Source organism: Crocodylus siamensis, chromosome 3, assembly GCF_052110815.1.
Source record: "Crocodylus siamensis isolate JL-2025a chromosome 3, ASM5211081v1, whole genome shotgun sequence".
In the NCBI taxonomy this organism is placed as follows: Eukaryota; Metazoa; Chordata; order Crocodylia; family Crocodylidae; genus Crocodylus; species Crocodylus siamensis.
In genome coordinates, this window is record NC_143397.1 from 25,409,404 (window position 1) to 25,697,761 (window position 288,358).

The 288,358-nt window shown below is 44.1% G+C and overlaps 2 protein-coding genes across 7 annotated transcripts; one reads left to right on the forward strand and one right to left on the reverse strand.

Moving 5' to 3' along the window:
* Positions 1-39,771: 39,771 nt before the first annotated feature.
* Positions 39,772-159,937, forward strand: EGFLAM (EGF like, fibronectin type III and laminin G domains). Its single transcript, XM_090037966.1, has 23 exons — positions 39,772-40,086; positions 70,573-70,682; positions 73,877-73,960; positions 75,692-75,718; positions 79,487-79,604; positions 80,100-80,235; positions 92,312-92,478; positions 109,757-109,872; positions 110,132-110,474; positions 113,144-113,244; positions 114,226-114,326; positions 115,335-115,479; positions 119,455-119,644; positions 123,658-123,783; positions 124,800-125,043; positions 137,304-137,415; positions 138,831-138,947; positions 141,493-141,673; positions 147,323-147,401; positions 153,220-153,363; positions 155,948-156,031; positions 157,978-158,081; positions 158,860-159,937. Exons 1-23 carry the CDS (start codon positions 39,972-39,974, stop codon positions 159,012-159,014), a joined length of 3,099 nt encoding a protein of 1,032 aa, XP_089894092.1. The 5' UTR covers positions 39,772-39,971; the 3' UTR covers positions 159,015-159,937.
* Positions 159,938-173,422: 13,485 nt separating this feature from the next.
* LIFR (LIF receptor subunit alpha) lies at positions 173,423-276,211 on the reverse strand. Of its 6 annotated transcripts, XM_090037968.1 has the most exons (21): positions 275,874-276,120; positions 250,591-250,623; positions 229,857-230,015; positions 224,623-224,746; positions 222,386-222,531; positions 217,670-217,833; positions 209,675-209,849; positions 209,033-209,302; positions 206,693-206,822; positions 204,501-204,664; positions 202,830-202,975; positions 198,340-198,505; positions 198,126-198,199; positions 197,513-197,723; positions 192,967-193,146; positions 190,129-190,230; positions 189,117-189,284; positions 185,838-185,999; positions 184,887-184,980; positions 181,647-181,725; positions 173,423-180,907 (listed from the first exon to the last, which is right to left on the reverse strand). In XM_090037968.1, the coding sequence occupies exons 3-21, from the start codon at positions 229,936-229,938 to the stop codon at positions 180,269-180,271; spliced, it is 3,276 nt and encodes a 1,091-aa protein (XP_089894094.1). In that variant the 5' UTR covers positions 229,939-230,015; positions 250,591-250,623; positions 275,874-276,120; the 3' UTR covers positions 173,423-180,268. The 6 variants fall into 6 exon arrangements, with proteins under 6 accessions (XP_089894094.1, XP_089894095.1, XP_089894093.1 ...); XM_090037969.1 differs by lacking the exons at positions 250,591-250,623; positions 275,874-276,120 and adding an exon at positions 276,176-276,211; XM_090037967.1 differs by lacking the exon at positions 250,591-250,623.
* Positions 276,212-288,358: the final 12,147 nt, after the last annotated feature.

Sequence of the window (288,358 nt, forward strand, 5' to 3'; positions counted from 1 at the left end):
GAACGTTAATAGAATGTGTTCATTTCAATATTAGTTAACTTTGTGCTCCATTTTAAGCTGTTACTGATGGGATGGTATCATGCTGAAATGGATGTTAAGGTCAGAGAGACCATTAAAATAGCAATACTGGTCAAAAAACCCATTTAGTAATCTCTGCATCAAGCTAATGACTTCTATTTGAGCTGTAGTATATCTTTTAGAAAGAAATCTCATCTTGAATGAAACACTAGAACTGATGGAAAATCCACGGTATCCATAGATGAGTAGAGTAGTTCTAAGAGTTAATTGGCCTCATTGTTAAAAACTTCACTTGATTTCTCTATTGAACTTGTTTAGCTTTAGCTTCCAACCAAAGATCTCATTAAGCCTCTATACAACATAACCCTAGAATATACTCCATCTTTCAGTCATTCTTCCTATCCCAGGTAGACCTCTCCAGGATATGATCATAAAGTTTTAACTATGCATAAGGACTAGGGATAAGGAATGGTGCATCTTGGTATCAAAGACACAGAGTAATGTAGAAAAGAGAATCCTGAAAACCAAATTTAGATTTATAGGAATAAAGCTTAAGTTTGCTAATCTTTTCCGTAACTTTCTTTGAAATATCTGGTTTCAAACACATGATGTATGTGAAAGGGCTAGTGCTCCAAAAGGCACTATCTGTGGGCTCCCTTGGGGATGGGAATCACCTCTGGCTCACCTACCACAATTTTGCTGTTGTAAAAAAAGGAGGAGTCAGTAATGCTGTTACAGGTTCCTCTCCCCTTTTGGGTTTTGTCACTTAGTGTTGAACTGATGACTTGGGGCTCCACCTCCCCTACACCCTCTACACACACAAGCCACAGTGTCACCAAGGATGCACTTGTCACCTGGTCAAAGCTGCTAGGCTCCTTCAAATGTACTAATGCCAAAAGTTTGCATTGACAAAGTCTTGCTCCCAGCTCCCATGAGGCAGCAATAGATTATGTTGCTGTCCTGACACCCAATTCCCAAGTATCCAAAGAAATATGGTTGAGAGAAAAGGAAACAACATAAACAATAGACTACTTCAAGGCTGAAGCATAGGGATCCCTTTCTTCCAGATCCTCCCCAAGTAAGTCTCTAGGGGTTCCAAATGCCTTGAGCTAAAAACCTTTTCTGGAGTTAGAGTACCCTAATTCTCGCTGCACCTCCAACATGCCTCTGGAGTGCCCTAATTATCACTGCACCTCCAGCATGCCCCCAGTCAATGCCCAAAAAATAATGTAAATGAAGATGAGTCCTGCAGGCTCACAATGCTGCTTGCAGGTAAGGGCACAAACCTGCACCCTCTGGGATGCTCATCAATAAAGCAAAACAAAGAAAAACTGTGCGTGCAGTCCCTTCAGCCAGGTGGAATCTCTCAGGCTCTGGTACTCAAGTGTTTGTGGACTCCTTCTCTCCGGGGGAGGGGTGGGGGGAGAGGGGGGAACAGGAGTGCATCTCTAAATATTGCTAGTTGCATTTTCTGGTTCCCCAGAGTCCAGCAGGGCTACCAGCCTTTAGTCTCTGTTCACCTTCCCTCCTTGGAGACCCCTCAGAAGACTCCCGAGTTCTCTGCCAGGCTCTGCTTCCCGACTTCCTCCTCCCCTCTGAAAGGAGCCATGTCTTCCTTTATATGCCCAGCACATCGTGGTTCACTGACATCATCTGTGGTGTGTCCCTGGAGCTGGAAATAGAGGGAGATTTTAAATCAGTGCGGTGGGACCACACGCTGCTTCAATGCCTGCTGCAGCATTACTGCAGGTAAGTCTGATAGGAGACCAGCCTTTAGCAGTATCTGATCAGCCTATCTGCAGCTGTCAGCTGTGGTCTCAGTGTGGACCCCCAGTAAGTTCTGTCCATCTCTCTGGGTCTCGCCATCACAATGTGTTTGGGTAAATGATGCAAAGAAGAATTTATATTGTTTTAGCTTAGGGGTGTCTTTTCATGGAAAGGAGAGTATTTGGGGTTTCACAGACCATTCTTTACTTAGGTTGTTGTTTAAATCCAAATGAAAAGTTCCCCTTATGAGGGATGTTTTGTCTCTGTTTCTTTCTCTGGGATGATACACTCATTTTTAGAAGCTCCGTGGCAAACCCTGAAATAAATGCAACAATTTTCCAGGTCATCCCTGGAGTTCTTTTCTACCCTGGTTCATAGAGAGATCTCTGGTGTTCCTACTCTTCCTTGCAGGCCTGCCATACAGTTTCTTTTTATGTTCACATCTCTTTCTCAGATGGAACTTCTGGAAATTTTGAAGTACGGACTTCTTTTACCTCATTTCTGTTTTCACCTTTGGGGTGATTTCTGCATAACTTAGTAGGGATTTTTAGCTGCCCCAATACCAGAAAGACCCTGGTGGCTAAGTTGAGAAGCGAGGACATCCAAGGTCAGCTGAAGTAGGTAGGTCATATAGTATACTTTGATGCATGAGCAGGTGTCCAAGGTAATAGAAAGAGCATCATTTGGAATTTCAGTACTAACAAACAGTACTGGAAGAAGATGTATGGTATAGTGCTGTTAGTAGCATTCAGAAGATTAAAGAGTTTGAGGAGAACTGAAGGACAAGGGTAAGTCACAAAATGTGTGGAAATTGGGGTAGGAAGAATAGCCTGTTGTGATAGGACTGATGCTCTTGGGCACTTGTATACGTGACAAAATTGCCCTTTTTAGCAGTTTAATTGCCCTTTTTAGTGGTTTAATAGTGTCACACTTTACAAGTGTGATGGCATATTGCACTTAAATTTTGCCACATTGTACACGTGTGGCAGTGTATTGCAAATTAAATAACTTTGTTATGTAGCAAAGTAAAACACATGCCGATGTATTTTAATTTGCCACATAACAAATTACAGTGATAGTTCCATCCCTGGGGCCTCCTGCAGCTCAGGGACCACTCAGCCTACCAGCAAATTGCTCAGCAGCCACAGGCAGGCTCTATGGGGGGAAAAAAGTGGCAAGAGGTTGGTAGGCACTGTCCCTGCTACCTTCCTGCCACCTGGGAATGGGCTGGCTTGTCCCCGGGGCAGCACAGGAAGGCTGCAGGAGAACAGCTGGGTGTGCTGATGGCTGGAGAACCAGTGAGGATGATACACGGTGCAGAAGCTCAGGCTTGGCAGGCTTCCAATGCCCTGTGTACCACCCCTGCAACCTCTCTGGATGCCAGCACACCCAGCCACTGTCTTGCCACCTTCCCATACTGCCTCAGGGGCAAGTCAGCCCATTCCTGGGTAGTCCCAGGCAGCAGAAACACAGTGGGGACAATGTATGGGGCACTGGAAGCCCACCAAGCCCAAGCTTCCCCAAGCACACCTAGGCTTCCAGTGTCCTATGCACTGATGGATTGGGCTGGGTGCTGCCTGAGAGCTAGGGCAATACCTGTGCAGCTAGCACACTGGCCAGGTCACCCCTGAGGGTGCTGCTGCTGTGGAGGGAAGCACCAAGCCCCCCAGCAGCTCAAGGGCTATGTAGCCCAGCAGCTGCTCATGTGGGCAGGCTCTGCCAAGAAAAAAAAGCAGCAAGGGGCCTGTTTTTTTTTTGCTGGCAGAGCCTGTCTGCCTCTCCTATGACCAGGGGGTGAGCTGCCTGTGCTCTCTGAGCTGTGGGGCCCCCAGTCCTTCCCTCTGTGGTGGCAGCACTCCCCCAGTGCCACCTGGCTGGGGTGCTAGTGGCCTCGGGCTGCCCAGCTCAGAGCCAGCACCCGGCTTCTAGCACCGCACCCAGGTGGCCCCAGGAGACACGACCACTGTGGAGGGAAGGACTGGTCCCCCTGCAGCTCAGGGGCCGCTTGGCCTGCCAGCAGCTTGAGCCCTGGCTGCAGGCACACTCCACTGGGGGGAAAAAATGTGGCAAGGGGCCCAATCCTTTTTTCCCCCAGCAGAGCCTGTATGTGGCCTGGAGGAGAGCTGCTGGCAGTGTCTGAACTGTGGGGGGCCCTGGTTCTTCCCTCAGCAACAGCGGTGTCCCCCAAGGCTGCCCAGGCAGGGTGCTAGCAGGCTGGGTGCTGGCTTCAAGCAGTTCAGGTCCCATTGGCAGCTCCCCCCCGGCTGGAGGCAGGCTCCACCAGAAAATAACAAAAAAGGATCAGGTCACTTACTATAACAGTGATGGAGCCCCTAAATTGAAACTGTGGGTTTTTAATCATTGCAATTAAAAACCCACTGTTTCAAATTAGGTAGTCACATGTGCAAGTGGCCCATATGTAAAGGTTTTGAGTTATCCAAGGTGTTTTGGCTGGCCCAGGCTGTGTTCGAGGACATAGTGATCTTCTCAGTCATTGAGTTCAGTCCTCTCTGTCACAAGAAATCAATCATGTCATACAATCCCTTTGGTAAATTTATCCAGCTGCATATGAAAATGAATTGGATGTGTTGCTCCCGCTACCACCACTGGGACAATGTTCCAGAATTTTGTTATTCTGAAGGTTAGAAACCTTTCCTGGATTTCAATCCTAAATGTATTCATTTGTTCAAGTACCAACATTGCCTCTTAATTTAATAGCTCTTCTCCCTTCCTGGTGAATGTATTTATGGAGAGCAGTCAGATTCCTTTCCAGTCTTTGTTTTGTGAGGCTAGGTTAGCCATGCTCTATGAATGTTCCCTTTTAGGAGGTACTCTTCAGTTCCTTGAACATCCACAATCTTGTAAAGTTGACTTTATTTTATGTTTACCACTGATTTTGAGGTCTTGGCTTTATTTTCTTTACAAATGACTTTGACTTGGAGATTCTATTTAAATGAAGTACATTATGTAAATGGAGAACAGATTTATTAGCTCTTCGAGACCCATTATTGATTAGCTGGGGCACTGCCACTAATATACTTAAAAGGAAACTAAGGATGTATATCATTTTATTTTCTTGTGAATACCTGTAAAAATATCTGTTCTGTCTCCTTTGATGCCAGCATCTTGTTTCATGTCTTCTTAAGCAGGATTTTCAAGCTGAAATACCTTAGTCTGAGGTCAATGTGCAAACCATACACTTAGATCTTTCATCCTATAGTGTTTTCTCAGCAGTTGCTCTTTCCTAAATTTTCAAATGGAGACCATAAGAATTATTTCTTCCCTGTCTTGCGTGAGGAATTTAAAGGTCTCCATAAATAAGCCATTACTTTGATTAAAAGAACTGTTTATTATTTCAAAGCATTCTGGAAGGACCTGGATTCTTTCCTTGTTTGAAGAACTGGATTTTACATTTGGAAGTGCTCCTTCTTCCCAACACTTCATTAAGTGACACTTAAAAGTTCAAAGTACTACAGAGGCAAGTTTGTACCAATGGGGAGAAAAAGTCTTTCCACTCCTTGAGGCTTTTGTTGGGCTTCTTTGCCAGATCTCTGAATCACAGGAATATCATTTGCCCAGTGAATATATTGGGACCTGATCCCATGCCCACTGAAATAAATGGAAAGACACGCATTAACTTCAAATAGGAATTGAATCCGACTCTAAGCAACAGCAAATCTCCAGCCCAGCAGTGACTGAACTGCTCTATCTTTGCCTTTGAGAGCAGTGTGTGCTTGGATTTTTAACTCGGTGTAATACTTACCAGTTGCTGCAAGATTCCACTCAGTTAATCTGTATGTACCAGTGTCATATAACAGAGCAAAGTGAGAGGAATGTGTGCTGTATAGTACATTTTTTGTGTTTTTCCCTTGCCAGTTCCCCCTTAATTTCCCTCTCCCTTTCCTATTTATTATTTATATTTGTAATTGTGCTCTTTCAGTCATGGTAGCCTATTGGGATACAGCCTGTGTGAAAGACACCATACAAAATAAAGCTTTATATCATAAAGTATTGTTTTAAAATGTTAGGCATATTGGCCATTGATTTCATTTTTATTGCACTCTGAAATCATAAGCCAGTTTAACAGCAAATTCTCATATCCTTAACAGCAAATAAACAAGGAAGAAATGAATAATACATTTTATTTTTGTTGCTTCCTGCGAATTCTGTCTAAGCCCACTGGGTGAAGATTTAATTTTCATTGCACTGTGTCGCTAGCAGTCATACATCTGTAATCTACTGCAAAGTAAATAAGATATTTGTATTTCTATTTTCCTTTTTAACTACATCCCACATTGATAGCAATTTCAAAAAAAATGCAGAGCTTTAAAGAGTTCCTTGTTATTATATTTAATTGTATATTTAAATTATTTAAATATTATGTTAATCCATTTAGCATGTTACATCTGTAAACTATGCTGAAAGGAGAACATTTCAAATGAGGCAGCTAAATTTACATGTCTAAAAGCTACATTTAGGCATCTGATTAAGCAGCCTCCAAAAACCAGGCCACTAATTTAGGTGTCCAACTTAACCAATCAACTCTGAAGGGCCAGATTCTCTTGTGAGAAGGTAAGTGGAGTTAGGTGCCCAAGTGCAATTCTGTTCCACTGTGCTCAAGTCCCTGAAAAATTCTTAATACAAAAGATGGGTGGGTCTTCCTCGTCTTTCTCCTTCTCACTGCTGTTTTTGTGACTCAGCCTTAAGTCTAAGATGACCTTGTATTCCAAAAGTAGATGTACTGCTGGATTTTCATGGAATTGAGTGGTTTGGAATAGAATCAGGTCTAGGTGCATAAATCTACTTAGATGCCCAATACTGGAATAGAATCGGGCCCTAAATGACTCCCTAGCATGTATATAAGTATTGGGGTGGTATCTCATATTGCAATTTAGCGTCTTCAAATATACATGACAGTACCAGTAGTGTACCAGTAGTGAAAACAGATTGAAAGTCTCCTCTAGATCCTTTTTTTGTTTGCTTGTTGGCAAGGTGCCCTCTTCTCTCCCATTCATGCCTCTTTTTCCATGCTGCCTCATGTGCAAGGGACGATCTCCCCATTCCAGTGTATTGGGCATCCATCTTCTTGGTACCCTCCCCTAAATACTCATTTCTTTCCACTGATTCTATCCATAAATGCTTGCACTGGCCAGATTTCATCTCTGTGTTAGACTTCTGTGGAAGGAGAAGGGAGTCAAAGAGGAAGTTTGTATTCTTCTGGATCAACTAGTGAATCTTGTCTTCTTGCTTCCAAAGGACAGGGATTATCTTTGTATTTGTATCTTCTATGACACTTATCCCTCACTTGTGTTCCAGTGCTCACTAATTCACTGCATAGTTCTGCATACACTTTTCTTTAATATTTTGCCAGAATTAGGATTACGCTTGTAGCTTTATTAATCTTGTAGCGCTACCAAGCCACAATGTCAGTATAAAGGATAAAAAAATATTCTCCAGTCTAAGTAGTTCTTTACAGTACAATGCCCCTTCTCAGAAGGCAAAGCATCTAGACATACAGAATACAAAGTATTACTGTGTTATGGTGCTGTTTAACAAAACTGCACTATGCATTTAACCAACTATAGGGGAAAGGGGGAAGGGTAGCGGGATATGGAAATTCAGCTGGGAACAAAACTTGGCTCTTAGTTACAGAGTACAAGTGTTATTACAGCCAAGATCAGGGTGCAAAGATCCATTCAATGAAAGAAACTACCACATAAATGCTTTACAGGAAATGCTCTTAATATAAAAGAATATGCAGCCTTTGGGCTGACCACATAACAATTACCATAAAGATCCAATAGTGGGCTTCCCCAAGGAATGCAATGTAGTCTGATATTCTTTTGAGGAGGGAAGGTTCTGTCCCCTGCACTGAGGCCTCTCCTCAAGTGGCTTCAGGGAAGTTGGCATAACAGGACAGGATGCTTAGAAGGTACTTCAGTAGAAATGGTGTTAATATAGTTCCCATATTAATGGCTCTTTCATAGAAATCAAATCATAGAGAGTTAAGCTGGAAGGCACCTCAAGAGATCATCTAATCCAACCCTGTGCCTGAGGTAGGAAAGATCTTGTGTCCCCAGGGGGCAGGTCAAACCTGCAATCTTAGCATTAGCACCATGTTCTAGCGAACTGAACTTATCAGATCATGTAGGTGTTTCCCTTTTTGCCTGCTGTATACTGGGTGTATGAGTCTGAGGAAAAGTATGATAGATTTGGGAATCTATTTGTTTATATTCAAATTGAGGAAAAAACCTACATGCCTTAACCAAGGCTGAAGCAGCAGCCAAACAATTTGCCAAACAAAATGATTAGGCTGCACTCTTGGAGATGTTAATACTCTGTTCCTGAGCACTGCACTAAGTAACTTGACTGTAAGGTACAGTGTTTAGAGAGTGATAGTGGTGACGGTGAAGACTCGTAGGGGCATCCAGGTTATTTCCTTATGAGAAATGCTTTTCAGTTCCCTCCATTAGACACACATTCCTTCCTTTCAGTTTAAAAAACTGTTCTTTTTGCTATTACCACTGACATATTAGTTGCCCAAAACTGGCCCAGAGAAGGATGAAAGGAGGAGTTAGGATTTTAACTCTCCTCCCCGTGTTTGGTGGAGCTGTATAGATGTTGAGGGAAGTGTATGTTGCCTCCACTGCAAGAATCACTAGTGGAGGCCTCGTCTGGAAGCAGAGTTGCCCTAGTTCAACTCAGGATTTGTCTACGTAGGAAAATGACTTGTACAGTAATCTAGTGTGTGACTGTAGAGCACAAGCTACTTTTCACTAACTTCCCATGATGACACTCTTGTTGTGCAGTAAATGCAAGGTAAATTATTCCACTTTGAAAAAATAGCCATGTAGGAATTCAGTGCAGGGTAAATTCACATGCAAGCTTTCTGTGCAGTAACTTCCCCACAAAGGCAAGCCCTTACCAAGTGATTTATTTTAAAACACTTTTAACTGGTACAAAAAGTTTTGCAGTCCTGTTTTGATTTAAAACACTTATTTCTGTTACCACAAATCAATTAGAAACAAATTTAAGCTTAACTAAAATAAGCTGGTCTTAAACCAAAATAGGTGTGTTTATATATATGTTTGCATATATTTAAATAAATTACTGCAAATCTGTGCATGCATAAAGACCAAATCAGCCAACATTCCCCCTGGGAGTATTGCTATTATGAAGCCCTTTAAAACTTTCTGCCATTGTGCCTTTGGCTGTAAAAGCCAGAATCTGCTCGAAGACTGTAAAGAGACTGTGTCATCTACTTATCTAAAATCTCTGAGCTATGTTGTTGTACTAGTAATCATAGGTTGTGAAAGAGGGGGGCTAATTGGGCTTATCCCAAAATTTACCATAGCCCTTCTGAACCTCCCTCCCAGCCTCACTGCCACCCACCCCAAGCCCAGACCAGCCCAGCCCCTGCTGGGAACAGCCTGGCACAGCCCCAGCCCACAGCTGCACCCCATCCCACCCTGCCCCACTCCCCACAGATCCGGCAGCACATGCCCACGGTGCCCTTCTGGGGTGCATGCAGTGCAGGGAGCTGCCACCCCCTCCCCATGCTGGGCATCCCCCATGGACAAGCTGCTCGCAGCTCCGTCCCACACCCACCCCTCTTGTGCAGGGCCTGCCCCTGCCCCAGCCCCACTCCCTCCCCCCACCCCTTCCCTCACAGACTTACCTGCTGGGAGGGTGCATGTGCATGTGCACATGTGCGCAGCCCCCCCACAAATAATTTTTTCCCCTCTGCCTATGTTGGTAATAATCATTTCAACTTGACATCCTTTTGATAGAATATAGAAAAAGCAACCACAAGTCTCTGGGTGTCAGGATAAAGGAGGCAGATCATGTTCCTATCTATCCCTCAGGTCAAGGGTAAAGCAAGTGAATCTTGGAGATCACCATATGGCTTTGCACATGGTGTCATCTTCAGGGCAACTTCAGAATATTGGATCTCAGAAAGGCAGACTCACGGTCATAGAACTGCAAGGTTCTGGATTCTCTGATTGGATGCTGTTCCAAGAACAAGGTGTGCTAGTGCGTGGAGGTAGACTCCACCTGGAGAAAGGGAAGAGCATCTTTACTCACAGGCTTGTTAACCTAGTGAGGAGGGCTTTGCATTGGGGTCAGTGGGGGCAGCATACAAAAGCCTACAAGTAAGTAAATATCATGAGGCGCATATAGACGCACTAAGTTGATTTAAATTAAGCTGCATCAGAACATACACATGTACAGCTCCTTGACATGGTGGCAGCCATCTTGTGAGCTAAGTTGATTTAACTAATGCAACTCAAGATATGCGCCTTGGAGGTGTATTAACTTAGACCGCATTTAAGTTGACTCTGCTCCACATACATGTGTATGCTCTGATGGTTAAGTCAAGTTTAAAAAGTTATGTCAGCTTAACTGTCAGGAAGTTAGTATGTTTGTATGCACCAGTGATGACCTGGGAATATGGGGAACCTTAACAAGTTCATAAGAAGGAATTAACAGGGCAATAGGTTAGTCATTGTGACCTCTGGGCCTTGAACATCCGTTCATGTGTGGCCTTATCGTCAAGAGGAGACTGGATAGGCACCTGGCGGGGGTCTTATGACCCCTGCCACCCCCAGTGCTCCTTCCTGCCCATGGCGGGGGGTCGGACTCGATGATCTGTCTAGGTCCCTTCCGAGTCATTGATTCTATGGTCCGAGTGGCCGGTGGTGTTCGCCCCACAGTTTCTGGAAAGCCATCAAGTAGGTGTTTGCTCCCCGAGTGGCCTCCCCCAGTCTCACCTGTCATGACTTTGAGTGTTACCCCAGTGGTGGGCTGACTACTCGGAGTCCCCCTACAGAGCGAGATTTGTCCAGCAGTTGCCTGTGGGGCTCCACCTCCTCTATACCCTGACCTTACGCCACACCTTGATAGGTCACTGAGTCTTCCTGGCCACACTCCTGCTCTTGTTGAGTTGTGGCAGCCTTGCTAGCCCCCTCCCATCCAGGGCACAGGCTCCCAAGGCAGATTCACTTAGTCAGCTTAGGGTTACTTGCAGTCGGTAATCCCAGCCTTGAAATTTATCCCTTCCAGGGTCTGACGCCTGACTTGTGCCTTAAACAAAAGGAGCAAGCCCATATGAGCTCTGCAGTGGCCACCTCAGTCATGTCTTCTATTCCTACCCCTCAAGCCCTCCAAATGGGGAAACAAAAGGAAAATGCAAAATAATACTCTGAGATGTTGTAAGGGATCCATACAGCCCCTTCCCTGGCCCCTACGTCAGGGTGCTGGGTGCCTTACTCCCTAAAACCTCTCCCGGGGATGATCCCTATATGGGGCCAGGTACCCATAGTCCCTCACCCAGGTCGTATCTCCCACTTTATCTGGCTCTTCCCAGGATATGGCTTTGCTCTTCCTCTCTCTCTTCAGTGGCATCACTATTCAAGGGTCTTGTAGCCCCTTTTTGTATGGCTGGTTGCTGCTTATATCCAGGGGCGGCACCCTGTCTCTTCGCAGCCCTTCACACTGCTCTTGCATGGTGCCTCTTGAAGGGGAAGTTTCCTCAGCCTCCCAAGTGTCCCTGATGCTCCCACCCATTATGGTGTTGCTCGTCATGTCCACCTCTCTGCACCTTCACTGTTGATCCCTTCGCTGGCTGCAGGAGCTTCTTCTGGCTCATCCTTTACTCTGACGAGCTGTTCCCTGCTGCTGCCATCATGGTCAGTGCCAGGAACCTCCTCTGGATCTTTGTCTGCCCAAATGGGCTGTCTTCCTGCCTCCCTGAGGGACTCCCAAGAGGCACCCTGTGGTGGTGCCTTCCTCGGATCTGCTCCCTCTCTTCCTCTGTCTTCACCGGCGGTTTGTTTTATTCCTGCGGGCCAGTGATTGCCAGTGACGTCACTGGCCAGCCTCAGCTGTATGAAAACGCAGCTGACAAGCTGCGTGGGTTTCTTTCCTCATTCCAGCTGCGCCGAGATGCCTGCTGCAGGTAAGTAGTTTTTTTTGTTTTATTTTTATGTTTATCTTCTTTTCTTCGTGGGGATTTTGTTCCCCGGGTTCCCCCTTTTTAGTTTGGGGTCGTTCCTCCTGTTCTCTCCCGGGACAGTCATTTAAGATATCTGCATATTAATTTTCAGGAAGAACTGGAAAATTATGATCTGATGAAATAATTAGGATTATGATCTGAGGGATCTGAGTGTATACTCAGTAAATTTGCAGATTGCACCAAACTGGCTGAGATAACAGGTGCTTTTAAAAATACCATTAGAATTCTAGAAGGTCTTGATAAAATTGAAAAATAGTATGAAATAAGTGGGATGAAATTCGATAAGAACCAATGTAAAGCACTACATTTAGGAAGGAAGAAACAAATGTGCAAATACAATGATTGCAGAAAAGAATCTGGGTGGTTGACAAGTTGAATATGTGTCAACAGTGTTACATTTTTGCAATCCAAAGCTAATGTATTGGCAGGATACAAGTCATGGAAGAGAACTATTTCACTCTGTTCAACACCGGTGAGGCCTTACTTGGAGTACTGTGTCCGGTTTTGGGGACTGCTCTTCTAGAATGATGTGGACAAGCTGGAAAGAGAGCAGAGAAGAGCAAGAAAAATTATTATGGCATATGTTTAGTCTAGTGAAGACTGAAGTGGGATTTAATAACGGTCTGAAAACTAAGAGGGATGTTATAAAAAGAATGGCAATCAGTAGAGAGGTTGTGGAAAATCTTTCAGGTCAGACAAACATTTGTCTAGGATGATTTATACAAGTATGCTCCTTTCTAGATGCGGAGGTTGGATTAGACAACTCCCCAGTCATCTAGTGCTGCTTCACTATGATTTCGTGATTTTTACTTATAAGCTTTTTCCCTTGTGCTTAAAATCACTGTAACTGACCATCAATGAATTCAGCTTTTTATCTTTCCGAAAAAGGAGAGCACCATTATGCCCATGTTACAGATGAAGATATTAAAGTATAGCAGTTAAGTGGTTTGCCCAAGCTCACATAAGGAGTCCATTGCAGAGCTGGAAATAAACCCACATCTTTTGGACTCCATTGTACCTTTCTCTGTAAGAGCAGAATCATGTTCCCATGAAAGTCAATGTGAGCCTTTCCATGTATTTCAATCAGATCTGGATCAGATCCCCTGGTAATGCTATATTTTTATTCCTTTTATTTTATTCCAGTACAAACAAAGTTGACCAGATGTAAGATTTCATAGATTTCATAGACATTAGAGACCTCGCAAGGTCATTGAGTCCCACCCCTCCTGCCATAGGCAGGAAATCTGCTCCGTCAAATGATTCCAGCAAGATAAACATCCAACTGTTTTTTGAATGAGTCCAGAGTAGGTGCTTACACCACCTCTGAGGGGAGTCTGTTCTAGATCCTGTATACTTGGACTGTAAAGAAGTTTTTCCTTATGTCCAGTCTAAATTGGCCTTCTAGAAGTTTGTGGCCATTAGACCTTGTTATCCCTTGGGGAGCCCTGGTGAACAACTGTTCTCCCAGATCCTGGTGCACACCCCTTATATACTTATAGGTTGCCACCAAGTCACCCCTAAGTCTTCTCTTCTCCAGGCTGAAGAGTCCCATGTCCCTCAGCCACTCCTTGGAAGGCTTGCTCCCTTGGCCTTTAATCATGCAGGTGGCTCTCCTTTGGACTCTCTCAAGATTATCCACATCCCTCCTGGAGTTGGGGGGCAGGTAGGGGGAAGGGATGCAGTACTCCAGCTGCGGCCTCACTAAGGCTGAGTAAAGAGGAAAGGTGACGTCCCTGGTTTTGCTTGAGACACATGCATGCTACCTGGTGGATGCATGCCAGAGTTTGGTAGCTTTGCCAGCTATGGCATTGCATTAGAGGCTCATGTTCATCTTGTGGTTAATCAAGACCCCCAAGTCTCTTCCGATCGTGGTGCTAGTGAGGGTAGCACTGCCAAGCCTGTAAGTATTATGCTGGTTTTTCCTCCCAAGGTAGAGCACCCTGCACTTCTCTATATTGAATATCATCAGATTTTGGTCTGCCCACCTTGTGAGCCTGCCAGGTCAGCCTGTATCCCGAGCTTGTCCTCCAGTGTGACTGCCTTCTCCCATAGTTTAGTGTTGTCCACGAACTTCGCTAGTCCACATTTGATGCCGGAATCCAGATACTTAATGAAGATGTTGAGGAGTACTGGCCCGAGTACTGAGCCCTGAGGGACACCACTGGTGGCCTCACACCATGTTGTTTTGCTCCCATCACCTATTACTCTTTGGGTCCAACCCCAGAGCCAGTTCCCCGGCCATAGGACTGTAAGATGGTCAAGGCCATGGTCCCCCAGCTATATTCATCATTGAGGTAACTCTGCTGTCTTTAGCACAGTTATATCAGGAAGGAATTTCAATAGTTTATTTTTGATGTTTAGATAAGTTCATACGTGCACACACTTGACTTAGCTTGGATGCAAAAAACCCAGATTTGTTCCCTGGAAAAATTCTTAACTGTCTGACAGAAAATGCATGTTCAGCAATTGCATTCCACATCTATTTTCCTAGCTTTTAAAATTATTTATCTGATTATACCACCCACAGCTTTCTGGCCCTTTGCAGTCAATGAAAAAGTTTCTGTGCAACTAGGATTCACTCTTTTTTCTGTATCTCACCTGCTGTATGTGGGAATTGGAGAATCTAATATATAAAATGCAGTGCAATAACAAAAGAAACTGCAATCGATGGTGTGAAAGAAATGAGATCTGTACTGCCTGCACTTCCTGCAAACAAAGGAAAGTCATTTTCAAGGAAGGGAGGTGGACAAGGATGGAAACACATATCATAAGATATTTGTAGGTGTAAGAAATCCATAGTCCAGAATAATCCACATAATTGGAATTGACGATTACTTTCTAACTAGACAAGGTGTTTTTTTTATAACTTATTTAAAGCTGGTTATAACATTAAAATAATTTGCTGTTCACTGGGCACATCTACATGAAATGTTTACTGTGTAGTAGACCAAGTGAAAACTTTGAATGAATCATATTATAAACTAAAAATATGACATCTATGAGAAGGAGACCTCAGTCTTGGTCTCACTGAAGTTAATGATACAATTTCTACTGACTTTGAGGAGAGTAGATTCAAGCTTGGTTTCTGAGACAAAAAAATGCTAACTTGAGATGACTGTGCTAAGGCCCCTGGCAGACATTCAGTTAAAGGCATTGGGATCTGATCCGTGATCCCAACAATTGTGTCCCCTGCCATGCTATATGTGCATGGCAGGAGGCATGATTGTATGATTGTGGATCAAATCCCAATTGCACCCTATTGTTGGGTGCAGGGGAGCCCTGGCATGATAAAACAGGCAATAAGCCACAAATTTATTCCACAAAATGTGTGTCATATCTTTGTGGCTAGTTCCCAAAAAATTGAAGGTGTGACCAGGATTAGGGTCTTGGGATCCACCTGCATTGGCAAGTAGCAAGCTGGGTGCCCAGACAGAAGATGACTGGTTCTCCTAGCCTCAGAGGTGCACCAGGACCAAGAGCTCTGATGAGCTCCCAAGGCTGGAAGCACACCCATCAGCTGACTGGCACTCCCAGTTTTGGGGCACACCAGAGTGTAGGGCTCCACGTACTTCCAAGTCTGGGAGCACAGATCAGCTGATTGGCCTAGCCACACCTTCAATTTTGGAAACCAGCCCCAGAGTTATTATGCATATTTTGTAGAGTAATGTTGTGGCTTATTCCCTGTTTTATTGAGTCATTAATTGAATGAAAGTGTGGCCAGGTAAACACTTAAGAAGTGATTGACTGGTTAGTCGCATCTTAAATGCAACATCTGCCAGGGTTCTAATTAACATAAATATCAGAAAAAATAAATATCAATGGCAATGACATTTAAAGCTTAAATGTTGCATAGTAAGTTAAAGTATCTACTGTTAATACCCTTTCAGTGCACTCTCTAACAGAATTCTAGATAAATGGAAATATTGATATGTTTGTTTGGGAATTTCCTTATTGTTTAAATAAATATGTGGCATATGAATTGCATAACTTAGGAGGATTTACCAGCTCTTCATTTTCTCCTGCAGATGTTGGACTGCAGCTTATAAAACTCTGCTTTAAAGTGTCTGCAAAAGTACTAATTAATGGAGCTTTCACCCTTGGCTAAGGAAAGTTGACATAAAACTCTTGCTGGAAGCCTTTGCACGTGTATAATTTTTCATAATGCATTTTATTAAAGCATTAAGGGTTTCTTTTTCTCCATGCAATGTTTCAGGCTGCTGCAGTACTGGCTGCATTATTCCGTCTCAAGCAGTGATGTCTAATGTGAGATTTCTAAGACTTCCATTCCAGCACATAACTTATCAGGGCTAAATCTGACCTCCCTGTAAATTCTCTTGAGATGAAAGAATTCACTGTCTATGACAACCTAGTTCTTCTGAGCAGGACCAATAGCAGGGACATGTTGGACCAAGCTCTGGCCCCAGTTTAAACATAAGATATAATGGATCTGCTTTATTCTGTTCTGATTGCATTTGTAATGGCTTGAAATTTAAACCAATAGAAATGTTTCTTTTGTAGAATTTCATGAGCAACCGCCTTGTTTTCCATTGGATTCCTTGAAAAGTATTACTCAGCATAAGCCAGGGAAGCAGAATTATTTATGTGGTAATGGGTAGTGATTGGTAATTGGTACCACTTCTGGGATCAGTTCTGCAAAGGTTACTCACATCAAATGTTTCATACTTTGTGAATAAAACCACTAAAATTGATTTAGCATAAGGCAGCATCACCTGGAGGTTTGCAGGGCTTGTCCCTAATTTAAAAAGATAGCCAGGTTGCAGGTTAGGTTGTGTAGGTTAAATGCTGCCTCTAGGGAAGAGCAGTGCATGGCTGCAGTATGATGAAGTGAGCAACTGCAGGCATGGTGCTTCCCAAAGAGACATGCCTCCTGGACTTTCTGCATGAACAGCCTCTGTGTACCTGCTGCAGCTCCTTTCCCTTACTTTAGGCTGTGCCTGATGTGTATAATTTCTCTCTAAATGACAACAGCTTACACTGATCTCAGCAGGACTGCTTGGATGAGGAAGGGCTGCAGGAGCTGTTGCTATTAGAAACACTAGGAAATTGCAACCTATTCAGTTCAGCTTCAGGTACGCACATCAGCTCCCAGGAGTGGGCCCTTTTTACTGTTATTAGGTAGCTGCTAGTAGCAGGGTAGAAAACATGACCAATGCACTGAAAGGTATCAGAAAGGAAAGTCAACAGTTGCCACAGGTATTCTGAATTAACTGTTCTTCTTTTAATATCTAGTGATTGATTTCAGGTTTACTTTCCAGAGGACCCTCTGACACAGCTTTCACCATGCACTGGGGAGAAGAATGATCAAACATCCACAGCAGCCAGGTAAGGTCATTCTTCATATGGATGTGAGATACCTTTCAAGGTTGCACCTTATGAACCACTGCAGCACTGACACCCTTGTTGCTCCCTGTTAATTGTTTTCATTGATTGCATTTCAGATGATGGAACATCCATCTCCTTCTGAAAAAGTAAAACCAAAAGGTCTTCCTCACTGACTTACTGTTTAATGCTCAATTGCACCCTTAAGAAAAAAACCATTGTGGGGAACAGTGTAAAGGTAAAACACTGAAATCTTAATGTCTTGCAAAGGGGAATGTGTCTAGCATAAGAACCTTATTCACCATGGTCTAGCTACAGAGGCATATAGAAACCTGAGTGCTATATGTTTTAAATGTGGATATTGTGTCCCAAAGACTTTCTTTTTACTTCTCTCATTAGGAACTGTTCCCATTATTACACTAAAAAAGCTTGTTATATGTCAATAGAGCAAAAAAGATCAATTTCTATTGCTGTGAGATGGAACTTTATGTATTTCAGGACTGTCTACAGCGCTCACTGCTTCCATAAGTAATTTAGGATCTGAGAGTTTCTTGCCTTCTTGAGGGGCAAACCCAGCTGTAGAGTTAATTCTGATGGATGAAATGTTTTATCAGAGGAAGCTGTGGGGAAGAGATAAGTTGGTAAGCTTTGGGTCAGCTGCGTGTGAGGAAGTATGATGGGAAGAGGATGGAGCACTACATGTCTTACTAGCCAGAATACCTGGATGGGGGTACAACTGAGTAAGTTCAATATTGCCAACCCCTGAAAAACACTGGAACAGGCCACACTGAGGGCTGATGGACTTTTTTGAATGAAAGCCACAATTCTTTCATAATCGCATGACTCCAAGAGCTGGAGCCACAGAACGGAGAGAGACGGGACACAGTTCTGAGCTGGCAACATTGAGCTGCTTCACAGAAAGAGATTCCTTACTTCCTTCCCAAAACTGGGTGGGAGCAGGGTTGCAATTCATTACACTGAGTAATGAAATGCACTCTGTCTGCTCCTGGGACAGTGCAACTCTTCACTTAGGGCAGATTGTAAAGTAACAATGTCGTCCATAAAGATTTGTCACTGTGATATCAAGAATATCTTCTTTAGAGGAGAAAGGAAAATAACAAATGGCCTTGTGCTTACCAGTAAATAGTAATCTCTTGCTTCTTCTCCTGCACAGAGTATCTGATGGTTGCAATCTGGAATTCAACCTTTCACAGTCCTAAGACTGTCCTCTTCTGGCTGGTTAATTGCCTTACCCTTGCCTCTGAACATAGATCTCCCCTTTTCTCATTCTGATTGATCTCAGTTCATCACTGAATTCTGTTGAACGTGCATAGACTCTTCAGAAGTAGAGCAAGCTGGAAAATTCCAGTTGAAACAAATTCTTTGATGAAAAGAAGGAGAAATATTCATGAAAAAGTACTTTACAGATAGCATTCCCTTTCTTTGCTGAAATATGAATTAATTCTATTCCTTAAATCACTTACCTAGCTATCTGAGATTTACTGTCACCCTAAATCCATGACTTTTAACCAACATGCCATGGTGCCCTGGGATGCCTTGAGATTTTTTTAGGGAAGACACACGATGCCATAAAATATTACCACTGTTAGGTGTAAAAACATGATTCATGAGAAAAACCCAGATTTCAAATGATCTTTCAAAAACGTTAAGAACATCCTGACTTACTATGGCCTTTCTGAGTTCTTTGAAACAGAAAAATGTCTGTATTATTTTTCCATAGTAAAAAATGAGTGAAAATTAAGAGCTGGCATTTTTCTGAGTGCCTTGAGTCTAAAAAAGTTGACAGCCACTTCCGTAAATGCTTTCTTTACGTTTATGTGGATTCAGAGTCCACCTTTCCAAGAAGTAATTGTTTCAAGAAGCTGGAACCTACCATTGCCTTCCCTTTATTGTTTTCTCTGGGTTCCCATCTCACTACAATCTACTCAAAATGTGGCCTTCTGGCTTCCAAAACTCTCCCTGGTCTTTTCTGTGCCCTCTGACCTTCTGTGCACTTCTCTCCTGCAATCTTAACTTCATCTCTTTCCCCCAGAGTTGTCTCTTTCACTTGTATTGTCCCATTCATCTGGAGCTTGCTTCCTCCAGCTATTAAGATACTTCCTCTTTTCTAATCTCCCTTTCAAATCTTCCTGTTTGTTTCAGTCCACAGCTGACTCTAAACCCCTGTTAATACTGCATCCTTCCACTCTCTTCCTCCCTCTTCCCCTGTCAATGGTCTGGAGCCTGCTCCCTAGTCCCGTAACTTCCTTTTCTTTTCCTTTCTCCATCCTAGTACATCATCCTGCTTTCTGCCTACAGGAGATGCTGTGTATTTTTGGATTCTGTAAAACATTAGTTTCCTTCCACCTCTCACTGTAAAGCTGTTTGTGGTTCTTTGCAAGATGAGTTCTGCATGAAAATAACAATATTACTATCTTGCAAATATTCAAACCCTTTCCTTATTCACAGCCCTCTGATATTTTGTATTTCCTTTTGTCTAGTGATTCATGTTTTAAACCTGGTTATTCATCATTGGGTATTTATCAGTAGAAGGCCATTCATCACTAGAAGTCAGGCATTTTGCATATCCTGACCTGGAAGTGTGTCCATTTTAACAAGTGACATCATCTTGTTAAATAAACAGTGGCATCAACTTCCCACCTTTGCCCAACCCAATGCTCTAATCATGTGGGAAGAGGGGTAGTAGCCACCCCATCTGCTTATCAGAGCACAGTTTCCAACAAGTAAGCATCCAATACACAACTATAAGTTAATTCCTAACCATATGTATGGGTGAGTAGGTGAACATCCAACGCACTGCTTCTGACGTTGTTTGTTCATCACCAATTTTCAAATGAAGCTATGTCATATTGTGATTAAGGAAGCACATTGGCTGTGTGCTCCATTATAACAAACCCACTGTCACTTCAGTGCCACACTACTAGACTGACTCTCTCTGATCAGTGTGAAGTGCTGTTGTCAAGACTATTTTAGCCATGTAAAGGAATTGCCAGCTACTATAATGCTTTAATTTTTGTAGGCAGTCTGCTAGAAATGACTCCGGATCTGTTGGAACAAGTCCAAGCCTGGTAGCAGCGCTAAGATGATTCCAGGCATCATAGATACCTCCCAGCTGCCAGCCTGGGCAGTGCCTCTACATGCTCACCTTTGTACATAGCTTATGGAGGAAGGTATTTCTGGGAAAGGAGCAGAGGTACTTAAGCTGGAATAGCACACAGGGAATAATGGCACAGAAAAACAGAGGCCATGTTCATATTAGTCCTCAGAGTTTCTCACCACTCACAAGGTAGAGGTGAGCAGATTTGTTACCTGAGGTGGTGCTATGTCTCTATGGAGGACAGGGAGCGCAGGCCTGCCCCTTTCCTTTCATGTGAAGATGGAAGGGTTACAGACCCTATCTTGGAGAGGCAAATATTCCACCCACTAGATGCTCTGAAACCCACAGGCGGGGGCTGGCCCACATGCCCCGCTTATCCATCGAGAGGCAAGCCTTTCTTCCCTGCCCTGGCTGCTGGGATCATATCCTCTGAGTTCCTTTGATCTGCCACAATGCCTTTCCACAGGAAGGGTTTATCTGACCATTGGTCTCTACAGAAAGAGGGAAGTGAAGAAATGGCTGGAGCTAGATTGTGACTGTCCAGTCTGACCTGAGTAAGGGTCAGCACCAATATCCACATCATCTCAGGAGCAGAACGGAAACCACTCTATGAAGCTTTGGCTGCAAACAGATGTTATTTTTGTCAAGGGATAACCCATTTTATTCCAGGACAAAGTGCAATTGTTCAGACATCTCATGTCTGTTGTCCTGGGATAAATCCTAAAAAAGCTTCAAGGGATAAGAAGTACTAATAATTTATCCTAGGATATCACAAAGTACATCTGAATGGTTATCCTGGGATTGCATCATTGAATCAATAGAAGAAAAGCGGCAGTGCATTCAGCTACTTACTAAATCCTGATTAGAAGGGTGATGAATGTACATGCCAATCCCAGGTTATTTGTGTTCTGGGCCAAACACAGGCACAATTTATCCAGAGAAAAATGCAAGTCTGTATCTAGTCTTCCTTCTCTAAAAATAGCAGGGATGAACCTTGTTTTGGTATTGGGGGGAGCAGATACCTCCACTTCTTTTTGTGGAGCATCTTATCTCTTTGCTTGTGATCGCTTAGCTACAATGACTGGCAGGCTTGAAAACGGTAGAAACTCATCTTTCTCCTTGCAAACCCCTTCCCACTGAATGAGACGAGTGCTGAATGACAGCTGGTCTTAGGGAAAATGGCATCCTGAGTGAACTTGTATTTTGGTGCGCCCCCCCCCCACACCCACCACCAAGTCACCAGCGCTGTGTGCATGGGGGGGATGTGCATGTGGGGGGAAGGTGTGTGTGTTTGGTGGGGTGGGAGTGTAGGAAGGTGGGTGGGTGTGTAGGGGTATGTGTGCTTGAGGGGCACATATGACCCAGCAGCTACAGATGGCAGGGGACCCTGTGGGCTATCATGGGGCAGCATGTTTCTGCTCACCTGAGATGCAGGGCCAGGGAGTGGCAGGGGCTCAGCACGGGATGGCAGGCAGGGCTGCCCACACAGAAAGTCCAGACCCAGCAGTAATGTGTTGCCACCCAGCACTGCCCTCATGCTCAGTAGTAATGGCGGTGGCTAGGAGGGGCTGCAGCTTGGCCCCCAACCCCAGCAGGTTGGTGATGAGTCAGCTTTTAGGTGTGCAAGCTGGGGCTGCTCAGCTGCACCACCTTCTTGGGGGCACTACCTCCTTGCCCTGGCCCTGGCCCTCAGCACTCTCCTCCTGGCCTGTCATGCTGCCTGGCAGCACCTCCTGGTCTATCCTGCTGCCCCAGTCAGTCGGCTCAAATCGGCTCTGGTTGTGGCCAGGAAGGGTGGGCCTTGCTGCATAGCCCCAACATTAGTTGCTACCAAAGTTCCCTAATGGCTCCTGGTGTGTGTGTGTGTGTGTGTGTGTGTGTGTGTGTGTGTGTGTGTGTTGCTCCTGCGACTACAGAGCCCTGGGTGGTCGCTCACGCCACCCACCCCTAAGAACAGCTCTGGTGAATGAGCAGGCACTGCTTTCTTCCTTGTGTCGGCAGCTGCAGACTGACTAGGGTGGGAGCTATCTCCTTATTCTCCGGTCCAAATGAATAAAGACAGCGACAATCTATTTCTTAGACTGCACATCACACCAGCCAATAGATAAATAAAACAATTAAATCCCCTGAGGCTTTGACAGACCTACACTTTAATGTTCTGATTTCCTAGCACCCCTGCCATACCTAATTGAAATGGTATGTTTACAATTCACCTCAAACAGCTCTGTGTGATGTGCTGTCTTGCACATTGAGAGCATGGGGTGCTTAATTGCTCATAACATTGCCACACACTGATGAGCTTTGAGAGAGGAGGGAAATCCACTGAACCTGTGCACCAATGCATGGCAGCAGCCCTCAAATTATTTGATTAGTCTTTCAGAATCAATATGCTGCACTGTTCAGAGGACACAGAATATAGAGGCGATACCTTCAGAAAAGTGTATTGCTTTTTGTTTCTGAAAAGCACAAGCATTAAAGTTGCAAAGAGTAAGGAAACAGTTTTATTTTATTATAACAATCTGCTAATTTGATTATAATCATCTGCTAAGCTTGACTGTCATTATAGCTATCATTATGGTGATATAAATTCAGTTGAACATTAAGGCCTCAGCCCTGCCCAAGGACTACACTATTGCATATGCTTGGAAGACGAGGCCTAATAATAGAACAGAATTCAATGTAATTCAAATGTTTTTTAAATGCAGGTCGTAAGTTCTTTGGTGTTTGAGTCTACACTGTGTGTCAGCAGCATCAAATGGGAAAAACTCCACTGAAGTCAGTGTAGTTTTTCAGCTGTCAACTCAGTATTTTTCAGCTGTCAACTCAGTATCAGAGATGAGAATTAGGGACTTTCTAGTCAGTTTACTTGTGAATGAAAACTTGCAATCTCACATCTTGGCCATAGATTTACAGCTCAACAACAAAAACTTAAAACAGTATATAGTAAAATTAAAATGTTGATTATATGTACTACCTGGTTGGCACCAAATATTTCTAGTTAATCAGAATTTTGAATAATTAGGACTCAACAGAAGAAGGAATCAGTTATAGTCAGAAAGAGAAGCTAAGGTAGCAGGGGCCAGAGCAGGGTTGGAATAAGCAACCTTTAAGCTCTGCTTCTCATGACATCAGTGACTGATAATTTGGGTCAAATCCTGAGCTGGTAGAAATGGGAATAACTCAAGTTAGGTTGAGTATTTAAACCTTTTGAGGATTGTGCCAGTCTTACAATATTGATAAATTCAAATTTCAAACTATAGGTTAAAAGTTCATCTGCTTTTCTTAGCAGAGTGGAGAATAAATCAGCAGGTCCAGGCAGAAGTAGTGGAGGAGGCAGACTTTTGGCTCATGGCATCCTTCCCTATATCCTCTATAGGTGCCATATGTAGCACATATGGTGCTCCATTAGAGGTGGTAAAATGGGCATGGGCAATATAACTGTGGGTGGAGTATGACTGCTCTTCTCCAGGAATTCCCCATATAAACTAGGCCTGAGATCGGTAGTATGGAGGTACAGAGATTTCCCCACTGCACGTTATATTCCCACATAGGATAAGGTCTCTTGCCTCTGAGCAGCCAGAAAGCTGTGATAACATGGCTGCATGAATACTAGAGGTTAAGCTCTGTAGATCCCTGGAATTCAAAGCCTTGAACCACCTGCCTTACACACGATTCTCACAATGACGTGGGTGGAATAGTCAGGCAGAAACCCATTCATTAACACTCCCCAGCATGAGACTAAGCTGCATTGGAAAACATTTGGCCATACATCTCAAAAATCAAATTAAGGGAGCACAGGTCCAAAATATAAGTTACAAAATCTAAGGTCAATGGGAATTTTTCCATTGTGTTTTTCATCTGTACTACAGAAGCAGTTTTCCAAATGTATTTTTTCCTGCAGCCCAACCTTGTAGTATTGGACTCTTGTATGAGAATCTGGAATTGAATTGGCTTGCAACTATCTAAAAACAAAACTGGCTAAAAATAAAAATGAATCTTATTAGTATTTTCCTAATCCAAGCTCAATAATAGCATGTACAAGCAAAGCCTTGGCTACTTGTAGTTTTTGTTTACATTTTTTTTATCTTGTAGGTTTTGGGGCATCGTTTACAGCCCAGAGGTCTCAAGTTTGAGGCCATAGTAGAAGTTCTTATGGCATGGCCTGTCATATCCCAACAGATCTGCCAGTTCTTCTAAATACCTTGTCATAAGTACACAAAAAAAGGAAGAAACTTCATTTTGCAAGCTCAGTTTGAATGTTAAAAGTTTATACTGGGCTGCATTAGTATGAGCATTGCCAACAGATCAAGGGAAGTGGTTATTCCCCTATGGTGAGGCCACATCTGGAGTACTGTGTCCAGTTTTGGGCCCCCCCCTACAGAAAGGATGTGGATATATTGGAGAGATGCCAGCAGAGGGCAACTAAAATGGTGAGGGGGCTGGAAGACATGATTTTTGACAAGTGACTAAGAGAACTGGTCTTATTTAGTCTGGAGAAGTGAAGACTGAGAGGAGATTTAATAGCAGCCTTCAAATACCTGAAGGGGGGTTCTAAAGAGGATAGAGCTGGACAGTTCTCAGTGGTGGCAGATGACAGAATAAGGAACAATGGCTTCAAGTTGCAGCAAGGAAAGTTTAGGTTAGATACTAGGAAGAACTTTTGCACTAGGGGTTAGTAAAGCACTGGAACAGGCTACCCAGAGAGGTTGTGAAATCTCTGTCCTTGGAGGTTTTTAAGAGCCAGCTATACAAAGCATTAGGTGGGATGATCTAGTTGGGAATGGTCCTGCTTCGAGCAGGGGGTTGGACTAGATGACCTCCCGAGCTCCTTTCCAACCCTAATTTTCTGTGCTTCTATGATGGAATCATAAACCAAATATCTACTAACCTAGTAGTTTTGTGACATGTGAGCAGGTGGAGTTTTCTGATGGAAATAAAGAGATTAGATTACCTCAGGTTACTCTTATGAAATAAAAAGAATGCAACTTTCCTGGGTTCTCCTTGCTGAAAATGAAAAAGTTAAAGGTTTTGCAATTTCTTCACAATGTAATCCTATCTCACTGCTGTCAGTATCTTAATGGCCTATTGATTGGATCTTGCTACCTGCTATTTTTAAAGAAGTATTATTACTCAGTTGGGGCAAACTTGAAAAACTACTTTTAAAGATCTTTTTAAACTTTTATGATTTTTCAGAAGCTTCTTAGAGGCTTATTGAGCTCATAAGATAGTCAGAATTAACTCTACAATATTCTCTTTGTGTCTCTGAGACAGTGAATAAATCTGTGACAGGTGAATTTATCAGTGATCTTCAAGAGAGATAAAGAGGCAGCATCAGAGAGAGATTATTGCAATAAATTAATTGAACCCCCGTATTTTTTTTATTCTGATGCCAGGGAAGGTATTGCATGATCTGAAAGTCTGCAGTTTTTAATGTTCCCAAGTCATGGTGGTGAGGTGGTGTGTGATAGAATGTGTTACATCACAGTGCTGCTTAAGTTAAATAAACAGTAAGGTTTCAGAGGCATATAGGTCCAATTCATGGAGGTTGTATATATTCTTCTTTAAACTGTGAAAGCTTTTGGCTATCTCCATTTCCCTGAGATAACCAGATGTAAGGGCATGTATATTCTAGCAGGACATTTGACCCTTTAAACCACTGGGGCCAACCTTGTTGGCAGGCATGCCACAAGTTATCCCTGCACCCTCTCCAGGTGCTTCTCTGATCCCCTTCCCCTGCCTGATCTGCTGCTGTTTCTGCTCTCAGACCTATGCTGTCTTGCTGTTCTGCTACTCTGCTTTCCACTTCCTTTCCTATCTGCTCCCTTTCTGATTTGGTGCTTTCCTTTCTGCTTCTTTATCTACCTGCTGCTGTGCCACCTGTCCTCTCCCTGATCTGCCACATGCCGCACACAGAGGCTGCCTGTGTCCCAGGTTGTCCACACATCCTATGGGCCCTTGCTTTTCCATTAGCTCCTCAATTGTGTAGTCCCTTCTGCTGTCCTGGTGGTAAAGTTCCTGCTATCAGATATTGCCCATCAGTCATTGCCTCTTTGGTGAGTTTTAGACCATCAAAAAGAGAATCAGGTAAGTTTATTTGGACATGGTCAACAGACATTTACCCCTAAATATCCTACTGGAGTGCAGGCTGGAGGGAGAAACAAAGTCATACAACTGTCAGTCCATCCTTTCCTTTGCCATTTGTGCCTGAACCATTCCTCATCCTTCATAGAAACTTCTGCTAGGTAGGGGGAAAATGATAGCATCTCCTTCCTGCCTTCCTTCTTCCCAGGCTTCTACCTGTAGAAATGGAGTGAACAAGAGGAATGTGGCTTTTCTAGTGCATGGATATATATAATAGACTGTTGAAAAATAGCAAGACTTTTGAAATTCCAACTAATTATGACATAATTTTTATATTTTTTGTGCAAATTCATCCCCTTCCCATATTGACTAAGCATTCACACACTGTCCTAACTAAATTCCCACAAGCCTGTCCCTGAATGCAATGGTTTCAGTGTAAAATTTGGATGGGCTTTCTGTGGCCAGTTTCTTCATTCTTTGTTCCAAATTCCTGATGAGGAAACTGGAGAGAATACTCTCATGAGATTATACAGTAGGCTGCAGCTATGTATCAGCCTAAGAAACTTGACAGATGAGAGGAGAGAGAGAGCATGCATATTTCATTAAGCAGCAAAACAATGAAAGTGCCACTTTTAAGTCATTTTTTTTTCTAAGAGCAGCAGAAAGACTGAAATGGGAGAGAGGATGTGAGGATCATGGTCAAAACTCCCCAAAGCACTTTGAAGTCATTGTTTTCTTTTTCATGTCATCATCAGAAAATATGAAAGAACAGAGCAGGAGGGAAGCTGGCACTAGGCAATACTTTGTTTCTACAAGTGTTCCCAGACTTGTAAGTACTAAATACTTAATATTTAGGTGCTGGCAAGTTTTATGAGCCCCCAGAACAATACATTTCTAAGGCTTGTGAGAGTGCTTATTTCTTTCCTCACTTGCATTTATTTCCATTAACCTTATAGTCCTCAGGCTAACAAAAACTGCATTGCTGAAAACATGTCATCTCACCTCTTAAATTAGCACCTGTTCTCTCTGCAACACAGAGGTACAACAGGCTGTTGGAACCAGAAGCTACAGGCCAGTTTTTGGTGGTAATGTGAAGTACAGGATGCTCAGGAGGACAGGGTCAGCTGAGGGAGATAATTAGCAGCCACAGAAAGTTAAAAGGCTCCCAGGAAGGGGAAGCTGGGGGTTTAGACTGACAGAAAATGAAAGGGTTGCCTGGCCTCATCACTAGCTGAGATACTAGATCAGGATCTCTCAGGGTCTGGAGGGGAGACCCAGGGGCTGTGAGACTGGAAACAGCAATATTACCACACGACTGGAGTCAAAGCCAGGTGGAGAAGGATGACTGCAGTGCAGAGGAAGCAGCAGTGAGCTGGAGGCACCTTCTCAGCACTAGAGGAGACTCAGGACTATGAGTGCACTCTGTATATAAAATTATGCTATATTAAATTATGCTATTGAGTGCTGATTTATGTTGGTGATGGTTCCTGAGAGGAATGTGTGCCCAGGAAATAAAGAACTGTACAAAGTTCAAAGGCTTTTGAGCTAAGCAAACCCCTGAGCCTGCCTATGTAGGGTTTCATTGGAAGTATTGCCAACCAAACATTGATCCTTCTGATCATAGGTGGATTAATGCATGGGACATGGGGGCCTGGGCCCAGGGGACCCTGGGTACTTGGGTTCCCACAGGAAATGGTGGGTTTCTCTTTGCAGGTGGGCAGTATTCTAGCCTGCAAGGTCCTGCTTGGAATTGCTGGGAGCAAAATACAGGGGGCACCACGTGCCTGTGCACAGCTACACACATGTACATGGCCCAGGACACAGCTGGGAAGTGTTGAGAGCAGTTCTCTGCAGCTAAGTGTATGGGGGGAAGGGATGTGAGGGGGGAAGAGGGCAGATCGAGGCTCCCACAATGAGGGAGGGAGTGGAGCAGGGACAGGGTTTGGGGCTGGGGGCACTGCCCACCCAGGGCAGCACATGGGACCTGGTGCCAGGGCAGGGAAAGGGACAGAGCCATGGGTAGCTCATCCAGGGAGGGCAGGTGGGATGGTCTAAGGGGAGACAAGGTGGGGCATGTGCCCCACCCCTGGATTTGTGCTTAGGGTGGATGCGGGCTTCCCCCTGCAGGCTCAGGGCTCTCCACCCTGCTGCCTTTGCCTTAGGGACCCCACATCAGTCATACATCCCCTGCTTGCCTAGCAACAGTGGGGGCAACAAGTTGTGCCTCCTGCTGCCAGGTGGGCAGGGGACATGTGGCCAGTGTGGGGTCCCCAGGGCAAAGTCAGCATAGTGGAGAGCCTCAAGCCTGCAGCAGGAAGCCCACATCAACCCTTGTCCTGCTTGGCTCCGCTCTGCTCCAGCTGTGGCGGGAGGAGGGGGGGCAGGGCAAGGAGCAGGAAGGAGAGGTCAGCATGTGCCACCCCACCCCTGCAGGGCACAGAGGCCTGCCTCACCCTTGCCAGTGGCAGCACCAGGAAGGGAAGGGGTCTCTCCCCACACTGGAGCTCAGGGCCCCAATAAATCTTAATCTGCCACTGCATCTGAAACACTGCAAGAACTCTGTTTGGAAAGCTATAACTGCACAGGAATTCAGAAGGAGCTTTGGTCCAGGTCCTCAGACATTTCAATGCCTAACATGTCAGAAGCTGTGCTGTTGTGATTCTTGAGGTGAGTAGCTCCCAAGATGGGCATCTCATTTTTGTTACTGTGCCAAGAATTCTTTGATTCTCACCCCAGCCCCCCAACCCTCCCACCCCCAAAACTGTAGGATCCCCAGTTAGCATATGGTATCAATACTTAACTATAGCTCTTATAGCACCTAGGAAAATACAGCTACTAGAATCAGACTGTGCCAACTTGCAAACATCAGTAGTGGAATGACTATCCTAGCCATCCACACACGCATCAGTAAAATGTTAGAGCTTGATTTTTTCAAAATATTCTTCACGTAACGGGTATTCATGCAAAGATATATGAATCTGCTAATGTGAGAATTGACTGCATATAGACTATACAGTCGTTAGGATTTGGAATATGTTTTTGTTTTGGTTTTTTTGTTTTACAGAGTGCTTAAACTTCTGGATGCAGTCCCTGACCAGGAATGCTAGATGCTACCACAATAAAAATAATGTATAATAATGAAAAGGAGTGTTTATATTACAAACTCTTCTACTTTTACATACAGACAAACCCTTTGTCAAGCAATGTCGGCTTACAGGAATGGTCAAATGAATTACTACTTTATCATGTTAACTTTTAAGCATGAGGAAAGTAAGATAATCTGACAAAACTGTTTTAGGCTAGGCAAATTACTTTCTTTTCCAGTGTAATATTGTTTTACTAATCAGATATTGAAAAATAAGTCATTAAATGTACTTTTACTGCTGAGCAACAAAGAGCAGATATTGTGAATTGTAGCACATAAGGGAGGAAACGTTGTTATACAGTAGGTGTGGCAAGAAAACTGGGGTGGGTGCAAAGAAAGGGAGAGAGTTGGCAAAGTCAGAGTAGCTGTGAAATAACTGCTGCTGAGTGGAATTGTACACTGTAAGTAGCTGGTGGGCTACAGTTGCTGACTATCATGTTTTAATGATCTTCTCATTGTTACTCCCTTCATCTATTTGTTGTATCTTGGATTGTAAGTGAGTGGGACAGGAGTCGTCTTTTTGGTTATGTATTTGTGTGTTCACTATGCCTGGGACTGGGGCTTCTGCATGTTGCTGTGATGCACATAAATGATGAGAATAATTTAATATGGGAAACAGTAGGCTATCACAGAAAGGATCAGAGAAGTAGAGATACAAGTGATGACACAAAGGGAAAAAAATGAGGAGTCTCACCTGCTACAGCTGAGATCAACTAGCAGCTGTTGAGCAGACACTGCATGTCAAGGGTGCCCTTTGGTGTAGGGGTGTGTGTGTTTGTTTTTTAATGAAATGGTAGGGAGGTTTTTGTTTTGATTAATGAATAGACCTTGTTACACCTGTGACCTGATTCAGTGTCTATCCAGTATTGGGAAAGATTCCAGTTGATGTCAGGAAGAGTTAAATCACCTGCAGCTGAAAGGCAATCATTTGGTCCTTACAAGCCATCTGTCTGGTAGCCCTGGCATTGTGGTGATATACAGCCTAGTGGATACTAAATCAAAAATGTGTTCAGTTGTAATAACTTACGGAATAAAATGATTATCAAACAAAAAAGCAGAAGAAAAGTTTCTCCGACATGGAGATAAGTATCAAAATTCCCACATACTTCAGCAGGTCTGATTCAAGCCCAAATGAGGATGTGCAGTCTATGTATTGGGTATGGCATAGCTACATGATGCAAATGATTACTGTATTCCACACCTATCACTAGAGCTCTTTCTAAATTGCAGGGGACTTACCAATTTTCACAGGTTGATCACGGTGTAAAGTTCTCATTCTGCAGTCATTTTGTAGTGCCTCTGCCCCTTGGCACTGATTGGCAGAGAAGTCCTTCCCCTTTGAGGGGGAGGGAGGAGGGATGTAGGGGTGACTGCCATCTTGATTGCTGGCTGTCCTTCATGCAGCTCTTGGTGCTGATTGGAGAAGAGGCTAGGTGGGGGGCAAAAGGAAGAGGGGGCAGTAGCCATCTTGTCTACTACTCTTTGTACCACCCTGCCAGTGGGTGCCTCCCCAACCTGGCAGCAAAGACTGCTGGCTCCCACTGGAGAACCAGCACTTTATTTAATTTAATTTTTTTAAAAGCCCTTTTGCAGACAATCTAGGATTTTGTGCTCTCTGCAAAACTGCAAATTAAGTATGTCCCTACCTATGACCCACCCATCTTTTTTTGGTGCCATATGTCTACTATCTATTGCTAATGTGACCAAAACAATCTTATGAAAATAGAGGAAACTTTCTTTTATGTGGAAGCATGAACAACACATGCCCCTGGAGGATTGGGGGGGGGGGGCGGGCATGGCAACTGCTTGCAGGTGGTGGTGGCAGCAGAGAGTGGGGAGCTCCTGCAGGTGGCCATGGAAGTGTCAGCAGGGTTTGGGGGTGGTGAACACTGACCAGTGGTTGGCAACCATCTGTAGACATTGGCAGCAGCCAGCGGTGGTGGTGGGGTATTGGCAAGCGGCAACTGCCCAGAGGCACTGCTAGCAGTGTCGGCTGTGCTTCTTTCAGGGGGTGCACCACCAATCTCAGGGGGCGCATTGCCAATTCCCGGAAGTAAATTTAACTCACATACTTTGCAAGTTAGAGTAAGTGAACTGAAGCAAGGAGAACAGACATTCAGAAGGGACAGTTCAGTGACAATCAACAGGTTTGAAATGTGTAGATTGTAACAAGTTAGGATTCCTTGGCCCTTTCACTATTTTTGGGAAATCTACTTGAGTAATCCACTGCTTTTCTTTGTGAGGGTCCACAGCAACTAAATTAGGAACAGTTTAGAACAGGGGTGGGCAAAATATGGCCCGCAGGCCAGATCCAGCCTGCAAGGCTATTCTATCTGGCCCATGGAGCCCCTAAAAATTTTAGAAAATGAATACTGATCTGTCCTTGGTTCCTGTCAAAAATGACAGAAGCCAGGGGTAGTAGGACCCAGGGGAAGCCCAGCCAGTTGGCACAACAGCAGGGCCTGCCCACTCCTACCCCCCAGCCGGAAGCCCCAGCAGGGACCATGTGACTGCAGCACCCTGGAAACTCAGGTAAGGGAAGGGGTACAGGGAAAAGTGGCCCCTCGCCCACCCCATGGCATGTGCTCCCTGCTGCAGCCGCTTGCAGCTTGTGCGGGATTGTCCTGAGCAGGCACAGGCAGCCCCATGTAGGCTGCAAGCAGCTGCAGCGTAGGGCACCAGCCACGGGGGGCGGGGTGAGGGGCTGCTTTTCCCGTACTCAGCACAAGCTTGTAACCTGGCGCCACGCTGGCTCCAGGCTTGCCTGTCTGGGCTGCGCATGGTGGCAGCAGCTGTGGCCCCCCTGCTTGCTGCTGCTGCCCACCCAGAGCTCCCACGCTGGACAACCCAGAGGCAGCGGTGGCAAACACTGCCTGGCGTGCCAAGTGGGGGGCCAAAGCTGCTGCCACCATGTGCAGCCCTGGCAGGTGAGCCTGGAGCTGGTGCAGGGCCCAGGATGGCAGTGGGGGCAGGTTACAAGCTGATGCGGAGCATGGGAAAAGTGGCCCCTCTCCTGCCCTGTGCCTAGCACCCCAGGCTGTAGCCCCTCACAGCCCACTGTCTGCGCCTCACTCTGGGTCCCACCAGTGCTAGCCCTGAGACACTGGGACATTGTCCCAAGATGGTGACTAGGGGGCAGGGCACCTGTCAAGGGGCAGGGCTACCCATGCAGCCCTTGACAGCTTGCCAAAAACTGGGTAAGTGGCCCTTTGCCTGAAATAACTGCCCACCCCTGGTTTAGGAACAGTTGGCGTGGATTCATCAAGGGCAAGGCATGCCTTACTACCCTGATTGCCTTCTATGATGAGGTGACTGGCTCTCTGGATGTGGGGAAACCAGTGGATGCGGTGTACCTTGATTTTAGCAAGGCTTTTTATATTGTCTCCCACAACATTTTTTCCAGGCAAGCTAAGGAAGTATGGGCTGGATGAATGGACTGTAAGGTGGGTAGAAAACTGGAGCTCAGAAAACAGTAATCAATGGTTCGATGTCTAGTTGGCAGATGGTACCAAGTGCAGTGCCCCTGAGGCTGGTTTTTTTCTATGTCTTCATCAGTAACCTGGAAGATGGCATAGAGTACACCCTCAGCAAGTTTGCAGATGACACCAAGCTGGTGTGTGGAGTACACTGGAGGGTAGGGCTAGGATTCAGAGTGACCTAGACAAATTGGAGTCTTGGCCCAAAAGGAATCTCATGAGGTTCAACAAGGACAAGTGCAAAGTCCTGCACTTAGGACAGAACAATCCCATGCACCAGTACAGGCTGGGGCTGACTGGCTGGGCAGCAGCTCTGCAGAAAAGGACCTGGGGGTTACAGTGGAGAATAAGCTGAATATGAGTCAGCAGTATGCACTTGTTGCCAAGAAGGCTAATGGCATCCTGGGCTGCATTGGTAGGTGTGTTGCCAGTAGGTCCAGGGAAGTAATTATTCCCCCCTATTCAGCACTAGTGAGGTCACATCTGGAGTACTGTGTCCAGTTTTGGGCCCCCCACTACAAAAAGTATGTAGGCAAATGGGAGAGAGTCCAGAGGAAGGCAACAAAAATGGTGAGGGGGCTGGGGAACGTGACTTATGAGGAAAGACTGAGGGAACAGTGTTTATTTAGTCTAGAGAAGAGGAGACTGAGAGGAGACTTAATAGATGATGTCTTAAACAACCTGAAAGAGGATGGTGCTAGGCTATTCTAAATGGTGGCAGATGGCAGAACGTGGTCCCAAGTTGCAGCACAGAAGCTTAGATAAGATATTTGGAAGAATTTTCTCACTAGGAGGACAGTAAAACACTGGAACAGGTTACCCAGAGAGGTAGTGGAAGCTCCATCCTTGGGGGTTTTCAAAACCCAACTAGACAAAGCTTTGGATGGGAAAATCTAGTTGGGGCTAGTCCTGCTTTGAGCAGGGGGTTGGACCAGATAACCTTCTGAGGTCCCTTTCAACCCTAACTTTCTATGATTCTATAAAAACAAGAGTTCTGTCCTCTTTTGGAATGACCGACCATGACCTTTTCATTCAATAATAGGCACATGTATTGATACACAGTGATAACAGAAAAGAAGCAATACAAACAATTGAGCAATTCTTTATATTTACCAAATCTTAGGGCTGTCATCAGAGTCAAAGTACATCTGACCAGGATGCGGTCTTCACTCTGAGGCTCTTTCTTAAATGTCAGCATATCAACAATCTGGAGGTGGGATGCTGAGGCCCACACACACCTTCCAGTGTGGAGGCTGGTCATATGCCCTCTGTCCATGGTGGCATTTGGGACTCTTTCCAGGGAATTGAGATGGGGAGCCCTCTCAGAGAGGAGGACGGAAAGGGACAGGGAGGGATGGGACAAAGGGAGGGACCCTTTGTTACACTTAAGTCTCTGTTTTTGTATTCTCCTTCCCCCCCCGATGAATCCTGATGACTTTTGATCCATGGCTATCTCTGGTTGGTTGTCTCCCTGCTCTGGGGCCTTGTTAGCTGGTGTCACTATCTTGTGTTATGGCAGTATGATACATACTTCCTCTGTTCCCAGACTGTGTTTGTATCCATTAGCCTCGTTGTGTTAGACAGCCTGTCTGCTTTCAGGGCTGTAAGAAACTTTGTGTGTGAGACACGCTTTTTCAAAATTAATTAAACCCTGCTGCCCATCTTTAATGCATATATGTCTCTATATATAAAGGGCTTAGTCTGTCTGTCTGCATGTCTGTCCAAAATGGTCTTGGGTGATGTGCTTCCTGGCGAGGCGTGGCTCCAGCTAGTGCTGCTTCAAGAATGCTTATCAAGAAAGATGGGTGAGGTGTGACACCAGCAGAGTGGGCCAGGCAGATGCGGAGCAGAGGCGGGAAGGGGGGTGGGTGGTGCAGTGCCAGAAACAGAGCGAGGGGGCAGTGGTGCAGGGCTGGGGGTGGTACGGAGACAGACGTGGGGGTGGGGGTGGTGCAGAGCTGGACACGGAATGGGCAGGAGGGTGCGCAACCGGGTGTGCAGGGTGGTGGGTGGCAGCGGCAGCATGGGGTGGTAGGGATCAGCACTCCATCCCCGCCTGTCCTGACCTCCCCCATGTTGTTCTTGATGGGCATTTCACTAGTATATCTATAAGCCAATTCCCAAAAACAAACCTTTAAATGCCGTTTTTAAGCCAACACAATTACTTGCTATACAGTAGTGTGTTCTAGTTGTCCAGTTAATGACTTTTTTATTATTGGAGGAGTGGTTCTACTTTGGTGATGTAGAATGCATAATGTCCTGGAATCTTTTGTACTACTCTGGGATCTTTTGTAATGAAAGGCTGTTGGAGGCTTTCACTTATGGTTCTCCGCAGCAAATTAAGAGTATATTTACTGAGGCAGAACACACAAAATGGGCACCTCAAAAGAAAGGAGATTTATGCCTTTAGATAATAATCTCTGCATATGTGCATCCATGCACATTCTATAGCGTTATGTATTTTATATTAAAACTCATATGTCTATTGCTATCTTAGAAAGTCATTAACTGATTGCTTTTGTAAGGGACTAGGTAATCATTTAACAATGCTAACTAATTGCTACTAGTACGTGCATTTATAATAAAACATTATATTCTAAGTAAATTATATTAAAGCTTAAATTACTGTAATCTCTTTGCTATTCCTATAAAATCAGTGGCAGCAAATAGTTTGGTGCATTTAAATTAAAGTTATGTTTCCTGCCTGGATACCTAAATCTTACAACATAGTGCTGCCTCTACTTTTAATAAGTGTCTGAGAATACTATGTACCTGATCCAATTCCCAGTAAAGTCCATGTAAAGCTCCTTCAGACCATGTAATTTTAGATCAACAGTATAGTCAATATATCATTTTGCAAATATCAGAATGATGTACAAGGAGGAAGGAGCATCTGAAGGGAGAATGCCTCTAAAAGATCCAGAAATCAGTCTAAGAATGTCAAATATGAGTTGTGACCATCTCAGAGGTATTTTATTTTAGAGATCCCAATGCAGATTTTTAGAAATACTCTCATCTTCTTTGGAGTTGAACATGGGGAGGGGCAGGTATATTCCAGTTTGGAATGAATGAGAATAAAGAAAGAACAAAAAGGCAAATAAGTAGCTGGCTTGAAGGCAAAAAAGAGTACAGTACCAGATGATCAGATCTGTAACCTCTCAGATCTGTAGCCTTTGTGTAGAATGCAGAGTCCAGGGGGAGTATGTGTATAGCTTGTGAGGTCTGGCAGGGTCTCTGAGGGGCTTGCATTTTAAAAATAACTAAAGAAATTCCCAGGCAACAGCTTCTTCTGGAGTGAGCAGCTATAACTTTAGAAACATCCTTACAAGAAAATCAGTTTGTTAAAATGGAAACTTCTCCCACAAAAGAACCCAGAACTTGTGAAGTGCTTCTCCTAAGCAGAGAAAAATCCAAAACGTGGGAGGCATGAAAAGACAAATAAAATGCCCCATTTTACTGGAGATCCCAGGCATTTAATACTGCATCCTGCTTTCCTTGTTTAATCTTAATTTTGTATGGTAATATACAGTTTTATCATTCAAATTTGTTTCCATCAGTGTTTAGATTACTAACACAAAGAACTTCTTCATTGATTTCTGCCTAATCTCATTCTGGAATAAAAGTGAACACATGGGACGTCTTCTGGAATAGTTTTTATGCAATAAGTTTGCACGCTCCCTTTGTCCAAAATAACTTTCAAGTGTAGACAAGCCTTAAGGCAGGGACAGACCTTTTCCTCTTCACTGATGAAAATGAAAAATCCTGCTAAGCTCATTGGTTAGACTGCTCTTCTTTCTAAACCACAGTTGGCTCGCTTATCCACACCCAGAAAAAAAGTCTTCCTCATTTTTAAGAGGAAGTTTTCAAGTAAATATTCTTTTGGTTTGGATTAAAAGAAAATCTCTTCTTGGCAAACTACTGCTTAAGTTTTTTTATTATACAAACAGGTGTTAGCAATAGGAAATATTTTGGGGTTCCTCTTCAGTAAGAATGAGTAAGAACGTTGATACCAGCCAAAACCACTTTATTTCAGGAAGCAGCACTCAGCCCAAGCTTATGCAAGAAATCCCAAACTAGGCACTTTTTAAATGGAGCACTTAAAAGTTTTTAGACACAGTCAGTGACCATGCTTGAAATTCTTGTTATGCTCTACTTTTATTAATGGCTTGTCCAAATGAAAGCAGGTTACACTTGACCTCAGCACTTGCAAAACATTTTCTAGTGCATGTGCAGTAATCACATAGTTTTATAAGAATTAATGTAAAAGTGAAGTGCTAAGCCAGGTCTGTTGGACCTAGAACCTTTGCTTGATGAAGGGGTTCAAGGATTATAGGGGCACTGGAGTTTTTTCTCTACCTGTCCTGATTTCCCAGCATATGGGAAATAACTGTATACACTGCATTTGTCATAGTTCTGCTCACTAGTCCTAGATCCCCATGGAAAGAGATGAGGAAAAAGAGCTCTAGGCTCTATTCTGTGTCCTGCTGGAGTAAGCGAGTGTTTTTTGGGTATTTTTTGTTTGTTTGTGGGGTTTTTTTAAGGACAGAATTCTGGGTCTCTTCTGTTACCGAGTGGGATGGAGGACTTGGGCTTCCTCACTCTTTACTTTTCTGTATTTCTTATTTTTGGCCAGTCCTAATTTCTTCTGAGAGGTGTGACAGGGTCCAGGATAATGTACTAAACTTTTGAATCCCTCCTGGAGTGATGCATACAGCAATTAGTGACAGAAAACTGCACCTCCTCATTTTTGACCTGGTCCATTCCTGCAGCCAGTAGGTGAACATGGACTTGTACGCCCGCAACATACAGATAACACACAGCTTCATAACAAGTGTCCATACTGTAACTACAAGATTGTCCAGTGCTTGGATGATAGCAGTTCATAGATGAAGAACAGCTAGCTGAACCTGAATCCAGGCAACGTAGAAATGATGCTGAAGTGCAGAAGAAAGCATTCACAGCCCCAGGTCGGTTTCCTTTGATGAATGCACCCCCCCGCCCCCATATTGGTCCAATCAGCCTGTTTCTGCAATACTAAGCTCTCATGTAGTACCATCTGCTCTGTCGAGTCTCATTACCTGATTGTATCTCACTGCCCCATCATGTGTGTGTTTGACTTGCCCCCAGACATGAATGACATGTGCCCCTGGAGGCTGGGGGGACATGGCGACTGCCCACAGGTGGCGGTGGCAGGGGCATGGTGGCCACAAGCAGGGAGCTCCCACAGGTGGCTGTGGTGGTGTCAGCAGCGAGGGGGACAAGCCCCAACTGGTGACTGGTGACCACCTGCAGACAGCACTGGCAGCGTTGGCCAGCAGTGATCAGCGACCACCTGCAGACGCTGCCAGCAGTGTCAGCAGTGAGGGACGGGGTGGCAAGCAGGCACTGCCTGCAGGCACTGCCAGCAGCATCGGTGGTGCTTCTCTCAGGGGGTGCACTGCCAATCTCTGAGGGTGCACATGCACCGGCATGCACCCCCTACACCTCACCAATGCCCCCAGCATTCACACCTTCACCACTTGGCTGGACTATATCTTTGGGCATGATGACGACAACTCTAAGTTGGTTACCTTGCCTCATTTCTGGGAGTTGCTATGTGCACTGTAGGAGTGAAGGGGTGGGGTAGTGTTCTCAGCAGCAGTCCTAAGCAAGGCACAAGAGGAAGTGCAGATGAGCTCTTAAAAACCCTTCTTCAAGGACTTGGCTTTTCTGACTTTGAACTTTACAGGTTGTCTCTGTAGTTCCCTGTGATACCATTTTCTTTGCTGTCTCCACAGGGGGCCTTTGATTGTCTGTTTGGCTTCTATCCAGGGTATTTAAGCATAGGACCATCCTGTCTCTGGGATGCTCCAGGTGCTTTTCTTTGACTTCTCAATAGGATCTTCAGCCCTATCTCCCTCTGCTCACCTTTGGAGAGATCAGTATTTATCTCTGCTTGTTTCCCTTCCCAAAGTTTGCTATCTTGCTGTCCCTATTGCAGTGGTGCTCCCAGCGTGCATGCCTACATAGTACGCAGCTGTGCCTCACAGTGCCACATGAGCGCGGGTCCACCAATTCCAGTTGGGGAACTAGTGTACGTAGAGTAGGCATGGATGTCAGCCTGTCTCTGTCCCCTGTTGCATTGCGCTGCATAGGCATACCTCACATTGACTTTGTTCTGTTTTGTTCACAGGTATTTTTGCCACGTAACGTGTAATCAGGCTGGGGAATCAACTGCCACAGGTCTGACTGCTGCAGAGAACTTTAAAAGGTTTAAAAACCGGTTGCTTATTTATACAGATATCAAGAATAACCAGTTACCATATTTAACTAAAAAAACCCCCAAATGTTGGAAGATGCATAACCCAATGCTCCAGGATTAAGGCCGATCTCTAGCTATCAGAGTTTAGGATGAGACCCAATGTGGGGGGCAGATTATCCCCCATCTAACTGAAGTAAGGTTTCTTGCAGCTCCCTCTGAGGCATCAAGGACAGGGCTCCGGTCCTGCCTGGCTCCCAGGGGCGGGTTGCCCTCTATTGCTCCTGGGGCAGGGAGGCCAGCCCGTCCCTCCCACTCACCTCTAATCCCTAGAGGGGTTTCTATATTAGTCCGAGTGGTCCGAGCGGACTCAGCCTCCATCTGGGAGGAGTAAATCTCCTGTTATCTCCTTAACCCCGCGCCTGCTCCCAGCCTGTCCCGACGTGGGGCGGGCCGGCCCCGTGGGGCCAGGAGGGGAAAGGGCCCCGTAGGGCTGGGCCGGCGGGAAGGGGCAGCTCCAACGGGTGCGGGGCGGGGGCAGCCCAGGGGCGGCGGGCGGGGCGGGGCGGGCGAGCAAGCGCGGGTGCCGGTCCCCGCGGGGAGGCGCCGGCGTGACTGGGGTTTGTTAATCCCCCGCGAGGGCCCGTCCCAGCCTCCTCCCCCGCCCCGCGCGCGTAAAAGCCCTGCCGCTGCTCGCCGCCCCACTGCCGCCGCCGCCGCGCTCCCGCTCCCGCAACTTCGCCGAAGTTTGGGCGCGCGCGGCCGCGGGGCGCATGGAGCCGCGGAGCCGCCCCGGGACCCGGCGCTGCCGCGGCCTCGCGCTGCTGCTCCTGGCGGCCAGCCTGGGCCAGGCGGCCGCCGCCCGCAGAGCCGGAGCGCGGCGCCCAGGTAGGACGGCCGGGGGCTGCGCCGGGCAGCGGGCACCCGCGTTTCCTGGGGGGTCAAAGCTGGCTTTCTTGCCTCACGGCTTTCGGTGCGTCCTCCCCGCGCCCGGCTGAGCGCGCGCCGGGGGAGCGGGCTGCGCCCTGGGGCCGCGGCCGGGCTCAGCAACCTTTGGGCCGAGGACAGGTGACTGCAGGGAGGCTTGAGGCAGGTTGGAGCCGTGGTGGTCTCAGGACGTCGGCAGACCAGGGTCTTAGGAAGGCTTGAGGAGCAGCTGGGTGGAGGCTCGCTTTCCCTTCCCGTTTCCTCCCCGGTTTTTCGTTGTCTGTCATGTCGCGGGGGGCGGGAAGGATGAGGCTGGGTCCTGCCAGTGAGGCTCCTGTTCCCACTCCAGCAAGAGAGATTTATTCAGAAACGCAAACTGTTTTTACTGGGGGGGGGGTTAATCTGTTGGGAGCGTGGGGAAGCAGCGTGCCCTTGCTTCCAGACGTTTTAAAGAAGAAGGACCCCTGCTTTCCAAAACAGTTTTTCGGAGAGGAGGGAAACAGAACCAGATGGGAAACCTGTCAAGACAAAACAAAACAGTGGCTCTGATTCCTGCCAGTCTGGGCTCCAGGGGAGTTTTTAATCCCTGAGCCGGATCCGGCCCACTCTTGGTAGTGTCTCATATGGCTGCTGAATATTTTATTCATGATACTTCCATTTGAAAATTAACTTGTCTGGCCAGTTCAGGAAAGAAAGCCTTGCTGCACATTCTGCTTTCTGTTATTGCCTGCTACTTGTCTTGAGTAAGACTATACATCTCCCTGCGTGCTTCTGAGCCACGACAGTCGGTCTCTTTCATTCATTCCCAGCAGAACAACAGTAGACGCAAATATAGGATTAGGTTGGTTTTCTTAATCTGTCAGCTATCTGTGCAGCAGCCAGGGTGGAGTTTTTCTTACTTTGCTAATCGAAATAAAATGTGTCCTCTTGTATAAATCCTAGCCATGACAGAAGTATGTAAGTACATTTTGCGTTCAGCTTCCAATATGCTGCCTAAATACTTTACTTTAAGTGCGTATATTAAGCATTATTACTTTTAATCTAAAAGTATTTTCTCCATGTTTCCTTTCTGTCTCTGTTGATTGACAAGACTTTTGGGCAAAGGTTTCTATATGGTCTTTATACAATAAATTAAATTAGAGAAATCTCCATCAAAGTCAGTGGTGTTACAGGACCTGGCCATTCTGTCACTCTTTCCAGTACAGGTTGATTCAATTTGTTCCAGTTCAAGAGCCAAGTCTTGTGGCTACTGAATTGGCTTCTTATTGGTTTCCCTTGAAGCAGAGTCTGCTCTGTAATTTGTGGTATTGTAGCAAACAGTCAGGTGAACCTCCTCCAGAATGGGAAGTTTGCTTCCTTAGTGAATGAGTGTCACCAGAGTATTCTCGGTATCACTTTTACTCCTATGGCAGTGAAACATGGAGCATGCAGTAGCCTGGTGCACCAGTGAAAGACCCTGGGCAGGAATCAAAATATAATTATAAAGTAGTTGTACATATTTGTACAGTTTGTTGGAGAATAACATGAACCAGTCTAAATGATTGCAAAGCTTCCATTAGTCCTCTGAGAACTGCACACTACCTTTGATATGCAGCAGAACTCCCACTGACGTCAAAGGGATTTTTTGCATGTAGATCAAGGGCAGTATATGGTTTTTGGTGCTTGAAAGCTAGAAGTGCAGATTCTGACTAAAACACTTACACAGCCTGTAGCCTCCAGTGTTGTCATCTCTCTGCTGTACATTAATAGAAATGTAAAATATGAACTCTTAGATGGGACCCAAGAAATGTAAATAGAAAAAGTCAAAACTGATGGATTTACCATGTGCATAATTTACAACGTTCTGGTGATTATAGGAAATACTTCTGGCTGAGACGAGGCATACCAAAACACTACGCTGTATCTCATTATCTGTGAAGCTGATGTAAGTGTAGTGTCACTGACTTTACTGGGATCAGACTTTTATGTACTGATTCAGACTGACTGAAAATTTGACAGGGTCTTGTGTAACAGGTGGCTGGGGGTAGGAGGGGGCAGTATAAAACATTTACATGATCAGATCCTTAGGTTTTTTTTTAATTTCATCATTTTAGATTTTTTTCTTAGTTGCTATATTTCCTTGCTGTTGTGAGAAATGCCAGTATAGTTGGAAACATAATACTAAAATACAACCCGCGCTTGAAGGCTTTACTGGACAGATGGCCAGTTTTTCTGATCTGACCTTACCTCTCAGAGATCTGGTTCCATGATCCTTGGTTAGCACAATAGGTGGTGCTGAGTGGTGTAATGAATGAGATGGACAGTGCTTGTGAATTAGATGATTTGTGGTTTGCATTAAAAAAAAATCAGATGTTCAGTAATGTTATTTCTTCTAATGTTTGCATATATACATGTATAAATATTTGTAAAGATCTCACTATGTTGTTGGTTTATTTTTTGTTCTTCAGTCTGGGATTAATACACTTCAGAACAATTGATTTGGTGAATATTTCTTCATATGTATTAATCTAAAGTAGCTTTAAGTCGGGGGGAAAAAAATTCATAGTGTTGTGGAAGTCAGTTAATACCCGTGTATTATGTATGCACTAGTTTTGTTGCTTAGATATTTTCTGTTAATAGAATTTCATTTTTTATAAGTGATTCATTTCAAGTGCATTGAATCATTCAATAATTCATCTTCTTGCTTCTGGATACAAAAAGATACCACTTCTCTGTGGCAACAATTCTTCAAAGCATGTACAGACTTTTGAAAACCCACATTGCAGCAAGGTTTGGAGAAGGAAATCCCCTGGAGAGTTTGTCTGCAGCAGTATGTAATTTAAATCCCACCTACATGCTGCCAAAGGCTATTGGAATTGTGGGTTTTCAAGAAGCCTTAGATTGAGTCCATGCTGTGAAATGTCATTTTCAATACGCTGAGAACAGGTATAGTTCTAGGTAACATGCAGCTCTGCTTCATTCCTGCTGTTTATCATATGTTGGAAGGTTAAGAATGAAAGGCAACTATCATTTACTCATACATCAAGAAGTAGTGGGTGAGGAAGAGATAAGATAGTAAAAAGGTTTTTTTTTCTTTTGCCCTTTTAATACCAATAGAAAATGAGACTCGTACAGGAATTGTATCTGAGGTACAACCAAAAGGTCATGTTGAGACAGCAGTGATAAAACCAGTTCATCTTCAATAATGATAGCTGAATAAGAGGTCTTGCAGGTGAGAAGAAAAAAAGTAGTCAAGCTCACCTCATTTTTTTGTTCTCCAAGTTTTCATTCCAAGGCTGGCTTACGAAGATCAATCTTGTAATCCCTAGAAAGTGAGCGAGTGAAAAATCTATTTGTAAAGTTGAAAGTAAAATAAACAGTAAAAATGCTACAAATAAACTTGCTAAATGAAACTTCAAGAATTGAGTGCCTTTGGTGGTCAAAATGAAAACATCCTGATTGCTAGACACATTTACAGTCACATTTTATATTTATTATGGATGAGGAAATGGGAATTTGGGCACATTTTAAAAGTGGTTAGAATGAAGCAGGCTACAGCCCGTGTGTAACGGTCAACAAAATAGGTTGGAGTTTCCAAAATCCTGCACTCTGAAATGCTGTTTCAAATATAAAGTCATCACTTTATGTTCCTTGTTGCACAGTCAGACTGTTTCATTGGTTTTGCTTTATGGATGGCTCTGTTTTATTTCCATTCTAAACCTCAATGGACCTGTTGCTGAAAAAAGCTTGAACATACTTTCATTCCATGTGTAATAATAATAGTATAATAGAATGGAGCTTAGTGATACCATAATTACCTGTGGGCACAGAGGGGAGAGTAGACCCCTTAGGCTAATAACAGATCTCATTAGTAACTTCGCATAACAAGATGTAGCATTGTTCCTTCTTTGTATACCTCAGTGTAAATTAATCAGCAAAAGCCTGAAAATTGCAAGGCTACTGAATAAAGCTACACAAAGAAGATGAGATTCATTTTTCATTTCTGATATTTTGGGATCATATTTTTATTATGATTACAAATAAATGCAAACATTGAGCTTGGGTTTTCCGTTGGTGTTCTTCACTGATGTGAATGACAAGGCCAGATTTTCTTAAATGTTCAGTCTTCAACAGCTGGGTCAGAATTTTTTAAAGAACCCAAATCCCATTTAAGTGGTCACATATTCTAAGGAGTTCACTTTTGGGATTTTTGCGAATCAAGTCTTAAGTAAGTTTGAGCTATTTTGAAAATGTGGTTCCCTAGAAAGAATGATGTTTTCTTTGGAAAGGAAGCTGATTTATGGAGTGGTGTTTTTTAAAAGTGTTTTAGATTCTGCTGGACAACAGTCTAGCTGGGGGTCACATTTTGGCTCAGTGGCTTGCAAGTAGTTGATTTGCATACCAATAAAAGGACAAAGACGATTTATTGTTGGATGAGGAAGTTTTGGAAGAGAAGTGGTAAATGTGGCTTATTGTGAAGGAGTGTTGCTAAATATAGACGGTGGAGGATATGCATATTTGTGGGTCACAGATCAAGATGAGCTCTTTAGTTTTGGGGAAGATATCCATATTATATTTGATTTTATTTTAGACACATGCATTGATAACTTTATATGGAAGGTTTTTTATTACAAAGTGTTTTTTAAAAGGACATCATGGAACGATGGGCTACAAGTTTTTGTTGTTTTGATGTTTTTTAATTCCATTAAAGTCAGTGGAATTAAAGTGCCACTCAATTGGTATGAGCAAAAGCAGCATACTTTTTTCCCCATATGTTACTAACATGCTATAGGAGGAAATGCATAGGGGGCAGAGAGAACCCATTTGGAGGTCTTTGTAGTGAGACAACCATCATGCACAAATACGACTTGTGAGGTGACCAGAGCACATCTAATTTGTTTACATAGTTAGAATCTGCTGGCACAAAGCTTTGTCACCTGCCTCCACTATTGCCATCATACATATAGGAACCACAGTACACAAACAGGTTGAGAATTTTGTCTTTTGGCCCTGTACCTTATGAATGAATTTGTCTAGGCTCTTGGCCTGTGTTGTTCCTTCTTCTTCCTCATTGATGCTTCTTTCATCCTTCCCTCATCCAAAGGGCTCTTTCTTTCATCCCTCCTGATCTCATACACTTGTTCTTCTTTGTATCATCAGCCAAGTGGCTTTCCCCTATCATGTTGTACAACTATCACTAACGTAACTATGCCTATTACTCTGCAGTGGAAAATGGCTAAATATTATAATTAGGGACCTACTCGTATCTCAATTTTGTGTTTTTTGTGGAAACCATGATTTGAGGTGGTTTCTGGGAAAAGTGGAATTCCCTGTGATTTTTGGTGGAATTGCCAGGGGAAAAAAACTTAATAAAAATAAAATGCTGCCTCCCCAGTTGGAGGCACAGTTCTCATGGCTTTTGGCACACTGAAAGGGAGCCAAGATGGTGGCTGCCACCTTCTCCCTCCACTGCTGATTGGTTGAGAGGGCTGCCCACTGTGCAACCCCGCCTCTTACTGGTAGCCAGTGGCAAGGGGTGGAACCCCACGAATGGCAGCCCTTTCAGCCAATCAGCTGTGAGGGCCAAGGCCACCTGAAAGGCAGCCCTTTCAGACAATTGCCAGTGAGGGGTGGGCCACTGCTTGGGCCCTTCAGCCAATCAGCAGAGTTGGGGGGGGGGGGGGTCTCATTGCGAAAAACCATGAAAATGGCAGTGGGCACTATGATCCGCTTGTGAAATCACCCATGTGCCACCTCAGTTTCGGTAGGTCCCTAATTCTAATCCATGTGTGTGCAATGGACATGCATGGAGAGGGAGAGATTTGCAGTTGTTTAAATATTATTCATCATGTTATAGTTGTTGTTATAGATTTAAAAGATGTCATCCTCTTATTTTATTACCCATCACGTGGTATATAAAATAGTTTGCATTTCTGTTTCAAGTGGGAATTTCTGGCTGTCAATGTCTGAACAATGTTTTCACTAAAGTCGCAAACATTTGGTCCTTTAAACCCTATTTTCAATAACTTTTTCTTCCCCAAAATGAATGGTTAGATTGAGATGTCTGAGGCTTCAGGATTTAATTTTGGGAAATTTCTTCAAAACTTTTCCCTTGATTATCAAGGGACTCTAAGTGTATATTGAAGTATGATGGGGATTTTTTTTCCAGGTGATTTTTGAGCTCAGCTAACTCAAAACAAGCTTTGTTTTAAAACTTCATAAATGCCTGGGACACATCAGGAGAGATTAAGTGTCTTCTGTATTTGAAAACAGCATGTTGTACATTCACAGTATGTTTGTTTTCACTAATTTTAGAAAGACGCCTCGCATTGCAATGTTCCAAGTGTTCACAGGTGTTGATATTGACTGCAGGATCACAGATGCCAACAATTTTAAATGACTAAAAATCAAGGGAGGCATGGGGGGTAATTTGGACGTGGAATCTTGTGAACTTTCTGAGCATGATGGAGTAGTCTTTGAGAGCTTAGCTGTCACTACTCAGACTGAGAACTGCCTGACATTCTTCTTGTAGAGCAATATACTTTCTTTACTCTTTTATGTGTCACCTACACAATTATTTACAAGGTGTTAAAATAAAATAATTGTAAAGCAAACTTAAAGGCACATTGCATATATTGTATGAGTAATTAGGAGGTAGCATATGGAGTTAGCTTGCATGCTGCCTTGAGTCGTATAGAAATACGCTAAAAGACCACCTCCCTTCAATCCAAGGATTTACTACTGTAAGTTAGACTGTGGACTGTGAGACAGACTAGAGGTGGGAGTAAGAAAGTGTGTTGTTATTGTTTTATAGACAGAGAACTGAGCACAGAAAGATCAAGTGGCATTTTCAAAATTATGAAGTAAGTTTGTGGAAGCACTAAACCAGAGATTTTCCACACTTGATTTTATGTCATAACTGTACGATCAGTTCTTCCTATCCTCTTTAGCCTTAGCTAAAATCATCATTTCACTGTGCCAGCTTCTTCTCCAGTTTGTGTACAGAATTTGATTCTTGGTGTAGGCTTGTTAATGGAATTCAGTAGGCTAGACATCGGTACTCCTGCCAGAGGCACCTGTAAACTTGAATTTCCACTCCCTGCTGATTCTGATTTCTCCAGTCTTCTCTTACTGTTGAAGCAGGATACAGTTGCAAACACAGACGACACCTGAGAGCTACATTTTCAAAACTGACTTGATTTTCATGCCTCAGCTTTGAGAGATGCCTGAAGGGGCCCTTATTCTCAGAGGACAGATGCACGATTTTCTAAAAATCGGGACCCCATCAGCCTGTCTCTAGTTGAGCAACCAGATTTAAGATGCCCCAAATCACCAGTTGCTATTGTAAATCTATATTCTGTACAGCACTTTCACTGATATGTAAAGGTTTATTTTGGCCCCTCCCCCACATGCTTCCTCTGTCTTTTTCCATCTATCAATCTAGATTGCCACAATGGTCTGTCTAAACTTGGTTGCACTCTCCACAGAGGAGATGGTGATTTGCATTAGGTTGTAACAAATATTGAGCTACTTAGTCTTACCACTATGAATATTAGTCAGGCAAAGCTGAAGTGGAGGCCTGAGGCCAAGCTTGTGTTCCAAAGAAGTTTGCATCTTCCTTTTTGTCATCTCCTCTAGGAGGTCCTCAAACAGTTTGTTCAGTTCACTGGGAATGATTAGAGTAAGGGCTTGCAGAGGCTCCAAGTAATCAAAATATTCTGGTTTTGCAAGAGCCTTCAGTATTCATATTTTTTTAACCTGTGTGGGTGAGAGAATGTGAAAATATATGTATATAGATTGTATGGTTTCTTAACCTGACATCTAGCTGTTTGCTTGGACCAGGTTACAGCTTTAGGTGCTCAGTTTGAATTTTATTTATTATGCTGAAGTAAAGAAACCAGATTTAAAGAAACATTGAAAAAGAGGAAATGTTATAGAGATGAAGTGAAGAGATTTAGTGAGAGACCAAGGAGAACGTTTTCCAAGCAGCTTGCAGCCATTGAGCCACAATTCTTATTGAAGGTAATAAGCTTTGTATAGCTAAATCCTGATAAATGCACCTCTAAGTGATGATGATGGAGAGGCAAAGGATTTTAAAGGTTATTCGGCTGTTATAACATTTTTAAGAAGCCCTGAACTCTGTATATTATAAAACTGTATTTTTGTGATAATAAATACCAAGCTTCTGAGCTGCAGCTATCCTCACTGTCATAGTTATGACAGGAATACTCTGGTAATGTAAACAACTGACTTTTATCCTTATATTTATCATTTAATTTTAGGGTAGTAATAGCCAACTTCACACAGTAAATTGACAGGGAATACCATATATGAATTACTTGTGGAGTTTAAGCACTGTGTGCCCACTTTCTGTCTTTGATGATATAAGAAGACATACCCTTTTTGGATATCTTTTTGCCTAATTGTTCTAACATCAAATTCTGTCAACTTGATACTATTCATAATATCACTGAATACCCTGTAACGTCCATAAATTGTTTACAAGTTGCCCATAGCACACAATGTGTGTGCCACTATTGCTCCCATACTTACATGGCACATGGTGATGGGTACCATGTAGGTACATTAGCTAGGGAGAGGAAAGAATTGCTCTTTGACTGATGGCTCTCCCTTACATATGTTAAATAGGACTATTGCAAAAGTACTAGAGCAGATGAATTCTATAAATGTTGGACCAGAAGGGAGCTCAAGAGGTCACTTTAGTCCATCCCTCTGTACTGAGGTCAGATATCTGTATATAGACTAGTGGTGCTCACCTCTTGGCCCACAGGCCAGATGTAGCCCACAGCGCCATGTCATTTATCCCATGGGGCTCCCCATGGACTGTGATCCTTGTGCCGTGGCATGCTGAATCAGGTACACAGCATGGTGCAGGGCCTAATTCTACCATGCAGGGCTGGGCAGGGGTAGTCTGTGGCCTGATCCCAGTATGTGGGGTTGTGTGGGGCAGCAGGCTGCCCCATCCCAGCACATGGAGCTCTGGAGTTCACTTGCAGTAAGCGGGGGGCCAGGGTGGAGGCAGCATGGGGCCTTGGGGCCCTATCTTGGCATGTGCAGCTGGGGTCTGATCCTGGCATGTGGAGCCAAAATGTTGAATGCCACTAATATAGACCATCCATTTTAGATGCTTATTTACCTGTTCTTCAAAACCTCCAAGCTAGGGACAGATATTCAAAAATCCTGAGCCTGAATTGATTCAATCTTCACAGGTTAGTTTAACCTGCCTAGGTTGAACTGGTTTGCAAGTGTACAGACATTCCCCCTGGGCTCAGGAAATGCAGGACCATGCCTGCAGTGGCTCAGGCTAGAAGCCAGAGGGTGCCAGAGCATCCCTCCCTTCCTTTCCATAGTGCTGAGCTGAGGGAAGGATGTGGCCAGGTCCTGGGAGGACACTCTGATAATGGAGAGGTATAAACCCCCACCCTGCCTGCACAGTCCCAAGATCTTCCCTGCTTGCTGCTCAAGGGGCAGGAGTGTTGCCAGCCCTGAGCCTCTGGCTAGCACTCTGAGGGAAAGGCAGGGGTGTTTAGTGGATGCATCTATTGATGATGCTGAGCTTTTCAGTCTCCCTCTCCCTGCTTCTTCATACTGTCTGCAGCAAACCTGGCAGGTGAGGGAGCCAGGAGGGCACTGAAAACACAGTGTTTAGCAGCCTTCAAGGAAACAAAAACTTCTCTCATTAGTTCAAACTCTTCTTAAACTACTTTTTCCAAGGAAGAAACAGAGGGACATTATCAGCTGATCCATTGATTCGCTCCAAAAAGCCTTAGCTAGCATATCACATACAAGTTTGGGTCTGTGGGGCTGGGGTCCGTGCTGTCAGAGATGGGAGGGAGTGAGGGGGGGATCCCTGCTTGATCAGCCAGTGGGAAGGGGTGGGGGGGCGGGCAGGCGGAAGCCAGGCAGATGCTGCTGTGCCTGCAGTCTCCTCTGGAACTCTGGCTAGGGAGCAGAGGGACGGGCCAGCCCTGCTATCTGGAGCAGACAGCACAGGCCAACCCAGGGCTGCAAAGCGTGTGGGATGCTGGGGGACTCTGGTTTAACTTAAACCAGGAAGGGGATCTGGGACAGACATTGCATAAACTGGTTTGACCCAAATCAGTTAAGTCTGATACTACATTCAGCTAGGTTTATCTTAAACCAGTTTCTGCCCTTTTGAAACTGGTTTATGTGCACTGAACTTATGTTCTGTTACAGGTTTAAATGAGTTTCTGATCACTTAAACCAGGTTATGTGTAATGTATGTCCCTAGCCTCAATGGAAGAGATTCCATAAAACCTGCCCTAGTTCTTACCTATCCCTAGAATTAGAAAAGTGGTTCCTATCTAATCTAAATTGTCTTTGCTGCAAATTAATCCTGTTTGTTCCTGTTCAGCCTCTAGTGGATGTGAAAAACAATTTATCACTGTCCTCCTTATATTATCCTTTTTGCATATTGGAAGAACGTTATCTTGTTCCTCTTCAGTTTTTTTGGTGATTTTATCCAAAACAGGCCTGTTTCCTTCAAACTTCCCTTATATGCCATTTTTTCTAAAACTTTCTCATTCTTGTAGTTCTCATCTGGACTGTCCAATTTGCCTATACCTCTGGTGAAATCTGATCCTCAAGACTGGACACAGAACTCGTATAAGTAGTTAGGTTTTGGAGAGGTCCTTAATCCTTTCTTGTTAGGAGATGACAGGTTACAGCACATTTGTGACACGCTTGTTTCTTACAGAGGATATAACTTCTACTATACGTGTCAAAATATACCATAGTGCCATGTAAATTTTTCATTGAAAAAATACAGAATGGCTTGATATGGGCATGGTGCTGCAATGTGGAAGCTCCAGGCATTGATCCTAAAGCAGATATAGTTTTGTCCAGAAGTACAGGTAAACATAATATCTGCCCTTCTTTAAAAGAGCATGCGATGTTGGATCCCTTCCCTGCCTTCATGGCTTTGCTGTCTGCTCACGTCAGAGAAACTGGTGCTGGTAGTATGTAATATCTTTGTGTTCTCTTAGTGCAAGGACTTGTCTAGGGTTCAAGAAAGTATCTGTATACAGGAAATGTGCTCTAAATATATACTTAACTTCAAGCACTTGTTTAAATCCTTTTGAAGTCAGATGCTTAATGCTAAGCATGTGTTTAAATACTTTTTTTGAATTGGGGCCCTAAAAATGGAACCATGAGGCATGAGGAAGGGGTTCTTGTTCCTTTTTCTCTCTTGTGCATCCTGAAGAATGCAGACAAAGAAAGAAGTGCCATGACAAAGGCAATACTAGGCCATTGTACCTGTATTTTTAATGGGATTCCCTACATTACACTCTTGCTTCAGTTCTTTCTCTCTCATGCCTTTCCTTTCACGCTTTAAATACAATCATGATAGTAGCTTTCCATGTACATGAGACAGATACTGTACTGTGTATAGTATATATAGAAGCGGGTACATATCACCGTTAGCAAGACCTATTATTGTTGTTAATTGTGACTTTGGGAGTTGGGGTGCACCGATAGAGATTTTTGTGGCCGAAACCGATAGCTGATTTTTAAGGAGGCATATCAGCCAATACCAATCTGATTTCTGATGCAGCTGCGTTCAGCTGGTAAGTCTGTGGTGGTGAAAGGGGAGGGGGGAGGAAAGGGATGTGAGGGGGCAGATCAATGCCCCCTGCAGTGAGGAAAGGAGTAGGGCTGGGGTAGGTGCTGCCCAGCTGGGGTGGGGTGGGGCATGAGACAGAGCTCCAACTCATTCGGGGGGGCACAGACAGGAAGGGACGGCTCCCAGTGATGCTGCTGCTCCTGCCACTCATCTGGGATGGCATGGGGAGGGCGTGTGCCCCCAAATCTGCACTGGGTGAGCTGCAATGCTGTGCTTGGGGTGGGTGGTGGTGAAGCTGGAAGGAGATCTATGGGGGGGGTGGGGCTGCAGCCATTCCAAATTTGGCTCCTCCCCCCCATAGATGGCAGCGGTGCTGCAAGAGGGCTGCCCTGGGCACAGTGCAGCGCGCCCCTCAGCCCCAGCCTGCCCCGCCTGCCCCACGCAGATCTAGGGGCACATGCCCCCTCCCCACCCCTGCCCTGTGCCCCCCTGGACAAGCTGTGGGAGCTTCCAGGCAAGCCTCCAGATGAACTGCATGCAGTGGTGGGAGCCGGCCCCCACTTCTCCTTGCGCCTCCTGGGTGAGCTGCGGCTCTGTCCTGCACCCACCCTGCCCTGACTGGGCAGTGCCTATCCCAGCCTCACTCACTCCCTCCCTCACAGTGGGGGGAGTTGATTAGCACCTCCACGCCTCTTCCCTCCCCCCTACTTTTACCACAACAGACTTACCAGCTGCACACAGCTCTTTATGCTGCCGGTCTGTGCTCCTCGCTGCCTGCGTGCCACGCTGCAGCAGCATGCATGCACGGGAATTTATCAGCCAAATTATTGGCTACATCAGGCCAATTTCCAATATAGTCAATCTTCTTTATATTGGTGCCAATCTGATATTGGATCGTTGTATCAGTGCATCTCTAATGGGAATATGTATGATCCAAACAGGAATGGAGCTCTGCCGTGCTGCCTGTTGTGCAAGTACAGGGTTGGACATCATCCCTGCCCTAAACAGCTTGCTGTCTAAATAGATGCATTAGACACAAGGTGGAGAAATGTGTAGAACACGCGGATGGGCTGAGCTATGTGATGGCAGGAAAGATCATATTAGTTCCACAGTGTTTTGGTGAGGGAATATGGATTTAATTAAGAAGAGATCAGCTAAGAGGAAGAAAGAGGTTCATGGGAACAGAGAAGGGACAAAGCTGAAGTAAGTATGGAATGAAGCTGAGATGAAAACACTGTGTGGGAGTGGCAGGGAAGGGTTGGAGCAAACAGCTGATCAATTTGGGGTAGAGAAAATCTAGTTACTGCTCTGGAAAGTTCTCTGATTGTTCACATGTTTCTGCTTTGACTTCTTCAGCTGATTCTAGTTGGTAAAAGCTCCGCTTAGCTCTTCACTGTAATTTCCCCACAAAACCACGTGCTAGGAGCACTATTCAGTAACAGTGGTAAAGTTCCCCCCTGCACGGTATCCATGCTCCCAGTGCTCCCAGTTCTTGCTGTTAGAATTTGGATACTGGGGGACAGGTATTAGAATTGCTGTGACTTTGGAGTTATTCCTCTTGAGCATAATTCACCAGTGGACAGGGAATATACACACCATCCTCTCTTTCATGCAAATCCAGCAATGAAAGGCTGGAACATCTATGCAGGACTGTGACCTGACCTGTGAGTTCACTCTGAGTTGTTCAGACTGCAGTTGGGTGAGGCAAAGTTGGGTGAGGCAAACAGTGGCCTGGGCAGTGGCAACACCCTCACCCCAAGTAAATGCGCAGTGCTGCTGCCCCAGCCTTTCCCCTTAGTTATGTTACTGGGGCCAGGGAACGGGCTATGTCTTTTATTCTGTAAATCTGGTGGCCTAGGGCAGGGTTGGCAGCCCATGGCTGCATATTGTATCTGGCCCACACAGCCATTAAGTCTAGCCTGCAGAGCCAGGGACTTCAGTAGTACAGCTACCCCTTACTTAATGTCATAGTTACATTCTTGAAAAATGCTATTTCAAGCAAAACGATGTTAAGCAAATCCAGTTACGTCACAGTTAGTTACCTACTAGCAGGCGGCGGCCAAACAACATTATAACCGAACATTGCATGACTTTAAATGAGTATTTTCTCTAATAGATCAGCGATGTAATAACGAAACAACGTTAACCAGGACAATGTTAAGTGAGGAGTACTTACCTGTATTTGATGTCAGGGCCTTTGGCAGATGAGCGCTTTGCCTGTGCTAGGTGATGGGAAACTTTGACTATGCCTCAGGTGGGCAGCAAGGAGCTTTGCCCATGTCTTGACAGTGAGGCAGTGGCAGGCGCAGCCAGATCCTAGCACTGTCCCACCTTGGGCCTGCCACCAAAGAACATGGCCAACCTTTGGGATATGGCACAGTGAAACAGCAGTTGCTATTCCAGACCTTAGGCTGGTAGAGCAGAAATAAGATTGGGGTTAGGGTGGGATGGACTCCATCCTCCTCGCACCTTCTTAGTTTACCCCATACAGGCTCCATTTCCCTCTGTTGTATTTTAATAATTAATCCTTAGATCCTTGAATCCACGATCTAGCTAAGATATCTGTCTCTACCTGAGGCAGGGGTCATCAACATATAGCCTGTAGGCCAGATCTGGCCCATAGGCCTGCAGAGTTTTGCCCATAACTGTGCTGTCACTACTTCTCCTAGGTTCCCTGCCCCCAACTTCTTGGTTGCATGCGGCCTCATCTTCCAGCCCGTGGGGACTGTATCAAGGCTGGGGAGCTGCAACCTGTGTCTGTGCTGCTGCTGCTTCACTCCACTCCCCCTGCCACTCCACTTTCCAGCTGCAGTGTGGGGAGAGCTGAAAGCTTCCTGGCCCTGATGCAATTCCCCATAGGCTGGAAGCTGTGTCCACACTGCAGCCAGGGGGAGGGGGACAAAAGTGGCAGCTGCGCCCGTACTGCAGCTTGGGGGAGGGGGAGAGAGCAGAGGCAGTTTGCATCTCCCCAGTTGCGGCACAGTTGCCCGTAAGCTGGAAGCTGAGCAGGTATGCAGCCAAGGAGTATGAGGGTCGGGTAGCTGGGAGAGAAGCAGGCACAGTTCCCAGCTGTCTGCGTTGATGTGCTTTTCCCCCCACCCCTCCACTGACATGCTACCAAAACCACTCAGCCTGCATCAAAGCAGAGCTAGGTTGTTGTAGCCCACGGTTCTTACAAGTTTTTGACTACTGGTCTAAGGTATCTGCCTCTAGATTCTTTTCAGGCCCATGTCTGTGTTGTAGCAGTGCCAAAAAATAAGACCAGAACACACCAAGTGATGACTGTATGTGATGAAAAGCAAAGCTGTGCATTTTTCCTAAATGCTCCAGGGGTAAAAGAAATAGCATGGCAGTCATCTCATAAATTACTATTATGCTGTTGTCTAGACACCATCACCTTTACTGTACTGGTTGTAGGCTAGGAGATCCTTGCTTTCTCACATATGGTTGTTGAGCAGTGGGAGTTGGAAAAAGCTTCAGAAAAATGAAAAGAGGCTGCATTTTTTTTAATTTAGAATTTCCTGACCCTTTTGGTTTGTCACCATGGCTTCAGTCCATGACATTGTCCTTTTTAACCTAGTTCAGTCTGTTGGCGAAAATAGCCCAGCATTATTTATTTTTTACAAATGAGAAGTTGCCATTGTTTTTGACAAGAATATGAACAGACCTAGTATATTTGATTTTAGAACTCCATGGAAAATCTTTGTTAAAAGTTTTTCTGGGTGCTGAGTTTCTTTTTGTGAAGTTGTATTGAGTTTGATAATTCCTATAGAAAATTATGAAAAAATCCATTTTTGGGAAATGTGAGGGGCAAGAATTCTTGGGGGAACTCTTATTGGACCAACTCTATGGTTGGTATAGATACAGGAAATAGGGCTGTGCGAAATTTTGCAAGCTGTTTTGGTTTGATGCTGTTTCAACTCATTTCAAGCTCGAAACAGCAAAATTGAAATGAAAGAAAGGGCTTTGAAACAACCTCAAAACAAGGGCAGTTGAAACATTTTGATTTTTGATGCTGAAGCTGGGTTTGCCTTCAGGGAAACAGGAAGTAAGGAGAGGGAGGGGGAGGAGGGGGGAAAGACTGCTCTGACATTGACTGTGTAGCTGGCCAGTGACTGTGATCCTTTCCTGAGGTCCCTTGCAATCCCGGTGCTCTGGGGGAGGGATGGAAAAACAGCATCATAAAAGGCAGCATTGTTTGAACTGGCCTGCTTTCTGTCTTGGGGTCAGTTATTTAGCTATCTTCCAGAAGCTCAAGAGCATTAGACAACAAAGGCTGCTACCATGAATTTGATTTCCTACTTGCTAGCCTAGAAAGTGGGATTCCACAATACCTTTTGCTTTCTTTCTAGACCCTTGTATTTTATTATTATATTAATTGATTTAGTCTTTTGAATTTCTTAATCATAATGGATTTTATACTGTAGAATTTATATTGGAAGACGCATATACATTTATATATTTTTTATAAAGATAAGACACTATGAAACACACACCATGAAGCGTGCTGGAAAGGCAGCTGGCAAGTAGGGACCAGTTCAGCCACCTCCCTGCTGGGCCCCCCTCGGGCCCCGAGAGAGACACGCCTGGGCCAAGGGTTAGCGAGGAGTTAGTTAGGGTACTTCTGGAGAGGCTGGACGTGTTCAAGTCCGCTGGTCCGGACGATCTTCACCCTAGGGTTCTACAGGAACTGGCTGAGGTCATTGCGGGACCCCTGGCACGGCTCTATGAGCACTCGTGGTGCTCTGGCGAGGTGCCAGAGGACTGGAAGAGGGCCAATGTGGTCCCTATCTTCAAAAAGGGAAAAAAAGAGGACCCGGGAAATTACAGGCCAGTTAGTCTGACCTCAATCCCGGGTAAGCTCTTTGAAAAAATTATCCTGGCACACATCCAGGAGGGCCTTGCGGGGGAATGCATGCTCAGGGGCAACCAACATGGGTTCATCAGTGGCAGGTCTTGTCAGACCAACCTGGTGGCCTTTTACGATCAGGTCACCAAATCATTAGACGCAGGGGTTGCTGTGGATGTAGTCTTTTTGGACTTCCGGAAGGCTTTCGACACTGTCTCTCACCCTGTCCTCATCAAAAAGCTGGGAGACTGTGGTGTCGATGCCCACACGGTCAAATGGGTCGCCAACTGGTTGGAGGGCCGCACCCAGAGGGTGGTAGTGGATGGGTTCTTCTCGACCTGGAAGGATGTGGGCAGTGGGGTTCCGCAGGGCTCGGTCCTCGGGCCTGCACTGTTCAACATCTTCATCAGTGACTTGGATGAGGGGGTAGAAAGCACCCTGTTCAAGTTTGCTGATGACACTAAGATGTGGGGGGATGTGGGTGCACTAGAAGGGTGCAATAGGCTACAAACTGACCTTGACAGGTTGCAACGGTGGGCGGATGAGAATAGGATGGGGTTTAACACTGATAAGTGCAAGGTGTTGCACATGGGGAGGAAGAACCGGCACCACACTTACAGGTTGGGGAACTCCCCTCTTGCCAGCACGGAGACAGAAAAGGATCTTGGAGTCGTCATTGACTCCACGATGAACATGGGCCGGCAGTGTGGGGAGGCAGTCAAGAAGGCCAATCGTACCCTGTCATGCATCCACAGATGCATCTCGAGCAGGTCCAGGGAGGTGATCCTCCCCCTCTATGCGGCACTGGTCAGGCCGCAGCTGGAGTACTGCGTCCAGTTCTGGGTGCCACACTTCAAGAGGGACGTGGACAATATGGAAAGAGTTCAGAGGAGGGCCACTCGTATGATCAGGGGTCAGCAGGGCAGGCCTTATGAGGATAGGCTACGGGACCTGAACCTGTTTAGCCTCCACAAGAGAAGGTTAAGGGGGGACCTTGTGGCCTGCTACAAACTGGTCAGGGGGGATCAGCAAGTATTGGGGGAGTCCCTGTTCCCCCGTGCGCTGCCAGGAGTGACCAGGAATAACGGTCACAAACTGGCGGAGGGTAAGTTTAGATTAGATATTAGGAGGCGCTACTTCACAGTCAGGGCGGCTAGGGCCTGGAACCAGCTTCCAGGGGAAGTGGTGCAGGCTCCTAGCCTGGGGATTTTTAAAAGGAAGTTAGATGAGCACCTTGCCGGGGTCATCTGACCCCGGTGCTCTTTCCTGCTAAGGCAGGGGGTCGGACTAGATGATCTACCTAGGTCCCTTCCGACTCTAGCTACTATGAAACTGTGAAACTAAGACTTCAGGGAGGGGTAGAAGGGGGGGAGAGGTGTAAGATCCCACCTCCAAACTGAGAGGCAGCCTCTTTGCTACAACTAGCAGGGATGAGGCTTCCAGTTCTACAAGCAGCAAGGAGAAGAGAGCAGTGCCAGTGCCACTGCCTGTGCCTGAGTCTGAATCTCCTCCAAGAGCATGAGCCATAACCCCCCCCGCCCACCACCATTACTACAAGCAATAGCACCAGCATTACAGTCTCCTCCCCACCGCCCCATTTCACTTCCCATGCTGAGCCTTCCAGTGCCATAGGAAGAGCTGGAGCTGAAGTTGAGTGCCATAGCAAGAGTAATTCTGGGGAAGGAGGGGGAACCATATGAGTTTGTGCTTCACACCCCTCAGAGCCTCTAAGTTTCCCCTAGAGCAAGGTCTCCTTCCCCAGAAGGCACTTCAGAGGAGGCTCAGGTAGAGGTTGCTGAGGCAAGCGGCTCAGCCGAGTCCGCTCCTTCTGTTCCTGTGTCTCTGGCTGCTGAGGAGGTGGAAATTTCAGCATCCACACATGCACCCACACCCCAGAAGCAAGTGGGTAGTGTGGTCTGGAATCATTTTGACCTGGCAGATGATCCCACAAATGCTATCTGCCTGTACTGCCAAGCCAAAACCAGCTGGGGCAAGGGAACAAAACACATGAGAACCATGGGAATGCTGACGCATCTCCGCAGGCACCACCCCCTTGCTTTTGCTCCTCCTCAGTCTGGCACCAGCAGGAGCATGCCCAAAGGGAAGCCCCCCTCTCGTTCCAAAGCCCTTGGCCCCCCCAAAGCAGAGGAAGGTCACTGTTCCCCCTGGAACAGTGGGGGAAAGGCAGACAGAAAGGGGGGCATGTTGCAAGGGCAAGCGAGATCACCCAGAGCACTGGGGAGATGCTTGTTGTAGATGGCCAGCCTTTCTCCTTAGTTGAGCAGCCAGGGTTCAGGGTGGCTTATGGCACTCGTGGCTCCATCATACCAACTGCCCGCATGCCCCACCTTCAGCAGGATGGTGGTGCCCTCCCTGTATGAGGCATGCAGGGGGTACTTGAGGGAGGAGCTGTGCAAGGCAGGTCTGCAGGTGGCCTTGCACTTTATCTCGGACATCTGGAGCAGCCAGGTTGGAGATCATGCCTACCTCTCCTTCACGGAGTACTGGTGCGACCAGTCAGGCCATCGGTGGGCTCTCCTTCAAGGTGAAGTTATGGATGAGTCCCACACAGCAACAGAGATCATGGGGGCCATGAATTGCTTCGTGTAAAGGTGGCTCATTGGGCAGGGCGAGCTCACCCGTGGGTTCATGGTCACCAACAATGGGGCCAATATGGTCAAGGCAGTCCATGATGCCAACTTGGTTGGCATCTGCTGTGTGGCACACAAATTCCACCTTGTAGTCAGGGGCATCTTGGAGGGGGACAGGGCTGCTGGTGATGGCACCAGCAAGCTCATTTCAGAATGCAGGAAGCTGGCAGGCTACTTCCACCCGAGCATCAAGTGGGGCAAGATGCTGTGGAGCAAACCAGCAGAGCTGAACATCCTGCAGCACAAAATCATGCAGGATGTGTAGACTCAGTGGAACTCCACATACCTGATGCTCAAGAGGCTGGTGGAGCAACAGAAGGCCATCCATGAGATGGCCTTGCTCGGGGGGATCGGGATTAGTGCCCACTGAACAGAGCTGCGTGGGATACCATCTCCCAGACCTTGGTGGTCCTTAAGCCCTTCCTCGAGGCCACTGAGACCCTCGGCGCTGGTGATGCCCTTCTTAGCCAGGTGATCCCTGTAGTGAAGGAACTTCAGAGCCAAATAGAGAAGTTCCATGAGATGAATGTTCCTGGCTGGGGCAAGCCGCTGTCACTCGACATGCAGGCACTGGTGAGGTGGCTGAAGGAGGACATCAGGAAATGCCTTGATCTCTCGTGGTCCGGTATGGTCCACATCTTGGCCGCCATGCATGACCAGAGGGTGAAGGGTAGAGTGGAGCAACCAAACCCTGGATCAATGGATGGAGGTGCTGGTGAAGAGAGTCAGGATGGTGGAGACGGGGGGACATGGAAGAGGGGGATCCAATATCCCATGCCAGTACACCAGCCACCAGCCAGTCTCCTCCTCCACCGCAGGCACTGCCAATGTGGGCCAAGGGTATGGCTTCCATGGTGGGGTCCAGAGGCACCAGACCCTCCCCGCCCCCCCATCAGGCAGGTAGCGCTCAGGCCTTGGTGTCTGCTTAACTTGCCCATGACGTGGAGCCACTGCTGTGTAACCCCTTGGTCTACTAGGCAAGCTGCAGCCAGATGTGGCTGGATCTGGCCACAGTTGCCTAGGAACACCTGCTTTGTCCACCGACTAGTGTTCTGAGCAAGAGCGTGTTCAGCATTGCTGGGGATGTTGTGACACCACACCGCACCTGCTTCAATCCTGGTTTGGTGGAGCAACCGATGTTCCTCAAGGTGAACCTCCCGCTGCTGGGGTTCCCCAAGCTCCAGGTGAAGATGGAGTGAAAGCCACCCTCCTCACTCCATCTGCACCTATTTCTTTTTTTTATTTTTTTAAAACCATTTAATGCCCCACTCAGAGCTGGAGGCGGGCACTTACTGCATCACCAGCCAGCAGGGAAAGAATACGTCCTTGCTGAACTCCCATGCCAGGATGAACTTGGAAGCATGGGCTGGGGTGATGAGTAAGGAGGAGGCCCCAGGTCCTGGGCATGACCACTAGAACTGCACTCTGCCAGGTTCAGGAGACCCTGTGGGACTGCTGGCAGTGCAGCAGCCACAAAAATGCCAGGACTGATGATCCCCCTTGTGATAGTTTGGTAGGAGGCACCATAACCTCCAGCCACCCCACACATGCACACAGTCCTGGTTGGGGAAAGCCCAGACCTGTCATGTCTTTGAGAGGCCTGAGGCTTGCTGGCTGCAGTGGAGTTGTGAGGCTCCAGGTAAGCTCAGCTTAGCTGCCTGGGATGCTAGCTTTCAGGTTGAAAAATCTTTTGTCAAGCTGAGGAAGCACCTGTATTTGGTGTGTGTGCTGTTTCTGGATGGAAGGAATAGTAAAGAAGCCAGAGGGTGGCATGCAATGCAGGCAAGAAAGTCAGTCAGTGAAAATGGAAATGGGGGTATCAGGGGATGAGGGACAGGCTGGGGTGGGGTGTAAAAGTAGGATGTTGCTGCGCAGGTAAAAGTGGAGAGGTACCTGGGGTGTTGGATGTCTGGCAGGTTGTAGTTTGTTAGAATTCCAATGTCTATATTGAGTCCATGAATTTCTGTACCTAGGAAGTCGATTAAGTGCAGTTCATAGGCTCATCTGTGAAAAGTGGTTTGTAAATTTCCTTTGAGGATCAGGCCTGAGAGACTGGAGACAGGTGGTGTTCTGTTGTTGTCTTTGATAGATTTTCAGTGTGCACTCATTCTGGTGCGCAGTTGTTGCTTGGTGTCTCCATGTAATTTCCATGAGGGCACTTGGTGCCCTGATGGAGATATGTACTGTATTGTGAAGATATCTCCATCCTGGAGATATTGTTGGCAGGTTTTGCATGTCTTGTTATAGCATGACCTGGATCCATTGAGTGTGTTTTGGGGTGTAGGAAGTTAGCTTCTGGTGATGAGGTTAGTGAGGTTCAATGCTTGTTTGAATTTACAAATCACTTTTAAAATAAATTAATCTGCCAAAAAATGAAGAAGTTATAGGTAGTTGTGTTTCCTCATTATAGCCTATGGGGAAACAGCGTTGAAACAGCAAAACAGTTTCAACGAAATGGAATAGTGCTTTGAAACAAAACAAAACTTGAAATGAAATGCTGTCCCATAGAAATTAAATGGTTCTGTTTCACACAGCCCTAGGCAACTTTTGGGTATGACTGTACCCTTCCTCAGGCCTTTGAGATGGAAACAAACACAGCTGAACTAAATAGCAGCTGGAACAAAGGTCTGTTGAGTAGGGTCATTATCACCTGTGAAGAGCATTTTGGGAAGTGGGTGGGGTTTTTTTGAAAATTTTACTTTGGATTGTCATGAGTTAGCTTTGTATTTTATTTTATGAATGTTATATTGTTATTATTTTTTCTTGAGTTGTCATATGTTTGTAGTAACTGTATTACTATTTCATTGGCAAAGTTTCAAATGGTTTCATTAAAACACTTTGACTTAGAAAAAGGTAGATGCTTTAATTGGCACTAACTGACAGCTGCATTGAATGACTAACATTATAATAAGAGTAATAAAATATTTTGACTATTTCATATTATGCCACATAACGGTAACAGTCCATAATGGCGATTTTTAATTTTTTTTTTCCTGTGTGAGAGATCTAAGACTTTGGTTTACTATCTTTGCAGAGATGCAAGTGGATTTATGTGAATAGTGCTATCTTGTCCCTTTTACTGTTCCATTTTATTGTATTATGACATGTCAGTAAATGGGTTTGCTTTTACTTTTATACGTTTAATATTTTACATGGTTTCATGACATTTAATATTCTAATACTACTGGCATATTGTATAGTGAAACTAACTTGCATTAATTAACAAATGAACAGAATTAAATTCAAAACAAAATTTTGCTGTTCCAAAATGAAAAAATTCCAAACCCATTTCTACTGAAATTCTATGTTGTGACACAACTTTAAAATATTTGTGTTCATTGCAATTCAGATTGAAACTGATTTTGAAATATTAAATCTTCTGCCAAATGAAAAATCTGAATTTTTGTTCAGCATTGCTTAATACATCTATTAATCATTAGATGCTTCTATGGATGCTTTTAGTTCTTGGATTTGACAGTGACAGAAGTATGACCATTTTTTTAAATATAAGTTTGATACTTTTTTTAAATCCCAGAAATAACTCAGTCATGCAGTAAAATCTTTGTCAGACTCTTGTTAATCCATGGAGAATGGAGGCCAGAAAGGTTAGGGACAAACATTCAGAAAGCCTGAGCCTGAATTGATTCAATCTTTGCAGGATAGTCCAACATGCCTAGGTTGAACTGGTTTGCAACTGTACAGGCATTCCTTCTGGACTGAGGAAATGCAGGCATATGCCTGCACTGGCTCAGGTTAGAAGCTGGGGGCAGGGTGGAGGGGCAGTGCTAGACCAGCCCTCCCTTCCCTTGGACAGTGCTGACGATAAGGGGGCATGGCTAGGCCCAGGCAGGACACTCTGATTAGGGAGGGGTTTAGACACCCACCCTGCCTGCACAGTCCCAGGTTTTTGCCCCCTCACTGCTCAAGGGGTGGGAGTGTTGTCAGTCTCCAGCTCCTGCCTAGCATTCTGAGGCAAATGCAGGGGTGTTTTTAGTGTGTGCATCCACTGATGATACCAAGCTTTACAATCTCCCTCTTCTTGCTTCTTTATACTGTCTGCAAACAGGCCAGGCGAGGGAGCCATCAGGGAGCTGATAACACAGTGTTTATCAGCCCATCAACAAAACAGAAGCCTCTTTCATTAGTTCAAGGTCTTCTTAAACAGCTTTTTCCAATGAAGGAACAGAGGAACATTACCAGCTGACCTGTTGATTAGTTCCAAAAAGCCCTGAGTGGAGACTGTTCTCTCTGCCTGTCCCAGTGAAATCGGAGACACACACAGACACCTCATGACATTAGGTAGCATACCACATGTTGTCTAGGCTCCATGGGGCTGGAGTCCATGCTGTGAGAGATGGGAGGGAGGGAAGGGGGATCCCTGCTTGAAGAGTGAAGTGGCGTGGGGCAGGGGAAAGCCAGGCAAACTCTGCTGTGCATGTAGCCTCCCTAGGAGCTCTGGTTAGGGAACAGAGGGGCAGGCCAGCCTGTTCTCTGGTGCAGACAGCCCAGCCCAGCCCAGCTCAGGGCTAAAAAGCATTTGGGATTCTGGGGGACTCTGGTTTAACTAAAACCAGGAAAGGGTCATGGACAGGCATTGCATAAACAGATTTAACTACGATCAGTTAAATCTGATACTACATTTAACCAGGTCTATCTTATACCAGTTTCTGCCATTTTGAAACTGGTTTATGTGCACTGAACTTGCCATCTCTTATACTGTATGTTTAAAACACTTTCTGATCAAGTAAACTGATTTTTATGTAATGTCTGTCCCTAGCCAAATAGACAACAGAGATACTGTGCTGGGCAGTGATGATCTCAAGAACATTGTGTGGTTTAATGTATGATATTGTCTGAACCAGAAATTCTTAACTGCATCTAAGCTGTATTGAAAATGGGCTAGTCAATGTTAGCTAGATCACCACCCATCTTCTTCTGTTAGGACACAGCTATATGCTTCCAACCTGGGTGATAGCATGTGCAGCACTGTATGGTGTGGTTGGGCATATTGCAGCTGAGCCCAAGAAGGTCATGGTGTAGATGCTGCCAAAAGGTGCCTTTTAACTGCCATTCACTTCAGCATCATAAAGACAACCATACTAGTGTGTAGTTTTTCATACTAAAAATACAAGGAAGCAGACTCACATCATCACTCATGAAATTGTCACAGGAAGGCAACAGTTGCAAAGCTGGAGTTGGCCCACACTGTGTCCTTGGAGATTTGCCACATCACAGGTCAAGAGAATACTGGAACACCCGTGGGAGTTTACAGAAACTCCTCTGGTTTTAACTCTGTTCAGATAAACTAGTGCTAAACCTCATGGAAGCCACAGTATAAATGAGGCTTCACATCTAAAATCGTTTTTATCACCATTTTAATTTCTCTTGATTTGAGGTAGACTTTTTTAAAGATGATAAAATCTCTGACCTGAGGAGGTAGCCTTATCTGTTCCCCACATTCCCCAGTCATGGAGAGAATTGTTTGGTACATTTTCTCAGTGTTTTAGTTATCTTGCCTTGGAAGTACAGATCCTTAGGGACTATTAACATACAACAGTAAACTAAACTGCAGCAAGCAGTGAAGTAAATCTAGGAATGGCAGTCAGCATTGCTGATTCATATCTGGCTGTCCCTCATCTTTGATATGGTTTTACAACAGTTATTCTTATTTATAGTCCTAATGTGTTTATCTATACTCCTCACAGATCAACAGATCTGTTTTTGGGACTAAAGGCAGTAACTCCATTTCCTGTTTCAGAAAAGCATTTTGACTATATCACACTTTATGTGCTTGACTTGGTTTGCAGTACTTGGGTCAGGGAGACAGAAAAAGGAATTTAGCACATTTGTACAGGATGGTTTCCATTTAACTTACAAACTTAATCTAAAGTCTTGGTATTTTATGTCTTAATAAAGCTGGTGCTATGCATTAGGCTGTATGCATTCTATGGTTTTTACAGGTTTCAACTGTTCATAGTTCTTCTTGAGGAGAATTGTGGGCTCATTAGGTAGATCTGTAGAACCTATGGGACTATCACATCTTGTTTCTTGGTTGCCGGTTGCCATTGCATGGCTTGAGTATTTTTTATAGAGCACGTAGCCCATTTCATCCCTCAGCTTACTCAGGTTCAAAATCTCCCCCTCAGTTTGTGTGATTGATAGGCAAGCAGCTATACATGCAGATCTTAGTTTTAGCTTAGCTACATGCTCCCATATTTCTCTTTCCTGATAGAAGCCCATCTGTAAGCAACAAGCTCCATGGCTGAAGCATGAGAGCGCTATGGGGAAATGCTGGGGGTAGGGACAGCTCCGCACTATCAGATACTCCTACTCTCCTCAGCCCCAAAATACCTTCCCTGTGAGACAAAGCCACATGAGTTAATTATGAATGAGTCAGCATTAATTTGTTCAAGTTTTTTTCCTTTTGTGCAGTTGAGCCCAACAGCCCCCTCAGGCCAGGTTCAGCAGAATGAACCCTGTATAACAGGGCACAGAGCAGAATGAACCCTGTATAAATTAACACTGAGTCAGCCAGCATGTCTGCTTATCTTGTGGTTTCACTGGGCAGGGAAGAATCCAGTGGAGAGATGGGGAGCATGCCAGAGAGTGCCCCGGTTTTCCATGCCACTGAGGGCAGGATCCTATTAAATCATATACGTGGAAGGACTCGTATGTCTATGATTGTCTCCATCATTGGTAAAGGCAGTTATCAGAGAATCCTGCAGTTCTGGGAGGCTGAACAGGAAATAAATATGGAGGCAAGGGGCATTTATCTCTCAAGCCCAGTCCTGCTCTTATTTTCACTGGTGTAAATCAGGAGTTACTCGGTGGATTGTAGCTTTAGGCTGGTCCAACTGCAGTATTTGGCTCCCTGTGTTTCATCATCTGCAAACTGGAGATAATAATGCTTAGTGGGTCTGGGTGAATAATTCATGGTGGATCTTTTATTAAACAGATGTTGCTTCTCTGTGTTTGCAGATAGTCTTCAAATGGATCATGATTTTTTTCCAGATTTATTTGTTATTCCAAATTATTCACCAAATAACTTCTGTAAATAATTTTATTGGTCTGAAGCACATTTTCAGTTATGAATTTGAAATCTACTTTATAGGGATATTCTTTAAACTTGCATGAAGCGTGCCCTTTCCACAACGATTCCTCATGGCAAACTTGTTTGGTAGAATGTCCATTGAAAGTAAATGCAAGAAGGATGCACATATGTTCAGTGAGAATTGCTTTAGAACTTCTAAGGGATATTCAGGGCATGTTTTTTTCCTTCATCATTTGCCTAGTACTAGCACTTGTCTCTTTCATCTTGGTATTGTGGGGCTTAGTAATGTGCTTTCTAAATACAAAGTACCTAAATAGCGTTACTGTTTCCAAGGCTTATAACATCCCAAATCTTCATGGTGTTCAGTATTCTAATATACGTCTATCCTGAATGCATGACAGAAGAATGACCCTGACAAAGTAGAGGGGAGAGCTTTTTCTGCTGCATCCAACTCTCCTATTGGCTATAACAAAGGGGACAATTAGTAGCTTGGTTGTAATGTACTGATTCTTAGCCTGGGCCAGGTCCAGATGAAAGTCATGAAAGTCATATTTGTCATGATTTGTGGTGCTTGCTTAATAACTCAAAATAAATTCTTAGTTTTTATATTGTGTGGGTGGGTGTAGTTGGAAGTGTGTATATGCTGGGGTGTGTGCATGTATGTGTGTGCAGGGTGTGGTGGTGTGTGTATGTGTGTAGGGTGCAAGGGGTGTGTGGTGAAGGGTCAGGGTGTGCGTATGCTGGGGTGTGGGGTATGTGTGGGGGGTTTGTGAAGTGGTATAGCTGTGTGTGGGGGCATAGAGTATATTGGGAGCTGTGTATATGTGTGGGGCTGTGGAGGTAGGGTGTGTGGGTAGTGTTTGTTGGGTGTGAGGGAGGGTGGGAGAGGTGTGGGGTCCCCTGCACTCCCCTCATGGTACAGCCGCAGGCGGCGGGCACTCGGGGTGCTGGTGCCTGGCTCCAGCCAGTGCTGCACATTGCAGCAAGGACCACAGCTCCCTGCTGGGCCATCTGTATCACCAGTGCTCCCTGCTCATGTGGCTTGGGAGGGAAGACCCAGGTGCTGGAGCCAGCTGCCTTCCCTACTCCAGCCAGCTCCAGCGTGTGGGGCTTCCCTTTCATGCTCCGCGAGTGCAGGGAGTGTTGGCAATACAGATGGCCAGGCGGGGGGCTGCACTTCTTGCCTCAATGTGCAGCACTGCACAAGTACCTGGTGCACCCCTGCCTGCTGCTGCTGCTAGCACTGCTGCCTGCTAGGGCTGTGCACTATAAAAATAGTGTGGGGAGTTCTCCACACCCCCCTGCCCTGCCTCATACCCACACGCTGCCCAGCAGAGGTCCACGCTGCCACTGCCGTTCTGGGCATGGATTCCGCGCTGCCACCAGCCCCATGCTCCACACTCCCAGCCAGCTGTAGCCCTGCCCCCACCCCTGCCAATCCCTTACCAGCTTCCCACCTGGAAGCTGCTGCTGGCCACCCTTGGCTCTTCCACCCACAGGGTTGGAAGTGAGGCACAGTAGGGTATGTTGGGGGCGAGGGGCTGTATATATGGGCAACTTGCTCCCACCCTTGTGGGTGGAAGAGTTGGGCAGGGCTGCCATGGGCTGGGTGAAAGTGCTGGATGTGGCCCGCGGGATAAAGTGCTGGATGTGGCCTGTGGGTGAAAGTGCTGGATGTGGCCTGCCCCTGAGATAAATAGATAGTTTACAAGACAAGGAAAACAGCAAAACATTTATGTTTGTCACAGCCTTAGCACACCAACTGCCTAGTTATTGGAAAGAAAACATATAAAATGGGAAGTTTCCTGATTGTTCAATAATGCAAAATAAATTCTTACTGTCAGATCTACTGTTCTGAACTACTTGACTCTTACCTATTCTTTTAAACTATTGTTGCTGGTCAATACTGGTGATTGTTTGTAAAGTGTTAAGTTTTGTATTTATCTTCAAATCAAATATGATGGTGGAAATGACAAGTGTAAATCTGATTTAGGCCTGTCTCACATCTGAAAATGACCTTTAAAGTAACTTTATTTCACTTGGTATTTTGTTAGAACTTGTTGAAAAATCAGGTTTTCTCAGCCTTTCCTTTTATTACGGGTAGATAAAGTACTAGAAACATTAAATATAACAAAACAGCTGCCATGGAAGAAATGAAAGTTGCCATTAAAATTATTTTTAATCAGGAAATGTTCATCAGTTCTTTGTTCCAGTTGCTTATGAAGGGTCTTTACCATATGTGGTTCATATTTCAAGAACGTTGGTGACGACCTACAAACTGGGTGCATCTACACATGCAGTTTACTGTGGAGTTGACTAATTAGCTCCACAGTAAAGTATCACAGTCTACCTGTGTGCCAGTATGAGGGCACAGTAAACTAATCATCTCTGCCATAAGACAGTACTGTTGGGGACAGTACTATTTTAGGACAGAGTACTTAACTGCACATGTAGATAGTGACCAATGGGGGACAAATTCTTGGTGCTGCTGCCTAGCCACAAGGCTCCACAGGTTTGTACCCTCGTGCACTGGCCAGTGCCTCTGCAGCCTAACGCTGCCACCAGAGCTTGGGGCTGACCCCCTGCACCACCTGCCAGCTCGGGCCTGCTCTGCCCCAGCTCAGATTGCTGTTGTCTTGGGTACATGTGTAAATGCTGCACCCGGGAGCAGTTCACTCTGGCTCAAAGTGCTCTGGAATTTATTTCTTCACCTTAATTGTATGTGTAGATGTACCCACTGGCCACATTTACATGTTCATTAATGCACTTTTGCTAATTTGTATTAAATTTAGTATGCCCATTGTGAGGTACTAGAAGTAGGCGGATTAGCGTATTTTAATGTGCATTAGCAAAAGCACGTGGGTTTTTTTGTGATGCTTTAATGCACATTAAAATAGGCTAATGTGCATTAAAGCACGTGTGTAGACATGCCCACGGTGTGTTTAAAATTTTCTGATCCCATAGCTGATACTCAGTTAAAACTTTGGATAATTTTAAGGGAAATATTGCCTGAAAGTTTGCAGGTTTGGGGCATTGGGTCATGGTATTTTATGTTAAGGTTTTATGGAGGATGGCTTAAACTCTTCAACATACGCAGTGACATTTGCTATATGTGCTATTTCTCCAACTAAGTGGAGGTAATTGCTTGGCACATGCATGTGCACACAAACACCCACATCTTTCATTTTGCTTCCTGAGCTTAGACACCAGCTCTGAGCTTTGATTACAATTACAGGAGAGGCTCATCCAGTGTTTCAAGTTTTTTTAAGTTTAATTCCAGATGATAGAGTTTCTTGTCAGTGCTTATTTAATTTACAGTAGTGGTTGACTTATGATCCTTACTCTTTTACTAGATAAAGTACCTTTGTTTTTAAAGCTAATAGCTTTCCTCAGTTAATTGGAAGCTATTTTTGGCAAGACTATCAAAGAAAATGTTACGTGTACAAAAATTATAGAACACACTACAAGAATCCTTTAACCCAGGTAGCTAGGGGCCTGGCTCTCAGGGAATTTTCTTTCCATATGTCTGTACTGGTAATAACAGTTAGTTTAACTGGTGCACTGCAGGGAAATAAATGTTCTGAGTTTTTTAAGATGTTGTGGGTCAGTCTGTCTATCTGACTCTTTTTAAGGTCATTAAGGGATTTTTTTTCCCACTGGAGCCAAATTGACATGACTTTACTAGGTTTCTTCACCTGTCTCAGTATCATGAAAAGACATTTAGGTTACATAGGAGTAAGATTTAGAAATTGATATTACAAACCAGTAGGAAAGCCTATGTGCTGCAGTTTGACAGGTCTCAGAACTGAAGGGGACTTAATATTTTTCTAGTGGACCTAATACCAATGGGAGAAGCCAATGTGGACTGAAGTCCTCCTATGGTTCCCCTTTCCCCACAAACACTAATTCAAAGAAATGAGCTGAATTCTATGAGTAAGATGAGGAGAGTCTGTCGAAAGTTACAGCAGATACCCCCTCACTAGTCCTACTTAAGTACCTGCTACTTTAAGTCTTCCCTTTGTTGTCGTCACTTACTTGTGTGCCTTGAGCAGTTAACCCAGGATCAGACTCTGTCTCACTGATTTAGCGCCACCTGAGCTGCTTGCAGGATAAAAGACTCTTCATCATGAGTAAAAATAGCAGAATCTGGCACTTTATTATAAAGTCAAGATGGATTGGGATTTTTTTCCTCTGGTGAGGAGGGCAGCAAATGTATATATTCCTTAAATATATACCTTGTACCTCACTATTGAGGGGAGAGGTTTTTTTCCCCTGTAGCTTCTCACAAAATATCAATTTCCTTTTGAGGCAGATAGGCTGGAGCCTCCTCTAGATATACTGCTGGATTCACTGAATTGCACAGCTTTCAGCGTACAATGGAGAATGCCCAGACAGCATGCAAGCACCATCACAGGATACACCGTAAGTAAAACTTTAATTTTGTTCACAGTGTAGAATATAGTTACAACATTGAATTTAAACTGGGGCTCATTCTTCAGTTCCAAGTAAACTCCACAAAGCATACAGTGAGGACTATCAAGGGGGTCTTTTGGATCCCAAGCTTAGTAACAAACACTGTACTGGACCAGGAAGAGCTCAGTAGAAAGCAAGGAGAAGTGATTAAGCCAAGTCTTTAAAAATCAATAAGTTATGTTTTAGAAGCAGGCTGTGATGGGAACTTGTTTGAATGCAAGAGGATTGCATGAAGATTAAACTGCTTGTTGTGGTTTTCCATTCCCAGAATCTCATAGCATTTTACAATTAATTTACAAGGATCCCTAGGTGAGGTAGAATAGAGCAGGTAAATATTGCTTTACCACTTTGGATGGATGAAAGAGGCACAAAGAGCAAAAATCATTCTACTTTCATCAAGTCTGTGGGCTATGTGAGGGACATGGAGTGGAAAATGTTCACCTCCCAACACAGATTAAGAGTATAGGGCTGCCACTTACAGAATAAGTAAGCATTTCTACACAGATACTCAACTGGCTGATGTCCCACAAAGCTTCAGTGTGGCCTTAAATATCATCCCCCCACTCTGATTAGCTTCTCTTCTTGTTTTCAGTACAGCTTCCCTTTTCCAACCTTGGCTTGTCCTGGCCCTCCCTGCTTCAGAAGCATTTCAGCTGCTTCCTTTGTATCGTTAGTTTTGCCTGTGTTTATATGTCCTTGTAAGCCAGTTGCTTAGCCGGCTGGCTTTGCAAGGGAATTTGTTCTTTGAGAAGCAACTCAGTCAGCCTTCTAAAACAGAGTTCAGTCTTTTAATCAAACAAATAAAACAAAATCCCTCTGCCCCATCCTGGACATTAGGACGGGAACCCCTTTTGGTCTGACCTCTCTTTGCAGCAACCTGTTCCTTTTACAGCTTGCTTACTCTCTTAAAGCCCGCTGCTAGCCCAAATGCCCCAAAACTGGACTTTCTTAACAAGGGTGACTGTTCCTTCATAAAGGGACAGACTGCTCTGTTACAGTCCTCATTCTAACATTTGCATTCCTTGTTTGATGTTTGGTCACTCACCAGTGCTCTAAGTCCTTCTCCTGACAGGAAATCAATTGGTTCTTTGGTCCCATCATTGGTATTGAAATTGCAAGTGTTTTTTGATGTTTAGACAGCACGACATGGGTTGTCAACTTCAAACTGCTCAGAGCCACCACATTTACAATGATACACATCCCAGCAGAATATTGTTCCTGTACAGTCCAGAAGTTCATAGATTCATAGATGCTAGTGTCGTAAGAGACCTCAACAGATCATCAAGTCCAACTCCCTACCTGGGCAGGAAAGAATGCTGAGGTCAGATGAACCCAGCCAGATGCCTATCCAGCCTTCTCTTAAAGACCCCCAAGGTAGGGGAGAGCACCACCTCCCCTGGAAGCCCATTCCAATTTCTCGCCACCCTTACCATGAAGAAGTTTTTCCTGATGTCCAGCCTAAATCTGCTCTCTGTCAGTTTGTGGCCATTGTTCCTTGTTACCCCAAGAGGTGCCCTGGTGAACAGAGCATCTCAGATTCCTTGCTGTGCCTCCCCCAATGAATTTGTAGACATCCTACACACTAGTTGTTACACTAAAAAGTTTGACACTGTATTTAATAGTGTGCTGAGACTTATAACTGGATGCACAATTTACACACACACAATTTATACACACACAGATGTACTTCTTGTACTCTTGGGATTTAGACCAAGTGACATCAGAAGACAGACCCTAACATCTTTACTAGTAATAAAGGCAAGAATGCCAAAAATTGCCTGCTCTATAAACAGTTAACTGACAACCCAAACAGATAGAGGCTTAAGAAGCTTAGAAGTTATAAACCATTTCTACATGAAGTCCAGAAGCTCCTGAAATAGATTGGGGATGCTGAAGCAATCCAATGGGCAGCACCAGAGTGGGCAGCCATAGGGTGGGTCAACCACTAGGAAAGACCAGACCTATTCCTACAGTGTTTTATACCAGCACCATATGAGCCCCCATTTGGGCATGATCTTGACAGAGAAGCCTGGGTCAAGCTGAACAGACTGAGATCTGGATAAGTATGCTTCAAAACAACACTTCGCAATATGAATGTCTTGGATAGCCCCCTGTGTGAATTTACTATGCAAGAAACAGCTCTGCACTTAATCGAAAGCTGAAGTCCCTGCACATTGAGCAGTCTATTGTAACCTCATCTTGCCAATGCATTGCTAAAGAAGATTGTCCATGTGGACTGCTCTAGCTGTATTTAGTATGTTAACTAATACGATGTTATAATGTCATTGTCCAGCTAGTGGCCCATGGGCCATGTGTGGCCTGTAAGGGGTTAATTTGCAGCCCTGAGCTCTCACACATAGCTGGTGTTCTTCTGATTGCTCCTGCTGTAACAGCAGCCTATGACTCCAGGCTCCCCCTCTCCATGACTTTCCCTTTCTGTCCCTACTCCTCCCCCAGGGGATGGGGCGGTGCAGTGCAGTGTGGCACAGCCTGCAGTATGAGGGAGCTCACAGCCTGGGGTGTCTGAATGGCACAGTGTAGTGGATTATGTAGTGGCTGGGGAGCTAAGGGTAAGGTGTGGTGCAGCAGAGGGACATAGGATGCGGTGGGAGGGGAGGGGGCACCCGGGTGCACAGTGCAACAGGGAAGCGTCCTGCACATGGTGCAGTGGCAGGGGTGCCTGGGCACATAGTGTAAAAATGGGGTAGAAGAAGTTGGGGGGGGTGGTGTGCCTGGGTGTATGGGGCAGCAGCAAGGGTGCAGGAAACAGCAGCAGAGTTGTCTCATAGTTCAGGGACGGTGGGGAAGCAGTCCCTGTAAGTGCAGCCTGTAGGGCATGTGGCCTTCAACCACTTAAATGTTGGGTAGCCTTGGTTTAAAATGGAGGTATTACTGTGTTTGATATCAGTGTGTTAAGGCAGTGTTGTTTCTCAGTAGACAAGCCCTGCTACGTCTGAAGAGTTTAGCCATGTATGCAGACTGTGTGTGGTTGTGGAGGGGACAGGGCATGCATATCCCAACACCCAATACCATCATATTGATGTTCAGGAACAACCAGTTATGTGACTATAATTTATTTATATTTATGTCATTTTATATAATTTGCATCTGTGCCTTAACTGACCTAATTCCATCTTCCCAAGGTATTTTATTCAGAAGTTGAGACTGATAAACCAATTAAACAGTTTTCACATGATGTTCCCCTGAATCTGGAGATGCTTACCATGGTGAGTATCCAATTTTATAGATGGTCAGAAGCTTAGGATGGAGCTTTTTAAGAACTGGTTGCTCTTCTATAGTGAGAACCTGATAATCTTAAACTACTTTGGATGTGTAAAATATGCAAAGGGTAAAACCTCAAATCCACTGGGACAAAGCACAAATTATAGCTCACTGATATAGTTGACTTAGAACATGCTCCATGTTCTCTGACTAGTTTTTAATTTAAAATGACTGTGAACTTTATTGGCTGTTATCTGACTTCCATTTAATTGTTACTTTTGAATGTTAAATTTTGTATTTTCACAAGCAGTTCAGGAGATTACTTGTGCCTGAACAAATGGAAGAACAGTAGCATGCCTCCTTTTATTTTTCTTCAGGTTCAGATTCTGAATGTCTGTGTCACACTACAGTAGGGAAAAGCATACAGTTCACAGCATAGTTGTTGGTGCACACATGAGATTTAAGCCCACATTTTCAGTGGGCACAAAATTTACATGTGAGCTTTCATAACTTCAGATAAAATGGCAAATGTGCAGGTTCCTGTTGCGTAGGGCAGTGGGGGCCAACCTTTTTGGCAGACATATAACAAATTAGCCCTGTGCCTTTCCCAAACACTGCTCTGATCCCCCTTCCCCTACCTGATCTACTGTTCTGGCTTCTGTTCCCTGTCCCATCTGCTACTCTGCTTGCTGCCCTATTTGCTGGTGTGCTGCCTGTCTCCTCCCTGATTTGCCATGTGCTACATGCTTCTAGCATGCATGCCGCAGGTTGGCTACCCTTACCATAGGGGATTCTGTTGGCTTGTAATTTTTCATTCTTAGAAAAAAGCTTTTGTCTTTCCTCCGCCACTCCTTTTACTTTTCTTTTCCCCCTGTTCCCTTCTTTCCCGGAGAGTCTGTCCCTTATCTTTCTCTGCCTTTGTCTCTCCTTTCTTTTCCTCTGATTAATCTCCTCCTGCCCTCTTTCTTTTTCTTCCTTTTTTATGTTCCATTCTGAATCAAAGATATTCCCCCTAGACTGTTAGACTAGTTAGAAATTAGTACTGCAGTGACAGCACGGTAAAGGTGGATATAGGAGTCTTGTGGCATATCTACATTGCTGGATTATAGTGCCAGGTAATACTGTACTGAGACGTGCCATGTTCACACCCTGAGAACTACTACCCAAATGGGAGGTGATGTTGGTGTCTTGGTGTAGCACTGCACATACACACACCAACAACCTTTGCTAACTTAAGTAACTTCACTGTTTCAGTTCAGGAGGTAATGCATACAACTGTGGTGAGTCTCAGTGTACTTCTGTGTTGTATCACAACTGAACAGCACACACTTACTTACTGACATGAGAAATTGTTACTTTGTTGTCTGTTGTTCTTTGCCTTGTTTAGGGAAAATGGGGGGGGTCATCATTGAAATCCCTCTCATGTCACCTGTGCTACCAAAGGTCAAACAGTCAGACATCCCCCTAGACCAAGCTTGCCAACACAGAATTTTACTCCACAAAAAATGAGTAATCTTTTTCTACCTGTATTCTGATTTGTTATATCATGGTGATATGCTTGTGATGAGAATATAGATGGATACCGATTACTGATGAAAAATATAATATTATGCAAAGAACAGTATTAAATGAAACATTATCCAGATCATGCCTTATTGACTTTTGCTTAAAAGAATTTGCTGTGACCTTTAAATGTGCAGTTTTGTTAACAAGTTCCATTACATTTTTTTTTCTAGGGTCAACTTGATGGACAAGCAATTTTTGTAAGTACTGCACCTCCAAAGACTGTGTAGCTTCTGTGGGCTAAAATAAGACTGAATGTTTAGGTCCTCCCTAAAATGCTCCATAATTCATCTTGAGTAGTGCTTCTCTGTAGTAAAAGTGCCACAAACTTTAACTAATTCTCAAAACAGGAAGGTAAGGAAGCAAAATTATCTCTACTTTAGGGATGTGTAATCTTCACACCAGGCATCAGAAGCACTTAAAAGTGCCTTGTTTTTGACATCCTTAGTACAAGAATGAGTGCAGTTCAGCCATGAGGCATGGAGGGCCACAGAAGAAGTGAATAGCCAGCTAGAAAGGGAAAGCCAAGTAGTCAGTGTAAAGTAAAGAGCAAAGCAGCAGTAGTGAGCAGAGATGGAGAAGAGACCAAGATGACCTGCAAAGGGGATGAGCAAAGGAAGGGAATACAAAGATGGCAGGCAGAGAGAACCCAGGAGGAGGAGGGTGGGGGTGGTACAAATGATATTGTATAAAATGGATTTGAAAAAAACCTAAAAAACCCTTTAGGCCATAGCAACTGCTGAATTAGTCAAGCAAGTTAGCTCCAGTCCTGTGCTTAGTTGAGTAAGCAGATCATTCTCTCTCCTACGAGCAATAACGTAAAGGGTTATTGAGAGGCTGGATAAGGAAACAAGGTTCAGTTATGTATAGGTTCGGGGCATATGGTTTTGAAAGTGAATCCAGGCTGGGGAATAGTTTGTTGTCAACATCAAGAAACCATTTGCAACTTTGTATGATTTGGTCCAGAAATAATGGAAATCACATGAGATTAATTGGTCTTGTGAGGGTTTTCACTGTCTGGTTTAATGGAAATGTTGCAGAGTTTGGGAGAATGACTGTTCATGTGAGTGTTTAGTTGTGGCTAAACCAGAAGAAGGATTTGGATGTGATCCAGCAGCAAAACTATTGAGTTGGGTTTTCATGAAGGTATTTTGAAGGGGTTTCAGATGTGAGGTTCCTGGTCTGACCCACCTATGTATCTTATAGCAACAGTGACTTCTGATGGGCCACTTGGACAATTAATCAACTTGCTGGAATTAATCAACAGCCAGCTGGTCATTAATCTCCAGGAAGTGTTGTTGAGCTCAGTCATTTTTGCTGAAATGCTTTCTGCTATACTCATCCAAAAGTCAACAGAAATGTGCAATAACATTGTGGTCAAGCTTGCATAATTTGTCTTTCAGACCCTAAGACTGATTCTTCTCTGTTTTAAACTAATAGGACTCCATTGACTTTGGCTACTGTGGATCCTAGAGTGTTGTAAGGATGGCAAAATGAGGCTCAGTATGTGTGTGTGTGTGCGTGTGATAGAATAACTTTATATTGTAATGCCACAAGAACAGCTACAGTACAAAATACGTAACACAGCAAAAGCACAAGTAGAGTAAACTGGGTTCCAACCAAGGCCTCTGTTGCACTGAGTTCTGGAGGAGTGAGAGAGTTTTTTTCCATTCCAGCCTAGCCTGTGGACTAGAAGTCAGGGTATTTTCCTGTGTGGAGGAAGATGTGGGCTTGAACTCCATCAGGATAAGTAAGGCCTAAAACCTAAATATCTGCCTACCTAGATGATTGTTCTAATGACTAACCTACTCTCTAAAAAGTGGCTCACATCACCACTATCACCCCTCTATTTTTGAGTGAAAGTAGGTACAGTTGCCATGCTGTGTACAGTACTTAACTGAATGAGCATTTATACTGGAGCAGACCTTGGGGCATGTAAGTATGGAAATGCCTTGTTTCTGAATCCCAAATACGTATTGGCATAAGCCAGGTGCCAATGTGACAGTAGTTCTGGGCATGGGGAGTAACAGAGCTTTAGACACCAGTCACTTTTCTAATCAAATCTTTGGTGTCTGCAGATTTTGGTAGATTCCTTACTGGCACTTAAGCATCTAAATTCTACCTAAGCTGTACTTTAAATACAATGTTTTCTTGCATACACCACACCACAGAATATAATATACAACTTGTTTTTGAAAGGCAGAATGAAGAGAAAATGGATTTTTCTAGTTGTGGCTGCATAGAGCAGAGACGCATCCTAATCTTCAGGTCACTCATTCTCCCTTTTACTGCTTGACTAAAGCTGAAAGTTTAGATGCTTCTGAAGACTGGTTTCCATGATTGGATCTCTGATTTAGAAAAGAGCTAAAGAATCTCTGAGGCTGTGAAATAGGAGAAGAGAGACCAAAAACAGCTTGCTGACAGCAAAATTGCCCTAAGAAAGGTTAGCTTGATTAGTGGAACATCAAGACATTTAAAAAGGAGGGGCAATAGTTAACAACACCTCTGGTGTGAAGACTAATGAGCTGCTAAGTTAATGGACTTCCTCAGCTGCCTGAATAGTAGTATAACTTTTGCTGCGCTGTGAACCAGGAATCAAAAGCAGGGTTTTTCTATCCCAGGCAGAAAATAATGTACGCACTGCAATTTCAGGGGGTGGTGGTGATTTTTTGAAGAAAGGTGCCTCTTGTATCTGAGAAAATATGTGAAAAAATACTGCTTTTTCTGGCCCCTAAGTTTTTGTTTGGATTTTTAGCCCATAGGGTTCCTCCTCACAGTTCATTGTAAGACTACACCTAGAGACAGCTATCAGACTAGTCCTCTACTTTCCTGAAAGAAAAGGCCGAGAGATTATTAGAAAGATGGTCATTGTGAGACTTGTCAAAGTGAGGCTATAATAAAGTACTTGTATCTTTCACTAGCTTACTGCACCTGGAAATGCTATTTCAAGTCACTCTTAACTTTCAGGGAAAGGAGTGCTCTAAATTTTTCCCGGTCGTATGAGTAATATTTTAAATATGTGGGAATGAGAAGCAGGGGAAAATCATGTTGAATGATTCTTCAAAAGAGCATATCTTCATGTGCACTGTATTTCTTACACCACATAATTTGTAGTGCAGAATACTATTTCTATATGCTTAAAGCATTCATATACTGTCAGTTCTAGCTCTTCATATATATATTTACATGCAATATTACAATAACATATAGAGCAGCATTAGTATTAGGCTGAATAAAACCACCAGAACTGAATAGTTAGAGCTGTCTGCATCGCGCATGTTTTTTGTATGGTACTCTGTTATCTCTGGAACCCTTTACAAGTACACCTTAAACAACATGCCACATAACAAGATTATCCTATGCATAGTTCAGCATTGGCCTTTGTGTTACTCTATCCTGTGATCATGGCAGAAAGATGAATATGACTTTGCTTTCCCACAAGATGGGAGGGAGTGGAAGGGACTCATTTCTGGTCAAGATTGATAGCATTAGCAGGGCCATGTACAGGAAAAATTATAGAGGATGTCTGCTTCTTTTGCTTCTTAGTCTGAGAGGAAAAATATCATTAGTTTGCACTGCTGCAAGTTTACTTTTCTCTCAGAAGCATCTAGTTCCTGAATTTAAAAAAATAGATAATGAGTGCCAGCATTTGGCTCAAGGAGGGAAAGTATGTGACTTAGTTTTCAGCAGTACAAGTATTTGAGTTGTATAAAAGCTTTCTGCCATCTTCTGAATTATGCTGAGACTTGGGTCCAGGTCACTTCTACGGAGTCCTCTGGGGTAAAGCTACAGCTGGATAAGAAGCATGTGATCTCATTGGGTTTTTTTTGTTTCTGGTGCAATTCTCTGTGGGGCCTACATGGAAAATACCATGTATGATTCCAGCAGCACAGTACACAATGTCATTTTCAGTTCTGTGAAGCTGATTTGTTAACCTTTTATGTCGTCTTTTCTTTTGCTTCTGACAGGAAGTTGTTATTGATAATTTAAAGCCAGGAACTCCACACCGTGTGAGTGTAGGAGCATATGGCTGGACAGGAAAAGGACGACCCAGCATGCCCAGAAATATAACAACTTTATCCCAAGGTAAAATGTGTGTAAATAGCTGTTCATTATGAAACGGACAGATTAGAGTTAATCCAAGACATTGCACTTGCCTGGCAGGTAAACACAAAGTGAGTGCAACAACTTCTGTTTTGCTCAATCATAGACTAACATTCAGAGGGCAGGATATAGCTGTAATGGCAAAATGGTTAGGAGCATTATTAAAGGTTTAAAATCATAAATGCAGTCTGATGCATGAGGTGCCTTTTATAAATACCAACAAGGGAACTTAAAGAAAGAAGCTTTGTTTTTTTTCCTTTAGTGTGCTTCCTACCCACAGCATAACTTGAGAATAATATTTTAAGTATGACTTACGTGCAGGACTTAAAATATTTTAGCATTATACTTCTACACAAATAATCTTTTTGTAGTAAAAAAAAAGCAAATATGTCTCAGAATTATGGATAGGTAAGCTTTGTGTACACAAAAATCTATCCAGTTTTCTAATGCTGGCCATGTGCAATTCTTTCATTTTAGATAAATGCATGCCCCCAGAACCACCCTACCAGCCTCAGGTCATTGTGGTTTCTGATTCAGAGGTTGCACTCTCATGGAAGCCTGGAATCAATGAAGGAAGTTCTCCGATCCAGTATTACACTGTGGAGTTTATCAGGTAAGTGTGTTAATCAAATCTGAATTTCAGTGTTTGTGCACTACAGTTATTTCAAAATCCTGTTATTAAGTTGGGTACAGATGCTCCTCATTATTTACTCATTTTATATAGTACATTTCTCTCTCTCTCTCTCTCTCTTCTCTCTCTCTCTCTCTTTGGGATAAGTTACCATAAAAATTTAAAAACACGATTAGAAATAATCTAGACTGATATAAAATTACCAATAACTCCTAGCTTCCACCTAAAATCCTTTTCCATTTAATCTGTTCTTTCTGGAGAAGCCATGAAAAAACACAGTTGGAAACATGCCCTGTATCTAGTCCAACTCATGCCCTGTCAGACCCCAGTGAGAAGAGGACACCGGGGCTACAAACTTTATTCTGGAAATGCCTTGCATTCAGTTCCCAGAGTGCAAAAATCTAGGGATCTGATGCCATAGCTACGTTTGGCTGTCTTAGAAGGGTATGAAAAGAGGTTGTGCCTTGTATTCACAGGACCCAAACCATCTTGTGCCCTTTGCTTCACAGATCTCACATACTATTACTGTCCACATTTTTATGGAACGTTCATGAAGGTTTTTTTACTTTCAGTTTTTAAACCTTCCATAATATAATATACAATAGAAATAACTTGGTACCTGTAAGATATTAATGAGTGGTCAGCAGCAGGTAGTTGCACTTGTAGCTATATGCATGCCCAAGCATATGATTTCATATTTAATTATCTATCTGTGCATGGAAATTCATATTTACATATGAGGATACTTGTTTTTATGTGCCTGCTTATATTACAAGGTTGCAGCATACTGAGATGAGTCTCCTTTTGAGAATTTAGTCCATTAAGTGAATATTTGATGCTGCATTTCATTTGAAGCATACTGGGTGAGAAGACAAATTTGCTTCTTGCATGCTGTGTGGGGAGTGTCAAAAACTTTATAAAAATGGATGTAAAGATTTTTTAAGAGCTTGTTGTTTTAAAAGCAAGCAAACAAAAAGGACCGTTGATTCTTGATGCTACATCAGGATTGCAATCTAGAAAACATATAATGAAAAGAATTCCCATGCTGAAAGCCTGCGCCACATTGTATTTGAATCAAAGTTTCTGATGTTTGGGCAGTATAATGTGATACAATGTTTACTCCATTTGCAGATGTACAGGAATCCTGGGATTGTCCAGTGAGAAGCCCTTAGAGTTATTCAACAACGCAGGGCTTATTTTCCCAATATGAGAGTGATTTGAATCTTTCCCTCTTCCTTCCCTTCCATTAACTCAACAGTGTGCATGAGAGGGATTTTGCTGATTTCTGACTGACTTTGCATCTGTCTTTCCCTTTTTTCCCAAGAAGGGGAGTCTGCAGTTTTACATGCACTTTTTATAACACCTGTGGCCCTTTAAAGAAAGGAAGCACTGGGTATCCAGTGCTCCACCTGACACTGAAAAAGCACCCTTGAATGACTTGTTCTGTCTGAGAGGACATTGTTGTAAGTTGAGAGGTATGAGTAATTGGAATTGTGTCTGGTTGTTTCCAGACTTTGGTAAAGAATGTATTAACAGCACATTGTTTTGACAGCAGTATTTAGCCAGAGGTGTAACATGCCTCTTGAAGGGTATTTGCTAATTTGGGAATTAATTCCTTTTATATTTGGATACTTGAATATATGTTTGGAGAAAATTCAGTGAGCCTTAAGCCCTAAATGGCATTTACAGTTAAATATTTCCTTGGACTTTACTTTCGTGTCACACGTAGTTATATGGCTAGGATACAATGATGCCAATGAGGAATATTGTCACTGAAGTCCAGTGGGATTATACTGATTAAAAAAATAAGACTATTTAAGTGAGTTCAGAATCAAGCCTTTTGTCTTGAATACATACCCTTCCTGTATGATGCTCTGTTTTTGACGAGTTAGTAGTTGTGGTTCTCTGTTCATGTCTATTATTTTCTTCTGGTTGTGACTCTTTTGAGCTAGCAACAAGGCTCCAGAAACTATGAAATTGTTTGAATTCTTGCATTGCCATAGGGCTAACTTTATTACCCTTACCCTGGAAAAGCAATGGTCAAGAGACTGCCACACATGGGGAAACAACGTGGTCTTCATTCTGTCCAGCTGGGAATTGCGGGAGCAAAATTTCCTGAAAAATTCAATAAGTTAATTATTTGTGCCTGTCAGAGTATAACTAGTGCTAATTTGTAATATCTCTGCACCCATACTGTCAGTAGAACAATCCTTAAGGAATATGTAGAAGAATTGTTTTAAGGACAAGAGTGGCTAGTGGCTTCTTTCTTAGAAGCCTGAAGGAATTAATGTTTCTTAATGTTATTTGTTAATATTTTAAATTGTCATGCTGAATATTACATGATGAATGACATTCCTTTTGAGGTAAAATCTTGGACTTCAACTATGCTAGGGTTTTGGAAGGGGCTTGCCTGATTCAATCCAGTAAATTTAATTTAGAGTTAAAAATGTGCTCTGGAATACTCCAAGGCTCTACTCTATTGAGTGTTTAAAGGTGTGTGCAAGCATTCAAGTCAACTGGTGGAAACTCGGTGATTTATTTTCTGTGTTTGGAACCCCTACTAGTAGAGAAGTGTACAAGCATATAGTGATCAGGGCAAGAGCTGCTCGGACAGCTTGCACTGGAGATGAGCCACAGCCAGGAGACTCCTGTGCATGCATCCCAGCATGGTCTTTGGGCTTCTCTGGCTACTGGGGATTTCTGAGAGCAGCTGAGTGCACAGCACAGCCCTGGCCACAGTGCCACAGGGCACTGTGGACCTCCTGCTCACGGGAAGCCTTGCTCCCTCCCTGCTCAGAGGCTTCTAGAGAAGAGACCTAGAGCATGCCCCCTCTCTCTTGTTAGCTGCAAACATGTCACTCACTGTTTCTGCACCCTGCTATGGATCACTGCCTGTCTCTCAAAAGCCAGCATACCCAGGATCTGCACCACAACATCATTGTCACTCTGTGCCTGTCTTGACAGAGACTTAGGTACATTTTGCATAGCTGTATCTAGCTGACCTAACAGATGATCATGCTGGCACACACTTCTGTGTAGAGCTCAGGAGCCTGACCTGCCACACAAGCCCACTTACCAGACCTTCAGGACACCAAACCTCCTGGATGTGGCCAACAACTTTCACCTGGCCAATAAAGATGATGCCCTCTATGTAGTCCGGTGTGCTTGAGGAGCACCCCTAGACCATTGACCATTGCAAGATGAGCAGCAGCTGGTGGGGGTGGATTGTCTTGTACCCCTGGGGCAATGAGCAGTGGGTGCAAAACTTCTGCATGTGCTGGGTCACCTTCATGGATAATGTCACTGAGCTGACCCCAAACAGAGTGGTGGGACAGACTCCCTTGTAGGTCTCTGGTATGGCAAGCGGAGGACACAAGGGGAAGACATCTGCCTTGAGCCCCCTTCTTTGTTCCTGAACCATCATCAGCTCCCAGCAGACTGCTACTGACTCAACAGGGGGTGCTGGATCTCTGGGGGGGGTGGGGGTCGGTATGTGTTCTCCTGGAGACTGAAGGGGAGAAGTTCAGGGCTTTCCAGAAAAAAGGCTTTCTGGGACAGGATTGGGCTGCATGGTATTTTGAGAGTCCTGTTCATTGACTGTTTCTCCTGTGAAGATCACAGATGCCTCAAAACCCTAGACTTTACATTATTATTGAGGACTGGACCACTCAAGAGCTGCCTGCAAGCCACTCTGGACTTTGACTTCAGAACCACCTCCATTCCAGCATCAGCTGGATGCACCTCTTTCTCTCCCTGGGGATCTTCCCTTCTTGACAGAGCCTCTCATTAGGGATGTGGGCAGAACCCTTTCTGTTCACTAAGGTATTAATGTGCCAGCACTTCAAGTAACTATGTCCCCTTTTCACATGTCCCCAGCCTCACCTTCCTAGCTGCCTCCCATACTGTTAGTGGGGCACAGCAAAGGAGCCCCAATGCCTGCTTCTGCTATGTCACCTTACCATGCTTCAGAAATGAAGCCTTCACTAGTTACTTGCTCCTGAGCAGGGGGATACATGATCTTGGGCTTGACTGGCTCATCCTTGCTATTGGGTGCCATTGTGTTGGGGAATTGATGCACATCCTAGGGCTATCTGTGACATGTACAACAGAAGATTAAGGCACTTGTCCTGTGTGAAGATTACCATGCTGTGCAAACTGTGCCCCATGTCTTGCCCTTCAGTGCCTAGGGCCCTGCTGCTCATGAACAGGTTGAGGGAACTGAAATCCAGCTGCAGCTGCAATGCAACTCCTGGTTCCCCTATGTCCCCCAGAGAGGTGCACATGTACCTGCAGTTCCCCTCTTCCCCAGGGTCCTCATGCGCCAACTGCTGTTGTAGGTGTGCACCGTCAAGCCACTGCCCTTCTCAAGAGTATGGGAGAGCTGTTCATAGAAGGGCATGGGGTATCCTTTGTGTCCGGAGGTCTTGTTGGTGTTGACTGTCTTCTTGAAGTGGGCCTTCATCAATTTGGTTTTGCCCCTGCACTGCTTCTAATCCTGGTTGTGGCCCTTCACTCTCATCTTCTTGGTAAACTGCTGGTACTTCAACCTGTTGCAGAGCATGATGTGGCACTGCTGCTGGGTTTCCTCCTCACCCCAGATGGCTAGGAGGTCCTTGATTTCTTTCATGCTCCAGTTTTGTCCCAGCTGTAGATGCTGGAGGAAGATGGGCTGGTCTCTGCCCTGGTTTTTGGGTGCAACTTTAAGGTCTCAGTGTCTATATGTGGTTCTGGATGTCACCAGGGGAGAGTGAGCCTGGGCACAAGGTGTAGGACAGGGCATGTAGATGCAGGTCAAGATGTATGGTGCTTGCTTGCTGTGTCCTACAGGTGGGTTTGGGTGTGTCTGCTGTTCCAGAGTGACCTAGGATGTATTAACCACACCTCCCCCCTTTTTTCTGGAAAGCCCTGAACTTTCCAGAGTCCATCACCTGGTGGCCTCAACATGGCTGGCCATGCCCCTTAAGCCCTGAACTTTTGAGGGTCAGCTTCCTGGTAGCCCCTACAGACTAGCCACACCCCCTCCCAGCCTGAAACATTCCAGGGTCCTTTACCTAGCAACCTCAATATTTCTGGCAACACCCCCTTCCAGCCCCAAAATTCCAGGGTCATCTACCTGGCAGCACCCTGTAGGCTGGCCACAGTCTTTCAATCCCCAAACTTTTGAGGGTCATCTGCCTAGAAGCCCAAACCCAAATGGTCATGCCTATCTAAGCCCTGAACTTGCCAGGTAGGGCTGTGTGAAATTTCAATGGGTGTTTCGTTTTGAAGCTGTTTTGACACATTTTGAGCTCAAAACAGCAAAATCGAAACAAAATGAAAGCTGAGAAACAGCTTTGAAACTTAATGAGGCCAGGCTCCACACATTGCTCTGGCCGCAGCAGCCGGGGCTCAGGCACTGCTGGCCCGCTACAGCTGGCGTCTGCAGAGCAGGGAACAAGTAGCATGTAGCCACCAGGTCCCTGGCAGCTGGGGACCACCTCCAGCAGGCCTGGAGAGGGCAGGGGGCTGTGGGTCAGGAGTGAGGGCCTCCAGCGGAGATGGGGAGTGGGCTGTGGTTCTGGAGTGGGGGGGCACCAGCAGGGTTGTGGGGTGGGGGCTGCAGTTCAGGAGTGAAGGGCACTGGCAGGGCCGGGGGCTGTGATTTGGGAGTGAGGGGCATCGACAGGACTTGGGGGGACTGTGGCTTGGGAGTGAGGGGCAATGGCATGGGCAGGGGCAGGTCACCAACATACCAGGGCTGCTCAGTGCCACAAAGCAGCAGGGGAGACAGCCGCAGCTGGTGGTTTAGGGAGCCAAAATATATAGGTATTTAGAATTTATTTTATTATAATGATTGAGGTACTCTTCCAAATTGCTTTAAAACTGTAAATACATCAATAAAACATTGTGTTCAACTGATACCTATATATATAGTGGCATTTCATATTAATTGCAGAAAAACATGGATTTTGGGGGGTTTTCATCAAAGAATTTTGGATTTTTATCAGAGAATTTGGGATTTTTTAAACAGAGAAAACCAGGATCCTCAATTTTATTATTTAGCAGCACAGGTTATTTTATTGGGGAGCTTGTGTTAAACTGATCCTTCAACATCAATCTAGTTTCACTCTAGCCATAGAATGCAAGTGAACATTATTTATAACAAAAATGATGTATCTAACCAAACTTATTCTGTATTCATTGTTGAAAATACCTTGCTTGTTTTTAAGTCCCTGGGATGACTCCTATTTCTGAACTCATACAGGTGTGAATCCTTTTGCTCGTGAAAAGTCCAAGGTAATGGGGTCTATACTGAGAATCTCGAAGGAAGAGTCCTCCCTTCTGGACTTTCTGATATACTGTTAACTGTTTCACTGCTCAGTGCATATACAAAGGATAGGAAGTGTCATACTTTGAAGCTCTATCCCAGCATGTGTTAAGGGGATAGAAGTATAAAAGGTTAATGGAGTAGAACATGTGTAAGTGAGGAAGGATCAGCAGCATAACCGAGAGGAGCAACTGGGCAGCAGCCCTGGGTACTACCTTGGGTAGGGAGGGAGCAGGTACAAGTAGCTGCCACCACAACAGGTGGAGCTGCCCCATGCACCGCAGTCCTAGTTTTAACACTGCCCTGCTACACCATTGGGAAGGATAGGTATTTAACAACACATGGCAGGGTCAAAGGGAGGAAGTGAACAAGGGGCCACAGTTGCTTTTATCATAGAATTGTAGAGAAGTAGGGCTGGAGTGGATCTCCTTAGGTCATCTAGTCCAATCTGCTGCCTGAGGTAGGATCATCCCTATCCAAACCATCCCACACAAATTAATTGTCTAATTTTGTAGCAAAATTACAGTCAACCCTTACACAACCAGAAGGTATAACACTCTAACCAGCCACAGATAAAACAGGGAGACCATGTCTTGCTGCTGTAAAGGTTGTTAATATACATTCAAGAGATTCAGGAAGAAGGTTACACCCCCTGCTACAAAGGTTACACCCCGTGCTGAGGAAGGCAAAAACCCCAGCATCCATACCAATCTGACCATGGGGTAAAATTCCTTCCTGACCCACATGTGGTGATTGGTTTGACCCTGAGTGAAAGGACAAGGCTCCGTAGCTAGGAACCTCTGGGCTGAAGTCTCAGCAGGAGCATTGGCACGCCCCAGTCAAAATCCCCAACGTTGGCTGCAGCTAACACACAGTGTCTTTGAGGAAGGCATAAGAAACCCCTGACACATAGAGCTGGAGGGTCTGGGAGTGGAGGTGGGGATTCCCTCCTGGCCCCATGTGGCAGTCAGCAAAGTCCAGAACAGTGGGAATTGCCCATAGTAGAACATAGGCATAGGTACACCTAGGTCATGTCTGACCTCTTCTTCAACACCTCCAGTGATGTAGCCTCCACCACTTCCCTCGGCAACCTGTTCCCCTCTTTCACTGTTCTAACAGTGAAGATGTTATTTCTGATATCTAATCTAAATCTACTTGGCTGTAACTTCAAGTCACTTGTCTTCATTCTGTTCTCTACAGTGATAGAAAGTGAGTGTTTTCCCTCTTCTTTATGGCAACCCTTCAAATATTTGAAGGCTGCTCAGTGCCCCTACTGATATTTCCTAAAACTGCATTTGCCTTTTGTGTAGCTCAGTTTTCAAGTTTGGATAATAGGCAGACAAGGTTCTTTGGAAGAATCTGCTATCTTTTATTAGACCGACTTAAATAGTTGGAAAAAAAAATTTTGAGCAAACTTTTGGGTTTAAAAGCACTTTGTCAGGCTGAGGACATTTCTGCAGTTGATGTGTGCTCTTCCTGGATGGAATAAATAGTAAAGAAGCCAGAGGCTGGGCTGGTCTGCATGCAAGACAGGCAGTCAGTGAAGATGTAAACTGAGGGATTCAGTGGGTGAGAGACAGGCTGGGTAGGGGGGAAAAGGGGGATGAATAGTGGAAAGGTACCTGGGGAGTCAGATGTCAGGCAGGTCATAACGTGTCATAAATCCTGTGTCTATATTTAGTCTGTGATTTTTAGTATCCAGGAGGTTGATGAAGTGAAGTTCATAGGCTCATTTCTGAGTAGTGTTTTATAAGTTCCCTTTTGAGGATTAGGACTGAGAGATTGGAGAGAGAGTGGTTTTCTTGTGAGAAATGTGCCCCCACAGGTAACTGGGTGTTCTTGTCTTTGACAGATTTCTGGTGTGCGTTCGTTCTGGTGCACAGTTGTTGTTTGGTCTCTTATGTATTTTTCATCAGGGTATTTGATGCATTGGATGAAATACATTACATTACATTTCTGGAGGTGCAGCTGTAAGATCTGGGAATGCTGATGGCTCTGTTGTGTGGTGTTGTAATTGTGGGGATGGTGGAGATGTGTTGACAGGTTTTGGATTTCTTGTCATGGCATGGTCTGGATCTATTCGGTTTGTTCTGGGTCTGAGGAAGTTTACTTCTGGTGATAAGGTTAGTGAGGTTCAGTACTTGTTTGAAAGCCAGGATAGGTAGTTCTGAGAAGATCTCTTTAAGAATAGGGTTTCTTTCTAGTATGGGTTGCAATTGTTTGAGGATTTTCCATATGGGTTCGAGGGAGGAGTGATATGTTATAACCAGGGGTGTGCAATTCATGAGGGGTTTTCTTCTGTACTGCAGGAGTTCTTCACTTGATATCCATGTGGCTCTTTCAAATGTGCGATCTATCTCTCTGGAGAAGTGTCCTTATTGGGTGAAAGCCTTTTTAAGATTGGTGAGGTGGCAATCCAGGGTGTTCTCCTCGGTACAGATTCGGTGGTATCTGAGGGCTTGGCTGTATATCACAGCTTTTTTGGTGTGTTTAGGTTGCGTGCTGGTTCTGTGCACATATGTATGTTGGTCTGTGGGTTTTTTATATAACAAGGTCTGTATTTTGCCATTATGAATGCTGATCATCGTGTCTAAAAAGGAGATGGTGCTGGAGTATTTGAGAGATAGTCAGATGGAGGGATGGTGATTGCTGAATTTCTGATGGAACTCAATCAGACAGTGCAGGTTTTCGGTCCAAATGATGATGTCATTGATGCATCTTAAGTATAGTAAGGGTTTGATGGTGTAGTCCTTGAGGAAGTCTTCTTCCAGGTGGCTCATAAAAAGGTTGGCATATTGTGGGGCCATTTTGGGGCCCATAGCTGTGCCCATGGTCTGGAGGAAGTGTTGGTTATTAAAAGTGAAATTGTTGTGTGTGAGGATGAAGTATATAAGGTCAGTAATATCTTTGGGTCTGTATTCTGAGTTGTAATCTTGCTCTTGTATATATGTAAGGCAGGCTTGGATACCATCCTGGTGTGGGATATTGGTACATAGGCTGGTAATGTCCATGGTGGCTAGGCGGGTGTTGCTGGGAAGGTGATCTATGTTTTTAAGTTTCCGTAGAAAGTCTGTAGTGTCTTGGACAAAACTTGTCACCCAGAGAGCAAGTGGTTTTGGATAATGCTGTTAAGGCACTATGGGGCCCTGGTTGGGGTCCTTAGGCAATATCACAGGGATAAATAATGATTATAGTAAGATTAATATCCCATGGAGAATTGTTTTACATGTAGAGTATTTTTTCCAAGACAAATAAAAATTACTGTATTTTTATTGGATGTATTATGCATGGGAACATTACAGGTCAGACTTTGCAGATCTGATCTTTGTTGCTTGGACAGTAAAACTTAGCATAGAGGAACAACCAAAAATCTATAATATTTGGATTATTAGCAGATGTTTAATTCTGGTAATTTATTCCCTGCTCATTTTAAAAGAAAGTTCCACTGCTTATGAAATAGGAGTTTTCTGTAATAGAAAACTTTCTTTTTCTAAGTTCAGTCAAACTTTAAAATTTACTGTAACACAGGAACCCCGAAATTCTGAGGCAAGGGGGCTAATTAGGAGATGAACTGCAAAGAATGAAAAAATAATGAAACTGATTCACTCTGGATCTATTAATATCTCAATTTATGGTAAAAGTTTGTGTCCATCTGTTTGCCATTTGGTCCTGCTGAACTGATTTGCTAATATGTAGGACAGTCTGGAAAGGAGGTCAAATGATAAATTACTATATTTTTTACATAAATATTTAGTGATTTTTGAGCACACTTCCTTTGCTGTTCTTTGCTCTGGAAGGGAGCCTTGCAAAAGGGAATTAGGAAAAGTCAGCAGCCTGTCCTAGGATCTTTGGAGACTGAGCATATCTCCCCAATTTGCTCTCAGCAAGCAATGACTCCACAGGGTTCCTCAGTCAGATGTGTGTATTCTCATTCTCAGTGCATATGTTGTGGTATCCATTGCACGGCATCCCCAAGGTCATTTTTAAGGGGCAGGAATTGGTTATGTTATAATAAGCACAGGGGAGTGGAGAATTCTTGTAGCTCCTTGTTTAACAGCTAAGGTAAGCACAACCTTTAACTTGGAAAAAAATGGTGTGTTTTCATTTTGGCCCAGGCCTCCTGGAAAGTCAAGTAGAAAAATGTTGTTTAGAAAGCTTCTCCATCTTCTTGGTGAAGGAAGAAGAGTGTGGGGCAAAGCCAAATAAATTCCCTCTTTCTAACATGATAGAGTGGCAAAGGAAACTGTTTTGCCTGAGTCATCACATCTTTCACATTTGTGTGATTTATTTATTTGTTTATTTATTTAAGTTGATTTCTGCCTTCTGCAACTAGGGAGACAAATATTTACATTGCTAGTTCTTGGGGTGTTCCCCCCAAGCTAATCAGAAGTCAAGCAGTAAGTGTGAACTGCTGTTTTATCAGTGCATCTGCCCTGCTGGCACAAGGAAATAAACCCTAGGTGAATCAATACATCTTGTATTGTCTGATAAAAGAAAACATGTGTAAACTGTGGCTGTTTTCACCAGCTACAAATAAATAAGAAATACAAACCATCTGCCTTGTGGTATAATTTTTATTAGAAGATATTTGGAAATATTTCTAGCCAGTCCTATGTAAACTATAGTCAAGCAAGGGAATACTTGGAGGTTATTTCCTGCAACAAATATCACAAGGACACCTTAGAAAAGGACACCAGAATATTTTTATCATAAAGGTCTTTTCTGCTTCCATTTTATTTTCTGAGACTTCATTTTGGATATTTTTGGTAAGCTGGCCTCATGTACGTTTCTGATGTTTACATTTGTTTGCTTCCATTTACTTTTTTATTTTAGTGTGACAAAATATGTCTCCTAAAGTGAGGTACTGTACAGGCAGACACAATACATGAGTAAAAAATCCCACTGCATGTAAAAGGAAGTTTATCTCATTTCCCTTGAGTATGGTGGGGGTTAAGTTCTTGTGTGAATGATCACAACTGGACTGCTAGTTCAATCAAGGCAAGAAATTATTGGTGTTCTACATCCAGTTTAAGTCAAGTTTTAACCATGTATCTGCTACAAACAGGGATGGGAATTGTGTTACTAGCTCCATACATAAGGCTGGTTTTCTTCTCAGATTCGAGAGTTGTGCTGGTGTAAAGAAGAGAAGAATTTGGCTCTGAGTTTTCAAATGTGGTTGTATAAATGGATACTTAATCATTTGGTAGTTCAACCATTATCATTTTAGATTCTGATCTTGGTTATACTAATGTAAATCTGAAATAATTTTGTTGACTTTGGCGCACAACATTGTATTGAATAAAATCAGAATTTCCCCCGCATAACAAAGTGTTGCTTGCACTTTGCTGAATTTGGTTGTCCTATGAAGACACCCCAGCTTATAAACGGTGATCACCAAATCTACTAAAAAAAAGTATAAGAAAAAGTGCTTAGCTTACATGAGCTGACAAGCTGGCCCCTAAATTATATAATAATTATGAACAAAATTAATCTATTGCTTCCCTATACACTTACATTTCCAATCCTGGCACCCTTCCCCATGTTCAGCAGTGTTACTCTTGTGATTCAGTGGCTCTCAGTTAAATAAAATCTGCCCAATCTGGCCTCATGAATAACCTAAGAATATAACAGAGGATTTCAGTTTTGGATTTTCAGGTTTGTAATCATCATCTATATTTCCCTTGAAAGTTTAAAGATGATTAATTTGTATCATTAACTTTATTTATTATCGTGGGTTTTTTAATCCTAAAGGTCTGACCTTGACAGCAATTGGACAGTAATAAAAGAGCAGATCCAGATGGAATCCATGGTTCTAAAGGGACTTCTTCCAAATACCAAGTATCAGTTTGCAGTGAGAGCCACAAATTCCTTTGGGTCCAGCTTACCTAGCACTCCAAGCAACATTATCAGGACACTTGGTGAGTAGAACTGTTTTTTTTAAATGAATATTGTAGTTTCCAGGTAACATGGAAAGGATCAGAGGCATAAGGACCCCAAGCTTAAATACCTAGAATCTGACATTAAAAGTCTGCAGAATTCTGTAAAAGTTGAGCCACTAGTGAGATTCTGAGAGTCTTCAGGCAAAAGCTGTTTCATGCTGTTTTTACTTTGAAGTTCATTGCCAGATATTTTTGGGTCACTATTTACTGATTTATTTTTTTTTTTTTTTTTTTTTTTTGTGTGTGTGTCAACTTCATATAAAATTGATAAGTCCATATCATGGGCACGGCAGGGAACTCTATGGTTCACCTTTTTTGCAGTTTTTAAAAATTGAATTGTATATATTATATGCATGATTAAAACAACAGAAAAAGACCAAAGCAGATTTATACTGCTATTTGAGGACTGAGACTCCTGAACTTGTTAAGCACAGATCATGAGAATAAAGATGGGAACAAATAAGCAGTAATAGTTGCAGGAGCAGGGCAAGGGTAGTGTGGCCCCCCAACCCAACTTTGGTTGTGTTGTGCATACACAGTGAGCTCTGAACTCCCAGCTCAGTCAGAGCAGGCTCCTGTTGGAGCTCTGCATGAGAGGTGAGCTCTGAGCTCACCAGCTGATCGGATGGGTTTGGCCAGAGCCTCTGCTCTCTCATGGCTCTGGAGCCCAGGGGTGAATACTGCTGCTGTTCACCCTTCTCTTCCATCCTCCTCCCTGCTAAATTCAGGGGGAGGGGACAAGGGGCAGCATCAGCACTCGCCCTCTATGCTCTAGAACTGAAAGTAAGTACTCTTAGCAGACCCTGAGAGCTCATGCATGACATAGTCAAGATGGGTGGTGTGACCATGCTGTTGCACCTTCTCCTGTATCTGCCCTTGCAAGCAAGCATCTCTTTTCATGCAGTAACTACCTATCAAAGGTTGCAGTCAGTAGTCAGAATTTCATTCAAACACATTTGAGTAATTACCACAAGTTTTCATAGAATGTTCTTGATTTACTTGTTATGAATCACAGCTTTCCAGCTGCCTTGAACCCACCTTTAAGTGTTTGCAGCCTACATGGGCATCAGGGAGCACTAGGAATTACTTGCGATTGGAGTAAAGACCTTTAACCAACTTGCAGCTAGTCTTGTTGAGGTACAAGTGTGGCCATCTTATTGTTTTGAGACATTTCATTGATATATCTGGAAGCTGTGGGGTTTTTTTTTAGTGAAGCTTAGGGGAAAGAAAGAGGGAATTTATTTAGGAAGAACCAAGAGCTGCAAAACCTAGCTATATTGGAGGATTGGGCCAGAAGAAATCTCATGACGTTCACTAATGACAAGAGCAAAGTCCTTGACTTAGGATGGAAGAATCCCATGCACTACTACAGCCTGGGGACTGACTAGCTGAGCAGTAGCTCTGCAGAAAAGGACCTGGGGGTTACAGTGGACAAAAAGATGTATATGAGCCAGCAGTGTGGCCTTGTTGCAAAGAAGGCTAATGGCGTACTGGGCTGCATTGGTGAGAGTATTGGCAGCAGATCAAGGGAAGTAATTATTTTCCTTTTATTCTGCACTGGTGAGGCCACATCTGGAGTACTGTGTCCAGTTTTGCCCCCCTGCAACTACAGCAAGGATGTGGACAAGTTAGAGAGAGTCTAGTGGAGAACAGCAAAAATGGTGAAGGGGCTGAGGCACATGACTTCTGAGGCGAGGCTGAGGGAACTGGGCTTGTTTAGTCTGAAGAACAGAAGACTGAGGGGGGATCTGATAGCAGCATGAGCTATCTGAAAATGGGGGGGCAGGGGTTGAAAGAGGATGGAGCTAGACTCTTCTCAGTGGTGACAGATAACAAAACAAAGAGCAATGATCTCAAGTTGCAGCAAGGAAGGTTTACTTTGGACATTAGGAAAAACTTTGAAGCACTGGAACAGGTTACATAGAGAAGTGGTGGAATCTCCACCCTTGGAGGTTTTAAAGCCTGGCTTGACAAAGCTCTGGCTGGAATGATCTAGTTGGGGCTGGTCCTGCTTTGAGCAGGGGGTTGGACTAGATGACCTCCTGAGGTCCCTTCCAACCCTAACTTTCTGTGGTTCTATGATTCTTTGAAAAGAAGCCAGGCTGACTTGCTAGATGGTAACAGGAAAAGTGCATAAGAGCAGGAAGGTGCAAGCAACCTACTCCCTTCACCTCCTAACCCTGCAAGGGCCAGGAACAGTTGTGGTCCCTGTGTTCATGAACAGTTACTATTCAACTCCTCTTGCCCTTGTAGGTATCTCCTGTCCCTCAGGAACTGTAGCATTTTCTTCCCCTATAGAAGTGTATGGAACAAGGAATGGCACATCCTGCAAAATACCTTAAGCATAGCCCTGCACTGCCTGCTACGTGGCATTTCTCCAGCCCAGTCCATAGGTCTTTCTGATAGCCAGTCTAACCAACCCAACATGGATTCACCACATGGACTTTTGAAATTTACGAACAAACCAAAAAAAGGTCCCGCTGTCTTGCAGTGATGTATGGAGGCAGATAAGAGGCAAAACTTGGGCTACAGAAGCCGTATCTCAAATGAAGCAAGCTGAAGTTCTGAAAGATTGCATGAATCAGTTTGGCCAGCTTGTTGGAAAACAGACTGCTGTTTCGTCACCTTTTGGTCTTAGTTCTGAGAGCGCTTACAATGGACACAATCTGTGACAAAAATGTCCAAAATGTACTTGGCTTCAGTACGTTCAATTCTTGCACTGATGAACTTTTAAAAATAGCTCTTAAAGATAGGAATCTCGCTCTCTCATCTTGCATGTCTATGACACCAGTCTGTGAACAAATGATATTAAAGAGTGAGTTTTGCCTTTGGATCTGACTTGTCTTTGAGTGACAAATAGCAGCATAAGTTACACATATATATTATGTGTATATATTTATATACATATAAAATATGTAACATATGTGTGTGTGAAACTTTATATATGATGTGTAACTTATGCTGCTATTTGTCACTCAAAGACAAGTCAGATCCAAAGGCAAAACTCACTTTTTAATGTCATTTGTTCATATACATAGATGCACACAGTTGCACGTATATATATATGTGTGTGTGTGTGTGTGTGTCTGTCTGTATGTATATGTGTGTAACTGTTATGCTGCTATATGTATATAAAGCCCTTTAGCTTTCTATCCTTTCTTGTGAGTCCATTCATTGTATGTTCTCAGCTGTCACATTTAAGTGTTGGTCCTACTTTTCACTCCTTATTCCAATGGACATGTTTTGTTTTGTTTTGTTTTGTTTTGTTTTGTTTTGTTTGATTAATTGGATTCCCTGAAGAGGGTGTATAGAGTTTATTTACTAAAGCTGCTGGGCTTTAAATTGAACTCCTGAACCAAATGTTTACAGAAACCTCTAAGGTACAGCTTTCTCAATAGGATGCTTAGCCTTGAGATCTTGAAGGGTCAGTTTCCTCTTGTGTGTTCCTCCATTTCCTGTTTATCTTTAACATGAATGTCTGAATTCTTTTGTGGAAAAAAAAAGATAAGAGAATTTAGGTCTGCTAATGCGGATAGCATTGGCTTTGTACTGGGCCTATTAATACAGTACCCTAGGAGAAACTCCTCTACGAACTCTGAAAACTGGAAATTGCCTGTTGTTCTCAGTAGGGATGGGAGAAAATGTAATGCATATTAGGCATGCAGCAGGACTGGGGCAGCTCCGCAGCTCGACTACCTTTCTAGACAGCCCAGGTGGTGGTGGCTCCTTCCAGCTCCCGCCGCCATGGGCTCCAGTCCCACGGTACAGCAGGGACCTGCGCTTCATAGCCCTAACCCTGCCTGCCGCACTCCTGCTCCGGACTCGCCTGCCTAGGCTCAGCAGCAGCAGCCCAGGACAGAAGCTGTTACTCATCATGGGGGAAAAAGCAGCCCCCTACCCCTCACTACCACCAGGCCATTCCTGCTGCAGCCACCCAGAGCATGCACTGTGCTGGGCTGCCCTGCATCTGCTCTGTGCTGCCACTGATGCTCTGCTGGGCAGCCTGACACAGCAGCCTGGTGTGGCATGGGTTTTGGGTGGCTGCAGCAGGAATGGCCCCAAGGTGGCAAGGGGGAGGGGCAGCTTTTTCCCCCATGCTGAGCAACGGCTTCTGCCCCATGCCACCGCTATGTGATCGGGGGTGGCAGGATGCGCCACAAGCAGGCAGTGCAGAGCAGATGCAGGGCAGGCTGAATTGAGGCTGTGTACAGGTTCCCACTGATCTTCCCTGGCAGGGGTGAATCTGGAGTAGGTGCAGAGCGGGGCTGGGGCTGCACATTATTGCCAGTGGCAGGGAAGCGATGCAGGGTGGGCAAGCTCCAAACTGTTGAGGGGCCAGGGGCGGGTGCTGACCAGCTCAGGGGGGTACACAAAGGGGTTTCTTTACACACCCCATCATACCCACAAACCCTTCCCTACAAACCCCACAACCTCCCCCTCCCCCACACAATCACACACCCCACAAATACTGTACCCACTGACACTCTCCCCCGCACAAATGCCACATGCACCCTCCCACACACGCACACCCCCCCATAAGTCTCTGAGGGGTGCCCCACTCACTGTTACATGCGTGCATCCCACCACACACACACACACACACACACACACACACACACACACACCCTCCCCTCCACATAACAAACAGCCCCCTGCAAAGCCCATACCCACCCCACATCCACACACACACACACCCACTCACCCCTCTGCACCCCCCCAAAATACAAGAATAAGACCTTGTTTTGAGCTATTATGCAATTACTTCTATATATACCACAGAAATGCACGTTTTAAAATTAAAAATAAAATTTAAAAACAAAATAAAAATATGTTATTGTCAATGTTTGATTTTTAGAATATAATTTGCTTTTTTTTCTGGTTTCAAGATGGCAAACCCCCTTCCCAAAAGAAGTACTTCTCGGGGCAAGGGGAGGGACCTCTGGTAGCAAAGGTCAGGGATTAGGGACGAGACTGTTGGTCCCAAGATGGCAACTGGGGGCGGGGCTCCCCTTATGGCCCTTGACAGCTCACCAAAACTCGTTAAGGGGTCCTCCACCCAAAATAATTGCCCACATCTGGTCTACAGTCATTCTCTGCCATTGTGGCTGACAGTGCCTGAGAATCTGCTAAGGGAGATTTTTGAAGACATAAAGGACACTTTATATAAACACTAGTATTTGGTTTGGATTTGGATTCGGCTGATTCGGGGGACAATGATTTGATTTGGTGATTTGAATCACTGTCCTGATTTTGATTTGGCCGAGTCTCCAACTCAACCAGGCTAGGCCCATCCTCCGCCCACTCTTCCAGCCCAGCTCCTTGCTCTTTGGAGAAAAGAAAAAGCCCCACTCACTAGGTGCTGCCGGGCGGGGGGTGGGGATGATCTCTGCTGCCCCTCCACTGGCCCACGCTGCATGGGGAGACTCTGCACACACACCCTGATTTCCCGCCCCCCTTGCTGTCCTAGCCCCTGCATGGGTGTCCCACCCAAGCCATCTCCAGTCCTTTAAGAAAAAAACCCTGAAAAATCCCCAGACTCACTGCTCTGGCTGGCAGGGGGGCAATCTCCGTTGCCCCCCATTGCCCCACACCATGTGGTGGGCTCTGCATGAGCCCCCAAAGAACCAAGACTACTGCAGAAACACGACTCCTGGGGCTTTTCTTGGGTTTTTTTTTTCCTTAAAGGGCCAGAGCTGGCACAGGCGGAGCACCTGTGGCGGGGCCGGGGGAGTTGGGGGGGCTCATGCAGAGCCCTGCACATGTTGTGGGGCAGTGGGGAGCAGCAGCGATTGCGCCCCCCCCCGGCCAGCAGCACCTGGTGAGCACCAGGGCTTTTCTTTGAAGTACCAGGAACTGGGGCTGGCGGGGCAGCCATGGTGGGGGCTGGGGGAGCAGGTGGGGGGCAGGAGTGGCGGGGTTTGGGGAGGCTGGCAGGGGTCCCCTCATAGTCCCCTCCCCTGCCCCTAGTACTTAGCAGCTCGGAGTCAATCTTTTCCAAAGATTCGGAGAGCTTCGAATGGATTCGGACCTTTTAATTGGTCCCCTGATTCAATTCGGATTCAGATTTGGCCACCAGATTGGGTCGAATCTCCTCCGAATCGAATCACCACCCGAAGCTTCGCACAGCTCTAATAAGCAGCCAATTTTCAGTGAAAGTTGGTGGCTAAACTCCTGTTTGTGCCTTTGAAGAACAATTCTGCACTCTTGGTGCTTGGCAATTCCAGTGCCTTATACATGGGGAAGAAGTGCCATTTTGTTACCATCATTACGTATCTTCTCTTACCTTGTTACCATGAGTAATCTCAGTTTATCAGCATTTCATAGCTCTCTGATGTTGTGCAGTTTTCCTGCATCTATGCAACACAGTTTATGGCTGCTACAAATAGTATTATTAAATAATATAGTTTTACTGTCCTAGGTACTCATAGAAACATTAATCATAAGATTAAAACTATCCAAGTTAAATAACTGCTTTTCTTTGTGATCATGTAGAGGGAAGGATGTCATGGCCTAGGAGTTGTTAGTGTACAAAGTGAAATTTTACTTTTTTGATGAAGTGCATGTCAGTGTTGCAGTCTGTCAGTTTACTTGGTCATAGAGCCAAGATTTAACTGACTGCATAAATGAGCTCTTACACGGGAAACACAATAACTTTGTAGAGGCCTTGCAGGTACAACTGGCCTATTTACTGTTGCAATAATTTGAAAATTTACTGGTAGATGTGAACACCATTTACTATGTGACATCAGTATATAGACTTTACAAGTTTTCACTCACTAGGGATATTATCTGAAGTGCTGTGGAAGAAAGCCCTACAAATTGAGTTTCAACACAGAAAATATCTTTTTTCAGCAGTAAAGCCGGATGAAAAAGTGAAACATTGACAATTTTGGTTGTAGCATCTTTTTGAGAAAAGGTGCTGCTGTTTTTTGTCCAGTTTACAGAGTGATTAAAAATAAATAAATGGAACAAAAGTGGGAATTGGAGTTAAAAATGTGTGTGTGTTTTTTTTTTTAAAGGGCTATTAATTGCAGTTAAGTTATACATTTAATTCAAAAACTAAGTAATGTGTTAATTTTTTATTTGCGTTAACTACACACATCATTTTGACCAGTGGAGTGGACCAGCTCCAGACCAGCTGAAACCCGTGCACACAGTCCCAATCCCAGACTGCCCCACGCCTGCTCCAGGCTCACTCACCCGCCCACGCTGAGCAGCAGTGGCAGTGGCTAGGCAGAAGCTGCTATTTGGCATGGGGGAAAAGGGGCCCCTTCCCCTCACTGCTCCTGGGCCTTTTTTGCTGTAGCCACTCAGAGCCCATGCCCAGGCTGCCCTGCAGCTCCTCTCTGCTGCTGTCACCACTGCCTCCCGGGCGCCTGGCAGGGTAGTGGTGGAAATGCAGAGGAGCTGCAGGACAGCCCAGGCATGGGCTCCAGGAGCCCACAGCAGGAAGGGCCCAGCAGTGGTGAGGGGGAAGGGCCGCTTTTCCTCTGCACTAAGCAGTAGTTTCTGCCTGGCTGCTGTTGTTGCTCAGCATGGGCAGATAAGTCTGGAACAGGCGCGGGGTGGGCCAGAGTCAGATCTGTTTGCATGGGTTCTGGCTGGTCTGCTCTGGCTTGGGCAAGTCCAGAGTGGAGGTGGGGTGGGCCAGGGCTGCGGCTGTGTGCTGTTGGTGGTGGCGGGCAAGAGCCACAGAGTGCATGAGCTCTGGACTGTTGGGTCAGGGGGTGCTGGCTATTGTTTAACTGTGTGATTAAAATTGCAACTAATTGCGTGTTTTTTATTAATCTTGCAATTAATCGTGACTTATTTTTAAAATAATTTGTCAGTCCTAGGAAATGTTTTCATGAACATTTCCTGGTATTTTTCAACCAGCTCTATTTATGTAGCCATTTAATTAAGGCAAGGGAATGAAACCATAAAGGAAAGCTGTGCACTGATGATTTCCTCATGTAAAGCAAAGGTTGGCTTATGAAAAGTATAAGGCATCACATATTATGCCTGTGCACCCTAAATGAAAGTCCAGTGTTTGACTGCAATAACAGAATAATACTAAGGTACAGAACATGAGTTAGAATTGTTAGGAATCCTAACAGTTTGCTCCACCCACTTTGACTTGGCTAACTGGAGTGTGTCAGGCTGGCTAGTAGTGTGTTTGTGGCGAGGGACAGATATTACAGATAAACCAGTTTTAGTGATCGGAAACTGGTTTAAACCTGTAACAGAACAGATGTTCAGTGCACATAAACTGGTTTGAAAATGGTTGTAGTATCAGACTTAATTGATTTGGGTCAAAGCAATGTCTGTCCCAGACCCCTTCCTGGTTTAAGTTGAATCAGACTCCCCCAGAATGCCAGATGCTTTGCAATGCTTGGCAGGGCTCTGCTGTCTGCTTCAGCCCAACAGGGCTGGCCCCTCCTCTCTTCTCTTAGGCTGCAGCAAAGATTTCAGGTACAAGGTGTCTGCCTGGCTTCTTCCTCCTCCCTGCCACCCCCCACCCCCCACCCCCCACCACTACCTGCTCAAACAGGGATTCCCTACTCTTCTCTGCCTTACACAGACACCTCTCAGCATTAGCTAGCATGTCACATGCTGGCTAGGGTCCATGCTGTGGGAGACAGCAGAAGGGCAGACAGGACAGTGTCGGCTTAGGCTTAGGGCTCTTTGGAGCTAATCAGCAGGTATCTGGTAATGTCCCTCTTTCTTCCTTCAATCTACAGGGAATGTCTGCATAGTTACAAGCTGATTAAACCTGGGTAGGTTAGACTAACCTGCAAAGATTGAATCAATTCAGGCTCTAGTTTTTTGCATGTCTTTCCGTAGCCCATACTACCTGATTGGCTAAAAGGTGCACTGGGGCCCTATTTAAGGCCACCTGTGGCACCTGACTGGTCAGTACTGAAGCCTTTGACTATTGGCCCAAGGCTTTCTTGCTTCCTGGTGTTTGGGTCTTGCCTTCTGGTCCCTGACTTCAGCTCTTGACCTTTGCTTGCTTTCTGTTCTGTCCTAGGTCTTAACCATTGAGATGGATTTCCCATGTCCTGCTTCTGTTCTGAGACTATCAAATTAAATGTTTGCCTAAATGAGTGTGTAGTAATGATTGCATCTGTCTCATAGCTAGCTATTTTTCCTTCTCCTCTGTGGGCTGTCATTCTAGAAGACATTTGAGCGAGCTCTTGATGCAAATTATTGTGTAATACTGTACTTTCTGAATAATATTCTAGTGTACAGAATTCAAGTAATGAAACTGACAGTTCATTGTTCAGGAAAGAAAAGGAGAAACAATATTATTAAGTTAGAAAGAGTGACTTTACCTACAAGATGGAGGTGATGAAAGAGTTAGCTGTTGGCCCTGCTCAGCACAAAGCTAGTTACAGAGTGTGTGTCTGTGTGTGTGTATATGCACTCAGCTTTGTTACAGCATCCAGCAAGCTCGATCTGAATTCAGACTAGTGATCTTCAGGTAATATAATACCAGTCTCCCTCTAACACCACATCTAGCTATAGTTACCCTCTTTGACCCAATCAGCTGAAATGAAATATTTGTAGAACTCTGTAGAGGATAGTATTACAAGGAAGGATATTTAATTCCCAGGAAATTGGCATGTCTGATACTGCAGTATCTTTATCTTTAACTCTTGTGTCCTAGGAGGAAGTATTAATTGCAGGTGCAATTTGTCATATTTTCTCGTACTAGTAAACAGTGAAGTTTATGCATCAATATTCTATTTCATACCCTCCCTCAACTTTCTGGCATCCACCTCAAAATATCTCAAGAATTCCTGAAATATCTTGATGAGTTGTAAAAGGTCGGTGTATCTGGGTGCATCTACATGTGTCCACAGCTTATTGCTCCACAGTTTATTGCTCCTGGGAAGCTCCCAGGCACATGTCTACATGTGCATCTGGACCACAGCACACTGAGCTGGGTTGCAGCAGCCCCAGCTGGCAGGGGACTCTGGGGGGTCAGCTTGCCAGTCCGGGGCTGTTCCAACTGACCTCAACAGGCTGCAGAGGGGTTGGTTGGGGCACGGGGGCACTTCAGTATGGGCCTAGCTGATAGGCAGCCGTAGCACTGAAGTATCCTCGTAGCCCAGCTACACGTATACTGCTGTGCACAAAAATTCCCCCCAGCCAAGTAGGAATTGAATTTACTGAGACATTTATTGCACAGTTAATTAGTCAACTGCGCCATAACCGTCTCATGTAGACACTCCCACTGTCGCATAATATCCTTTCCCATTGCACCTAACATAATTAATGCAGATTGCTGGGTCCTTTCACTTAAATTTGTATTTCCTGGATTTGGAATATTTGTTTCTGAAAAAAATTACAGTGGTCTTGTGATGTTTTTTACACTTAAAGTGCAAACAGAAAGGCAACATTAACTCCAGTTTAATATGTTGTTTTGTCTGGGAATCTAAAATTGAAAAAACCCCTAATTATCCTGAGTTGTGATTTCCATGCAAGCCATGGCACAAATCCTGAATTATTGCTTAAAGTCTCAAAATGTTTGACACAGAAAATCTTTAACTAGATGGTGTTTGATGTTAGTAAAGGAGAAGCCTCTCACCCTTCAGCCCAGTAGCTTAGCAGTTGCCGCATTTGCCTAGGAAGTGAGAGATCTGGGGTTTAGGTTCACTTCATCCAGACAAAATATGAGTCTGCTGTCTAGGCAAATGCCCTGACCCCTGTGCAAAACGTTGGGAGGGCTCTCCTCCTCCACTCTCCTCCCCTCCCTTTGATAAGCATACACACAGAGTAACCCTGTTTCACTGCAGGTAGAAATAGAATCCCAAAGTGTGCAAAAGTGCCAAAAATTGCACTTATGTGGGTACATGAATGGCACTTAGGCATGTAGTGGGGAAATGGGATTCAGCCTTTGATGTCAGACTCTGAGTTATTCCACATAGGCACCCTAGCAATGCTGACCTAATATTCAGTAAAATCAATGGAAATCCTCTCATTGACTTCAATAAGCATTGGATCTGGTGCTTATATCACTGAGAAATGTCAGTGATCCAGGTACATTAGTTATGAATGTGATTTAATTAGAGTATCCTCAACTACATGTTTCATGACAGTTCAGGAAACTGTTATATTTGCTGGCTAAGAAGAATTCTGCCCTGAAGCACTCCTGACCACATCACTTGATGTGATAGGCCTCCCCAAATCTTTGCATATAGCACATCTGTCTCTGATTGCCCGTAAAGAATGATTTAAAACAAACAAAAATGGTTGCTGTTACAGTGATCCATGTGGAAAGAGGAGAAAAAGGGAGAAGCTACTTGTGGATTCTCCCATAGACTTTTCTTGATCATATTTTTGTTCTGAAAGGACATTGTCAGATATTACTTTAGTTAATTTTGTTTCATGTTTTCTTAATCAGCTGTTAAGAGACTTCATGCGTTGGACTGCATTGAACAATTGTTCAGTGTATTTATTTTTCTGGCATATGAAATGTACCTTTTAGAAATGTCTCTGGATAGATAGGTAAATTTTCTTAAAACCCAGAGACTTCAAATTTAATAAAAAAAAAAAAAAATACACTCTACCAAAGAATAAAATAAACAAAATAACCTCACCTACAGCTCTCAGGCACCCTGCACCTCTCTGCTAAGGCTTGGGAAAACAGATGGGATTTGCACTATGCCCTGAAGGTCAACAGCCCTTCACTTGATCAGACAGCAAAGGAAGTTAATCCTAGTCAGAGTTTTTCACTGAAAATACCTTGTCCCTGGGCGGCAGAAGACAAGTATTTCCAACTGGGTGCATCTGGGTGCATAATTTTTTCAGTTACCAACCATCCTGGGTTGTTTCCTCACACACTTAGGTTTCCAAAATCAGCGGCTTGGTTTTTTTTTCTAAAAAAACTCCTAAATGTTTAAAACTGGAATTTGTAAGCCTGACTTTATCATTTGAGCTCAGACATGGGGAGTGAGGTAATCTTTCCAGTGTTAGGACCCAAAATGGTCCGGTGCATCTTCAAAGAAATAAATAGATTATACTTCCTACTCGTAATGAACCAAAGATCTCAAAACAGTTTTCAAAGACAGATTAGTATTATTGCTCCCATTTTACAGGAAGGAAAAGAATAGCCAAAGATATGCTAGCTGATTTAGCTAAACCACACAGCGAGTGAGGCATCACCTGGAATAGGACTGGCATCTCCTGATCATTAGACAAAGCCGCTTCTATGTATTTTGTAGATAAAACTAGGCGTTCCTCTGAATGAAGGTGATATTCTTGAAAAGTCTACATTTAATAGAATTGTTCTGCAGCATCTTGCAGTCTACTTGCAATGTACTTCTTTCAATCAATACCCCATTGGCTGCCTATCTGATAATAACAACAGTTTGTACTGATTTCTATTTATTTTGAACAGGTTTCTTTAGCACAACTTAATCCCTGATTATTTGGAGAGAGGATGTCTTATGTCAATGACCCCCTGCAGGCTTTCCAATTAATTATGGGACAGGATTACAGGGCTGGTAAATTGGCTTCATCTCTTTGCACAGTGAAGCACTAATATGATATAGCATGCTTATAATCTCTCTAGTCATTGTTTTGGTATTTGCAAAACACCACTTTGTCTAATTATTGTTGATTTGCCACCTAGTATGCAGTGAGTTATCCACTAGAGCTATGCAGTGTTCCTATGACATAGGAACTTCGTTGGTTCTTTTAAAAATACCCACTTAGCTTCCCTGTTTTCTACTTATTTTATTTATGTTGCATCATGTTGTATGTAGGAATCATGTCACATCATATGACCCAAGAGGGAATATGATGCAACCTAATATGAAATGAAAACACTGAGTCTCATCCTGACGTGAGTATTCACCCATACCAATCTAGACAAAGCAAGATGAGGATATACCTCCTAGGTTTTGCTCTTGTCCTTACAAGTGAATAAATTCTTTATCTGAGTTCATTTGCAAGTCAGCAAGGAGGGTCACATTGCATTTGTGCTGCCTGCAACTACTTAGTTGTTCACCAAACTTTTTATGTTCATATGAACAAACCCTCTTCAACTTTTCCTTATGATTTTAGCTTGAAAACTGAGTTCCTGCTTCTTAAACTAGGTTTGGCTCTGATCCTGGAGCATACTCAGGCTCCTGTTAATCACTGGGAGATTTGCCAAATAATTTGGTCCTGTATAGGAGGGTCAGATAGGTGAAGGAAGGAATTTCAGAAAGCCCAAGAAGCTTGTGAATATGGGGACACCTTCTGAAGATGTTTCTGTCCCAGAAATGCCAAATTTACACATCCTCCCATTTAATAAAATGACAGCCACTATACTAGCCCAAAGTCCTCTGAAGAAAGGCCTCAGTTATATGAAACACATCTTTTATCTGTCCACATGCTTGAATGTTGTGCCAGCAAAATTCAAAATGACAAAGAGGTGTTGTCTAGTTTAAAATAGCAGGTGAAAATCCTCTGTTCATTGCTTTGTGTCAGCATTCAATTAATGGGAAAAAAGGAAAATTCTGCTCTTAGAGCTGTCCATCTCCCTTAATTTAGTGGGCTAATTTTGTTTTCATTTGGAGTGTGCCATTCAGTAGTAACTCCATTGAAGTTGGGGGAGTTCACTAGTGTCAAGCTGACCTGGAATCAAAATCATATATGGCTTACATATATGGGGACAGATTTGGGCTTTTAATATTTTGTCATAGCTATGGTATCAGAAAGAAGATTGCTTTCCTTGCTCTAGCTTTTTTAGCAGTCTGATGCAACCACCCATACTCAACTGAAAATCCAGTTAAAATCAGAGGAAAATCTGCTTGATAAAAGGATTGGACATGGTGGATCTGGCTTTTAACAAATATGACTTCTGGTGTTTTACCTCAGAATTAGAAAATTCATGTTCCATATTTTACGTCAGAGATCTGATTATGCTTTCCTTGTCACATCACCAGTCTTGTATAGTCCTGTTGATCCACGTTTTATTCCTTTCCACTTCTTGGTCCCCAGCTTCCTGGCCTGTGTTCCAATCAACAAATCAGAGGTATTAACTGAAAGAATTATGTTGGCTTTGACAGAGAAAGCACATAAACACCTTTCTTAGAGAGTATATCAGCCCCTGGTGATATTAAAGAGTTGACATAAAGGCTAAGGTATTCTTGTGGGCTGAGCTTTCCTCCATCCACTGTGAGCTGGTGAGAATATTGGCTCAATTTCATTCAAACCACTCTTCAATAATCTGCAGGTTTAAATGATAATGTCACTGTTGTGGCTATTCTTATTTTCCTTATTTTTCTGCACACCGTGAGAGTCTGTTCTGGAAACGCATACATTTCATGAAATATAATTTGCCATAACTGTTGACGTGGGGAAGAGGGCCATTCATCTTTTAATCTTTTCCTGACATGAAAGCAGCATAACTACCTGATTGTACTACTTGTCTCCTCCACATGAAAGTGGGATTGGGACCAATCTCTACTGTCTCTCTCTTTAACTGTAGTAATCATTACCTATGCATATACAGGCACTGAAAGCAATGTGAATCCAAGGCCACTCCAATCCTTTCAGAAATTTACATGGAGGGCTCGTGGAGGGCCAGTTAGCCTTGAAGATTTACCAAAATATTTAGAGCGTAGGTTATATTTTAAACTCTAGAACTCCACGGTTAATCTGTAATTTATGTCAGATACTTCCAGTTAACATGAGGCTCATATGTCATCTTATGTTATGTTCAATATGTATGGATAGCACAGGATTAAAAAAAAGTCTTGCAGCTTTTTTATAATGGAATGGCAGATTGTTTTGGCTGAAAGAACAGATGCCTCATTATCTTTGTAAAAATGCTTCCTAATTGTGCTGTGCGCTAATATAATGGATCCCATCCAGAGGTAAAACTGGTAGGACGTAGTGTAGTGTGAATCTGTTTAGCAAAAGAGCAACAAGTGCATATACCTGGCACACACATGTTGGCTTTCATAACTGTCTGCAGCAAAAATGCCTGGTTTGCAGTTGTGGCAGTGGAAGAAAAAGGAAAAGACAGACAGTGCACCTGCACTTGTGCAGTTATTGTCTGCACACCTTAAGCACTTAGCACTTTCCCCTATTGCAATAAGAGATGTCAACCAGTCAGATAAGCACAAATGGCCTGATAATCCTGAGTCCTTATGCTTACACTGTACCTTCTGCAAGTCCATTCAGCCTTGCCATTTTTTATTAGTTCCATCACTTTTCTCAGTGGTGGTAGTGAAGGACTCAGTGCTGTAAAATGGTTGGGTTTTCTTTTAGGTGGTTGACTGTCCCTGGTCCTGTCCTGTCCTTCAGCAGGTGTTCTTTGGCTAGAGAGACTTTGTACCCATTCACTTCGTAACAGGAATTGCATCTTGACGTACAGAGATGGCACATGCAGCTCTGAAAAGCTGAAATCAGCAGGCAGATGTGTTCAGCCCACACAGTTGGCAAAGCAAGTCATGGTACGACTAGTTTCAGTGATCACTTAGCACCATGTCTGGCATGGCAGGTGTGTGCAGAAGGCTACATATAAAACACCATGGAACCAGTTACTTGTGCAAAGTTATTATATTATGGAAAGCACAAAACCAAATACTTTGGTTTATTGTTTTTCACATCTTTTAAACCAGTGTTGTTCAAATGCTGTGGCCAGGGGACTGCCTTTTATACCAGCATACAGCACGGGCCACCTGGAGACCTGCAGGACCTTACTTGCTGTGTGCCAGCTGGAGCAGTGGCCACTTGTCTTGTAGGCCTCATGTTAAGTACTCATGAACCACATATGACACATCAGCCATCAGTTAGATGCCCCTAATTTAAACCGTTGCTGAAAATGCAGGGATATTTAGAAGTGTTCTTAAGGGGTTTGTTCCACCCAAGTGAACCTATTCCGTCCTGCTCTAGTCCTTAAAAAACATTATTGCCTTGCTTTTGTAAAAGGCCATCATTTTATCCTTAGGACTAAGGGCCATGTTGCACATTCTTTTTAGAACTTTTATTAACTGCACTTAAAACCAGGGTATCCATGAGTTTAAACAGTAAAACATATGCTAGGTGCTGTGGAGGAGTAGCTCCAGATCATATTAAGTAATACATGTTCAGCTATTGTCGGACCATTTTTTGAAGGTGATGCAAACACAGGTCATTGATTGTCGCAAGGCACAGGAGTCTTGAACCAGCTCCTGTGGGTGCTGGGATCAACAGGGTGCTGGGATCAACAGTCGGCTGATTGTTGGTCTGTGGCCCCTGCCAGCACTGCACCAGTCTTGAACCAGCCCCCATATCTTTCTTTGCTAGCAGCAGAGATGTGACACCCCACAGATCCAGCAGCAGGAACACCACCCTCATCCAGACTCAGCTCCATGTGCTTCTTTCCACTTGCCATCAGCAGCAAAGACCTGGTGCCAGGGGCAGGTGCTCCTTAGCTAGGTAGTGCTGGGCACACAGTGGAGGTGGCTTAGGCTCTCAGCATGGTGACAGCATGTTCTCATGGCCAGATGTGCAAGCTGTGGTGCCCAGCACTGGGGTCAGTATTAGGGCAGAGGGTACAGCCAGCCTTCTCCAGCTGTCCTGAGTGAGCAGTGATCATAGTAAGCATTACCATGTGACTGCTCAGAACATGTTCTAAACCTTTAATATGCCAGTACTTCCTGCATCTCAGATAAAAAACACATGCTAAGTGTTCCATGCAACAAAGCCCTAAGTCACAGGAGGTAATGGGAAGGAGGAAGAGGACCCTTCTACCTTTTGCGTTAATGGTTTTTCAGGGTGGAACAGAAGCATGCATAGGTGCCAAAGTGCACTTAGTGTACCTGAAAGATGGCATGGGATCTAGCATGTAATGCCATTTCTGTTCATTATTTTTGGCTAAAATAACGTGTAAGAGTCTCACTGTTTGTTTAGCATCACCCTAAATATATTAAAACTTAAATTCTTCCATGTAAAGTGTTGCTACAAGGAAGTTTTTAAGCCCCCAGTATGCTGAGTAATAGACCATGTAGTAACAATTAGGAAGCATTTGGTCTGTGAAACAATATTAATGTAGGGTCCACCTTGAAAGAGTTAATCATAGTACAGCATCATATTGTTTCTTATTTTTGTTTTTTTATGTAGTAACTCTATGGTAAATGTTCCACATTGAGGCTGAGGTATTGAGTAATGATTTAAAATGAATGCCAGCACCACCTGTATTCTTAGTTCAAGCTTAAGCTGCTGTGGAAATTGTAGCTGTGAGCTGAAAGGAAAAAATATATGTGAACTGAATTGGCCACCTATGTCTCTACAGGTTCAGGGGAGTTAGGAAGTGGCAGCTACGGACATCGATACATCACAGATACTGTAAGCAGTGATGATGATGGATTTGAAATTGATGATTCAGACTACGACATTTACATTGAAGAGGTAAAGTCAGAGGTTCCACTTTGGCTCTTTTGTTGATTGTTTTAGAAGAATTTTGTATTTGCTTCTGTTGGAAAACTTGCACATAATCATACGTACATAGATACGGTAGAAGTACTTGGTTTATGCTGTTCTCTTCATTTAGGATTAATTTGTTTTCTCAGACAGACTTCCTAAGAGATGTAGTTTTTGTTTCTATGTAATATGATTATTTTGTAGCTGTTATATGTATTGAACTTAATTCTCTTTCATCTTACTTTAGCTCAGACCACTTCCTGCTATCAAAGGAGGCAACAGGAAGTTTTTGGTTGAAACCAAGGTCTCTCCAGGATCTAATTCAAGGCTCCTTCCCAGGCTAATTACAACCACCTCACGTCCTATTACTTCAGTGGCAACAACTACACTTCCCATTCCCACAACAACAGCTAGCACTACTACCATAAAGGCAACAAGAAGGACTGGCCCAGCTTCAGCAGTACAGCACTTTGATCTTTCCTGTGATGAAACCGTCTGCTCTGCTGACAGCTTCTGTGTTGATGATTATGATCTGGGTGCTACTCGATGTCATTGTAACTTGGGAAAAGGAGGAGAGACATGCACAGAAGGTGGGATTACAATATATAATAAGTATTGATGGGTCTGCGGAATTGTTTCTCTAATTGGCTCCCAGCTCCAGTTTCGCTTTGGGAGACTGGTCAAGATTTACAGCTTGGCAACTCATGTTGCTTGCATGTTGATGATGATGTGCAGCCTCTGCCATGATGTTGCAACTAATGTAAACTAATGAACTGCTTGGAGTTAGATTTCTCTTTTGTTCTTGGGTTATCTGAAGTGGCATAGCAAACCAACAAAAATACTTTAATTTAAATGCAGATTGGTATCATCAGGGCCCTAAATGTAAGAGCAGCTTCTCCCTCCATTCAGACACCAGCTGCCTTGCTTCCCTCCCTTCTACCACACCAGGCATGGAGGAGTGACTTTTAAGAAACAGAGAGAATGTTTTCATTTAGTGACCTGAGCAATCATCTAGTTCCCTAACCAGCTCCCTTCCTCACCAACAGCAGGCTTCTCTATAGGCAGTACATCCATAATTGGGGGTACTATGGGTAGTGTCCTCATTGTTTCACTAAGGGAGAGTCATTCAGAGATAATGACCCTTGATGACTTTGTCACAGCTATCCAGACACAGCTTTCCCACCAAGTGCCAAGTTCTTTCTAACAAAACCAGCTTTCACAGTTCCAGAGAAAGGTCACAAACAAACGGGTGCCCACAAGTCAAAAATTAAATCCATAAATTGACATCATTGTAACCTCTAGTCTGGTACTTTGGCAGCAGTACTTACCATCCACATGGTTAACATGTATTTTATTTTTGGATGTGGAAAGTGCTATATACTGTCAGTGGTAAATACTGTTATCATTACTTGTTCAGTTTCATGGAACTGGATGAAAGCCTGGTCCACACTACAGAATTTTACCACTAGCACTTGGGTTGTGCTATCAAATGTGAATTAAGAGCTCTCATGGGGGGGTGGTACACTTTTCCCTGTTGAGCTCTCATGGCGAGAGCTACACTTTTCCCTGCTACTGTAACGGACTCATGCAGAACTGCCAGAAGCTGTGCAGATTGAAAGCACTCTGGTGGCTTCTGTGTCAGCTGCTGTCTGCTGGCAGAAGTTCTTGGATCAGAAGCAGCCTACTATAGACAGAGCCAAGACTTTGAGCTTCTTTCTCTTGAAACACCACAATAGAGTACTTTGTGTGCAAGATTTGGCTGCAGATTTCTTATACAGGTGTCACTTCTGGAGTCATGGCACAGTGTGTTGCACGAGTTAGTTGATTACGTTTGCTTTTACTTCAGTAAATAGCAACAATTCTTGGGGAAAGAGAATTTTGTTTTGCAAAGCAACTGTTATGACAGAAGAAGGAGCCTCCTATAGATGTAATTTTTGTCCTTACTCCCTGAGCCTGCAATGTTAAGCATTTCTCATTAACATTACATAATTATATAGAACTGGTGGGGCTGGATATGGTAATTGGAGTCTTGAATCAATACTTTTACTGGAGCATTTATTCCTTGGTTTCTTCATCGGCACCATGCTATACTGCGCAGAAGTGAACTCCTCTTTAGCTGTCAGCACTGTATATTAAATGGTGTGCTAAACAGCCTGGAGACATGCCTCTTCCACTTTATTCTTGTCAGTCTTATAGTTCTCTTTGGTGGACCACTAATATAATCAAGCCTATTTATGGCCAATGCTTATTGTGATTGAGTTTTCATCAGTTAATTAATCTGTGCTTTAGCCTTGCTCAGTTTTATATGACAGCTTTGTTAGCCCCAGTCTAACATTTATCTTGTTTTTTTGTACTATGGCTATAAAACTTGTATAATTCATGTAATTGCACCTATGTACAAATGGGAATGAAAAATCCACACAGAACACAAGTAATCAAGAAAAATTGGACCCTCTATTCCTTCTTTCACATTAGCTTTATTACTCATACAGAGAATATATCCCTCTCCTGAGAGATGGTTGGGGAATCCTTCACAAGCTCTAGGGGAAGAGATTTCAAGTGAGTTCTTTGCAGTCTTATATCTGCCGTCTTCTGGGTTGACATAAATGAGAGATATCTGAGAGCTGATATACCAGCTCTTAACAAGCATTATGGGATAGCCAGGATGTAGGAATGTCATGGCCATACTTTTTCCTCTGAGCCCTACCCTTAAGTTAGTCAGAAGGACATGGTCGTTTTCTATGAGTTGTTACGCTAGTCTGAATCACCAAGGACTCTGTCTAGGTGTACCAGCTTTAGAGCAGCTTTTCACTGCAAAGCTAACCCTAAACAGCCAGGGATCTGGCCTGATATATATTTCCAACATATGCTGTTATGCTTCTTGAAAAGGAAAAATGCCTTGTTCTTTCTGTGTTTAACATTTAACAAGAAGAATTAAGTCTAGCCAAGTTCTGTGTCAGTAATCCCAGCAAAATTCTGGAGGAAACTTTTTACTGAAGCCACTGATGAGACCTAGAGACTTCCAAATCTGGTTAAGACTGTGCACCAGAGTCTTAACCAGGGCATTAGTTCTGAAAGGGAATTTGGAGGGGGAGAAGAAAGAACAGGTTGACTGGTTGTTCACAGTTGCTGACTAATAGTTGTCTCTAGAGGAGCTCTATTTTGCATTTTCACCTGATGTTATCTAGTGCTAAATGTGTATATTGATTTTATATTGGATAAAACTGCTCAACAACAAGCTCTTTTCTTTGCCTTCCAGATATTATCATCCAGTATCCTCAGTTCTCTGGCTATTCATACATCACCTTTGAACCACTGAAAAATTCCTATCAGACGTTCCAAATTACCCTTGAATTTAGAGTAAGTTTAAGCAGTCTCAAACTCAGAAGCCATCTTTAAATGTTATTTCTTTACACAGGTGGGAAAAATGCACAATGGAATGGTAATTAAATTCAATATTTTATGCTGCAAGATTGATATTGAAGTGGGTTTATCCACAGTCCTCTTAAAATATGGGTTCACATCCCACAAATAAAAATGCATTTGATAAGCTCAACCTAAGATTTTTTTTTCCCCTCACATTGTTTGTCATCTGTGTTTAGTAAAGGTCCTGGAAATAAGTGTTGAGGAGTTGCAAATTAGTGGTGACACTACCTTGAGAGAGTTCTGATTAAATAAGTGAACTTCAGCCTGAAATATGGCTGATTTTTTTTTTTTTTGTACATTTCCGTCTATTCAAAAGTGTCTTGTATCATGCAAGCTACTTATGGACCTCTGATCATCTCATTTCACAGAGGAATAGCAGTCTCTCTTGCTTTTACAAATTACATTAATCTGTAAAGATCAAAATCTTATTTGCTGCTTCTTCTACTGTGTATATATCATTATGGGTTGTTTTCTTTCACTGAAATAATAGATACCAGCCAGTGATGGCAAGATCACTTATACCACTAGTATGATTTAGTAGCGCTTTTTCTATGTTCATTCATTTGTGCTATTTATTATGGACACACTGGTAGTGCCACCTGTTGTTAAGGCTGCCCAGTGCTTTCCATGAATAAATAAGAATGTGCGTACCTGTTCCTTCATACTGTGATAGTTTAAATAGAAAAGGTGGGTCAAAAGCTAAACAATTCTCATAAAACTGATTTTTTGAGGTTTATATCCATATGGGATTTGGAATTGAGACACCAGATTTTCAGTTTGCAAGTGAAAATTCTGTCCAGAAGATTTGTCTGTCTCTCAAACAGATGATTAGTTCCTGCTCTATTGTCATTGCTGCATTTACTTTCTGGAAGTGAGGCTGAACTTTGTCTTTCCATGTTGATACTGTGATCACAGGCTGAAGCAGAGGACGGTTTGCTGCTGTATTGTGGAGAGAATGAACATGGACACGGTGATTTCATGTCACTGGCAATAATCCGGTCCAATGTTCACTTCAGGTAAGGTAACAAACGTTACTGCCCTTTCAGAGGTCTCCACCCCAACCTCCTCCAACTCTTATGAGTAGAAGAAAGGAAAGGGGATCTGAAGGTCTTATAATTGCCTAACAGAAGTTTCCCTCAGCTCAGTCAGTAAAAGTCAGGCAGCTCAGCTTATGGGTGAGGATTTCTTCATAAAAGAAGAATCTGCTAAGGATTTCTTCATAAAATGAACATTTGTTATAGTTTATCAAGGGCAGAAAAGTCTGTGGGCCACAATGCTGTATGAGTTTATTACAATTAGTTACAATTAGTTTCTTTACTTCACAATGAATATAACCTCAAGAACATGTATTAAAAAGGGAATCTAGTTGGGAGCACAATTTTTTTCTCTGCAGAGATTGAGGTTGGGACTGGGGGCGGGGAGATGGAGGCACGTTAAAGAGAAAGAAGGAAAGAGTCATAGATTGCTGTGCTCCATATACAAGCATCATTTGAGATAATTTCTGGGGAAAATTGCTATAAAGATGTGGTAAAATAAAAGGGAATGATATATCTTGATGCTGTTTCTGTTCTCTTTCACATTCTGGACATGTTCAGCTTTGTATGGGCTGCTGTTGAGGCCTCCTTGTCAATCAGCATTGAAAGATTTGAGTTTCCCAGTATTATTAATATAGTACTGGCTCTCACCAGAGAGCTAGGAAAATTCCCAAGAGAAATTACTGTGATCGCAGTAACTCAGATTCTAATACTCTGCATCTTGAAACCATTTCAAATCATCTGCAGGCTTCACAATATACTCTGTATTGCCAGAGGATGCAAAATCTTCTCCATAGTAGACGAAAACTGAATTTAAAAAGTTTAGAACTTTAAAAGATACTTTATCGTCACTAAAACAGTCCAGATGTTGGTCATTTATCTAATTTTTATATAGCTTTTTAACATGAAAGGAGCAACAAAGAGGCTTTCAGAAGAGAAAAGACTCTTCTTAATGTGGAAAAAAGATTCGGTTATTTATTTCTCTTGCAGGTTCAATTGTGGCACTGGGGTTGCAGTCATCATGAGTGAAAACAAAATCAAATTGGGCAACTGGCACAGTGTCACTGTGTTCAGAGACGGACTGAATGGCTGGCTTAAACTGGATGAGGACACTCCAGTCACAGGTAAATCTCAGGTAAGTAATTCTGTACCTAGAGTTCAGCCATGGCTGTCTGTACATTTTGATGTCATTTGTTCCTGCCAGTGACAGCGTTATGAGATAATAGTTTAAATTAAATATGTAAAAGTGTCATGTCTTTACCAGCAATGGGACATTTAAAGGGACAAGAAACAATTTATACAAAGTTCTGCCAGATTGGTAGTCACATAATTCAACCAAGACAGAAAAATGTCTATGCACTGAATATTTAAAAGGCCTTGACTATCTCATTGTATCATCCTATTGGCTAACTACCTTTCTGCCAGCATACCACATATGTGCTTCTTATAGATGTCTCACTGGGGCAATTGCTGCTCTCTGCTATGTCTTTCCTGTCTAGGTCTCACAGATCCCAGCTCTGCTCCTGCTGCCTAGCTAGGAAAGAGACTGTACACACAAACATAACCATCCAAGGGCCTCAAGGACAATGGGGTAAAACACAGTAGTATTTTAATGAAATAAAATTAAAAATAAATAGTGTTAGTAGAAAGTACGTGGCATTATGAAAGAGTATTAAAATATCTAGGAGTGGATTAAAAAGAAAATAATAGAAAGATGCAGTTAGGAGTATAGTATGAGCAGTTGTCATGCAGCTAGTGATATAGGGTCAAATTCTGCCCTAATACCACTGTTATCTGGAGTGATGTCAAGTGACATAGACAAGAAGTACTATTACAACCAAGATGTCTTGACTTGGAAGCATGACATAGGAAGCATAACAAAAGAAAAATTAAGGTAGCTGGCATGGACAGTTTAGCTATCTCATCTCTCTACTTCTGCTCTTCCATGGCAGCCACCACTAGCACACACCATAGCATTCCATCATAATGGAGCCATTTTTGGGTCATTTCTGGATGTTATTCCATGAGATATGGTATTTGGGATGTATTTATAAGCTTTGAGAGTGGTATTTCATTACAACCCCCCCAGGGGTCTATCTACAATTGAAAGGTTTTTTACTGTAGCTATGATGGAATGGATACATTGAAAACTACTCCCTAGCATAGTGCTCGTATACCAGTGAAAAAATATGTGTACTGGCCTAATTTTATTTCCACTTGGGACTTCTAAACTAAATTATATTGGTATAAAGCATGTTATACATGTAGAACTATACTTATACTATTGATTTTACCAGCATACCTAAGTCAGCAAAAAATCACACCTTTTGTCAACAGATTGGTAAGAATCTAGGGCACCAGTCCTGGGCACTGATTTAGTGGACCCAACAGTACCACCCCAACTGCTTGTCAGCCATGTTAGTCTTGGGACAATGCTGGGAGATAACATGTTTCCAGACTCTCTGTCTTCCTGCAGCGACTGGCTGCATGGGGCCAAGTGGCATTTCCAGCAGCCATTCAAGCAGCTGTTCTGCCATGGGCCATGGGAGTGCTCCCTCTCAGCCTTTGGTTAGTTTGGAACAGTGCAGGGCTTAGGGAGTGACACCTTTCCCTGCCCTCTGGGCTACAGTTGGCTGGCAGGGGGAGCATGGAGGTGAGTGCTGTTTCCCACCACCCCACTTGATGCTCAGAATAAAGATACAGGCAGGGACCCTGGGAGCACAGGGTCAGGAAGAGAACACTGGGATCTGCTGGGAGACAGGAACATACAGACAGAGACTCCCTTCACCCCCATCCTCACTCTCCAGGGCTCCATAACATCTCTGCCCAGGGCACTGAAATTTCTAGTTATGCCTTTTATCACTACAGAGAAGAATTGGAATAGCGTACTGAGAGAAAAAATAACCCTGAGGACTGAAGTACTAGAAGTGGGATGAGATGTAATAATATAAAGTAGGTGCATCTACATGAGACGTTTACTGCACAGTTGACCAATTAACTGTGCAGTAAATGTTGCACAACTACACACACCCCTGGTTAGGCTGGATTAAATTAATTTACTCTGCAGCAGGATACTATTGGTAAATACAAGTACTATCCTGCTGTGGAATTAAAAACTCCACAGCAGCACATGTGTAGATGATGCCTCAACTGGTTGGGTCACGAGGGTGCTTCAGTGAGGGGGCTGCATGTTGGCTAGCTTCACAATGAAGCACCCTTTATTCCCCAGCCAGTCCTTCCACAACACATTAAACCAGGGAAGAGGAGCCCTGGGCTGGTAGGTGGACCCCGCCAGTCCTCTGCCAGCCAGGGCTGCTCCGACATGGCTCAACATGCTGCATGTGAATAAACTCTGGGGTGCAATAAGCTCTGTAGTTTATTCATGCAAATTAATTGCACGTGTAGACATGCATTGTGTGAAGTTACGTGAGTAATGGCAAGAATTTATGTTATTAATTAAAAGCTCATCAGTTGGAAACAGCTGAAGAGAAGGAGGAGCTCTGTGTCCTAATTCAGGAGTATTCAACATTTTCTGGGTCATAATGACCAACCCCAAGTTGAAGGTTGGGGGTGAGCGCTAGGACCCTGCTACCATCATTGCTTGTCTCCCTGGCAGTGCATGGAAAGCACCCATAGCCATTATTCATTCCCATGATGGCATGGGGAAAGGACCTGCAGAAGACCCCCCTCCTCTGCCACCAAATGCCACAAATGCTGCCAAAGCCCCATGTCTGCAGACTGGATCTGGCCCATGGGCCATAAGTTGCCAACCAATGTCCTAATTGATGCAAGGTTGATTGTGAGCCATCTCAATGTGATGGGGATATGAAAAAGGCAAATATAGTCTTACAATGTATCAGCTCGATATATTTTTAGCAAATCCATTGAAGTGTTGTGCAAGGCAGTGGTTAGACCAGGAGGTGCAGAAAGGACTAGTAGAATGACTAGGGAAATGGAAGATCCATCCTACAAGAGGAGATGGAGGGTATGTGCACATTGTATGTTCTAGAGTGGCATAGAAATGTTCAGGGTAACTATAGTCACAGTAGCGCAATAGTACATGGGTGAATTTACTCAGCTTGTATAGTGCTATTTCAAGTATCTCAACACTGCCCTGAAGTATGTAGTATAGATGTACCCTAAGATACTTTGCCTTCCTTAGCCTAAGAAAAAAAGGCAGAGAGGGAATATGATTGTTTTCTATAAATAGATTTGGACATGTATGCCAGGAAGGCAGGAGAACTATTTAAACTAGAAAAGAATATGCTGCACAGGAAGAACACATGGTTTATAAACTGGATATCAATAAATGTAGGCTGGGATTTAGAACAAGAATTTAACTATTTGAGAAGTGAGGTTCTGGAACAGCCTTCATGGAGTAAGAAGGGAAAAAACCCCTGACTAAGATGATTAGTTTATGGAAAGGATTACATGATGTGACTGCCTGCAATTACAGGGGATTAGATTCAGTGACTCGGGAGATTCATTTCAGTCCCATATTCCTTGCTTACTTCCTATGTAGCATAGTTATACCAGTAGTATTTTCTAATGTAGACCAGACCTAAGGTAATTTATCCCTGGCAAAAATAGGCATCGTTGCCCTGACTTTACTTATACAATTTATAAAATTGTTTAGGGTGTTTTTTTGTTGTTAGTATTATTGAATACCAGTGATTTCCTCAGAGTTGTCCAAAAGCCATCTGTGCCACATGGAACTTAAAATGTAATAGACGAACAGAGGAAGATAAGGCAGAAGGTAGGGCAGAGTGGCACATTGGAGACTTACTGACAGATACAAAGGAAGGAACAGCTTTAAGGCAAAGGAAGCCTTGTGGTTCCACAGTCTAAAGAAACATAACATTTTTTTACCTTTAATGAATCCAAAATCTCAAGACAAGAAATAGACATAAAAAGTAATGTTTAGAATGGTAATATTGTAGAAGGAGGGATGGATGGTGTGAAAGAACACCCAGTGAACAGGCAAAGACTGTTCTTCATGGAGGAAAAAAGATGTTATTATCTAGTATCACTTAATGAGATGCCTTTATTAGCTTATGATATGCATCACATGTGGTTTTATGTGATTCAGCAGCTCTGTTTTCCCTTCTAGGGCCAGTACAGTAAAATCACATTCCGGACACCTTTCTATCTTGGTGGTGCTCCTAGTGCATATTGGTTGGTCAGAGCAGCAGGAACCAATCGTGGCTTTCAGGGCTGTGTTCAGTCACTCATTGTCAATGGGAGGATAATTGATATGAGACCCTGGCCACTAGGGAGGGCTCTGAGTGGTGCTGATGTAGGTAAGTGCAATGTTATGAGGTTCTTTATCTATGTCAAATAAAAACAATAGGATTATTTTCTTCCAAGTGAACAATCAAAAGGCTGCATTCTGTTTTTGAGTTGAGGTGGGAGGTCTGTGGGGTTTTTTCTACAGTATTTTTCTGAAGGCCTGTACACCATTTGAATGGGAATACTGGCACACAGTACTGGCAAAATGTTCCTCATAGACATGAATATAGAAGCAAAGTGATGCTTTATATTGGTATACATAAGCTACTTTCCATGTTTGAAAGAAGCTGTACTGGTAAAAGGCCAGTGTTGTTGATGATATAACTCTTTTTATATTAACAGCTTCTTTTGTAATGGGTGTTTGTTGGGTTTGCATCTCTTCACACACCCAATTGATGCAGTTACGCCAGTAGAAATCTATAGTATAAACCTGACCTTTAAGTTTGCACTTCAAATACACCTTGATGATAAGTCCTCAGAACTCAACAACAATGAACATTTTGCCCAGAGATATCATTAGCAATTGCTGTAGGAAAAGTGGGGAAAATCAGATTTTTATCAGAATTCTTAACATAAAAAAAGTCTTCCTCTGCAAACCATGAGGGACCTCTTAATTGAGCTTTATTCTTGAAGGCTGTGTTAGCAAATGTGTTTCTTCACCAACAAACTTAACATAGTTTTCCTTCTTTGGTTCCTAATGGGCTTGAAACCTGTTAGTGACTAAATTCTACAACTTTATATGGAAGAATTACATTATTATCTGCATTATACAGATAAGGAAGTGGAGGCATGCATAATGAGTAAGTTGTATATCCATATCGCATCTATCCTTTGGGCACTTCTGTTTCAATAGGATTACAGTATGAATAGGTTTGCTTAAGGGTGCACAGTAGATCAGCAACAAGACAGGAAAAACAAACCCTCTACTTCCTGACTCTCCATCCCATACTCCAGTTAGTCATCTTTGTTTTCTTCATAGTTTTGTATTTGGAATTTAAAAAAATTATTAATGTGAAACATATAAACAGTTGCTCTTTGTGGTCTAGATAAAATGGCCAGACTTCTGTGCAATATCAAAGCAGCCTGGGAAGCAGATGCTGAAAAGAATAAGATCATGGAAGCAGAGAGAGTAATTTCACGATAGAGTGAGAACTTATGGAATTTATATATATATAGCTTAAAACCTTTCTAAAGTTTTCTGATCCTTAATCTATATTGTCTCTCGGGGCCCAGGTAGATTCATTCCCAGCCCTGAGCATTCCACACACTGTTGCCTTAACAATCAATCTCAACTAAAATAAATACTGGATATTGCCATGTGTGACTCAGAGCTGAACAACAGAACCATGATACATTCCACAGTTGTGGAGCTCGGTAGAATCTGTGCCATAAGGTGTTGCAAACAGTATGGAAAATGGAGATACAAGTGGAGATATAAAATAGTGGAGATAAAAAGTGGTGATATAAGTAACCTGGAAGTAGTTCCTCAAGTCTATTAGATTTGTTGCCTGCCAACCTTTCTTTCTGCCCTGCTTGCACTCTATATAAATCACTGATACCATATTCCTGAGAACATGGGAAAAAAGAGAAGAGAGACTGCCTTAAGTCTGTATTATTCCATCTGCCAGGTTTAAATGTCTGGCATAGGGGACATTGTTGTATGTTTTAATTATAGGGCCAAATCCTGTTAAATACAGAATTTGAACATCAAATGTACTTCAGAACTTTACTTTTAAACATAGTCCTTTGTTAAATTCAGGTGGCCACCGTCATGATTAATACTGCATTTAATAAGGGAAAAAGCCATAATGGCTGCTTAATTTGGTTCCTTTTATTGAATCTGTATATGTTCCAGGGTAATAAATAAATATTGATCTATCCAGTGCACAGAACAGGAGGAGGTCACATGCTTTGAGATACAGATTCATAGACATTAGGGCTGGAAGGGACCTCACAAGATCATCAGGTCCAGCCCCCTGCCCAAGGGACAGGAAATCAGCAGGGGTCAAATGATCCCAGCAAGCTAGGCATCCAAGTGTTTTTTTGAAAGTATCCAGAGTAGGTGCTTACCACCACTGAGGGTAGTCTATTCCAAGGCCTGATCCCTAGATATCTTTGTAATGAATTGATTTTTTTTTTATGAAGCATGTTAATTGAATTCTCCATACCTTTTTCTTTCCCTCTTGAGACCTCTCATTCACTCCTAATATTTTTCACCACTTCCTGATTATTCTGTAGTAGGACTTGGGGTTCTCAGCCAGGGGTCAGGGCCTCAATGTGCCAAGAACTAGCAAAAAGACTCCTTCCCCAGTGAGCATAAACCTAAGAGTAGTGCGGGTTTGTGTAAATTATGGAGTAACTTGTTTTTTTAAATTGCACCATGAGGATTCTGTTAACTCCTGGCTGCTGTATGTGTGTATGTAGTGGGGAAAGTGGGTTGTCTTCCTTGGAAGCATTGGATGTTGGCTGGAGCCAGAGTTGGGGATTTGGACTGGGATGTGCTAGTGCTCCTGCTGGGACTTAAACCTGGAGGTTCCTGGCTAGAGGGTCTTGTCCATCTGCTCAGGGTCAGACTGATTCCCATACTTGGAGTCCAGAAGGGATTTTACCCCATGGTTAGATCGGTATGGACTATGGGGTTTTTGCCTTTCTCTGTAGTGGGGGTGGAGGGAGGGAATCATGGCCCTTTTCCTTGGATCTCTTCAACATATAGAATCAAAATCAATGAGTTGGAAGGGACCTAGACATATCATCGAGTCCGACCCCCTGCCATGGGCAGGAAGGAGCACTGGGGGTGGCAGAGGTCATAAGACCCCAGCCAGGTGCTTATCCAGTCTCCTCTTGAAGATTTCCAGGGAAGGTGAGAGCACCACCTCTCTGGGAAGCCTATTCCAGGCTCTGGCCACCCTTACAGTGAAGTAGTTCTTCCTAATATCTTAACAACCTTTGCAGCAGCAGGATTTTAGCTTCTATGGTCCCCCTGCTTTACTTGTGGCAGGTTAGGCTGTTATATCTACCAAATTGTGGGAGTAGTTCTTGGCACGGTGGCACCTTTAATTTCACTCTTTTTACTGCTTGCATTCCCCACTCCCCAACTACTGAGTAGCCAAGAGGCAATTAATACTGTAGTTTTTGCCTCTCAGCCACTCAGTGGCAGGGGCAAGAGGGCATGTGTGCAACAAAAAGCGAGATTAAAGGCACTGCTACTCCATGAACTTCGTCCATGATTTAGGTAGGTCCCTAGTTGCATCTTGTAGTTATGTAAGGATTGACTGTAATTTTGCTACGATATTAAACAAGGGGGGATGACTGAAATACAATTCACAATTCAAATACTATAAAAAAAGAAAAAAAATTCTAGGTGAAGTGATAGTTCATCAAAGGTGTATTTTTAGTATTGAACACTTATTAAATAATATTAAAGGTTAGCTGTAAGAAGGAAATAAGGAAATCCATCCCTCTGTCAGATTCAGTACTGTTACCTCAGGGCATCTTCCTGCTCCTTACGTGGTGGAAGTAGTGATTAGAAAGCCCATATGCTGGTAATATGGATCCCCTGCAGTGCAGACAGAACAGTTAACAACTGCATACCAATTAATAAGATTAGACCTGCTGCTTAGCACCTTCAGTGCTTAGCATACTTAGCACAAACTTTGAATGAACAAAGAAGCACTTAAGATAATTGAAGTTAAACAAATCAGGGTACTTATAATGTAAACAATCTGGTGACATTTGGGGATTTTGAAATAAGCATTGTGAAGGGAGGAAAATCCTAGTCTGGTGAATGCTCAAACCGTAAGAATGTTTTCTGGTTGTATTTTTCATTGTTTTCTTTTATTTTCTGTGCCACTGAATGTTGGAATTGGACAACTTTGCTTAAAATGTGCTTCCTGTTATGCAATGTTGGAAGAGAGTTCAGTTTAATGGGAAGCAAATTGCATTTGTCATAATAGTGAATGAGTAGTGAAATAAATTCTCTTGGGTTGGCTTGTATGATAAATCAATGTTTTGATTCTGCGTTTAGGTGAATGCAGCACTGGAATTTGCGATGAAGCTTCCTGTATCAATAGTGGCACCTGCACAGCAAGTAAAGCTGATTCGTACATGTGCCTTTGCCCACTTGGATTTAAAGGCCGTCATTGTGAAGAAGGTGAGAGGAAACTAAATCATTTTTATTCCTGACTACAAATTATTTGATGTTTGGTACATTTTCTCAGTTGAATAAACGGTCCTGGATGTTATATACTTCACTCAGGAAACAGCCCTGTCTGTATTCCTCCTGAAAGTACATATATGTCATATGCTACATAATGCCGTCTAATCAGAGGGTAATGAATGCTCTGTGTGTGTATGTGTAATGTTTTGTATTATTATATTGCAGACTAGATTGTGCCTGGACCTTACACTGGGGAGTGGATAACACTCCATACTCCCTTTGATGCCTGCACAGGACCACTTGAAGTGCAGACAGCCCCTCCCGGTTCATGTTCCCTGCCATGCTAGCCACTCTGAGGGGGGAGGGAAAGAAAACATTGTGTCTAGGAGTTGCAAGTGGCATTATAGCTAAGGGTTTGATGCAGCCCTGATTAGGCCAAGATACTGCATCAAAACAGGTGCAGCCCAGGCATTTACATACTAAACTTAAATAGCAGTTAGGTTGAATTTAGCTGCACTTGTTCAATGTGGGACATCGATCTTGGTTGTCTGCAAGGTCTGGATTTGATGTGGCACAAAAGGCTGTGATGCATATTAAATTGGTAATCTGTTTTTAGCCACAGTCTCCAAGAGAGATGATGCTTCCTGCAGCTTTTCTTGAGAAAGCTGTAGCTTTGTCCTTAACAGAGGGCTGTAGCTGTAGCTGTAGCCCTTAATGGAGACCTGCACCATGAATATACAAATCCAACTCTGCTGTTTGACTGACTCTTATTCCCTTGAGCAGTGTAAAAAGATCACTTTTTTCTTTGTTATCAATACAAGGCCTCCTGCTCTCTAATTTATATTTTATATCATAATACACTATAAAATATGTAATAATTGTCCAATACACATCTTTGGAAGAAAGACATAGAACAAAGAGAACTTTGTAAAATTGGTTAGTGAGATGAGTCCATGAAACATGGACTCTAAGTGCCTCAAATGACCTCCTTCTGTATTCTGGATTTTCAGCATTTGCTTTGGTCATACCTCAATTCAACATGTCTTTGAGGTCATTTGCTACCACACCCTGGCCATTGGAACCACAGAACTATCTTTCCTTCATGGAGTTTGAGGTGATGTTTTGCCCTGATTCAGAGAATGGTGTCCTCTTGTACAGCTATGACACTGACAGCAAAGACTTCCTGTCCATTAACATGGTGGCTGGCTACGTGGAGTTCAGATTTGACTGTGGTTCAGGAACAGCTGTAATCAGGTAAATATGATGTGTAGTACTTCCCTTCCGGCAATATCACAAGAAAAATGTAAGCGAGGAAGAGCCAATAGAAAAGATGGTATTGACTCCTAGCAATACCCAGAGATGGCTAATTCTTCTAAGGAAAGCGTTGAAGCTCTAACTGTGTCTAACTGTGGAACACAATTCCATAGGAGAGTTTTTTCTCTACCTTTAGTTTATATCCAAAGGCATGACTTTTGAGAAATCTTATTTCCACATTACCATGTAACTGCTGTTTTTATTCACATAGAGATAACATTTTAAAAAATAGCCCTCTGCATCAATAATATTATATCACAGGAAATTAAAGAATAACACACAAGGAAACTGGAGCTATTTTACCACTGCAAGCTTAACAAATAGCCCAGTATGCGAAAATAATACACATAAAGATGTACATAATGTATGGTAATATATGCAGGCTTTATGTGTTGTTTGTCTCCTATAAATTTAGGCAAATGTGGTTACACCAAAACTAGGAGTTCTGAAATAAACTAAAGGTGAAATTGCAGAATTACTGGCAATAATATGTAACCTATCATTATAAACTGCCTCTATGCCAGATGACTGGTAGGTTGACAACATAACACCCATCTTTAAAAAGGGCTCCAGAGGTGATCCTGGGAACTACAGACTAGTGAGTGTCACTTTGACCCCTGGGAAGTTGGTGGAAACTATAATAAAGAACAAAATAATCAGTCATGTGGACAAATATGCTCTTCTGGGGAGGAGTGAACGTGGTTTTTATGAAGAGAAATTCTGCCTCACTAATCTGGAGTTATCTGAGGGTGTTAACAAGCATGTGGACAAGGGGGATCTAGTTGGCAATATATTTACACTTTCCCTCATCTAAGGCTTTAAAAGAAAAACCTGTGTTGGCACAGGATTGGAGGGAAGGTTCTTTTGTGGATTGAGAGATGATTAAAAGATAGGAAGTAAGGGGTAGAGAGCTAAATGATCACTTCTCAGGATGGTTAGAAGTCAAAAGTGGGGTCCTGCAGGGATCTGTGCTGGGCTTTATTTTGTTCAACACTTTCATCAGTAACCTGGTGAAGGATGTGCACAATGAAATCTCCAAGTTTCCAGATGATACCAAGTTTTTATGGGTAACCAATTCCCAAGCGGATGGAGGGGAGCTGCGGAAAAATCCTACCAAGCTAAGTGAGTGGGCAAAAAATGTCCTACGGATTTCAGTGTCAACAAGTGCAAAGTAATACATCTGGGAAAAAATAACCTCAACTATATGTACACAATGCTGGGTTCTGAACTATGTCTTATGACTCAGGAAAGAGACCTTGCAAACATTGTAGATAGTTCTCTAAAATATCAGCTCATGAACAATGCGTGCCATCAGAGGCTGGGGGGGCACAGCGACTGCCTGCATGTGGTGGTATCAGTGATGGGGGTATGGTGGTGGTGAGCAGGGAGCTCCCACAGGCAGCTGCAGTGGTGGGGGAGGGAAGGGAGTGGTAAGTACCAACTGGTAGTTGACGGCCAGTGCTGATCGGGGTCGGCTCACAGATGTTGTCGGTGGTGGGGGAGGAGGGGGGTGGTGGCAAGTGGTGACCACCCACAGGCACTGCCAGCAGCATCAGTGGTGCTTTTTGCAGGGGGTGCACTGCCAATCTCAGGGGGTGCACATGCACCTGTGTCCCTATGCATCGCCAATGCATCAGCTCAATGTGCAGCAGTGACCACAAAAGCCAATAAAATGTTGCCCCTTACTGAATGGAGGAAGCAACCTAGTGACAGATGATGCAGAAAAGGCTGAAATACTTGATGCCTTTTTTTATCTCAGTCTTCACAGGCAAAGTCAGCTCCAGCACTTGGCAGCACTGTCTGGAGAGGAGGTGTGCAGCCAACAGTAGTGAAAGAACAGGTTAGGGACTGTTTAGAAAAGCTGGATATGTACAAGTCTATGGGGCCAGATGCAGTGCACCCAAGGGTGCTGAAGGTTGATGTGATTGCAAAACCACTGGCCATCATCTGTGAAAACTCATGGTGATTGGGAGAGGTTCCAGATTATTGAAAAAAGGCAAACAGCACCCATCTTAGAAAGGGAATGAGGAGGATCTAGGGAACTACAGACCAGTCAGCTTTACCTCAGTCCCTGGAAAAATCATGGAGCAGGTCTTCAAGGAATCCATTTCTAAGCACTTGGAGGAGAAGGAGATTAGGAATAGTTATCATGGATTTACCAAGGGCAAGTCATGCCTGACCAACATGATTGTCTTCTACGATGAGATGACTGGCTCTGTGGATGCGAGAAGAGCAGCAGATGTGACATACTTTGACTTTAGCAAAGTTTTTGATATGGTCTCCCACAACATTATTGCAAGCAAGCTAAGGAAGTATGGGTTGAATGAATGGACTGTAAGGTGGATAGAAAACTGGCTGGATCATTGGGCTCACAAGATAGTAATCAATGACTCTGATGTCTAGTTGGCAGCTGATATCAAGTGGAGTCCCCAGAGGTCAATTCTGGGACTGGTTTTGTTTAATATCTTCATCAATGATCTCAAAGATGGGATGGCATGCATCCTCAGCACATATGCAGATGACACCAAGCTGCAGGGATATGCTGGAGCATAGGGCTGGAATTCTGAAAGACCTAGGCAAACTAGAGGATTAGACCAAAGGAAATTTCATGAAGTTCAATAAGGATAAGTGTGAAGTCCTGCACTTTGGATGGACTCCATGCACTGGTACAGACTAGGGACTGACTGGCTAAGCAGCAGCTCTACAGAAAAGGACCAGAGGGCTACAGTGGACAATAATCAGACTATGAGCCAACAGTGTGCCCTTGTTACAAAAAAGGCTAACAGCACACTAGGCTGCACTGGTAAGAGTGTTTCCAGCATATCAAGGGAAGTGATTATTCCCTTCTATTTGGAACTGGTTAGGCCACATCTGGAGTACTGTGTCCACTTTTGGACATCCCGCTACAAAAAGGGTTGGACCTCCCACTACAAAAAGGATTGGACAAATTGGACAGAGTCCATGAAAATATTTAGAGGGCTGGGGAGCATGATTTATAGGAAGCTGAATGACTTTAATCTTAAGAAGATAAGACTGAGGGGTATTTTAAAAATGGCCTTCACCTACCTGAAGGGTACTTCTAGAGAGGATGGAGCTAGGTTGTTCTTAGTGGTGGCAGATGACCAAACAAGGAGCAATGGTCTCAAGTTGCAGCAAGGGCAGTTGAGGTTAGCTATTAGGAAAATCTCTCTCATAAGGTGGGTAGTAAAGCACTGGAACAGGTTACCTAGAGAGGTTGTAGAATCCCCATCCACGGAGGTTTTTAACACTCAGGTAGACAAAGCCTTGGCTGAGATGATATAGTTGGGGGTGGTTCTGCTTTGAGCAAGGGGTTGGACTAGATGACCTGTTGAGCTCCCTTTTGAACCCAAATTTTCTATGATTCTATGTTGGGCATCATTAACAAGTGAGAACATCATCATACTGTTATACAAATCCATGGTGCACCCACATCTTGAATACTGTGTGCAATTCTGGTCCCCACATCTCAAAAAGTAGGTAGTAGAATTAGAAAAGGTACAGAGAGGGGCAGCCAAAATGATCAGGGGCCTAAAGCAGCTGCAATAGCAGGAAAGTCTAAAAAGGCTGGGACACTTCAGTTTGGAAAGGACAAAGTTTAGAGGGATATATAGTAGAGGTCTATAAAGTCATAAAGGGTATGGACCAATTGAATAGGGAACTGTTGTTCACCAAGTCCCAGAATGCTAGAAATAGGTGACACCCATTGGAATTAGTAGGTGCCTGGTTTAAACTAATAGTATCATAGTATCATAGTACTTAGGGTCAGAAGGAACCTAAACAGATCATCAGGTCCGACCTCCTGCCCCGGGCAGGAATGGATGCCGGGGTCATATCACCCCAGCCAAATATCCATCCAGCCTCCTCCTGAAGACCTCCCCAAGGTAGGAGAGAGCACCGCCTCCCTTGGAAGCCCATTCCAAGAGCCCGGCAGCCCTAACTATGAAGTAATGTCTCCTGGTGTCCAACCTGAACCTTCTCTCTAACAATCTGTGGCCATTATTCCTAGTAAACCTGGGTGGTGCCTGGGGGATCAGAGCCTCCCTCAATTCCTGCTGGTCCCCACTTTTGAGTTTGTAAATGGCCACCAGATCCCCTCTCACCCTTCTCTTGTGGAGGCTGAATAGGTTCAGGCCTTTTAGCCTCTCCTCGTAGGACCTGCCCTGCTGCCCCTTGACCACATGAGTGGCCCTCCTCTGGACTCTCTCTCAATGCTAGCCACATTCCTCTTGAAGTGCAGCACCCAAAACTGGACACAGTACTCCATCTGTGGCCTGACCAATGCCACATAGAGGGGAAGGTTCACCTCCCTAGACCTGCAGTTAGCCTTACTGACCACTTCCTTGCATTGGTGGCTCATGTTCATCCTGGAGTCCAACATCCCTTCTGCTACTGTTTTGACAAGAAGGGTGATCCCCAGCCTATAGGTGTGTTGCTGGTTCCTTCTCCCTAGATGCAGCACCTTGCACTTGTCTGCATTGAATCCGTCCATCTGCCCACCTCTGTAATTTGTCTAGATCTAGCTGGATTCTGTCCCTCCCCTCCAGCATGCCCACCTTGCCCCACAGCTTGGTGTTGTCAGTGAATCTGGACAGCATGCTTTCCACACCCACATCCAGATTGCTGATAAAGATGTAGAGCAGTACAGGCCCCAGGACCAAGCCCTGGGGGACTCCACTGCCCACATCCCTCCAGGTTGAAAAAGACCTGTCCACCACCATTCTTTGGGTGTGACCATCTAGCCAATTTACCACCCATCTGACTCTGTAGGCATCAGTGCCACAGTCACCAAGTTTTTGTGATGGGAAACCATGTCAAAGGCCTTCTTAAACTCCAGGAAGATGACGTCCACCCCAACACTCTCATCCAGGGACTTTGTGACCTGATCATAAATAATAAGAGCAAATTTTTTTTTATGCAACATGTAGTTAACTTGTGGAATTCTTGTGGTAGAGGTAGATAGCATAGCTAAATTAAAAAAGGGACTAGATAAATTCATGGATGTTAGCTATTGAATAGGATTCTTGGAGACGTTTCTTTGGGCATCGCTAACCCAATAAATTGTGGATAACTGGGAAGGTGTTGAATAAGGGATAAATCACTCTAGAGCAAGGGTAGGCAACATTTTTGGCTGGAGTACCAAATAAAACACAATGTCTACCTTATAAGGTGTGAGAGTGCCAGCATGCCAAAAAACCCAAACCAGGGTAGAGGGTACATGGCAGGATGTACTGCATATTAATATAGTAAATAATCATAAATGTTGCTTTTTATAGTAAATACCAGGTTTTCTAAAAATTCTAAACCTGGTGATATTAAACACTGGATTCTTAATTAAGCAAATGAGGGTGTTACTCCTCTCAGAACCCAGCCCAGGGAAGGGATTTTAAGGTGGCAGGCGACTCTAAGCACGGTGTTCACTTGCAGCCCAGCGCTACCCCACTGGACAAATGAGCAGACTCCTTAAATTAAACTGGAAACCACAGGATTGTATTAATAATAACAGGCAACAACAATACTTACAATAATTACAAGATTATTTACAATGGAAATGAAGAAAACAGTGAGAGACAGAACAGAACAGAATGCAGACCCTCACTCGGAGAGCTTCAAACAGTACTGCAAGTTACACTGAGACATACACAGAGCCTGGCTGTTACAGGCTCTCGGGCCGTATGTTTACAGTGAGAACTGTAAAGATTCCCCACCTCCCCAGGAGACTTCCCCCTCTCTAGGGTACTCTGTCTCCTTCAGTCCAGCGAATGGGTGATATGTTATCACAAGAGTGTTGGCCCAATGACACTGGTCCTGGGGCTGCTTGTACATGTGATGGGGGTTTAGTTCTCCCTAAATTGAAATGGAGGGTTTTGAATTGGTGGGCTTTTAATTGTGTTAATTAAAAAAACCCACTGTTTCAATTTAGGGACTTCTATCACGTCACAGTGATGGCCCCGTCAGCTCACATGCCTCCCCTCCTCAGGACAGGCTCAGCAAATGGGCGGACAAGAACCTGACAGTGTTTAACACTGAAAAATGCAAGGTTCTCCACCTTGGGAAGAAAAACCTGCAGCATCCTTATAGGCTCAAGGGATGATGAGGTCGAACGGTTATAAACTCCTGCAAGACCGTGTCAGGCTGGACATAAGGAAGAACTTCTTTAATGTCTGAGCCGCCGGGGTCTGGAACAGTCTGCCATCGGTGGTGGTTCAAGCACCTACACTGAACAACTTCAAGAGAAACTTGGATGCTTATCTTGCTGGGATCCTATGACCCCAGCTGACTTCCTGCCCTTTGGGCAGGGAGGTGGACTCGATGATCTTCTGAGGTCCCTTCGAGCCCTAATGTCTATGAAAACTATGAAACTAAAATACATCAGATGGGTTTTACCTGGCTACATAACAAGGTCATTTAAAGTGAAATACGCTGCCGTATGTGTATGTCCTGATGAAATTAAAGCGACATATGATGCCGCAGATGTGAACAGTGACCCATTAAAGCAGTGCAAAATGGCAGTTAAGCCACTTCAGAGGCTAATTTTATCACATGTTCAAGCACCTGGTCTATGGTTGCACTCCCAGAGGGATCCCCAGGGAGTCTTGCTCTACCTGGGATACACACTCACCTCCAATTGCTCCACAGATGCTAGACACTCACCAAACACCCTTCATTTCATCCAGTCTCACACTCACTAGGCCTAAGCACTCTCTCTTCAGGTGCAAAGCCTCAAACTCACAAGTCTTTCTCCTCAGAGATTCACCGAACTTGCACAAGGCACTCACTGTTCCTCACACACAACTCTCACACACAGAGCACAGCTCAGGCCCCTTTTAACCCTCAAAATTGCCCCACATTCACAATCCAATCATATCTCTAAGGTACCTGTCACTCAAACACTCATCCAATTGGTGCTTCCATCGGTCATCATGTTGAAACAAACATTACTTGTCACACTTCTGACCAGTCATCATCTGCTTTACCTCAGGGAATACTGGTCACCACTTTTGGTGCCAAAAATCCCTGTTGCCGGGTCTCTACTGCGCGTGCTAATGTGTGCACTTAGGTCAGCCCCTCCTCAGAGGTGAAAAGTTCACTGCCAAACCTCAACCTACTGCGCGTGCACTGGACTCGCAATTTAACATCAGCACCTTCAGCGCTCTACAGTGACAATAAATAAAGCATCACATACTACCTTTGTTGCTGCATATTCTTTTTCTGTTAAGCATGTTGTGATGGGAGAGAGGGAAAAAATAGAGAGGAAGAAGAGGACAGAGAGAAAGAGGGAAAGAGAAAGAATAGAGAGGAGGCAGGCAGACAGGGAAAGAAAAAGAAGAGGAGAAGCAGACAGGGAGAAAAAGGAGAGGGGAAGGAGGGAAGGGAAAGAGGAGAAAAACTACAAGGACCAGGTGCCACAGCCTGGCGGAGTCCCTCCCCACAACAATGCAGATGTGCAGGTGAGTGGCGTGGGCATTAGGCCCACAAGGCGGTGGCTGCCGCTGCTGCTGCTGGTGTCCCTTCCCCTCCTCGCCTTCCCCCCCAGCAGTGCCGGTAGGTGGGTGAGGACAGAGGCGGCACTGGAGGCTAAGCCAGGGGAGGCTTGCTGCATGGGGTGGTGGCTGGACTCAGGCCACTTGCCACAGCCCCAGCTCTAGATGTGGTCAGCAGTGTGGCACAAGCCACTTGGGCCCCTGCCAGCAGCCTCGGTGGAAATTGGGGAGGGGCATATCCCACCGGTGCCTAGTCCTATGAGTCCCCCCTGGTTAGGGACCTACCAAATTAACAGTGGAAGCAGGCTGTGCAGCATCTCCTTTAATCTTGAAGGTTCCCATATGTGCCTGGCTCGCTGCTTGTCGCGCGCTCCTCATTGGTGGGGAGGCAAAAGCTGAAGTTGTAAATATGGCACCGTTTCTGTTGCTCACCACTGATTGACTGAGGTGCTCTGGCAGCCCCACTGTGTGTTGCTGACCAGCCGGGAGGCAAAAATCTCACCATATTTAAATCCATGGTTTTTGCCTCTCTGCTGATCAGGAGGGAGCAGTGACTGGTGGAGGGGCATGCAGGGAATCCTGCAAAATCAGCAGGAGCAGCTCCTTTTGATGTTGCAGGTTTCCCCTTGCACCACCACAGACAGGGGCGTGGGGTCAGCAGAACGCAGGCAGCGTCCTTGTGTCCCTGCGTCCCTGCCTGTACTGTCCTCACCGCCTCCCAGGCCTACCCCGGGAGGGATCTTCCTGGTATGTGTATTTCAGATATTAAGGAAAAGTGCAACTTAATATAATTGGTAACTAATACAAAAATGGTTGTGTTGGCAAGCCTAGGTGAAAACCTGCAAAGCTGACTAAGACTATGACGGTAATAATTGTATTAAAAAGAAAATTATTTAGGTTGCAAAGCCATGCAAAGTTCGGAAATGTCAGAATGTAGGTTATTCATTCAACCATAATATTATTATATAGTCTTTGATTTCCTAATCATGCGCAGTTTTTTCCAAAGGATCCCTGCCTCATTCAGTACGCAGAATGGGCAGTACCCAGACAAGGATTTAGTTGTTCAATATTTATAGCCTCCTCATTCAGTTAATGGCCCTTGCATTATTTACTGCGCACCAGCCAAAGCCTGCATTGCATATGGAAGTGTTCATTTAATCAAGGTTCTTTCTAGGGCGCCCATCACAGGATTGTTTGCGTGCCTCAGAAACATGAATCACAAATGCTGCAAGGTAGCAAGGGCTTATTGTCTCAAGCTTACAGATTCGCTCTGCTGCCCTGACTGATTTCCTGGTCACCTTCCATCCTGCACCCTGAATGAGGGTTCTGTGGAAAAAAACTGTGAGATGATACAAATAAAGACTGTATCACAATGCCTATATAGATGTATTATAACTTTTCAAACAGAGAATGCAATGGTCTTTTATGGACCCTTGGTTCATAAAATGGAAAGTGCTAGGCAACCTACATACAAAGGACACTGTGGCATGTTGCTGTATAACTTGCTCTTATGTAGCACTTTCCCTTTAGACCTTAAAGGGTAATCATTATCCCCAAGCATTATCTACCATTTTGTTGATGGGGATATATGTGCAAGCACATTATAGTTATGCATAGAGTTATGCCAAAGCAATGCATAGAGTCAGTGGCAAAACTAGGACTATAACTCATGTCTGACTACCCAGCCATTAGATTTTAATGAAATGAAGTGGGTGTAAATGTTAGCATTCAGTAGGGGTAGATTAATTCATGTTGTTACTAGAACAATGAAAGTTTATATTTTCTATTTGGTGTTTGGTGTTCTGCTAGGATGAGATGTTGAGGGAAGAAGCAGAGGGCTGGCAGAAGGCACCAGAAAGGGGGATGGGGAGAGCAGATTAGTTGCTCTATATAAGCTGTGAGGCAACCACTTTGTTGGCCTGTCCTGTGCAGGGATTTACTTGCATGAGACTTCACATGTTGACATATTCACACTGATGAATCTTTTAATGGGGGATCAGAAAATTAGTAATTATTCTCCTTAATACATCGGCTGCATTCATCTTAGCTATAAAAATATGTTTAAAAAAGCCTTGAGGATAATGATCCTTGGGGGGAACAGAGTTTTATTTACAGGAAAAAACATTTCTCAAACTCATAGTAGCTTTGCAAACCTTGTGAATCCAAAAGTTAACTTTCAGTTCTCAGAATCTCATACTTCTCAAGGTTCATTCATCCCTAATTATAATTACAGTTTGCAAAGCAGGAGGCTTAGCATGATGATGACCTGTGCTGGAGAGGGGAGAGAATATATGCATTGCATCTTATTAAGGAGTCCAACCCATCTGCTGCCTTTATTACATATTGATTTATCCAGGGTGATTAAATTCCATTACATATTGATTTATATGAAGTGATTAAACTCTATTACCTATTGATTTATACAAGGTGGTTGAACCCTAATTGTTGTTAAACAAGAAAAGAACAAAGATTGAGTGACATTGTGTGGTGATGCTTTTGGAGAGGTTTTGCTATCAGAGGAACATAGGTATGACTACATGAATAAGAAGAAATAAAGATGGTGATAATTTAAATGCCAGACAATTTTTTTTCATTGACTAATGTCTTTTCAGGTCCACTCAAAACATTTGAGTTGAACATGTCATGTTTTTTCAGCTGAAGAAGACAAAAAAAAATTAACAAATGTCAAAGTGAACCTTTGCGAAGGGAAACTTTGATTTATTTATTTTTTTTTGCAACAACATTTTCATTTTGAAACTTGTATTTAATTATAAGAAATAAAATATACCTAAATATGCAATATTTTTCTTAATAGAAAATGGAATTTAATTTTTTGTTTCAGTGAGAAAACTGAAGGTTTATTGTTTGAGGTTGCCTGCTGTGCGCTATTTTCTATTTTTTTCAGGCAATAAACTGAAATGTATTCATCAGTCTAAGAGAAAAGGCATCAATCTCTGATATGAATTTAAAAGGCTTTAAGCTATGCTTGTAAAAATTACATTTCAAAGTAAAGAAAATACAAACTCTACAACTTTATTATTGTAGTACCTGGGGTATGTGTTTCCGTCTACTCTACAGGCAGGTTTTCAGTCTCAGATTAATACCAAGCTAAAATTGATAATATTAACAGTTTTAAAATGCTTCCTATGAGACTGGTTGACACTTGGTACAACTAATGGAGACTGTGGTGCTTATTCAGAATCTCATTATATAATCAGGAACATATTCGAGCAACTGCCTTTAACGTGCAAAATGCAGTGAGAAAAGGATTTTACCGTATACTGGCCCACATAAATAGAATTGATAAACAAGCACAAAATGCTGCTGTCCCATAAAGAAATAAAGGAGCTGAAGCAAATTTGGCCATTAGGTAAGTGGCTGTAATTGCAGGTTGTGCCTTTGGAACATGCAGATGTTACATTTAGATTGACCTGACAAGGGTTAGATTGAGTTAAATTTCAACGTGTGCAGTTGTTCGGGGGGGGGAGGGGCAGGGAGGTTAAATTGGACCAGAAATGGTGCACCTGACCTAAGTTAATTCACCTGAGTAGGTGAGCTAACTTAGTTCAGCAATGGGTTATCCGTAGGATGGGCAAAATACAGCCTGAGGGCCAGATCTGGTCCACCAACTGATTGGATCTGGCCTGCAGGTGGATGCTCACCGGTAATTGTATCTGGCCTTGCAGTGCTTCTCATTGGGCTGAACCCCACCCACTCCCAACTGGGGCAGCCCACATTTGCCAACTGTCTTGGCTCTGGCCAGTGTACACAGTTTCCTGGTGGGGCTGCCCTCAGTGCAGCTCCAACCACCTGGGTACTGCTTGGCTCCCCTTGCCTCTAGCAGCTCTTCCTCCTTTGCTACTCTGCTGTGCCTCTCTAGGGAGCAGGTAGCACTGGGAAGCAATGGCAGCCCTGGGGACATGTCAGGCACAGCATGCCCAGCCAGACAGCAGGAGCTGCAGCCAGGCAATTCCTGCCCCAGTGCACAGGTATCAGCTCCAGCTACTTTTCCACCCACTTGGCTTCCTGTAGGTGGCTGCTTATTGCGCTGGGTGGTGGAGTAGGTGGAAAGTGGCCAGGAACTGGAGCTGGAACCCTGTACACTGGGGAAGGAGCCTCCTGCCTGTAGCTTCCCCCCACCTTGCTGGGTATCTGCTGCCCAGCATGCATCCCCACAGCTTCCTCATGCAGCCTGTTGTCTGGAGCAGTGCAGTAGGGGCAGGAGGAGGAGGAGAAGCTGCTGGAGGTAAGGGTAATCGAGCAGTTACCCAAGTAGCTGCAGTCATACTGGGAGCAGCCCTGCTGGAAAGCTGTGCGTGCTGGGTGGGACCAGGGCAGTCAGTATATGTGGGCTGCTCTGGATGGGATAATTTGCATTTATTAACTAGGAAGTATAGCCCTCAGATAGCAAAATATCTACTGTTCCCTTAGGTTTTTCTTCAAATAAAACAAGAACATTGAGATATTTCCCTTCTCTCCTAGTCTCCGTAAATGATGCCTTTTGTTATACTTCATATACAGTGAGCCTTTTTGTAGTTATAGTTCTTCCTTTATTTTTAGTGCTAACAGCTAGTGAATTTGTTTCACGCAGGAAGATGCGTGAACAATTAGCTTCCACAAGTTATTTGCTGAGAACAAATGTTTTAAAGTATCAAAATTGGAAGTGTAAATCTTTTAGGTTTTTTTAATTTTGAACAGGAGTGAAGAATCTGTCAGTCTGGGCCAATGGCATGAACTAAGAGTGTCTCGCACAGCAAAGAATGGTATCTTGCAGGTGGATAAACAAAAACCGGTAGAAGGAATGGCAGAGGTAAGAGCCAGATACATATTTGAATGTATGTATGATGACTGTCTCACATACATTTTAGGAAGAAGGGATTATCTTCTAGGAGTAGAACCAGGTCCCCAACATTAAAATCAAGAAAAGATCCATTAAACATAGGAGAGAGGAATTTTGGCAGTCTAGAAAATTCCATAACAATGCCCAGTTGGGGCAATTATTTCCTGTTCTTCCATTTATTGGTTATAGATGAACTTGTTACAATACAAGAAATCACAGACAGCATGGAAATATATATAAAATGTAAAATTATGTGCACAAGGTCAGGTGAATAGTTGTGATTGCATATTGCATAGTCATGGAAGCCCAAAGAAACAGAATTTAGGAATTATTTTGTTTTTCTGTGTCTTCTGTAAAACTTGAGGTGAGAACTTATTACTCACCTTTGTTTTCTCTATTGACGTCACATTTTCAAATAGTCTCAACTTTGAAAATATTCAACTTTTAATCAGAAAACCAAAAAAGAAATGTGTTCTGCAGTAGAATCTTCAAGTTCTGATACAGACTAGAAATTCTTGTGAAGAGCAGGCATTTTTCACTCAAAATTTCATTCTGTTGATATCTAGTTATCTACAAATACACAAGTTCAGTGAAAAAAATTTCAACCAGTCTTAGTTGAGACTAAAAAAAAACTGGTCCATAATAAGCAAAAGAGATTTTCTAATTCTCTTCTCTCCAGCTGAGTGCTATACGTGAGCTGCAGAGATAGTTGGATCTGTAACAACCCATAAAATGCAATTAGAACTTCTGCAGGACTGCAGCTGTGTGGTTTCCACATATTTACCTTTAAGATCCTTTTAACTCCTACCAAAAATTTGATCTAAGCTACAGTTTAGCCTGAGTGATTGTTCCTGCTTCCAGGAAATAATTCAAACATGGGGTTTGTTCTTTTACCTCTTCCCTTTGTTCTGGATTTGCTTTTTCAAATATGGCAAACATTCCTCTCTTCTATAGTTAATGGATCTTTTGTTCAGTTTAATTTTGGAGATGTGGTCTGGTCTTATACATAGCAGATTCTCATCAGTGTAATTCCAGTGACTGCAAGTGAAGTTATTCCTCATTCACGCCAATATGATAATGATCAGAACACAGTGACAGGACAACAAAGTCCCCTTCTTCCTCTCATCTTCCTTGACTTTCATCAAAGTTTTGAAACATCTGAAATTTACCAGCCAACTTCAGTTGGAATCAGACCTAGCTTTGGTAGAGAATCCTTTTTGTCCTTTCTTTGCCAACACAAAGATGTAAGACTATGCTGCCTCCTGTACAGAAATACCAAGTCACTAAGAACAAATGCATGTTTCAGAGCCTAAAGTAAGCAATCCAGAAGATGCATACAGGCTTCATCTCATTAAACATAATAGCATTCTGCTTTTTTACAACAGGGAGCTTTCACACAGATTAAGTGCAGCTCTGATATATTTATTGGTGGAGTCCCTAATTATGATTACGTGAAGAAGAACTCTGGGGTCCTGCAGCCCTTCAGTGGAAGCGTTCAGAAGGTACACATTTTCAAATTAATTAAACTCTCTGTACTTACTTCATGTCTTCCTGGAATCCTTCCAGATGAACTGTCAAGGAAAAATATTGATGCTATTAAAATCAAGAGACCAGAACTTCATCTTTAATTTCAACAGTTCAGCCACAAGTTGCTCCTTGCCTAAAAATGTTTCATAATCCAGAGCACCATGTTCCTTTTATGACATATTACTCCCAAGTGCTATTTTATAGCTACTTTCCTCACCTTTGTTTGTTTTACCATCGATGCTGCACTAACTATGAACAGTAGCAATGCTGGGCCAAATTCAGAGATGGTTTGTAAAAATTATGTAAAAGTTAGATCACCCTAAGGCCATTAACACCAATAAGCAAGTGAGCATAAGAGAGGTCCAGATACTTCAGTGCTGGAGAAGTTTTAAAAACGTAGATAGATAGCCAGTTGGTATAACTTGGAGACTGGTGTGCCAAAACACAGTGCAAGTAAAAGGTGGAATCTACTTTGACTTTTCCTTTACACCTTTCCTTTAGCTTCTTGCTTCCTTTCCCTCCCCTGGCCTCTCAGTGGGTAAGCTCCACTACCCTTTTCACAGTTTATAAGCAAATTTCCAACATGTTAATTAATACTATTGGGTATAAATGGGCACAAATCTAAACTGAATGTAGTTCTGGGAGCTATACATTTGTGTGAGCTACACAATGAAGGGCCAGAAGAAAATGTTAAGTTGTGCACACATAGGCTTCTTCTAGAAAAACAATCCCAGCACTGAATTTGGCACTAACTCCAGATAGTTGGATTTTTTTAGTAATTGCAATGGATCAAATTAAAAAAAGATCAGTGTAAACCATAATAAATGGATTAAAAACTGGTTAGCCAATAGAAATAAAAAAAGTAATTGTAAATGAGGAATTGTCATTCAATAATTTTTTTTTTGTAGTGGAGTCCACCATAGATCTGTTCTTGAGCCAGTGCTGTTCAGTATCTTTATCAATGATTTGGAAGAAATTGCTGGAGTGCCCAAAAAATGGTAGAGTGCTAAATAAGGATAATGAAATGTCATTTATACAAACCTTTCTGCATTGCTTGGTCAATGGTTTTGTTTGAACAATGTATGTTTTTAGTCATAGGTGAGGTAGTGCATGTAGGAACAAAGAGCAAAGGTCACATTTACAAGTTGGAGGTTTAAAATACAACGGCACTAGAAAGGACTCAAAGATAATTGTAGATAAACAATTGTACATGATCTCGTAGTGCAATGATGTAATTAAGAGGACAGATAATTTCTTAGAGGCATAAGAAAGCTAGCAAGTCAGTAGAAAGGTGGTATTACATCTTAATGCAGCATTAGTGAGTTTACCTCTGTTGTACGGTGAAAAATTGGATAGGGTTCAGTAAAAAGCGAAAAGAGTGACTCAAGATCCAGAAAACGTGTTATACTGAGAGACAGTATATGTAGTTTATTAAGGAAAAAAGTAAAGAAAGGACTTGGTCACAGTCTACTAATAGCTACATGAGAGAGAGGTTTTGGAGAGTGGATGGCTCTTTAAGGAATCAGAAAAAAGGTGTAACAAGAGACAACGGGTTGGAAACAAAAGGTAAGGTCAGCCTAAACATAAGCTACATTTTTTTTTTAACAATGAGGATAATAACTACTGGAACAACATACTTAGAGCTTCCATTACTGGAAGTCTTCAAATCATGACTCGATAACTTTTAAAAAGACATGACATAGCTTAAACCGAATTTATGAGCTTAGTGTGAAAATTCTTCAGTGAGGTTGTGTAGCTTGTGTTATGCAGGAGGTCAGACAAGCAGTTGTCATTTCCTTTAATTATTTCTCTGTTAATGAAAATGAACTTTTTACTACTATAACCAAGAGCAGAATGTGGCATCATATATAATCTGGTTATGTATCGAATTTAATTGTACAAAATGTTGTGGTGTTCCTTAGAGAGCTCATGACATGCTGTTGTGTTGTGTAATAATCCTATCATTTCACAAATATCTTCAGTTTAGATCCCAGTATTTTCTGAAATAACAAATTATGCTTTCCAGCCATTCAGCTTGACTTTTACAGGGCAAGATAAAACACTGGAAAACTTGCTAGGAGTAGAAAATGATAACAGCATCGCACTATTTTTGTGTTGTAAGCAATGTTCTTCAGGATGTCATATTCTCTTATAAGCTAAAATTGACTTCCTCAGCAAAGCTCATAAAAAATTTCAGTTTCAGCTCATAAATGAGCTACAAAACAGTCCACCATACAAGCCTGGTAAATCCCACAGAGCTTTTACTGAGTGGGAGTTGAATTGTTTTGTGTTGCAAAGCAGAAGAGAAACTCATCACTAACACATCAGGATAAACAGTGAAATATGTTGGAAGAATGTACTCACAAACAGATGTTCGATCAAGTTTCCAAAACAGCTGTTTTCTCTGAAGTTGTTCAGAGGAGTCCTGTATTGAGTTATAGATCACAGTAGATGAAATCTTTCAATGAGAGCATCAGGCTGCGGAAATATTAGCATTATATTTTTCTTTTTTAAACCAAGATTATCTTGAATGACCGGACAATTGATATGAAGCAAGATTTCACTTCTGGAGTCAATGTGGAGAATGCTGCCCACCCCTGTGTGAATTCCCCATGTGCTAATGGGGGTAGCTGTGTGCCCAAAAAAGACACTTACGAATGTGATTGTCCTTTGGGCTTTGATGGGCAGCACTGTCAGAAAGGTATGAATGACTTCTTTTTCCCAGGTGCAAGTATATAATTCTTACAAAAATAATAAGATGTAGTCCCTGTAATTGCCATTTTACATGTCTCTTGGAATAAAAGCTGTAGGAGCCAGAGCTGCTTCTGGAATACTGCACATTCCACCTACCCATGGCAGCATCCATGCTGTTACTTAAGAACATAATAATTGCTATCCCATTGCAGAGTAATGATCCCTAGATAGCAGCATGGTACTGGTCACCCGCAGTAGCCAATACTGAATGCTTCAGAGCATGACCTAAACGCCTTAATTATGTAGTTCTGTATAAAGGGGGAATTCCAACCTGTCTGCTCTAGCCAGTGATTATCTTACACCATGAAGCCTGAGGATTGATAGCCCTTGTAATTTTATCCTGGCTAGTGCTAACAACAAATGCTACCCTTATTCATATAGAGGTCTAATCCTATTTTAGGCTCTGACTACCCTGTAATTTCACAGTATGCACAAATCCTACCTCAGCAAAATAATGGAGACCACCAAGGAAGGAGACCCTCCATAACAAGTTGAATTCTTTGTCAGTTAAAGAGCCCCCACTGTATTTCAAACAAATATATTTATGGAAGAGAGTTAAGATTGCATAAAAACAGAAAACAAAGGCATACATTTTTATTCCACTAGATGGGGTCATTTCCCTTCTGTCAGACTTGATCTTAGAAAAAACAAAAGGGAAATGATTGTATTGTGCCACTGCATTTCCTTGTGCTTCAAACCTAAGTCAGAAAAAAATTAAGAGCTTTAAGATATTTATTTCTTTATTAACCCATCACAGTTAATTTTTCAAATGGCTTTTCCTGCCAAAAAAAGAAATTTATCATAACAAAAGTATTTTATTAAAAATAAAAAAAACTTTAATAGCTGAATCGATAATATTAATTCCATCAATTCTTCTTTTTTTTTCTTTGCTATTTTGATTGTCTTGGTACTTATATAGCTGGTCCCTTCACTAGAGCCATGTATTCAGCAAGCGCACACATGCACACGCACACGCACACGCACACGCACACACACACACACACACACACCCTACCCTTCAATAGGAAAATGTACAGTATAAGTTGAGGACAAGCTCCTTAGTGGCCTTACTCTTTGGGTTTAAAAGAGACCTTAAGCATTATTTAGCCAAAGTCCCTTTGTGAGACTAGTCTTAATTTACTTTGTAAAAAAGAACTGAGGCCCAGAGCCTCAAACGTATTAAGAAGTTTTTGGTGTTGGAGTCAGTCATTTAGGTATCTTGTCCACCCTCCCAACTGTGAATCAGGTGACAGACTTCAGGCATCTCAAGAATTAGGTGACAGCCCAAGCTGGGGTTTTGAGGATCAATGTTTTGCTCTTAGGTATCGAAGCGGGGTTTAGGCAGGAACTAAGAACCTCTCCTGATGCGGATCTGCACCCTACATGCCTAAGCTGCTCTTGTTTCCTCTGCATTTCATTACTGACTGGCTGAGACAGCTTTTCAGTCAGCCAGATTCTGAGGGTATCTTTGTCAGACAGACATTTTACATGGAGAGTGGCAAGGTAACAGTATAATATAGGATCTGGATACATGAGTTTGAACCTTGCTTTGCTCTCTTGGTGGTGTCAGTCCCCGTTTGATCTAGCTATAGCATGGTACCTATTCATTTGTGTGGGGAGTCAAAAAGGAACAGATGGGGATGTTAGCCCCATTGTTCCCTTGTACGTCTGCCTATGGAACTGGTGTGCCTTAATCATGTGCCACTTAGTCTTGGGCAGACCTTTGACCTTTTAAAAACTGTATAGGGTGGCTAAATGCTAAACTTGCAAGAGAATCTGGCCATTGGTCTCTTGAGGTACATAGTAGCTTTGACAACTTAACTAAAGGTCGAGTATTTAAGATATATTCATTGATGTCCCAATGAAGATAGAATAGATTTCTGTTCTCATAATTGTTATGGTTTGTTTTCTGCATAAGATGTACTGAGTGGATGGATACGTTTACTTGTATGAAGTACTAGAACAGCTTGCCATTATTTTTCCCTTTTGAGCAAATTAAACCTTGTGCTGAAGACTGCCCAAGTCTGCTGCAGCATGGGAGGCAGGGCACAAAATAGGTCCTATTTGATGGCACCACAGCCTTCATGCAGTCCTACTCTACTAGGGAGAAGAAGATAAATCCAACATAATAGTAAAAGGTGGTTGTTCTGATCACTACCCACATTGCCTAGTGATGTAGCATGGGAGGAGAGGCAGGAATAGCTCTGTTACAGGAAGATGAGCCTAAATTGGCCAGACCATTGAAATAGTGACTTTCTTGCCATTGAAAAATAAAATCTGAATACTCTTGTTTTGTTTTATGCTAACTCACTTCAGAGTGTGGAAATTACTGCTTAAACAGTAAGTACTGGGAATGATTGGGAAAACTGCTCTGTCATTGTGTGTCTGCATGTTCCATCAAGCTGATAGCCTGACTTACACTGGATCTTGAAAGTTTCTGTAGATAAGCCACAAACATACTGTGGGGTTATGTGGCAATTCTATACACCTTGTTTTACTACTGTTTCTAAATGCAGATCCAGAACTCATGGAATAGGCCAAGCAGATGATAATGGAGCTGGAATCTTATTTTCCACAAAATGGGGCAGGACTGCAGAGCATCTCATGCACTGCTCTGGAGAACCACTCCTAGGAGTTAAGGGGTAGTTTGGTGTTCAGGATGACCATTCAGTGGCGGGGGCCTCCATGCCATTAACAAAGATTTTAGTTGCATTGTTGGCTTTGGGACCTCTCTCCTGTTTGCCATCACCAGATAGTGATGCTGCTTACCTCCAACCCATGCTGGATTCAGAGGTGAAGGGCACTGCAGCCCATGATTTATATCATACAAAATACAGTTTCTCCCTACTTCCCTTTGTTTCTTATCCATAAAGTTACCTGCATTATTCCTGTTTCCATCCTATCCCACAACAGTGAATAGTCACTTAAAAGCCCTTTCCATGTCATAGTTCTTCCTGGTTCCAGAGGTCCTGACCATGATGAGAGGATAATAATGTGTATCCAGGGGTAAAATAAGTGGCATTAGCTTATTCAGGTTCATCAGTAAGTGAAAACCATATAAAAGATCAAGCCCCATAGAGCACGAGGCTTCTTTTTGAAATCTGAGCATGAAACTGGCAGATTGCAGGCTTTTAGTAGCATTGCATAACACAATTTCCTCTTTAGACACATTGGACAGTGTCCCTAATTTCATTACAGATGAAACAGCCATTTATTACCATTTGAAATTCTCTGTCTCCCTTAGCAATTAAACCTAATCTCCTTATTGCTGCTGTTAGCTTAGAGTGTGTGTGAAGTATTACAAATTTATATTGGAGCAATGCCTTGAAGCCTCAAACAACTTTGGTGCCCCCTTGTGCTGGGAATTGTACAAACACAAGAAAGAGTCAGTCCCTGACCTGCAGACATTAACATTTTTATATAGGCAAACCAGAGTGTGTCTACACGTTCATTAATGTGCTTTTGCTACTGTACATTAAATTTAGTACCTCTAATGTGAGGTACTAACTAAATGTGTATTAGGCTGTCCTCATGTGCAGTAGCGAAAACACATTTTGTTAGTGACACTTAATGCGCAGTAGCCTAATTTTACTGCGCATTAGCATATTAGCATGGTTTTTTGCCGTGACATTCTTTGTGCAGTAATATAGTCTACTGTGCATTAAAGTGCACATGTAGACACACCTACAGAGAAGCTAAGGTATAAAGGGTACAACATTCAAGCAGATGATTGATAACTGAAGCACAGAACACATAATAACCCAGTTCTGCAAATGTCATTGCTAATTTTTATGTAAGTAAATGTGGAAGTCTTTGTTAGATTAGGTCCTAAAAGACTGGACCAAAGTAACATTCGAAATCCATGGCAGAGTTCAGAATTTAATGCAAAACTCCTGAGTCTTGGTCAGTGACTTAACCACAAACCCGTGCTCCCTTCATATGAATAGTGAGTGGTTTAATGCAAAATGTGCAATATAGATCAGTGGTTTTGTTAATGGCATTATTAGTAGGATGAGATAGTAAACACCCATAGTATCAGGTAGGTACAGATGGAGTAGTTTTCAGCCATTTTAAAGTCACTGCAATTATAATAATATCCAGTCTTAAAAATAATGTCATTGTTTCCTCCCATGAAATAAAAGGACCGGGATTCAAAAAGTAAATTAAAACCTTCTGGAGGAAGAGGAACAAGACTAATTATTAGCAGAAGGATGGGATTAGCAGAAGGACAGTTATTTTAAGAATCCCTAAACTGTTTTTATATTAGGGAAACAACTGTTGTGAAAGCCTGGAACAGGGCACTCTCACAAAAAGAGAATTGGCACAAATGAGCAGTCTTATTTAATCAAGTCACACAGGAGCCACTGCTTTGCCCCAAAAGCTCTGTCTGAAATGCTTAGCCTCAGTAACTTCTTAAGCACTGAACTTTCACAGACAGATGGTACAGAATCTGTGAGCAAGATGTTTCCAAAACAACAGCTCTTCATTGCCTTCCTTCCCTCCCTTGCAGATCATTATAACCATGGGTTAAAAAGAAATGGGATGACATAAATCTAAGGACAGAAATATAGACAGTGGAGCCCAAGCAGAGAAACTTTTTGGGACTGGGTAGTAGTTAGTAAAGTTTAGCCTTTGACCACTTTTGCACTTAGGCAGGCCCAGGCAAGCTGGAACTGGCTCACAGGCCTACAGTGACATTTCCTGAGTAGCCCCTAAAAATGACTTAGCATTTGTTAGAGAAGAGAGCCCAGCTTGGAAACAGGAACCAGGGGGTCACTGCCTGCTTTCAGCAGAGCTATCCTAATTTACACCAGATGAATAGCTGGCTTTGTTCCCTTGAACTAAGGCTTCTGCATGCAGTGATTCCCCACAATGTCTAGGTGGCAGCAGCAGACTTTAGAACAGCCATGTTCTGCTCTGCTGCATCCTTTAGCGTGAAGGGAGGCGGGGGGAGGTCACTGTGTAGAGAAGCCCAGGGACTGCGGCAACCATAGTGGCCTTGAGGGGTGGAAAGTCAAGCTGGAGAATAGAAAGGATAGGAAGAAATAGGGCCTTAGAGGAGGAAGTGTGAAAACTGCTGCCTTTCCAGGAAAGTAGGGTCTTTGCTGAAGAAGTTTATGGACAAAAGAACACATTAAACATATGCTCTGTTGAAACTAATGGGTTAGAAACGCAATTCAGTATTTTGTACTAGGAAGTGAGGGTTAGAAAGGGTAGCTGACCTACAGATTTAAGCTGAAAAAGGAGAGAGTTTCATAAAGGGGCAAATTAAATTTGGGAAGTTAAAAATAGGGATAAAAATTAAAGTGTTCACAACATTTCACTTGCATTTTTTCTAATAAGAGCTGCCTTTCATAATAAAAGGATAAATTGGATATATAGCTACAGCTAAATAAAAGGGGGCTGGGGTGTCAAGAGTATGGATCAAGAGAAATTTTGGAGGTTTGCTTGTCTACCCATCTGCCATTGTATTCAGTAGGGTATGGGGGCTATCAGCATAGCTTTGTGCTGTTCAGAAGTGGCTGTCAATGAAGAAAATAAAACAGCAACACAGGTATTTTCACTTTGTTTTGTCTGGTTGTCTGTCATTTTCCAGCCATCACAGAAGCCATTGAAATTCCACAGTTTATTGGCCGTAGTTACCTCACATACGATAACCCGGATATCCTCAAAAGGTAATTCATCTACTCTGAGTTGAAATAATTGTGCTTTGCTTTTATTATTACAATATTAAAAGCCTTGTATGAGAAGGGTTTACTGTACAGTGAATCTGCTTAAGCTGTATTTGCCATGGTTCTAAATTATTTTAAAAGAACCAAGTTTCCTGCTTCATTAGCTTTTCCATTGTAGTACCCAAGTGCCTCACTCTTTGAGGTATTTACCAGCATAGCTGACACCCTTGTAATGTAGAACAATGCTTTAAATATCACAATTTTACAGATGCATAGTTGAGGCACTAAGGGACACATAGTGACTCCTCAATACAACTTTAGCAATTCTGGACTAAAACATTTCAAAATTTAAATCCTTAAAAATCCCACTCAGCTACTATCTAAGCCTGAAGGCACCTAAATACCCAAGGAGCCCAAGTTTGTTCCAGTAAATTTCCCTACATCCCTAAACTTCAACGTCCCGCTGAAATCATGACGGCACTGAGCTGCCAAGCATGTAGGTATCCTTTTTACTTGTCTCACATCTAGAGCATCCTCTCCTTCGATCGTAACCTGGTCGTGGTTTAGAGGCTTGTGTGTTCCAATGACCCTCAGAGCTATGTCGTATGGAGACTTGTACTCCTGGTAGGGTCTCCCCTAACAAACAGATCAGAGGTAAGATCCCAAACTTAGCATGATCCAAACTCCTGAAGACCCCAATAGCAGAATAATAATACTTGACCTGCTGGTTCTCTGTGGCTGTGAAGGCAAATGATGGCTGCAGCAGGATGGAGGTCTCTGGTTGACTTGGACATCCTTGCCACTGGGTTTAGGGCTCCCTCCTGTCAAGCTCATGTGGTTGTCGCTTGTGCACTGGCTTCCCCATGTTAAAAGATGTCACACACAGGCCTCAGCCAGGGATGTTAATGTCTCCCACAAACCAAGTGCTGCAATGGCAGACGAGCAGGAACAATGATTTCTGGGAGTTCCTAGTCAGAAATCTTCATGTAGGTGGTAGTTATGTGATGGCCATTTTGCACTTACCAAGATGGAAGTACAATGCAGCAGCTGCAGCCATAACTGAGCAGTCCTCTTTAGGATCCCCTCTGCTCACCCTGAATGGGGAAGGGGCTAGAAAAGTTACCTTAAATATAGGCTGTCTCAAAGGCCCCTGGCTAGATTGCTGCATCCTACAGGATCACTCTATTTGCAGCTGAAACCAACAAAATAAAGTATTAAAGTTTGCTGTATCCACACTGTCATAGACTCCCTGAACAGCAAGCCTCCTGAAAGAAGAGCCACCATAGTAGCTAGAGAACTTGCAAGATATGACATTGATATTACTGCCCCTAAGTGATACCTGCTGTGCAGATGAAGGCCAGCTGAAAGAAGAAGGTGGCTACACCTTTTTTTGGAAGGGAAAGTCACCTGAAGATGGCTTTACCATCAAGAGCAAGATTGCCAACTTTCAGAACTCACTGTGGACATTAGCAAGCACCTTATGATGCTCCACCTCAAGCTCTGTAACAACCAGTATGCTATGGTCATCAATGCACATGCCCCCACACTTGACGATGAAACGTTAACAAAGAACAGTTGTACTGTGCTCTTGACACAGTCCTGACTGCCACTGCCAAGGAAGAAATGCTCATCCTTATAGGTGACTTCAGCACAAGAGTTGGGCAACACTGTAAACTCTGGAGTGGCACCACTGGGAAAGAGAGGGTAGGGAAAGTCAACTCCAGTGGTATCCTCTTCCTCAGCAAATGTGCAGAGCATAACTTGCTCATCCCAAATACCATCTTCAGACAAAGTGAAAAATATAAGACCACTTGGAAACATCCATGCTCCGATCACTGGCACCTTCTTGTCTATATAATTGTCAGAACCTGTGATTGTACTGATGTTTGTATCACCCGAGTCCTGAGCGGTACAAATGGCTGCTGGACAGACTGCTGTTTAATCAGATAAATCATGGACATGCAGCTTGCACCACAACACCATAAACAATTGAAAGGAATGCAGAAGAGATTTATCCTCAAGGCACTCCAAAACCAAGCTAGATGTGAGGCTCTTCAGCAACACCTGACTGAGAGGTTCTTTGACCTACCTGATGACATCAAGGACATCCAGGCATATTGGGAAAAGCTTAAACAGATTATTCATAAGGCATGTGCTGAATCAACTGTGCTGTATTTACCATCACCAAGATTGGTTTGATGAGAACAATGAGGAAATCCTAGCACTTATCCATGAGAAGAGAGCCATGTTCTCCAGTTAGGAAAATGAACCCTCCAACCAGTGAAAACAAGAGGCTTACCAGGAGCTTAAAGCTGTTGTTCAGATGAGGCTACAGGACATCAAGACCCAGTGGTGGCAAGGCCATGGATATCCAGAGTTTCGCTGACCAACATGACATAAAGCCAAGAAACAGCAGAGGATGACGGAAACTGCACAACATCCTGGACAACAGTTGTGCCATCGCCCCCCAAAGCACTACTTGTCATATGTGGGGAGAAATTTCCAGAGCACAGACTGAACTTCTCAGCCACCTTTAAACTCACCAGTAACACCCATCCCACCCCTGCCGGCAGACATCATCCTTGTCTTGGGGGATAGCCGATGATGAATGATCTAGAGCATCCTTACTGGATTGAATTTTGTAACATAAAGGAGCCACTGCAGTTGGTGTCCATATGTATTCAATAGCCTAGTGGTTAGGGTGCTGATCTGGGAAGTGGGTTATTCAGCCCACAAGTACAAATCCTTCTCTGATATAATTGGAATAGGGACCTGTGCCCAGATTTCTCACCTCTCAGGAGAGTATGCTAACCACAGGTACTGAGTAGCCTAGGGATGGTCTCCCTCAACCTCTCACCAACATTATTCTAGGAGAGATTAAGGGAGACCCACCTTAGACTGCAAGTGTGATGCTTTGAGTAGGTCATGCTTCCAGCAGATGGAAATCAGGGTTCAGAGCCCTGTGCCAAATCAGATAGTGGGAGATTTGAACCTGGGGCTCCAGGATAGTGCTCGAAAGGCTATATCACTGCATGGAAAGCAGAGCAATGATGTTTGAGAAAGGAGTACCTGGAATTTAGAAACATGAGTCCTGGAGAGGATTACTCTCTAGCCTGTAATTCAGTGCCTAATTCTCCCCAGTATTGCATAAAGCACCTGGGCATCCTACTAAAGATTTCAGCAAGTGGCAAGGTACCTTAAGATTTAACCTATGCAAGGCTGAAGCTATATCAGCTTTCTGGATTTAACCCTAAATGACTTGTCTAAGGTAACACAGGACATCTCTAACACAGCAGGAACATGTAGCCAGGACTTCAGCATTTTAGGCTAATGCCCTAACCACTGTGTTTCCCTTCATCCTCAATCCCTGTTCAAACTGTAATGCAGAATTATTTCTCTTTGCATTTACAGCACAGTAACTGAAGAGCATATTGCCCTCCTTGGCTAATAAGCATATAACATTGGCAGGTAACTGTAGTGAATGACAGACAAACCCTGTGGAAAGCCACAAGAAAATTTCTAACTCAGTTGCTTGATGTTGCCAAGTCAGGTGCGCAGTGCAACTGCTGACCATTCTTATCTTTAGAATACAGCTCTGCCCCACAGAGACTTCCTATCCCAGAAAACAATATACTATCTTCAGTCAAACAAGTGAGAATTTTTTGCTAGGATTTCTGTTCCTGCTGGCCACACCTTTGTACTGAAGCTGGTAGTAGTTGCAGTTTATACAATAATGGGTACAGTCCTCTATCTGCTTGCAGACTATCTATATTAACTCCTTTATGCACAGCATTTAGATATTCCTATTTTAGATAATTAGCTGTCATTTCACTTTAATTCGATTTGTATGAAAAATAATAAATGAGATGGAACCTAGGTTCCTTTTTGCTTCCAGCAAGCACTGATCCAACTGTCTTAGAAATGATAGCTCAAGAGGGATGTCGACAGCATGGAGAGGGTCCAGAGGAGGCCACTCGTATGATCAGGGGACAACAGGGCAGGCCCTATGAGGAGAGGCTACGGGACCTGAACCTGTTCAGCCTCCACAAGAGAAGGCTGAGGGGGGATCTTGTGGCCTGTTATAAACTAGTCAGGGGGGACCAGCAGGCATTGGGGGAGTCCCTGTTCCTCCGAGCACCGCCAGGAGTGACCAGGAATAATGGTCACAAGCTGGCAGAGGGTAGGTTTAGGTTAGATATCAGCGTTACTTCACGGTCAGGGCGGCTAGGATCTGGAACCAGCTTCCAAGAGAGGTGGTGCAGGCTCCTACCCTGCGGGTTTTTAAGAGGAGGTTAGATGAACATCTTGCTGGGGTCGTTTGACCCCAGTACTCTTTCCTGCCATGGCAGGGGGTCAGACTAGATGATCTGCTCAGGTCCCTTCCGACCCTTGAAACTATAAGGAAAACAGTAACTTGGAATCTCCTTTGTGTCTTGTCATAACTAAGGAAAGCTGTGCTCTGGTCTGGTAACTGATACCTTCTCTCTTTCTTGCACACCCCCATCCCTCCTTGTTTATAACAATTGCTCAACAAATCATTCCTGACCATAAGGCCCAACAAATATTTCCTTCTGAGTTTGCCTCTGACATAGATTGGACTGTTTACAGTAGTAAGAACTGCACCTGTTAGTGTTCTTTGGGGTTCACAACAATCATTAAGGACCATCTAAGTGTGTGTGTGTGTGTGTGTGTGTGTGTGTGTGTGTGTATATATATATAAAATTTTTTAAAAAGTATCATAACATGAAGGTACCAGCAGTGAACCCACAGTCCCATAGCAGGAGAATGATGCCATTTTTTTTGCTATGGTATTTTTTATGGAGTCTGAAGAAAAAACCCATCATTGAGTTAAATGGCAGCAGCTAGGGAGCAAAGCCTGTCAGGAATGTGCATGAGTCCAATGCGAACAGAGAGCTGTGGCAATTAACACTGCTCCTCACCCCCACCCCTGCTCCTGCCAAATTTCCAGACCTGTGGAGATCCCTTTTCTTCTCATATAATGCACACCTGCAGTTTTCCGCAGCTGGTTTGGCTGGGGAGGAGTGTGAAAGTGCAGGTTATATGCAAGAAAATGTGGTATTGCTTACTAGCAAGCTTCATAAGCCCCTAGCACATTACACTTAAGTTGTGATTAACTGCTTAATCATGTCTTAAGTTGTTACCTAGCCACACATTAATGTAATTGATGGTGTGATAAAACAAGGAATAAGCCATAAAGTTATTACACAAAATATGGGTAATAACTTTGGGGCTGGTTCCTATCACACCATTAATTGAATGTGTGGGTAGGCTAGTGCTCCCAGACACAGGGACACAGCTGGGAGTGTCAGCTGATGGCGCTCCAAGCCACGGGGGTATACCATGCGCATGCCTAGCTGGGAGCCTTGTCAGCTGACCCTGCTCCCAGCTGCAGAAGCTTGCTGTTTGCTGGTTCAGGGGGACCCCAGGATGAGAATCTCAGGTTTCCCTTGCACCAGTGATTGAGGTGCACTCATGCTTCCTGCCATCCACATGAGGATTGTGGGGATTGTGCATAGGATCCCATTGCAGCTTTAACTGCACATGCCAGGGACCGTAGTCTCAGCTGATTGCAAGAGTGCAGTAATAGTGCCAGGAATTTGACTAGATACAGTGGAAATTTAATTATGATCGAAGTAAAAATGTATCACTGTACCAAATCTTACCTCTGTTTAGAGGAACTGAGGGGTAGCAGAGGTTCCTACAGGTCTTTAGACAGCCACACGTTCACAGATACCTGGCTTTTTTGAGCTGATTAAAAACTAATAATTTTCCTGGGGTTTTTTTCCTCTTAATTCTACAGAGTGTCAGGATCGCGAACAAATGTTTTTATGAGGTTTAAGACCACAGTGAAGGAGGGTCTTCTGATGTGGCGGGGAGACAGTCCCATGCGACCTAACAGTGACTTCATTTCTCTAGGACTTCAAGATGGAGCTTTAGTATTCAGGTAACCTATAGCTGGTTTAATTATTTAGAAGGCCAGGTAGATTGCACCTTATAGATTAAAGTAAGTGTGTGTATGTGTACATGCGTGTGTGCATAAATATACAGACAGCACAAGCTTTTGAGAGCCATAGGTCACTTCATCAGAGGCTGTGAGATGTCTGTGTTTTAACTATTTCCACAATGATCCCATACTTCTTGTTCAATCAAATCACTGCAGCACAGAGTAATGCGCTTCTGTAGAACACGGACACTGGGTATTAAAACTATATAGTTTAGTTCACTAAACTGTACAGTTTAGTTCAAGTCCATTTGTTTGTGGAATAGTATGTGAAATATACCCTCTTGTTTGTTTTTTCTCAATGCTCTAATTCTCTTTGAAATGCCTGGGTTTTTTCTTATAATTAAATATTCTTCCTGCCAAAAACCCTAAAATCCAGAAGACTGACAACATCCAGAGCCTTGTGCTTTCTTGGGAATTAGTCTTTTCATTGTAAGTGCTCAGACACAGTCCATACAGCTTTGTGCATAGTGCTGTGCTGGGACCACTGATTGGCAGAACCTGTATCTTTCCATATTAGAATTCTTTTCAAATTAAGTAAAGTCAACACTGAAATGGAAAAAAGTCATCTTCCGTCACACTTGTACCTGTTTACAGCAGGTTGCAGTGTAGTGTTCATAAATGCAAAGGCTTTATCGCTTTAAAATTTAATTTATGGCAATCTAGCACCTGGCTATATTGTTCAGCCCTTTGGCTCTTCCTAGTTGTGGTTGAAAATCATAGGTACAAAAGCTGAGTTTCACATACCAAATTTTAGAGTTAAATTGATGGCTCTAAACTCATTTTTTCGTGGTTTCCTGTGGTTAACCTTGAAAAAAATCTTAGCTGTCTCATGGTCTGTGAAACAGGGAACTGAAACAGTGGATGAAATAGAGCATTTTGTAAGTGTCATTAGGCGAGTTGTAGTATCCAAAGCTGTTGGCAATAATTTTCAGGTAACCTTGCCCATAGAATACCCATTCCTTACTCATGATTTTAGTTTCTCCCCTCACACTTATCTGAGGTATTTGCTATGAATTTGAATCTGGATGTTTAATTTCATACTTTCAAAAGTATGTGCTGATGCCATAGCAATCTCATGAAACTTAGCCATGAGTTCAATCATCAAATTCCCACCTAAACCCTAAAGGCTTATTTATATATTGTGGCAGTGTGTCCCAGCAGTGGAGAGACCAAGACCGTGTTTATCAGTAGGGCTGTTCTGGGTTCATCCCCCTGCTTGTGCTCTCAAGCCCTTGAACTCTGGTGGGCATGCCTGGAGTGGCCTGACTGGCAAGCTAAATTGCTATCCCTGCGCCCCAGCCTCCCTCACTGGGATACCTTCCTGCAGTGATGCAGACATGTCCTTGGTCAGCTATAGGCATCCATATTTTCAGTGATAATTATTTGCTGAGGTGCCTAGAGGTCCATTCTGTGTAATCTGAGAACTGCCTTCCCAGAAGCACGAGACACTAAATTTTAGATCCAACCTTCTCAGCATCCTTTATTGGCTCTCTTTAGGCATCTCCCTAGTCACTGTGTTGGCTTTTGTGGGATTTATAGGATCAGAGCATTGTAGATTTATACAGTCATAGGCCTGAAAGGGCCCTCAAGGATCTTAGATAATTACCAGTCTCCCTGAATTGTCTACACTGAAGTCCTGGAAGTTTAAAGGAACTTGGATATCTCTGTTACTGCAGTTACTTCCATGTCCCCAAATATCCATTTCAGTGACTACAGTGTAGTGTAGAGCTACTCAAACTAGCTTTAATCTAACTGGCATGGGCACTGGAAGCAGCCTAACCATGGCAATACAGAGCTTAGCATAGACTCATTTACCCCTCTTCTTTAGGCAGGTAGGCACCTGGAAGTTAGGCATTGCAAAGTTCAGTGCCATGACACATAAGTCCCCTTTATGAATCTAGCCTAGTGTCTAAAGCTGGGCCCCCAGAAGTCGAGGCAAAATAAAACATAGTTATGACTATCTGAATTTTAATAAGGGTGGAAGCATAGACATTCTCATACCCATGAGTAAAATAGTGGGGTTCCTGGCTCATGCCTCTGCTCAGTTCCCTGGTCATTACCCTTTGCTAATAACACAAGTCTTTTTCTCCCCAGATTTTTTGTGTATAAGCTTTCCATACACTCCTATACTAACATATCTCTTTGTCCTAGTAAGTCAAAAGCTTGGTAAGATACTTATCTATTTAGCCTTCTGTTTTTAGGCAAAGCTGCCATGTAGGAAGCCCCTGTTTGATTGCTCATCTCAAGCTCTGGGCTCATTGTGCCATGTAGCCAGCACCCTTTGTTGTTCAGATGGTCACTTTGTCACCTTGTAAGCTCCTTCAATACAGTGAAGGAATAACAGTGATAGTCACCCTAGGGATTCCCAGCCATTCTCGAAAAATCCTGGATGCAAGGGGAAGCGTTGGGGTAAGCCAGAGTGTTGTCAAGCCGAAGATGAGGTGGAGTCACTCACAGATCATTTGTTAGGGATTGCATGTTTCTAAGGGAAGTGAACAACGCCTCTTTGCTTTTCACATTTCAGCTACAACCTCGGCAGTGGTATTGCTTCCATAATGGTGAATGGATCTTTCAACGATGGGAGGTGGCACAGAGTAAAGGCAGTTCGGTAAGTCCCTCTTCATGTTATCAGTGGCTGCATCTATATGTGCATATTAATGCAAAGTGATAAGCTCCAGAGCTTATTTCTTTGGGTGCACTGTTTGCACATGCACCTGGCATATTGGGCCAGGTCAGAGGAGCCCTTGCTGGCAGGGGGCCACAGCAGCCTGGCTGGCAGGGGACAAAGGGCTGTTCCCCCTGATTCAACATGCTGAGGAGTGGCTGCCCTAGTCCCTGCACTGAAGCACCCTTGTGTCCCAGGCACCTGGGGCAGCATCTACATGTGTGCTGCTGTGTTTTACTCTGCAGCAGGACAGTACTTACAAGTACTATCCTGCTGCGGAGTAAATTAGCTAACTCCAGCCTAATTGGGGTGCATGTGTAGATGCCAAGACAAGATGCCACACAGCTAATTAGTCTACTTCACAGTAAATGTCATATAGATGTGCCCAGCAAGTGCCAGGTTATCTAGGAGACATTTTGGAGACTACATTTTGTGGTGCCAAACTAAGAAATCCAAGTGAGAAGAAAACTACAAGTGTAGCCAGATGCTTAGCTTATACAGAGCACTGCAGCCCCACTGACACAGGGCTCTGACCTTAAATGCTTAGCAATTTTTAACACATCTGACAGAACAAATACAAACACCGTTATGCTGGAGATGAGCCAGGTGAAGTCCGGCCTTGAAGCGAGGCACAGCTCGGACTGGTTTGCCACGGTTAGTTGAAGTCCATGACAGACAGGTATTCAACCCCATACCTTTCCACTTTCAAGCAGATGACTTAATTTCTCATTCATGATTGTCATTTGAATCAAGAATTTGAGCTTTCTGCTTACCTAAGACCCTGGCACTCATGAGATTGCCACTGGCCTGCTTGAGAGCTGCAACACCCCTGAGCATCCTCACCGCCTCTGTTCTGGATGGAAGTGCATGGAGCAGTGTCAGGTGGGGGGAGGCGGTGGGGCTTTGCTTTCAGCAGCAGTCTGAAGAGTGCCACAGAGATGCAGTGTAGTCATGCCCCAAGTTCCCTTCTATGGGCTAGTAGAACAGGGGTTGCCAATGTATGGTCCACGGGCTGGGTCCAGTCCGTGGAGCTGCTGGATCTGGCCTGCAGATCCCGAGGCCTTTGTCTATGCTTGCGCACATTCCTGCACTGGAGCTGAGCAGCAAGCATCTACACTGGGCTGGGCAACTTCCAACTTCCCTCCCTTTCATCTGCCTTCCAGATGTGGTGCAGATGAGGCAGTAGTGTGGAAGCTGCCTGGCCCTGGCAGAGTTCCCCAGCAGCTGGAAGCTGAGCCCACACCCAGCTAAAGAGCTGGGGGCTGGGAGAAGCAGAAGCAGCATTGGCACAACTACTAGCTGCCTGGCCATGACACAGGTGCAGGCAACAACCCCTCTGCTGCTGACATACTGCCAAAGTCATGTGGCCTGTGTTGGTCAAGAGCCTGGTTGTTCTGGCTCACAGCTTGAAAAGTTTGTTGGCTATTGGACTAATAACATTGCAACTGGACTCTGTTTTCCTAAAGTATTCAAAGCAGCAGGAATACTTAGGCTTACACATCCTGTTACCTTATGTGTTCATCATTACCTAATAGGAGAGTTAAGCACACTTATTAAAAGAAGAGACCCCTTCTTTTGCCAGTTCTCTTAGCTATGTAGAAATTACAGCCTGAAAATAGCACAGTTATTGGCCACTGCTTCCAGTAAGAGAAAGAGAAGCCCATCAAATGGCATTTATACAAAAAAAATTATTAAACATTTATATTATGGTAGGGGCCAAAGGCTCCAGCCAGGAAAAGATGACCTTTGAGTAAGGTGATTTTTTTTTCTGTGCGTATTTTTAATATAGCCTATTTTTTCCTCCTCTTATCTCCTTTTTTTTTTTTAACTGCTGTCAAAACAGTGGATGCTCAAGGAATCCAAATTCCTCATTCTATTTTCCATTTCAGGGATGGACAGTCTGGAAAGGTAACTGTGGATGATTATGGTGCTAGAACTGGTAAATCACCTGGAATGATGAGGCAGTTAAATATCAATGGAGATCTGTATGTAGGTAAGTGACCTCCCAGTTGTAGTCAGCCCATTCTAGCCTGCTGAAGCATATGAGGCCAGATCTGATGAAAAATGTCTTGCATTTGAAAGTGTCTAACTCTGTCCTAACTATGCAGTTGGTCCAATAACAGGTGTCATGCTGAGAAAGCCTTACTTCTTGCATATTTAAACAAAAAACTACATACCACATTATAATCCCTTCTTAACTGTTCACTCATTGTAGGACGTGCAAGAAAGGGATTACCTTTCCCATTTACTGTGGTGTGATCATCACCATTGGATTTCTGAGTGCCTAACAAATGATACTTAAAAACCAGCAAGAACCTGGTTAAAACCCAGAAGATGCATCGGAGATGGCCTTTTCTGTTATATTAGATATGCCGCTAAGAAACTGTAATACAGCAGTAGGAAGCATATTTTTTAAAACAGGAGTAATCATGGCCATGGGTGACTGACCACTTTAGTCGGGGGGGGGGGGGGGGGGGGGGGGGCACATGTCCTCCCCCAATGACTGGGTCCCCCTGTGGCAAAACTCACCTACCAGGAAGTGGCCGCAGTGCTACTTCCCACACTCCCACTACCCAGCCGGCGCTCACAGGGGGTCACCAGTGCTCCCACCTGCGCCCCCTTCCCAACACCTAAGCAGGGAACGTGGCCTGCCAGGGGGTGCACCAGTGCTCTCAGGGGGTGCACATACACCCCCTTGTACACCCTACATGTTGCCACTGAGCATGGCTTCTGTTACAGAGTTCCTTATTTATTTGATCTCTCTCTCTTAGGTGGCATGAAGGAAATAGCATTGCACACAAACAGACAGTACATGAGAGGTCTGGTGGGATGCATCTCACACTTCACACTGTCAACAGATTACCACATTTCACTGGTGGAAGATGCTGCTGATGGAAAGAATATTAACACCTGTGGGGCAAAGTGAGACGGGAGGAATCCTCACATGGAAGAACCATTGTTGTGCAGGTGTTTGAGTCCAGAATGACTGATATGACTCTGAGGCAACTGCTCTGTGTTCGTCATGGAAAAACAAACAAAACTGAGAGGAAATCATAGACAAGGAGAACATTTTCCATTCTCCTTTTCTTTCAATGCTCTGCTGACTAAACCAAACTGAGTATTTTGTGTAGGAAATGTCACATTAATCATTAAATGTTTAGTGAACACTGAAGATTGTATATCAAAGCAAGCAACAAAGAAAGGGGTGATGTAATGAGTAGTTTAATGACTGTGTTGTGATCCACAGAGATTTTTTTATATCCAGCATAACAGTACTGAAACATATGCATTCTTTCCAGCTTACAATGGCACAATGATTGTAGCATCAACAAACATATTTTCAAGCACTGTATCTATGCATTCAAATTCCTATTCCGGAACAAGCCGTTCTACCCACTGAAATATTCAAGGTTTGTATTTCATCCTTTGTAAATAAGACCAATAGGCAACAGTTTGAAACCACCTTTGTTTGCTGAGGAAGAAAATTCTTAAAGTCTACGTTTTTTATTACAAAAGCAACACTATCAGCAATCCAGTTTTGTAGCAGTAATTTTGTACTTGTATATTTTTATAGCTGCAGCAGCAGAACTAATCACATAGTATAACTTTTAAAATATAGGTGTACTATACACTTAGCTCTTTGCACAGTTTCCTAAGGATAACAACCTTCAAGTTGTTCTATAAGGAAGTTTAATGTCTGTATTATACCATTTCTGTGGAGATAATTGTCGGTGATAACCAGTTTTAAATCTGACATTTTTTTGTAAATTTTGACAGTCTAAAATTGTACATTTATGAAGCTTTCCTGGCGTTGAAGCTTTTCCTGTGATTAAAAAGGTATAAAACCTCTTGCCACTGTGGTATTTCACCTTCACTTGTTTTCGTGCACAAAATTCAGACTTGGTGAAAAGAAGATGACCTAACAGATGGTAAAAGCCCTTTTAAAATTGTCTATGCATCAATTCAAACCTGCAGAGCTGGGGTTTTAGGATCAAGAGAACAGGGAATTTAGAATGCTGGACAAAATTTCAGGTTTTCTGAGATTATTTTTGTTAGTTTCTCTGTGCTTTTTGCATATGAACTGGAGCCGTAAGCAGCAAACAGGAGAAAAAGATGAGATGGAACCAGGGGTGGATCCAGGATTTGCTAAAGGGGGTACAAGAGCAGCAGCCCATACTGCGTGGGGTGGCTCTACCCACTGCCCCAGGCCTCCTCTGCCCCTGCAGTGAGAGCAGACCAAGCTGTGGAAGAGAGTCTCTGAGAACTATTTTGACTCTTTCCTGCTCAGAGGCATGTCCTGTCCCCTCCTCTTCTCCCCTCCCCTGCCTGCTGCTGCTGCTACTGCTTTCTCCACCATGGGGGGCAGTGGGGAAGCTCCACAGCCAGCCTGCCTGAGTGGGGGCTGGGCTCAGCTGGGAAGGGGACAGTGACAATGGGGCAGCTGGAGCGTGGTTCCCCCTACCCTGCTGTATCCCAGAGCAGGCACACTGCCACTCTCCCTGTCCCCAACTGAGCCTGGTCCCTGCACAGAAAGCAAGAATGACTCTTGTGCTTCCCTATCCCTGAGACAACAGAGAAGGCCCAGGGGGAGGGGCAGGAGGGAGACATGCTGTTGTGGAGGAAGGGGGATTTTTGCCTGCTTTGGGGATTGTATAAAGTTCTTGGGGGGCCCTGTGGTGCTCCAAACCAAAAGCGGGGTGCAGCCACATCACTGTACCCCCTCTGGATGCACCCCTGGGCAGAATACATTGTATGTCTTACAGGTCACCATAGGGCAGTACCTCAGGGACCCGACCAGGCTGCCAGAATCAGTGCTGTTGGCTAGTAGCATGCTGACAAAAAATGTAGCACTGTATCTATTTGCTGGGCTGTGGGTGGGCAGCAGATAGGAATTTGCGCTTATTCCCAGAAGATGGTACAATGATACACAGTGACTCAAGCAGATCCCTAGCCCGGCTAAATTAACTTCTAACAAAGGGATAGGTCTGATCAAATGAAGCAAGCAGAAGACATGCCACCACAGACACTGATGACGAGTCATTGATTTACTACTAGGGATCCTGGTTTTCTCTGATAAAAAGTATCCCCCATTTTTGAATTAAAAAAAAGTAACCTAATATCCACATTTTTCCATAATTAAAATAAAACACCACTGTATCTATATCTATATAATAGTGGCATTTCATTTTAATCATGGAAAATGTGGATTTTTTTATCCGACAAAACCAAGCTCCCAGTTTATGACCATAGTGCCTAGGAGCTCCAGTCACGGATCAGGATCTCCCCGTGCTAGATGTAGACACAATGCAAGAAGATGGCGCCTGCCTCAGGGGAGACTTACAGACTAGGTATAAGACACGATACAACTGCTAGGTACCACAGAAACAATTCATACCAACAGATATGAGTATGGCAGCAGCCTAGCTAAATGCTGTCAGGTTTTCTGTAGGCATTACGGTGAAGGAGGGCTTGAAGGGAAGATAATGAGTGCATACACTTTTGGGAAACTGTGAAGGAAAGAGGTAGTTAGCCCTGTGAAGGAGAAGGCATAAAGATGATTAGTTAACAATCTCTGATGGGCTATGGGGGTTGAGTTTTTTTTTTTCTTTTCAGCTGGGAGAGACCAAGGCATGTTTGTATCGTGAGGGGGAAGAGCCAACCAAGAACAAAAGGGTAAGGAAAGACTAAGAGAGGAAGTAAAGGTGATGCTGGAGGTAATAAGGCAAAGGAATGAGGTTGCTGGAGAAAAGGAATGAGGGGAAGAAGACAGATGAGCACCTTCTACTTCTAAAATACTAAGTTATATGGACGCCACTCAAAAGAGAGTGGACTTCAGAGTACACAAGCTTAGAAACATGCAGCATCGTGCACCAGTTGCTGAGGTTTCCTTGGCAATTTATTATGAACCTGGATGTGGCGAGTGCCATGGAGCGCTCCCTCCACGCTGCTCACATTATACCAGGCGTTGAGTGCCGTCGTTGCAGTTAATGTGCGGGCTCCCCGAGGCACGCCTGTCTGCAGGCGCAATGTAATTCTTCATTTTGCCGCATTCACCTTTCCCGCCTAACGCCATTGTTGCCTATGGTGTACAGTTCTCCCTCTTATAAGTACAGCGTATTGTGCCAAACAAAACATAACCGGCAGGAAGGTACACACAGCCTCGTGGGGCCGGGCTTCCCTGGAAGCGGGGCTGGCAGCGTGCCACCTCCTTTCGCAATAGGAGTCATGCCAAGGGCCTCAGGAGCGGAGAGGCCTGTATCTTGACAGGCAGAAGCCTAAATTCTCCTTTCAGCTGCTCAGCGGCAAGTCTCATAGGAGTGACACGGAAGCAGGATTGACTCATGAACGCTCAATATGTCCTCCGGAAAATTGTAACTGCCACGTGTCTGTCCCTGTGACTAACCTCACCTACGCTGCCCCCTTTTAGGACAAGCAGAATAACGGCAAACAATTTAGCTTTTACTGGGAAAAGGGCTAGAATGAGCTTTGACTCACACGTGTGCACACAAAATCCCCAAATCGGGAGGAGCAGGAGTGATGGGCCCTGGGAGGTGCTCAGAAGGCAGGGCCGTGCTTCGGGGGGACAGCGGGGGCACAGAGCTGTGACACTGAAGGCATGAAGAACCCGCTGGGGCTTCTGTGGGTGCAGACCAGTGCCGCCACCTCCATCATAGTCATGGTGGGCAAAAGATATTTGAGCACTTCCATGCTGCAGCCAAAGCCTCCAGGCAGTAGGTGTGACCACAGTGCCACATGTGGGAGGCCAGGACGGTGCATGCACAACCTGCTCTAAACAGGATCTGGTCTTAGGTGTCCTGCTGACTTATTCCCACTACATATCAGTTAAACTACTCTGTCTCCCCCCCCCACCCCACCAGGCTGTCTTCTCAAAGAAACCTCGCACTTGGTTTTTTGCTCACTCTCATGCTCACCTTGTTTCCCCGCATCCCTAGCTGCCTCTTTGAAGACTCACTCGTGCTCGTGCCCCTTTCCAAGCCAAGGGCCTGTCCGTGGCCCTCAGGTGCACTTTCAGCATACCTACCACATCAGACCCTGCCAGGGGGGATAGGTATCTTTTCCGCTTGGTTTAAGAACCTGCCCCCAGGCCTCTGGGCCTTTGCCTGGAGCCAGAGCTGTAAGAAGCAAATTCCTGCTGGGGGTGAAGACATCAGTCAAATGCCACAAGTCAGAAGGTCGGGGAATGTCTACATGACAGTGTACCACCATGAATGGGCTAACCTGAATTTTTCTACAGAGGGCTGAATTGTGCTGTGTCCTCATACCTTTAACAATGTAGCTGCTCTGAAAGAGGCCTCTGAATGGCTTCCTTAAAACTCTCAGTGCCACCTGAAAGATAAGACGTAGGTACCTCAGCATCTGGAGGGATCTGGGCCCTAAAGATCATGGTTTTTCAGAAATGCTGTGGTAGAGCAGGAAAATGAACCCTGATGTCTCAGGCTAAAAAAACCTTCCTCTGCAAATTACTAGCAACAACCTTCCTATATCAGACACCCTCCCCTCTCATTTTCATCTCTCCCTTTCATTTGAAAGCCATCTGGCAGCCAACAGATTGTCCTCTGCTACCTTTGCAGGACAGAAGCCTCATGCTGGGGCTTTCCCAGCCCAGTCTGAAGTAACCAGAGTTTCTTGACGTGAAGGAATAGCAAGGACTCAGACAAGGGGCAGAGAAGAAAGGCGACTGCATGAGGGAAAACAGGGTGGTGACACTGAGAACGCTTCCTCTGCAGAGCTGCTACTTGTCTTGCCTCTCAAAAGTCATAGGTGTTTTCCTTCTTGGCACATCCTGGCACCTAGCATATGACCCAGTTTCTAGGGACAGTCACTCAGAAATTAGCTGACCCTTAAGGGCTCATCAAAGTTCATGCAACAAGTAGCCTAGAAGAACTGCAGGAAAGGAGAGCAGCCAGGCAGGAACTAGAACCAGGAATCAGGCTTAAGCATGCCCTTTGTGTGCATACTGCCTCAGGGATCTGCCTGTAAATACACATAGATAAAACACCAATGCCACAAGCTTGGATTTTATAAATCATTCACATTGTCTTGGTAAGCAAAATATTTCAGCCCACAAATGTGCTGTCTTTGCCCACAAACAGCCCTGCCGCAACTGCTGGGAATAGCTCTGTTAGGTACATCATACAGAAGAAAGACTACCCTTTTGTGCTAGGACTAAAAGTTTCTAGAGAGTAGAATCGCCCCCCCCCCCCCCCCCCACAACTCTGCCATATTTTTCTGGTGAGCGCAAAGAAAGGATGAGCAGCCTGCATAAGAACAAATCTGTAACTAATTTTAAGAGCAATTGCTTTGTAGTGGGAAAGCCAGAGCTTTCCCCCTCAGTTTTACAGCTTCCAACATTCCAGCTCTAGCAGGTCGACCCTCCAGCCCTCCCACTCGCCCACGCCAGCGAGACCATCAGGCAGCACTCTCGCCTGCCCTAAGGGATTGCATAAGTGAAAAACAGCTCAGTTCTGGCATCGCTAGTGAGATGAACTCCAAACTAACATCCTTCTTCATGAAAATCATCCCATGTGGCTGCTGTTATAAAATCAGCAACTGCAATTACCTATTTGTAGTACAGAAAAACTAGAACTCATTCCACTCTGTGGGCAGTGTTGGCAAATGTCAGCTTTTTTTACTGGTGATCACTGTAATGCAAAGCATATGGAGTTTGTTTGTCATATCGTGGTCCACCTAACACATACCAGTCATATTTCCATGTCTGAGTGTTATAGTCAACGAACAGCTTGCAAATGGAAAGTACATCATTTAGCATAATGGCAGAGAGAGCAATTTCAGGTTCAGATGGACCAAGCCATGAAAAAACTAATAGCAATGACAAGCCTGTATCTGGTGCCTCTTAAGGCAGTGATTCTCAACCAGGAATCCATAGTGTTAAAACACTGTGACTTGCTGTGATCTCTAAGGTTTTTGCAACACAAGAATTGCTGTAATATTTGTGCATAGTAAAAAAAAAAAAAGAGTGAAAACTAAGAGCTGGCATTTGCTTGGGGCGGGGGAGGATGCCTTGAATCTACCAATGGGTGCCTCAGATCTAAAAAGATCTAAACACTCGTTTAAGATAACAAAAGTACAGCTAAGGAGTCCTGATGAATACGTTCTGGAGTTGCACACATCTCCAGGGCAGGTTACACTTCAGCGAAACAATGGCTTCCTACCTGTAAACCTCTGGCTTCTTTTGAATGGCCTTAATGCTCTTTCAGCACACACTGAAGCTCTAGGTTTCCTAGGATTGCTATATCAGGTGCAAAAAGATGACTAGAAGCTGATGGCATATTATTATGAGAGAAGGAAAGGGTTTTCCTATACACAGGTGTACACAAATGGCGTTTGGCAAACTTAATGGTATGCAGGATCTGTCATGAAACCTCACAAAGATTGTACATATAGTTACTAATGGTGAAAACCCAAGCTGCCCTTAGAAGCTAGGGAGCTGCTCATGCATTTACCAAGATTTAAACTGACAGAATAATATGCATCAGGGAGTTGTATTGCTAGTCAGTTATATAAGTGCTCTATCAGTGACAGTCACCAGAGGCTCATGCTGATCTATAAATTGAGGCAAGGGCCATTTTGTGAGGTCTGCAAGTCTTGTTATGGAAATGAGAAGCAATTAAAAATAACCAATTATGCTGGTACACAAGTACAGACTGTACCCAGGTTTAAGAGACAATTGAATTCAGGTACATATTAGCAGGCCCACATTTAATCAAAGCTGTCTGTGCAAGCATGGTGTTCTTCTACTGACAGTCTGAAAGAGGGATGGGCTTTTATTTACTGGATATTTTGCAACCATCTTGTTTGAGGAGACAAGGGCAGTACCTATCTCCACTAGGACTGTGTAGCGGGTATGTTTCAGAAAATGGTGGTTACTAGTGGTTAGATACCTTACTTCTGGGACAGCAGAGAGTACTGCCAAAGCACTGTTAGATGAACGCTAAGTGATAGTAAGCCAATGTTCCAGTATTAATGTCTGACTCAGGGTATAGCCCTGAGTCAGTTATACGGTCATAGCATAACCTGTTAATGATGCAGCTGTTCCCTCTGCATGTACCTGTAGCAATACAAGTGCAGCAACACCGTTAACCTTCTTTCAGGCAAGTGACTCAGCTCACTGGTATTGCCACAGGAGCACGGAAATTTAACAGTGATATCATAACAGGCCACAGAGGCAACTCCTTCCTCTTTGGAAGTTATATCCATCTTTCCCTAGCTTGAGAGTGCTGCAGTCTTCATTTTGAGCCTGCAGCTGGACTTGCAGGTTCTTCAGTATCAGGCTGAGTCTACACAGACATAGAACTGGAAACCCTCTGACATCTCACCTCCCCTTTCTGATGCAGACACCCTGTGGCTGCTATTTCTTCATGGCTCTCACTTGGCCCTAGTCCCTTCTATATTAGTTTGCTCGCAGAACTCAGGTTCTGCTCGTGGAAAAGCAAGTGTAGGCTCAGTTCTCCCTAGTTCTAGCACCCCTCCTCCCAACAGCAGGCTTACCATCTGTCTGGCTAGAGGAAGACTTCTTCCATCACACAACAGCCAGCTAGAGGGAAGTACAGATGCCTTAGCGCCTTGTGCCTGCAGTTTAGCCCTTCCAGCAGCTTGCGTCTTCCTGTGCTGTCCTTATTGCCCTACTGCAGTGAAGCTATTGGGGAATTCCCAGAAATACAAGAGGTGAAAATAGCCTGGGGGCTGCTGTCCACATTAGGAGTTTCAGGCAGGACACCAGGCAGTTGTAGGTAAGGCCAACACACGCTTTCTTGGAAGGGATGGAAACTACTCTGGCAGAGAAGACCAACCTCCTTACATTCCTCACACTCATTTATCAGCTTCCTCACCTGCTTGCACTTGTTTACAAACCTCCTGCAAGGAAGGATTTACATGTTTGGCTTCAGGGGTTTTGTTTTTTGTAAATTCTGTTTAGCACAGCAGAAAATCTCCAAGTTAGATGAAATAATCTTACCCTCCAACAAGAGCTGGAATGTCTTAAAACTTGCTACTTGGCCATATTTCCTTTTGGTGGTTTTTTTTCTAGTTCTTTTCTATCTGGTTTAGGTTATTTGTAATTACTATGTGCTGTCATCCATTTCCTTGTCTTGAGAAGACAGGTGGTAGAAGCATTAATAGCTGTATTAACTTTTGGTGGTTCTATTTTGTGTGTCAGTCTGAAATTAATGTTCTGTTTTTCCCTCTGCTTTGTCAATTCATTAACTTCTAATATTTTTAAGAACATCATTTATGTGTTTCCTACTTTATCAATCCTCCACCAGCATGCTGTTTTCCCAGAGAGCCTTATAAACGTTATTCCTCTTATTCCTCTCCAGAGATGAAATGCAGCAGTAGTAAAATGAAGCAGTATCTTATAATAGTAAATGGAGGGAAATAATCCATCCAAATGTTAAGAGTTGGTAGACTATTAGAAACACATGGCATTAACAATATGAGGATACAGACCATAGAAGTATCAATGGATGCCTTCATTGCAAAATACAGAAAGTGATAATACTTCTCTACTTGATGCTGGTTAGGCCTCATCTGGAGTATTGTGTGCAGTTCTGGGCATTATAAAAAGAACATAGGGAAGTTAGTGATGGTCTAGTTAATGAGGGTTAGTGAGGCAGGTGACAATAAATAGTAAGGGGCTTGGAAAGCCAGCTACGTGAGAGTTTGAAAGAAACAGGCATATTTAAAGCCAAGAGGGGCCATGATAGCAGTCTTCAAATATCTGACAGATAGACAAAGAAGAGCAAGAACACCGTTTCTCTCTTGCTGCAGAGAATAGGATGTGGACCAATGGCTTGAAATTACAGCAAAGTAGGTTTAGATTGAATATCAGGAAAAACGTCTTCAATTTTAGAACAGTGAGGCAGTGGAAGAGACTACGTATGCCAGCTGTGGTATCCCCATCAGGGAAGGCTTTCAAGAAGAGGTTGAATAGCATGGGTTAGGGATGATTGACAAGTGGCTATCCCTAGTGTGCAATGTAAAGAGCAACCATTGGAATAGGATAGTGTTTGGAATAGGATACACCAGGACTTCTGTGGGATGATTTGGCTAAGGATGATTTTGCCTCAAGCAAGGGGTCGGACTAGATGACCACCAGAGGTCCCTTCCAGCTCCATTTTCCTATTATTTTATCATTTAGATGGTAATTATACCATGAAGGGTGAACAGATTGGTACTCACCCCTCACTCAACAAGAATACCAAGACCCTTCTATGTGCAGCATGGATTATCATAATCTTATATGTCATTGAAAGTGTGGCACAATGCCCTCTTCCCTTCTCCCATCATAATGGTGGAACATCAATCCTGACACGGAAGGAAGAGCATCATCTCCAGTGCCTCCAGACCGAGTGGGGGAATGCCATGCAGTTCAAACTTCACAGGTCTCCACACTCCCTTATTTCTGGGATTTAGGAAGATGTAGCCATTTGAGAGCACAAGCCTGTAAGCACAGCAGAGAGGAAGGAGCTCAGCAGGGGTCTAAAGTTGTTACATTGCTTCACCTCTCAGCTTGACAGACTGGGTGGGGTGGTGGGGTGCTTTCTGGCAGCTTTCCAGGACTCAGCCCACAGACAGCACTGACATGACCCAAGTTACCTAGTACACAATTTTCTTGGAAATCCTCTTTCTTAGAAATCCTGTTTATAGGTCTTAGACTCTCATCTGTCATTTTTGACAATCAGACCATAGCAGGGGAGAGCTGGATAAAACTCCTAAGGTTTCTTTGCACAGAAGGACAGTATCATATTCTCTTAAATTGTGATCATTTAAAAAAAAAATAAACAAGCAGTAGCAGAGTATGACTTATCCATTCCCAGACAAACAAAGAGGTTTAGTTTTCATCCCATGTACACTGTTTTTTCCATGACTGGTGCCTTACACTTCCCCAGGATTTAGTTGGAAACGTTGTTATTTTATTTCCCAATTCCATGTAAATCAAAAGTCCTTGAAAACATTTAATTACTCTTTAGAGAGAGACATTTAAAGAGAACACAGAATATTCTCTGCCATGTGAGTTACTTCCTACATTTAATAAAATCCTATCCAGTCCATTCACATTCATCTCGAGTGCAGACAGGTAATGTTCTAAATGTGTTAGAAATTAAAAGCTGCAGTGTACAAAGATCTCAATATTGTTTTGAGTGACTGCATAAAAGTCTGTATAATATCTGATCAGCTGTTAATATTAAAAATACAAGACCATTCCTCCTACTCTCAAGCTGTCCTCAGCAACTTTTTCTTTCTTTTAAACCCAAATGATGGATTCAAAAGGGGTGTATGTCAGTCATTCTTTCGAGCATATCAGTCATTCTTCTTGGTTGCCTAAAGCACTGTTGAAAGACATGAGGAACAGCTACCTTCCAGGAAGTTCACTTTTGGAATGAGTCTGAAGAGTGTCTAATAACTGCAACTATTTGCCAGGCCTTGAGGTCTTGGATGAATAGGTCCCAAAAACTTTAAGCACTCTTGGAAAAAAAAACAAACCAAAAACGACTTTGCAGATTTCTTTCTTCCCCAGGACATCTACTCCTGGCCAGTATTATTAACACCCACAGTGCAAGTCATACTTACCCCTGATGGGCTTGGTTTCATGTTAGTACACACCAGTTGGACAGAAGGTGGTACTCTTGCTGTAAGTCATTTTATGAAAAGCTCATGTTCCATGCTAGTATCATCACACCTGTCTATTTAGGGAGCCATTAAGCAATTCCTTCTGTCCTTTCCACAAAGTACCCTTTACTTTAACAGGCCAGTTTGGATGATGACACAGGCTAGTTAGTAGCTGGTATCATCATCACAATGTTTTGGGTGCAAGATGGCTTGGAGACATTAGTGTCACTTCATAGCTGGAAAGGTCAGGCTGCCACTTTCTTTCATACACGATAAATGTTGTTACATTAGCCATAGCCAACTACATATGCAATAGGGCTGAGTGAGGCTTTGGCCCGTGCTTCGGCTCTGGAGAAGCTTTGGACACTCCAGTGTCCGAACAGCACATCTGGATCAAAGCGCTGGCTTCATTAGGCTTTCCGAAGTGGTTCAGCGCTTCCGAACCACTTTGGAAAAGCTTCAGAGCTGCTTTGGAGATCCAACCATAGGGTATAATAGGAAATCAATCAAATATCTATAACTTTGTTGGTTTTTGTCTGATTTGGATGAAACTTGCAGAGGTGGTAGCCTCTGCTGAGATGCTGAAGCCTGACAAGTTTCAAGAAGATCGGTGCAGGAGTTTGGGGGGAGGAACTGTACCCCAAATTCTTGAAAGCAAAACTCATGTCACGTGTATGCATTATACTACAGGGGGATCAAAACTGCAGGGGTGGTAGCCACTGGTGAGGCCACAAAGCAAGCCAAGTTTCAAGAAGATTGGTGCAGGGATTTGGGGGGAACCGTACCTCAAACTGCTGACAGGCAAAACTCATGACATAAATGACCCTAGGTGTGTTAAGGTGTAGCAGGATGAAAACTGCAGGGATGGTGGCCCCTGCTGAGGCCATGAAGCCTGTCAGCTGTCAAGGAGATAGGTGCAGGGGGGTTCTGGGGCCCTGCACCCCTAGGTGCTGACATGCAAAACTCATGACATGGGTGCTTGTACAACTAACTGGTCCTCTTGGGGCAGTTGATTATCTGAATTATTTCCTCTCCTTAGCCTGTGGTTTTGTAGGTGTTAATCCATGCTCGTTAACTCGTTATATAGTAGCTAGGTACTGTGCATTGAGCTGGTCCCTGAGTGAATCATGATTAATTGGTAACTGGTAGCACAGTAGCTGAGCAACCAGGCCTGCAGTAGTGTCCCCCCCACCTCATGCCCCAAGACAGACACAGTTGCACAAGCACCCATGTCATGAGTTTTGCCTGTCAGCAGCTAGAAGTGCAGGGCCCCAGAACCCAGAAGCCCTGCATCTATCTCCTCGACAGCTAGCAGGCTTTGTGGCCCCAGCAGGGGCTACCATCCCTGCAGCTTTCACACTGCTGTGCCTTAACACACAGTGTCACCCACGTCATGAGTTTTGCTTGTCCACAGCTTGAGGTGCAGTTTCCCCCAAACCCCTGCACTTACCTCCTTGAAAACTGGCAGGCATTGTGGCCTCACAATTGGATTGGATCATTGGCATCTGAAGCAGCTGGATCCGAAGCCAGATCGGATTGCTACCAACTCGCACAGGCCCGATATGCACAGCCTGGAATTCCACTGCATCACCGCTGTGTGCTTCATCTGGTAGTAGAGAAGACAATTATGCCCTTAAACAATCCTTAACTACATATCTTACAGATACAGAAAATGTGCTGTCTGAACTCTTAATGGCAGATAGGAATTGTTGCACAGTGCTAAATAAGTGTCCCAGGGCAAGGGGAGGACCCAGACCCCAAAGGGTCAAGGAGGGACTCTGGGGGACAACACACCCCAGGGAAAACATAAGAGGAAGAAAAACAAACAAAAACGCCCTACCTACTGCAGGAACTGTGGCAGGACGGGAAGTGGCGGCGGGACCCGCGTGGCTCTTTAGCTGCGGTTTTTTTTAAAGTGACAGCAGCTGGAGAGAAGGGGGAGGAGAGCCGGCACGGAAGGATAAGAAGGGGAGACAGCAAGACGGAAGGGGAGGAGAGGTGGAGGAAGAGCGAAGAGAAGGTAGCTCCCAGACCCACTGAGGAGGAGGGGGAGCTGGAGAACGCTGCCCATAGGGCAGGAGAATGCCCAGACAAGCACCAGTATACAGACACTGTTACTGGGCTTAGAAGGACTGAGGTATCCAGGCTGCATATCATTTTGAAGCCGCGAGGAGAGCATCCAGGAGGGTCCTCAGCAACAGAGACTACTCCCAGTGGATCGCACAGGAGAAAGGTGAACGGTCGAGGGGCTAGCTAAGACCAACTTGTCCTGGACAGAAGACCCGGGAGAGCCCGTTGGAGGAAGGTTTTACCTCTGAGGCGGAAGGGACATCAAGGGTTGGATACACACAGGGTACACTAAGGGTAGGGATAGGTAGCACGGAGGGGCAGTCGGTGGTGGGGGCACGCTGTAACTTAGATGCCACAGAATAGTAATCTATGGATTACTGAGAGGTAGCAAGCAGTTTGTTGCTAGCATCTTTTCCTTTTTCTTGATAATTTTCCTTTTTATTGCCTGGGACGCCAGGGTAAAGTAAGGCGGAGGGCTACAACAGGCCAAGGATTTAGAGGGCCTAGTTTGACTTGGCCATACAACTCAGGCTCAAGCAAGACCCAAGAATACGTTCTCGCATAGGGAGGGCTGGCCACGGAAGACAACATCAGCACACCGTCAAGGCTGGGTAGAGGGCAAGGTACGGGGAGGTTGAAGCTTCGTGAAGATCATCACCCCTTGGCCTGAGATAACCAAACCTGGATGGTTGGACCCCTCCACCACTGATAGAATCATCAAAGTCATGGCAGGTGGGATTAGGAGGGGATAAGACTGCCCAAGGTGAGAGCTCGCGGCCCTATTACCTTTGGGACGGAGCGAAAGACCATCATCAAGATCCAGAGCCGAGCAGCGAGGGACCAGATGGTCGAGGCCCGGCGGGTGCAATAAGATACTAGCAGAAAGCATATTATGATGCAGTTTGATGGTCAGAACCAAGAAGGGAGTTAATTCACTCATCACCACTGACATTAATGTATGTAGAAGTGCCTTAAAGAACTTGGCTGAACACCTTCTACTTCCTCCTACTGGAGCAGGTTACATTACAAGAGGTCATTAATAGATTATGAAGCTCTCTGGGCAAAACTGTGTTTTCCCACCTACTGTATTCTAATCACTGACTCTACTTTATATTCTACTGTATGCTGTCCTTCAACGGCATTTGATGAAGTGGGTTTATGAAGTCTGTGATCTCTCATTCATTCTCTCTATATATGTGAATCTTAGTCCAGAAATACTCAACTCCTGGCCTCTGGAGGTCCCCACAAGTCAGGGAATTTGGCAGCAGGGGAGCAGTGGTAATTAATACTGCCACCCCTTTCCCACTATGAAAATCCCAAACCCTGGGAAGCCAAGTCGGGAATGGCCATGCTCCCTCTCCTCCCTGCATAGCCAGATCAGGCCCTACCAACACCAACTCTGCATGCTGAATTGGGCCCACTAGCCAGATTTGACCTGCAGATGGACTGGGCATCAAAGATTTGGCCCACAAGACAAAAAGGTTGGGCACCACTGAGTCTATAAAAGGGTGTAGTTACCCTGCCTTCAGACCAAATTATCTTGTCATTTCAGAATTTGGCCATTTTTACTAAAAACAAAAAACTGACACAAGCAAAAAAAGCCAGCCACATGACTGTAAGAAAATATATTTATTAAATTCCATGGCAATACTATGGCAAAATTGTTAAATACATGCATTTTTTTAAACAGACATAAGCAGTACATCAAGAGTTACAACAGCCAAGCAAACTAGCTTTAAAAACCTATGCAAAGAATTGCTTAGTATTAGGTTACTTAAAAACATAGTATGCTACATTGTCATGTGTCCCAACACGATTCCACATTTCACTTTTAAGCATGCATTTGTTAAATTGCTTATTATTCACTAAATCTGTTTGACGATATGCTATCATGAATCAGCACTTTGTTTACTAGGTATGGTGCAACTTGAATAAAGTGCCTTGTGATGATTTTGTTTGAATCATGGAGGAAACGTTTTGCATTTGTAACAGATTCAGAAGCTGGCATAAAATATAATTACACAGCAAATGACAGTAGTGTTAAATGGCTGATTAGACATAGTATAAATGTTACAGCATTAAGTTGGCTATCTTTTTCTTAGTTGTCTTTTTTACTAATGCTCAGAACTAATATCTATATGACAATTTGAAATGAGTGAATATTTTCATTAGCATTATAAAAACACATTTCAATGCAATGCACAAAAATACAAACATAAAACCACCTTTAAACAAAATATTCAGGTTGTAAAAAAAATAAGGTATAAAAGAAAGAGACCTAAAAAACCTGTTCACAGTATGCTTTTTAGACAACATTTTAGTATAAGGTAATTTATTCTTTAATCTTTTAGAGTATTGTATCAGTCCCTCCAATTTGTGCACAACAAGATGAAGTTAAGAATTACAATTACCCTGCATTCCAGTGGGGTTTCAGGCAAGAAGCGCCTAAAAAGCCCATACAAGCATTTCTGAACATTTTTTGAAGTGTAAAACCGTACATCCTACTTCACTTTTTACTATCATATAAGGAGACACTTCAAGATGCTTTTTTTTTTTATAGCATTTTTCTCACCATGAACAATAAAAATTACAAAGTTTCTCTTTTGTTTATGTCTATTTTGCATGCTGGTTTGAACAACTTGCACAGAAACATTTGATCTGCAAAACATTAAAGAATTGTTCCAATAAGATTTTTTTTTGAAATCATGCAAATATTTCTATTGGTATTCCCTTCTTGCTGAAAATGTAAATAGACATTTTTGTGGGGAAAATTGGGACAATCGTCTGGGACAATCTGCAAGGCTACATGAGGAAGCCCCTGCGAATATAACTCCTTGTTTGTAGAACAGGCAAACGCCACCAATATTTGGACACATGGATAACAGGAAAAAAATGCTATGGGAGATACTATTTTCCAAATTATAGGTAGACCTTTAAAAACTACCGTTGTCTGAAGCTTCAGAATAGGAACAATTTGAATCTATACCCAGGCTTGGATTTCAAAATCTCCAAAGTCAAAGCACACTTGGATTGGGTTTTCATACAAGCCACTTTCAAAGGATAAAGATTCAAAAAAGAAAATGAAAGAGTTTTAAGAACAAGTGCCAACAGCCTCCTTTTGAATATCCATTGCCCAGGCTAATATTTTACATGCTACAAGAGCCATAGCCTAATCATACAAGGACAAGTGTAAAAGGTGTGTAGAGTGCTAGAGAATGTTCTCCCTCAAATATAAGGCCATATACCCAAGAAACATGGGAATTTCAAGAGGACTTTTTAACACAGCATGAAATTAAAGTGAAGTAGGACACAAGTATGCATTTGTATATGTAATTTATGAATTTTGGGGGGGAAAAAACCTTAGACGTATAAAAACTGCTGGAACTAACATTTTAATAAAAATCATTTACTTTGGAACACAGAGTACTATTTACATGGAAAGCTATGAGTAGGTATGGTAAATAGAACAGTTATCCATTTGATTCTTCCAGTCAGAGCAATACTCAAATATTCAAATTTTAAATGCTTTTGAATTATATTCCCTTCTATAAGAGTATTTTATTTAATATTTTATTTACAACAAAAAAGCAATAAGGTGGACTAAAAATATAGCAGTGATGGTCTTGTTTTATTTTTCTCTGTACAACAATCTTTGACTATCCTGCTCCCTTCCACACACAAGACTTTCTTTGTTTGCATAATTATTTTCCTCTTGAAGCAATTTTACCTTCAGCTGAACTTGGCTCAGCAGGACAGCCTTGCTGGGGCCCCACAGTCTAAACATGCATAACTAAAAAGCCCAAAGTTCACTACAGTGAGAGAACTTTGTTTAGCAAGGCTTCCATGCACCTCTTCAGGGCAACCCTCATTTCTACTTTATCTCCCATTTCCCAGTAAAACTAAAATGCTAATCCCACACAACATAAAACAGATATCTAAATGTGCGTTGCTTCTGCCAATTACTCTAATTTAAGGAACAACACTGCAAATAGTTCTTACAAGGTATAGGTCCATTACTGTGGCTAATTACTACAGCAAGGCCTACTCAGGTTAATTACATGATAGTAACTGTTCACAGAATTAGGTCCTAAATCTGTTTATGTAGCAAGCATATGGCAGAGAATATAATTCACTGGCTATCTGTAACATTAGCTTACTACATCTGATAATAGCTAGTTTTGTGAGGTATATCATGTACAGGCTTTTTGAATCTACGACCGCAACATGTAAAAGTGCCATTTCAAACAGGAGTCCAATTCCCCATGTGTCTCTCAGTACAACAATATAGCATGCTGAACAGAGAATATGCAAGAGCGAATCAACTGGCACTTACGCTTAGTAATTGAGTGAATGATACAGAACTTCTTTTTATAAAACAAAAATCAAACAAACAAGGCATGGCTCAAAAGAAAAAAGAAAAAAAAAAAATCAGCAGCAACATTATAAATTATATGCTCCAAAACTGAACTGCCTGACATTAAAAAAAAAGGGAAAAAAAGAAAAACATATCAAAGCAATTACATTCTTAGATTCCTGAACAGATTTAACCTTGAAAACAGACAAGGACTTAAAAAAGGAGTGACATGTTTTGAATTGATCCTTTCTGCTTATTTCCCCATTATATCTTATTTCCCTTATATATATTACTCCTCCACTCCAAATTCAAGAGACCAGAGATCTAAAAAAGTAGTAGTTCTGGTAATGGAGACTTTTTTTCCTGAAACAAAGAGAAACAATCCTTTAGTGTCTAGCTTACCAAAGAATGCTCATGAGGATACCAGAAAGCACCAATTAAGGAACTAATCTCATTTGAAGGACAAGGCTTTTTGCCGTACAACTCCAATCAGTGCTTGTGGAAGTTAAAAAGCACCATACACCGGGAGTGAATTTGGTATGGAAGACTCCTTGGTCCATTTTTTCTTTAAGGCGCTTCAGTGATTACTGGACATACATGCAGATAATGAAAGCACTTCAGTCACCCAACAGTACTAGCCATTTGATTCTATTCTGCTATGCCACACAAGGCCTGCTTAATATCTTTGCTAAGTTAGCATACTTCCTCAGGGGTGTTACAATTCTGGTGTCTGTGCAAATTGCAAATAATATTTTTAAATAAAGCATTTGAAGCAGCTTTCAGAACGCATGCCTGGACCAGTGAGTGAGCAGATAAGCTCAATGTAAAGCACTGGTTGCAAGAACTAAATTGTTATGACAAAAACTGCTTACTGGCTTGTAACAATTACAGAAGGCATAGTACATTTGCAATTTATAAACTAAGTCAGAGTTGGTCTATAAGATGCAAATCTACCCTAATGTATATCTGAATTCAGACGAACACAGCTAACTACCTCTCTTTGCAACAATTAAGACACTACAGATGGTGCATGCATATATACACTCCTGTCTTATCTACTGGATCAACCCCAGATACCATGATATCATGTGAAGGGGTTTAGATAAGCCCTTGTTCACCAAGATTACAATTTCTTGGCCACAGACCTCCAAAATCAGAAAGTACCCCAAAACACTGGTGCAAAGAATTAACTTGGATGAAATAAAATGGTCATATTTTAAAGAGGCAATTGAGTAGCACCCTTAGTGAAAGAGTACATACTCCCACATAATATTTGGGTATACATGTAACATAGAATACCCTATATATTTAGAAAATAAAGCACACTGCCGTCACTCAGACATTAGCTGATTTGAAATATCACTGGCTTTACTAACAACAAATGGCACACGCATGGAATAACAGGTACTGAAAGGTACACTACAAGGAATCTGTCATGGTTTTAATTTTTTGAGAGAGAGATTGTGAAAGTTACAGGGCTGATCTATACTAATCTACATACAAGCACACACTAGCTGAGCCATCAGACTGGTTTTGTTTTTAACATTTAATACAAGTAACGTTACTGCCCAGATAAAAATACTTTCTGGCTTGAACGTGTGTCTTGGGAAACATACCAATGACCAACCAGAGATTTTGGTTCTTTTTCAAGACTAGCTGCTCCATTATGAGAGCTATTCTAGTTTTGGTCATCATATCACTGTAACTGCTATAGCATGTTCCTCACAAGAACCATCAAGAGATGACATTGTAGTTGCTTATTTGAAAAGAATAATGTGTATGATGAAGTAAACAAAACAAACTCTCTCTTCTTCGTAAATCACCTGTTTATCTTGCTTTTACGCCTCCTGCTTCTAGGAGTATACTGAGTCATGATGAAGTCCATTGGTCTTAGAAACTAAATATTTCTATGTTGGTTCTACAATAGTAAACATTAGCACTACTCTAGAATGAGGTATTATGAACTTTGGAATGGATAGTAAAGCCTTTAGTATTTGGATTTAGCAAATCCCAATCATCAGCCATGTCTTGTTCCATAAAGGCAGAACCATTATATAGATTTTAAAGTTTAGAATAAGTTGTCAACTACAGATTGTGGATGAAACCGGTCTCTTACAACTATGTTTGGCATCCAGATCTGATGCCTCTAAGAATCCTAATAATTTCCAATGTATTCCCTTTCATTGGAAGAACCATTAATACTGAAATTCATTCAGAAAAAGGAATCTTATCTGGGCTTTCCAGGAGTTGCAGATGATGAAGCTGCCTATCTTGGTATCTTTTACTTCTTTGCTTGCCTGTTTGTCAATTTGAAAATACATCTACCCTTTCAGCCAGATCTGTCTAAAGGACTGCAGAGGTAGTTTGAGACCTACTGTGCATTACTATCATCAAGTTTAAAGTAGTTTCTTGCAAGATGGTAGTGGCCAGATAATGCTGTTTGTAGTCTACACAACTTCCACCTTGTTAACAGTCTCTCTCATCTGCTTTCACTTAGAGCCGTGAGTTTGTTTTCAAATTCAGCTGCACAGTCTGAATGCTTAATACATAAGGCTACCACAGCAATTTAGACATTTGAGGTACTACAAATCAGCTGTTTAAAACTGAGATCTTGAAAGGGTTGGGAACTTTAGAAGACTCTGTTTTGCTGTAATGTTATGTCATGTAACAGCTTACCATTACTATTTATTTTACAAAACAAAGTCAGCAAAGTAGTCACCATTCATGCAGCATCACAATCTAATTTTTGTGCGAAATGTTACAATTAGACCTGCTTTTTAAGATACATAAATGAAAACAGAAATTAAAAATCATCTTTCTTGAGAATGTTTCTCTAAACACACAAACTAAACTCACCATTATAACTGCTGTATTAGGTGACCAGTGCTAGAGATGTAAAATTAGTGCATCAGCTTCTCTGGGCTCCCCACTGCCTATGGAAAAATCCCACCCTCTATTTCCACATGAAATCTGTGGAGAATGCATGCTGGGACAGACTGTTTCTGGAGACTAGCCACAGAAATTCTTCATGGATAGCGGGGCCTATTACAGCTGAAGACAAGCCAAGGAACAATTCTCTCATGGTGCTAATACTACTCATGGGTGGAGCAAACCTGCTCTAGCAGCTAGTTCTACCAAATGTAATCTATCAAATAACATCGATGGGTAGGTTAGTGCAATCAAGGACTGTTAAATGGAGACTAATCTTTTGGATATGATGCTTACAAGCCTTCAGCTCCAGATGCTATGCTATTGGCCTAAAATGGCATTTCAGGGGAGAGGAAAGGGAGAAGATACTTAACCTGAGGCATCAGATCTGGAGCTACAGCTATACAAAATACATTAGTGCAATATGTTAAGAAACACTAACTCCTTAACTGAAGTGTCAGGGAAAAAATAGTGTTTTAAGGTTTAAAAAATAATGCTAAATTTTAAACATCACACAGTTCTGGTTGGTTTAAATCAGTGTTACACGTTTTCCAAGTTTGTACTCCTGAGTCAAATACTGAATGAACCTTGTACAGTAGGTACAGTAATTAGTGTCCTGGTTACTGGACAACAGACAAGAATAATCATTGCTTAAAATGTTAAGACAGTAGTGATGTTGTTTTTGTATGTGGGATTTTAAAAGTTAGATAAACAAAGCATAGGTGGAAGTGGTAATAGCTGAATAAACAATTTAAGCATATACACCCTAATGATTAGGCTGAGGACACTACTGTCACTGCCCTCAATCTGCAAATGAGTTTGAATTTTGTTATTTGAATATGCATAATAGAAACCAGCTACAAAAACAGAGCACCTTCCAAGGTAACAAGCTGCAAGAGGCCATATTAACCACTGAAACACTACTTTGAAGTAGAGCTCTTTAGCCAAGACAACCAGGAGATACCACTGAAACTTCCTTAATATTTTACTAGTGTAATAATCAAGTTGCTAGAACTTTGGCTTTTAGCCTATATTAAAATGCAACATTAACACTTTCACTGTAACATTCAGCACACTAAAAACCTCTGCAGACTATCTCCAAGAACTCATGCTGTTTTTACATTTGGAATAAGAGCTTATTGAGATGGCAGGTCCAGCTGAAATGATAGCAACCACTGTTAATCACTTGCTTTGTTCTGAAAAAAATTTGTGAAGGACCACCCAATGTTGTTTGGCTTGGAAGAGTCTTCATCATCCCTTGGGGGGATCAAAAATTGTCGAGAATTAATGGAACATGGGCTTCCAAAAGATGTATTTTCATTGTTGCTCTCGATTGATCTAGGAGAGTCGGGAGTGCCTACTTTCCAGGCATTTGTGTTTGCCTGAGGTCTGTAGCCTGCAGTTTTATCAGCATCCTCTTCTGTGGGCAAGTGATTCTCTGTTTTTATAGTATTAATAGACAAGTGCATTTGTGGCTTATAGCCTTCTGTAGTCACAAAGTCTATTTCTGGCTCTTCCTCTGGTTTAACTTGAGGCTGATACATTGATTGAACATCAATATAAACGACCTGAGAAGACCCCACAGGTTCATCTACTGAGGGGTTGGAGATCTCCTCCTCAATGATAGGTGGGCAGTATGACACCACCACAAGGTTTTCAGTTTCTGTGTCAGAGAAATCCTCAGGGGGCTCACTGTCCACGACAGGGGATTTAATTTCTGTGTCCTCCATCTTAGGGACTGCAGATCGTGCTTCTAGCACTTCAACGCTATTGGGGGTACAAGGGTTCATTTCCAATGTTTTAAGGGCAGTGTTCCCCTAAAATGAGAAAAAACAAGACACCTAGACCAGAGACTAAGCCAAAAGAACTGGACCTCAGGAAAACATTTTTGTTGTGGTTCATGCAATCAGCATATTGTTCTGCACTACTGCAATTATCTACTTAAAAAACCCCACAAAGAAAACCAAAAAACACAATACAATTCTCTCCTTTCCTAAACTCTGGTATTTGCATATATAATTGCTGCTAATATGAACAGCTATTTTAGCATGGTAAACATTCCTGAATTTTTGCCACAAATATTTCCAACTTCAAAATTACTTTCCTTAGTTATCTTTGTTACTTCACTAGCCTGAAGCAATGACTTGGCTTTACGTTTGCTTCCAATTATAAAGCAGCGAGGTGAGAAGGGCAAGGAGGAGATAGGAAGCATGTTCTACCTACACTTCCCAGTTCTGCCAATGGGTAGAGAAGAAAAACAAGCAGTTAGAAATGAGCTGGATCACATCACTTCTGCGACTTGCCATTATATTGCTGGGCTGGGACAAACCTTCAATTTTTTCTTCCTAACAGCTGCCACTGGCGAAGTTTTAATAACAAACTAGACTGTGGACCCAGCCATAGTCTAACAAAACAAATGCTTGGTTGCTTGTAATGGCTCTCTCATCTCATCCTATTAAAAAGTGAATTTAAGCTGAAGAATACACCTCAACATTTGCAGACTGCATTACCTGATGTATTTTTACATTTTAAAACCTTAAAAAGCATTGACGTTACCTCACATATGTTCTTCTGGAACTGCAATGCCTTGCTGTTCTCAGGGTTTGGGATATCAGGGTAAAACGTTTCTTTAATCCTTTAGGAGATAAAAGAGTAATTTGGCAAACTGAAAAAATGGCTCTGCCAGTTTCTACAGTCACAATTTTCAGGAGATTCATCATGACAGTTAGTTAAACCTTTTGTTTTCAAAATTGTTGTGTTGACTGACTATAGGGAAAAGTTTCAATGCTTTCACCTTAAACTGTCACATTTGTGGAAACACGAAAGTGAATGGCAAATCAGATTGATCTTGTGGACAGGTTGCAAATTAAGTGAATGTTTAATTTAGTGCTTCGCTGTTTAAACCCTCCCCCCCCCCCCATTAGTCAAGAACCGTGCAGATGTATACCGGTTGAGTGTCAACCTGAAGCACTGCTGCTCTGCGGCCAGGGGGCTGGACACAGAACCTTGCCCAGCATGCCCCACAGTGGACAAGTCTCTGGATGTTCCCAAAGATTCCCAGATATGAAGGAAAGTGATGACTGGCTGGCCCCCAAGATGACCCCAGACTCACCCCCAACACCATCACCCCTCAGCACCCTTGTGCTGGAGTGTCTGCTCAGTTTGACTCCAAGACCAGGGAACACAGGATGGAGCCTTATCAGGTCACTGCTGTGCATGCCCCACGTCTGCACAGCTGGAACAGTTCATGTCCCAGCAGTGCCGCTTCAGGCAGAGACTTCAGGTCTTCCACTGCTTCCTCAGCAAGATCCTTGGCCTAGATCACAGCTCTCTGGATGTGCAGGCTGACCTGCCTTATGTCCTCAATTATGTCTACAGCCTTTTTTTGCTTCAATGTTGCTGCTCAAACTGACATGGCAGATGAGGACGGTGCCATATGACATGCCACAGACTCTGGACCCATGTGGAACCAACTCTAAACTGTGGAACTCCAAACTGTGCTTCTGCTCAAGGCAAGTGAGCAGCGACTGATGTTTTGTGCCACCTGCATGGAAATCTGCACTAAACAAAAACCTGCCCTTGTACAGCACGCCACCAGGTCACCTCCTACCATGGAGAAGCATGTGGTCATCGGCATAAGGTAGCTTGCAGCCCCTGACATTTTCTGGTCCGTAGACAAATCTACAGTGGGATCAGTAGGGTGGGAGGCATGTTTTGTGATAAACCACAGTCCTAGCATCTGCTTAATCTGCCTTGTCATTGTGCAGGAGGTAGTGGCCAGATTCAGCCATATGGGACTTGCAACTGCATCAGGGCCAATGACAACACCCACAACACCATTCTGTGCCCTACACACCAAAACATGGACTTCAAGAGTTTCTTTGCTATGATGCATCATAGACCAACAGGATCAGTTCTCACATATGAATGCTGACTGGGTGGGCAAGGTTCATGGCACCAGGGTATTCCACAGCTCCAGCCTCTCCGGCCTGATGGAGTGGGGGGAGTGAGGGAAAGTCGGCCCCCATGTTCCCAGCATCAGACTGCTAGTAGTGACTGTTTACACCACAGCTAATCAGGGATCTGGCATACCCACTCCACCTCTGGTTCATGAAGCTTTATGTAGGTTCCTGGGATGCCCACAAGGAACTGTTTACCTACCCCATCAGCAGCTGCTGCTTAACTGGAGTGTGCCTTTGGGCACCTGAAGATACACTGGAGATCACTGGGGGCTTTTCTGGATATCACCAAGTGCTATGTGCCCTGCTTTGCCACCTCTGCCTGCAGCCTTCATAACATTTGCAAGACCAAGGGGGGAGCTTTCCAAGATGCCTAGGCTCCCATAGCTTCCAAGTGCCCAGGGTCATGCTTGTGCATGAAGATCTAGCAGACAACTTCCAATCCCAGAGACTAAAGGCAGGTATGGGATGACTTGGGGGGGGGGGGAAGGGGGGGGAGGAGTGGTTTGGGATTGGGCATACATTCCCTTTTCTGTTTTTTACTTAAGCTTTAATTTAATAAACTTAAATTGTGCCTGAACCCTTGAAGTGTGCTTGACTGAATTGGAGTGGTGGGGGTGAATACTTGAACACCTACATGTTCAGGGCTGGGGGCAAAGCAAGAGGCTGTGCTCAAGTGAGGAGTAAGTACAGCTGGTTTCTTTGAAAATAATATATTTTATTAAATCAACCAGTGGAAAGAGGTTCTTTAAAGAAAAGTGCTAAATGAACCAAATCAAAAGCTTCCTTTAAACAAGCAAGACCTTTCCCTATGGAATAACACCTCTGGTAAATTTAGTCATCCAAGGGGGCTCATGGAGGCATGTTCCCCAATCACTCCCCCCCGCCCAGGGTAGTGGGGTATGCCTCAGTGCGGAGGGGCTGGTTTTATGATCATGAGAGGGGTCAAATGACTGGAGTCACTGTAGGCTGAGGCATCGCTGCTCATACATGCTCCCACTGCCTTAGAAAAAAACCATGGTTGCAGCATGTCCAAGGTATCTGAGTCCTTCAGGAATGATAGAGTGAGTGCTGGAGTGCTGCTAGGTGTAAGGGCTGGTTGCCTGTGCCCAGAAAGGGCGTATAGGTCCTTAAAGGTAATGGGAATCAGAGGGGGTTCACAGGACTGCTCTTGCCACTGATTGTGGATGGGTGCTGCCTGCGTCTGCTATGCAACCCCAAGAGGATCCATGGACAGCCTCTTGTGGCATGTGGTTATGACCTGGAGACCTGCCGTCTCTTGCTGTCCTGAGATGCAAATTAAGGATCTTCATTTTGGCCCTGTACTGCCGGTGGTACCTCCAAGCTGCCATGACTTGTACATACACTTGTACATGGCTTGATTGCACTGGCTTGACTGGAGTACCTGTTGGTTTTCTCAATCACAGCCTAAAATCGCAAGCCGGTTGAACACCTCTTTCCAGCTCCAGTCACTGCTGCACCTGAAGGATGCACTGAATGATGCTGGATCAAACACTGTAGTATCTAAAGAGGTCAAAAAGGGAGTCCAAATGGGTGTCCTGTATGCTTCCGGTCTAAACCGCATGTGGAATGGTTTAACTGTTATGCGTGTCCACAACCTTACTGTGTGCAACTTGGCCAAAATACAACTTATTTGTCTCTCGTCCTTCCTACCCCTCCATGCAAAAAATGGAGATGCCACCTTACAAAACAGCCTGCTGGAATAATCATATGCTTTGAGAGGGCAAAGAATAAATATTTTCGCTCGATCTGAGCCTTCATACTACACACACAAACAAACCAGAGCAGGACAATGGAACCAAATAAGACTACTTACCATTCTCTTTTTCGGTAGCAAAGGATGCTGGTCACCACCCCAAACACAAGAGCCACTGCCACTGGGATGAGGATGGCAATGATTAGCCCCACAGCTGGAGAAACAAATTGTAAAGGCATTCCAAGTTACAAAAAAAAAGTTATTAGCCAAATTTTGCTACAAGTTTCCCCATGAATGGCATGCCCCCATTTTAGTTTTTATTCCATACAGCTGAATGCTGAGTGTTTTTTATACAACTTAACTTGGTCATCTTTTTTTGGGAACTATTCGGCTTGCTTGGCCTAAAATGCACTGCCTTTTTTTTTTTTAAAGTTCATAATGTCTTTTACCTCTCTGAGCATCTAAGTACTGTTTATTGACCTTGCTCCCTTAATACAAGTGCCTCTTACCTACTGTGCACAGCATGTGGTTTCATGCACTTCCATGCAAACCCTTTCCTGTTTGTCAGTAAACATAATTTACCCATTTGCTACCCTCCAGAAACTCTGTGGCTTCTTGTAATTTTCACTGTTTTCTTTTTTTGTGCATTACTGCTATGTCTTTTTTAGATGAATTGAACAAAACTTGAACACATTTAAAATTCACTACTGACTTTTATGGCTTTAGGGTAGGGAAAACTGGAGCAACTATTTCCTTAATAGCTCAATTCCCCTCTAACCACTTGAGGCCTTTTTAACATTCAGCAAATGTTTTTTACTGAGCTGCCCATTGCAACTATTAGGTGTCTTGAGCAGTCATGACTTCAGACCCCAATGACTAGTTTCAGTTGCTTTTCTTCCGTGCGTTAGTATGAGCTTCATGTTTGCTGTAATCAGGCTGATTTTTTTTCTGACCTGCAACAGTTTTGGTGCTGTTTAAAAATATGGGTTGCAGGCAGAGTCTGCTAAGAAGGTGAAGAGATCAAATGAGTCGAAGTCATAAAGCATTAATAAGCAAGAATTTTCAACTTACAGTCTTCTTTTGTCACCACATACAGGCCATTGGATGGGCCTATTCCACCAGCAGTGTAGGCTCGTAAGTCCAACTGATAACTTGTTTTGCCTTGAAGGTCAAGTATTCGCAGCGACTTTTTTGTTAGGTCAGTAATATTCTTTACTTTTAGCTCAGGATGCCCTGTTTTTTTGCCAGTGAAGAAGGTATATAGTATCAGAACACATTCACAAAAAGTCTCAGCACGAAAAGGGGTTCTTAAAAATTTCAAATTAAGGTGGAAAATGGTCTTTTTAATAGGGAATAGATAAAAGTTATCCTGCAATAAACTCACTGTGACTAACAGGGTGTTAAACAGAACAAGGGGTCCATCTTCCCTGCAGAAGTCTAGTTCTCTATACTGAAGCTACTCCTCTTAAGTGAAATCAGCAGGAGTGGAAAAGATGCATTGTGATGTAACACTGGATCTGCTACATCCTCTCTCTAGAACTGCTTGCGTCTGTTTGTGGCCTGATGTTTGGGGAAAGCAACCTGTGGTTTTTAGCAATGGCTGTTTTCTATCGAATTCTGGGAGAATTTGCCTGTGTATCTGCAGGAAGACAGAGGACTCAATGCTGTGGATGCTGGATAAATCCTCTCAGCTCAGAGTAGTTACATTAAGAAGTTTACAACCTGTACTAACTATGGTTTTAACCTGCAATGCCTGAATGGCCTAGCCAACTCTAGTTGAAAGCCTCATCAAATTGAAAGAGTTTGTGTGTGTAGCCAGGGCTGTCCCTCGGAGGGGTGGGAGGGTGAATCGGGGTGTCCGCCCTGGGCCCCGCACTTTGGGGGAGTCCTGTGAAAGCAGGCGGATCAGTGCGGCAATGCCACGCTGCTGCCGGCTTCATGTCTGGCTGCTCGGTACCTCCTGCCACCGAATCCACCGCTGAAATCGGCATGTCTGGCTGCTCACCGCCACCCCCCCCCCCACTGAATCTGCCTCCGGCTTCCTTGCATCCAGGGACAGGGTCCCGCACAGGCTGAGTTGCCCTGGGCCTTGCACCCTGCTCAGATCGTCTCTGCATGTAGCCAAGATGCAGGAGTATCATATTTCAGTTGTACTTTAGTTTCCAATGAAGATAAGCTCAAAGATTGAAGAAAGGGGATGGACAACTGATGCCCAAATGAAAGTGTCTGCTCAGCGACTAAAAATAAGGTGCTGCTTTGAACTACACTACACTTTTTACTACAGACATCACATAACCTTAACTAGCTACATGTTAAGATTATTTCTTCTCCTGTTGCCATGCCACCATGATTATTTTCAAAATGAACCAAACATTTTATAGAGACATCACTGCCCAGAAGAAAAACATGGAGAGAGAGAACACAAGGTATCCAACATGCATTGCACAAAAACAGCTAATTACTAAAGAAGGTTCACTGATGAACAGGGATCCAGGTTTTCCATTTCCCACGAAAAAAATGGAGTAAAATGCAGATTTTCCCCCTGGATTTCTCATTTTAGCAGAGAAACCTGTGGATTTTGCAATTTTGCAGCAAGCTCCCTGCACGCTGGCAGAGTTCCAGCCTGTAGGGGCTGGGAGGGAGTGGGAGGAGGGTGGTCAAGCAGGGGGTGCCATGGGCATGTATATACAAATGGCTGCTGGGCAGCTTGGAGAGCAGCTCCTGCAGGTAAGTGCATGTGTGGGGGGCATGGGGGTGGAAATTGAAGCCCTTATAGGCAGGGACGGACTTGAGCAAGGTTGGGGCTGTTGCCCAGCTGGGCAGCGTGTGGGGCTGCAATGAACAGCTGAAGGGCTCCAGTGGGGAGCGGAACGGGGCCCCGGGTGGCTCTCCACTGCTGTGCACACTCTGGAGAGGGCGGGGGGGGGGTGCACATGCCCCCCAGATCTGTCTGCAGGGTGGGGGCAGGTCAGGCTGCCTACTGCAGGCTTGGACTTCCACCCTGCTGACATCCCCTGGTGCCTCCACAGCCTAGCAGGTGCAACCCAGCACTGCACGGCAAAGCGTGGCTGTACAAGAAAGCTGCTGTGAGCTCCGCTCTGCCCTGGTGATGCATCCCTTGCATTCACAGGGGCAGCATGAGTGGGGGTGCAGGGTTGTGCTCCTCACTGCTGCCACGCATGTGGGAAACATGTTGCCAGGCCAGCATGGAGCTTACAGCAGCAGGCAGCTTTTCTGGGTGGCTGTGCTATACCCTACAGCACCAGGTCCCACCCATGGGCTGCAGAGGCCCTGGGGGAGAGCAGCACAGTGGGAGCCCAAGCCCACACCTGCTCTGCCCCTGCCCAGTGCACAGATCTGGGGAGTATAGGTCCCCCCCATCCCCTGGGAGTGTGAGCAGCTGCAAGGAGCCAGCCCCACCTGCCTGAGCACACAGCAGGTGGGGAGCCAGCTCTGTGCTCTGCTCCGCTGTAGCAGCTGCTGACTTCTGTTGGGGACAGAGGTTTGTGGACCCGGCTCCCTGACCCCACAGCCTTAGCAGCTGGGGGTTCCTCCAGCCCCTACAGAATCGGTGGCTTCCAATTTGACTCAGACCTTTTAATGCGTCTTCTGTTTCAGAGATTCGGCCACTAAATAGGGCTGAATCGCCTCCAAATCAAATCAGCTACCAAAGCTTTGCACACCCCTAACAGTAGTAGCACATAGATGTGCCACTACTACTTGTTCCTGGGGAATGCCTGTGCATACGCACTCTGGTATTCAGCAAGTTGTCCTGGGTGGGGTAGGGGAGGCTGAGGCCAGCAACTGGATTGGCCTCAGCAGCCTTACCTGAGGTCCTGGGGTCCTCCTGGGGCTCCAGCAGCAGTGATCTGGGTGCACAGAGCCTGATTGGCAGCCAGAGTGTGGATCTGGCTGGCCAGGCTCCAGTTTTGGGTGGCACATGCTGCCTCACTTTTTTCTGCTGTGGTTTTTTTTGGCACTGGACTGCATTGCAAATTCACAGCATAGTGAATGTGTGCATGTGTGGTTTGCAGCAGTGCAGATGGGTCTGCAGCACTTCAAACTGCACATGCACACTTGTCTGGACACATCCTAGTCAAAATAGATTTGTAGCACTGATGAAAAACACCTTATTATATTATTCACTTAAGATATTTAGTAGCTTAATTTACCTTTGTCAATCTTGTTGACATGATGGCTAGTATTTTAAGAGTCTTTGGCAGTTTTTAAAGGCCAATTCTGCTACCGAATACTACTAATTGTATTGTAACTAAACTTTTTCCCTAAAAGTGCTGTTCATTACAAAGTATTCCGAGTTCACAGGAAAGTTGAGGACTGGGTTGTCTTTACCTGGATCCAATAACTTTGGTTTTAAAGGATCTTTTTCCCCCTTTGCAAAGAAAAGCAAATATCCTTTTAAAAATCCCTGGCAGTCTTCAACAGGAATGTTTTCCCATTTTACCAATATGGAATCTGAAGAGGTTTCTTCTACAGTAAAATTAGGTGCAACTTTTGGAGCTGTAGGGTGAATTGTGAAAAGATAAAAGTTAACAAACATTTATCCTAAATTCACGTCAGACCCACATGTTGTTTAGGGGGCTAACATAATAACTGCAGTTTATTCTCTGTCTAGTTTTCTCTTTGACAAAAAGGAAAAAAATGCAAATACACAAACACTGCAGATCAGAAATAGTGGTTTCTGAAGCCCACACTATACTCAAAGCTTCATTTGTACAGCAGCACTGCCTTCAAATCAAGCTGATGACAGATGTACCATCTTATTAGCTGTAAGTGGGAATCCACAGGTGTCACCAAGTCAAATCTAAAAAACCTGCTGCATTCATGTAATAAGAGATGGCATAATGTGGGTTGCAGGACCTCTGTTGTTTTTGATCAGAAATATGGAAACAAACCAGCTGGACTACTGTTTAGTATCTAAGTCTGGGGCTGGCAGTTGGGAACGGAAGGGAGAATATTTTTTCCATTTGAAAGTTGAGCAAATCAGTCACAGAAGAAAGAAAGATACTAAACAGGGAACTCCATGATAGCATTTACTGAAAATTACTTTTTGGGATTGATCTCTCACTTGAATTTGTTTACATTTTGACTCTGAACATCGGACTATCAGTCGTCTTTTCAGCTATTGGAATAAAAACCAGCTACACTGCAGAAAAGGGGCAATTACTGGTGTGAACAGAAACACACTAAAACCCCTTTATATCTGTACATTAGGGGATGTAAAAAGATGGGTCTGTAAGGAGATTCTGTTCTCTAACTCTCATCTGATTTATCTGGTGATCTGATTAACTGTATTTATTTTATCTTGTATTTCTAAAGACTCTTAATAATAAAATGGACGTACCCAGTTCTTGTATGTATCCAGTTATATTTTGCAATAACTGATATCCACTGGATTTACAGACATAGAGAGAAAAATTGTATCTCACACCAGGCTGAAATAGAGCTATGAAAGAACATTATCATTGTTAAAAAGGATTTACTTAACAAAAGTTGTACTTTTAACTTTCATGTGCATATTTATGTAAATACATTAAGTAATAGCATCAATAACTTGACCATATGGTATGCGTGTGTAAATATTTTCCCTATTTTGATCCCTTTAAAAGCTGGGTCACTGTATATAGTTTGGAGTCAGTAAACAATCTGGATCGTTTAAAGCAACTTGTAAGTCCTAAACTAATAATGTTCATAAGAAAATCCTGGAAGTGGCACAAACTGCTGTTTACCACTTTAAAACAGAAAACATCTGTGATGCTACCACAGACACTCACCCCCAAACTTTCCAAAGGTGTCTTCCTTCTCCTTAGCTATGCAATGGCCAGCTGACTCCTACTACAGTACTGTGATTCGGAGTAACTACTCTGACAACCCGCTCAAACCTTGAACTAAGCTTGATAAGACACATGTCCTTGTTGTCTTTTTAAAACAAGGGGACAAAACTGCAATGTCAAGTGCCCTCAATCATCAGCAAAGGTGCAGGAGGTATTCAGCTACATACTTGGTAGAAACAAATGCGTAGGCCTTGAACCCACATTTAGCTGCACAGAGGCAGGGCCCAGGACTGTGTGGAGTTACAGGAAAGCCAACTTTGACTTTGGATAAGTATAGGGGACTGCCTTCAAGAATCTCATTGCAGGACTGAGGCCAGAGGTGAATTTGTTAATCTGATACCAGTAGGTATCATCCCACAACACAAGAGAAAGATTCTAGAAATTGGAGTCTAATGTTCAAATACTGAACCATGGATGCCTGCCTAGAATAAGATGCTCTCATTTTGAGAAAGCTACACAGATACAATAATTCAAAAGGTAAGGAGCTCAAATAATCACAGATCCGAAAGTAGTCTTTCAGCTGAGTTATCCCTGAACCAATACAAGCAGAAAAGCTTATTTCAGAAAAAACTTTCCTGTATAAACAAGTCTAAAACACTGATGCTAGAGTGGAACTTTACTTTTAATTTACTGATTTCCTAGCAAAGTCTGTGTCCTCTTTCCTTGTTTATTTTTTTTCTACTCAGTATCTCTACCATTGTTCTCAAAACAGCAAACTTATTTTGATTTCTTAATCTGTTCACCAGCATCTAGATACCTGGAAAGTGCCCTGTTCTACAAGAGCCAATTGTTTATGGCATACCAACAGATGGATATTGCCCTTTCTTACTCAGTTATAGGAGAACAATGCATTAACCTAATACCCCTCCCTTCACAAATGTCTGGGCAGCCCACAGCTGCACTTAAAAACCTGAAGGACATGTCCTCATTTTTAACAATTTTACATCAGGCTGAAGTTTGGGCTTCAGCTACCTTTTCTGCAACTCTAAAACATTCTGTGAGTGCAAAGAAAACAACAGTAATTAAATCCCGATGTAATAGTTAGATACCTCAGATCATGAAGGAACGGTAAAAAGAAATCTTAGCCTAGAAATAGGGTTTAAAATAAATCTAAGCAGTATCTTTTATCTTTTTTATTGATACTTTTCCTGTTTCATTTGCAGAGACTACACACTATCCAAGCTATGAATTTCATAGTTGGTAGGGTCGGAAGGGACCTGAGCAGATCATCAAGTCTGACCCCCTGCCATGGCAGGAAAGAGTACTGGGGTCAGACGACCCCGGCAGGGTGATTGTCGAGCCTTGTCTTAAAGACCCCCACGGTAGGAGCCAGCACCACTTCGCTTGGAAGTTGGTTCCAGATCCTAGCCACCCTGACTGTGAAGTAGCGCCTCTTGATGTCTAATCTGAATTTACCCTCTGCCAGCTTGTGACCGTTATTCCTGGTCACTCCTGGTACTGCTTGGGGAAACAGGGACTCCCCCAATGCCTGCTGGTCCCCCCTGACTAGTTTGTAACAGGCCACTAGATTCCCCTTCAGCCTTCTCTTGTGGAGGCTGAACAGGTTCAGGTCCCACAGCCTCTCCTCATAAGGCCTGCCCTGTTGCCCCCTGATCATTCGAGTGGCCCTCCTCTGGACCCTCTCCATGCTGTCGACATCCCTCCTGAAGTGCGGTGCCCAGAACCGGACACAGTACTCCAGCTGCAGCCTGACCAGTGCCGCATAGAGGGGGAGGATCACCTCCTTGGACCTGCTTGAGATGCATCTGTGGATGCATGACAAGGTACGGTTGGCCTTCCTGACTGCCTCCCTACACTGCCGGCCCATGTTCATCTTGGAGTCAATGACGACTCCAAGATCCTTTTCTGCCTCTGCACTGACGAAAAGGGAGTTCCCCAGCCTGTAGGTATGGTGCTGGTTCTTACTCCCCAGGTGCATCACCTTGCACTTGTCAGTGTTGAATCCCATCCTATTCTCATCCGCCCACCCTTGTAACCTGTCTAGGTCTGACTGTAGCCTATTCCTCCCTTCTAGCATGCCCACATCCCCCCACATCTTAGTGTCATCAGCAAATTTGAACAGGGTGCTTTTTAACCCCTCGCCCAAGCCACTATTGAAGATGTTGAACGGTGTGGGCCCGAGGACCGAGCCCTGCAGAACCCCACTGCCCACATCCCTCCAGGTTGAAAATGACCCATCCACTACCACGCTCTGGGTGCGGCCCTCCAGCCAGCTGGCGACCCATTTGATTGTGTGGGTGTTGATATCACAGTCCCCCAGTTTCTTAATGAGAACAGGGTAAGAGACAGTGTGAAAGGCTTCTGTAAAAACACTGATTATATCTCACCAGATGTTATCACAGCTTCTGTTGCATTTGAAGGAAATGTTTCCCAGTCCACACTATAGGGTTCACACCCAGGGGAACGACACCATTTTACTGTGTAGCCGCAGGTCACATCGGAGTCAGACTGCCAAGTAATGTAAATTCCACTTCCTGTTGCAATTGCCTGCTTTATTTTGACATTGTCTGCAATAAAAATAGTGTATAAAAATCATCAAAGAAGTCCTACATATTTATCTTTCATTCAACCTACAGGGAAGCCTTTGAGCTAGAGTATCTAGAAAACTGGACACACACATGCACTGAGGTCATTCTAGAAACTCAGATTGGACCAGAGGAATTTACAGAGTAAATGCACATCATTTTGAAGCACTATAAAACACTTAAACGTAGTCTGTGGTGAATCCTTTAGCAGGGCTAAAACAAATTCATGGATTTGCTTTAATCTAAACTGGGGGGTGTCAAACTCATCTGACCCTGCAGACTCAATGAGGATCTCTGAGCCACTCTGCAGACCCGGTTGGCCACTCTGGAGCCAGTGCTCAGGATTGGTCTGGGAGGCAGGAATGGGGGTGTCACACAGCCATGGGCAGTGTGCATCACTGGGACTTGCGCTGCCAGCAGTGCATGGGCTGCATCCAGGGGGTGGCATGGGGCATGCACTGCATGTGGCACCCCATTGGTCTGGCCCCAAAAGCTGGCTCTAGGGCTGGTCAGGACTGGGCACCAGGTTGTCTGTGGGTGCCAGAGTCAGTGCTGGGGTGGACATCATAGAGGACAGTCTGGTTATCCTCTGTCCTCTATTGATTGTTCTCAAGAGAAAACAATAGAAGACAAAGACGTTGGGTTTCATATCAATAGAGGACAGATTCCTCTATGATGGCCACCCTAGTCAGTGCCCAGGGCTGTCCAGCAGGGTATCACATGCACTGTGTGCCCTCTGTCAGTACCCTGGACTGGTGGCAGGCAGTGCAAGCCCCAGAGCAGGCCTAACATTTGATGCATGGGCAATGACACCAGGTCCAGTCCACATGCCAGACTGGCTCTGCATGCTGCATGTGGGGTCACTACAAGACCCAGGAGCCAGGTCCAACCCACGTGTTGTATGTTTGACATCCCTGACCTAAATGGACACCAAATACAGCCAAAATTTTAGCCAATTCCTTTCATCCATCTATTTTAGGGTTTTTCTTTAAATGATGCCACCCATTACTGCAGCAATCAAGTCCTTCCGTATGAAAAGAAGGGGAGAAGTCAGACTTCATGGAGTCTCCATGAAGTTTGGTGGACTATGTGAAATCTTTATCTCCCTACTTGAGGAAAGCCTCTGCCTAGGGTAGGGGGTTTTTTTTGTTTTGTTTTTTTAATCAAATTCATAGATTTATTTACTTTTTTGGATGAGGGATGATTGGACTCAGGGCTTGAGGTAGAGGGGTATCTAACACCACATAGTTCTTAAAATGGAAAAGTTTTTTCAGTAAATTTGAATTGAGGGCTGAACCTAGGCTAGGCAGCCTTATAAAAAGCCCCCTGGGATGAGAGGGCAGTAAAATGAGCAGCAAGCAGAGAACAGGGGCTCTGGGATAAGTAGCTCAGGTCTGAGACTGCCTCGAGGAGGCTTTTCTCTGCTAGTGACGTGGGGTGGTTGAATGGTGCTAGACTGTTTGCCTAGTGCCTGGAGTGGGGTCCCCCCCTTCGGGTGTGATTGTCAGTTAGTCGGTCGGTCGCTCCTTCCTTCCCTCTCTCTCTCTTTTCTATTTTCCTCCCCCTTCTGAAGCATTTGACTGAGTGACAGGGCTGGCTCTGAGTGAGGCTGGGTTAGGCGACTGAGTGTTGGAGCTAGGATAGACAGCTTTATAAGAAGACAGCTCCAAGCAAACCACTGAAGCAGTACACACAACAGCAGAAAACAGAGGGATTTTGCTTAGGGAATTTGCTGTGGCAGGGAGTCAGGGAGCAGGAGCCTCTGTGCCCGTGTGCAGCCAGGGGCCTGGTATGGGTGCTTGGTGCACAGGTTCTTGTGGTGCTTCTTTTCCCCCTACTACCTCTCCCCAGTTTTTTTCTTTCCTCATAGACTCTCCACCTATGGCCAACATTCAGTGGGATCCAACAGGGCTAAAGGATCCCCCCTCCAAGAGTCACTGCAATAACTGCAGACTTCATCACATATTTTGATGAACCTTGACTTTTTTCTTTTTTTACTGTCCTAAATCTTGGTCCCTATCTGCTGAGATGACCCTTTTATACAGGGCAGACAATCATGGCAGAGCAAGTTGAAGAGAAAGACCGGTTTTTAAAAGTCTGCCAAAAGAAATTGCTTAACACCTTGCAGATAATCAGGTGACTATTAAAGGGCCTGTAAACTCCACGTTTGATACATGCTGTCAGCCAACAAAACTAAGGCCCTGACAAAGAGATCCTTGAATTGCTAATTAAGGTAATATTAATTTCATGTTTTCTTCTTGTTTGGTTTTACCAAATAGAGAAAAATGAAGAACAGAACAGAAGGCAGCCAAACTCTCCAATTTAAATTACTGAAATACTTGGTTTCAAAGATGTAAATTCAAGGAAAGCACAAGTCAAAATGCTATTTTCTACACTTGGAGAAACACTCTTATTCCAAAACAAATATGTGTAGGATTTGTGTAATTTTATGAGACAGGTATTTCTTTGAAATTTTCTGAATCCTTGGGTTCAGCAGGCTCAATAGTATTTTCACTGCAAGAAAAGCAAATGGAGCATCATCTTGAATGTGCATTATTTTGCTGTAATATGAAAGAGCCATATTTCATCAGCAGCACAGATTTTACAGTATTAGTGTGCATGCAAAATAGATTGCTTCTCCTGCTTGCAGATATTGGTGGATCAAATAATCCAGTGCAGTGTTTTGCTTCCTGTTCAGTTCTCCCGTAAAACCGCAAAGTACAAATCTCAAGTCCAAGAAATACTTTTCTCTTGTGGACATTAAAAGCATTTCCAGACTGTACAGCATGCAGCCAGAAGTGACCATTTATGTGATACCATAAGCCAGCTTAGTGGATGAGTCATGCATGTTTCAATGACTGCAGCCAGTGACTCAATTAATCCTCTGCGCTGCCACGGTAGCCAAACCAGAGCGAGTACGCTGTGGACGGCACCGAACGGAAGTTCCAACTTCCAAACATTCTCTTCCCAGAAATAAGCTACGATGATCACACAGCCCAGCTGTTACTCTCACTCATCTCCAAGAGAGATGAAATATCTAGAGAGCCCTATTACATGGCAGCCAGAATTTTTCACTGTCCACCACATGGAGTTATTACAGTTATTCCTTTAATTTATCTGTCCTGACCAATTACTGTTCCTTCACATAAGCAGTTGTAAAATACCAGGTAGCAGGTACTTTGCTACAGCAGAAGGATAGGATACCTAGCATGACAATGTCTGTCATTGTGAATCCTGTGGAATCATATTCAGTTATATCCAAACTACAGACCTCAAAGGGAAAAAATTGTCTGAAGAGAGTTTTTTTTTTCTTTTGAGAACTTAATAACTTTTTGCACACAAGCGTGCAAGTGTGACCCCCACCACCCTGATTCCATCTTCACAAAGCAGCGCAAGGGCAGAATATGGTGAGCCTTACCACTGGGCAAGGGAAGTGGGAGCTTACAAAACACAGGCTCTTCAGTGCCACTACAATTGCAATGCAGGGAGTCGGGGAGCTGGCAGAGGCCGGGTTCTGTACTCTTAATGAGCCAAACCACCCAGCTGGCTGGAACAGTGACAGGGAAGAAAGCTACATCAGGCCTAAAACTAGCAGAGGCTGCTTTTCCCTAGATCCTGGGAGAAGCATGAGGTATATTGCAACACACATCACAATGTGGTACATTGTCTGTTTCTGGGGCAGCAACACAATTGGCATTTACAGCAAAACCAAGCTGGAGTGCAATGTGCTCCCTTCACAGATAGGCTAGCCCTCTACTATTAAGGCCACTGGCAGGCTGCATAAACCTGCCTTTCATATATGCCCCCTACTTGTGACACAGTGATTCAGATAACCTTGTCATTTAGCTCAATTAATGCACTCCACCCATAGGATGGAATGCGTTTTTAAAAAACAGTTCCTGTTAGAGATCTCCCAGGGAAAACAGGAGTTAAAAAGCTATGCAGCATGAACATGATTCCTGTGAAGGAAGAAACTATTTTTAGTCCCAAATATTCATCAAGTTTGTTTGGCTCAGCAAGATTACGCAGAAATAAATAGAGCCACCTATATGTTAAAGATCTGTGCCAAAGATTTAGCCTCTCCCTTGTTATTCCTGGGAGGTCTCCAGAAAACTGCAAGGCAGGCTCAGAGCTGGTAATTGCATTGCATTGCCTTCTCTTCATAGGAAGAGTACAATTAAACTGGTGAAACACTGGTCTAAAAACAAACCAGAAACTGTAAACCAAGAAAAAAGCACTCTTGTCGTTACACGCACGAATCAGCTAAATTCTCTAGTAAATCAACCAAATCAACCCATCTCATCTTTTTCACATTCTTTGACTGTTTTTAATAGTTTCAAGCACTCACCGCTTGGAAGTTCCACACTAGTTATCCTAGAAGGAGGGGACGAGCCTGCTCCATTTTTGGCTACAACACTGATGTTACAGTCATTTTTTCCAAGTTTGATTTCAGTACTGTTTAAGGGTGCAGGGATCTCCTTGGACTGTACTGCTGTATCCAGATAACATGATACTACATGGGAGTGTATTATCCCATTTGCTTCAAGGAGAGGTAGTGGCTAAGCAACAGAGAAAGAAATCATGTTTAAAACCAAAAAATGCATTTAAAAACAAGACCTAGGATGACACACATCTAATGGTTAGAGTGTCTTACCACACAAAAGACTAATGCAAGAATGGGTTATGAGTTAACAAAAGTACTTAGGACATCTATGACCAAGGAATAAATTTAAGAAAGATACTTTGTGGGCAAATCTATTTAACACAACATTAGTAATTAACAGAGAGATACATAACGAGAGCGAGAGCAAGCACCTTTCTAGGATAACATTTTAGTATGGGGCAATAACTGCCTCATTAAATTAGCACTATTACATACTGAACCTCAATCAGATTATTTCAACTATAAACTCAGCACACTCCAAAAGTTCATAAGAAAACCGATTAATATAAATTTATACCTTCCAAAAGATTTTTATTACGTTTCCTCCAACAGAGCTTCTCTCTCTCCAGATATCTGGTCCCCTCACAGGAGCTAAAAGGAGATTTATTAGTGATATAAGACAATTTAATATGCAGCAATAAAAATGAAGTATCATATTTGAGATTAAGTAAATGGTGTACACTTTCTATGTTAGATAAAAATAATAATAACAACAACTTCAGTAAACTTACGGGCTTCCCATGTTGTCCACTGTTTTTTCTCGCTCCAATTACTCCATTTCCAGAAGTGGTCAGCTGCTGAACAGCGGACCCTGAATGTGTATGCAGTATTTGGATGTAACATGTCCAGCTGAGCTTTATAGTGAGAGTTTACTGTACCAGATAATGTGACGTTGTCCTGTTAAGAGTTAATAGAATTTTATATGATTTTTTTTCCTCCTTTAGTGTGTTATACTAGAAACAACACCTAAAAATAAATCTGAAAACAACTACACTATGAATGATGAATAATTAGGGACCTATATAATTTCTTATATCTACAGCAGGAATCTCTAACATGGCATTTTGTAGATGTACTCTTTTCAAGGAGGACAAAGATAACGTAGAAAAGAAAGCCTGCAAGCCAGGGTGATAAATGGGAAAAAAAGTAAATATAAAAAGGAAAATGCATGTGTAGTCACCATTAGCCAGTAATGGTTTTTCAGATGCCTATCAGAACAAATGCAGCCTGTTCTAGAAATTCAAATACAGATAATTGCTTTTATCCCATGTCAGTAGTTGATGGTGTATCTCATATAGCATCTGAAAAAAGTTTCACTCAGATGTTCACAATGTGTGTCACAAAAAGGGGCAGATAAATAATACTCCTTTCTAAAAACATTGTATTAAACAATCCACTTGGGCAACCACAATGTCTACCAGCAACAATATTCCTACTGAGTGCTGCTTTTTTCTTCAAAAGATGTCAAATACAACCCACATCTGGCTTCAATATCTCCATCTATGCAGTTCACAGCTGTCAAAATGCAGTTGAATAGTACATTAAGTTGCACATATTTCTTCAGTTCCACGGTTGCAGAGAAAGATATGAGCCTTGGAAAATATATATTACACGCATTTTTTTTTTACTGAATCTGATTATAACACACATTTATCCTGTCTGCCAAGAATCGTTCTCCAAAATGAATTAAGTCTCTAATCAATTACGTATTTTTCAATCTAAATTTAAAAAGGACAATGCCAAAAACTGGTCTTCAGGGTAGAAAAAACTTTTGGAAATGCTAGCAAACTATTTTTGTAGAATCCTGGCTCTTCCTTTTGTATGTTTTTATTTTTAACTACACCTTGTTTGCCATATATATAATGGTGTAGAGAAGGTGGTAAAACTGCTATGCCCTTTGTAAAGTTGTGAGATGTGTGCCAACAGCAACTGTTGAAGTTTTACTCGTTCCTAACGGCCAACTATTTGTTTTCCGCCACTATGGTTAATACTTCTTGTATGCAATAATGGTTACAAAAGCTACCATCTTTCAAAATAAGTCAAAGAGGGAGAGAGAATATCTTATAATACAAAAATGCTCTAGATTGAGACTTGCCACATTCCCTACAACATTAATTTCCTTGAACTGATTTCAGAGTGGTCATACATAGTTTTAATATTAGTTGCATCATATTTTGGGGAGCTTGCCATATTATACAGCACTTTTTCAGCTGTGTAAGCAAAGAAAATTTAATAGGAAAAACTAAACATCATGAGGCATATGTAAAAAGATCAGAAAATACAAGTATTATAAAACAGTTTTCATTGAAACGCAGAGGCGACACATAGGGAGGGGGTGCACGTGCACCCCGAGCATTGTAGCGCACCACCTAGAAAAAGATGGGCAGTCGTTGCTCACCACGCCCTCCCCTCCATCACCGGAGTCTGCGGGCGATCAGCAATCCCCTCTGGCTGCCACCAACGGCATCCGTGTGTGGACGCCAACCTCTGGTCAGCGCTTGCCACCCCCACCCGCTGCCAACAACACCGGTGGCATCTGCAGGAGCTCCTGCTTACTGCTGGCACGCTCCCACTGCTGCCCTCCCACCACTGCGCTTCTGCTGCTGCCGTGCCCCCCAGCCGCTGGGGGCACATGTCGTTCATGTCAAAATGTGCATGTTTACAAGCATGCCTTTAGCTGCCACTCTACATAAGTACATTCTTTCCACTGAACGCAGTAGGCTTTGGGTCAGGTTTCAAGCAAATAAAGTTGGAAGCAGTATTTTGGGGTTATATTTTATTCATAATAATGCCTTAATTCCCACCCTGTACAAACGCAAGTAATTTTGTGCTCAATAGGCCTATGCAAAGCAGCTAGTATTTGCTTCGGATTCAGATTTGGCTGATTCGGGGGACAGTGATTGGATTCAGTGATTTGAATCACTGTCCCAAATCGATTCGGCTAAATCTGATTCAGAGATTTGGCTGCTGCCAAATCTCCAAATCATACAGGCCCATCTCCCGGCTGCTCTCCCAGCCCGGCAATGGCTGCCCCACCCACCCCAGCTCCCGGCAGTTTGAAGGAAAAAAAGCCCCAGTTCACCAGGTGCTGCCAGGAGGGAGGCAATCTCAACTGCCCCCCAACCCCCCTCCCCCCAATGGCTGCCCTGCCCCCCCTTGCTCTATCCTTTTAAAGAAAAAGAAAACCAAAAAAATCCTGCACTCACAAGCTCCTGCCAGGTGGGGGATGATCCCTGCTGTCCTGCACCACATGGGGGGGCTCTTCCATGAGCCCCCCCAAAGCCCCAAGGGTGCTGCAGGAGCTGGCAAATCTTTGTGGTGGGGGGGTTGTTTTTGTTTTTTGTCCTTAAAGGGCCAGAGCTGGGGTGGGCAGGCAGATGGGGCAGCCATGGGGGGGGGCGGGGCTGAGGGACAGGGGGTCAAGGGGCTCAAGGCAGAGCCCCCCACATGCTGTGTGGGGCAGTGGGGGACAGCAGGGATCACCCCCCTCCAGGCAGCATCAGTGATTGGGGGCTTTTTTTAAAGCAGGCAGGGCAGCCATGGGGGGAGGGCTGGGGATGGGGCCCACGTTCCCCTCCCCCACCCTCTACTTACCAGCTCCAAGTCCAGCTGCATTCCCTGCCACAGCAGGCAGGGACTGCCCAAATCGTTGAAGCTCTCTGCATGTTTTCCAAAGATTTGGAGAGCTTCGAATTGATTCAGACCTTTTTATTGGTTCCCTGATTGGATTCGGATTTGGAGATTTGACCACCGAATCAGACTGAATCTCCTCCAAATCAAATCAGCACCTGAAGCTTTGCACAGCCCTAATGCTCAACCTTCTGGCTCTATGGGTCATATGAGTGATGCAGGGCCAGTTAATGGGCCAGACCCATGGGGTCACCACCAAGATTGGGTTTTGCACTGTCCAAATCCTGTCTCCACATCACCTGGAGCCCAGCAGATCATGCCCTATATTTCACATGAAGGGCTATGCACCCATAGGGCTCCCCATGGGTCTGGAAATTTGCCAGCAGGGGACTAAGAATCAACACTGCATCCACCACTTACCCTCCACTAAAATTTTGGGCTTATGGGGAGCCCTGTGGGCCAGATAAAATGGCTACCCAGTCTGAATACGGCCAGTGGGCTAGTGGCTGAGCATCCCTGTCTTAACTTAGAAGGCTGTGGAGATGATAATGTACAGCCTCAAAATGGGACGGATTGGTTAGGTGTCAGTGTGCTGACATAATACAGCAGCATCACAAAGCACCGTGGAGAGTGTGAATGAGGCTACAAGCAAGTGAGGTAAGCTTTTATAATAGCTACTTGGAGGGGGTGGGGCTCAGATGGGACCACTCTATGGCAAATGTATTTTTTGAGGAGTCACTGAATGCTAGTATCAAGCTTTGTGCCTCTCCAACTTGTGCTGGAACTCTTCAGAGTTGGCTTGTTTTTCCAACTTAACCGAGAACACGTAAAAAAAAAAAAAAAAGTATTTCATTTTCTCTGAATCAGGAGTGTACAGGATTTTAGTAAAAGATTTTAGTGGCATATGCAGTTCATCATTCATAAATTAGTAACAGTCTTGACAGGCCAATTTTGCACGCTCATTCACAGTACTTGCTGAGAGCACAGATTCCATATTATACTAGCTGCGAACAGTATCTGGAGTCTGCAAAACAAGAAACCTGAGCAACTTCAGTGAAATTTTGAAAGCAGCTGCACACAGTATTGGTGTGTGTTTGAGTGCTGTTTATCTTCCAGAGACACTAGCACAAGGACTGTTGCCAAGAGTGACAACTTAATGAAAATGATCATTTTTGCACAAGCAGTTTTGCAAGTTTATCAGCATAATTCAAATAGCATGGCTAATTTTAATCCTGTGTAACTGCTCAAAATGACCAACTTCATGTTGGTGGCAAGGATATATCTTTGGGGGCATGGGCGATTTCATTCCTTGCCACTCACATAGTTTCTGGACTACAACATCACTCCAATGCTACTCTAGCTTCATGTTGACAGTTTGATCTGGTGCTGTGTAAATAAAGAAAATTAGTAATTCTCTGTTGCCACAAAAGATGCGATTTCTGATAAATAAGTTAACATTCAACTTACCGGTCAGTATATGACATGCAGATTCACTAACACATTTTGTACCAAAAAGAAAATGCAGGTAATGAATTTAAGTGAAATGATCCATATTCTAGCAGAACAAATTCCCCTAAAAATAAACACTCACCAGTTCTGGTTCTGAATGACTCTTGCTAATTTCAGTTTGGCACAGAAGCTTAATCTCAATAAAGTTGCCAGGTAAATACCAAGACAGATGGACTTTTGTTGGGCTTTCACCAGCGACAGTGAATTTAGAAGGAGTTTTTGGATGAACTGAAAAATAAATATAAAAAGACAATTAGCTAGGTATTTTGCAGGGAGGGGATGGGGTGACAATTACAGAAGATGACAAAAAATGTATTTATCTTTAGTTCTGTAACAAAAAAATGTTTCTCTTTAAAATACTAACAACAACTCAGGAAAGAAACAGAACATTTATTAGATTAATTATTATGACAGCTGCTGTTGTGAAGGCACACATTTTGCCCATGATGAAATTTCTGGCTGACAGCCACAGAAATAGTTTTACTTAGGTCAGAAACTTTAATTGTCATAATGGAATCCGTGACAAGGAGCTAGAGTAAGGAACAGCACAGTATCATTCCTCTTAATTGCTATTGATTTTGCTACAAAGGAACAGCAATTACAAGGAATACAGTGGTTGTTTCACAATCATATTGATATTTGCCTAGAGCAGGAGAGTAACAAAGATGGACACAATAATAATAATAAAAATCTCTCTTACAAAATGGAGCAGCATAAAATTATATAACATCATTTTCTGCCCAGTTCCTTTAATTTCCTCCTCCCCTCCCTCCTTTTTTAAAAAATAATTTCCTTTTCTTTTTGAAGGCTGGCAATAGCAGTGGGAGACTCTTACTACTGGATCTACTAGTTTAGGGAAAACACCACACAGTGCACATACAAGCTCTCTAGCTTACTAATAGATGTGTGTGTTGTGTCTAAAAACTGCACAAAGATGATACCAATGAGGGAGAAAACAAATGGAGTGAAAACTAGTAAAAACATCATTCTTTAATGTTACTACTTGTACGGCAGCCCTCCGTTCTAAGTAGCTGAGGATTTCATTCAAGTATTACCTGACAAATTAGCAGTGCTGATGAAAAATTAAGAAGTATAGGGCAGTTGTAACTGGAAAATGTATTCAAATACAAATTTTACTCGTGAACATTTGAATGCAATTTTTGATGTATTGTTTGTCATTACAGTTTTCAAAAGGAAAATCTGAAGACTGCAGAAATACAGCTCTACAGACAGGCCTTAGGGAAGTGTAAGTATTACATTTTACTGCTATTTGGTAAGGCTCAATCTTGCAATGACTTATGCAGGTGTTTAACATTATGCCTCATGAGCAGACACGTAAATCATAAGATCACACTCAGAGTTCATAAGGTTAAGATTGCACATAAGTCTTTACATGATCAAGTTCTAAAGAAGTTGCACATTTAATTATTCCTGGAACACTTTCTTGCAGGTAATTGACATCAAAGTAGATAGTACTAGTACTGAATTGGGGATCAAGGCACCAGCCATTAGACCTCCCTGCTTCCCTAACATTTGCCAGCACATGCCTTAGTAATGCTTTTTACTCATTTCCCACCTATTTGATAATTCAAGCCAATGACCGAAACACATTACAAATGACTACAGTAATTGCGAAAATTCTAGCTGGAGCAGCACCTCACCACTGGCCCCCTATTATTTTAAAAACACACATTTCCTGCACACTAAGCCTCCTCTTGATCTGTCATTTTGGCTCAGTACATCTAATTCTTACCTCTTTGGTTTATATCAATTGAAAGTGATGACTCTGATTGACCAACAGGATTGAAAGCTTGTAGAGTGAAATTGTAGATTTTCTGAGTGGCAAGCACTGTAAAGACGCACACATTTCCCATGGTATTTTCAATTACTCTGCAGGTACCATTTCTCCCAGATATTCTGTAATAAGGGGAAGGCAGGGATAAAGAAAAAAAAGAGTCTTAATTTTTTAACAATCTATTTAATAGCACTAAATTAAGTTTCTCAGTACAAATTTCAAAGGATGACATCGCTAAGGTTTTTGCCACATAGTGGTCTTGCATCATGTAAAACTTTCCTCCGATTTTGACAAACAGTGTATTTCTGTGCTTTTATGCTACTACAGGCATCACTTCCCTAGCATAATGTTTTGACCATATCATCTCCCTCCTCCCAACCCCCAACACACACACACACACACACACACACACACACACACACACACTGCATTTGAGACAGAGGCTAAGAGTGAGTTCATAAAGTCTGTCATGGCCCAATCCTGCCCTCCCATCTATTTATATTGTATTGCATTCATTTAGCAAAACCATGGATTATTGCTCACTTGCTTAAAAAAAAAATCCAAACAGAACCTTTGTTTGAATTGACCAGGCTGTCCCTTATGCATAGGAAGGGTTCCTCAGTTACCTATAAAAAACTATGTTATTGTTCTTCAAAACTGCTCCTGCAGACATCAGTTTTGTTAGATGGCATGATTCAGCATATTCAGGCAGTACTTGCTACATACTGCATTAGAGAAAAATGAAGGATCTTCATGTTTTCTTGTGCTCTCACATCTGTTAATATATCTGTTATAATCTAATGTACTTGACTATAAGCTCTTTAGAGAAAGGACAGCCTTGGACAGTGCCCACTACAAAGAGACCCTGGTCAACCAGGTGATGCTGTAAACATGAATAAAGTCACTAGCAAAACTCTTAGGAAAAACCCATCCTGATGATATTATATTGCAGGATAATAGTACAATCCTGGGACTTTATTTTCAAAGTTCCAACATGTCTATATTTCATATGCAGTTTATAGCTTGTAGAAAGATAAATAAGATGCTAAACCCACAAGCAGTGAACTAACCTGCAGAGGTTCTGGGAGCCTAGCATAGGCAGGCCTCAGGCGAGAGTAAGACTTAGATGAACTCTAGTTACATGACTTAAGGTAAGTAGAAAGTATGGTGAAGATGTGTTTATCCAAATCCAAGATAATCTCCCAATAATTAAACACAGAAAACAATTATGTAATTTTCCATGTATAGAAATTATTGGAGGCTCGTCTTAAATTCATCTGTCTGTCTCCTCCACTGTTGCAGTGGGGAAAGCAGTGGCAGGGCAGTAAGTGGTAGGGCAGGCAGTAAGGGGAGGTCAAGCAGCTTGACCCCTACCCCTTGTCCCCACAACACCTTGGTCCCTGCTGCCTCTTGTTGTCCCCCCCATACCGATGCCTGCCCCCCACATAACAGCTTAGAACTTATTTTTTAGACTCGAGGCACCCCTCAGAAAATGCCAGCCCTAAGTTTTCACTCATTTTTGAGTACATAAAACATTATGTGCATCTGGATCCAAGAATGCAATATGGAGCACAGGGCCATATTATCTAGTCAGAGGACTTTCTCACAGGTCCAGATATTCAGCAGCAGGTATGTGGCAATTCACACTGGCACAACTCCCCTGCCACCAAATGTCTGGGTCATTGAGGAGCCTAGTGGGCTGGATGACACAGCTCCGGGGGCCAGATCTGGCCAATGGGCCAGGAGTTGAGCTCCCCTGGTTTAGAGGATGGCTCCTGATGCCAATGTTAAGAGAGCTGCAAGATGTTTCAATAGTTAGTACTTATATAGTTAGTATTTATCCTGTTCACACGAGTTCTTCCTTGGGTTAAACATGTGTAGTAGGACTGATTTTACAAGTGCTTCTTATTTTAACCTGTGTCTTGTTCATATTTTAGGTTGTGGCTGTGTCTGTTTTGTTTGAGCTTCTAATAAAAGCATGTACAAATCACCTGTCCCCATTGTAGGGTGCTCCAGGACCTATTTAACAACCAACTCTAAACAGCACAGAGTTCATGACTGAAATAAGTATGCAGAAGTACTTTAGGAAGCCTGTATCAGACTGCTCCCAATTCTAACTTTCTAACCATTTCTATACTAAATTGAATTACCTTTCAGATAAAATGTAGTTTGTTTGGCGTGATGCAAAGAGTTCAGTGGGTCTTCCTGGGTTCCACGTACATATTATTTTGTCCAAGGTGTGCGTTTCACAAGTCAGATTTTGTGGAATATCAGGGGGATCTGCCAAAAAGGAGGAAAGCAAGGAAATCAGCTTGCATTCTTACATAAATTAGCCATAACATAGAAAGCTGGACAATTTTCTGGAAACCATGTTCAGCAATTAATACCATGTTTTTGCAGTACAGCATACATATACAGACACCATTAAACCCCAAGTACATACATAATTTATTTATAGGATATACTTTAAAAAACATTAACAGTCCCAAATAACACTTGACTTTTACTGAACTACCAGCTCACTTAATCACATGCACAGTACATTCAAATTTGTAGGATCTGGGCTTTGAACTGCTGGCATTGCACAGTTTTGCAAAAGCATGTTTCAAAGTTTCCAAATTACATGTTCTTTGAGACAATCTAAGAAAGTTCTCTTGTTACATGTCATTTTGTCAAGTGCAAGCCTCAACTCTACATAGAATGCACTTAATTGAAGCACTTCAAAGAAATGAACACCCAAGGACCTCATAAACCTCCTCCTTCCTGCCAAAAAATTTTTGAGTATGTGCTCAGTACTGTATGCACACTTCATCCTCCTGGGCTGCTTTGTTAATACCATCCTTCATTTTCATTTAACACTGGTCTCTCAAACTCAGACCCCAGTACTTCAGCAACCACTTCTCTGACAAAAGGATTGACTGCCATTCTTTTCCCAGGGAAGTCCCTACAAAATGTCTTTCTGTAGTCAGCCCAGAAACCAGGAAAAAATTCAAGAAATAGGAGCTGATTGGAATGAGACAGTCCTCTCTTCAATATATCAGTTGTGTGTACTTTCCCCATAAGACAGGATGATATTTTCTCAGTGGCTGATTTGGGAGGGAAGACCTTTGTATATAACTGTGAGTAATGAGAATCTCAGTTCACATTATGAGCAATTGCCAGATGAAAAGCATTTAGCTCACCAGAGCAGGTTATTTATCTGATAGACAGACATATTTAGACATATAATTAAAGCAGATATCAAACACCCTAATATACAGCTAGATCTTCTACCTTATCTTCCCTTCTCTTTCCCATACCAGAACAGCGTATCCAAACAATATTTGTTTCAGCCCCCAACTGACAATCATCTCCAACAGTGAATAGCCCTGGCACCATAGACAGGAATTTGGAAAAAGTTGAAAATATCCAGTTTTTAAGAACAAGCACACCTGCAGACCCTGCTTGTGTTTCACAGGCACCATAGTGGGCCTCGTGTGATCCACAGCCTGCATTTTGTGTGTCCCGACTTATATTTACAAGTAACAGTCCTATAGAAATGGGGGATATATAAGAATAAACCAAAAGATCAGATTAAAAAAAAAGTTTCCAAAGAGTCAATCCAGTCATGAAATGCAGAGACCAAAATTCTAAGCACTTTTGATTGCTTTCCTGTCAGTTTTTTCTAATGTCCTTGTGAAAATAACCCTTTCCTCTCCAAAATGGCAAGGAGTTGTATCACTGTGCTGTTGGAGGTGGTCTACAATATTTTTTTAGCTATGTATGTAGGAGATTTGAGGTTTGTATGCCTACACAGAGAATACAGTCAATAATCAAATATCATATGATCTTTTTCATTTGTTTTTCAAATATAAATTATTTACCATGAGAAATAAAGATTTTTAAACCTGGATGCCTTTACTATGATAAGGCCCAGAAAGCTCTTGCCCCAGGCAGGGAACTTCAAGATTCAGCTTACCACTCTGAACAGGTCAGGGTGCATTTTTGGCAGTAATGTAACATGACAGATCAGTAAATTAAAGGTTTAAATTTCTTCATCTCCCTTCACCCATCATGTGGGAGTCAAATCAAATTACACACATGAGAAGTTCTACAGATTGGCAAGAAGAACAGGTGTATACATAATAGTAAAAATTAAAGCTAATCTTCAAAAACTAATTGGCCGCCAAGTATTCTGGAGAGTGACTTTGGTCATGTGATCCCAAAGAAGGATAAGGTTGTCCTGAATGGCCAGGTTCTCATGCAGAACATCTTATGCCGATTCAGGCTCTTAGGCTGCAATGTCTTTAACTGAGCATTTGGGGAGTGCAAGTTGAGTAAGTGGAGATAAGCAGGCATGGTTTTAAAGAACTCCGAGACAAACACTGCTGAAAACCAGGGACTGGGCCAAAACTGCATAGTTTTAATGCAAGCCACAAAACCATGCTGATGTCAAGCTGATCAAGCCAACAAACATCTCATTCAGTCACTGTCACAATAGATATACTCACATCCTACAAATAAAACAGTTCCCTCCACGCTATGTGGCAGCAGTGAACACCAGATATTCGTCCCACTAGATTCTGAAGCTGTGACATTCTGTACTGTGATTGCACTGCTCCATTTGCTGAGATGAAGAAGTGGATACGATGTTAATCCATATTTAATATGTTCTATTCTTTCATCTTCATTGTGTAAGCAGCAAAATGTCATATTGGAACCAACTGGTACCACTTTGTCCTGAGGAAAAACCTTGACAAAACTGGACTCAGGCTCTTCTCCTAGCAGAGAGGAAAAAAGAAAAAAAAAAATACATGATCAAATAATTGTAGTTTTATGATATCTGATTAGTTTCAAATGCATTCAGCTGACCAGCATCCAATTTAAACACTGTTCAGGAACACTCAGGTTGGTATGTTCTGCATCTCTCCAGTAAAAGAAATAAAAGTTATTTTTAGTTGAGTTTATCCACTCTCAGCCTGTTAGACTTTACCATCTTCAACTGATTTATTTTTTAATTAATAAAAACACAGGCCTACAAGATCTACAACAATCCATCAACACTTTAAAATTCAAAGATAACATTTTCTGTTCAATCTTTCTTTGGAATTTGGCAGATTTTAAAGATAATTAAATTCTTTCCAATAACTTACCAGGAACTGTTTCAATTGGGCTCCATTCACTCCATTCCTTGTTACCACCATAATTCATTTTATTTATATAACATCTGATCCTCACAGAGTGCGACACACACTCCAGGGGCATGTCAGATTTCCAGTTCCATGAAAGAACAGTGTCTTTAGACGTCAATTTTGAATGGTAGGTCACCTAAAAACATAGCGGGAAAGCTTTATTTGATCTTGTTTTCCCTCCCAATGAAGACAGACAGTACAGACACCTGTCAACAAACACACACCTTCTTTCTGGTATCACGACGAAGGCAAATTTAAATCACATATCAAAAAATCCACAAAAGTGGTTTGATTATCCCATAGTGTAACTGAGGGGAGTTGGGTGGGGTGGAGAGGGAAAGGATGGAGGAAAGGGCACAAAAATAGCTGCCACTGCAGCAGTAGCCACGCAAGCTGCCTACACTGACATGGCAGTAGCCAGAACTGCCCTGTGCATTATGACTGCTCCAGTTGTGGGGACTGCTTGTGTAAGATGCTCCTTTTGTCAGGAAGCTTATGCAGCCAGAGCACAAGATTCACAAATATTAGGATGCAACTGAAAATGCAACAAAGGAGATTAAGTTTTTTACATTTTCTGCCATTATTATAAGAAAGTAAATCTTATGGGCACTGTGACATGGATCTACTCTGCAATAATCTGTGAATACTGTATGCTGATGAGGTTACTGGGGTTTTTATTGTTTAAATATGCTGGGTTAGTTTAGCACAAGGTTGTAAGGAAAAGCAAACTGACAGGTAACAGTCATTCAAGATAAGCCAGCCCCTGTTCAAAATTTGAGGGTAACCACAGGACCATGGCAAAGTCGCTGGCTCTGAGAAGTCTGATTTGGCTTCCTGTTCAGCTAAATACATTTATTTGCCCAAGTATGGTATACATTTTTTTGGCCAAATATGGTCAAAGCCCGTATTACTAACAAGAATTAACTGTGGCATATAAGGGGCTCTCTCGAGAAAGTAGCTGTTGAGGAGGTTTTAGCAGTTTACCCTCACTTGTGGTGTGTGTGCAGATATTGTATTTATTTAGGCATACATAAGATGACTCTGTATGTAAGATGACCTCCACCAGTAATTAGATTCCAAATAGGGAACATTTCTAAAATTTGTTATAGAATCATAGGAGTCAGGTCGGAAGGGACCTTGTAGATCTTAAAGTCCGACCCCCCGCCTGGGCGGGAGAAAAGACTGGACTCAAATGAGTCTAGCCTGGTAGTCATCAAGCCTCTTCTTAAAGACCCCCAGGGTAGGAGCCAGCACCACTTCCCTAGGAAGTTGGTTCCAGCTCCTAGCCGCCCTGTGAAGTAGTTCTTGTGCATGTCTAATCTAAACCTACTCTCCAATAATTTGTGTCCATTGTTCCTTGTTATGCCAAGGGGCACTAGGGGAAACAGTGTCTCCCCCAAACCCTTCTGGTCCCCCCTAGTGAGTTTATAGACAGTCACCAGGTCCCCCCTCAGCCTTCTCTTGTGAAGGCTGAACAGGTTCAGGTCCCGCAGTCTTTCAATGTAGGGTCTACCCTGTAGTCCCCGGATCATGCGGGTGGCCCTCCTCTGGACCCTTTCAATGTTGTCCTCATCCCACCTGAAATGGGGCGCACAGAACTGGACACAGTCCTCCAGCTGTGGCCTGACCAGCGTCGCATAGAGGGGGAGGATCACCTCCCTGGCTCTACTTGAGATGCATCTGTGGATGCACGACAAGGTCCAGTTTCTATCATTTTCTAGGAACAGAATCTAATTAGTGGAGACTTGCCTTCACTTTGTCCCTCTCCCACTGCCACAGAAAGGAAAATAAATCGGGGGGGGGAGGGGTCAGGTAGCTCCCTTGCCCTCTGCCCCAACATTTTGCCCCTGCAGACCCTTTCTTACTGTCATACCCTGTACCCCCTGAGCACGTGGGAGTGAGAAGCAAAAATAAACATACCTGTATTAACCTGAATGTAAGAAAACTACTACACGTCCCCACAGACTTAGTTCATTCACAACTGATGCAGTGTACTTTTTTTTTTTGAACTTCTACAAGTTTTAACACAGGTAGTCAGTCGATAAGCACACTTTTAAGCAGCACTTCTACACCTACTTGTATATAGTACAAACTATGCTTTTTTGGTTTTTTTGCAAAAATATTTACCCACACACATACACATCCCTCTACAAACCTGTTTCATGACCAACATGGTTCACTCAACAGTCCAAAACTCTTTTACGGTTGTACCATTCTCATCCCCATTACAATAACTACATCACGCACCCACACTCCCACATGCATGTCACCACCCCCATAAACCATCACGACCGTGCAAAGAACCATTTCAATGCCTCCTGTGTGCCTCGCTTCCATTAGCCCAAAGCCAAAAGACTCATGACACCATACAGTCCATTGGGCTGGCCCCAGCAGAGATAACAGCAGTTCAAGTCATGGTGACCCCATAATGCAACACTGCTCAGTATGTGTGTGTTCCAGATACCCACACAAAGGATCTATGTGCTAATTCGCCCCCGACTCAGGACTAGAACCGGGTGTTCCTGTCACAAGTCCTGGGATTCTCCCAAAATTTATATGCAGAGAAGATACCGGGCAACCTGGTCTGACTCCACCTCATGGAAGGCAGGACCACACTAATCATAAGCGGCAGGCGAGAGATGGGCTGACAGAGGGATATTGGATAACCTGTTTGGGGCTCCATTTGGTGACGTTTGTCAGACATGTCAGACATTAAGAAACAAGACTCATTGGAAATGGGAAAGAAGGTTGTGGGAGTGAAGAGGAAGCTGAAATGTATTTAGGGTAGTGGATTACCATGACTTCAAAATGAGTCAACACTAAGGGGGACTGAGCACTATGGGCACTACCATATATCTTATTTAGAAGGATTATCCCAAAAAGTGGCGTTAAGCTCAAGCAAATGGACTGTGCTAAAATGTTTCTGAGCGAACTCCAGTCCTACTACTGGAAAGCAGTGGGAGATGACAGAGGGGATGCAGCCAACTCCATATGGAAAAGGGACATGTAGCACAGGCTGTTCAAAGTCTCCCCAGGAAGGGATGTAACAGGGAGAATGAAGAGGACGATGATGCAAGTGAACCTGGAGATAGCGAGGACGACAACAGGATCAGCAGCAGTGGAAGCGACAGCAACCATCGACAGCAACAAGGACTGTGAATGAACTAAGAAGGGAAACCCCAAATCGGGGCCAGGACTAAGGGACTGTGTTTGGGTTAGGGCAGGGCAGAGGGTGGGTGCACGTAGGCGCAGGGCAGTGAGTGTGGTTATTGGAATGGGTGCACAGGTTTCTTAAGGTGGTTTTAAAAAGAAAAGGTGAGATGGAAGTCTGTGATAGAGGATGTATATATCTATATATCTTTATATAGAGATAGATATATTTTAATTTTTAAAAAATGGCCTTTTGGCTCAGAGGGAAATACTGTGACTACTAACTAAGGTGATTTTCCCAGGGGCAGAGGATAACTGCTTTTCTGGCACAGGGTAGTACCTGGGTGGAGGTAATGTGTAGTTAACCCTCCCACTTTCATTTCCAGTGGGAAGATCTTGGCTTTATGCCCACGTTATGGAACTGGGAGATTCCTCCCTATCTTGCTCCTGCAGCTGTATGGCTGCGGGCAAACAAAACTCGAGTGCAACCCAACCCCAAGCCTCTGGGCTTGGGTCTGCATGTAGGATGCCTGCCAAATGATTTGGAAACATCTGGAGCAGCAGGTGAAGGATGTTTGCCCGTAGTAGTCATATAAGGTTCTTGAAAGACTCATGGATTTGGAATTGATTTGGCTTGGAACACACAAAATTTTCCTTAAAAAAAACAAAAAAAAAGGAATATGTATTTTTGCAAAAAGCCTCCAAATGTGAGCATGTCAGCTACACAATGTATAGCAACAGGGGATTGCTCTTGGGCTTTCCCTCTAGCTTGCTCCTTTGGTCTTTTGGCTAGGTGCAAGTGAGGGGTCATCTAAACTCCAAGGCCTCCAGACCTGGGGTTTGTACATAGGATGCCTGTCATGGATTTGGGAGGATCCGAAGTCCCAGGCTGATGAGCAGGGATCCTGGTTTCATCTGACTAAAAATTGCAAATTCTCTGATTAAAAACCCAAAATCTGTGGTAAAAATTAAAGTCCCTCCCAGTGCAGATGGTGCCCCACTCCCTCCCCACAGCCTCAACATCCCTCCTGATGCCCCTCACAACAGCCCCCTAGACACAGAGGCACACAGATACTGACACCCACCTCACCAGGTAAGTGTGTGGGGAAAGGATGGGGCAAAGGGAAGGTGCTGGGGAGTAGATCAAGAAGTGGGGGAGTATGTCCCGTGCCCACTCCCAGGAGCAGGGGCGGGGAGTGAGGGCAGGGGTGCCACTCTGAGGGCCACACCTGCGCTGGCCAGCCTGACAGGGGGTTCACACATGGAAGCTGCCACCGCAACTCTGCCACTGCACCCTGTGCTACCATCCCACAGCCACCTGCACGGCTTTGTGGGCAAGTGGCACAGGGCACGGCAGCGTGATGTCAACTACGGTGTGCGGACCACATATGTGCCGCCTGGCTGAGGCTGAAAGTGGGGCTTCCATGCAGTGGCCACCACTGCACCACTGCTTATGCCTTGCAACCGGCTGCACGGCTCCATAGCAGTGCAGGGTGGTGGCGGCGGCTGCACGCTGGCTGGGGATGCTGCCACCACGGAGCCATGCCCTTCGCCCCTGGATCCTAGAGGTAAGTGGGGCTTGGGGGCTGTGTGGAGGCCTGGGGAAGATGGTTGGGGGAGCAGGGGGTGTTCCCGGCCCCAGGCAGCACACCACAGCCAGGAGCAGGGCTGGGGGTGAGGGCAGGGCCAGGGGGTGAGGACAGGGATGCCCCTATGCGGGGGTCTTTGCAGGCAAGCCATGTGGTGTGCAGTGTGGTGGTGCCCGCCATGTGCGGGCTGCAGACATGCCACCTGGCTGGGTGCCCAGGGGAGGGGTTGCTTGCATGCGGCTGGCTACACAGCTCCATGACTGGCTCTGCAGAGTAGCAAGGGATGGTGGCTGGCAGGGACTCACAGGCAGCGACTGCTGGTGCTTACCTATAGGGTCATGCCAACGGTGATGGCCACTGTCTAGAAAATCTCCTGGCACTGCCGCAAAGCCATGCCCAAGGCTGTGTGGCCAGCTGCAGGGCAGCAGTGGCACTGTGGTGGTGGCTGGGCAGCACACAGCCATTCCCACCACCATCCTACGCTGTCACCACACTGCTGCTGCCACCTGGCAGCTGGCCGCACAGCTCTGGGCATGAATCCAAGGTGGCAGCGGTGGCATGGGGAGGTTCTGTACACAGCGGCTGTCTCCACTGGCACGGCCCCACAGGTAAGCAGCAGCGGCCACTGCATACAAAACCTCCCCACACCACCACGCCTGGAGCTGTGTGGCTGGCTGCATGGCAGCAGCATGGTGGCGGTGCAGGGTGGTAGCAGTGTGCCCCACCTCTCACCATCACTGCAGAGGTGGCCATGGAGCTGTGCAGCCGGCTGCATGAGAGCCTCCTCCTTCCTCTCCCCTGGGCATCTAGCCGGACAGCATGTGTGTGGCCCGCACATGGCAGGCACCACCACACTGCTCTGCATCGCTTGCCTGCAAAGCCCTCCACAGAGGGGCACGTCTGCCCTCACCCCCTGGCCCTGCTCCCAGCTGCGGGGTGCTGCCTGGGACCTGCAGCACTCCCTGCTCCCTCAGCCTCCAACCACCTTCCACAGCCCCCAGACCCCCCCCTTACCTCCAGGCACCAGGGATGAAGGGCGAGTCTGAACCTGAGACCAGCCATGGTTGACTCAGATGCCCAGGCCCCGCCCTTCTCCCTCTCCCTCCCCTTCCGGCAGGGCTGGGGGTTTCCTGCCCTTTCTGCAACAAGCTCTTGCAGGGTGGAACTGTACCAGCCTACAAGAGCTGTTTGCAAAGTGGAGAATCCACGGATTTCTCTGCTAAAAAGGGAAATATGTGTTTTCCACAATAAAAACAGGGAATCCGTGTTTTTCTCTGTTTTTCTGTGGGAAAAAGAAAACCCGGATCCCTGCTGAGGAGTCTAGGAGGTAGCATACTTGCTGGTGGCCAACAGAATTCAGAACTGTTTTAGCTTATTTGGTCTTAGACATAAAATTTAAAAAAATGCGGTAGGTTCCCATCAGCATCTTAGCCCTCTGGCTAAAATCAAGCATTTTTGGCACTAAAGGGAAGGTGTCAGGGCTGGCTCTGGCCTTCCTGCTACCAACCTGGTATTGCAGTACCTCCCGGTCTGCTGCCAGTTCCCTATGGAGGCAACACCTGCCTTTTTTTTGGTTTTGGTTTTGTTTTTAAGGGCCAACCCCCCCCCCAACAAAACAGCTTTCTATCAATATACTTGCCCCAGATGGACCATGTTTTTTTTATAATCATGTTCAGGCTGTATTTAAATTGACTTAATGGTTAGTTTCCATTATTGAGCACATGTTGCTCTTAAAAGTAATTTGATGATAGCAAATGTACCAGTATTCTCTACCAAATCACCTTGCCAGGGTCGTTTGACCCCAGCACTCTTTCCTGCCATGGCAGGGGGTTGGACTTGATCTGCTCAGGTCCCTTCTGACCCTACCAACTATGAAACTATTTAGAAAGGTTTTCTTGTATGCAATTGTAAGACAAGAGACCTTCCTCCCCATCTTATATTTAAATAAATACAGTAAATCTACCTAGGCCACTCGTCTCAAGACAGTACTACATTAGAAACACTGACTGTTTTAAAAACCTTTTTCTTCTAAACATATCGTTCTATTTGGTGAAAATATACTGTTTAAAGAAGACTGTCTGGTCACTATACTCCCTCTTGTTTAACTGCTAATCGGAAAGGATGCTGAAATCCATCAGGCCTGTCCAGTAACTATAGTGTAGCAGCCTACTGCCAGCTGTACAAGCAAGAGGATTGCAGAACTTCATCAGTGAAGTTGAGTGTGTTGGACTTGAGACCATTTCAAATCAACCGAACTAAGCTCCAAGTGGCAGAATGCTGTAGCCATACTAAGAAGAAGGAATTTACAGGTGAGAGGAGAAATAGATAAAAGACTTTAAAAATCAATAGTGCAACTGGGCACATAACTCAAAATGGAATCAGATTACCTGCCCTGGAGCGTGGCCAGATGAACCCAAACTCAGGGCCAGACCCTGCTCCACCTTCTAGGCACCCAAGAGTGACTGCATTCCCCCCTGGTCAAGTTCCTGAAAATCCATTATTGGAGCATTTTACAAAAATAAATGCATCTTAGCTTTAAAACTGAGGTCATGCCTAGACACCTAAGGCGGTAGAGCTGGATCTGGCCCCAAAAATTCAGGGTCAGTCGCTATTCTGAAAAGGTAAATAATTAACCAAGAAGAATCTCTCTTCTTCAGACATTTCTGCCAATGACAGGGCTTCAAATGAGCTTCTTTGATCAGTTAAACCTACCAGCACTGACCAGCACCAACTATCTGCATATTTTTAAAGTATTTTTTTCCATTACCATCCTAGCAACACTGGCCTGTTTGGTCTCAAACATTCAGAGTTCTATGCCTGTAACAAAACTGATACTCCACTCCTTGTACAGAGACTAGGAAAGGACGAAACCATGCCTACATAAACTGACTGGCTTTAAAGGGCTACAGAGACAACTGACAGCAAGTCAAGCCCCAAATGCACAAAGCAGAGTCATTAAAAACAACTTTTATTCTTATGTCAATAATAAAATTAAAACAATAACAAAAATCGCCACATTTCTAAACAGAAGCCCTCTCAAACTCAAGAAATTACTCTTTTCTCCCACCACTTTACATTATTTCTACTCCTCTGATAGCTTTAGAAAAAATAAAATTACATGAGTAATATCCACCTATAGCACAGTTCCAACTTTTAAAGGGACTTCCTCAAAAATAAAGAAGAAAAGCATATGTATTATCATAAAAAGAGGACTTACTTGTGTCACTCTCTCCAATGTTTCTTTACGCAGAACCTCAATCTGCCAGGTGGCATCTAAATCAAATGGGAAGGCTGAGCCACCATCCTTCCACTTCAGATATAACATCGCAGTCGAAAAGTCAGGAGTCAAACTAAGAATTTGTGGAGTGAGTGGAACAAATGCTTGAAAAACAAACAAACAAAAAAGTCCACCAAGTCATTAGTTAACAGTATCAGCAATACAGTGTCCACAGGTGCTTAATAATTGCATCTCTTGAGTCTGAACTGGCTTGTAGCCATACCATTCATTACTTGAATGGGAAAGTTCACAGAAAAACACAGGTGCTAGTAAAGCAATGCTGGTGACTCAGCAGTTAGTATTTTTTCTCTTCCTATGTTGGGGTTAAGCAAATATGCCAAGCATGGTTATTTTTCTCCCCACACTGCACTTTAACACACACTTTTACCTACTTTCTGTTAATGACAGACTATGGCAATTTTTTATCCATCCTAGTACCTCTTCTTTTGCTTCTGTGAAATCCCTTCCAATGAAATTGTGATAGGATAGGTTTTGTCTAACCACACATTTTTCCAAAGCTTTGGACAGTAGTAATGCTACACTACCAGGTTTGTTAAATAGTACTGTACTCTTAGAAGTGCTGTTCTCCAGAAGAAAAGAAACATTAAGGTCTTATAATGCTTTCTGTAAAAAGGAAACACTGTTAATAACGAAAAGTTGGGAAAATTACTTTGCAATTGCTTCCCCTGGTGCTTTCAATGCTAACATTCCTAAAAATTAAAAATGGCAGAGATCACAGGAGCAGATGAGTCTTTCAAGCCAGTGTAAACTAAGACTATATAGGAGCGTATTATATACTATGCTATATACTGTATACACTGTTAGCATGGGAGTCAGGCTATCCCTGGAGGATGCTAGCAGATGGTAGGGGAAAACAAGATGAACAAATGAAGCAAATGATGATTAGAACCAGATGATTAGACATGAGAACCAGGGGAGAACAGAGCTACTAATGGTAAAGTGAGAGTACTGAGACAGATTAAGTTAAAAAAAAAAAAAAGAGAGAAAGACTACCAATACTGGCTATGGTACTATATGAACTATTGCATTTGGTGAAGTAGGTTGTTGCCTATAAAAGCTCATGACCCTCTGAACCAGTTAGTTTTTAAAGCAGGGGTGGGCAAAGGCTGGCCCATGAGCTGGATACTACCTGCAGCAGACTCCATTTCCCAGCAGCCTCTGCAGTGGCAGCTCCATCTGGCTGCTGCCATTGGACCCAACCCCACTACCTGGGCACCCCAACCTGTCTGCCCCGCACTCACCACCAAGGGCGGGGCCTGTGTTGGTAGGGCACGTGACCGGATGGGTAGGATGGGGCCGCGGCTGGGAGCAAGACAGGTGGGCCGGGGCTGGGGCCAGGACCTTGGGGCAGTATCAGCACAGGGCTGGGGCTCAGGCAGAGCCACGATCTGCTGCGACAAGCACAGGTGACACAGGCAGGGGTGTGCAGGGAGCGGATGACAGCTCTGTTGTAGCCTGGCGCTATCACTGCCCCAAAATCCTGGCTCCTTCCCTGGCCCAACAGTCCACCTAGCACCCACAGCTCCCAGCTGGTCACCATGAAGACCCCACGAGTGCAAGGCCATAACAGTGAGGGGCCAAGGCCAAGCCTGAGCCCTGGTTCTGCAGCCCCATGCTGTCATGGCCTTGCATTTCTGGGGTCTCCATGAAGGCTGGGAGCCATGTGGGCAGGGGGCTGCTAGGAAGTGAAGCCTGGCCACTGGCTGGATCTATCATTTTGCCTACCCCTGCTCTAACAGCTGTTCTCCTGAAATATAATGTGCACCCCAATTTTTTCTAGCTGGTTTTGGGGGGGAAAGGTGTGTGTCACATGAATAAGAAAACTCAGTGAATGTACAAAGCAAAATGGCATAAATGTGGTTGGCTCTGAGAACTCAAGAGATGTCCTTCACTAGCACATGGTGAGATTATATTATCCTTGTTAAACATGATCATGTAGATTCATTGAAATTAGGGGCTGGAAGGGACCTTGCAAGATCATCAACTCCAGCCCCACTGCCACAGGCAGGAAGTCTGCTGGAGTCAAATGACCCCCACAAGATAAGCATCCAAATGCCATTTGATGAGTCCAGAGTAGGTGCTTGCACCACCTCTGAGGGGAGTCTATTCCATGAAATGGATGAGCTCAGTAAGAGTACGAGCATGGCAGGGCACTTAGGATGCCTGCCAGTTTAAGAAGTCAGGTAACTTGCGGAGCTGCCAGTAGGTGCAGGCCAGGCTAATGGGGAGTCAGCTGACCCAAGACACCAGCAGGTGAGGCTGGCCTGATAGAGGGAGTCACCTGACTCCAGAGGAGGGCTGGGTTTGGAGCAGGTGTAATGCCAGGCCCTGAGAGAAGCCTGGCTGTGAGTCCTGTTAAGAAAACACCACCCTCACAGGAGGACTGCAGTGCTGAAGCACCAGCCCAGAGAGGACGGCTGAAGCAGTCTGGAGGACTGGGGGCTGGAGGAGGTTCCTAGGGACCCAGGCTGGGGTCTGAGCGGACCTAGATCAAGAGGCTTAGTGCAGAAGATCTATCGTGTGGCCTAGAAAAGCCCAGATGGAGGAGCCCAGCACAGGAGACCTGTTAAGGGGCCTGAGAGAGTGGACCTGTGAGTGAGTGTGGGCTGGCAGGCTGGAGAACTGACCCCAGCAGAATCCTGCTGGTCTGTCAATGAGGCCAGGGCCCAGGGTGGGGCCAAAGGCCAGAGACGACCGCAGCAGGAGACTGCCAGGGCTAGTGATGGGGCCACTTCTTAACTGGCCTGAGACAGGGACAGGGACAGGGCCTAGGACAAGTCAAAGGTCCAGGTGGGGCCACTGCCAGAGAGGAAGGGGGATCAGGGGCCTGCAGCCCAGAGTGAGGATGGCCATGCCAGGGCTATCTGAAGAGTAGGTGAGCCTAGGAAAGAGGGTGGTGGAGGGAGCAACCAAGAGAATCTTGCTGGCCTGCCAATGGGGCCAGGGCCCCGGGAGAGGCCAAAGACTGGAGGTAGCCTCATGGTGGGAGCCAGAGAGGAGTCCTCAACTGCTCCAAGGTGGGGCCATGGCCTAGGAGAGGCCACTGCCAGAGAGGAAGTGTTCAGAGAAACCGAGGCCCAGAACAAGGACAGCTGGGACAGGGCCACCGGATGTAAAGGAGGGTCCGAGACAGCACCAAGACCAGGGGGCCCAGGGGCAGGGGCAGAGGAAGAGAGAGCTGGGGCCAAGGGAGTCTGGAGGAGTGACATCAGAAAGGGGCAAAGAGCATGTAGCCATGGTTGTTGGACAGGGACAGCACAGCTCTGGGGATAGAGGCCGGGACCTAAACTGGTCCTGGGTATGACTGAAAACCGCACCCTACTGGGGTTTAGGGTCACAGCAGGGTGTGGCAGCCCAGAGAGTGGCTGAGTGAGGAACCACTGGGCCTGAAGACTCAAGTGGGCTGTGCAAGAGACCAAGCAGTCTGAGGGCCCAGAAGAGGGCTGTGCGAGAGACCAAGGGTCTGAGGCACAAGGTCCGCGTGCAGGCATGTAACAAAGAACATCCAAAATGATGCCACCTGCGAGGAATGGGGTATGGTGTAGGAGAGGAACAGAGCTATGCAATTAGCTCATAAGGCAACAGACCAGAGCCACCAAGTGGTCATTATAACAAGTCCAGGTCTGGGAAGCCCTGGGGCAGCCTCCCTTTTATGATCATAAAAGACATCAAGGTGTGGCAGGAAAGTGAAGGGGAGACTGCTCCCAGAGCAAGCAGGGTAAAAGGAATTTTCGGGGGCCTCCAAGGGCTTATGAACACCCCTGTGAATGCTACAATGAGACAAGTGTTTGACAGATTCCCATCCCATATCTTTCTGGCACTGGTGTAACTCAGGAGGGAACATCTGCCACTGCAGTTGGTGCTGCCCCACACATGGCTGCTACCTGGGGCATGGACCTGCCCTGTTACACCTCTACTTTCTGTAACCTCCAATGACAGTTCCACAATAAATGGATGAGTCTTGCTGTCCTGTACAACAGAGGTTGCATGCCTGTGAGACAGGATGACCAGTGGAGACTGAAGGGAAGCTGGGGAGATAAATTTGTAGGAGAGAGTAAGCAGCTCAAAGTTTTGGAGGTATGAAAACTCACCTTCCTACTACATGGAAAAGAAACAAAGGAAGATATTATTTCCCTTAAACTGTGGCGAGAGAGTGGGGATGGAACCTAAACAAGGATTGCTCCAGAAATGTAAAAGCCCAAGAGGTGACAATTGAGTGATTATTTTAGTGTAGTTTTCCCTAGACAAATGAATCCAAGTGAACAAAGTGTTGTAACTAATGCTATTTAACTATCTACTAGGCTACCAAGACATGCCTTCTGGCTCAGTTCTGAACTTCTGTTGTATCAAATAATTTTCAGTAAAAGTTAGTTAAGATGCACTGGTAATTAAAATGCATCTTATTATCTATCCTATTTTCTTGCCTATTCTCTCCAATATTTTCCTGCTTTCTCCCCGCCCATCCCCCTAGACTTAGAGGCAGCATCGAAGAGTGTGTGGGGAGAGGGAGGATTCTGCATGTCAACAGCAGTAACTCTTTGCACAGAGAAACTCTGCCAAATAAACAAAGTTATTTCCCAAATATTTTAGCTAAATGTTAGTATGAAGACATTTATATTTAAACTTGATACTTACAAACATTTTTCTCAGGCAGTATGAATGTTGTTGAAGCGAAAGGAGTTCCAGAAGCATTTAATGTGGTTATCTTTATGGTGGTGGAGCCGTGCACAATTGGAATATCTGCACTTTTTTCCTCATTTTTATTACATACTAGAAGGCCACTGAAATGATCAGACAAGAATTAGACAAGTGTTTCATGAATTCAGAAGTTGGAGAGTTCTCTAAAGCCAATGCTGTAAAACTTTAAAGATCCAATATAATCTCAAAACAGAAAAGGTGCAGGGTGAGCCAAACTTCAAAAGAATTAAGGTTTGAATTGGCTTTGGAAATGTTAGATGTGGATAAGCCTCTTGTATTTTTTCAGAAAATAATAAGACTCTAATGGCACACACTTTGTGTGAATTGTACTGTACAGCATTTGACTACAGGAAGGGGAGAATCATAACAAAATACAGAAGCAAAAAAACACAAAACAAAATGAAACAAAAATGATGTTTTATCCCAAATGCAATTCCAATTACTTATTAATCTCTTATTAAGCAGTACTTCCTCTAACATCAGAAAAATGAGGCTGTTCTCCCCATTGTGTTATATGGCCTCTTTTTGCTTGTCTTATTTTTTGCAAGGGGAGAATGAGTGCTGAAAGAATTTTCATCCCCAGCAAGGAACAAATCTCTTCTTAAGCAGTGCATGAAAAGGTAAGTTCTTTGGTGCAGGGATATTCCGTGTTTGCTTAGGGCTTAGGGTAATGGGGTGCTCAGGTCTTTATGACTGGGGCAGGTAAGCTATATGAATATTAATAATATAAAGGATGGCTTGAATCTCTTGACTCATTATCCTTTACTATGCAATTGGAAAGGAAAGAGCTTTAGAAAAGCTCAGATTTCCCCCTTGGCAGGGGTGGGGAGCGGTAAAGAGAGCAGTGCCAGAATTCCTGCCAAGAGACTATTATCATCTTAAGAACCTATAACTTTCTCTTTTTGAAGCAGTTCAAACCTATGACTAGGTTAATTTGGGGACTCATCCCAGAGTCCATGCTTGGTAAGACCAGTATGGCCTGCTTTGTTCAAGTCCTGAGAAGGACTGACCTCCTACGTTCAGATGCATCTCCAGAGAAATTTTGACTTCGAGGGTTGCAGTGAGAGCATTAAGCTTCTTCCCCTGGCAGGGCTCCTCACAGATGGGCCCCCACTCTTGGCTTCCTGAACCATCCAGCCTATCCTGCCATGCTTAAGGAGGAGAGAATAAATTGACAAGCAGTAACTCATTTAGTGGTCCCAAAAATGGAAGATCACTGAACTGCTACTCTCTGCATGACTATGTAACTGGAGGCAGAAAACCTGTGTGTGGGTGGAAGGAGTACAGCCAAGCCCTAGAGCCCAAAGGACAAGTCTGAGCTGCTTTTGGTATTTCCAGGAATAAAAAGAGACAAGGCATAAAATATCTGGACTTGAGGAAAGGAGTCTATATCCAGAAAAGACTTAAAAATCATCTCTAGTACAGGACAAATACCTGGCAGATTCTGAACCCCATGAGTTCCACGTGTAATTCTAACTAATGAGACTGTTGAAAATTAAAAAAAAAAAAATAGTATTCCTTAAAAATCTCAACTGGATTTCATTCCAGACAGGCCCTTTCAACTGTGTTGCATTTTAGACTCCCCACAATAAAACTGTCATCTTCAAATGGGTTCAATATTTCAACTGATTAAAAACAAACTCCAAAAAATCCTCCAGACCCCCATGTGCAAAATCTCTCTCTCAAGTGAGTGAGACCATTGAGAGGCTTTTCTGAACTGCGACACGCACACACTTGAGAGATTTTTGTTAGCCATGATCCAAGTTTTCAAAACATGTTTTTCTTCATATGAATCTTAACACTTATAATGGACCTCTGCTCTCTAGCACAAAACAGCAAGAGTTGTTTTGTCAAACTATCATTTCTTTTTTGGACAAAGCCAGTTATGAAGGTATTCCTTGGAGATTTTAAAGCACAGACTAGATGACCAACAGAGAACTTGGAAGAGAGGAAAGTTAGAATGCCCAACCTGGTGAAAAAGGTAGGGGATAATACTCCAGTATGAAAATTACTGTTGTGCAGAAGTTCTTTGCCAGGTGAGGTATTGCATCCCTGCCTGATTTAGAACTGCTCTACCAAATGCAACAGATCGTTTCTCAGAGTACATCTGCCAAACTGTTACAGAAGTCTACAAGAAAAAATTCATAATTATTAAACAGATCTGAAATTATTACCTGTTTTCATAACAGAACTCATAAGTCTGTCCAAGGTTTGTACTGGAGAAGGCATCCCAAGAACAGGTCATTATACTGAAATCATGTGTTATACATCTCAAAGTCTGAGGTGCTTCTGAATAACCTGAAATTGTAATATCCATATCAGTTAATAACAAGGGTGTTTAACTGGCAGCCTATTGGCTGCATTCAACCTGCAAGGGGTTAAGTTGCTGCTCTCTCACCCAGCAGCTGCTAGTTGCATAGCGGATAGAGCCTCCGGGTCCTCCCTCCCTCTGCCAGCTACAGCTTTCTGCCCTCACCCTAGTGAGTGGGACAGTACAGTACAGCATAGGGGAACCGAAGGTGAAGCCAGACCGCAGTGTGTGCATGTGTGCGCGCACCCATAAGACAGCACACTGCAGAACTGGGGGCAGGGGTGAGGACAGAGGGAATCATGCCTGCATGGCTACAGTAAAGTATGGGGGGAAAAGCATAAATTGAGCAAGGGGAGGGGGCATCTGCGTGGCCTGTGGCTCACCTGATGCAGCCAATGTGGCATGTGGATCCTGCTCGTGTGGCCCTCCAGAGGCTTACAAGTCAGACAACCCTGACTTGTATTATGATTCAATGTTGTACTCCATGACTGAAGCTACTGTCAAGTATAAACTCTTAACAGTTGCTTCATTCTTAAACATTCACAGTATGTTTTAAAATCTTTTACATATGGTATGGTACAGTCTGCAGCCAAAGATTATAATAGATTACCTATGATCTTTGATGCCACCTCACCTGCTATACCTTAAGAGCACTTAATTTTTGGAGACTCTCAAAAGATTGAGGTCACTTTTGAAAAACTTGGCTAGAGACTCTACTATGCTGTACCAGGGTTATACTAGAGTAAGGGTGTCAAAGATATGACCCATGGAGCCCTATCAACCAGGCCATGATGCTGCCCATTGTTCTTAGAGTGGACCCACATGCAAGGTCAGATTGGATGTGGGTGGCACATAGAGCCTGTGTGGAGCTGGTCCAGGATGTTGGATCTGGCATGCAGAGCTGATCTGCAGGCCCAATCTAGCCCATGGACTGGTTTCATACCATTCATCTGGCCCAGGGGGCAAGGCAAGTCTGAAACCCATGTACTAGAGGATTGGTTACCAACCAGTTGATCTCAGTTGACTGGTTGATCATGGAGCCTCTGACAGTCTATCAGACGCTCCACAGTCGGGAGTGGCAGGACACATTTGGCTGGGCTGAGCCATATCCTCTGCCTCACAGACCGGGCTGGATGAGTAGGATCAGAGCCTGGGCGGCTTGTCCAGGAAGCAGGAGCCGGGGTGAGGAGCAGTAGATCCTGGAGTAAACTTTACTTGCAAAAAGTGATCTTCACCATAAAAGGTTGGAGACCACTGTACTACTGGGTCCATGCCCTTAGTGTGCACACCTTCTATGTGGAAGATATATAGCAGATTCTTCAAGTCAGATTGCAGATTTGACCATAAAACCTCCCCTTCCACATTTTACATATGCAAATAGGTGATGTTTGCAAGTTTAGCTTGGTATTTGAGTTGATTTCGTTTCTAATAGAGCAAGACTTCAGAAAAGCTAACTTCAGTGTACTCAGGAGATTAGCTAGTGAGGCATTAAAGTTCAAGACCATTGGCGAAATAGGGGTGCAGGAAGGGTGGTCGTTTCTGAAGGGAGTGATCCCATGGGTGCAGAAGGAGACAATCCCATTGCACATAAAAGGGGGCAAAGGGACCAAGAAGCCCTCTTGGCTGAACAGAGAAGTCCCAGAAAGCCCAAGGGCAAAGAAAGACGTATACAGGCTGTGGAAATAGGGGGTACCTACCAAGGAGGAGTATACTTTCCTGGCTCGCATTTGCAGGGAATTCGTTAGGAAGGCCAAAGCAGGATTAGAACTTAGGCTGGCGACAAAAATTAAGGACAACAAAAAGTCCTTCAGGTATATAGGGAGCAAAAGGAAGGTGCAGGGTAGCATAGGACCCCTACAGGACAAACTAGGCCAATTGGTGACAGAGAAGGGGGACAAAGCTGAGCTCTTCAGTGAGTTCTTTGCATCTGTATGCCTAGACGCAGACCAAGACAAATCTCCCAACTGGATCATAGACGCAGGAGGGAGACCAACCCACCAACTGTTAGCGCAGACTTAGTGAAGGGGCACTTGGAGGGGCTGGATGTGTTCAAATCAGAAGGCCTGTGTTAACTTCATCTGAGGGTGCTGAAGGAATTGGCCAGTGTTATAGCAGAGCCGCTATACTGGCACAACTGTTCAAGCTGCTCCAGTCAGGTCCCAGAGGACTGGAAAACGGCCCATGTGGTCCCTATTTTCAAGAAGGGGAGGAGGGAGGAACCAGGAAGCTATAGACCAGTTAGTCTCACCTCTATCCTTGGGAAAACTCTGGAAAAAATCATTAAGGATCACATTTGTGGGAGCCCAGCAAAGGAAATAATGCTGAAAGAAAGTCAGCACGGGTTCACTGCAGGTAGATCCTGCCTGACTAACCTTGTTTCTTTTTACGACCAGGTCACAAAATGCTTAGACATAGGAGTTGAGGTAGATGTCATCTACCTAGATTAAGAAGGCCTTTGATATGATATCTCATTCCATTCTCGTAATTAAACTGACAAGCAAGTACAAAAAGTGTTGCACCTGGGCAAAAAGTCCCACCAACACACTTACAGGCTGGGGATGACTTCTCAGCAGCACAGCAATGGAAAGGGATCTTGGAGTCAGAGCTGACTCCAAGATGAACATGAGTCATCAATGTGATGAAGTAATCAACAAGGCTAACCTCACTTTATGATGCATTAGGAGATGCATGACGAACAGGTCCAGGGCGGTGATGCCCTCTATGCGGCACTGGTCAGACCACAGTTGGAGCACTGCATCCAGTTTTGGGTGCCACGCTTCAAGAGGCATGAGGAGAATCTTGAGAGGGTTCAGAGGAAGCCACTCATATGGTCAGAGGCCTGCAAGCAAGGTCCTACGAGGAGAGACTGAGGGATCTAGATCTCTTCAGCCTTCACAAGAGAAGGCTGAGAGGTGATCATGTGGCTGCCTACAAATTCATCAGGGGAGGACAGCAGAGACTAGGAGATTCTGTATTTACTAGGGCACCCCCAGAGTAACTAGGAACAATGGCCACAAATTAACAGAGAGCAGATTTAGGTTGGACGTTAGAAAGAACTTCTTCACAGTAAGGGGTGCCAGAATCTGGAGTGGGCTTCCAAGGGAGGTGGTGCTCTCCCCTACCCTGGGGGATTTCAAGAGGAGACTGGCCCAGGGCAGGGGGTCAGACTCAACAACCAACTAAGGTCCCTTCTGACCCTAACATCTATGAATCTAAGAAAAGACCCAAACCCTAGAGACACTGAGTAATGTCAATTCCCCTTGATGTCTTATCATGAGGTTGGTGAAAGATCAGCATATTACAAAATTAAGTCCTTACTGGTTACACCCGTGCATTTTGATGTAATAAATTCTTAGGACCTACTGCAAAAAGATGGCATATGCAAATGCAATTGCTTTGAAATTAATTGAGTATAGAATCCTGTTAAATTTTGTTATAATTTTAAACCATTTATAGTTACTGAATGTTGGGTGCTCAAAATGAAGCAATCAGGAAAGAAGTAAAATCTATAATTCATAGTTGGCCATGTCGTCAAATCACTGTATTGCCCAAATCAAAGTTTCCTAACTGCCTATTACTGACTGTATTATGTACAATACAGCCTATGCAACTTTAAAGAGGAAAGTACAGCTACTATAATTCTTGTAAAACTAAACTAGTTTGACTCTGAATTTCCAGAAATCCAACTACTTTAATACACAAGCTTTATATGGGGAAATCTGGGTGGAAAAAAAGATAAAATTTTCCTCCCTCCACTAATGTAGGGCATAAGGATACCATTATGCCCCACTACAGGCTAAAGATACTTTTACAGCTTAGGGGCAAAAAAGGTGATGTTTACCAGTGCCCTCCTCCCAAGCCCTGACATGGAGGTCAATGAAGCTGCATCTTGAACACTTCCAAAGGCCATGCTGCCAAACTCCATGATCAACTTACAGTGCCACCTAACCTGGAAATGAAAGCATTGATCAATGATATGTGGACCTCAGCCTCCCTTGCTACATCAGGGGAGGGCAAAATATGGCCCATGGGCCATATCCGGCCTGCCAACTGATTCTATCTGGTCCATGGGCAGGTGGCATGGGCAGCAGCTCTGGCTCTGGCCTCTGCTGGTGCTGTAGGGGATGCTGGGTGGAAGCAGCTCTGCCAGCTTGCCCACCCAGCTCTGTGCAACAGGCCCTGGGCCCTAACCCCAACTTAGTCTAGGTCAGTGGCACCCTGCCTGCCTGTGCCTTGGAGCTGGTGGGAGTTGCCCCAGGTGCTAAGACCATGTGATGGGCACTCTGCGCCTGTACCCAGAGGAGGCAGAGCTTTCCCGGCACCTCCTCGTGGGTGAAGCCCTGGTTTGGCCCCACCTCCCATTTTGCCCCATGCAGTGCTACAACCTTGCCCAGTCAGCTGCCACCTCCCAAATGCAGCCAGCACAGCTCCTATCCTGTTGCTGCCCCCAGTACCCTAGGGCTAGGACTCCTTCTGGGGAAAGGGGGACCCCTGGGCTATGGGTAGGTACAGTCTGCGTGGCCTTGGCAGGGATCTTTGGGAGGCTGGAGGGGGCTACTAGGCATCCCCAGGCTTTGTGGGAACAAATGTGGATGGGAAAGTGTGCAGGACAGGCAGGTCTGAGGTGCAGGTGACTCGAAGGGTATGTCAGGGAGCAGGCTGAGGCAGAAGTTTCTTTGTGATATGTGGGGTGGCTAGGTTGTGGCAAGGCTCTGCTGGGGGTGCAGGTGTCCTTTGGCCGAGTGTCTTTCTGGCTGATTTTGGTTCTCTTGGGAGAAAGACTTTATTTTGAGCTATTATGCAATCCTCTCTATATACACTACTCAAACATAAATCAGGACAAAAATATTTTTTAAAATAACATTTATAATAGATATTTAATTGTTAGCATATGTTTTTTTTATCTACTATTTGTTAAAATTATGTCTTCCCCACTAATGTTGTGTGTGGCTCTCAACAGCTCACAACTCATTAAGTGGCCCTCAAGCTGAAATAACAGTCCAAACTACCTGATGAATGCAAGGTAAGTACAGAGTATATACTGTGCAGGTGTTATATGAACAGTAATCAGTTAGTATATTGGCTCTAACCACTTACCTGTCTCTTGACTATAAAGTAAGCTGGTCAGATGTAGGCAAGCTACCACTAAAAGACATCGAAGACTTGAATTATCCCACATTATTTTACTGTTGACTATTCAAGAGGTCAAATCTCAAGCAGGTATAAACTTCATCTTCTGCTCATATTGTTCACGTTCTGAAACAAATAATAAAAATAATCCTCCTTGGAGTCACAGAAAATGTCTATTTGGTAGTAAACAGCACAAGTTTTCTACAGTTGTATGTTTGGTACAAAGTTAAAATACTGGTTATATTACTTGCCCAGAGGGTGTGGTCATTTCAAAACATTTGGTAACAGTTAATGACATGTAAATTACTCCCAAAAGAAACACAGGACTGGAAGTGAACAGTCACAAAACGGGAAAAGACACAAGTAAAGAAAGTATCCCTCCCATTCTGAATTTTCATCAGAAATATAGTAAAGTAAATCTTGAAAAAACATGTTTGGACAAATAAAAGTCAGTTTCACATGAAAAAGAACACGCCTAAATTTTCCAAGGAAAGTATTTTGAAAACCCAATTTTCCACTGATGAACAGTTTTGACTATTTTTTAACCTTTTCACAGATAAATCAAAAAAGATACATGACATACAAAGTCAACAGGAATTCATTCCTACACTGTAGTCATAGCAGTAACTGCAGTGCTGTATACACATGCCAAAGCTCACTGTTAAACTTAGATTTGGAGCCTGGGATCGTCTAACATAATAAAACAGCAGGGTAGGCTATTTTACCCAGCCTCTCAGACAGATTTTGCAGCTTGTATTGAGCTCTGAGCAGCTATGGCTTTACTGTTGTAGAGCAGCATACCCAATGATAATCTCTATTTTATCTCCTTAGATAAACGTATTCAGATAAATAGATTTACTAAGGACAGATTGTGCCAGACCACCAGGTATATCTGTCTGATAAGATGACTGTTTAAAAAGAGACAGAGAAAGAAAAGACAAACACAGTAGATCCAATATCTGGACGTTGGTAAAGCACTTGGAATAAAGTACCATGAAGGTAATCATCAATTAAACCGGAGAAGATGAGTATTAACCGTTCTTTATCTATCTTACAATTAATTTTTCTTGAGGCAAGATTATAATAGATTGCACCGAAGGGCAAGCTATCAGACTTCAGTAAGTAGAACTTCATAAGGTTTCAGACCAGTCTAATGTTTATTACTATCCATGGGTACAAAACGTAGGAGCGTCTACATCATACTCAAATTTAATGCGAAGTTGAGAGACATCCGCAATACAGAGGAGAATCTGAATGTTATGCAATGAGAACTTGATAACTGTGAGGACCAGAGTAACAGAAACTGTATAATTATTAAATTATATTCTAAGTGCAAAGTCGTACTCATTGGGACTAGTAACAAGAAATGTTCAATAATCAGCTACATCAAAGAGAAAGACTGGGACATTCTACGTGATCACTGAATGACCATGTCAAAGTTAATACAACTCAAAAAAAAAAAATGGCAGTGTGATCCTGGGATACAAGAGCAGAGATATGTCCACTAGGATATATCTAGCTGTTAAGGGTTAGTATAGCCTGATCTGGAAAATCAGGTACAATTCTGGTTATTCATGCTTTAAGGAAGATGAATTTGAATTGGAAAATGTTCCTGGGAACAATCAGGTGAAGTCAGTCTATCATAAGACACGAGGCTGAAAGAACTGGCTTGTTTTGCCTGGAAGAATAACAAAGATCAAGAAAAAGATGGGGTTGTCCTCCATAAATGACTTCCATGAGACAAACACCAGACAGCAGCAAGAGGCATTTAGACTAGATGACAACTTTGGCATGTAAACAAATAGATATAAAGTAGCCATAAATAAGCATAAACTGGTAAGCAAAAGGTTTCTAACCATCACGGGAGCAAGCAGGGGCAGGCAAAGTTTGGCTCACGGGTTGGCAGTGGACTCCATTTCCCAGCAGCCTCTGCCTGAATGATTGGGGGCAGTCTCCATAGGACCCCAGCTGCACCTGTGCTATGACAGCTCAAGGCCGGAGCTGCCATGGAGGCCAGTCCCCAGCCATGCTGGCAGAGCGTGGCAGAGCAGAGGCAGTTTGGTCCATGGCCAGGGCAGAGCTATGATCTGCAGCCTTCATGGTCCAGGCAGGGGTGTCAGACAGCAGATCATGGCATACCCTGGCTCTGGACCAAGCCATCCCTGCTGCAAAGGGCCAGAGAAGAGCTGCAATCTGCAACTTGTGCACCCCAGCCTGGAGCACTCAGGCTGCAGATCACAGCTCTGCCCTGGCCTCGGACCAAGCTGCCCCTGCCATAAGATCCCAGCGGCTCTGGAGCTGCCCTGCCCTGCCAGCTATCACAGCACAGGTGGGACTGGGGTCCTCATAGAAACTGGCCCCAGTCATGCAGGCAAGGGCTGCTGGGAAATGGAGTTCAGCTGCCTGCTGAATCTCTGCCATTTTGCCCACCCCTGGTCTATGACAGCAAGAAACTGGACTAATGGGTTCAAGACTCTTCTTCTGAGTCTTACATAGAGCTAGTATAGAAAATCTTTGGCAGTAAAAATCTTACACAGACACATGGAAGATGCGACATCTGAACCATACAAGTATGAATGAAAATGCTCAGTCAGTCAAACTGTGCCTCAAATGTACGCTCCTACCTCTCTCCTTGCTTTAACCCTCAGTATCAAAATTCAAACCTACCTGCTCCAGTTATCTCTTGTCTGCTACCTCCTTTCAGTGCTTAGCTTTTTGCCTACATTTCTCCCAAGCCTTTTGCTATATTTCATTTTTTATGTTCTTTGTTCATCTTCAGTTCTGCCCTAAGGCCTAATGCTTCTTCCCTTTCTTTATTTTTCTTGCTGTATTCAAACCCCTCCTTTTAAATAATGCATGCATACAGAATTCACCATCACCTAGACTTCCTTCATGGACATAAAGGCTACTTACAGACATGGAAAAAAAAACAAAACCAACAGTGCTTTACTTTAAATTTGGTGTGCTCTCGCAACAAGCCCAGCACATGCCCAGAAGAGGTAGCACCTCAGTTACACCTAGCTTTTCCAATGCCTGTATAGATCAGGAGGTTCGGTGGGGCTTTTATGGCACTTTTTATCTAATAGCTGATTGAATTAGCTTTAGCTAAAAGTACCTAAAAAGCCCCACTGAAGTGCCTAATCTATATAGACACTGTGGAGCCAAGTCAAAATAATGTGCTGCTGCTTCTGGTAAAACAGGGGAGGGGGGGAGGTTGTTTGTCAGAGCCCTTTATGCCAGAGTACATTTGGATGCACAGTATGTCATGACTATCCTGCTCAAGTTAAGAACTAGAGCGACAAAGGGTCTTATGAACTGTGAATTTTAATTGCCTACAGAAGGGTTTGGGAACTGATGGATGACCACAGAACCTTTTGATTCGCCTGCAGATGTGGGATTTCGGCAACATTTGGCAGCAGGGGCTTTGGCTGTGGGTGCTCTCCCCATCCCACCGGAGAGAAGTGCCAACTGAGAGCGCTCTCATGCCACTATGGGACCAAGTCCAGGTGCAGGGTTCTAGCGCACACCTTTGAGCCAGGGTGGGTCAGTCTGGCCCGGAGCTAGAAAAAGTATCCAACCACTGGCCTAAAGGTTAGGAAAAGACTATGAGCTTAAATACATAAATTCTACACAAATCCTTCTGTGGTTTTGGACCTACACTCTTGAAAACAGATGCCATATGTTGCTCTTATTTTTTTCTCTACAACACAAATGCATTATTGGTGCCTGCAATAGCAGGAAACTGGATACAACTACTTAGGAAGTCCTTTCCAGGCCAATGTCCTTCACTCATTATAATTCACTGGCAAAAGCACGAGAGGTCATTCCCATGCAGTTGTAAAAACAAAACCCCGCATCCAACCTTCTGAAAGTCAAAACCATCTAGAGCTTTCACTTTACAAAAGGTTAATGCAGGGGTGGGCAAAATACGGCCCAGAGGTCAGATACGGCCTGCCAGGCCATTCTATCCAGACCGTGGAGCCCCTGAAAAATTTAATAAATTAATATTTATTTGCCCCGGCTCCCTGCTAAAGCTGACTTGGAGCCAGGGGCAGTAGGACCTGCAGGGAGCCCTCAGCAGGCTTGTAGCCTTAAGCAGCCCAGCCCCGCCCATCCCTAGCCAGTTCCCTGCTTTCCTGCCCCGCTCCAGCACCACCTGGCTGTGGCTCCCAGCTGCAGCCCTGGACCACGGAGCATGGGACCGTGCTGGTAGGGGTGTGTATGTGTGTGTGTGCACATGCCGGCAGGCACAGGGGCAGAGTATGTATGTGTCAGCAGGCACAGGGGCAGAGTATGCACGCGCATGTGCGTGCATGTGTAGGCAAAGGGGCAGAATATGTGTGTGTGTGTGTGTGTGTGTGTGTGTTCTTAGGATGAGTCCCACATGCACACCCCTCCATACACATGCACCTATGCCTCCCCTCACACTGCCATACACAAACCCCAGGCACCCTCCCCCCATACCCACCCACACCCCATATACCCATACTCACCCTATACGATATACAAGAATAAGACTTCATTTTAAGCTATTATACAGTCACCTCTGCATACACTACACAAATGCATGTAAATCAGGACAAAAATATTTATAAAAATCAAATTAATGTTGTAGATGATCACTTTTTAGAATATTCTGGTTCCGAGATGGAAATACCCCTTGCTGAAAGGAGTACTTCTGGCAGCAGGACTTCTGGTCACAAGATATCAACCAGGGGGTGGGGCACCTGTCAAGGGGCGGGGCTACCCACGCAGCCCTTGACAGCTTGCTAAAACACATTAAGTGGCCCTCCACCAGAAGTAATTGCCTGCCCCTGGGTTAATGTGTTATTTTAAGACCTGTGGGCTGTAAGTTTTACAAAGTGATCCTTTTACTAGTGTTTGGCTGCTTCTCTGGAACAAACTTTGTTTGACTCACATATGCGTTTAATGATTAGCCTCTGTAACAATTTGCCTTCAAGAGAAAGTTGTGGTAAAGTTTAGCACCAACCTGCCTCTGACAGACAAGATTCATTTTCTCCAAAATGCTTGACATGTTTGAAAACTAAAAGTTGAACATAACAATAAATAGCACGGCCACTATACAGTAAATACCTTAATTACATTGGTAAGGCATAGGACAGTGGCTTTCAACCTTTTTAGGCTCAAGGTACCACTCAAAAAAGAAAAAAGAAAAAAGATGCTACCTCTTAATTTTCGCTTGATTTTTGACCAAAGAAAAATAATATAGCAACACTTCTGTTGCAAAGAACTCAGAAAGACCACAGCAGATCAGAGTGTATTTAACACTATGGATTCCCATTTGAAATCTCTGGGTTTATCTTGTGAATCACATTTGCACACCTAACAGTTCTAAGCAACCTGCATAACCCTTGAAAGGATCTCAACATGCCCCAGAGTGCCATAGCGTTATGGCTGAGAATCACTGGCACAGAAATTAGGAGGAAAAGATTTAAACACGTGATCTAGACCAGGGGTTGGCAATGTTTTGGGCAGAGTGCCAAACACACCCAAAAACTCAACTTGTAAGATGCTGGCATGCCACAGGTGGAGAGCTGGGGAGCTGCAAGGCGCCTGATCCTTGCTGTGGCAGTGCAGCCCTGGCCCCTTTCCTGCTGTCCACCCCAAGGCACACATGCCAAGCAAAATGCCTTCACATGCCAAGCTTTGGCACCCATACTGGGAGTTGCCTACCCCGATCTAGTCAGTACGTCTCCTTACAGATTTATATCGTTCCTTATACTAGCATTTTGTCCAGACTAACATCTTAAGCGATGGGCCTTCAACCCTTGCCTTAGGGATTTTATTCCGCAGCCAAACATGCCGCTACTACTGTTTTCAAACTTTCCCCTTATTTCCCTCTCCTCCAGATACTACTAACAATTCTCTACATCACAGGGTATTTGTACTATCCACAGCTGTATGCCTTTTTATTCCTGAAATTTATCTATGTCATTTTTTAAAATGGAAATCGTTTTAATTGGTATTTTACTAATCCTCTCCAAGTAGGATTGTTTACAAAAATCTCATGCCTTTCTGAATGAGCTAGTCTATAACAGTGATTCTCAACCAGGGTGCTGATGTGTTCCACAAGATCCTTTTAAGGGTGATGCACTATATTCGCACCACTAGGTATGCAAATACCTGTGCACAATTCACAAGATAAACACAGAGATTTCACATAGGAATCCAAAATGCCAAAAAGATTCTGATTCATGGTCCAGGTTCTTTACAGCTGAAGAATTACTCTATTATTTTTCTGTAGTAAAAAAATGAGTGAAAAATAAGAGCTAGCATTTTCTGAGGGTGCCTTGAGCCTAATAAGGTTGAGAACCACTGATCTATAAGGTGCCACACTGCCCTACCTTATACAGTACCCAACTTCAGACTAATATGGCTAAGTACTAGGGGTGTGCAAAGTGGGCCCTAATGGATTCAGATTTGGATTCAGCCTGAATTAAGAACAGTGATTTGATTTGTTGATTCGGATCGCTGTCCCTGATTCGATTCGGCTGAATTTGAACCTGAAGATTCGAAGCCGATTCAGAGAATCAGTGATACGGACATAGACACAGCTTTAAAAGTTTTTTCTACATTCCAGTGACAGATGTGGAAAAGGCTGAAGTACTCAAAGCCTTTTTCACTTCACTCTTCACAGGCAAGGTCAGCTCCCAAATGACTGTACCTGGCAGCACAGTTTGAGGAGGAGGTAAGCAGCCAACAGTAGCAGAAAAGAAGGTTAGGAATTGTTTAGAAAACCTGGACATAACGCAACCAAGAGTCCAAGCGGGAGTTTCATGGTTTCATAGTTAGTAGGGTTGGAAGGGACCTGAGCAGATCATCAAGTCCGACCCCCTGCCATGGCAGGAAAGAGTACTTTTCTTGGCAGGAAGAGGTGTTCATCCAGCCTCCTCTTAAAGACCCCCAGGGTAGGAGCCAGCACCACTTCCCTTGGGAGCTGGTTCCAGATCCTAGCCGCCCTGACAGTGAAGCAGCACCTCCTGATATCTAATCTGAATTTACCCTCTGCCAGCTTGTGACCGTTATTTCTAGTCACTCCTGGTAGCGGTCAAGGGGAACAGGGACTCCCCCAATGCCTGCTGGTCCCCTCTGACTAGTTTGTAACAGGCCACTAGATCGCCCCTCAGCCTTCTCTTGTGGAGGCTGAACAGGTTCAGGTCCCATAGCCTCTCCTCATAGGGCCTCCCCTGCTGCCCCCTGATCATGCAAGTGGTCCTGCTCTGGACCCTCTCAATGCTGTCCACATCCCTCTTGAAGTGCGGCGCCCAGAACTGGACACAGTAGTCCAGCTGTGGCCTGACCAGTGTCACACAAAGAGGGAGGATCACCTCCTTGGACCTGCCTGAAATGCATCTGTGGATGCATTACAAGGTATGGTTGGCCTTCCTGACTGCATCCCCACACTAGCTCCATCCTCTTTGGAACCACCCTGAAGGTTGCTATTAAATCTCCCCTCAGTCTTCTCTTCTCCAGAGTAAATAAGCCCAGTTCCCTCAGCCTCTTCTTACAAGTCATGTGCCCCAGCTCCCTAAACCATTTTCAATGCCCTCTGCTAGAGTCTCTCCAATTTGTCTACATCCCTCTTGTAGTGGGGGACCCAAAACTAGACATGGTACTCCAGATATGGCCCCACCAGTGCTGAACCGAGGGGAAGAATCACATCCCTAGTTCTGCTGGCAGTGCTTCTATTAGTGCAGCCCAGTATGCTGTTAGCCTTCTTTGCAACAAGGCTGCATGGTTGGCTCATATTCAGTTTATTGTCCATTGTAACCCCTGGAACCTTTTCTGAAGAGCTGCTGCTTAGCTAGTTTATCCCCAGCCTGTATCAGTGTATGGGATTGTTCTGTCCTAACTGCAGGACTTTGCAGTTATCCTTCCTGAACTTTGTGAAATTTTCATAGATTTCATAAACATTAGGGTTGGCAGGGACCTCGAAGCTCATCAAGTCCAGCCCCCTGCCCCAGAGCAGGAAGTCAGCTAGGGTCAAAGGACCCCAGCAAGATAGCATCCAAGCGTTTCTTGAATAAGTCCAGAGTAGATGTCTGCACCACATCTGGAGGGAGTGTATTCCAGGTCTTGGGGGCTCGGACAGTAAAGAAATTTTTTCTTACATCCAGCCTAAAATGGTTTTGTAGGAGTTTATGACCATTGATCCCTGTTTTTCCTTGGGGTGCTCTGGTGAACAGACATTCTCCCAGATCCTGATGTACATCCCTTGTATACTTATAGGCAGCCACCAGGTCCCCCCTGAGCCTGTGCTTGTCCAGACTGAAGAGTCCCATGGGTTTCAGCCTCTCTTCATAAGGCCTGTCCTCTTGCCCTCTGATCATGTGCGTGGCTCTCCTCTGGACTCTCTCAAGCTTCACAACATCCTTCTTGAATTGTGGAGCCCAGATTTGGATGCAGTACTCCAGCTGCGGCTTCACCAAGGCCGAGTACAGCGGGAGGATGACGTCCTGGGATTTACTTGAGAAGCATCTATAGATGCAAGCCATGGTTTTGTTTGCTTTACCAGCTGCAACATCGCATTGGTGGCTTATGTTCATCTTGTGGTCAATCATGACCCCCAAGTCTCTTTCAGCTGTGGTGCTAGCATGCATAGCACTGCCCAAGCCTATGAGCATGTTGCGGGTCCCCCCACAAGGTGGAGTACCTTGCATTTATCAGTATTGAATGTCATCAGGTTTGTGTCCACCCACTTACTAAGCTTATCCAAGTTGACCTGGATCACTAGCCTGTCCTCAAGTGTGGACACTATGCCTCAGAGTTTAGTGTCATCGGCGAACTAAGCCAGCGCGCTTCTGACACCAATGTCCACATCACTGATAAAGATGTTGAAGAGAGCCAGTCCAAGGACAGAGCCTTGGGGGACACCACTGTTTACAGAGCGCCATAATGATTTGCTTCCATTTGCTACTACTCTCTGGGTCTGACCTCAGAGCCAATTTCCCAGCCATCGGACTGTGGTATAGCTGAGGCCACAGTTGGCCAATTTTTCCATGAGGAGGTCATGGGACACCAGATCAAAGGCTTTTTTAAAGTTCAGGTATAGGACATCAATCTCTTCTCCCTTGTCCAGGTGATACGTCATCTGGTTATAGCAGGTGAGATTGGTCAGGTAGGACCTACATGCAACAAACCCGTGCTGGCTATCCCTCAGGATGTTGCCTTCAGCCAACTTATCCAGAAAGGTCCCCTTGATCATTTTCTCAAGAATCTTACTGGAGGTTGAGGCTTACAATTCCCGGGTCCAATTCCTGGGTCCAGTAAGTTTGGTCCAGTCCTCCAATTTGTTGAGGTCTCTGTGAATCCTAGTCCTACCCTCTAGCATATCTGCTATTCCCCCCAGCTTGGTGTCATCTGCAAACTTGCTGACGTGAGGGTGCACTGCATCCCATATTCCAGGTCACCAATTAAGATATTGAACAAAACCATCCCCGGGTCACTCCCCACTTGACACCGGCTGCCAACTAGACATCAAGTCATTGACTACTACCCTCTTAGCCTGATGATCCAGCCAGTTTTCCTGTCCATCTTACAGGCCATTCATCCAACTTGTACTTCCTTAGCTTGCTTGCCAGAATATTGTGGGAGACCATATCAAAAGCCTTGCTAAAGTCAAGGTATATCATGTCCACTGGTCTCCCTGCATCCATAGAGCTAGTCATCTCATCATAGGAGGCAGTTAGGTTGGTCAGTTATGACTTACACTTGGTGAATCCATGCTGTTCCAAATCCCCTTCCTTTCCTCCAAGTGCTTATAAATGGATTTCTTTAGGATCTGCTCCATGATATTTCCAGGGACTGAGGTGAGGCTTTAACCAGTCTGTAGTTCTCTGAATCCTCCCCTTCTTCCCTTTCTTAAAGATGAACACTAGATTTGCCTTTTTCCAGTTATCCATGACCTCTCCTAAGTTGATGAAGGCCAGTGGCTCTGCAGTCACATCAGCCCAGGCCCCCCACATCCCAGGATGCTTTGCAGCCCTGGGCTGGGCTGCCTGCTCTAGCAGTGAAGGGTTGGTCCCATCCCTCTCGTCCCTAGCTGGAGCACTAAGGCTGCCTAAGAAAGGGGTGTGGGTGGAGGTGGGAAACCCTACTCTGGAATGCCCCCCTCACTGCTCAAGCAGCAGAAGCAGGGGCAGGAGCAGGGGCACATGGCCAGACACTGGTAGCCTGAGGGGAAGGGGGGTGGTTTAATTCCCCTTCTCTCCAATCTCCCACTGGTACAGGACCCCAGCAGGTGCCCTCCCCAGTCATACTCAGCCTGCCGGGGCCTGGCCACACCCTCCCCCCCGCCAGTTCAGCTTCCCTCCAGCCTGAAGGGAAGGAACTGTACCACCTACCCAGCCTGTAGCCTGAGTCACTGCAGGCATGTGGCTGCATGTCTGGAATCAAAAGTGAATGTCTGTACACTTGCTTGCCACTTCAACTCTAGGCAGGATAGACTAACCTGCAAAGGTTGAATCAATTCAGGCTCAGGCTTTTTGAATGTCTGTACTTAGCCTAGGGGAATGGTCACCCAGAACACTCCATAATCATAAATTCATCAGTGCAATGCAGCTTTGAAGGTATAACTTTAACCTTGAGTCAAGTGATTTACTACATATATTACAGTTGCGTGCCATATCTGCTCTCTTTTACTTTTTTATTATAAATTTATTACATAGTAAATGTGTCATAGCTGTGGACTCAGAATCTTAAAGAAATATATATACACATATATGGAAAATATTACAAGTATTTTTATAAACTATAATCTTACATAAAAACATAGACTCACTGGTTCTTGTTTATTCTTGTCAAGTCTTCAGTGAATTACGAAATATAGAACTGGAAGATTTATGTACTGTAATTAAAAACCATTAGTCAGGAAAAAGCCCCTGTTTTATAGCCTTCTTTTCAACTATAAAGTTCAGATGCATACAGTAATTTTAAAACAGAAAGCTCATTTTTTTGTTTAAAGCTTCAAGTCTTTTAAAATGAATTCACAGGAGAGTTTTAAAAAAGTTCTTTGTTATCGGCTGGAGTGGGATATAACATCTTCTTACATCTTCAAAGGGCTAGGTAAGTCTTAGTTTATCTATTAAAGGATATGCTACTCTAGAACTGCCTCTCTCATCATCGTGTTAAATACAAGCAACATTTTGGCTAAGGCTTCTTAGAAAGTCCCAGGAACAACTGCACAGGTATAAAGGGTTTATAGTGGCACACACAAAATATATTTTTGTTTTCCAAAATAGGTATTTCACTTTTAAGTTTAAATAAGGTGAAAAAAGTCTTCTTAACAAGCAATATGGCGTGCATATGCCCCAAAAGGTGTACATCAAATATCCCTAAACTATTTTGAATGTAGAAATGTGAAAGGTAGTCATTCTTGGGTATAAATACCCAATTTATGTTAGCTATTGCCCATCAAGAATGACAGGGAGGGGTGGGGGGGAGGGGAGACGGAGTGCTAGCACCCACTGCCCCACGCTACCACCACTCTGCCTCCAGCCCCATGTGCTTCCCCTCCCTCCACTCCACCCCATGGTGTTGCCACCTCCCAGGTGCAGGGAAGTGGGGGAAAGCTTGCATGCAGTGGCCGAAGCCACCACCCACCACTGCCGCTGCTGTGCATCCAGCTGTGCATAACCCCCTCCACCCCAGCTCCCCTCTCCCCCTCCTGGCTGTCCTCAGGGTCCAGCAGCAGGGTGCCGCCACTATGCCCTGCTCCCCTTCCTGCTCTCTACCTCCCCAGCTGGCTTTTGTCAAGGCCCAATAGCAAGGCTGGAGCAGGAGGGGCAAGCCCAGTGCTGCACCACCAATACCCTGCGCTGCCGCCTCCAAGGAGGAGAGTGGGGGGGGGGGGGGGCTGGTGAGGTGGTGAGGCCAGTGCCACTGGTTTCATCCCCCGCATCATGGCAGTGCTCCGCTGTCTCAATCCATCCCCGTCGTCCCCCTCTGCCTCCAAGAAGCAGAGCTTGGGGGGAAGGGGAGGGGGGCAAGGCCAGCACAGTCCCTTAGTTTCCACTGTCATGGCAGTGCTCCACTGTGTGTCCATCTGTGCAGATTAGTCGTTTCAGTCAGCATTGCGATTGGCTGCCAAGAGAACCAACCAGAGTGCGAATAAAGCATTACAGACAGACAGACAGATGAAGGCTTTTATTATAGTAGAATTGTAGATTTTATGCATCTCCTGGGACAGACTATCACTACACGTTTGGCAAAGGTCACATTACTAAAGATATATTCAGGGATTTTATGGGTAAAATAAAGGTCAATAATTAGCCAGTATACCATAAAAAAAAAGAACCAGTTCTAATATGTAAACCGGATGATCATTATTTAACGTGAGAACATGAACCACAGAATTCAGTGGAAGCATGCCCCTACTCAATACGGAAAATCCTTACAATCCCATTAAAAGTGGAGTAGAAAAGATTGACTCTATAGACATTTTGGTGCAAATAGCACAGTAATATGTGGGTCAGAGAAAGAGAAAATAAAGCAATCCTGAGCAAGTGACACGTATCTTGTAAGATATCCAGGTTGTAGCTGTATTGGTCTAGAGGCAAAAAGAATCAACATTCATGGAAGAGGTGATATCTTTATTAGACCAACTAGATATTTGCAAATAAATTATGCTGTTTATTTGCAAGCTTTTGGGTGCACACTCCCTTCATCAGGTATAGGAGAGAGCAGAGATTGTAAAAGTTTCTACCTAGGAGAACTTTTACAATCTCTGCTCTCTCTTATGCCTGATGAAAGGTGTGTGCGCCCGAAAGCTTGCAAATAAATAAAATAATTTCTTTGCAAATATCTAGTTGGTCTACTAAAAGATATCACTTCTTCCTCTGTGTCTAATAAAAGAGTTATGTGAAATTTGTATTAGACTTTTTCACCATGTATCTTGCTATAGGAGAACAGTGTTTTCAAGTTCATTTTCTCAGCTTGTCACAAGACTTTTCAAACATACGCATTGATTACTTGACAAGCACTAACACATACACATTTACTAAGTGCCTTTCATACAAAGTATTTTTATTAGCTTCTATTCCCCTTCTCTTCTGGTATGTTCTAATATTTGTATGCTGCATGACCCAATTTGTTCACCTGTGCAAAGGAATCATTTCTTTTTTGCAATAAAAGCATTTGCTTGTGGCTGTGGCACAGAATTCAATTAAACTGTAAAAGAGTTTTATGATGCTCCATTAAAGGAAAACTACAGTCAAATGTAGAGTTTTCAGGTCTCTGAATGAACTCATTGCTTCATGGTAACTGCTCAGCAAACAATGGAAAAACAAGCCAGACCAAAAAAGAAAAAAAAAAAAAGCAACAAAATTCTCTGGCTTCTATTCTGCTGGTGGTCAGACTGGAAGAACATAACAATCTCATCTGACCTTGAAATCTATGAACAGCTTACATTTTTTTCATACTTAGATTGGAGATAACTAAAAATTGTGCGTTCCACAAGCAGGTACTGAATAAGCAAAGTGAAAAATTCTAATATGTATATGAAGACCTTGAGAAAAGCCTTTTCTGATCATATAAGAATTAAAGAAAAATGAGACATGAAACTGACTGCTAAATGAGAGACTCAACGTGTTGCATGGGAAATCCGTTCTTTGATAAACTCTATTAAGTAATCCCTAATTTTTTTACTCCAAGTGTTTGGCATCACCCAGGTAATTTACCACCAACCAGTAACTACAATGCAGAACAGACAGCTGCAGAAAGTGACTAAGCAGAACAGTACTGAAAATGTAAAAGCAAAATTCATGTAAGGTTTGACCGTAGGAGATAAAGAAACCACAATTTCCAAATGACCCAGTTGTGGCTACACAATCATCAGGATCAGGCCCATCTGGCTTAAAAGGGGAGATAGGTGTGGTGAGTTTTCTTTTGTTATCTAGACAAGGTTATTTGGATAAATGTGATATCTATTATTAGACCAAATGAATAGTTGGAAAAATGGTTTTCTTGCAAGCTTTCAGACACAGGCACACTTCTTCAGGCATAGGGAGTTTGCTAGTGTTCTCTCTACGGTCGAAAGGAGCTTAAGCCAATATGCAAAATTCAGGTCTGTGAAAATGCAAATACTTGGCAGAAGGGACAGGAGTTAATGGGTGAGAGACCATGCAGGAGAGAGAGGGTAGGTGGGGGGGGGTGGGGAGGGACAAAAGAGGAAAATGATTTTCCCTGCCATGCATTTGCATTTTTACAGACCTGCATTTTGCATATTGGCTGAAGCTTCCATATGATTCCAAAGAAAACACAAGCAACCTCTACCTATGCCTGAAGAAGGGTGCCTGTGCCAGAAAGCTTGTAATTAATAATTTTTCCAACTGTTGGAAAAATAGAACAGTTGGTCTAATAAAAGATATCACATTTACCCAAATAATCTTGTCTGCCTATGTCCTTAGACCAACACAGCTACAACCAACACCCTTTTATTACCTAGTTATTTAAAAAAGGGTGCGATTCTTTTCAATAAATAAATTTACTTCAGCTATAAAAGGAAATGAACAACCCAACCCCTAGAGAAAAAGATGCACGTATCAAGTTACATATCCTATTATTACCAGTACATTGACAAAAGTGTTTCCAAAAATCCCCCTAATTACAAACCCATGCCAGAAATATGCATTTCTGGGAAACAAAATACAAATTACCGATACAGCTGACAGTAAAAATAATAGATACAGAAACAGAAGATGAACAAGCTTTCTTAAGAACAGCCTCTGCTGACCCTACAAGCCATCTGTCCTTCACTTTAATTGATATGATAAACAATGAAAGTAAAATTAATATTAAAGACCAACCCTACACTTTTCTTGGCGGCTACTCAACTGACTACATTCCTTCTCCCAAAAAAGCCTCCCAAACTCAATACAAACATCTCCCTACAGTCATTTAAATGCAGGCTTTTCCTCGCTGTTTTGTAATATAGCAGCATTCCAGCTTTCAAAAGAAACATGGGATGTGAATCACTCAAGTTAATGGCTTATAAAAGAAAGGCAATTTGGGAATTTGCTTTCTACCACCTTTCATGGAATTAACTTAAGGGATTGCTATTTTGCTTTATTAAAGGAAATGGAACTGTTCTGAATAGAAAGTCAGTATACACACACATATGCATCACTCATCTGTGAAGGCAGAAAAGGAAATGAAGACAGGGAAAAGTACAGGACAGTTAGCTAAAATATTGTATTAAGAGATATACAAGCACTCAGAGGCAGCATTTTTCAGCCATTTGTTTCCAAAGTTCCTTTCATGCTAAGCTTAAGTAGCCAGGTTGTGAACAGAGACTGGGTCCATAGAATGGGTCCTTTTTATAGATACTGGTTAGCAGTGTAGTGGGAACTGCGGCACGTGTGCTGCAATAGCACTAGGAGGGTTCCTTTTCTCTGGGATGATCAGCAATCCCAGACAGAGCCAGATTCAATTTACATGGAGGACTGAGACTTCCATATTCCCATTTTGTAAGTGACCTGTCCTGAATACTGCTTACCCTATGCCCCTGATAAAAATCATGCGACAATCCTTTCTTGCAGAACTAAAATACAGTGCAGAAATGCTTTACAGCAAGATGTATATCCTGCCAGTAGAAGAATTCTTGGACAGAATTTTCAGAAATCTTCAATGCTGGTTTAACTCCTGCTGAAATCAATATTTGATTCATTTACATACAATAAGCTAAAGCCCTTGGTAACCAAGTCACTTCCCTTAAGTCTGTGAGAACAAGGAACACATCCCCGTTATTTAATAATCGGAGTGGATGCTCTACATGCCCTTTTGTAATTATGCAACATTTAGAATTTTAATGGGTATCAGCTTGCATTTCAGTTCTTGTTTCCTGTATACCATTTTCTATGCATTTGATTAAGTTAAAACTAAACTATCACATGAATTATATTTGACATAGTAAAGAAATGAAGCTAATGTGTGTGCCAGAGTTGTGCCTTCTTCTGTAACCAGGACCCGTAGTAAAACACACAGATGGCAGTAGTTGTGCTTGGTTTTGAAACTGTTAAGTTAGATTACCATCTTCAAGAGCAATTAACATGCAATGGCAGAGTTGCCTTGCCAGAGAAAAAAAGCAGTCAGCCCTTTGAAAGGGAGTATTAACTCTGATAAGATACCAAAGTGGATTCACATGGAATAAGCACATGATGAAGATGAAGATATAATCTCATTGATTTGCATGGAGGGGGGAATCTTGCTGATTTGTATTCTTGAATCCTATACCTACCCATCTGTCCTTAAAGTAAAAGTTTTCTACAAGGAAGGGCTATGATATCAGTAACTGTAACTTTGGAAAGAATTCAGCACTTTGCAGACAATGCAAATACAAAAAGATAGGACTGAAAGACTTCTATTGTGTGGATTCTTCTTCTATTGTGTAGATATTCAGAAAAAAAAGGATCTAATTTGCTTTATCGAAGTGTCCTATGCAAACAATGAGCCTGGCATGAGACATCCTTACTTCTTGAGTGTACAACAACGAAGAGAAGGAAACACCCCCACTCTCTCAAAATTTATGATTTACTTTCCTTCCCTGTTATTAAGTGTTACAAGGTGAACTTATCCAAATGGCCTTTTGCCAAATATCCAGCTAAATGTAATTTCCACACTTCTTCTAAGGTCATCCCTCTGTTCATAACATATGTTATATTACAAGAAACAGCATTCAGAAATCTAAGATTCCCATCATCACTATCACCAGTGGGAATGCTAGTATAATAGTCTCCATCTCAGAATGAGTGAAAAAGCACAAATGGCACCTTTCAACAGGAGGTCGAACATTAACTTTTGGAGTTACTTGAAAACCTCAGCCCAGGCTATCAAGAATTATTCCACACATGAGGTTAAATCCAAACACACTCTGTTAACTGTTAACACCTACAAGAACTGCACTGCTCTCTTGACAATTTCCTAGTGTACTATTTTCAATGTCGAGCTAGACTGCATGGGAAGTTCATACAAGGCAAAAGCAGATGTCAGATTTCCCCCCTAACAAAAACTTTTGTCCTCGAATTCTACAGAAGTACAAGCCCATTGTCCCACCCATGAAGTATCAGAGCTAACACTTCCCCACCCCACCCAAGAAAACCACAGATAATTTGAGTTCATTTCAGAAACAAGCTACATAAAGGGCTATGCACTCCTGGGTTTTGGCTTGGATCAGTAATAACTGCCACAAATGCAATGTCTTTTTTCACCCACAGACTGTCCCAGCCAAAGAGATGAACCAGTCAAACTATTAGAAGAGAAAGGGATGTCTGGCCAAAAGGGTTCTGACTCTTTTCTTATAAAAGTGCATCATTTCCAGGACAGTGGATGGGCAACAAACAATCATCTAGTCAAAAACTCCATTAAGAGGTTTATGATACTTTTTCAACTATTTATTAAATGCTGTTATCTTTAGGACTTGCAGTTCAATGCATTGTTTGATGGAAGGAAGCTACTAGCATTAGCTAACACTTTGAAATGTTGATGTATTTCAGAATAATTTGACACCTAGCATTAATGATAAACCATCAATACTGTAACTCTGTATTAAAGGATATAATTGTTTTATCTGTGTGAATTTGATAAAGATCAGTGAACTTCCTGCTGCCCTTGAATTTGGTAAGCTCATACTTACATTTCCTTGAATTCCTGAACTGCACAAACACATTTATTGCATAAATACACTGTCCAAGTGCACAAGACCAAGATTCCTTTAGGATAGTTAAAGGAAATTTATCACTAACATTTTAGCTAATCACTGTCTGTTTTCTTCCTATAATGTAGTACAAACCAGGCACAAAATATTTTGCAGGTTTTTTGGGGGGGTAAGGGGATGGGGTAAGCAATTATTTTAAAGTATGTTAGAAAACTAAATTAGGACTGAGTTTTCCTGGCTCCAATCTGGAATAGCATTTTGTTAATGTATAACTTCAATAAAACACTCACAAACATTCCATCGGATATTCCAAAATGTAGTCTATTTTTGGTAATATCAATATACTTTAGAGGTGCACTGATGTATCGGTGGCCTACCAGATCTAAACCGATAAAAGAAAAATTAACATTACCAGCAATTGGCTTTTTTTGGCTTGTGTAGCTGATGTCACCAATAAATGCCAGTTGCATGTGCACAGCTGCAGCATTCACACGGCCAGGAATGCAGCCCAGCAGCTTGGAGAAAAGCATCCAGACTCTAAGTCAGGGGGATGGGGAAGAGGCAGGGGGGCCATGGGGGTACAGATCAAGGCCCCCACGGTGAGGGAGACAGTGGGGCAGGGGTAGGCGCTGCCCAGCTAGAGTGGTGAATGAGACCCCAGAAGTGGGATAGAGCCGTGGACAGTTCATCGGGGTGGGGGTGGGGAGCAGGGGGTGGCTCCCCATTGCTGTGTGCACCTCCAGGGGAGGCATGGGAGGCTCCAGACTTGTGTGCAGGGTGCAGCCCTGACCCAGGCCCCCTGCTGGGAAGACACCTGTACAGCCCCTGACCCAAGCCCACGCACAAAATTGGGGGGGTGGGGGGTGGCACATGCCCCTATGCCTCCCCTGGGCTTGTTCACAGCAGTGGGAAGCTTCCCTACCTCCCCAGTTCCCAAACTAGCTGCCCATTGGGTCCATCCCATTTCCATAGTCATATTCACTGCTCTGGCTCAGTAGCACTTGCCCCTGCTCCGCTCCTTCCCTCCCTCACCATGGGGTCCTCGATCTGCCCCCCAGGTGCCTCCCCCCCCCCCCCCACAGACTTACTAGCTGGATGCTGCTCTCCAAGCTTCCAGGCTGCATTCCGGTAAATCAGAGGTTCCCAACCCTTGGGCCGCAGCCCAGTACCAGGCTGCAAAAGGTTGGCTGCTGGTCTGCAGGAGGGTTGGCTGCCAGACCAGAAGTGATCGTCAAACTGTGGAGTGGCAGCCAACCCTTTTTTATACTCAGTATACTGTCTGGTCATTTGTACACTGCAGTTTGCCAGTCCACAGTTTGCTGGTCTAAAAAGGTTGGGAACCACTGCTGTAAAACAGTTCTCAGATAAGTCTCAGCTGATATGGCTGCTTAATAATTGGCCATCAGTATCAGTTAAGAAAAATCTTTATTGGTGCAGTCCTAGTATACTTTGCAGAAGACTAAAACATTACTTGGCAATATTGTCCATTTAGCTTTAATAACCTGCACCCTCAAATCAAGTGGCAATGCTATCATCATACACTGGTGTGTACATGGATACAGGAAAGGGAACAGAAATGTATCTCTATGGACAAGGTGTTTATACAGCACTGGTCCCCATAATATCCACATGAACCTGCCCAGTAAACTTGTTACTAAAGACCAACACTACAAAAAGGCTAAAAAATGCAGCTTGAATGAAAAAAAACAAACCCCAAAAAAACAAGCTTAAGAAAAAATGTGACTATTTCCTTCAGACTGTTTATAGGCAAAATTACTATTTCGTACTTTAGAACCTTTAATCTCCTTGCCAACACAGGAAAACTTACTTAATTTTGGGACAGGATAACAGCACACATTAAGACCCACTGGTAATCAGTGAAGCAATACCCAGTTAGCATTTAAGGCAAAGGACAAAGACCCAAGTGGTGAAATAATATGCTAAAGCAGAATCTTCTTCCCTTAATATTATACTAGATAGTTATGTGGTTTTTCCTAAAAAAAGCACGTAAGCTGACTGCTAAGAGAAAAACATTTGCATATCAAAAAGTACACCTGTTAAAATAATAAGCCTTCCGAAAAGTCAAGTGAAAAATTAACCAGATGTTTTCATAATTAAGCATAAGACAAGTTCTTTGAAACACTGATTTTCCACTGTTACCCATACTCAAATGTATAGTTTTAGCATAGCAAAATACGTATAGAAAATGTTTTTTCTTTCTTTCCTGTCATAAACTCATGTCTCCATAGGAACCAGGAGTCCCCTCCATAACTATCTTGGCAGCCTTAGAAGGCAGCTAGTATTGTCACACTTCTCTGATGCCTCAAAATAAACTTTTTTCCAAATTGCTGAAGAGTAACAATAGGGGCTTCATTACTCAGAAACTAAACAAAAAAAAAACAAAACAAAACCATGAAGGGTGAACACTCTCAATTCAACCTCCAACAGAAAAAGGTTGTGTGTACAATAATAAACAGGTAAATAATGAGAAACTATCGTAACAGATTCCACTAAGTGAAGTATCTCCCCCTCATATATCATCTGCCAGCTCAGTATCAAAGGAAAAAATAAGCTGAAAAACAGCTAATCGCAGGAAGGAAAAAAACCATGTTGAACAAAGATAGCATACTTGGAATTACTCCTATTATGGGGGAAAGGGGGAGCCAATCTTGCTCTTATACACAGAGCTCTGCTTGGAGAATTGTACTCCCAAAGGAGGCATCAGTCAAGTGAAGACACAAACTTGCTTACAATAAGGATGTGAAATTAAGTCTGCATCCTGGCTCTGCAGATTGCTTTTTACTGGTTCTGAAGTTTCATCAAACCAGGATTATGCTGTGGTTCTAGACCCCAGCTCTCTGCCCCTTATGAGAGAACTGATACTCTTTTTTTTATATGGCCATCAGCAGCTTTATAGCAACAGCAGCCTTGTGAATGTTCCCACTTCAACCCATATAAAGTGAGCTAAGGACCTTGTTTTTCTAAAGGATATTTGTTATCTTGAATTATATTTTAGAGTAATAAAAATACCTGTGCAGAAGCCTCAACAGCCTGGCCAAGTACCTGAAATACATCAAATAAAAATCATAGAATCACAGAAAGTTAGGGGTGGAAGGAACCTCAGAAAGTCATCTATACAAGCCCCTGCCCAAAGCAGGGCCATCCCCAACTAGATCATCCCAGCCAAGGCTTTGTCAAATCCTAAAAGCCTCTGAGGATGGAGAGTCCACAACTTCTCTGGGTAGCCAGTTCCAATGCTTTACTACCCTCCTAGGGAGAAAGTTTGTCCTCATATCTAACCTACATTTTCCTTGCTGCAATGTGAGATCATTGCTCCTTGTTCCGTCATCTGCCATCACTCAAAACAGTTTAACTCCATCCACTTTATAACCACATTTCAAGTAGTTGAAGGCTCCAATCCCAGGATTATCACTGCTCCTACTGAGTGAGCAACTAATCAGTACATACAAGGTGTCCAATGAAGCTTCTCTTTCCTACTCTGACCCTCCCAGGTTTTTCACAGCTCATCTATGGGGTTTTCCGTGATGGAAATCTAGAGAATTAGGCAATTTATAACATCAGTTAAACTCAAGAAATTCAGATAACTGATCAGCAAACAAAAAAGATTATTTTTATTCAGGTTGTTTAGAACAGTAGGCTATTATTATTACTATCATCATCAAAAGCTTTTCTGGGGTTCTTTACCCAACATATGGCAATCAAGGAGGTACTCATAAATGACTTGAAAAGGAAAAGCAAAAATGGCCTTTTACCTCTAACATTGCAATCAGTTAGGCAGAAGGCAGCAGAGACATGCATCTCTGAGACTAACCAAATCAACTGGGGACACTAGTAAAATTAAGGTAGTTCCTAAATATTTGTTGGATGAGCATCTTAATTTCAACAAACGGTAAACTCATTAAGGTGATGACACTAGTGGTATCATGGAGGCATGTGAATTATACAACTATAAAACATGATAATATTATATGTTTATATACAACTATAAAACACCAGATTAAGTGATTATTTTTTGTATTATGACAGGACCCCAGTTTGTGGTACCAGTAAGAAGGAAATGCTGTTTAAAAGGTACAGGAAGAAAGATAAGCTGTTTAAAAGGTACCTAGAAGCCATACTGTATTTCATAATTATACATCACAAATTACTACTCTTTTCTTTCATTCCAGCTTTTCACTTTACATTTAAAAAAATTGTATTCCTTTGAACAGCACCCTTTCCCTGTTTTTAAGGGGTTTTATTTTGTTTTTAACAGAGTACTAGAGCACAAACTGTTCACTGATAAACCTCTTTTTCCCTATCTATCCACAGTCTAGATACTGCCATTCCTCCCCGCCTTCTATTCCCAAAAAACTTTAGGCCAGGCTACTGGTGGACTGAGTCATGCAGGCTAGTTATATAATCAATCAACCAAATCAAATGGTTGCCTAGCTATTTTAATATACAGAAGTTTAAGTATCAGGGACATTTATAAATACTTCTTAAGTGTGGAAATATAAAACCCAGAATCCAAGCTTTTAAAGACAAAGGAAATATTAATGCAACTGGAATTCATCAGAAAATACAGATCTGCAATTTCAGGAATCTCTTCTTCCTTTGATTACTAGGAAATCAATTTTATTTCTCGTAAATGAGGCCATACTCCTTAAAACTCCCAAAAACTAATCTTAGACACTCATGGCTAAAAGGATATTGCATAACCATTACCCACTACTCTCAATATATTATTTATTTAATATGGAAACCACTATGCAGGCATTTGGTGTTTATATGATATCCATATACACTTGGAGATGAGCATTCTTTTATTCTTTCAAGGTACACTGAACTCCAACCAGACATCACAAGTTTCATTCTAAACAAAAATGCATTGTAAATCAGTTCTATGGAGATTACTTTCATTCATTGTATGTTTTACCACAATCAAACACATACATTGAAAGCTGTACAGCCATGAGGTGAAGCACACTCTTCCGAGCTTATTTTCCTAAATCAAGAGAAAGGCATCACAGCGAGTTTGAATTTCATGGTGTGAAGCTATGTTCACAGACAACTGAAAGGAATTATAGGGGTGTAGATTGTAGCCATGTTGGTCTAAGGACACAGGCAGACAAGGTTCTTTGGGTGAATCTGATATCTTTTATTAGACCGACTTAAATAGTTGGAATAAAATTTGTAAGCAAGCTTTCGGGTTTAAAAACCCTTTGTCTGGCTGAGGACGTTTCTGCAGTTGGTGTGTGCTCTTCCTGGATGGAATGCATAGTAAAGAAGCCAGAGGCTGGGCTGGGCTGCATGCAAGACAGGCAGTCAGTGAAGATGGAAACTGAGGAGTCAGTGGGCGAGAGACAGGCTGGGTAGTGGGGAGAAGGGAGATGAATAGTGGAAAGGTACCTGGGGAGTCGATGTCAGGCAGGTTATAATGTGTCATAAATCTAATGTCTATATTTAGTCCAGTGGTTTTTAGTATCCAGGAGGTTGATGAAATGAAGTTCATAGGCTCATCTCCGAGTAGTGTTTTGTAAGTTCTCTTTGAGGATCAGGACGGAGAGATTGGAGAAAGCGGTTTTCTTGTGAGAAATGTGCCCCCCACAGGTAACTGGGTGTTCTCGTCTTTGATAGATTTCTGGTGTGCTTTCATTCTGGTGCACAGTTTTTGTTTGGTCTCTCCTACATGTTTTCCATCAGGGCATTTGGTGCATTGAATGAGATATTACATTTCTGGAGAACATCTGGGAATGCTGTTGGCTCTGTTGTGGGGTGTAGTGATTGCAGGGGTTGTGGAGATATGTTGGTAGGTTTTGCATTTCTTGTCATGACATCCATTTGGTGTGTTCTGGGCCTGAGGAAGTTTGCTTCTGGTGATGAGGTTAGCAAGGTTCAGTGCTTGTTTGAAGGCTAGGATGGATGGCTCTGGGAAGATGTCTTGAAGAATAGGGTTTCTTTCTAGTATGGGTTGCAGTTGTTTGAGGATTTTCCGTATGAGTTTGAGGGAGGGGTGATATGTCATAACCAGCGGTGTGCGATTCATGGGGTTTTTTTCTTCTGTACTGCAGCAATTTTTCACGTGGTACCTGGGTGGCTCTTTCAAACATGCCATCCATCTCTCTGGAGAAGTGTCCTTGTTGGGTGAAAGCCTTTTTAAGATTGGTGAGGTGGCAATCACCTTTTTAAGACTAGTGAGGATTGCCACCTCACCAATCTTAAAAAGGCTTTCACCCAACAAGGACACTCCTCCAGAAAGACAGATCACACATTTGAAAGAGCCACCCTGAATTATATGACATGTTGGCTGCAACAGTAGGGGACTGAACTTGCTAACCCAAATGGTATCTGCCAGTCCTATGCATTTATATGCTACTTCCTAAATGCTTTCATTCAGCAAAGAACTCATGACTATCAAACAGAAAAGCAGAAAGCAAAAAGGTCATTAAAATCCACAGAACACTTAAAAATACTCCTACCGTACATGTCTTTGAAGAGTGTTAATCCAGTTGAGAAGAGGGATCTGTAGTTTCAGAAAAAAATCTTTAAATCTATAACCTGGTATTGATCTACATATTAGATCCCTGCAATTAGTACATGTGCAAAGCTTATTTTTAACAACTGTCTGTGCACTGCTGCTTGGTATGACAGAAGAACTTGGTTGAAACCTGAACCTGGTAATACCATAGGAGAGAGAGATAGGCAAAGAAGGTCCTTGAAGCTGTCTACTCAAGTTTCTCCACAATATATTTTTGGAAAAGAGAGGCATCAACCTTAAAGTTAACTCATAAACACTTCTTTCTTGCATTTTTGGTACTGATGTGAATTTCCCCATTTTTCCCACCTTTTCCTCAGTATTTCACAACACATTAAAATACCTTGTTTTGAAATAGCTTAGAGGCTTGTTTTATAGGTAAGCAAGCTAAAAACCATATTACTGTTAAGACTTGCCAAATGCATACATTTCATTAGTGAGAGAGACTAGAAGGTTTTCCTTACTCAAAACATATGGGCTATAAACTCCAATCACTTCCAGAGGAACTGAATTAACATGGCTAATAACTTGATCTAATTTACAGCAATACAGGAAACAACCAGGAAAATACTCTCAGAGACTGTTTATGCCTGTTAGCAAAGAGAGAGTAAGGTGTTTCAAAAGCCTTATAATTTTGTTCTGTCATTCTGCGGGAACTGATTATAACAGAGTAAACCTCAGTAACCACACACATCCCTCCAGGCCTCTATCTTATAGTTAGGCAAGTATGTCAATAACTTTACTCACCTGAATAAAGTTCAACGTGTACTTCCATGCTTGCACTGTTATCCATGGTCTGACCCATAACAGAAAGCTCTGTCCTAAATACCAGTATATCCAGATCAAGCACTAAAGCAGATCTGGCCCATGGCAGGTCCCTCAGCCTCACCTCGTGTAGGTGCAGGGAGCAGTCCAGGCCATGGTGTGGTGGCTCGACCCTGCTTCTCAGCAGCCCCGGTGACAGTGGCTCCTTCTGCTGCCATTGCTAGTGTTACCACTGCTGTCAGACCCAGCCCTGCTACCTGGGAACCCTGGCCCACCTTGCACCCACCGCTGGGGGTGCCAGACACAGTGGGTGGGCAGGGTCTCCATGGAAATCAACTTCGACTAACATGGGCAGGGCAGACCTGGCTGGGTGGATGGGATGGGGCTGTGGGCCAGCAGGGAGGGGCATCTGAAAGCAGGATGGGTGGGCAGGGCTAGGGCTGGTGCCGGGATCTTGGGGTGGTGACAGAGCAGGGCCAGGGCCCACAGGAGAGCCACGATCTTCTGCTCACATGTCCCTGCAACAGACAACACTTATGTGGGCAGGGGCATGCTGGGAGTGGACTGTAGCCCTGCACTGTCACCACCCCGAGCTCCTGGCCCTGGACCTGCCCACCCATCCCACCTTCAGACACTGCTCCCCACCCGTCCACAGTCCCATCCCATATGCCTGGCCGAGCACGCCAAGTCCACACCAGGCCCTGGGGCAGAGCCACTTAGGGAATTTTGCTGAGTTGTCATGGGTGGGGTGGTTGTGCTGACCTGGAACATAACAGCTCATAAAAACTCCCGAAGTGGCCCTCTAAGCCAGGGACAGGCAATTATTTCAGATGGTGGGCTGCTTAATGAATTTTAGCAAGCTGTTAAGGGCTGCAAGGGTAGTCCTGCCCCAGGTCACCATCTTGGGACCACAAGTCCCACCCCTTAACCCCTGATTGTTACCACTGGAAGTCCCTCCCCTTTCTCTGGATGCACTCCTTTTGGGAGGGAGGTTTGCCATCTTGGAATCAGAAAATAAACAAATTATATATTATAAAAAAACAAAAACAAAAAATCACTATATTTTAATTTTATTTTAAAAAGATATATTTGTCCTGATTTGTGTGTATTTGCATAGTGTACATACAGGTGATTGCATAACAACTCAAAATGAAGTCTAACTCTTGCATATTGCAGGGGGTATGGAGGGGTGGGGGGGACAGGGCGGTGTGTTTGTGGGAAGGTATGGGTGATATGAGGTTTGTGGGGTGTATGTAGTAGGAGGGTGGCTGGGGGTTGCATGGGAGGTGGTGAGCGCATGCCAGCAGCAGTGAGCTGGGCTTCCCCCAGAGACCCACAGGTAGGTGTGTGTGTGGGGGGGGATGCGTATGGGGAGTGTGGGTAGATGCAGTGTTTGTGGGATGTGTGATTGTGTGTGGGGGAGGGTTTGTAGGTATAGTGGGGTATGTATGGGAGCCCCCTGCATGTGCCCCCCTGAGCCAGTCAGCACCTACTCCCACCCCACAACATCCCAGATCCCATGCAACCTGGCACCTTTCTGCCACTGCCAGCAGTGAGCAGCCCCAGGCCTGCCCCACACCTGCTCCAGATTGACCCCCGCAGGAACGGATCAGCCAGACCATGCGCACAGACCTGAACCAGGCCCCACACCTGCCCTGCACAGCCCACCTATGGGGCATCGTGCAGCCCCCTGAGCACACTGGTGCGGCTCCATGCCGGACAGCCGTGCTGGACAGCCCAGGTAGTGACAGCCACTGGCCTCAGCCCTGTGGTACTGCCGGGGACCAGAACTCAGCCCTGACCCACCCCATGCCTGCTGCGGACTTGCCTGCTCGTGCTGAACAGCTGTAGCAATAGCAGTGCAAGTGGGACAGAAAAGTGCTAAGTGCAAGGAAAAAGCAGCCCCTGCCCCTCACCGCTGCCTGGCGCTTCTGGCAGCAGTCGTGCAGGTGCTGCACTGGGCTGCCCTGCAGCTCCACTGCTACCCCACTGGACAGCCCGGAGGCAGCGCTGACAGCGCTGGCGCTGCAGGGCAGTCCAGCACAAGCTCCACATTACTGGTGCCAGAAGCACAGAGCAGCGGTAATGGATGGGGCACTTTTCCCCAACACCAAACACACTTCTGCCCTGCTAGCACTGCTGTTGCTGCAGCTGTTCAGCGTGAGCAGGCATGGGGCGGGGCTGTGCGCAGGTTCCCACCAATATCGTGGGGCTGGGGCATAGGGTGCCACTGCGGGGGCTGTCTAGAAAAGCAGTCCAGCATGGAGTCACACCAGCTCTGCTGCACCATTCACCCCCCTGGGCATGCATCATAGTGGGACAATGCCTGGGCCAGGTGGGACCAAGGGACCCGCCACAGGCCAGGCAAAGCACCTTTGCAGGCTGGATCCGGCCTGCAGGCTGTATTTTGCCCACCCCTGCTTTTAAAATAAAAAATGAAAGTGAAGAGAAGGTGGATTTTTACTATAATTAAGAAAAGCAGATGCTGTCAATAAGCATCACTGTGTATTAGTGTACATAGAGAGGGCAGACAACATTGTTCCATTTAACTCAGTGATTCTCAACCAGGCTGGCACAGCAACCTTTTAAGTGCAAAGAATATTAGCACTTGTGTGTGTGCAGACAGCTAAACCTGATTTACAAGATAAACCCAGAGACTGCAAATAGAAATCCATAGCGTCAAAAACACTCTGACCTGTTTGAATCCTTTGCAACAAAAGAATTGGTCTATTATGTTCCTATAGCCAAGAACAGTCAAGAAAGCGAAACCTGAGCTGGAATTTTCTGAGGGGTACTTGACTCTAACGAGGGATGATTTGAGTCTAGCAAGAATAAAACTCGCGATTTAACGAATCTATATACTAATATACCAAAGAGTAGATAGATTAAAAACATCAAGATATTTGTACCCCACATATATCATTTTAAAGCTTATAGAGTACAGATTCACGCAAAATTTAAAAATTGTGAAAATCTGAAAAAAACCCTGCAAGAAATTAATAAAAACCCACCCACAGAAAAACATTATACAATACTTACCTTTTAAGATATGCAGGAGGCTTTTACAATGACTATCAAGAAAAGCCAAGTGTGATGGACTGCAGGCTTTTTGGTGATATTTCTGTTAACTCTGTGTTGTTATATCTGTGACTGTTTATCTCATTACTCTGTGCATGGTGAATGAAGGGCTAAGTGCCAGGACTGGCTATGTGAAAAGATGGACCCTTAGCATCAACAAGAGTCTTGAATGGCTTCACTGACATATTAATTCAAGAGGTGACCAGAGAAAACAAAATAATGTGGGGAAGGCAGCCTGTTAGCTTCTGGGGACTCAGGCAAGTGGAGGAATGGTGGAGTGCTGGAAAGATTGGAAAGGAAACAGTAGAGTGTCTTCTGGGGGTGCTCAGGACTGTGCAGGCTGCACTGGGGACAAAGGGACTGCCTGACCTCTTGGGAGAGGGCAGGGAACCATTGGCTGGGTGGCCTTTGCCCCAGTGGATGCGTTAAATGAAGAGACCGTGCTGCTCAGAGCTATGGGCTGCACTCAATCCACCCAACAGGAGGTGAAGTCCCTCTCTCAGGAAGGAAGGCTAGCTCTGGGTCAAGGCCATGGAGAACCAGGAAGGAGGAGAGACCGAAAGGCCAGGATCCTCAGATTTGGCAAGAGCCTGGATTTTGCCCCTGCCCCCTAAAAACACTCTAGAAGCCATGCCTAGGCTGGCTGTAAAGGGTGCTCTCAGAGACCAGAAAAGGCTGCAATGGTCCTAAGCTAGCCCAAGGTCAACAAGTGATTTCAAATAGTAAATGGGTTATTTTGTTAGATTTATAACCCGTTTTGCCCTGCGATTCAAAATATTTTTAAACAAACAACTTTTAAATTGTTTACACAGTTGTATGATAAGAGTGAAAAGAAAACATTGCTACAGACTGTGCCAGATTTTTAGACAGAAACAACATATTCTGCTTCACTGAAGTTTTTGACAGAAACGTTACACAACTTCTATGAAGAATCTGGCTGAAGATTAACATGAAAAACATGAAAGAGCCAAACTTGAAAAAGAAAAGCTGCAGCACAGTGGAAGGAAGAGGAAAAAAGTTGGGAGAACAAATGAAAGGAACGTAAGTTGATCAAGGGTATGATATGTTTGTTTGGCAAGGTTCTTTGGGGGACTCTGATATCTTTTATTAGACCAACTTAAATAGGTGGAAAAAAATTTTTAGCAAGCTTTTGGGTTTAAAAACCCTTCATCAGGCCGAGGAAGTCTCTGCATTTGGTGTGTGCTCTTCCTGGATGGAATGAAGAGTAAAGAAGCCAGAGGCCAGTCTGCACACAAGAAATATGTCTGATTGGGTGTCACAACCCACATCATCTTTTAGCTCTCACAGTTGGTGAAGCAATTCAGTGAAAAAAGTTATTTGTGGAAAAAACAATTTTCTATATTAAGAACCACAATAAATGTGTTTTATAAAAAAATTGCTGAGTATTAGGGCTGTGCAAAGCTTCAGGTGATATTTGATTCAGAGGAGATTCAGCCTGATTCGGTGGCCGAATCTCCAAATCCGAATTGAATCAGGACCAAATGTAAAGGTATGAACCAATCTTCAGAAAAGATTCAGAGACCATTGATTATTCAGGCAGGCCCTGGTGGATGCAGCAGGCAGCTGCAGCTGACTCCAAACTGGTAAGTACTAGAGAGACAGGGGTGGAGGGAGGGGACGGGACCATTGGGGGACCCCCGCCAGCCCCCCGACCCATGCCCACTCCCCCAGCTGCCCCGCCTGGTGCTTTAAAGAAAAGCCCTGGTGCTCACTAGGTGCTGCGGGGGAGGGAGGAAATCCCCGCTACTCCCCACTGCCCTACGCTGTATGGGGGCATGAGCCCCCGGCCTCCCCCCCCACTGCTCCCCCATGGGCACCCTGCCTGGGCCAGCTCCAGCCCTTTAAGAAAATAAAACAAGAAAAGCCTCTGTAGTCACCACTCCTGCAGCTGCCTTGGGGCTTCAGGGGCACATGCAGAGTCCCCCACGTGGCATGGGGCAGTGGGGGGCAGCGGGAATCACCCCCCGCCAGCAGGAGCAGCGAGTCCCGGGGTTTCATAGTTTCATAGTAGCTAGAGTCGGAAGGGACCTAGGTAGATCATCCAGTCCGACCCCCTGCCTTAGCAGGAAAGAGCACCGGGGTCAGATGACCCCGGCAAGGTGCTCATCTAACTTCCTTTTAAAAATCCCCAGGCTAGGAGCCTGCACCACTTCCCCTGGAAGCTGGTTCCAGGCCCTAGCCGCCCTGACTGTGAAGTAGCGCCTCCTAATATCTAATCTAAACTTACCCTCCGCCAGTTTGTGACCGTTATTCCTGGTCACTCCTGGCAGCGCACGGGGGAACAGGGACTCCCCCAATACCTGCTGATCCCCCCTGACCAGTTTGTAGCAGGCCACAAGGTCCCCCCTTAACCTTCTCTTGTGGAGGCTAAACAGGTTCAGGTCCCGTAGCCTATCCTCATAAGGCCTGCCCTGCTGACCCCTGATCATACGAGTGGCCCTCCTCTGAGCTCTTTCCATATTGTCCACGTCCCTCTTGAAGTGTGGCGCCCAGAACTGGACACAGTACTCCAGCTGCGGCCTGACCAGTGCCGCATAGAGGGGGAGGATCACCTCCCTGGACCTGCTCGAGATGCATCTTTGGATGCATGACAGGGTACGATTGGCCTTCTTGACTGCCTCCCCACACTGCCGGCCCATGTTCATCGTGGAGTCAATGACGACTCCAAGATCCTTTTCCATCTCCGTGCTGGCAAGAGGGGAGTTCCCCAACCTGTAAGTGTGGTGCCGGTTCTTCCTCCCCATGTGCAACACCTTGCACTTATCAGTGTTAAACCCCATCCTATTCTCATCCGCCCACCGTTGCAACCTGTCAAGGTCAGTTTGTAGCCTATTGCACCCTTCTAGTGCACCCACATCCCCCCACATCTTAGTGTCATCAGCAAACTTGAACAGGGTGCTTTCTACCCCCTCATCCAAGTCACTGATGAAGATGTTGAACAGTGCAGGCCCGAGGACCGAGCCCTGCGGAACCCCACTGCCCACGTCCTTCCAGGTCGAGAAGAACCCATCCACTACCACCCTCTGGGTGCGGCCCTCCAACCAGTTGGCGACCCATTTGACCGTGTGGGCATCGACACCACAGTCTCCCAGCTTTTTGATGAGGACAGGGTGAGAGACAGTGTCGAAAGCCTTCCGGAAGTCCAAAAAGACTACATCCACAGCAACCCCTGCGTCTAATGATTTGGTTCTTTTGGTTTGTTTTTTTTCTTAAAGGGCCAGAGCTGGCATGGGTGGGGCGGTCATGGGGCTTGTGCAGAGCCTCCCATGCAGCGTTTGGGCAGTGCGGATCGCCCCCTGCCTGGCAACACCCGCTAAGTTGAGGCTATTTTTTTAAACACGTGCCAGGAGCTGGGGCAGCCATTGCTGGGCTGGGAGAGGGGCAGGGGATGGGCGTGGCCTGGCTGATTTGGAGATTCAGCAGCAGCTGAATCTCCGAATCGGATTCAGCTGAATCGAATCAGGACAGTGATTTGAATCACTGAATCAAATCACTGTCCCCAATTTGGCCGAATCTGAATCCAAAGCGAATACTAGCTGCTTTGCACAGGCCTACTAAGTATGCACTTGTAAAGCTCTGATCCCACAAGTACAATGGTTCTGAGTACTTACTCCTACTAGTGGTCAAGAGACCATTAAAAGCAGTACACTGTCCACTCTGACATTAGCATTTGCAGAGTCAATACCTAATAATGTTTGTTGAAGTTAATATGTAGTGTAATATGCAGTAAGTCAAAAGGATACAAAAAGCTTAAAATCTTATGTCACTCAAGATAGAGAACATGTATGTACAAGCAACAAGAAACCCTCTGGTTATATTATGTTAGACATCTCCACGAAAACAAGACAGCACATATTAATAGAACATATCTATAGGGTCACTGACAGCTTAAAAATAACTTCTAATTTTGTCACCCACTAACGTTACAAATATGTATTACTGTAATACTGCTGTATATTAGAAATTAAAGAAAACATACTTCCATTTTTCAGTTTATTTGTGTGACAAAACTGTCCAGATAATAATTTAGGCCCCAGTACTGCAAATACTTGTTCCTATATATGTGTATAGGTAGAATCAGAGAGTAAATTCAGGGTTTTTCCTGCTTGTGTGTGTATATTTATTTTCCCTGTAAGGTAACTGAAGGTGTTTAAAAAGAGAGAGAGAAAAAATTCAAATGCTAAAAGTCTAAAAGAACTAGAACAGATGTAGAATTTGAATCAACTTATTGAGCTATTTTAAGTTGATGCTGTCTCTTTGCTACCTCCCATTGCAACAATTTACAATGAATTACATGCTATACCATCTTTTTTCAAGTTCCATTAATCAAGTTAAAGAAATAAAAAATAATAAACTTGAAAATAATAGCATTTCTATTTTATTAGTCCCCTATACATTAAAGAAATACACAGGAAAGAAAAATATTTTAATAGTATTCATATATATAACATGACCAAATAAATCTAGTCACAATCTTCCATAAATATTTCTAAATAGGCCAGTTACATGCAACATCCTGCTCAATCTTGCACACACAGAAAACCCAGGTGGTATCTTACTACATAGGGCCTTGTGATCTGAGGAGCATAGTATGATATGCCAAGAGCAACTGCAATGACCACCCCTTCACTGCCAAATGGGAACTGAACCAACAAACTTCCAGAAGAGAAAGCCTGAGCTGTAGCAGCCAAGCTCTGCAGCTGATAGCTGTAACAACTCAATATTCTCTAGGGACCAGGCACAGAAATAGACCCATAACACACAAACCAGTGATTTATTATACTCCTGTTACTCAAAAGTTGCTCGCCAAAAATACTAGCGGTCCACCATGATCCAAATACTAAATAAGCACCTATTTATATAACAAATATTCAACCAGCTGATCCAGAGAACTGAACCTGGAATCGTGAGCTAAGGAGTACGGCTGTCAATTAATCGCCATTAATGTGTGCAATTAACGCATTAATTGGTTCTTCTGTTAATTTTTTGAATGTATTAATTGCGCCCGCGGTTTTGGAGCCCATGCCCAGGCTTCACCCTGGCACCGGCACCCCTGCCTCTGGGCCGCCCAGTGGGGCAGCAGTGAAAGTGCAGAGGAGCCAAAAGGCAGCACAAGATCTTGGCTGCTGCAGCAGGAAGGGGTGGGGGGGGGCGGTAAAAAACATGCACTCACCCCCACCCACGCACGAGCAGCCACAGCAACCACATGACTAGGAACACAGCTTGGCGGTATGTAAAGCTTCACCCAGCAAGTAAATCTGTGGAGGGAAAGGGGCAAGAGGAGAGCAAATGGGCGTGAGGGCAGACCAAGGTCCCATGGTGAGAGAGGGAGTGGGGTGGGGGCAAATGGGACCCCAGGCCTGTGGTGGGTTATGGGACAAAGCTGCAGGTTGCTCATCCAGGGGCATGGGGGGAAGAGGCACAGCTCCCAGTCGCTGGCACACCCCCAGGAGAAGCATGTGGGGCACGTGCTCCCCAGATTTGTGGACCAGGTGAGGCGGGCTGGAGTTCAGCACCCTGCTGCCTTGGCATCGCACACCTCCTGGGGCAATGTTGTGCCTCCCACCTCTGGGAGGGCAGGGATGCACGACGCAGCCAGCACATGGTTTCTGGGGCAAAGACAGCAGGGTGCAGAGCCCCAGCCTGCAGTGGGCAGCCCACATCCTCCCCATGCACACATCTGGGGAGGCACATGCCCCCCATGCCTCCTCCAGAGCTGCATGCAATGGCCACCCTCCCCCCACAATGCTCCTGGATAAACCTCCTGAAGCTCTGTTCCATGACCCACCCCGGTCCCGGGGCCCCCCCTTCCACACTTCCTCCCTCACCACAGGGACCTCAAATCTTCCCCACCTCCCACAGACTTACCTGCTAGGCACTGCTCAACATACTGCCAGGCTGCATTCCTGTAGGGTTACCATATTTCCAGTTTCAAAAAAGAGGAAGCTTGGTGGGGGGGCAGGTAATATGATGGGGGAGGCAATGATATTCCTGTGCCCTACCCCTGCACCTCACTCCCAAGCCACAGGTCCCCCAACCCTGCTGCTGCCCCTCAATCCTAAACCACAGGACTCTACATCCTACCAGGGCATGCAGGGCCCCCCCCATGTGTTCCAAACCCCCCACACCTTCCAATTCTACTCCCACCTCCCACCCATACAAAGTACCTACATAATTTTGAATTTTTCTGTGTCTAATTTTGAGTTTTTAGCTGTGCGACTAAAATCATGGTTAATTGCAACTATTTTTTTTTAATTGCTCAACTAATCACAATCAAGTTTTTTAACCGTTTAACAGCCCTACTAAAGAGCCCAGTCTCTAGAGCTGGAAATCCCAATACCTAATACCTGCTGTTAATGGGGTAGAGAAGATCTATAACATGCGTTGGCCGATGGGTTACAAGGACACCGGTAATCTGATGCAACACCCAAGTAATACAAGTGAAATGCACATTGGTAGATGGAAATAATTTAAATCATTATTGAGTCCATTCACAGCCTATTACAAGAAGGCACATAAAATGGAAAACGGCTCCAAGAGTAGTTCAGATTACAGATGACATCTCACAGCAAGAGGCTCAAGAAGTCCTAACTATTCAGTCTTTCCAACAGAAGTTTGAGAGGTGAACTTATTACAATTTAAGTAGTACCTATATGGAGAGATTTCTGATAGTAAAAGGCTCTAATATAGCAAACAAAAGCCATAACAAGATTCAGTGGCTAGTAGTTGAAGCTAGACAAACTGCAACTGAAGCTAAGCATATAATTTTTATATCTTTGCAAGGGTGGTTAACCACAGGAAAAACATAAGGGTGTGATGGATTCTCTATCACTTGAATCTAGATCCAGTGCCTTTTCTAAAAAAGTTAAACCATAAACGATGGCCTCAATGCAGGTATTACTGGATAAAATTTTAGCAGCGCTAGAGTGACACTGTAGCCATGATGGTCTAGGAATTCCATGAGAGGAAAGGATTTTTGGGGCGATATTATTATTCCAGCTATACAGTTAGTTACAAGTTAGACAAGCTTTCAAATGCAAAGTCTTCTTCAGGTCTGAGGAGGAAAGTACACTTTGTGGCACTGTACAGACCAGACCAGATGCTCATAAGGCTCCTTTTTGGCATTAAAATATCTTATTCTAGGATTAAAACTGCTATGGAAGACAGCATACAAAGTTAAACAAAACGCCAAGCCAAGAGTTGGCTGGATGGGGAGATGTATCTGCTATTAATCTCATGTACAAAAGAAAATGATCCAAGAATTTGCTAGTGAAAGTAGGGATCTGTTACCAGATCCTTATGTAAATTCCATATCAGTTCAGTTTAAAAAACAAAACTAAAACAACCATCTATTAAATATGCATATTGCAAGTATACTGCTCAGACTACTCTAATATCTCCTCCTCCCTTGTGCTTCTAGCACACCGATGGACAAAATACAGCCCACAGGCCAGGTCCAGCCCACCGAGGGACTTTGTCCAGCCTGTGGTGGGTCCCTTGGTCTCACCTGGCCCAGGTGGTGTCCAGTCCATGACGTGTCCTGCCGCCCCCAGGCACGCAGAAGGGCTGGTGCAGCTCCACAGCTGGACTGCTTTTCTAGGCAGCTCAGGTTTTTCTGGACTTTTCTGCTCCTGCTGAGCAGTGGCAGCAGCGCTGGTGGTCAGGCGGAAGATGCTGCTGGGCCTGGTCCTTAATTAGCAAGGAGTCAAGGGAGGGGCATTCTGAAGTGCTTTGGGTTACAGTACAAGGCAGTCGAGGGGAAAGGGACTTAACGGTGGGAGTCTACTATAGACCTCCCAACCAGGGAGAAGGGCTTGACCACGAATTCTTGGGTCAGCTCACAGAAGTAGTGAAGGCTAAGGATGTGGTAGTCACGGGGGACCTGAACTTCCCGGACATCTGCTGGGAAGAGCAGTCAGCCAGGTCTGATCGCTCATGTAGGTTCTTGGCCAGAGTGCAGGACCTCCATCTAACCCAGGAGGTGCACAGCCCCACCAGGGGGGACGCCTTGTTGGACCTAGTGCTGGCCACGGGTGATGATCTGGTGAGGGGGCTGTGGGTGCTCGACCACCTGGACGACAGCGATCATCGCCTGCTGAAATTCACCATCCAGCGCAAGGTGGCAAAGGCATGCAGTAAGGCAGTGGCCCTAGATTTTAGGAGGGCAGACTTCAACGAGCTAAGGACGATAGTTGGAGAAGCGCTGAGGTCCCGGAGGGGAGGGGAGCCAGGTGTCCAAGGAGAGTGGTTGCTCCTTAAGGAGACGATCCTCCAAGCCCAAAGGAAGGATCAAAGGGAGCAGGAGAGCACACAAGCCTCCATGGCTCACCAAAAGCATCCGGGAATGTCTCCTTGCTAAAAAGGAGGCTTACACCCAATGGAAGGAAGGGGTCATCACCAGGGAGGGCTATTCTGTAGTTGCTCGGGGATATAGGGGGGTAGTTAGGAAGGCCAAGGCAGAGATGGAACTGGGGCTAGCTTCCCAGATTAAGGACAATAAGAAGTCCTTTTTTAAATATGTAGGGGGTAAAAAGAAGGTCCCAGGTAATGTGGGGCCCTTGCAGGACGCGTTGGGAAACTTGGTCATCACACCAGACAGCAAAGCTAACATGTTTAACGATTTCTTTGCCTCCGTCTTCCTAAGTAGGAACCAGAACAGCCACCTCCCTCCTGGGCCCCCCTCAGGCCCCGGGGGAGGCACACCTGGGCCACGGGTTAGCGAGGATTTAGTAGGGAGCTTCTGGAGGGGTTGGAAGTATTCAAGTCAGCCGGCCCGGATGATCTTCACCCTAGAGTTCTAAAGGAACTGGCCGGGGTCATTGCAAGTCCCCTGGCACAACTTTACAACCACTCATGGTGCTCTGGTGAGGTACCGGAGGACTGGAAGAGGGCCAATGTGGTCCCCATCTTCAAAAAAGGCAGGAAGGAGGACCCGGGAAACTATAGGCCGGTTAGTCTCACCTCGATCCTAGGCAAGCTGTTCGAGAAAATTATGCTGGCACACATCCAGGAGGGGCCAGCAGGGGACTGCATGCTTAGGGGCAACCAACACGGGTTCATCAGTGGCAGGTCCTGTCAGACCAACCTGGTAGCCTTTTACGATCAGATCACCAGATCATTAGATGCAGGGGTAGCAGTGGATATAGTCTTCCTGGACTTCCGGAAGGCTTTCAACACTATCTCTCAACCCATTCTCATTAAGAAACTGGGGGGCTGTGGTGTAGACACCCACACAGTCAAATGGGTCGCCAACTGGCTGGTGGGCCGCACCCAGAGGGTGGTAGTGGATGGGTCCTTCTCAACCTGGAAGGACGTGGGCAGTGGGGTCCCCCAGGGCTCGGTCCTCGGGCCCGCACTGTTCAACATCTTCATGAGTGATTTGGATGAGGGGTTAAAAAGCACCCTGTTCAAATTTGCTGATGACACTAAGATGTGGGGGGATGTGGGTACATTGGAAGGATGCAACAGACTACAATCAGACTCAGACAGGTTACAAGGGTGGGCGGATGAGAATAGGATGGGCTTCAACACAGACAAGTGCAAGGTGATGCACCTGGGGAGGAACAACCGGCACCATACCTACAGGTTGGGAAACTCCCCTCTTGTCAGCACAGAGGCGGAAAGGGATCTGGGGGTCATCACTGACTCCAGGATGAACATGGGCCGGCAGTGTGGGGATGCAGTCAGGAAGGCCAACCGCACCTTGGCATGCATCCACAGATGCATCTCGAGCAGGTCCAAGGGGGTGATCCTCCCCCTCTATGCGGCACTGGTCAGGCCACAGCTGGAGTACTGCGTCCAGTTCTGGGCGCCACACTTCAAGAGGGATGTTGACAGCATGGAGAGGGTCCAGAGGAGGGCCACCTGTATGATCAGGGGGCAGCAGGGCAAGCCCTACGAGGAGAGGCTACGGGACCTGAACCTGTTCAGCCTCCACAAGAGAAGGCTGAGGGGGGATCTTGTGGCCTGTTATAAACTAGTCAGGGGGGATCAGCAGGCACTGGGGGAGTCACTGTTCCCCCAAGCACTGCCAGGAGTGACCAGGAATAACGGTCACAAGCTGGCAGAGGGTAAGTTTAGGTTAGATATCAGGAGGCGTTACTTCACGGTCAGGGCAGCTAGGGTCTGGAACCAGCTTCCAAGGGATGTGGTGCAGGCTCCAACCCTGGGGTTTTTTAAGAGGAGGTTAGATGAACACCTTGCTGGGGTTGTTTGACCCCAGTACTCTTTCCTGCCATGGCAGGGGGTCGGACTAGATGATCTGCTCAGGTCCCTTCCGACCCTAGAAACTATGAAACTATGGGGGAAAAGGGCCCCCCAAATGCCTGTCTTGCCAGGCCCTTCTTGCTGCAGCTGCCCAGAGCCTACGCCCAGGCTGCCCTGCTGCTCTTTTCTACTACTGTCACTGCCACCTCCAAGCAGCCCAGCTCCTCTCAATCCCAGAATAAGAGGAGCAATACGGCAGCCCAAGTGTGGGGTCTGGGAAGCTGCAGCAAGAAGGGTCCAGCAGCAGTGAGGAGGGTGGGTTTTGCCCCCCAGGCCCAGTAGTAGCCTCTCCCTGGCTGCCATTGCTGCTGCTCAGCATGAACAGGCAAATATGGAGCAAGCGCGGGGTGAGCCAGGGTCTGGCCTGTTAGCATGTGTTCTGGCTGATCCAGAGTTGGCCTGCTCTGGTGAGCCAAGTCTGGAGCAGGCACAGGGAAGGCTGGGGTTGGGGCTCTGTGTGTGGGTCCCTGCCAGTACCACAGGGCTGGGGCCAGCGGTGGCAGCAGCCAGAAGAAGTCACCGCCGCTGCCTGGGCTGCCTAGGATGACAAGACCAGGATTGGGACTGGGGCTGTGAGATGCTGGCAGGGCTCACGAGCTGTTGTGGGGAGAGAAACTCCCTAAAACTGCCTATGTGGCCTGTGGCCCCAAATAATTGCCCACCCCTGTTCTAGCAGAAGAAGCAAGAGTCCTCTGGCAAGGATCTTTTCCAGATAATGGAGGGGTACGCATACAAAGATGAGATGTTGTATCTGGATGTTGCCCACAAAACTGGTAGAACCGAGTTTTCTGGGTGACACTAGTGTTAATGCAGCAATATTGATTGGCAGCTCAACACACACTCCAAGTAAATAAATACATAAATAAATAAATCCAGACTCTCTCAAGAACTAATACATTAAATGATTCTCTCCTTACCATAGTTCTACAATGGCTCAAAAAACCCACAAAGATTAAATGCCTTTTTTCACCGTAAACTCTGAACCTACTCCAAAATAGGAAATGCTTTGAGGATTAAGTTTCTGTTCCTCTATAAAAAGAATGTTTGCAGCTTCCATCTACCTTTCAGGTACAGAATCTGTGGAAGTCCAAACTAGAACACCAGGCACCAGGCTTTCCCTCCCTGCCCTCATTTAACACAAGCAGTACTTCTGCCCAGCTGCATTATAAATGGCAAGTATTCTGGAGAGCTAATTTGTGGCTCCATAACCACAGCTTCTAAAGGATTACCTAGGATGAACCCCTGTATAACAGAGGCAACAATTTCATCCAGCTGAGCTCAATAACTTGTATTAACTGCCCTCATTAAGCAATTCATTAAGTATTAATAAAAGTGAGTTTTGTAAGAGCACTGAAAGTCTCTTAAAATAAATGTTTATGATCCAAAAAGTACAAATATTTATAATTTATACAGCAACATAAGCCTGTACTAAAGACTACCACAGCCTAATCTACACTAGAAAGCATTTGCCAGCATAACTAGAGTGGTAAGCCCTTCTACTGTAAGTGGAGTTTATACTGGCAAAAAAGGGCTTCTCATAGTATCACTGACAGGCTTACCAAAATATAACCTACCCTGGGCTTTGTGGATATAGCTGCTTCCATATTATGCTACACTGTCAAAACTTCCAATGCAAACCTAGCCAAATACTAAGCATGCAAGGCCAGATAAAGTCCTCTTTTAGTTACCTAAAGAGAGGCACTTTCGGGCTCCCTGTGCCTGGGAATGTAGCTCTACACTGTCTGGTGCTGAAAGTTTTAGTACCTACTGCAGGAAAACCAGCTCTGAATTCAGAGCATTGGAGTGAATTGCTCTTTGGTTCTTGCTTCACACACATAAATGATCCAAGTGAAAAAAGAAGTCTAGTCTTACCTTAGATCACTCCTACCACCAAAATCAGGCCACAAAGGCAACCTGCCTTCTCTGTAATGATCTACTTTCTATTACTGGGTTATAAATGGGGTAGGTACATCTTTTATCCCCAAAGGAGATGAGCCAAAAAGGGAGGACTAGGCAATAGATCCCGTCTGTCCTTCTACAGTACACAGTTACATCCTTCATCTCAAGGAGCTTTGCAGAGTGTATGATAAAAGCTGAAAACTCAGCTGAAAACAAAGGGGAAGAGAGAGAACTGTTGCTGCCAGATTACCCCCCGACTTCCCCCAAAGAGGCTGAGGGACAGGCACTCTTCAGGCACCTTACACCCCCATGCCCACAGGTTCATACAGAGCAACAGAGCTCTCTGCTAAGGAGGATTCCAGATATAGCAGCTGGTATGGGTGACTGAAGTAAGGTAACTAAAGAGGCACTGCCAAGAACCTCTCTCAAGACACTTCCTCAGCCTGATGAAGGGCATTGCTAAGAAGAATTTTCCCAACTATTTGAGTTGGTCTAATAAAAGGTATTGGATTTACCCAAAGAACCTTGTCTGCCAAGAACCTGAGTTTTTACATTTCCAATGCAATCCATAGTGGTGTCAGTTGATGTGTAAATGTTGGGGCTTCTGAAGCTCCTAAGAGCAGGAAGGAAAAACAACATTTCTAGTACACTCTGGAAGCTTTCAGATATCCTTGACCTCTCAGTGACAAATGGAAGTTCCCTCCATATGGCTGAAAATGGAAAGTTTGTCTGTTTGCATTTTGCTAAGCTGCTTTTTAAAAACGAAAATGGAAAACCTATGCAAAGATAGTTTTAGTTTAAGATATGTTAAAGCTCAAATATATCATCATGGAATAGGGATTATAACTTCTAATTATACGCTATTTGAGACAATATATTAATTTAACCTCTCTCAAACAACAAGAATGCACTTCTGTAGAAAACAATGATTAAATCAGAGGTTCCCTGACCAGTGATTTAAATTATGATTTTAACTCATGATTTACATTGATTTGATTTAAATCAAATCCACCCTGACTGGAATAGTAACAGCAATGAATACAACATTAGCAGCAATCTGCTAACTGAAACATCAATATCTGGGCTGGAAATCTCTCTTGCATCTGCTTGAGTATTTGTGAGAGAACAGGAATAGGCACCAGAAAAGGAGAGGTGAGCCTTAAATCTAGTTCGCCCACCCCAAAAGTCAGGCACTTCTTTTTTTTTTTCCTCTTCTCCCACACAACAGTGGACTCTAATGGCACATATTTTGCACAGTGAATGCCAGAAGTTAACTCCTGGACAGGTGCTGCATGAAAGAGATCATTAAAACAATGATATGGAAGTACAGATTTAGCAAACTGGTTGCTGTGCAGATAGACACACAAAGATGGTTTCTGTCACCTCCACCCCACCCCCCACCCCAAGTTATATCCACCTCAGTAGTTACATGACCCCTCGTCACTAGTTCTAGGCACTCAGGGCTAGATTCACCAATGGACTGAGGCCTAGCCTACATTACTATCTTCTGCTGGCAGAACTTAGTTTCTGCTTCTACTCTCAAAGGTCCTCTGTGGTGGCAGAACCCCCTCCCCTGTTCTGTCATGAGTGTAATACTGTCTCTCCTGAGCAAAGGAAAGTTTCAGCATTATCAGACAGCAGAAGGCATACGCAGGCACTTCTGCACTTCCTGCTGGCCTTGGGGACCCCTTCAGGTGTGCTTTACACTGCCAGCACCATGGCTGCAGTGCAATTGTGCTCTGATGCATCAGCAGGAGCATCTTCTGCCTATCGTCCAAATTTTGCTGGCAGATGCAGATAACCACAAGGAAGGTTTTTGGTGGCTATAAGTGGGGCTTTAAGCACTTAACTCCAACACCAAATCCCCAGTCAGTTGCCCCACAGCTAAACTGCCTCCCCAGTTAAGTTCCCTAGAGACCTTCAGCTCTGCTTCTGTGAATGCTCCGAAGAGTCGTAGTCTTGCCAGGACCGAGTAGTTTAAAACTTGTCTCACACCTAATCCCCAATGAGATCCAGAGACTAGGCATTCCTCTGTTTAGGATTTCACAAGGGTTTGATCCAGCAGGCATGGTCTGAGCAAACCACTCAGTTGCAGCAGCAGGCTGTATGCAAAGTACAAGGGCAGCTGCCACTTGAACATTCACAGAATCGAAAAAAGCAGAAGTCCTACTGCAAAGACTGTTTATATATTCTACACAAAACAGCGACTGGATAAGACACACAAATAGTCCTTGGAGTTACCACAGCTGCTGGGAACACCACCTCTTCCTCCTCTGTCCACATTTTAAAAGCAAAAATTCACCCTGTTCTGCAAGGGGTTCATAGTACCAAATCCCAAGTGGAGGGAATGTACCTACTTCCAGCCTGGAGTTTGGCACCCAAGTCCTGGAAAGGGGAAAGGATTAACACACAGTGCTTTCCTCACCACAGTGGATCTCAAGCTCTTCTGACTCGAAGCACCCCTCACTGGACTCAAGACCCTCGCTAGAACTGTGATGAATTGAGTGGCACCAAACTGCAAAAGCTCATTTATATATTACAGTATTTACCTCTTTGTAGAGGAGCTGGGTGATGTGGATCAGCCAGGCAGGGATAAACCTGAGCTTGCACTTAGCTGGTTCTCTCTCACACCAGACAGCACCCTTCAAAGGATCTGGTGGCACCTTGCTCCAGAATCACTGCCTCAGCACCTCTTCTTGACTACCTTGGACAACGGCCCCTGCAGAAGACTGTTCTGAATGGCATCCTAAGGTGCCTAACTCTGCCAGGCATTTATAGGTAGCGTAGGCACCCTAAGGCTGTGGATTCCACTTTAGGTGCCAGGTGCTTATGTGCCTTTGTGGATCCAGCAATTAGGCCTTAACCTGTTTTGCATAACTAAATACCTTTAAATTTACATCATCATCTCATTCCTTTATGCTGCTAACTAAGACAGCTTCATTTGAATCACCTTCATTTTTTCAACCTAGTTCTATAGTCCATGTTTCCAATGTATGCTTTCTAGCAGAAACATTCCTCTGTTATTTCAAAATAGTTCTTGTCCTGTTTCAAGAAAATTGTTCTGTTATTCAATGACCATTTTAAGTTAATGTAGGACAGGATCAAAGTTCTGTGCCAAAGAGTTTGTTTGGTTTTCTTTTTATGGGAAGACTGTCTTTATGCTTATCAGCATCATTCTAAAACGTGTTGGGGCATATATACTACAGGGAAATAAATTTGCGCTCCTATTCTGAGCTCTAGATTATAGTTTCATGCATATACAAATAAATATCTGCACCACTTAGTTCCAACTGTCAAATGGAAGTAATGCAAATATATACAGAAAAAAAACCTCACAACTGAATACATCATCTACTGAGTCATCTATATGAAAGCCTAATCCAGTTACATCACCTTTGCATTACAGTACATGCTATAAGATAAAGATAGCACAACATATTGCTTAAAAACCCCACAAAGCTTTCAAGGATGTTGATCAAAAACCTCCCCACTGAAAAAACTGGTCTGTTTTTCAAGGGGATATCTCCCACAGAGAAGTTACTAAAAATCTAATCCATCTTGTTAAAAGGTATAAAGCAACATTATATCATCTCTCATCTATGCGGTAAGACAAGAGAACAATGATCTAACAGAACTGCTACAAATAGATTTATATGCTCAATGTTCTAATGCTGCATCTGGACACTTATATATTCAGATAAGGTTTTTTCCTTTTGTTCATCAATAAAGTTAAAATCTATTTAAACCAAGCATTGCCTGAAAACAGATCTGACCATTCAGCAGTTGCGCTGAATTCACCACAAAGCTCATTAAATAATAATATAGAATTTAAAGGTTCTGAACACTACAGTTGCAGTATCAGCAGCTTTACTGATCATAAATACCCAGCTGTATATTCATAGAAAGTACTCGTGCAATCTTCCTCCACAAAGCTGGGACTGTCCCTCCCCATATGGCCACCTTGGCTTGTTGATCATGGTTCCACAGCCTTTGAACCCCTAACTAGAAGACCAAAGGATGAGTTAGGATGGGTCCTTCCTTTTCCTTAGTTCCTATGTGAAGGAACTAGGGAAAATCCATTTCCTAGAAGAGACTGCGGTTTTGGTCATGCATGTGACTAAAGATATAGTTAAAAACTGGAGAAAAGGCAAAGAAGATTTATCACTTAACAGCTTTGATAAAAGGATGACAAGGTTAAATAGTAATAGGATGGAGGTGCTTACCAAAAGCGATGGAAGCAACAAGCAGCAAACAAAAATAATGAATTCAAACCTTGCTCCCTGCATGAAAACCGTAGTCTACGGCACCTATGTTTCTAACTAATCATCTGACAAAGCAGGCTGTCACCAGTGAAAGTTCATGCCTCTGAATACACTGGTCTCCCTGACTGTCTTCTGCCTAACTAACCACACTGAATGTGGCTTGCCCTTGCCTACACTGACTGATTGCTGACAGCTTCAGTAACATGTCACAGCCCCACCCCCCCATTTATTGATGTTTCTCCCTTGCCCCTTCCTTCAGTTTTCTTGATTCTGGTTAGGCCCAATCCTGAAAGTACTTATGCACATGCTTAGTTTGCTACTAATATTGAAATGGAAAATATTGACATGGTAGCGAAGTTAAAGCACATGTTAAGCAGGGAGTTTTTGCAGGATCTGTACCTTATATTATAAGTATCAAGGGAACTATGCAAAGCACTGTGTACACCTATAAACAACACAGGAAACTTAAATGACTGGGATAGTTAAAAAACCTTGACAGAAAATAAATGGGGGGGGGGATGACAGTGTAACCTACCATAGTTAGCTGTTAAGTGTGATGGTTTGAGTCATTCTATTGACCAAACCTAAAGTCTGCATATTTCTAAAGATTTAAAAGAGGAATTTAAAGTTTTATTTGAGGGAGAGGAAGAGGCAGGTGATTTCCAGCTGAGAGGGCAGAGGGAAATAGCACTGCTTACACACTGTACCCATAGATAACAGCCACCCCCCTCCATGGGAAAACAGGGTGTCCATCCCGTTTGTTCCTGGACCATGAACAGTGGGCTGCTTTACCGGCCTGCTGGTAAAAAAGGTCAAAGAGTTTGTAAGTTTGAAAAAAATCTACCAGACGGGGAAGGACAAGCTATTTCTAGCACAGTGGCTCACAGACAGCCTCTGGCACTGGATAATGACTGGTATTTATCTGCAGGCCCAATCCTGCTTCCAAAACCTACCGCTCAGGCATTTCTCCGTCAAGTGCAACACAAACTACATCAAGCCCCAGGTATCGGTAAAAAACTTGCAAGTCCCCTTGGAGCAAGGAAAGCAGCCAGCTAATACCTGCCACTCCGAACCCAGTGGCCAGCACGGGCGGGATTTCAGCCAGACAGGGCACTCTCTCTCAAGACGCTGGATCTCCTCCACAGCCAGTTTCCACCCTCCCGTTTAATGAAGAAACATGGACGGAAACCCGGCGCTGAACGTGCAAGCGGCCGCGTGCGGCCCCGCTCTGCCCTCGGCCTGACCCAGGCAGGCGGGTTTCCAGCGCCCGCCCGGGGAGCCCCACACCGCGCCGCTGCTCGGCGGGGCCCTTCACAACCCCGCCCCCACGGTCTTCCCGGAGTCCAAGAATGAGAACGAGCAGCGGGCGTTTTCTGCGGGCTGCCCCGACCCGGCTGCCGCTGCCGGCTCGGCAGCAGGGAGGCGCTTCCCGGGCCCGGGCCGGGGAGACGCCGGCGGCCCGAGCGCGCCCGCCCCGCACTCACCTCGCGGCGGCTCATCGCGCCCGGCCGGCTGGCGGCGGCCGCGGGCCAGGGCTGCGCAGCGCCCACAGGAAGGCGGCGGCGGCGGCGGCGGGGGGGATGCGGGAGGGCGGTGGGAGAGGAGTCTGCGCGCTGCGCGGCCCGGAGCAAAGCGGAGCGGGGACAGCGCGTCCTCCCCCCGCTCCCCCTTGGGCGGCTGGGGGCGGGCCCGGGCCGCGCTCCGCTGCTGGCGGGGCTGTCCGCCGGGGGGAGCCGCGGGCGCGGGCCGGGGCATCGCGCGCACGCGTGTCTGGTTGCACACTTACACGCACGTGTCTCGGCTGCTTTTCTAACAGCTCCTTGTGGCAAACCCGTGATGCTTGTAGGACGGGACGGGACGGGACGGGACGCACCCGGGGAGGCTGTACAGAGCTGCAAAGCCGCGGGGGAGGTGGGGAGAAGGGAGCGAGGTGCGCCCGGGCCGGACACGGACACGGGCGGAGCCGCGTCGGCCGCGGGGCAGGAGAAGCAGCAGAGCGAGCGGGCAGCTCGCCGCAGCGCTGGGGGCACACCCCGGCCCCGGTCCGCGCTGGGGCCTGGGAGGGAGGTGTTTTGAAGTGTGTGTTTGTCCCGTCCTAGGGCGTGCTCAGGACCAGACGTTTCGAGCTGTCCAGAGGCAGGCAGGTGTCTGAGGACATGTAAAGAGCCAGATTCATAAGAAGCTGCTATGTACTGGGTGGGACTGTAAGTCCAGCTTGGCCCCTGTCCCGCAGTGGCAGAGGGTGGATACGGAAAAGGACAGTGAACAGGGTTTGACCAGGGTTGTGTTTTTTTTTTTTTTTTAAATCTGTATGGTTTCATGCTATTGCTGACTTAGCTGAAAGTGCCCCCTCTGAGCATTGGCAGGCCAGGTTCTTTGAGTAGCCGTGATATCTTTTATTACACCAACTGAGTCATTGGGAAAAAGTTCTTAGAAGCTGGAAAAGTTACTTTTCCCAGCAACTCAGTTTGTCTAATAAAAAATATCACATCTGCTCAAAGAATGTGGCCTGCCTATGTCCTTAGACCAACACAGCTACAACCAAAAACTCTCTGAACATTTTAACCTACTGCTTGAATGGGTTTGGTGTTGCCAAGGGATGGTGCTGAGAAGCTGAAGATAACCCCTGGTAGCTTAGCCTTTTCACCTACTGTAAAACAAGTAGGCACGGAGCAGCTGACAAGCCTTTGTTTTTTTGCCCAGTCCTTAATGCAGAATTTCCCAGCCTTTTCCATTCCATGGCACACTTACATAAATAAAAAAAAAATGTCAACACACTGCCCCCTCCCCCAGCCTCCAACAGATAATATGGCTCCTGTCGCGGCTCACGCTGCACTGCCGCAACTCTGCGCAGCATGGGGGGCACGGCACTAGCACTGTTTCATTTATACGTTTGTCAAAAATTCCACGGCACACCCGTTGGGAAATGCTGCCCTAACCCCTGCTATGCATCATGAACTCTGGGTTATACTCAAGGGGGCAGATATCTGAAAATTAGGCATTGCAATGCAGCACTGAGGCACCTAGATTCTTTTTGGATCTAGCTCTTAATGAACTAGTTAAAGATGGTCCTGCTTGAGCAAGGGGTTGGACTAAATGACTTCCTGAAGTCCCTTCCAACCCTAATTTTCTATGATTTTCTATGACTAAAAACCAGCTCTGAAAGCCTAGTGCTTGCTGTCCCTCCTTAGGGGGATACCACTGGAAAGGGCCTCCCAGGCCACCACGTCCAGTCCCCTGCGTTCTCATGCAACCATTTGTTCAATAATAACAAGAATTTCCCTCGGCCTCTTGAAGGCTTAGATCAAGCGTGGTGGCTTCTTCACCTGGCAGGGGAAATCTGTGTCCAAGAAAGCAGTTTTCCTGAACTGCTTTGCAGGAGAACTGCTCTTCTGGCGTGGTTCAGTACCCGCTGAGGTGCAGCAGCTTTAAGCCCAGTTTATGGAAATGGGAGCCTCCTATCTTGCTTGCTCCAAGTGTCTTATGGTTAAGGGCAAGCAAAACTCGGGGGCATCTGAACCCCAAGTCTCCAGGCTTGGGCCTGCAAGTAGGATGCCCTCCAAAGGTTTTGGAAACATCTGAAGCCCCAGGTGCAGGTAGAGGATGTTTGCCAGTAGTAGGGCCACTTAGGGTGCTGGACTCTTGGATTTGGAATTAGTTTCAGCTAATTTAGCCTTGGATACAATTACAAAAACAATCCCCCACCAAGAACTTCCCCCCGGCCTGGCAGGGGAAGTATCATGACTACTAAGGCGGTTTTCCTAGTTGCTCCCAGGGATGACTGCTTTTTTAGCACGGGGTAGTATCTGCGGGGGTAATGTTCGATTACTCTCCCATATTCAATGCCTGTGGGAAGATCTTGGCTTTACGCCCAGTTTATGGAAACAGGAGACTCCTCTCTAGCTTGCCCCTGGGGCCTTATGGCTGAGGATGAGCGAAACTCAGGGGCATCTGAACCCCAAGCCTCTGGGCTTGGGCCTGCACGTAGGATGCCTGCCAAAGGATTTGGAAACATCTGAAGCCCCAGGTGGGGTGGAGTATATTTGTTGGTAGTACGGCCACTTATGGTTCTTGACTGACTCACGGATTTGAAATTGATTTGGCTGATTTGAATTGGAACATGAAAAATTCTCTTAAAGAAACAAACAAATAAACAAGAACTTTCCCCTGGCCCTTCTTTGGCACAACAGCCACAAGCACCTGATAAAAAAAAATCAACTCACACTTTACTGCAGGTAAGGACCAAGGTAGGTACACAAGGGCTCTGCTAGCACCTTGGCTGCTGCAATGGCAGAGAATTTGTTGGGTTAAAAAACATTCAGACAATCCTAGGAAGAGAACCAACAGGAGGAGGGAACAGTACTTACCAATTTGACTGGTGGGAGTTAGACTTTGGTCCTGACCCCAGATCTGACAATCAGCTTGATCCTGGGTACATGGGCATACTGAGAGGTTTCTAAGTACCATTAGGAGCATCAGCTCACTTCCACCTGTAATTGTGGCTAATGTCCAGTATTACAAAGGAAGGCAAAAACCCCACAACCAGCTATTGTATCCATGGGGAAAAAATCTTCTGGTCCCTGAAGGTGACCAGCAGAAACCCTGAATCATGGAATTGGTAGATAATCCCCACACAAAGACAATTTCCTTACAGCCCTTTCATGAGGGTACCAAGTACAAGAATGCACATACGGAGTTTACTACTCCACAACACTCCTAACCTGTCCTACTATCCTTCCCATAAATACACTGAGCTCCGTCTTAAAGCTTTTCTTGCCTTCACTGCTTTGTTCAGAAGACATTCCAAAACTTCACTCCTCTCCAATGGCTAGAAACTTAAATTTCTGGTCTAAGTTTGTTCCTGACCCTTTTATACCCACTTGGTCTTGTGCCAATGTTATTCTTTAATTTAAATAGCTGTTCCCTCTCCCTCATATGCACTCTGCTTTATAAAGAGTTATCATGTCCCCTTTCATTTTCCTTTTGCTAAGCTAAACAAGTCAAACTGTTCTAATCTTCTCTTGTAAAAGAGGTTCTCCACATCCCTAACCATCCTTGAAGCTCTTCTGTATACTATTCCAATTTAAATTAATCCTTTTTGCAAACAGGTGACCAAAACCATACACAGTATTTTAAATGGGGTCTTACCAATGCCTTATACAGTGATATAAATATTTACCTGTCTCTTAATATGCCTTGGAGTTGCACTTATACCATCTGCAAAAAAGTTTTTAATGTTTTTAAGATCACACCGATGGCTCATAATCTTGCTGTGGTTGACCAATACACGTAGCTGCCTCTCTTTCTCCGTTGCCCCCAGTCTTATGACAAAGTTCTTGGTATTGTTCCCAAAATATATGACTTTGCATTTTGTACTATTACATGTTATATTATTTCTATTATTCTTGTCCAAAAGGTCATCTAATTCTTCCAATTTTACAATATCTGCAATACCTCCCAGCTTTCTGTCACCCATAAATTTCATAAGCATATGTGTAGTTTTAGCCCTGAGATCACTAATGAAGATGTTAAACAGGACGTGTCCCAAGATCAGTATCTGAGGAATACTGTTATAACTTCTGTCCAATCTGTCAACAGGCCTTTCTGTATTGCTCATTATAATCTCCCCTTTGGTCAACTCATTATCCAAATATTAGTCCTTAAATTAAAGGATTAATGCTTAAAACTAAGTATTAATCTCCATCATCTTCATTTTAACTAATAATTTCCTGCATTGTACAGTATTAAATGTTTTCCTGAAATTTGGAACAATTAAGTCCAGTGAACTGTCCTTATCTAACATGCCTGGTATCCTGTCGTAGAGGATGTTAGATTGGCTTGGCATGATCTTGTTTGGAGAAAACTATGTTGCATTTTGTCTCATTATCTGGGGTTTTTTAAAATCTCTTTGATTAGTCTTTCATTCAGTATCTATTCTTAGATTGTTTTAACTTTAGACCTTTGGCTTAGTAAAGCTAATGGGGCTACTGTTGTGTGGGTCACTTTTCCCCTTTTTCTAGAATATAGGCAGTGGTTTTGCCAGTTCTCCAATCATATGTTACTGTTCCCAGATTGGCATATTTATTAAGGCAAGGTAGTTACCTGTGTTGGCCTGAACTCAGTCAGAAGGCTAGGTTGATATGCACCTCTCTAGGCTAATTAACTAAGTTAAATAAAGAGAGCACAAGCATTTGTGAGCCCAAGTTCACTTCATCGGATGTTGTGAAAGGATGTGCAGAAAGCAGAGAGAAATTAGAATAAAGAAGGCAGGGGTCTTCTGAAAAAAATGGTTTGCCAGGAGACTTCACAGTCCTTACAGAAACCCAATATACCCTGGGGTAAATTGGAATGAACTGCAGGGGAAATATAAGACTTTCATATGCAAAACATCTGTATTAAATTGGCATAATTAATGCAAAGAACAGTATAAACAATAGACACTTGATAACAAGACACATTCAGATCCAGAGAATATCCCTGGCAATGAAGGATCTGAGGAGAAAGTAGATTGCACATGCAAGGACTGGCCCAGCCAATACAGGACTGCCCTTGCTGGCTCATCTTCTATCTAGTCCAGGAGTGTCAAACTAATCCATGGGGTCAGATAAGTATTGTGGGCCAGTCTATGGGCTGGATCCAGACTAAGAAGTTATGTCTTTTCACAGAGTAAGAAGTCCTGCCTGAGGAAGCACGGGTTGGATGAATGGACTGTAAGGTGGATAGAGAGCTGACTGGGTTGGGCTCAATGGGTAGTAATCAATGACTCAATGTCTAGCTGGCAGCCAATATCAAGTGGAGTGCCCCAGGAGTCAGATATATGGCCAGTTCAAGATCTTCATTAGCCATCTGGAAGATGGAATGGAGTGCACCCTCAGCAAGTTAATGAATGACACCAAGCTAGAGAGTGTAGTAGATACACTGGAAGGTAGGGCTAGGATTCACAGTGGCCTAGACAAATTGGAGGACTGGGCCAAAAGAAATCTCATGAGGGTCAACAAAAACAAATGCAAAGTCCTGCACTTAGGACAGAACAATCCCATGCACAAGTACAGGCTGGGGACTGACTGGCTGGGCAGCAGCTCTGCAGAAAAGGACCTGTGGGTGACAGTGGAGAATAAGCTGAATATGAGCCAACAATGTGCCCTTGTTGCCAAGAATGCTAACAGCATAGTGGGCTGCATTAGTAGGAGCGTTGCCAGCAAATCAAGGGAAGTGATTATTCTGCTCTATTCTGCACTGGTGAGGCTACATCTGGAGTACTGTGTCCAGTTTGGGCCCCCCACTATAGAAAGGATGTGGACAAGTTGGAGACAGTCCAGTGTAGAGCAATGAAAATGGTTAGGGAGTTGGGGCATATGACTTATGAGAAGAGGCTGAGGGAACTATGTTTATTTTGTTTGGAGACGAGAAGACTGAGAGGGGATTTAATAGCAGCCTTCAACTACCTGAAGCATGATTCCAAAGAGGATGGAGCTGGACTGTTCTCAGTGCTGGCAGACGACAGAACAAGGAGCAATGGTCTCAAGTTGCAGCAAGGGAGGTTTAGGTTGGATATTAGGAAATACTTTCTCACTAGGAGGGTGGTGAAGCAATGGAACAGGTTACCTAGAGAAGTGGTAGAGTCTCCATCCTTGGAGGTTTTTAAGACCTGGCTTGACAAAACCCTGGCTGAAATGGTCTAGTTGGGGATGGTCCTGCTTGAGCAGGGGGTTGGACTTGATGACCTCATGAGGTCCCTTCCAACCCTCATTTTCTATGATTCTATGTTGTCTGGCCCGCAGGGCTATCCACAGGGTTGGAAATTTGGCAGTAAGGCAAGCTTTAATTGCTCCAGCTCCTGGAACCAGGGCAGGCACCATTTATCCCAACACCAAATTTCCAAGCCAGAGGCAGCCCCAACACTTAGATGCCATGGCTCTATGCTCTAGATAAGGGGTTGACAAAATGATGGATCTGGCTGGTGGCCAGACTCCATTTCCCAGTAGTCCTGCCCATGTTGCTGCAACCAGTTTCCATGAAGACCCCAGTAGTGAGGTCAGGGTTTCCATGGAGACCAGTCCGCGCAGGCTGGCAGAGTGCTTGGCTGGGTGGACAGCTGCTCTGCAGGCGTGCAGGCAGTGCATTGCCCTGCGGCACTGGTGGTGCTGGTGTCAATGGAAACCCTGGTCCTGAGTTGCCAGGGTGCTGCTGGGGTTTCCATGGAAACTGGCTGCAGTGACATGGGCAGTGGTGGCTGGGAAATGGAGTCTGCCATAGGCTGGACTTTGCCTGTCCCTGCTTGAAATCCAGCCTGCAGAGCAATTAACACTACCACTACTTACCCTGCTGCCAAATGTTCAGGCCTGCAGGCAGACTTATGGGACAGAAGAGATGACTCCACAATCATATCAGGCTTGAAGGTCAGATCTTTTGACAGTCCTGATCTAGTCCAAACCCTGCAGAATGCCCTCTCTGAAACCTGAATCCACAGCCTGTGGAAAGTGCTCTTGGACATTTTTACACTTACTCTGTGAGACGTTGGGGAGCACTTAGCGAGCGTTTTTGATTAAAAGTGCCCAAGCGTCATGTATAACAGCATCCCCCACATTGAAAAATGGTGGCAGGGCACTTTGAATTAAAGTTCATTGAATGAGTTTTAGCTCAAAGGGCCCATCCCAGCATGGGGACACTAATACAAGTGATGCCAGAGTCTGCTGGAGCATGTTAATTTTTAGCTCCAGCAGACTTGATTAATTGAGTCTGTTCTGACGTGCTGGATTTCCAGTGCATCAGTCAGCTCCCTGCATGTGTATAATAGCCCTTTATGAACACAATGGGTCTCAGCTTTCCACATAGCAGAGACACCAGCGTGCATAATCTCCCTGCCATATGCTGACTAAAACGGAGCAATCTGACCAATTTGTAAATGAACAAGGGAGGAGTTTGCTACAGCTGGACACAGAGGGAAATGTAGGCTATTTCTTTTTCTAATTTGTTTATTGAACACCAAATTATGCCATGCTAACAAAAGTAACCAAGTAACTGCTTACTCTGCAAGTAGCCCAGCTGATCACAGAGGGCACGTCTACATGAGATGTTTACTGCAGAATTGTCTAATTAGTTACACAGTAAATGTCTCAGTGTCTACACATGTGGCCCTATTAGGCTGCAGGAAACTAATAAACTCTGCAACAGGTTAGTACTTGTAAATACAGGTACTATCCTGTTGTAAAGTTTTTTCATGTGCAGCAGTGCACATGTAGACCCTGATGGGGCTGGCTAGGACACAAGGGTGCTTTAGGGCAGGTGCTGTCTGCTAGCCAGCCCCAAACTGAAGCACCCTTGTATCCCAGCCAGCCCCTCTGCAGCACGTTGAGCCAGGTCAGAGCAGCCCTGGTCTGCCAGGCTGACCTCTGGCCCAGACCCCCTGCCAGCCAGGGCTCTTCTGACCTGATTCAACATGCTGCGCTGCTGTAAACCCATGCACCTGGAAGCAGTAAACGCTGGCGTGATATGCACTGGAGTTTATTACTTCGCATTAATATACATATGTAGATGCATCCAGAGTGAGCTACTCACTCTAAGAGCAGCAGAACCAGCTTTGCATTTGTCATTACTGTGCACAGTTAGTTTCATTGTTTCCCTCCATAATCATCTGGACAGTCAGTTTCCCCTTAATCCATGTTGGATTTCATACAGGAACTGGGAGAGAGAAACATTATTAAAAACAGGAAAATGTGATTGCAAAACTACAAAAGTTTGGCAGGGGAAATCACAGGCAGGTGTAGCGCCTTGAGGCCTACTTAATTCTTAATTTTTTTTCCAGAGGGATTCTCTTGCAAGTTAAGACTGTCAACATGTACTTTTTTGAAATAAATACTTTTCTAACCTGATAGGCTGTCTTTAATATATGTCTGTATTATAGGTTTCACAGTGAAAAAATTTGCTGCAAATGATTTGATATTACATATCTATTTTTTGTATCATCTATTGCATTCACAGTGCCAGTTTAGCTATGATATTCTAGTTGCCTTTTAAGTTTTTCTGTCCTCTTACTGCAAGCTGCCGTGAGCCTTTCATTGGAAAGGCAGCATATACATCAAATAAATAAATGTAGTAGTAGTTTATTTTCAGCATTCACTAAAACGATACAATAGAACAATTAACCTATATAATTAAAGTCAAATGATATATTGTATTGCTATTTTATATTGCTTCGTTGCATTAATTTTTGTGAATAATCATACATTATGTTTGATTTTATTTTTGTTTAAATTAGTAGAATGTGTAATTTTATTGTATACTTTTACCAATAACCAGAGATCATGTAATTTTATTATATATCATATTACTGTAAATTTTCTTGTATTATTGTAGCAAAAGCTGTAAATAAACTGCTAAATAAATAAATATTTTTATGTCAATGTTATTCCTTAATTTAATTAGCTGTTCCTTCTTCCTGATCTGCACCCCACTTTATTTGACAAATGAAAAGCTTACTTTATATTCCTTACTCTGCAGCCAATAAACCCATTTTTTTGTATCCTGTCTTATCTTGCTACCTCCTTTGTCATAAAATACCACTGCTGCTACATCTACAGCAAAACTTACCTGTCTATTTTGCATTTACCTTTATGGCATTAATTTTGCCTGCTCCCTTATCTCTTTTCCAGATAATCAAAGGTTCTTTTGTCAGAAAAGACCATAGTTATTGGAAAACAAACTATACCATCATAAACTACAGGCAGAAGCATGACTCCTGATGAGTATTTTGTTACTGATTTTAACGGTAGGGTTGTGCCCTTGTCTATTAGCATTTGGAAAAGCAGAAGATTCTAGTCCCTGCTGGTAATAGATTAGCTAACTTGTTTTATTAGTTATTACTTATAAAACAACCTTTCTATTGTTCAGGTCAGAAACCATCTTTGTAGGAGGTTGTAAATTTCAAATTAAAGTGAAAAAAAAATCATCCAGAACCTTTTCCTTAATGAGAATTTCCTGGAGTCATTTAATCTTGCTTTAAAAGTACAGAGGTTATTTATGGCAAGGAAGAGAAACATTAAGATGCCTTAATGGTATAGGGGCTTTTCCTCTGTGTTCCCTACTTCCACAGCTGTATTTTGGCAACCACTTTCCTGTACCTAATGAATAATATAAGAGGAATTTTCTGCTGAAAAATTATTAATATTTTTATGTACTCAGGATTTGACACATTTTATACCACATATAGTTTTACCAAGTGTGTTATATAAAAACTTTAACAACTGGAAAACCTAGTAATGGTACATACATACCACTGTATGGTGGTGCATACATACCACTGTTCACTGCAAGGACACTTCACACTTTTATTAGAGGCAGCAGGCAAGGGCTTTTTTTAAATATACTGTCTTTACTATGTCTTAAACAATTGTATAATAAAGCTAACAAGGCAAATTCAGGACCTGATCCTGTGGAAGTCAATGGCAAATCTATAATGGGAGCAGGATTGCGTCTTTTTATGCAATGACAGCAATGACTTTCTAATATGTTGGATAGTGCTTCTGTTTTGGTGCATTCACAAGGCAACAGCTCTTTCTTATGAAGTCTCATTGGAAGCATACCTGTGTTGTCAGGCTGGGTCCAGTGCTATTCTCAGAATAGAGTGCTCTGACCCCTAAGGAATCAGCGCCTCGTTGTTAGGATTTTTAAAAGGCAAAGAATTCTCTCTTCTTCATTAGAGGCCCAGTCCTGCAAGTCTAAGTGATGTGCTGCAGTATACTTTCAGATTTTCTGTTCCCTTCACCTATAATAAACCCAGTGTACAATATAAGGGGTATTCATGTTTAGCTTTCAGTTATCTAATCATCCAGTTTAAATTACATAAAAATATTTTGTTAAGAATGTAAACAAAGGAGAATGGGAGAATACCTAGCCAGTAAATTTAAAGGTGTGTCCTACTTTTGTTCTTGAAAAATATACTGTCTGGAATCTTTAATCCTGTAGGATCAATGGCAAAGCTTTGATTATATTAAATAGAACCAGAAGTTCAGTCACTGGTTATACAGCGAATTCAAGCAAATCCTGCCTGCAATACAACCATCTCTTTAAGCTCAATGCTGAATGTTTTATTCAGTTAATACTTACCTGGTGCTTCTACATGAGACACTGACTGTGCAGTAGCCCAAAATACTGCACATGATTGCATCACAGCACAGGCAGTGATAATACACTACTGTGCAGTATTATTAGGCTACGGTGCAGTAGTGTCACCTAAACGATGTTTCCCGGCACTATGTACAAGTACTAAATACATGAACAGTAACAAGTAGTAAAATACAAGTACAATAATACTAAATAAATGCACAGTAGCAACTATACAATAGTGACTCATGTAGCTTAACTTATTACCTTGTAGGAGTGATGACATGATACTGCTAGTGCAGTCTCCGGTGGGATTATACAAGTGCTTAAAGTTAAGCATGCGCGTAAGCATTGTGTGATATGACAGCCAGATAGCTGAATACCCAGGAAGTCAGCAAAACAAGAATCAGCATTGTTCTTGGAAGAAAATGGTACAACTATGTTATAAACAATAAAAATGACAATGCTAATAGTGGAGTGGTTACTGAACTAAGCCTGGAATTTAAGCCTTATCTATGAACATGAAATTAAACTAGCTTGCTTACAGTAGCGGAAAGAATTTGAGAGCTTTAATTAATCAAAAATAACACGAACGTTCATAAAAGCAAATAACTAATTTAGATTAGTAACTAGCCAGTGCAGTTTGGAAATATATATAAGACAGGGGAGGCAAATACAGCCCACGGGCCAGATCCAGCCCTCCAGGACATTCTATCCATCCTGCAAGGCTCCTAAAAATTTTAGAAAATTAATTATTATCTGTCCTAGCTGCCTGTCAAAAATGACAAGTCACCAATGGCAGTAGGACTCAGGGGGAGCCTGCAGCAGGACCTAGGGGCGGCAGGACCAAGCAGGCACAGCAGCAAGGCCCCCCCCAAGCCCCCATCTGGCCTGGGACCCTGTGGCTGTTCCTGCCTCCCTCCACACAAGAAGGAAATTCAGCTAAGAATGAGGGAAGGGAGGCAGGGGAGGACCATGGGTGATTGCCCCAGTCCTTGTATCTGGGCCGGGCCAGTGCCTGCTGAGTTCTACGCTTCTGGCAATGCAGCCGGGAACCACATGGTGCCGGAGCAGCCAGTGGGTGGGCAGGGGATATGGAGAAGTGGTGGCTGCAGGCAGGAAAGCAGGGATATGGTGGTGGCAGGCAGGGGTCAAGTGACAGCAAGCAGTGGGAGCTCAGGCCTGTCCCAGTGCCCTGGGGCCAGAGCCAGCAGGAGCCCAGAGTGGGGTGGTAAGAGCACAGACTGCAGGCTGGTAGAGGCTCTATGGAGTGGGCCAGCTCCCCCCTCTCCCTGCTGGTGCAGTACAGCCTGGCTCCATAGACCTCCTGCCAGTCCAGCCCTGCACTTCTGCTGCCCCATGGGCCCTGGCCCCTGGACACAGGCATCGGCCCCGCACTCCTGCCAGCCCGCCCACTCACTGCCACTCACCCCCCCCACCTGCCACCACCATTTTCCCACTTTCCTGCCTGCCACCACTGCTTCTCTCCACTCCCAGCCCACCTGTCAGCTGCTCTGGCACCACGTGGTTCCCAGATGCATTGCCAGACTACAAGACTCAGTAGGAGCCAGCCCAGCACTTGTGATTCTAGGCTGGCTTCATGCGGTGCCATCTGGACCAGGCCAGCTCCTGCTGTGTGCTGTGGTCCTGTCTGTGCAGCTGGGACGTGGTGCCAGAGCAGCAAGGTGTGGGTGGGGGGCGGGGGGATGGCAGCAGTGGGTAGGAAGGTAGGAAGTAGCAGGAGAAGGGCAGCAGTGGCAGATGTGGGGGACTGGTGGTGAGTGGGAGCCCTCACCAGTGCCCTGAGGCCAGGAGCAGCAAGAGTGCAGAGCCTGATTTTGGAGAAGCACAGGCTGGGGCTCTGCCT

Excerpts from the sequence above, each read along its gene's own strand:
- LIFR (XM_090037969.1), bottom strand. The coding sequence starts at position 229,938 with ATGTGGGATAATTCAAGTCTTCGATGTCTTTTAGTGGTAGCTTGCCTA. Across the intron at positions 193,147-197,512 it reads TAGTGTGGAACTTCCAAGCG|ACAATGTCAAAATAAAGCAG; the intron begins GTGAGTGCTTGA and ends TTTTTATTGCAG. Across the intron at positions 181,726-184,886 it reads TGCTACCGAAAAAGAGAATG|GATTAAAGAAACGTTTTACC; the intron begins GTAAGTAGTCTT and ends TATCTCCTAAAG.
- EGFLAM (XM_090037966.1), top strand. The coding sequence starts at position 39,972 with ATGGAGCCGCGGAGCCGCCCCGGGACCCGGCGCTGCCGCGGCCTCGCG. Across the intron at positions 109,873-110,131 it reads ACGACATTTACATTGAAGAG|CTCAGACCACTTCCTGCTAT; the intron begins GTAAAGTCAGAG and ends ATCTTACTTTAG. Across the intron at positions 119,645-123,657 it reads TCTGAGTGGTGCTGATGTAG|GTGAATGCAGCACTGGAATT; the intron begins GTAAGTGCAATG and ends TTCTGCGTTTAG.